The 249679-nt window shown below is 41.1% G+C and overlaps 1 protein-coding gene across 3 annotated transcripts; it reads right to left on the bottom strand.

The window, feature by feature from the left end:
• Window positions 1–29276: 29276 nt before the first annotated feature.
• APP (amyloid beta precursor protein) lies at window positions 29277–239665 on the bottom strand. Of its 3 annotated transcripts, none has more exons than XM_034074572.1 (17): window positions 239412–239665; window positions 203651–203818; window positions 177810–177939; window positions 147929–148041; window positions 146296–146489; window positions 129158–129363; window positions 119123–119290; window positions 104313–104446; window positions 95529–95603; window positions 94383–94541; window positions 83819–83947; window positions 81638–81737; window positions 57094–57315; window positions 50391–50444; window positions 40830–40930; window positions 37610–37756; window positions 29277–30533 (listed from the first exon to the last, which is right to left on the bottom strand). In XM_034074572.1, exons 1-17 carry the CDS (start codon window positions 239466–239468, stop codon window positions 30432–30434), a joined length of 2259 nt encoding a protein of 752 aa, XP_033930463.1. In that variant the 5' UTR covers window positions 239469–239665; the 3' UTR covers window positions 29277–30431. The 3 variants fall into 3 exon arrangements, with proteins under 3 accessions (XP_033930463.1, XP_033930464.1, XP_033930465.1); XM_034074573.1 differs by having other exon boundaries at window positions 94383–94532; XM_034074574.1 differs by lacking the exon at window positions 119123–119290.
• Between the last annotated feature and the right edge of the window lie 10014 nt (window positions 239666–249679).

Genomic DNA, 249679 nt, shown 5'->3' with positions numbered 1-249679 from the left:
CATTCAGAAGCAGTTGGAACCCTCATGTAAATAGTTGTCTCATGTTACCAGAAACAGCCTGCAGTGCACTAGTTTTCAATTGTCTGACAGGTCATGACTTACAGAACGGCTGGACACCCAGTAGGAATAAAAATCCACAGTCATTTTCAGGTTGAAGTGATTGTTCCAAAACAAGCAGAAAAAAATGCTTGTTTAGTTTATCACAGCTTTGGTGAGTGTGGAAACATTTTGTTTATTGAATTGCTTCAAGTATTTGCTACAAATTATCTAAATGAGCTGGGAGTCTTTAGTATTAAGAAGCACCATTATCCATAATAGATCTGATATCTTAAGGCACCTTTTTTTTGTTCCTTACCTTTGCAACCTGCCTTGTGACCTACCTAAATGAAAGAAATTAGCATTTAGGAGTCCTATGTGGGCTGTGTATCAGAATTCCCTAATCAAAGTCAAATACCCCCATCTCAGACAAATAACAAATCACGTAAGCTATATATATTGTAATGCAAGACTATGTAATACACATCAATTATAGATTATAATTGAAGCAAGCATGGATAGCACTACATTCCTCCCAGTTAGGTATTTTGGGATGAAAAATGTTAGTTAGCTGCTTCCCGTTCATCCCAGTAAGCTTAGGGGTTTCAAGAGTCTCAGTTTCAAGGGCTCTGCAGGAGCAGCTTCATAGTAACTGAGTTTGCAGAAAGCTTCAGCTTCAGATGACGATGAGAAACCAGAAGGTTTAAAAATAAACTTGTAAGAGTGAAAGCTGGAAAGAGCATGCATGGAAACAACGAACCTGCAAAGGTGAGAATGCAAGATTTAATGAGATTAACTAGGAGGAAATACACCTGCAGGGTGCAGTGCTTTAAACCTCATGCTTAGGACAGAATAGGTATTGAGTATTTTTCTCCCCCATGAAGGGAATGCATTATTGCAGGAACTCAAAGCAGTGTTACTACCAAAATGGAGCACACACCCTGCCTCCTAAGGCACTCTGATGTGCTTGGCTTCACAGAAACCGCCTTATGCCCCATGGAAGGAATCCATAATACCAACTTCACAACTTCCATTTTCCCATTGAGAAAGAGAAGAGGGTTTGAGTTGATGAGCACACAAAAGTCGCTCTGCAACTGCAGCCTCTTCTGGCTCTTGTGTGCTAAAAGCAGCTGAGGGAGGCAGAGCTGATGGGGAAGCTGTCTGGCTAACAACCATGAATTAATAAGATGACCTGAACTGTACCCTGCAAGGAACTAGAGCTGTAATGGGAGCTTGAACTTGTCCTCAGGAATAATTCACCAGGCCTGAAGTGAGCTCTAAGAACGTGGGGGGAAAGTCACCTCTGGAATGCTTTTAGTGTAGCAAGGTTTTTAGGGATAAGAGTTTGTCTTTCCTGCTCTGCCAACTTTTCAACCCATGGGCCAGTTGCATCTAAACAACTGCAAACAATAAAGGAAGATCTAAAAAAGTGTGAACATGCTCAAGTTACTGTGGCCAGGTAGGAAAATAAAGCGTGATTTAGCCTTTCTGCAATCCACTATGCTCTGTCCACTGGCCACTTGCTGAATTTTGCTCAGCTGGAAAAGCAAGAGAAAATCTGAGAGCTGCTATTTGTGGGCATGTGTGTGTGGGGGCAGAAAGACCTCAGTGATTTCCCAGAAACAGGGTTCAATAATTATTTCCATTGTTGTTCCTGAAATATTTTGTCAAAAGGAGGCTATTTCTTCAAGGAGAGGCAGTAATGACCTAGAGCACAGCACCATGCCAATGGCTGCTTTAGGACCCTAAACTGAAAAACAGCAATATCGATTAATTTCTGAAAGCAGTTGCAAGAAGCCTATGAAACCAGACAAGTGGCGATAGAGATGTTTTTCTCCAGAGCAGAAGGGCAGCTAGACCAAGCTGGCAGGTACAGAGATGGTCTTTGTGTGGATGTTCTACCGAGGTAATCAAAGGGGCTTTGCACAGGACTGGAGTAAAACTGGTTGAGAGACTGAACATGTCCTGACACAAAAGTGCTATGCAAGCTCATAAATGTGTATACATTTATTGTATATATATATATATATATATATATATGGGGGGTGGATAGCCCTCTAGTTTTGCTTGGTCAGATAGTATTGTGCCCTTTGACTGTGCTGTGCAGTAGACAAAGCCGAAACAGATGAGTGCTTTTAAGACAGACTGAAGAGACAAATGGAGGGAAGGAACAAGAACTCCTTCCTTAGAGGTGCAAAGCTGCTCAGAAATGTCAGCTGGGAGGCTGTATGTGTTACTTAATAGACTGAATATAAATGTAGGTAAAGCAGTGGTGTTGGCTGAAGGGGCAGGCAAGCCAGAAGGAGAGGAGACAGAGCCATCATTGAAGATCAAAAGTGCAGGGAAGCAAAGAAACTTCTGACTCAGCTGAAACAGCTGAGAGAAAGGCTGTGACAGCCATAGCTGCTGCTCGCTGGCAGGGAGCAGCCTGGTACTGAATGCCAAGGGACTGTCTCCTGCTGGCTCCATATCTCAGAGAGCCTCTGTAACTAAACCAGATGGCGTTAAGGTAGTTCTTGATTACATCCTTGCTAGCTGCTGACCAAAGCAAGTGGCATTGATTATCCCCTGGGGCCAGGAGCTGTAAACAGATAAAGGCAGGTTTTCATCTTTCATTTTCAGCAGTGTGCACCTGGGAACATTTCTCCTCTCATTATCTGGGTTCCAGTGAAGGGTTTGGAAAAACCTGCTCTAATGACACTCCAGGCGTCCTGTGCAGAATTACTTTCACTATCAGCTAACAGATATGTCCAGTGAGCAGTGACCCCGGGGAGCAGGCATCTTCCAACAGGTTGCTGTATTACAGTGTTATTCAGTGAGGCATTTTAAATGACCCATTTAAAGACTTCAATCCTGAAGCCTCTACATACTGGGCAATGTTGTGTTTCATCTTTTTAAATGGTATTTAGCCCTGTGGTGGTAGAGAGAAGCTGCTGTAATGCTCTGGACTTCTTGCAGTGTTCCATTGCTTGAGCTACTGATTACAATTCTCTTTTCACCAGCAACAAATTACAGTTTGGCCGGGTGCTGTTCACTGCAGAGAAAGTCACAGACTTCATACCAAATCAACCTGACTTTCATAACTGATTTGGGAATTAGTGGAGCTATTTACTCTGGTAAGCTTTGTGCGCCTTCCCTTTCCTTGTATCACCTTGGAAACTCTTCCATGAAAAGGCATAAATAAAGGCAAAAGTATTCCTTTTTCCTGGCAGCAGTCGCAGGGAGTGTGCTAGCTCAGCACCTGTCTTTGTATCAAAGGGCATTGGTACCAGAACAAGCCCAAGAGTAATGTGCTCCCAGGACACTCAGCTTTTTCCCCTCTCCCAAAGGGCATGCTGTGTGTGGACTGGTTTTCACAGGGTATTTCAGGTGTCTCTTAAATTAACTGTGTCTAGAAAGTTGGGGTTTCTTTCCAGTGACCTTCAGGGCAACCAGTTTTCCATATGAAAAAGGACAACTTCCCTTTTCAAGGCTTACCTTGGTGAAAAATGACTGGAACAACAAAGCTACAGTCACTAAGCAAAATCATAATCAAGACCTGCTGTCAAGGTTGTGGTGGTTCAGCAAATCAATAACAGATTTGAGAGCAGCAAACAACACAGGTATTACTGAGTAGGAGCTCATACAGCTTCTTTTCTCAAAAGATGAGCTCAGCTTATCAGATTTTAGGCTGAGAAAATCCAGTAAATATTAGGCTCCTGCCCCAAGAAAAAGCCATCTTTTTTCAATGCTGTCCTGAATTTCCAAGGATTTCTTTACACATCTTCCTCTTTGAGAAGGATTTCTCCCATCTCACCTATCACATATTCAGAAATAAAGTATGCATGCTTTCTTGCCAAAGAAAAGAAATCTTGATGTATTTCCTGATCATCTGTGTATGCCAGAGTTGTCCAAAGTACTTTACAGCAATCGTTGATACCTTTCAGAAGGAAACATAGTCCTGATTTATGCTGGGATCATATGAAACACATTAGGTTCTTGAGTAGTAATATGTGTTGCCAGTCAGAAGCAGAAATGATTATGAATGTGTGTTGAATCACAGTATTGTGTTGCAACTGCCTTGCCTTTTAATGAGAAGCCTGTATTCTTAATATAACAGACTGAATTGGGATCAGCCCTGAGGAGGACATGGGGGTGTTGATTGATGAGAAGCTCAACATGAGCAGGCCGTGTGCGCTCCCAGCCCAGAAAGCCAAGTGTGTGCTGGGCTGCATCAAAAGGAGCATGGTCAAAGGAGGTGATCCTGCCCCTCTGCTCTGCTCTCGTGAGACCACACCTGCAGTGCTGCATTCAGCTCTGGACCTCCAGCACAAGAGGGGTGTGGATCTGTTGGAGCGAGTCCAGAGGAGGCCACAAAAGATGCTCCAAGGGCTGGAGCACCTCTGCTATGAAGACAGGCTGAGAGAGCTGGGCTTGTGCAGCCTGGAGAACAGAAGGCTGGGGGAGACCTTAGAGCAGTTTCCGGTGCCTAAAGGGGGCCTACAGGAAATCTGGAGAGGGACTTTTTACAAGGGCATGAAGTGACACAGCAAGGGGGAATGTCTTTATAGAAGGGAGATTTAGATGAGATGTCAGGAAGTTTTTCACTATGAGGATGCTGAGATGCTGGCACAGGTTGCCTAGCTAAACTGTGGCTGCTCCATCCCTGTCAGTGGTCAAGGCCAGGTTGGATGGGGTTCCACTGGTCTAGTGGAAGGTGCCCCTGCCCATGGCAGGGGATTGGAAATTGGTCTTTAAGGTCCCTTCCAACCCAAACCATTCTGTGGTTCTAAAGTACAATTACTGCTATCAGAAAGACAAAAAATCCCCAAACACATCAAGCAGCCAGCCCTTCAGTATGGCGATTGCCACCTCTGGCCCCCACAACAGCTGATGCTAAAGCTTCAGTCCTGTATAACTGAAAAAGAATGCCCTGCTGCATGCAACTCTGTCCTTCAGCGAGGCTGCCTGCATCATCACACTCCAGTTTCCTCTTCCTCATTTAATGTATGCAGAATTTCCAGTTACTAATTAAAGTACAACTTTGTTTTACATTAATTGGGTAATGCTCTTGAAGAGGGAGGTCATTAGTGGCTTTCAGGTTATGGGAAGTTACAATTTGGCTGGGATTCCTGGATTTCAGAAGAACTGAGGTGTTCTCCTGTGCAGAACGGGTCAAAATTGCTTCCAGATGGCCAGAAACTTCTTTAAAATGAAGCTTTGCTCCAGTACCAGCTTTTCCCAGCTGATGTCACTCTGACAATGAATTCAAGAACACCAGACAAAAAAAACCAGCACTCTTCATGCAGTCAAATGATGCTCCTGAACAGAGAGGGCACTCATCCTGGGGGTGTAGGAAGGAGATGTATTAACACTCTTGCTGGAGCTGAAGACTCAGCGTGGGCACCAGCACAGCGTGGGCACCAGTGGCCAGCTGAGCCCCACTGTGTTACTCTGCAGCTGCAGCCTGGCCAAGGGAAATGGCCTGGGGCATTCCCAGGGTGATGCAGCCACCACCTGGGGCTCTGCCCTCACTGGGTCCCTGGCTCACAGTGCCATGTGGCAGCCTGGCCCTCACCCCTGCAGGGCTGGGGCTGGGCAGAGACTACATCCCCCAGCAGCCTGGCAGCTATGTCCTTCCTGCAAGGAACAGGAGGGGCAGCCTGTGGTTGCGGCTGGTGCTTGGCAGCTTGGCAGGGGAAGTTCCTTCTTGTTCAGATCTCAGTAGAGTCATCAGGCACTTGTATCCCAAGTACACTATCTGCAGCCAAGAAATACATGAATAATGCTGTCAAGGGTGTGGGGAAATTTAATCCAGAAAGCAACTAATGATGAATACGCTCCAAGGATTTGCATGTATCTTGCTTGTATTTCACATCAGAACAAAGCCCGGAAAAATCTAGGAAGATTATGTACAAATGCACAAAGGAACATAAAAAAATGGAAAGCAAGTGGAAAAGATGTATAAAGTCAAAAGCAAGGAAGCGATTAAAAATGGGTAGGCTTAGCACGTGAGGTAAGCGTAACAGAAGATTGCCAAGTAATGGCAAGCAGCAGGATGTTTAAAAAGGGGAAAAAAACACTTCATCTTCCATAACTGTTGTCAGAAGTCTCTCTTATGTTACCAAAATAAGACCATGTCACATGGCAAAGTTCTCTGTGAAGATAGCCTCCTTTTTCTCCCCACGAGGAAGAAGTTTGCGCTGGTTAATCCCTTAACTGGGTGCCTAAACAGCATCAAGGAGATGGGGGCTGCAGTGACAAAGCACTCTCAGGGCTCCTGGCCTGAATTTGCAGGTTCTGGTATGAACCACTTGTTTTCACCGGGTTTGTTTGATGTGCTTCACACCACTTTGTCACATTTGCTGCTGCTGCACCTTTGCCCTTCTGAGGCTGCCTGGTTGGGGTGCACCTACCCAGGGTGGATGCACATCCCTCCTCCTCCCCACCACCACCTTCTGCTGGCTGTCAGCACAGAGCTTTTGCCTTCCCCACTGCAGGCGAGACGTGTCCTCTGAGGCAGCAGGTAGCAAATGCAATGAATCAGCTGCAAAATGGTTATTTTCAACCCAGGCTTTTTCCACACATACAAAAATTACTCCCATCTTTCTGAAGCAGCACTTTGGCTGTCTGCTATGACACACCCTGCAGATGGTTTGTCATGGTGTCTGAGCTTGGAGCTCAATTAGAGTGAGGGTGGTTCCTGAAATACGACTAAAATCTCAACACCTCTCCCTTCCCTAGGGACAGTATGTCAGGCAGTAGCATTCATACCAGCAAAACCACTGCAGACAGACACGAGTGCTGTCCCTCTCTTCACGTGATATGGTGATTGCATCAACAACACTCTCCTCTCAATGATATTGATTTGTTCTCTGACATTTTCTGTAGCGTGCTTGAAGAAGTTCAACTGAAGCTGTGCAGAAGGGGGGGAAAGAAAAGGTGTGAAGCTATAGGGCCTGTCTGCCTCCTGTGTAACAGAACTCTATGTTGATGTAGTTGCTGGAGAGGCACTCTGATTTCCCTGTGACAGTGGGTGTTGCTGCAGCTTTCTCTCTAACAGCCTGGGCTTGATCTCTCAGTCTCCTGCTGGTAAAATCCTGGGTGTTTGTGCCTGACAAGATGGATAGAGAGTATATGTTCTCTGAAGTGCATACACAAATTATAGGGAAATTAATAGACGACTGCAGTATCAATAATTTGAATGAAAAAATTAGAACATCATCTTTAACATTCCTACTCACTTCTGCATAATTCCAGTTTTTTAATGAGCTGTTTCTAAGGATTTATGATCTTTTTACCTCCGGCTTCAAAGCAGAGCCTTTTTTATTAAAAAATCATTTCCATTATGCTATTGTACAACTCCTTAATGGTTTAGAACCAAGAAATGGGAAGTGGTGGTAGAAGCAAGGGACTACTCTGGGGCTGCAGCGCACACAGCAGAAGAGACCCCCTGGCCTGGTGGAGCACCCCTTCCTGAGCAAGACAAGGCCCTTGCAAAGTGCATGGGCACAGCCCTTCAACCTCCAGCAGCCTGTTCTGTTAGGGTTATTATTCAGCTTGATCAGTTCAGTGATGCTGTCACTGAGGAGTCCCTGTGAGCTGTTGTATGGACTCAATAGAGAAGACTGCACAGGCATAGAGACATGTACCTGCATGTGCTCAGGCACTGGCAGCAATGTCCCTGGGATGAGAGGTGGCACAGGGCTGATGCTGCGAGGTGCTCCCAACCCTGATCCCTAAAATCTTGCTTCATCAGTTTACTGCACGTGCTATTTTTATAGAGAAATGAAGGATCAGCCACACCGTTGTAAGCTGTCAGCATGCACAACATACAACTGCCCGCATCTCCCGAGTGCCAGCAGCTGCTAAAATTACACTTGGACTCCAGTAACTGGCCTAGTGATGTTGCTAGACAATCAGAGGGGATCCTTCTCGCCTGTAGTTTCATGAGAAGTGGTAGGCGGCTCGTTCTTAGTGTGTTGGCACCAAGCCTTGCTCATGTTGTCTTAGAGGATGCCATCCTGTGGCATGTACAGCATTTGGAAGGAAAAAACCATCTTTCTCCCCTCAGATGCTTTCTCCTGCTATTGTTTTTTCCCCTCCATTTTAAACCCCTGCTATTTTTTGTTGTTATAAAATGTCACTGTGATGGTGCCAGAGCCTATAATTCAGTAGCCAGTGGCAGACACTTGAATTCAGAGTCAGAGCAGGAGGCTGGGTTAGTGGATACCTAGAGAGGAGTTAAAATGGGATAGCTATTTGCAGAGATTGATGCACTGAAGTGCCTCAGTAAGCAGTAATTTAGAGACACAGGAGTCTCACATTTGTAACCATTGTAGTTTAGCAAGATAGAAGATCCCCCCCTTCCTTCAACCACCATATTAGTCCTCTCTCCTGCTAAAGCAATGATATTCTTAATTTTCAGAGACCTCCTACTGGTGTCTGCAATCATGCTGAACCCCAAGAACAAACAATGGATATTCAAGAATCCTTTCTTTTGAGACAAGCAAGGCCAGCAAACCCGAACAGATGAGTGTGTGTGCTCCTGACACTGCTGCTTTCTGGTGGCTCATGTCAGCAGTCTGCTTGAGGCTTCGGTGTCAAGCAACACCAACAGACTGAGCCATGCATGAAGGCAGCATGGGGCAGAGAAACTGATACTAGGCGAGTTCTCACAGCATCTGTACATTTGAGCTGCTTGTGTCAAGGTGAAGCTCATTCCCCTTCAACTCTGACTGGCTACAGGCAGCCACTAAGGCAGTAAACTGGTGTAAAATGCTGGCCTCCTCTCACAGGGAGCTAATAGATCCTTGTGGTATCTTTTGTGTTTGGGTGGGTTTTTTGCATGTGGTGACATGCAGGTATAAATCACTGCCCTACTCAAACCTGAAAGGGGAGGCAATATCCAGTCAAGGTTATCCTGATTTCCTACAAGTCTATTATTTCTGACAAGTTTGATACATAAATGAGTCAGCAAGCCCCCTAAAGCCTTTCTGAGCCTAAAATGCTCTCTGGCAGCAGCCTGGAAACGTGACTGGGGAAAGGTACTGAAGGCTGCAAACAGGTTTTCAGGCAGCACCAAAACACATGGCTGCAGCAACCCTCAGCCTAAGGAGACACCTGGGCAACACAGACACCATTGGCTGCTTTTGTGACTGGGAGCTCTGTGAAACCTCTGTCCTGCCATTCCATTATCGGCATTGAGGAAAGCAAATCAGTAGTTTTGTAAATAAAATGATGCTATCAGGAAAACCAAAGCAATTCATGGATGTCCTACCTTGTGCTGGCTGCTGCTTTTCTCTCTGTTCCTCATTCTGATGTGAAACTTGGCAGCTATACAGGTAACCCTTATAGTGTGTTGAACTTTCAATTACCATTTAAATGTCTGCTGGTGCTATGCATGGGATTTGACCAAAGATGTTGGAGTGTTGTTTATGACAACAGCAGCCTCCAATGGGTGTTTGTTCCATTAATTTTATTAATGCAGTGTTTTACAATTGCTGGTTTCTGGTCACAAAAGGCCCATTCAGGTCTGCAACATCAGCACTGAACTGTGACAGGTCAAGGACTGCCATGTGCTGCTAGACCTTGTGAAAGGGAATTGATGCCTGATAATACATCCACTTGTCTCCCCATGTTCATGACCTCCAAAGTCCCCTCCAGTTATTAAGGTACAGTGCAATTTTTTCTTTAGTGTGAGGGCATTATGGGCTTGCTGTGAAACGCATGATTCCACATGCACACTTGTCTGTGGAAAGACATGAAGTGTAAAGGGGTCTGTTAAATAAACCTCATTATACATCTGTCTGGTTGAATTTATTCAGGCTTTTAGAGTGCAAGAGACATCCTATACCTCATTTTTCTGAGTTAAAGGATAAAAGGACAGGACCAAAAAGGAAAGAAGAAACGTTTCCATGTTAGCATCAGTGCTGGTGGAGGTTTCAGCCAGATTAAGGTTTTTGATAACTGAACTTTTGTTCTCTGAAGATAACACATGGGTTTGGACTTGTCTGATTTTCCACTGATACCTCTGTGGGACACTTTGTATTTTCCAAAAATGGAAATATTTTGCCTGAAAAACCTTCATCCAGACTTCTCAGTGGAGGAAAAGACGTCTCCCACCTATGTGAGTCATTGCTGGAGAGGGAAAGTTATCTTGGGCTCACCTCTCCTGCTCCTAAACCCACTCTGCAGCAGCCAGGCTGGAAAGGATGCTGCTGATACAAAAGGCAGCTCAGAGCCCTCACAACATGGGCACCACTGAGTTCCTTTGTCCAGAGGATGAGAGGAAGATCTTGGTTCTTGCAACAGCACCATGCAGTAGGACCTGGCCTACAGCTGCTTGGATGCTTGCAGCTTTGTCTGTGCCAAGAGCTGTGCCTGCTGAGCTTGTCCATGGGATTTTTTAATTGTGTCTTGTCTAAGCAGAAAGAGCAGGCAATATGTGGAGATGGGAAATACGATCAAGGGCTGAGAGGCCAGCAGGACATGGGAGGGGTTTGTCACATATATAACTGAAACACATGTGTAACATAGCCAGAAGTAAGCCCTGGGTTCCAAGGTCTGGGGTGTGGGACCATCTCCAGTGAAACTCGGACAAGTTCTTTTGCTTGCCTCCAGTGTTATGCTATGTTGGAGGAATATTTTTCCCAGAGGAAGACAACACCTGATACTGCATCCCCAGTTTATTAGAAGTGTTGTGTGGATTACCAGGGAGGTATTTTCTGAAGCTTATTCTTTGGAGGGATTTATTTTCTTTCCAGTCTGCATAAATGCATCCCCTTGCTGCAAAGCCAAAACCAGTGGGCCTGAATTATATGTCACCATATTCTGCCATAGCAAAAGAAGAATCTTTTTTTTCTTTGTTGCTTTAGTGTCATACGATCATGGAAAGAAGATCAGAAACAGTACTCACATAGGCAGTTCCCCTGCCTCCCTCAGGCCTTTGCTTGCTCTGCTGAGGCTTATCTCTAACTCTGCTATAGCTTTTCCACCTTTCTGGGGTGCTGTAAGATATAAGGAGATAATATGCATCACTCAGTATCAGAGGTAGCAGTTAGTTAGATGATACCTCAGGCTCGATCCCATGTCCCCATAAGCAGCTTCTGCAGTCACACACTCTGCTCTGCCCACCCCTTCAGTTGTCACAGGGATCAGCATTCCTCAAATGATAAAATTCCACTAAAACCCAATTATTCTGAGTGCCTCGCTAATGCTGCTCCCATGCAGGAGAAACCGTGAGGCTATTTCACACCAAAGTGAACCCTCTGTTAAGTACCAGGGGATAGACTACAGCTGTTCAGCCTGAGCATTGCTGTGTGTGCTTTCACTGTACCTGGAAGCTCCCACCATGCACAATTTCACACACCAAGTGATGCTGCCAGCACTTGTTCATACTCAGTGTCTGTCCAGCAAGGTGTGTTCCACAGGGTACAAACACATGCGCTTGTTTACCTCCTGGAACACAGAGAGAGAGGTGGGAATTCAGTGCAAAGCTTCCTTCTTCAGTAAGACTTGTGATATTTGACTCTAGAGATCACCATGTAAAGCTGGAGAGAAACAGGGTGTAGGAGGGCTGACTCCTGTCAGTGGCAGTTACTCCTCTGTGTCTCTATTTCCTTTGTGTGTGATTGATTGCTGGAAGCTGTCTCTCCAAAGCAGGTTAGTAAAAACTCTATTTTCAGGTGCTCCCTGCTTACCTAATAGGTACATCAGCCCTCTGCAGGTCTGTCCTCACGCGGTCTCATAGTGAGTCATCCTGACCCTGGGATCAGTGAAAGCTATCATGCATTGCAGCCCACATGTTCTCCTTGACCTGCTGCCTTTCTTTAGTCAGAGCATCACCCACTGCTCCTGAGCTCCCTCCAGCCTGAGCTGACTGATACTCCTGTTTTTCTAAACTAAAACCTAAACCATGTTAAGGTTCTGTTTGCTTGAGGATACTGTGCTATCCTCCCTACAGGGGAGGGTAACAGACAACAGGCTTCACTGGGTTTGCATGGCAAGGTTTTGGTAGGAGGGGTGCAACAGGAATGGCACCTTCTGTGAGAAGCTGCCAGAAGCTTCCCCTGTGTCAGAGCCAATGCCAGATAGCTCCAAGATGGGCCTGCTGCTGGCCAAGGCCAAGCCCATCAGCAATTGTGGTAGTGCCTCTGGGATAAAGTATTTAAGTAAGGGGAAGTTACTGCACAGGAGCAATTGCAGCCAGAGAGAGGAGTGAGAATATGTGAGAGAAACAGCTCTGCACACAGCAGGGTCAGTACAGAGGGAGGGGAGGACATGATCCAGGTGCTGGAGCACAGATTCCCCTGCAGTTGGTGGAGGTCCACACTGGAGCATAGGGGTGCCCAAAGGAGGCTGTGACCCCATGGGAAGCCTGTGCTGGAGCCTGTGGCACCATGGAGAGAAGAGCAGGTTTGCTGCAGGACTGGTAACCCTGCTGTGGGCCCACTCTGGAGCAGTCTGTGAAGAACTGTAGCCCATGGGAAGCACTCACACTGGAGAAGTTCATGGAGGGCTGTGTGCCGTATGAGAGACCCCAGGCTGGAGCAGGGGAAGAATGTGAGGAGTGTCCCCTCAATGAGAAAGGAGCAGCAAAGACAACATGTGATGAACTGACTGCACCCCACGTTTCTCATCCCCTGCACTAGCGGGGAGGTGCTAGATAATTCAGGAGCGAAATTGAGCCTGGGAAGAAGAGAGGGTTGGAGGTAAGAAATTTTAAGTTTTAGTTTTTATTTCTTATTATCCTATGCTGATTTGATTGATAATAAATTAATTTTCCCCAAGTCAGGTCTGTTTTGCTCATGATGGTAACTGCTGAGTGATCTTCCTACCCTTATCTCGACCCACAAGCCTTTCATTATGTTTTCTGTCCAGCTGAGGAGGGGAGTGATGGAGCAGTTTTAGTGAGCACCTGGCATCCAGGCAAGGGCAACCCACGGCACAGGTACACTGCCAGCCACCCTGCCTGCCATGGGCAGTCCTGCTGAGAAGACTTAACAGAGGGAAAACACCCTTGCACTGTGGAAAGGAAATCCCCCTTGATGTTGTATTTCCAGGTGGAGGTTCCTGCAGGCTCCCTGTAAGGATGGCTCAGATGGTGTGGTGGGCACTGCTAGTGCACTTGCGTACCCAGCCTGCCAGCTGTAACAGAGACAGTAATGTTCACCTGACCCCAGAACTCCCCACACTGCATGATGCGTGAAAAGCAGTCTACTGTGCCAGTACTTTCTGTTAAGGGCAGCTCAGTGATGGTTCTCCAGACCAAGCAGCCTGCCTTTTCTGCTCCAAGCCTGCTGTCATGGTCTCAAGTGCAGTGCAGTTGTGACCACCAGAGCCAGCAGACCCCAGCTGTCCAGGGGTGTGAGTTTGGTGAGCAGTGCCCACAGGGGCTGCCTTTAAAGCAGTCATGGGGCAGCCCAAGGCAGAGCCTTCAAGGCTATGGGCTGCTCTGGAGGATTTTCTTTCAGAAAAGCATAGAAGGTACCATAATGTTTTTAACCACTCATAGCAAACCACAGTCCTTGCATAAGTAGTAATGGCAGAGCTGCGTCTTTCCACACACAACACAACAATCTGCCATCTGCCTCCTCCCTCCCTGCCCCACACGTGGAGGGGTTTTGTAACACTGATAACCGCTGATAAAGCAATTCATAGGGAGTGTTATAAAAGGTGCTGACAGAAAAGGCATGCACAAATGTCACCTTCCTCTCCTAGACGGTGGCAGCAGGGTCTCTGGCTCTCTGTGAGATGGAGCTGTAACTGCACACACAGATGCCTGCCTGTGGGAGAAGCTCACACCTCCAAGGGCTGGGAAAAAGGGGTGGCTGGATCCTAGTTGGAAGTAGAGAGGCTGTACATCACCAGTACCTTTGTAAGTTCCCTGATGTTTATCCTCACACACAGGCTGTTCCTTCCCCAGCAGGCAGAGGCAATGATGTTCTCTGGAGACAGGATGCAAGGCTAAGCTTTTCTGTTCCTTTTCTCCCTTGTTTTTGTGCACAACCTCTCCATCACAGCATTACAAAAATGATAATTTTCACATTTTTTACAGTTTCATTTCAGCACCATAGAAGCCAAAAGGGATGAATAAATTAAACCCAGGGGAGGCTGGGCTCTCCCTGTAAGCGAGGTAGGAGTGAGTGCTGGCTGCATGGCCATAGTGCCCAGCACAGAGGGAGGCGAGCAGAAAGCACAGGACAAAAGAGAGGGGTAAACAGCCCAGTTTAGCATCTATCATCTTTCTCAGAGGAAAGGTTAAAGGATATTTACTGTGCTGAGTCATACGGTTTGGTTACAGAATTTTAAGTGAGTTTCTCAGTAATGATCAAGCCTTTTTTGGTCGGTTTTGTTTTGTTTGTTTTTCAGAAAGAAAGAGGTATTTCAGGTAGTCTGGCAAGCTTGTTTTGGTGCCTGCCTCTCACTGGCACAGTCTGAGCCTACAGCTCTAGCATTCTCAACAATGTGACCTTGTGGAGACATGGAAAGGAGAGAAATCCAAAAGACTAGTGTGGAATTTATCATCTGTAGGCTTCTTGAGCCTTCCTGTGCTTCCCTGAGGCTTCCAGCCTGCCTATCTCCTCTCAAGACTGGAAAGCTTCCCCTGACAAATCCACTGGGTAAAGCCCTAACAGAAGATAAGTCCCGACTCTTGCCAGATAACTGCAGGTAGCATTCCACTGCCTTTAGGTAGAACCAGCAAAAATAACTGTGGCTATCAAAAGGAGTAAGTTATTTTTTTATGCTCTTTTTATAAATCTGCCTTAGTCCTGAGGACTATAAATCTTATTAGAGCATGGAGGTCCTAACTGGGATTTGAATGCTTACCTTAATGATGGTGTAAAAAAGGTAACCCTGCATTTAAAGGCCCTTCACTGCAAGAAGGCACCTGCTGATAGGGAGAAAGCATGTACACATACAAACACAGGTATGAAGCAAAAGTGACAGTATAGGTAGCCTTATCACACAGGTGAGTGCTCAACAGGAATGGTGCAAGCAAAGAAATGAGGTCTGCTCTGCCACATCCCTGATGGTTACTTGAAGACAGGTCTGTTAATCTCTGGTCTAGACTATAGCATCACAAACCCATGTGTGAAAGCTGAATTCAGCAGCTGGTCCTCAAACTTCAGTGCTACAGCATGGTGCAAGCTTTCTTATTGTACCTTCACAGACACCTCCACTTTACACCCATCCACTTCAGCACCAACAGAGATCAGTCTTCCCTGCACTGTGTGGTGGCCATGTGATCCAGGCCACAGCAGCTTACCCATCTGCCTCCCTGGGTCTGTGTCTCTGTTCCCAGTGATACACGTCTGGGCTACTGCAGTGATGAGCTGAGACTGCATGGCATGGACTAGCTGTGCATAGAGACGAAAAGCAAACCATTAGCTCAGCAATGTCTGAAGCATTGGACCCTCATGTCAGCATTAGATATTCTCCTGAACTTTCCTCACTCCCTGCACTGTTTGATTTAAATTTGATCAGTGAAGGGAACACCAACCATGCATACCCCTAACTTCTCCCAGGTCAGAGTTTATCCTGTGTCAGCACTGTGGTGTTATTCTTCTGTATCACTACCCATTCCTGCTCCAGAATTGCCACCTTTTGAATTTTCATGTTAATTTTCTAATGCACATAGAGAAGGAAAAGAGAGCAGCAAAATGACCCTGCCAGTGATCTCTGCTGTCAGTCCATCTGAAATATTACCCCCACTGCTTCTCCAGTGCTAGCTGGCTGCAGAGCCCCTGAGGGAAATGGGTTTAACAGTGTAATTAAGCAGCTCCCGAGGTAGCCAGCACTGCTGAAGCTCCCGGGAGTGCAAATGCTCTCTTTGCCTCTTCACTCTCTGCAGTCACGTGGAAAGGCTTTTTATTTTTTCTCCCCCTGAAGGTTATTTGTAACATGACAAATGTGCTCCTGAATCAGACTAATGGGGCATCGCAGCCGCCCGGCATCTTAACTCTGACAGGACCAGCGGGAGATGCCATTTAAAGTGAACATGTGAGCCTGGCTACCAGTGGCAGTCCTTCCTTCTCACTCTCCGTACATTCCCGGGCACTGTATTTGAGCTGTTAGAGGGAACATCCTTGCCTGGCCCCTTTGGGGTTTGTTTATGGACCTGTTCTTGAAGGATTTTTCTAGCCCTCTCTTGCACCTGATGATCCTGTCTGCCCCTCGAGCTCCTGAGGCAGTGGATGAAAACTGACTGCCTCTGCTGGAAAGATGCACTTACTTTCCCCTGCCTGGGACTGTGAGGTTCTGCAGGTGCCTCCAAAACCATGGCCATGCATGAGGTGGTGGATAACAGTTCTGCATCGGGCATCCCAGCTTCAGAGATCTTGAGCCACACCCTGCCCCAAGGCCTCTCCAAATGGTGCCTGCTTTGCTTTATTTCCAGGCAGTTGATGAGCTTTTTATATTTCATTTGATAGAGAAGGTTGTTGGCTTGTTAGTGTTAGGAAGAGATTATGTAGCTAATGTGTGGGATGTGTAAATGCATTTTTTAAGAGGTTAAAAACAGGTTCCTGAAATGGTGGTATCTTAAGTAAGTTGTACATGTTATCACCTTTTCTTTTGTCTGTCTCCTTAATGAGGTTTCTGTAAGTTGCCACGTGGCTATTTATGGCTTAGTTCCATAATTAATAGCCCAGGGTGTCGGGCTATCTTGTCTATACTGTGTTTTTGAAAAGAAAGGTTGGAGGAGGTGATCTTTGAAGTCCTTTCCGACCTGGTATTCTATGACGATGCTATGATTAATGTTGAGTAACAGTGCCTTAGTCTGAAACTCTTCCTCTAATGAACTGGAAGGTCAAATGTGGGTGTTTTAGACAGACTTTATTTGCCAGTTGTGTCTTGATCTGCTCAAATGAAAAAGAACTTCTCTCCATCCCTGTCTCCCCATCTGTGCATCACACTGCTGGGTGTAGGGTTTGCCTGTGGCTCATTCAGGGACAGGTACCAGCAGGCAAAAACTTTTTGTAGTACAAGGTAAAATTGTTGTGGATCATCAGCTAGCTGGGATGTCTTGGGAATGGCAAGTCAGTCTCAGTAGTTTCTTCTCTGCTTGTGTTTCTCTCCACAAAGCTACAATTAGAGTTCCCTGTGAAGGAGGAAAACCCTTTCTGGCACTTTCAGCAGTACACTGTTAGCAATCTCCAACTCTCAGTTTTTATTCTGATTGCCCCTTCTTTCTGCCTTACCATTTTCAATCCTTATATAAAGAAAGATGACCACTTTGCACTTATTCTGCAAAAGCCAGTACTTCTCTTCCCTCATTTCTAAAATGCAGGTACAACTGGGTTATTTCTGAGTGAGCCACAGAGCAGAAGCTGTGCCTGCTTGGGACAGTTTTGGCTCTAATCTCCTCTGTGGCACCCAGCCCTGAATGCTGGGGGGCATTTGAGACTGCCTTCCCAGAAGCTCTGTCTCCTTGCCCATGGAGGGAGTGTGGGACAGCTGGCTTTGTAACTCACACCCCAAACTGTGTGCGCTGCCATTGCTCCTCCGGTGTGACTAGCAGCATCCACACACCAGCTGTCGAACTAATCGTTTGTAGGCATAGAGGTGAAGGTGGTGTCTTACAGTCAGAATGGAAAAGAGGAAAGTGTTGCAGCTTTGCACCAATAGCTATTATTGTCAAGTGAAGATTTCTGAGGCAGCCATCAAAAAAGCTTTAAAAAGTCCTCACTGTCCAGGTATTTTGAGCAAAAGCCTTTAAGTGGTACCTGTAGGAATTCCTGCTTTCTTCTTCCCTTGAAATGACTTTTCTGTCAATAAATTTACCTACTGGCATTCCTTTTTGGCCAACTGGTGAATAAATAATACATTAACCATTGTTTCACCAAGCCTATGGTTTTGCTAGCTGCTGTGATCTAATTTGGTACTCTTGCCCCCAGTTTTGAACCAGAGTCCTTGTTGTAAAGCTAGTAACCCCTTCAGTTATCACTCTTAATTACTCCACTTCATCTTGCCTCATTTTAAAACTCTATCATGTAGCTATAACAGTTACAGGGTGAGTCCCAAAGAGCCGTGATAGTCAATGAAAAGGCCACACAGAAGCAGATGCCTACACTTCAGATGGATAAAAGCAAGCAGGAGGAGCCCAGAGAACAGAGAGAGATGATTTTCTCCCATTCAGGCCAAGGTTATAGTTCCCTGACTGGGATCTTTACCATTTGTACTGCCACGAGACATGTCTGTAACAGCTACAGCCCCCCACATCCTACCGTGCTGGCTGTCTCCTCTCTTATTTCAGTCAGTGGTGATCTAGTTTAGCATGCAATTCCTGTGAATACATGTATAAATTTTGGGTTGAGATGAATAATTTGCTTGACACCACTGACCTTAATGTATAGTGTAAAAGCATAAAAGGATTGAGACTCTGTAGCCTGGATTCACATGACTGGATAGCAGTATGAAGACCTAATGCAGCTTTTGCTTTTTGGTGGTATGTCTGGTGAATTCAGAGGTTGGCCCTGTATGCTTGTTAGATGGGGAAAGTAGTTATCATCACATTAACTACAATGAGCAAACTCGAGGCAAGTCCAAAAGGAAAAAAACTATCTATAATTGTTAGGCGAAAGCAAGTCTATGTTCCTGCTGAGCTGACTTGGGTTCAACTACTTTTAGGTTGTTCCAGATTCAAGACAGGAATAGCTGAAAAATCACTTGGCATTTTGAGGGTATAGTTAACATTTCTTTCCAAGTGGGGAGGAGGGGTGGAAAGAGAGAGGAAGACAGGAAAGACTGACTGTCTCACCTGAAAAAGAGGCATTGTGTTGACTCCAGTGGTATGGTTAGGAACTGTTGTGTGCAGGTTTGCAACAACCCCCCTGAGAGCATCCATTTCCCCATGGACATGTCTGTTTCTCAGAGGGGTTTTGGTTCATATAATATATAACCCTTACAGAGGACATGAGACTGCAAAATCTATTTCAAAAGTGCACCAATGCCTGACAGAGATGTAAGGGCCCAAATAACAGAAGATCAGAGAAGGTGTAACGCAAGGGACCCTGTTTGCTTTGTGCTTGTAGACTGAATGTTACTCAAGAGTAAGAGAGTGGAGCAGCCTAATCTTAGAGAAGGATGTCAGAAGGCAAGAATAAACCTCCTGTAAGGATGGGCAGTGGGGAAAGATCACAGAGACAAACATGCGGAGTCTCTTTGTATTGACATTACATTAACTATAATGACAAAAGCATGAGTGATTAAACATATTCCTATGCTCTGTCATGCAATCTACTCCTGGTGATCAGTGTGTTTGTGGATTTCAACAATAACGGCTATCAGCTCCATGTGCTGGATACTATGGGAGGACTGGTTCCCCATCAGTCACACAGGGATCTCCTTCTGGCAAGGAACAGCCTCTCACAGAACAGTGAGAGCCTCCCTTGAGCTAGGCTTGAGATGGAAAGGTGAAAACAACCAGCAGGTCCAACTGTGATGGCTCTCATGGGGAGCAAAGGCCAGGAGGGTTACATTATTTTGGCAGCCTCTCCCTCTGGAGGGTTGTCTCACAAACCCTGGCGGTCTTGTCCACCCCAAACTGGGTAATGGTTGACTGGCAGGACTTGCATGGTGAAATGCCACAGGGCAGTAGCTCCACTTCTGATCCCAGGGATAAGCTCCCAAAAGGTGAGATGGAGCACTGGATTCCACTCACAGCTGATGGCCTTGACTGTGGCCACTTATACCAAGATGCTGGATGTTTGCCAGGCTGCCCAAGGGTGATGCGGCCCCATGTGTCCTTAAGGCCCTGGTCATACTCAAGGACAGTGGCCACTCAGGAGGAAATCCTGCCATCCTCATCCTTTGGGAAAAAACATCTCAGGACAACAGATATCAGGTGTCCTCCCAGTACTGCCTCAGGTCTAGACTCCCTTGGCCCACAGCCCCTCGCAGATCACACTGTCCAAATATGATCTGGGAGGCAGATGGAGAAGCTGGCTTGGAGCTTGTCAGGAGCTGCACCAGGAAAGAGAGATTTGCTGGCACCAAGCCTTACAAGGGAAGTGATGTGAGTACAAACTGATGTGGGCAGTGACACATTGACAGAAGACAGATGAAGGGAGTGTGGTTCTTTCTAGAAGGAATGGCAAGTGAGGGAGATAGGGTTTGGTGGGATCACTTGGCTCCTGCAAGTGCCAGACTGTACGTGTAGTTGAATTGTTTAGCCCTGAAGGCAGGATTATAGATACTCTGAAATAAACACCTTGAATTTAGGTTGTAATGGGGACGTGAGATGCCTCAGGACCAAATGCTTTGATCAGCAGATCCACACTTATTACACTGCATTAACTGCTAAGGTAGGCTGAGCCAGATGTCACACCAGCTTTCTCTTCATCAAAAGCAGCAGCTGTATGAAGTTTCCTATGCGTCTCAGCACTCATTTCCTGCAGCACAGCTTTTATATTTCATGGTTCCCTTGCTCTCCTTTCCAGTTGCTTCAACAGCTCTGTCTAATTCAGCCCTGGAAGAACTTGCATTTATTTTGCAATACTGAGACCCAAACACTTCCCATTTTCATGAAGCCAGAGCTGAATGCTCCCAGGCTGTAAGAGATACAAAATGAAGTATGTTACTTGTTTACAGAGACAATACCTTGCCTGTTTTAAGACTTATAATTATGACTTTTGCTTACAGAAAAGAAAATGCTAACAGTGCTTATTGAGGTCTAGTTATTAATTATTGAAGAAACACCAGTTTTGGACCAGAGTTTCCTTCAGCCAAGTGCCATCAAAGGAGATTAAAAAAGGACACTTTTGAAGAGTTTACAATTCAGGCAGTCTGCAGCCAGGATGGAGGAAAATCATCTGAGCAGATTTATACACAAACCCCTGGTTTTGTGTTAATGGAGCCAGAGTCTGTTCTTGAGTTGCGTAATAGTTTGCAGCACTGTAAAACTAAGAGAAACATTATGCAGTAGCAAAATGTTGAGGAATTTATTGTGTACACTTACAAAGTAGTTCAGTCAAAAGCATATGGAGGCATTTAAAATGCCATTTGGCTAGTACCGACTTGACAACACTCTGTGTATATTTAATGTTCATTATAATTAGAGGTTCACAGAGATGCATCTACATATGTGTATGCTTAGTGTAGTTGACTATGTGATAGAGGCCTTTGACTTTAGAACACTTCCTGAGTTGCATATTTTAATTTGAACTTTTAAATATAAAAGTCCATGTTTAATAGAATCTTGTGCATTTTATAAAGCTACAGAACTGTGGACCTCAAAGGGCTCCCAGTTACTTCAAAATAGCACTTTCTGGTTTTCTTCTCAGCAAGCAAGAGAAATGGATTGATTCATTATTAGCTGTGTTTGTATTGCCATGTACTATTGGGCTAAGAAGGAGAGTTTACTGGGGAAAAAGTGAATCTTCAAGCTTACTTCTGAGTCTAAAACCCTGACTCTTGGTGCCTTGCCTTGCATACAGGCACTGCATTTTGAGCAGGTATGTATTTTAGGTATGCTAACTTGGTAAGATTTCCTGACACAAAACTGCTTGCTTTCGCAAGCATGTCCCCCCCTTTTTTTAAGGGCAATTTTATAGTCACAAAAGGGCAATATAATCTTCTGCTCTGTGTCAGTCTCAGCAGCATTAGGGATTTAATTTGGGCTGATGATGGACTGAACTGATCTCAGAAGCATCTCATCTTGTGCTTTAACCACAGCATCCCAAACAGTCTGTGGTCCGTGTGAATGCAGCCAAGCGCTTAGAAGTGAGATGCGAGTATGCCTTCAAGGCCCTGAAATCAGGAGGCAGATAAGAATGCATAATATATTCAAGACTCAGGATCTTGCATTGCTCAAGCACGTGTTTTGAATGCATAGTACTGCTAATGCTGCAGAACACTCCTTTCAACTAAACTTGTTACAGCTCTCACATGTGGCTATGAAAGCCATATGCCAGGGCTCATGAACCTAGGCAGAAAAATAGAAGGCTGATGTAGATAAAAGCTGTGTTGTTGGGATATTTTTTTTATTGTTTGGTTCTCAACCTTAGATGAGATTTCACAGTCAGGATAATCACTGGAAAGCCCTCTACAGCAAACCAGCAAGAAAGACTGAGGATGTGGGTTTTTATTCTGTATCCTTCAGGCTTCAGAGCTCTGTCTCTGCTTCCTGCTGAAGTAGGGCAATAAATCCTTCCCAGAAAGTAGGTTTGTTTGTCTCTTCCTTTCAGAAACTGTTCAAGGTTTTATTCTTCTGCTCATAAAATACAGCTGAGGTTTTTGCCCCATGTTTGTTTTATATTAAAAAATATAAGGAAAATATGAGTGAGTGAGGCATGGAAGCTCTCTGAATGCAAGTGTCTTGAGCCTCGACCAGTGACTGGGGCTTAAGTATACATAAGCTGTTCTATTGTCAGCCATCCCGTAGATTTCTAATAGTGCATAGTGTTTTAACATCACATTTCAGAAAGAAGCCTAAAATGCCACTTACCCACCTGCCACAGTACTGAGACTACTTTTCTGTCTGGAGTTCAAATTTGAAAGCTTGAAACCACCTTCAATCTGCATTTATATTGTTTAGCTTAGCCATGAGCTGAGTTGCAACTTCAGCTAGAATCATACCAAATCCCAATTCCCTAATATTGCCAGAAGGCTAGAGAAGGTGGGAGTTCTGAGGAAACCGCAAAATTATAATTCTGATTTGCATTGTGTTATTTAACCATTATGTTTAAGCATTACATTTTTTGATCAATGTCATGCTCAGAATGATGATTCAGTCCTTTGGTGGGACTGGTGTATGTTCTGCCAAATTAAAGCGAGTTTTTTCTCAGACATGTTGTTTGACTAAAAGTGCTGGGTTTTATTCTAACGATTCTATATCACAAATGTGATTCTGCTTTAAAATGCCAATATAAGCCAAGGCAGTAACAGTTGTCTTGGCTAGACACACTCTGTTGTGATATTTGTATTATAAAATGAGCCAATATGCTCACATCCCATCAAAGCTCCACCTCACACTGCTGTGTTCCAGATGTGCCCATCTGGACCAGGCACTGTGGATGTTACATGTTCTCCAAGGTTTACACTGGTTACCGTACACTCAGTCACTAGCATCTTTCAAGGAGTCCTGACACAGTGAGATGTATGGTAGATATCTAGGAATCTCTTACACCCCTTCCCCAGCCTTCTGGTTTTGGTCACCAGCAGGATGCTGGGTTTAGGTGGACCTTTGCTCTGAAACTGAATATCCATTTGTGTGCTTCTGCTACTCCTTATTCTTTCTGTTATCCTCTGGGTGGGCTTAGGACAGCCTTGGTCATGCCAATACAGTGCAAATTAGACTTTTCTCTCTCTGTTTTGAGCCTCCACTGGTAGGTCCTACACACTTGAGAAGGTGTCCTCTGGTCCCTGCTTAGTGCACTGATTATGCAATGGGCAGAGTCAGGGTGCGGATGTGGTTGTTTTCTGGATAAACCACAGATCATAAAGTGGGATTGGGATCATGGAGAAAATCTTTCTGTGGCTCCAGGTGTTTCCTTCTCTCACAAGAGGCTGAGTTGTTCCATTCTCTGTAGGCACATGAACCTCTAGTGTGCACCAGCATCAACAGATTTGAGAGAGGACAGCCTGACACCCTCTCTGGACCAGGTCAGCCAGAGCTGCAGCTTCAGGGTTGTCCTTGGCAAGCAGGAAAGGGAAGCTTGGCCAGCTCTCCTTCAGGGGAACAGCTCCTATTTGCTGCCTGTTGTCAGCTTGCTCATCCTGAATTCCCCTTCATTTATGGGGTCTTTTAAGGATAACACCTATCCTGGGGCATCGAATAGAGAGCTTCATTCTCTGTATCTAGTTTTTATATACCCTTTTAATGTCAACCATGTAAAATTTAGGCTTTATAAAACACAGGCTATTGACTGCTAAACTATTTTGGTTAATGAATTTACGCTGCCCACATACTTTCATAGCAGATTTTCTAGCAACTCAGTTGCCACAACCAGCCAAGTGCCTTGGCACTGCAGGTTTTCTGTGCCATAAGAAAACAAAAGACAAACTGTATTATAATTACTCCCTAAGTCAGTAATGGGCACAAATGATATTTTAAAAAAGACTGGGATAATTGCAGCTCAGTCTTCTGTTGCTCATTGCTTATATCAGTTCTGGGGAGACTTTGTTACACATAAGGGGTTTCTGATGGTCCTATCTGCAAAGCAGGTGATGGTCATCTTCTGTAGTGCTGTGTCAGAGAGTACTGGCAGCAGACCAGGGGCTCTGTGATAACTCCCCACAAGCTAAAGTCAGTTTGGCTGTGGTTCATCTCCCCAGATCCAGCCCTCACAGTGCCGATAAGCAGAGTCCCTGCAGGTGGCCATGAGGCACCACACATGTATGGCATGGAGTAGGATTTTAGCCACCACTAGTGATATGATTTTCATAGAATCACAGAACACTTTGTGTTGGAAGGAACCTCAAAGTTCATCCAGTTCCAACCCCCTGCCATGGGCAGGGGCACCTTCCACTAGACTACGTTGCTCCAAGCCCCATCCAATCTGGCCTTGAACACTGCCAGGGATGGGGCAACCACAACTTCTCTGGGCAACCTCTGCCAGTGCCTCACCACCCTCACAGGGAAGAATTTCTTCCTAATATCTAATCTAAATCTGCCCTCTGTCAGTTTAAAACCTTACCCTTTTTCCTGTCCCTACCTGCCCTTGTAAAAAGTCCCTCTCCAGATTTCCTGTAGACCCCCCTTAGGCACCGAAAGCTGCTCTAAGGTCTCCCCGAGCCTTCTCCAGGCTGCACAAGGCCAGCTCTGTCAGCCTGTCTTCAGAGGAGAGGTGCTCCAGCCCTCGGAGCATCTTCATGGCCTCCTCTGGACTCACTCCAACAGATCCATGTCCCTCTTGTGTTGGGTGCCCCAGAATTGAATGCAGCACTGCTGAACGCAGCACTGCAGGTGGGGTCTCATGAGAGCAGAGTAGAGGGGGAGAATCACCTCTCTTGACCTGCTGGCAATACATTGATGCCCAGAAAGCCAACCATATTCCTGGCTGCATGAAAAGAAGCATGACCAGCAAGCTCGACTGGGGTGGATCCTGTGTAGCCTAAAATGCCTGCACATTGCAGATAGCCCAGCTGGGCCCCTGGGGCATTAGCAGCCTGTGAAGGAGCAGCATGTTGAACATGGCGCAGGCACAGCAGCATGGCAGGCCAAGGCACAATGCTCCGCACACAGCCTCCAGGCAGACCTCGAGGGGCACCCTGGGCTACCAGTTCATGCTATCTGGTTGCTCCGGTGACACCGTGATAAGCCATTATGCCAGCCATGTGCCAGAGCCACCAGCCCAAGGGCCTCCGTGGCTGCTGCCCTGGGGTGACCAGCACAACCTGCAGCAGGTCCGGCCTCCTCCTCCCCGGGGGCCAGCCAGCTCCTTCACATAACAAGGTAACCATAAAAATAAACCTAATGTTTTATAAAGCAGGTTGGAGGACCAGGCTGTTCAGAGGAGAACAGACTCACCTGATTCAGTGTTTGTTTGCTCTAGGTTGTGGGGTTTTTTTCCTCATTTGTTTCCAAGGGGTTCTAAACATCAAATTACGTTGCTGGAGCTCATCCCTCTCCTGACAGCCTGGCAGGGGCCACTGCTGGCCATAGGTCTCGGTTGCTCCCATCTCTGGCAGGGCTGGAGGGGTGCAGAGCTCACTCCACAACCCCTTTTCAGAGGAGCAGCACATGGAGTAGACAGGGTTTTGCCTCAACCTAATTCAGTGGAAAAATATGCCACACTTGAAATGCTCCCCAGAGCTGTATCTTAGGCACAGTTAGATGGACTCAGCGTGGTGATCAGGGACTCAAAATAGCCATAATTACCACGTCCTGTTTTGGATCAGCAGCAGAGCTGCAGCTATTTCAAGGATCTGCTTCCTGCAGGTGCTGGTCGGGCCCTGCTGGGCAGTGTCTGCGCTGGGCCAGGTAGTTTTCTCTCGTTTATTTTTGTTATTTACTTATTAGCAGCATTTACATAGAGTGAAGTTTTCCTTCTGAGCCAGGTGATATCCTCCCTGAAACCGGGGTGGATGCTTTATCCATTGAGCTACCTTAGACAAACAGGGTTACAAACACTGGAAGCTCTGGCTGAGGAGACTAGTTCTGTAATTCAGTGTCCAAATTCAGCTTTAACTAAGAATCCCATTAAAGCCAGAATATTTTATTACTTCTATATAAATTACAATGCTTACATTTGGAACATTTAAAGATTTTTCTGTGTAGTCAGCCAGATAAATTTCACAGGAATGTAGGAAGTTGCAGGGAAGATTTACAGCTTGCTGCTTCTAGGAAGGAGGTGGAAGAGAGAATTACTGGGTAGCAGTGAGAGAGAGGACCCATCCTGGCCTGACCAAATCGAGACCTTCATTTTCAAGAGGTGGAAAAATTGCAAAGGAATGCAGCCTGGATGCTGCACACAGCATCATTTGTAACCTCTTCTCATATGTCATTAGGGTGTTTTCAATCTTGCTGCCTGGAGACATTTTAACAGCAGCTTCCCCACCACCCACAAAATCCATTAGTTCAAACAATAAAAATGAGTCCTTCGGTCAGACAGCGATGGCCCTAAAATTGGCCTGGAAAGTGCAGATATAATGAGGATGGAGATTTTGGAGCTATGCGAGGATCGTGACAGACGTAATGGAAAACAGAGTGATCGTGAGCTGTTCTCTGCAAGGGTAACACCAGGCCTCACTTTGCTTCTATTATACTACCCCATAGCTGGAGAACCAAGTTTAGCAACAGTCAGCTACTGAATGCAGAGCACTGCAAGTAGTTTAGGGCTAGGGTGTTTTTTGGTGTGACTCCTTTAGTAGGTGACGGATAACATCTGAAGCTTCACCTTGGATCTGGTACTCATTGATCTGAGTGGGTCTAGGCAAACCAACCATGAGTGGGACAGCCAGCATCTTCAAAAGCCAGCAGGGGTGTGAGTGGCTAAGGAGAGTGAAGGTGGTCCTCATCCCCACCCAGCACCACTCTCCCTTTCCAGGGTCACCCTCACCAGCTCTGCTGACAGACCTGCAGTGTTAGCACTCCCTAACCCTATTCTGCTGAAACAACTTTTCCCATTAAATGTATCAACTCAACAGCCAGAGATGCTTTCATTTTATTTATTCCCCATCCAGAGTAATTTCCTTGGGGCTGGAGAGGGGAGTTTTGTTTCCAGCCCATAGCTGCACACAACCACCCTGCTTGGTTTATTGCTGAAGTGGGTGATATCCAATCAATCCCACACTTGGAAGTGAGGTGCTTAGTGACTGTCCTCTGTCTGCTTTTCTACCTTATGAACCTGTCAAACTGTTTTTTATTCACTTCTAATACAATCTTCTCACAATAAGGAGCTTGCATGGCTAGAGGAGGCTGCTGCTATTACCTGGGAGCTGTGATAACTGCTAGTCAGCTTTCGGGGTTGCAGCAGCCATGGGAGTGTTTCTCTTGAAATTTCAGGATCCTTGCTCCCCACTGTGCTTTATGTGCATGTCACAGTGTGCATTCATTGCCTTTCTGTCAGGAAAGTGCCTTTGCAGAGGGAATCATAACAACGGATTATTAATCAGTGCATAAAACTGAGTGATTAATTAACAGGTCATCCACGAGTAGCAAGAGCAGCACCACTGTCTCACTGGACAAATAACCCCACACCAGGAAGCTTGGTGTCTGGGAATTTTTGTTCAAAGCAATAGCATTTTCTATATCTGGGATTGCATGAGATTATGGTATTATCAATAGGATTTGCTCTAAAGGCCAGTGGCCCTCTGTATTTTATGGATTACAGCTCTCCTAGAAGGAATTTTCATAAAGCTCCTTTAATGAGACCATGCTAAATTGAATTATGTCCTGTCTTCCGCTCAAAGTGGGATTTTAACATGATACTGGATGTGCACACAGAGAAGAGTCTTATGTATTCCTTTCTAGGGGTATGCATGACCTGTACAACAAGACCTACACAGACAGACACGGGCCTAGCTCTAACTATTTGTAAATTAAAACCCAATAATTTGGTTGTTCTGGATCAATTTGGGACCTCTGCTCACCATCACCCATTATTCTGGCCTAAAAAGCCCAGCTTTAAAACCAGAGATGGTAAATTCTCTGGGGACACTGGTATTCCAGAGCTCTGATCCCTTGCACTGACTTCCCCTTGATACAGTGGGGATGGGAGAGCAGAGGGAATAAACACTCGACTGGTGACAGGCACTGAAGTTGTTCCTGCTACTGGTTCAGAGTAGGAAGTGCCTCTTGATCATCCTGCGTCCTCGCAGATGGCTAGTGAAGCTACCTGCCCTGGCTGTCTCCTTGCTCAATGGCCATTCCTCCTGCTCAGCCGGCCAGCACAGCTATGTCGCAGGTCAGCAGAGTTTTGTGGGAGGACATGGATGGGGAATGTAGTCAGTGCAACAGGGCTGGAAACTGCAGATTTCTCTTAGCCGAGACTCAGCTGCTCACCTGAGCTGTGCAGCCCCCCAGCTGCCACACTTCATCCTCTTGTGAAGACAAAAGCTGCAGGCAATGCTGGAGAAGAGGCTGCCACAGCTTGCAGACAAACTGAGTTAACAAGAGTCTTTCCCTGGATAGATACTGCTATCTTTACTCCTAACTCTTTTCTCAGTCCTGCTTTATCTAACTCATTTGCTGCACAGAAAGAATAATTGACTTGCTTTCTCATGCAACACGCATCTCCAGTTTTGTTTCATGACCCAGCCTGTAGCTCTGTTAGCTGATCTCCAAGCTCGACCTGAGGGGTAGAGGCCACCTTGGAAATCAACAACCTGTTGATTTTCTCACACACCACAGTCTCACCTCTCAGCAGACAAGCCCTGTGGCACAGGTTGCTGTGCTCTCCCTCTCCTAGAGGGCCAAGCACTGAAGGAAGCTCTCAGCTATGCTTCCAACCAGCAATGAGCAGAAGGTGCCAGGCTGGAATTTATGCACCACAGCTCACCATTGGCTTTGCCCTCTTCCTGCAGCTTTTGAGACAAACTAATGGTGGTGCTGTTTTACCCTCCCTGGGCATCTGCAGTTGTGGCACAGTACCTGGGGCTGGATGGTCGTGCTGCCTAGGAGGCTCTCCTCCATGTGTTCACCTATCAGGCACATTGCAGGGCAAGCTGGCAGCAGCAGAGCAGCAGCAGTGGGGTGGAACTTGCTGGCAAGTCGCTGCTGGGAATGGATGGGGAGGCACGTTAGTCATTCACACCACGCTCCTGCACGAGCAAGGGTGGCTGGTCAGCACAGAAACACACCACCACAACAGGGCTCCTCCAGGAGTGTATTTATTTACATTAAAAGACTATTATACAAACTGAAAGAGAGGAAAAGAAAAAAAAGAGAGACAACACCTTTAGTGGGGCAGGAGTGCTGAAGTCAGCGCCCCTCAGTCCCCACCCCATCTTGCTGCCACCTTCCTTCTGCTCTGGTCTGACTGTGAGTGCCGCAATCCTTGTAGGAAAACCCCTTCCCAACCCCCTCAATGTGAACATCCTCGCTTCCTGTTTAAGTGGCTTTCAGAATAATTTTCTGCCTCCAAAGAAAACTCTTGCCCAAACTTTTTTTCTTAATTTATTTATGTAACACAGTGTAGAAAGCTATCAATTCATACGCAATGGTTCTGTACAATCATCCTGCAGAGGATCCCTGTTAATTTTCGACCAGCAGGCACTTTCCCCACCCCCCCAGAAGTGCTCACAATTAACAGGGATTCTTTTTAGTATTTTTTTGAAGATCAAAAAGATACATGGAAAAGAAAATAAAGTTTACCTTTCAATGCCTAAAGTGTGCACATAAAACAGGCACAAAGAAATGAATGTGTATTCCCATGATTCCTACATCACTAATACAGCAGAGGCAACAATCTGTACAATAAAATGCAGCTGCAGAGAAAAGGAATTTCAGTAACTCATCTGGAATACTTTTTAAAAAATGTTGGTTTACTTTAAAATGCATAGTGATCAGAAAAAAATGCTCAGCGAAGAGAAGCAGCTAAACCCCCCCAGACACAGAAAGCATCCCCCATCAATTCTTAAAGCATATTTCAATTAGGACTTAATTTTATCACAAATCACAAGAATAATATACAACTGGCTAAGGAGCTACATGATAAATAATTGGGAAAGAGAATCTATCCATGCACTAGTTAAATACAGCTAACCTCTTTACAGTACACAAAAAACATTCATTAATAATGTAGTGTAAAGACTGAAATGTAAAGAGAAAGAGAGAGAAAATACATTACTGATTTTATTAATTCAAGTTCAGGCATCTACTTGTGTTACAGCACAGCTGTCAAAAGGCGAGAATGAGTAAATAATAAAACAGAGTGTTTTTCTTTCTTTCCACATTATTCTATAACTGAACACCGATGGGCAGTGAAGCAATCATTCTGCTGTCCAACTCGTGAGGCTGCTGTGGTGTCCTAGTTCTGCATCTGTTCAAAGAACTTGTAGGTGGGATTTTCATAGCCATTTTGCTGCATCTTGGAAAGGTGGCGCTCCTCTGGTGTCACTGCAGCATCCACCTGTCGTGAAAGGAAACCACCACCATCAGATTCTTGCTTCATTCACAGCATACCCCACATTTCCCCACTTCACAGACACCCAATGTACTTCATACCCTCCCCTGTACATTTGGGCAGAAGTCACTGTATGAAACACAAGACAGAGTTTGACAGGTTCTTTCTTGCCCGAAAGTAAGTTAGGTCCTGAGCCAGTTCAGCCCAAATCTCACAAGAAAGTTTAAATAAAAGTGTAAAATAAAGGTGGCTGGCAAGTGATAGTGATACTTCTCCACTAAACTGAGTACTAAACCTAAAATCTGGAGGCCCTTGATTTGTCTGAAGAGACAACTGTCTCTGAAGGCTCTTCTCTCCAAGTTACACAGGACTGTGAGCAGCATCATGACAAAATCAACAGAAGGCTCTGCACCCAGCAACAAATGAGAAACCAGCAAACAGCTCTGAAGAGCAAGAGGTGTCCTTTCCAGCTTGGACAGTCAGGTTCACTTTTCGGACAGAGTAACACGCAGGAGAAGATAAGGCAAAAGGAACAATTCTGCATGACTTCAAAACCAGCTGACCAACTCATCAATGCCAGCTTTGGTTTCTGTTGTCTGGCTCAGGAAGCATACAACTACACCAACAAAAAAGGACTACATTTTGCATCTCTCCACTAGTCCCTCATTATTAGGTTTCTCTCCCCCCTTGGATATATATCGGTATCTATACTTAGAACCAACTGCACCTCAAATGAAAAGAAAAAGCTTGCTAAGTAGCTGAAGGAAGTGGCTTGAAGCTGCCTTCTGTCTCTGTTGTGCTCTCAGATATGTGGCAGGTGCTGTGGTCTCAAGACCAAAAAAGAAAAATTAATTAGGAAAAATGAGGGTCACAAGGAAATGCCAAAAGTAGCCAGGCACAAGGTGAGCAAAAGATCCCATTGCACTCATGGAAATAGAAATCCTCTGGCTCCAAGGCTGAGCTTGGTTTGGTTTAGTGACAAAAAGCTTGATGAGTCTGTACTGGTTTAAGTATTTCTACGTAACAAAAATTGACCTTTCTTGATTACTTGGAATGCAGGCATAAAGACAGCTCAGTCAAGACTACTCCACTGAACAGCTGCGGTGGCTCCACAAATTATTTTCTTCCTTCACTGAACATTACAGTAATACAAAACTCCATCAAATTAGAGAGGGCAAGAACAGGCTCTAAATGTTAATGAGGTATTTTACCTCTGCCTTACAAGCTCAATAGCTGTTGTGTATTCAAAATCTACCATACCCTGGCTATCTTGCTAACCACCTATGAAAGCAAGCCTCCTTGTCAGCTATTTCACTTGCTATCTGGTACCCCCAGTGTTTGACAGCTCTTAAGAGAGAAGATAAAAAGCCAATTTTACCTTGTTAAAATTTAACATCAGGGAAGTGCCTAAAACTCTAGGTATGCACATTTTCCTTTGGATTCCGATTAAGTAGTGACCTTTAGGAAAAACATCCATTTACGTTTAGCATGAAAATAGCCTTTTAGATAATGGAAAGTGTATTACCTCAAGAAGCCTTACACAGCAGTCTAACTTACTCCAATCTTTAAATAAAAAAGCAAAAGAGAAGTACCTATGTCTGACACTCATTTAAAATCTACTCTACAATATTGGAAAGAGCTTAGTGAGGACAGACCTATGACCTTTGGTAAATTGTTTCCTGATTCCCTGGAGAGAGATTAAGGTTATGTCCTTCTGTGACTGGGACAAATGCAGGCTGTTCAGCTTACTGAGGCTGGTTATACCACACTAACACCATTCTCACAAGTACCACCAGAAAGCGGCTCCTCTCAGAGCCATCTTCTGTCCTGATGGTCTTTTGTCTGTTTCTGAAGAAATGGCTCTGTGTGGCACATGTACTGGACTGCTCAGAGGAACTGCTAACCCCAAATCTGATCCATTTTCGTATTGGTGTCCCTTCCATGTTTCATGTTTCCCTGCCCATGTTTCAACTCTCAAACTGCATTTTCAACCAACACTATCTTCCATCAAATCTCTCACACAATAATTACACATTTTTGTGAAATGCCCAGCTTTAAGGGCCACATACTGCTTTTGCTTGCAAGCTGCTGTGAAACTCTAGCTGCGAGTCCTGAGCTTTCCAGCAAGCCCCTGACTCTTGCCGGCAGAGGGTGGGACGTCAGACACAACAGATCACTGGCCTAGGCTGACAGGTACTGCCTGTGTTTCTGATCCTGCAATGTAACTTGACCTTTTCTGTTGTTAAAATATTGCCATTAAAGGCTGTCTTCCCCCCTCCCTCCCCCTTTTCTTTTCAAGTTGCATTTGTGTGGAGTAATTGTCTTATGCAACAAGTCCCAAATCCATCTATTTCTTCACCTTCTGTAACATGCTCTTAGGCAGTGAGATCCTGTTTATAGAGGGAAGTCACTCTTTAAGCTGCTCTTCACAGATTTCCCTTTTTTTGACATTTGGGGGGGGGGTGCGCAGGAGGGAGCCTGTTTTTCTTTTCCTGCTCCCTCCCTCTCCAAAAGTAACAAAAGAAACTTATTTTCCTGAAGGATGCAAGCTCTTCCAGCCAGCCCACATGAATGGTGAAGTGCTCAGCCTGGCTGTCAACAATCATTTTGATCCATCAAGGACAAGAGAACCCCAGGGAATTTCACAGCCCTTCTCCTCTTCAACCTCTACAACACCCAAATCCCCAAGACATTCCTGTACAACAAGGTGCTCAGCAGTGCACTCGCATTTTAAAGACTTGTCCATGTCTGCCTCTGAAGCCTTGTCTATGCCCAGAAGAGAAGGCAGTTGTGGGGCAGGGTGAGAGGTAGTGAGAAATGCTATTGCTGTTAGGCAGAGCACTTGTTTTCAATGTATGTCATCAGTCTAACAGCAGTAGGTCCTAACAAAACGACTAATCCCTGCCCTGAGGATCATGCAAATTTAACAGCGTTAACTACTTCCGTTGTGACAATGTTGCCATATGCCATCTGCTGCTGCTGGAGTTGTCACTAAGGTGGCTGAAAAGAGAAGAACAAAGCAGGGAAAACAGCAAACGTCCGTGTAGCCTTTTTCAGCGCTTACAGAAAATAAGAATACAAAGCAAGTGCACAGGAAAAGCCACACTTCCTTTCATTCTTGAAGGGGCTGCTGCAGCATCAATTCAGCACAATACCATGCTACAGAAGCATCTACTGCTTCTCCAAATCAAGAAGCAAGACTGCCACTATTCACAAATAAACCCACTGACGGATTCTCTTCTAGCATTAAATTAAAGCGCAGTATGAAGCTCTGGGGTTGAAGAATCAAGAAACTCTGTATTGATACATGCCTGGGAGCATCTTTCTTTCTGTGAGGTTCTCCCACTAGGATGGGATGCAGAGAAGGAGTATGCCAGAACCTGTGCTGTACTTCACATTTAAGCTCCAAACAACACTGTATTGAACTCTGTACCCAGTTTAGCTTAAGCCTCCCACTCAGCACTTCTTATTCAAGGACTAGAAGATGTGATAAGCACACAGCATAACCTGCTTGTGGGAAAGAAATGGGCTAAGACAACAACATAAATAAAAGAGAATCAAAGAAAGTGCAAAGCAGAAGAGGCTAAAGAATCTACGAGAAACTAGAGAAACTTGGAAGAAAATCAGGGAGGAGAAAGAGATTAGGAAAAAATATGATGAAGGCCAGTAAAATCAGACTGAATTTTTAATGCCCTTGCACAATATTCCGTATGTTAAGAGTCTCACTTTGATAAAACCAGTTTGTAGTGAAAGTCCAATAACCTCTAAAATGCAGCATTTATAGATGAAAGGGATTTACTGAGGCTTCTACCTGAAGTCAATTTTTTTCTTAAAATTTCCCCTTTAGCCTTCAAAATGACTAGTGCTGGTACTGCCTCTCCTTCCTGTAGCTGTCTGCTGCAGGATAATCCATCCAGCTGCCAACCTACGTGCACTATTGCTCATCCTCAATGTCGCCTTTTCTACTCCCTTTTACCCATTTTGACTCTGCCAAACTCTTCCTCATGTTCCTTACAATCTCTGTCCTAGGTATTGCTCTGCCAAACAACATGCCCCGAACCAGATTACTTCCTTGTCAGCAAATCCCTAAAGCCCTTTATCATAAGAAGCTTTTTGCACCCATTATGGAGGTGACAGAACTTTAACGCAGCACCTAAGAGGTGTGAGTAATCTGGTGCTGCTGCGAAGCAGTCTTGAGACTTCTCTTTTCTACAACATGATGCCTCTTGCGAAAACAGCTCAGATGGGTAGATAACCTCTGTTGAGACTGTTTGTCCATCTATTCCCCTCTGCTCCATCAACCTATGGATATGGATCTTTCACAAAGAAAATCTTAATGTTGAGTCAGGGAGATGGCAATGCTGCAGAAAAATTCACATGTTGCCTCTACACACATGGGGCAGATCAGTAACCCAGGCAGGAGATGCTGGTGGCTCTCAGAGATTCACTGAACACAATGGTAAATGGATGGTGCCTAATATACACCTGCAGATCAGACTCTTGAGAGATGGGCTTTGGAGAGTACTACAGCAATTTTAATGTCAACTCTGCTACTGCTGTGAGCCCTCCCATTGTCACCTCTCCCCACATACTCCTGCTGGAGGTGCTGCCTCCATAACAAATGAGCTTCAAAGAGAAGATTCTCACAGAAGACAAGCTGAGACAGTCAGCCACTGTCCAGAGCACAGGAGAGGTGAGAATCTCTCTTTTGCCACCTGTTTCATGGAGGAAGTAACCTCCTGCAGACAGCTCCTATGTGCACACATAACAGGTAATGTTCAATTCCTCAGCTGGTTATTTACTTAGCTGTGGAAGTCTTTTTCCTGAGGAAGCTGAAACATTTTGATTCTCAGATGTGGGAGAAAATCATTAGGACACTTTTTCAAAACAGGACAAGTATATTCTTCCTTAGAGCTTCAAAAAAGACTAACAGGATTTTTAATAACATCTATTGTTACAGAAATCATAGTGAAATGAGAAGTTGTACTACAGAAATGACTTTCTGGAAGATAAGCATACAGGTGGAATAGGACCTCTTTCCTGATCTTTCATCCATTATCACAGAGTTAAATTCTCACAGTAACTTCTGACATGCAACAAATAGGTTGCACAATTTGTTACCATACACTCAGCCAACCCAGCTCTCATGTACAGTTATTTTTACATCAAGTGATTTTGCCCTTTCATGCTTTTTGTGCATAGCACATTAAAGGTGTGCTGCTGCTAAATAGATTCATCCTGTCTAGAATGGAACAGCTTAATTTTGAAAACATTTTATGATTAAACATCAACTGTATATGGAACTTTGGATGGATTCCCTTCCTCCCAAATAAGTGCTACAAAATTTTCACCAACCTAGGAAAATATAGATGTTATGCCTTTCTTGCAGGCGAGAAGCTCAGACAGTGAGGTTATGCAGTCTGCCAAGACCACAGAGCAAGTCTGGCAGAATGAGGAATCCTGCCTGCCAATGCCAGATACAATGCAGCAAATCTACAAGGCAAAACCATCTACAGTGTGGTACTATAAATCGAATATCTTTGTACATCCACATGCTATGGCTTTATGGTTTTATCTGTAAATTGTTTTTTATCCCCTAAGTGATAATGTCATTTTGATATGAATTACTTATTCAGCTTGCGCGTGTTATTTCTAGTCCAACATTTCCAAATTCACTGTCACTGAAGAAAGTCTGTAGGAATCCATGATTGTCTTTGCCATGCTGTTCTACCAGGTGAAGCTCACCTGAAGTTTTAAGGTGTTACTGCAGTAATGGTCTGTCTACATCCAATGTCTGATTCAGGCCTTTGGCCTAGCAAGCCTCCTGGCCTAATTCAGCCAAAGAAGGGTCTGATGTGCAACTGTGGGCAGCAGCTATCAACTTTGTGGTTTAAAATTAAAACCTGTTACAATTTGCTACAAAATGAGCTGGAAGCTTTCATATGGAAAGTTAAAGCTTAAATTCTTGTTTGCTATTTCCTGTCTCTTGGTCCAATATTCTGCTGTCTGCTGAAATCTCACCCCAAAGAGTTGGCGCTCTTCTGACCATGTCTCTTTGGAAGCTTTCAAACCACATGGGCAACCACAGCATGGATGCAGGGATGCACAAGCACTGTGCAAAGGCTTACTGAAGTATTTTTAAGAAATACTTTTAAGACCCTTCATTGCCCCAGACAATGGAATACATGCATCAGGAAGCATGTATGTCTGTAGCAAGACCTAGGTTCATTTACCTCCAGGTGAAACCAATATAACAAAACCTGGAAGGGAAAACACGTGTTTCTAGTCCTTGCTAGCACAAATACTATCCACAAAAGAGACACACAGTAAACTATGCATCAATATGCAAGAGGGAAAAAAAAGTTATATGAACCCCCTTCCAGTTCTCATAATTAAATTTTTCTGCTTACAGAGATCTTGTCTTAAATCCAAGAAACAAATGAAGCATTTTAAGTTGCTGCAAACTGACCAAAACTTTACTTGGTACATTGGGAAGACACAAGGGTTTTCACTTTGAAAACCTCATATAAGAGTCGATGTATTATTTGTTTCTCAAATCTATGAGTTTCAGATTAGCCATAAATCAAAAGCTGTTAGTGGCAAAAGGAAATTTTGTTTATAGAACAAAAAGTAATAAAGTATCTGGATAGGGAAAATCCTTGTCATGTACAGCACAATCCACAGAAGAGCTGCCTCAAATGTTTATTTGCAAGCTAAATAAAGAATTCTCTGTGTGTGAGCTCCCAACAACAGTAAACCCAGATTTTTCCTCTTGTGCAGTATCTGTTCATTGCCTACTTAAATTTCTTATAAAATGAACCTTCACATTATGTGGTAATTGGTCTGGGATAATTCCAGAAGAGATATTTGTGGTTTTACACCCAACTTAATATGATTTATATTGTGCCTGCATTTACTAAGTAAGGCAATTTGAATCCACTCTGCTAGACGCAACTACTCCAACTCTGAACACAAGGCTTGCCAAAACCATGGTTTCTTCATTTGTAAATGCATTTATAGAGAGAGCAGTGTGTTGACTGTTGTACACGTTACACCAGTTGTTCTTGGTAGTCTTTTCTTACCTCCACAACTCCATGGTGAATAGATGTGTACTGCTTCTTCTTCAGCATCACCAAAGTAATGACAATGACTGTTGCTATGACAACACCTCCCACCATAAGTCCGATGATGGCACCTTTATTCGAACCCACATCTTCAGCAAAGAACACCTAAAAAGAAAAATAAAGGAAAGTGGCTAATAAAAATCTCACTGAATATTTGGTTAACCTGTCCAGCAATAGAAAGCTTGTTGAAGTATCGGTAACTAAACACTATACATTTTTATATATATTATATATTATTATTCCAATGATATATATTATATATTATTATTCCAATAATTCAAAACTGTATAGCTATACCACAGTGCTCTCACAGCTGGAGAAGAGCAATCTGTGAAATCCGGATTGCCTTTGGTGTAGCAGTGCGGTGGCTAAATGGAAGACTCATCTCTGTGTTTCTGCTTCACATGGGTCTTATGGTAGCAGCTGCTTTTTTCCTTGGGTAAGCAAGTCAATATAATTGCAAAATGGCTGATGAGCATGTAGAGGAGTAACCACAAAGCATACAGATTTTTAACTTTTAGAATGCTAATCATTAAAGGGCTCGCAAATCTACATCTATGTGGCTTGTTTGGACCATGATGCATTTCTTTTATCAAAGAGTAGTGAAGAACTGTAGGACAACAGTGGAACTTGCATGTGGTTGAGGTTGGAAGAAGATTCTTACACCAAAGAGACAGAAGCCAACCATGCTGATTCAAGTGATCATCAAAGGATGCTTCTACATTTTGCAGGATAAAGGGAGATGGGTGATGACAATGCTCATGTGAGACCTAGATGAGGTAACACTTGTGTGAAAACACAGATCACCTGATTATACATACTGATGACAACAAGGACAGCAAGATTCTTTACCATGCATTCAGTAAGAATGGCTTTCAGCAACAGGAGCAGGTATTAAAAGTGGTGCTTGTTTTCACTGTCCTGTTTCGCATTCAAGCAATATGCTAGATTACTTCATATCTATGCATATTTTACAAACCTTTTATCTGCTTGTCAACAGCAGCCTTTTGCTATTATTATTTTAACTAAAATGGGCAAAAAGGATTACATTCACAGAATTGTAAGACTACCTCACTCTGAAAGACTAAATACTTTGACAAGTATTTAACAAAAATGCAGAAGGAAGCAGGAAACCAGCTGAGAATTATAATCAGCTGTGTAACATTTGTATTTTAAGAAACACAACCTTCCTCAAAGAGGTATTAAAGCATGCAGTATAAATATTTATATTGTTCCTAGTCATCAGCAAAAAATGTGTTTGAACAAGATTAAGGATTCACTAGTACATACACACAATGGAAAGTGTTGGCATAAGCTGAAATGAAGTAGCAATTTCTTCTGACAATTTTACCTGCCCAGGACTGAAATTCTGTTACCATACTATGTAGGAGCACTGTTGAAATGTCCCAGCTAATATACACGTGCAACAGAGGAAAGCCTTAAGCACTTTGAGCCATGAATACCAACTTAATGTACAGTTAAAACATGAACAACCATAAAGGAGAAAATCACCGCAATTTCTGCTCAATTCAGAAGTTTGTGTGCAAAATACAATGTGCAGCTGAATTCAAAGCTATATCCTAAGGAGACCATTTCAATAAATCCTACCAGGGCACAGAGGAAGAAAACATAGATGAAAAAGTATTTTCTGTTTAATGCTTTTGAATTAAAGCTAATGGAGAAGGGCATTGGTTAGTATATGGCATGCGGTAGGCAAGCAATACTGTGTAAGGCATCACTCACTACTTTCTCAGCAATACCAGTCTCTCTGCTCAGTTTCAACCGAAAAGACAACCTAGAGGACAGCTTGCCAATATTTAAATAACAGCTGTACCTATGAGTAAGAATTATGGCATAAAATGCTTTAAAAAGCTGGGAAGATCCCATTTTAAGCATAACACAAATTACCCAAGTGCAGGGATTACAACTCATTCCCTATCAGCCTCTATGGTTAAGGGTTGTTTCCAGCATCAAACTGCTCATCAAACCACTTAAACATTAAAGGTTACTGCTGGGAAGTGCATATGACACAGGATCTATAACTACTGTGTCTGAAATACATTCCTGCATGTGCCTTCCCTTCAGTAAACTGCACAGGTTTACTCCATCAGGATGTTTAACCCATCTGAGCAAGCATGTCAGAATTTCCCAAATTAGTGCTAATGCATTTTGGATTAGCTCATCAAACTGGGAATTCTCAGTTCTCAGCATCAAAGAGATTGCAGAATATCTGTTCACACAGTGATTGCCTAGTTCAAATGCAAATTTGAGTCCCACGTTAATTTTAATTTTCAGCAGCACTTAAGCTTTAAGAAAAAAAGCTTTCAAGTTTAATATCTGGATAACAAAAGTCATACAACTGAAATCTCATCATGTAATGTGCCTTTAAAAAAGAGGAAGCAGGAAAGGTTGGTAGTCAACATTGCTGTATGTGTTCTTCATTACTTACTAAGGGACTGAAAAAAGCTTTTAGGAAATGCTTGCTCTAACTTACATTATTTTTGGTTGCTACTTTTGTGCTCCTAAAAAGCACAGTTCGAATGGACAACATTTTGCTCCTACCTGCCATTCACCTGTTAGTAATTTAATATACCTTAAGGAACAAAACACACAGATAAATCCAAGTATAATTAAGGCCAGTAGAGAATCAACTCTTATCCTAAGCAGGCAATATTGCGAAAAGTTATGTTCCAGGGAGTTCAGCCTCCTTCATGCACCACCACCATCTGTTTTGACAGTAAGGGAATCTATTCCTGAAACAGTGTCACTCTATTTCTTGCTGCATCATACTGTGGGTCTCCACAGCACTTTTCTTCTGTTCTCTTTTAAACTTACTTACCATTCTCTTGCCTCTGTATACCTTCTCTTTAGTTACGAGACCATGATGGATGGAGGGTTTGACAAGCATTGTCCACATGACTACATACAGTCACATGGCAGTGCAATGAAGGCACTATCAGAATTTCCTCTCTCTTGAGACTTAATGGCTTTCCGTCCTCTCTGCTGACAATATTCCAAATTTACACTCATTTAAATGAGAACCAGAAAAATCATCATCTGTTCACATGAAATCTTTCAGCATCCACATTACTCAGGTGAAACATGGCCATAACTGAACCTTAGTTCAAGACTGAATTGGCAACTCAAAATGGACAAGTGGAAAGCACCGTTCACTCACCAACTTTTGATGATGAACTTCATATCCTGAGTCATGTCGGAACTCTGCATCCATCTTCACTTCAGAGATCTCTTCTGTTTTAACATTGGTCAACCCAGAACCTGCATTGCACCACAATGATAATTCATTAAAGTCATCGACTCAATTACATTTTGCTCACCTCCACCATTACAAGAGCAGACGGCAATCATTCACGCGGAGGAGGTGTGATGCAGTGTGAGAGGGAACAGGGAGGAAAGTGAGGTACATTGGATGTTTCAGACCCACTGAGGTGACACAGAATGAGCTGGTAAAATTTCTCCTCTGTTGAATGTTCCTTAATCCACCACAGCTATATTGGTACAAACATCAAAGTCTTTCAGCATGAAACAATGCAAGAACTAAGCTGCAAGGGACCAATAAAAGTCTCCTGAATTGGCCCACAGGATGCAGACAGATCTGCTCTGACAGCCTCTTTAACAATGTCAAGAAAATTTGGTATTTAGGCTGAAATCTTCCTCCTCCCTGAACTCAGGCTGATGTAAGGAAAAAAAAGCACACAGCCATGGTGTAAGGTGGGAACCCCAGATATGGTATTTTCATGCTTCCTGTGGGTCTGTACCTTTTATGTAATCATGCACAAATAAGGGTTATTAAAATGTTCAAGCTACACAGTTCTTACTTGTTTTTGTATTTTAGTTCAGAATTAATATGATTCTAGTCTTGACTTCTGTCTGAGGCATGGTCACTGTCCCTGATTAGAAGCACACCATAAGGCAAGCAAAGCTTGCAGCCATTTTAATTGTAGATATTTTGCAGTCCATTCTCCCCTTATTGGTGTAAAGGGGAGATGCTACAGCTGTCTAACTGGAAAGAAGACCAAGATTTTCTCCTAGAAAACAGCCTGAGGAGAATGAGCCAGCCTTAAAACAGCTAAGCAGTACATCCTGTATGTGTGTCCTGAATGAATGTTTTGTCCTGAAAAGCTGGCTCTGGCTTATAAAGAACATATGGGTATTCATGTAGCTGGTTATTCTCCTGCTCAGTACCAACTGATTGACATTTGTATTTCTTGGAGGTACAAACACTGCAGAAGCATGGTGTTTATGAGATGTTATTTCCTCACCCTATCTAATGTAATAAGAACAAACTGCCTTTAATTCCTCGTCTATATTTATTTTAGCATTTTAGCACCCCGCCTCCTCTCCCCAAGCCTTCCTTCTTAGTATTTTGGGCTGACCTTAGGCTCTGATGCAGAGGAAGAGCCTCTTTTTAAAACTCTCAACATTACTGACGGCTCTTGTGCTCCACTGTGTTTCTGGACTCTCAATAAATTCTTGAATACTTCCATGTGCCAATGAGCTCCACAGTCTGAAGTAGCACTCCAAGCAAGAATTACTGCCCTTTTATTGCCTCTGAATGTGCAATTTCTTTTTCATTAAATGCTGATTTATTTGTGTATTATGAGTCAGCAAGAGCAGACCTTTCCAAGAACTTCTCTGGCCTGTACAGACAATTTAATTCAAAAGTTCTGATCTTTGTTTTCAGAATAAACCATGCAAAGGAGAGAACAAGACTCATCTTCACGCAGTGAAGTATTTATGGTTATTTTCCTGAGCAGTCTGACAGCCCAGAAATTCTATCTTATAAATGTCTTTTTTTCCCCTTTTTTAAGGAAAAAAGCACATAAAGATCTCCAATTTCTTTATTAAGCATCTGATTTTTGATGCCACATTACTGTACTGACACAAGTATATTTTAACATTTATAAATGAGAACATTTCTAAATGTAAGAACCGTAAAGTACTTGAGGAGTTGCAGTTTGAAAACAAACTATCACGTTCTGTCAATGAAATGCAGGGGGATAGAGAGGTGAAGAAAATAAAGCCCAGGTGGTACCTGAAAAGAGTTTTTAACATTCTATCCTTGAAGCAGCTATGGTTTTCCAGATTAAAATAGGAATAAAATTTACTCTCCTTTGCACATCGTTTCAAAATAGCCTCTACACCTGCATCAGTGGGAAATGAAGAAAATGAAAATGTGTATCTGGCTGTACGCCTCTTCAACCCTTTTCATTTTTAGGATCAAAGGGGATGGGGAAAAACCCAACAGCACAATAGCAGTGTCTTGCACCAGTTAAACAGCTGGGTGAAAGGGCTTTCCCAGGATTTGGTTCACTGCCCAGAGCTGTAGTGGCTGATGAGGCGGCCAACTCCCAGCTGCTTGCCATCGTGCATAGCCACACTTGCTGCACCTTTGACACGCTGGCAAAAGCACCACATGGAAACTTCTCCAAGGCAAGGGCCTGGGGAATTGCACAACACTCCTGCTACAACTGGCAAAGTCATTGAAGCTATAAACATTGACTAGAACATATCCATACATATACAACAAAAATCAGTGAAGAATCAAGTTGTCTTTTGTTGAGGGAAGTCCTGCCTCCCAAACCTTCTAGAGGTCACTGGAAGAGTTAGGAAGCACATGGGAAACAGTGATTCGGCTTGGATGACAAAGATTAAAAGGGAAAGTCCTACATGACTTTCTATAATTGATTAAAAGACAGGAAATGAAGTGTAAATACACAGTCATTTTAAACAATGGAGGAAGGTTACCAGCAGGGTCCCATAAGGATCTGTGCTGTGCTGTTTGTAAAGTGATCTGGATAAGGGAGTGAATAGTGATGTGACAAAGTTTATTGACAAAAAAGAAAAACAGAGGATAGTCAAAGTAAAACCAGCTGCAAAGAACCACAGAAGGATATTACAAATTCTGAGTGCACAATAAAAGGGATATAATGTAAAGTGGTGCTCGCAGGGACACACAGCCCTAATACATACACAGCAATAGGCTCTAAATTATCCCTGTTCCACTCAGGACAGAGACCTTGCAGTCACTGTGGGTAACTCTCTGTGGGCAGTTGGCTCAGTAGCAGTCAGAAAGGCAAAGAGAAAGACGGGTGTAATTGTGAGGGAACAGAGAAAACAGAAAACATTGTTACAGTGCTGTATAAATGATGTAGCCTCATTTTACATCTGGCCATCCATTCTGGCCAACCCACCTCAAACGAAGGCAGAACTAGGAAAGAGAACAATGCAGGGAGACACAGACAATCACTGGTATGGAATGGTTTTGGTACATGAAGGACTAGACAAATTGTGAGTCTTCAGACTGGAACAGACAACCCAGAGGTAGCACTAGAGAGGCCTACATGACTGTGAACAAGGAGAAAGTCTACACAAATGGTCATTCATTATTCCTTCTAAGAAATGACAGGTCATTAACATGGCTGTGACAGAGCAGATTAAAAATTAATGAAAGTATATATTGGCATAATGCAAAATTGGACTGTGGAACTCATTGGCACAAATCACAAGGATGTTCAAAATACAAAGGAACACAAGCAAAAAAGAATGCTCCATCCACGGTTACTAAGAACAACAATGACAATACCATTTCCAGTCCTAGAACCTATCAAATGCTGGCTGCCAAAGGCTCAGTGGATGTACCAGGAGCATAAAGCAGACATGAAGTCTGTAAGTATCCTGTATGCACCACTGCTAGAGGCAGGATAATGAACTTGGGTACTTCTGCTCTTGGGATCTGACCACTTTTACTAAAAACAAGCTACAATAGCTCAGACCATGTGTCTTTGTTAGCTTCCATTAAGTAGAGCCATAGGCAGGAGTTACAGCACCATTTCAGGGGGCAGAACAGGTCAGGAGCCTTCACATCAATGAGTGTGTGACAGAGGATAAATTCATCAGTAGTTTCAGCTACTGGAAAAGTGCAGGCTCAGGCTTCCCTAAAGCCACAACTCTTTGAGGGCTGGCTTGCCCCTCTTCCTGTCTCCCATCTAACAGCAGCGTTTGAGCTGTACTTCAGCATGCAGTGGGTTAAATGATCTTTTGTCTTGCTATCAGGCAGAAATATTTTGCTTTGGGCCAGGTGACCAAGGTCTGGTGGCCTACCTGGCCTTATCAATCCATAAAACCGCCAGGAGATCTAAACACAAAGTAGGAGCTGCTATTAGGAAGTTAATGACTAATTAAAACTTAGTTTTGGTAGCTAGCACAGGCAGAAGGTCAGAGGCAGAAAAATCTTCTACTGCACTAACAAACCTGATGGCAATTTTTTCCTTCCTCCTATCTCCCTTTGAGCTGAGGAAAACAACTTTTAGAAGTATGACTAGGGTAAACCAGCAGTCTCCTGAAAATAACTGATTACACAGTAAGAGAAGCAGGACTGTACTGGAATCTATTAAGTACCTGGTATGAAACAAAAAATATGTATCTGGGGCTATAAATGCTTTTCTACCACGTTACTTTACAGAATTTAGACTTTTTATTTAACAGCCTTCTCTATATTTCCAATTAATTAACTTTCTTGTCCTGGTGACTACATATTTAGACCTACATGGTAAAATCAAAGAGTTTTCAAAGGTAGTTACTGAAGAAGGAACCCTCATCAGAGGTGTGTGAATCAGATTAAGATGCAAACAGCTAAGGGCTTCTACTTATACCACCCTACTCTTGTGCTGAAGACAAGCATACAAAAGAAAAGTTAACTATAAGAACTTTAATTCTGACACAAAATAATTTTTTTTCACTAGCAAGTCTAAAGTACCCAAACACAAAAGCCAATGTAAAGCAGGAAAACCGAGAGCAACAGCCTAATGAATAATGATAATTATTAGTGCTTTTCCTCATGAATTACATACTACCTTTAGGGAATTGTGCTCCTAATGACTTCAATTTTAAAATGCTACAATTCAGCTGGCAACCATATTAACTTGCAGCTCCTCAGAAAAACTGACAAAACTATTTAGTCATCAAAAACACAGCCTTAAAAGCATCTAGTAAAATCCAGCAAAATAAGCTATGATGGCACTTAATTCTATTGCTGTCAATTAGTAATGTTATCTTTTTTAAAAAAAAAGAATCTCATTGGAACTTAATATGAGACATCCTTTCTAAAAATACCAGAGATTATTTTAAATGTGTGTAAAAATGAATAATCCAAATAAGTAAAATTTGGTAATCTTTCTGGCATGTCAATGTAGATGCTATGCATATGCACAGATAACTGCATTCACAGTTAATAACTCTGATTTATAAAACAAAACAATCTAATGGAAAAAATCCATTAATGATTTTTACTTGGTAGCTGCAGACAATTGGTTTAAGTTAACTGTATCGAACCCATATCACTAAGAGAGGAAAAACACCCTGGCCATTTCTGTCAAGAAAATCATAAATAATTCACTAAGCTGCTCTATGCCCTCTCCTCATACAGATTGCAGCAGATGTGCTAATGATTCTGCAGAACAGCTATTGGGCTCAGAGCCTCTGCAACCACATATGAAAAAAACACCCTCAGCTTTCTATATAATGCAGTAAAGATGGACATGTAATGATTTATCAGCAGAAGGGCAAGAGACACAGAAGCAGCTTTATGTGCAATGTCTCCTCGAAACTGTTGACTGACCGCAGAAACAATCAACTGACAGAGCTGGGAGAATGTAAACCAACCCCCAAACTATACTACATGGAAGAAAGTAACACAGTTAATATAAGAAAATCCTTGCATTGTCAATAATGGTCATCCTGAGAGTGATACCATTACAGCTGCTAGTGGTATAATTACAATTGCAGCGGTGCAGCAGATGATAATATGATCAACCCTGAACAAAGCACTGGTTGGTTGCTTCATCATCTTGAATTTCAGAAAATATGCTGATGCATCCAGTTTGATGCAGGTTCTTCACTCAGTTTCCAGAGATCAGACCTGAGGAATTAACATGAGTAAAAAGGATCTTGCTTATGAGTATTTAAAGATGTTTCTGTATGTATCTTTACGTGTGTATATACATAAATATATGTATAAAATAATCTCTCTATGTACACATAAAGAGAGAAAAGTTACTATTAAACCCGGAATTCAGCTGCAAGAAATTAAATGTTTGTTCTGAAAAAGCAACCTCTGGGGCACAGGCAAGAAGGAAACACTATTGAAAAAGCTGTCAGAGTTAGGCTATCAAGGAAAGAGGTATTTCTATTTGAAGCTCTTCCTGTGGAAGTCCTCAGGCTGGACTGAGGCCTTCTAATGTCTCCCTGCACACAGCAGTTTATAAAGAGCAAGAAACATCATAAAGCTTTTATTTTGTGCTATATTAAAAACCAGCTCAGTGATGACAGCTTAGTACATCTATTTTCCTTGCCTTTGACCTTTTTCAGGAAAAGGACAAGAAAGGGATTTAAGCATAATTCTTATTTTTGTTTCCCTATTTGTGTATTAAAAAGTAGAAGGCCAGTATGTTGAAGCACTAGCCTCTTTTTCAAACAGTGGTGTGAATCATATAGATGTTGTATCTATGCTAGGAAATGCAGGTCCCCCTGACAGTACTTTCTTCCTGGGACTGATGTAGACCAGATTCAAATTCAGTCTCTGACTGCTGCCAGCCAAGGTGGAGTGCAACAGAGGTAGAGGTTGGGACAACTGGCCTTAGATTTTAGTAAATCCTATACACTTGGCCCTTACTCATAAGCTTTTCTGCTTTATGGACTGCACAGCTCTGCCTTTCCTGACTTTACTCACAGATTTGATTTTCTGAAGGAGAATCATGTGGTGAAATAACAAGATCCTAGTTATCACAAACACTACTGAGAACTAAGTATGCTCTTCTTTTCTGTACTGTGACCCAATTATCTCTCCTGTGGGAAATGCACAAAGGTCATCTGAAAGATTTTGATCTATTAGTAAGAAAAATGTACTAATCATTGTAAGAATGCTGTATGGGTGAAAAGTGGGAAAATGAAAATGGTAAAGATTAAAAAGGGTGCTTTTTTCTATGTTTGCTACAGTCCTCTCAGAGCTGACTTTCTTCAAGGGTTCTGAAAACCTACAGAATATTCACTTGTTCTTATTTCCAGTCTTGGGCTGTTGCAGGTTGACATGATACCTGTTTCTTCATCCTAAAGAATCAGATCACCAGCCTGTTCACTTGAGCAAATCAATTAGAAGCACAAACTGGAAAGTCCGGACTACGAAAAGGGCAAACCTTTCAGAAAAACAACAAGAATCTAGGCAATTAAAAAGTCACAAGCAGCTGCATGCATTAATCTGCCTCCAGGTCCCTCGTTAATGCTTTTTCATTGTAAAGTAATATGCTCATTTTTCTTTCTTCTTTTTTTTTTAAATTAGCCTCAAACCATAAGAACAGATACAGCGACTGCAAAACCCCCAGTATCTCTTCTCCCTTTTAACCTGTAACATATAAGTTTTATCTATAATTAGCAAGTAAAACGAATTTAAAGCACAGTTTTAAACTGTCAGAATCCCTTTTCACAGTTTGAGACCTCACTTGCAGTACTGCATCCAGCCCTGGGGACCCCAACACAAGTATATGGACCTGCTGGAGTGAGTCCATAAGAGGCCACAAGGACACTCCAAGGAGCACCTCTCCTATGAAGACAGACTGAGAGAGTTGGGCTGGTTCAGCCTGGGGAAGAGAAGGCTCCAGGGAGACAGAATCAGGTGGACATTTATTGCCAGAATTTGTATCAGTAAGGACAAATTTGTAGAAATCTGGACATGGTGACTAAAGGCATAGGAACTTAAGGTCTACCAACAGTGAAAAACATTTGCTTATTGTTACATGTAGCACTACTGTAAAGAGGCAAAATCCCCATTTCACAAGCCCATGTAATACACTTTATGCTGTTAAATTTGGAATGCAGGCACAGCAGTGAGAGATTCCAGTCTCTCAGGGAAGCAAGCATCATCTCTCTGCAGAGGAATGTAGCACACATCCTTGCCAGACTGGAGGGGTTCATTCTGTGCCAAAAGCAGAGAATGGGCCTTCACAGCACCTAAAATCTGTGTTAAAAGTGATAAAGGCAGCACAGGCCCCTGGACAGTACTGCTTTTGCACTTGAGCAGAGAATTGAAGAAACAACCCATGTGGTTTTCATAGTGCAGAAGTTACTGTATCTGCTGGAAACTTAAAGCCATAATGGTCACATGCTGAAATACTTTTTACATCTCATGCCCTATGCTAGCCATACTTTCAGTATTATTTATATTACCCCAAACAACAAAGTGCTCTGACAGAGCAGACTAGAACACACAATTTCACTCTGAAACTAGAGAGCGGCAGTGTGAGAAAACCCATTCTCTAGAGAAGGGACACCAAAGGCTTCTGTCACAGGTGTGTATGTGTGAGGGAATAGAAGGGCAGAAGGAATAATCTTTAGCAATAAATAAGAGCCTCCTAACAGGAGATTCTTCAAGACTGGAAATTAAAATAATTAACAGTCTCAAACTTCACTATTACAAGAAAATTCCTAGACTGAACTAATACTACAAAATTCAGATTAAACACACTCGGTTTCATTTGTGATGATATTTATCTCTTGGGGAAGAAATCTAATTCAGAAGGGAGAGATGTTCCCTGATCCCATGATTGTTGACACCGTTGGACAGCTAACTCCATACCTGTTTCCAGGCTCTCTTCATGGAATGAGCTAAGACTCTGAACACAAGATGTCAGACTCCTAAATAGTGCTAGGAGCACATCACCTGGCAAACCTTGATACAGGTGAGTGTTCAGAAAGGCACTGGGAGGGTGCTGTCCATACGCTATCTAATGGACATTTGTGAGGAAAATATGAAAAAAAAAAGAAGACTGATCAGTTTGATCTGATCTGAAGAAAACAACATAACGATGCTGTGACACTAAAATAATTCTGACCCTAAAATATACTGATCTCATCTCACTATGCGTTGGAGAGCTCTTCCGAAATGAACGTCTGCTTGCTTTCAATGGAATCTGCCATTTCAAAATAATCCTAAACAAATACAAGAGGAAAATCAACCTAAAAAGCAAAAGAAGTTAGTATGAAAAGCACTCTTTTACTTTGAAAATTGGATTTGTCCCATTTACTTTCTCCAAATGTTTGCAGCCTGACACACCAAACTAGTCTTCTGCTATTACTCTGAAATCAAGAGGAAGATACAGGTATGAGAGAGGGCAAATAACCACCCTTCTCCATCCTAGAATGGTGTCCTGAGAGGATCCAGAGGGAGCATATATGTATCAATGTTTAGATACCTGGTTAGCCAAGAAAAATATCACAGCAAAAACCATTGATGCCCCTGCATGAAGATACGCACAAGTTCTTTATTAGCCCCAACTTCAAGAAACTGTATGCTCTAAACAAAGGATTCAACATTTCTATCACACATTCCCAAATTAAAAGTACTCTCTGCATTAGGGGGTGCCATTTCTACCACCTTCTGCACTTGCCAATGCATTATTGCTAGAAGGGATGACAACTTTATGCCAGTATCAGTTCTGGGTCTCTGGGTCCCACTCTCTCTGCAAGTACACATCTGGAACACACCTAATACAGACAGCACTCACACAGGTTCACGGGTTTTGTGTGGGAATGCTTCCCTGGTTCTTGCACAGCATTACATTTTAAGAGAGGGTTATACAAAAGCAAAGGTAATCATTTCAGCACAAGCAGACCACATGCATGCGGGGAAAACAAAGGTTAGGTAAAAGCCATGCAAGTTGTATACCTGGTCGTGTGGTGAGTCCTCTGTCTGCAGCTGGGCGGGCATCAACTGGCTCAACTGGGCATGTGCAGAAAAGAAACAGAAAAGCAAACAAAAAATAAACAAAATCCCCCAAAATGATAAAGTCAACTGCTCTTCTGTTGGGACAGTGCAGGAGACACTGCATAAACAAAGTTACCAAAGCAACAGCTTCAGTTAAACCTGGAAATAAAAGGAAGGGATGGACACGACTTCAAAAGGAAAGATTCACAGCTGATGTGTCAATTTTACATCATATTCTGGTTACTGCTTAAAGTGAAAAAACTTCCAAGATCAAAAATTTCTGTCTGCAGACGGAACCTATATTCATGATGTGCAAACTTTTTCCAACTGATGATCAGATCAGGCAGCAAGAATGCACACGATGAGTTCTTGAAGCTACTGTTGATTGATGCTGACTTATAAACCCACTGAACCTCAATTCCTTTTTCCTTTCAATGGGGATTCTTATAGCACTAGCTATAGGGTCTGAAAAAAGTAAAGCGCATTTTGAAAATACGATCAATACTCCATTGCAATGTGCTCAGATTTGCAGACAGCATATTTGTCTTCCAGTTTTTTAAAGGGAAGCAAAAGGAAACCACTATTTTCTTCCCAACTGTGTGCCATACATAGTTTTACAAAACTCTTGTATTACAGTACTAAGGCTTTATCAGCTGAAACTTAAGGTTGATGGAACCTACTGGCACTAACAGAAAAACAGGATTTGCAAAACTTAGGAGCTGTTTAAGTCATTACCTAGTACCTCAGTAAAGTTCAAGCATACTGAAGAAACTAATTAAAACATTCAGATTTCCCCCCTCTTTTTTTGTTGTTTCTCTCTTTTGCTCCAATACTGCTGCCTTCTTCATCTACCCAAATGCTGGTGTCAGAACGAAACTTAAACTCAAGAAATAAAATATTATGCTGTACCTTAGAATTCATAATTTTCAGAATAAGGTATTCTCACTCATTTGAATTCTTGGATTCAAATATGAACCTTCTAATCAGCAGTAATGAGCCACAATAACACAAGAAAACTGACAGACCCACAGTTTTCAATCACTAAGAACTGCTCACCTGCATTTGGCATCAGGAAATCACACAAACCTGATGATACTGCTCATTTAAGTAACAGGACTGCCCATCTTCTCAGGAAGTCTGTGTCACTTGTTTAGTGTTCCTATGAGTTTGACAAATAACCTACTATGCCTATGTGGCACACATGTCCTTTGTACACAGGACACGACTGCAATAGCTCCTGCCTCTGGGAAAAAAACAGTAAGCTTTATAGTAGCTGCAGACTAGAAGTGCATCCTTGTATCTGACTTGCTTCTGTTTCCAGAAGGGCAAAATTTTCTTAAGGCTTGCTGGTCTGGTGCTGCAGAGACAAGCCATCAAACCACTGTTCTTCACAGCAGTTCAGAGTGGCACTAGCAGACCATGTAATTGCTTTCCTTACACACTGCTGTACAAAAACCAATTTCCATCCTTAAATAAAAACTACATTTTTTAGTTACTTTCCTATTTCAGTCTTCTGCTAGGTTTTCCAATATTGTCAGCACCAACCCTCAGGTAGGTCAGCTGTAAATCTTCAGTGGAAAGGTCTGAATGGAAGAAATAACCAAGGTCCAACATTACTCAAACTGCTCCTGAAGAACCCTCTGTTGCTCTGGTGTCTGCCTCCTCCCTAGAAAGCTAAGGGGTCTTATTTCCCTCTCACGCTGTAACCCTACATGCCCATAGCTATGGAAAACTGAGACAGCAGCTTGTAGGTAGCAATTAAAATGGGAGAAGGTGAAAGCAGAAGAGGATGGAGGAAATTTCTGTTGTACAGTAGCACGGACCTGACCTCAGTGTAATGCAGTATTTGTGGAGTCTAGTGAAAGTATTAATAATAATTCTTCTTGCCACCTATAGTTTTGGAAGCAGTCTGCCAAGGAAAAGGCAAACATCACTGGCACACTTCTTAACTGACACAAAACCTAAATCAACCTTCTCGAGGTCACAAACCAGCTGCAGGGAAAAAACTGAAGGCAAAAGATCAGAGCAAAAGGTCTTCCAGAGCAGATCGTGATTCCAGGCACTGAAGTACAGCGTGCCTCAAGCAGCACGATACAAAGAAAGGCTGGTTTCTGGAGAGCTGCCACCTTTTGGATTACAGCTGCATTTCAAAACCTGCTAGCTCTTGCCCCAGTACTAATGGGCAGTTAACTCTGAAAGTCTTGTCTGTGGGTTTCCTCACTGCCTCCCCTGCTGGATCACAGTACCTCTCAACAGCTGATATAGAGGGGAGAAGTTTAAACCTACTACAGCTTTCATTAACAATTGCAGCTGTAAGATGTGATCTCTTATTATGCATTCATTTTGATGCTCCAGAATCGTATTTATCTTCAACACACTTCCATGTGCACAGAAATACACAGAATTAAGACTGAAAATTTTCCAAATAGCCTCACAATTGGTAGATATCTGCTTACACTGACTATGCAGGTTTCATACAGGCTCTACAACCCACCATGTATCTAATGCTAATGCATCTCAAGAGAAAGAGAGACCATCGTTGCTTCTCTTTCCGAAAGTAAAATCAAGGTGAATCAAAAAGCTCAAATTTAGTACAAACCGGCAGGTGAGAAGAGGTATATGATATTCACCCACCAAGAAAAGTGTTGAGGGGAGTAACTGGCCCGGTCTTAAAGACAAAGACAGTACATTCACAAAAAAATCTCACTTCAGATGAGTAATTTATCACTAAAGCTAACTATAACTTGTAAAATACAAAGGGTAAAACACAATACCCAGGTACCCACTGGCAAAATGATCACAAGCCTTGTTAGAGCTTCACAGCTATTGGGGTTTTGCCCCCACTGCTGAAAGTGCATTTTTCATTGTTAAGACAGTTTCCTGACAGTTTGGTGGTGCCTTCTGCAGTGCCCTCAGACAGCGTTTTTTGTTAGCCTGATTTGTACTGCAACACGCTAGACATATGCTCAGCCACGCAAGCTGTGTTGTGTATGGTGTAGTGCTTTGGATTCATCCCTGTGGACATTTACAGGGAAAATACAAGGAAGGAAATTCTTTCAGAAAATACTGAGCTACCTATACTTTCAAGGTCTTTTGAATTTTACACTATTTTGCACTCATTCATCAGAAAAAGCAATTTCAGTAAACTGCATAAACCCCATCCTTTTACCTAAACATGCAGTTTAGACTGGAAAATTTCAAATTGAGTTATGAAGCCATGAGATTATATGGCAATGTACCAATCCAATACACTATCAATATCTCTGGCTGGAAGCTGGGATTAGATCACGGCCATGGCAGAAAACAGGCATGAGAACTAATGACAAACCTAAGGTATTTTTTGTAGTATTTTAACTTCATCACTTGTATGCAGAACACTGGATACTCTGAAACTAAGACTTAATGGCTGCATTTCCTTCCACGTTTTGGTATAAGCATTTCTTGAACGGCTCCTTAAAAACAAGGCCTGGCGCTGTGACTGTGCCGAACGGGGTGGGATCCCAGGTCCTAATCCAGCCAGCTCCAGGATTTGTTTAGTTGCCTCTCACATGTCAGTGGTCCCATCAGAAATTTGTTTTGACAGTAATGCAAATTTGCAGTGAGGTGAACGATTTACTTGGTGTGCCTGCTCAGGACTGAAGAAATACTGCTTATCCAGTGCAGCAGCTCTTTGCAGTGAGGAAGCTGAGGCTCTCATTCTACCTAGAAACCTATCTGCATGATTAGATGTTAGCACTCTGGATTTCTGTTCAGCAGAGTTTAAAACAAAGTTGACTTCAGCTTTCAAACTAGACCAAAACAGTATTAACAAATGAACTGGTAACTTGTTTGACATCTGAAATTCCTCTGGTGGTCTCTGACATCTGCTGGACCAACTGCTCAGCAGATTTCCCAGGTACCATGTTGTCTGTGTGGAACATGCTGTGATTTTCTTGACAGTGCTGAGCACCCTCAGCCCTCATCCAAGTAAATGGGAGCCGAGATGTTCAGTTCTCTTCTTACCTGTGATGGCATGCTCAGCATCTCCCAGCAGCAAGAGATTATCACTAATACTGCAACAGTTAGTCACATTCCTGTATTTGAGGTTTCCCTAGTACATTGTTTTTGAACTTATGCCTTTTTTGATGAACTGTTACTTGTTAAGAAATAGGAATGACTTGCTCTGAATGACTTCATAAAATACAAAAACCTCACTGCGTAAGGGGAACTTACTGTGTGAAAAACAAACTATGCAAAAAGACCTTCAGTGGAGAGGGAAAGGAGAAAAAAAAAGGAGAAAATTGTGACAATTGTTATTTCCTTCTTGCTACTTCCAAATATTATAACAGGACAGACATGTTTTTGGAAGCAATTTAGACAAAGCCTGCGATTAGACCATGGCCACAGAAGAAAACAGGTATGGGAAGCAAGGACAAATGGCACATTTAGTCCTGGGTTTCTGGAACAAAGAGATGACAGACAAAGACAAAGGAAAAAGACAAGGCTGTGAAATTTCCCTTTAATACTATGGGCAAGGGTGTAGAGAGGGTATCTAAAGAGAGGAAAAAAAGATATTGTAGGCATGAGCACATTAACGACATTGTGGTCTGGGTAGTTGAAAGAGAAGAGCAACGGGAAACAAGAAGGACTTGAAGAGGTTTAAGTCTTTAAATAATTTCTAGCTATGCAGACTTAAACGCTGATAATGGCTGGCCCAACAGAATTGTTTGCTGCCCTAATTTTATGACAAATACAACCCTGACATCAAAAATAAACCCCAACCTGAAACCCCAACAACTTAAAAGGTATGAAAGTTAAAAGATGTTCCCACAGTAAACATTAAGAAGTGCTGCAAGAAACCACGCAGTGCATTAAAATACACAGGATTAATAATTAAACAGTATCTTATTCAAGGCAGGAGAGGTTTTGTTTCTTATTTGATGTCATACATTTTGAAAGAACCGTACTCAATGTATTTACCTCTGGGAATTCAGTGCCACACTAAAGTATGTACTTTTCATTATTAAACTCTGGGCTTCCCAGGTTTCTGAAGGATTATACTGTGGGTATGTCTGGGTTCACCTGTCTACCCAATAACTTATGAACTTGGTGACTGAAATCAGTTAAATTTTGAAAGCTGGGAGGACAGACTTCAAAAGTAATTAACTCTCACAAAGTTTCATGAAAGCAGTCAGTGGGTATAGAAACTGATGCCCTGCATGCTTCAGCTATCGGAGAAGCAGCAGCCAGAGCTGTACTGGAATACTCCTGCAGGACAGACACCAGCGGCCAGCCTGGTCAGCCATCTGTACTACTCACCAGCATCTGATGCAATCCAGCCAGCTGCTCTCAGAGACTCAGCACATCACTTGACTGCAAGTGCCCTGCAGACATATCTGGAGTCCTTGTCATCATCTCCTGCCTTCTGGTTCTTGCTGCTGGCCAGTCCTTTTAGTTTGCACTACCTCTCCTTCTGCACTTTCACTTGCTTCCTATCTGTAGTGTTGACCCCCTGGCAGTCTGATTTTAGCCCCACTCCTGACCAGCCTCTCCTCTTCCCCTCAAATTTTGCTTCACTGACTTGTTGACCTTTGCTCAGATACTCATTCATTTCATCTTGGCCTTCTCTGACTCCTAGGGACGATCCACTTTGACAACAGAACTGGTTCTGACTCCACTGATTTCATCTGGCATCAACCTGAGACCTGGCAAATCAACATCCCATGTTTCATCTCTCAAGAACCCAGTTGCCAACAGTCATATGTTGTGCTAAGTGAGACTAACTGCCAACTAAGGCTGGTACCAGAACTCATTCTGAGAGCAGGTACAGGCTAAGCCAGTGGTTTCAGAGATTTCTGAGGGAGGTTAATGTCTGTGCAGTTCAGTTAGGAATTATAAATTTGCCTGAAAAAGGACTTCTGCAGTTCCAGCCTCTGTGAATCTGCTGCTTTGCAGTAACAAACTTTCACTTATGTGATTAATTTAGCACTAACGACAGCAGAGTTGAACTGATAAATGAAAACAAACACAATGGGAGAAACCTTAACGACAGGATTCAAGTCCCTCAGGTTTCTGATTAATTGGCTCTGGCACCTAAGTTAACTACCAATTCCAGATTATGCATAAATTATTAAAGAAGTATGCAGCCACTTCAATAAATTAGTCCATGAGCAACATGAAATACTCAGAAAAAAAAGTTTTCACTAACTAGCTGCATTTGCGACTATGCAGGAATACTGCTGCAGTACAGTCCAGACAACCAGTGTGTGTGTGGAAATAAAATAAACTCTCATGCTAGGATTGTGAAGGATGTGTAATAATTATTATACCAGCAAACACAAAGCTTTTCCTTAACTAAAACACTGATCTCATCATGGCACAAATCTAACAACTTCCTGAGCTACCTTAGCTAATTGCCATGTATTTTCTAAGAGAGTCACTCATAATCTGTGGTAATTTATTTTGATTTGCTTTTCAAGGAAAGTAAGCTCAACACTGAAAGCTATTGCGTGTCTAAATTCTACTGTGTCCATCAAAGGGACACAGTAGACAAGTTCTGAACTTATATCTGAGGAACTCTATCCTGCTTACATCAGAAAGACGTCAATTTTCAGGGAACAATGTGAAGAGAAACCACAAAGCTCAACTCAGAATGCTCTGTGGTTCCTCCCCTTACTGTACATACCTTCATTTTCAGTATTGGCTGGAACAGAATCAACACCAAATGGATGCCATGGCTGAAGGTCATCTAGGCTGAATTCTCCATCCACTGGCAGAAGTTCAACTGTAGTCTTAGTTTCTGTCAGCGAAGGCATGAGAGCATCGTTTCCATAGCTGATTCTGGGTTCACTGATCATATTGGCCAAAACATCATCAGAATAGTTTTGCTCTTTCTGAAGTAATTCATCTGCAAAGGAAAGGAATTTCAACACAGAAATTATCTGAAAGAGCCTGCATTTCTGAGGACGCATTTCCAATGCTATTGAAGCAATAATTTACTGTTACAAGATTCTGTTTTCTTATGATAAAAAAAAACCATAAAGGCTTACAATAGTCAAAACTATGTGATAAGCACTGCAGCTAAGCAAGGCATTTTTTTTTGCAACATGAACCAGAATTGTTCAATACTGTTTCCCACCCCCATTTCCACCAGAGATCACACGTCTGTGCTTTGTGAGTCCCTGAACTCTTCCCCACCACTTTTAAAGGAAGCACAAATCAATTCCCTTTAACTCAACACGTTGCTTTAAGTCAGAAAAGCCCACAGGAAACAATGTCTTTGTTATTTCCCCTTCCTCTTACATGCTCTCTATCAAAGCTCTTAAATCCTAAATCACTGTGGAAGTTACTATATTAAATTTGGCTTACAACAACACACTGAATCTAAAGAAGCAGGTACTCTTTTAACATATATAACTTTGCGAAAATACTGAAGTAGTTCTTTGATAAAAATCTTTAGTAGTAATAGACATCAGTAGGCAAATTATTTTACAAGAAACCAGGACCTAAAGCAGAGCAGTACTATTTAGGTTGTGTGTTTTATAATTTGAAACAAGATGAGATCAAAGCACTTTTGGCTCCATCAGGTGTACAGGATAGGCTGTCCAACTCATAAGCTTGGAGGCAGTGTGTGCTTCATTATTCCAACTCCCTTCTCATACCAAAGTTCATCTACTCTCCATCTCCCTCTTCACTGACAGTTTTTTGTAGGAACAACACACTATTTGGAAGTACTCTGAGGGAACTCGGTGCACAACAGCATGTTCAAGTAAGCAAGCAACCACAATGGAGATACATAACTGCTAATAATGCACCAAGGTAATTAGTAAGAAGATGTTACAGAGCTAAATAGTTCAGAATCAAAGACTCTAAAGGTTACATTAATAGGGTTTAAGTGCTTGCACACATAAGCACATCCATGACAGCTGATGGTACAAGAGCTTTTACTAAGAATGGCTTCTCTTCACTTGCCTAAGGGTCCCCTGACTGTCACCGCTTCACACCCCATCTGAACTCTGTAGCAATGCAGGGACAGGAATTGCCAGGCTAGTGCTAAACCCCTTCTGTCACTCTGTATAGGACCACTTATTTCCCAGTATCAAAAGTGACAAAGAGCATCTAAATTTCTGTACATGCCAGATCTTTTAGACCCCTCAGTAAAATCTTTTGAATGCTATGGTACAGACGTGCCTGACAGAGGGAGGTACTCAACCCCCATCATGACACCGTGATTATATCCAAGTCCCAGAAGGCTTGGAGGGATGCATACACAGTCTCTCTCTCAATGCTACCCAACTGGGAGGATGTCACTGCCAGCACTTGCAGGCTCCATTGTCTCCCATTCAGCTGTGGCACAGAGCACAGACATTAACGGACCCACACAATAGCTCAAGTGAGGTGGACAGATAGTACAACCAGCAGATTATGATTGCATCCATTTTACAAGCAGGGAAACAATGGCCAAAATGAACGAGCCCATCTGATGTGATGAATCAGACACTGAATGACAGTGTGAAACTGGAAATGCCTGGCTTAGAAACCACGCTGGAGTCCATCAGACTGAGGCAGCTGTGTCTGCACTAAGTAAATCATTTGCAAACAATTGTTTCAATCTCCGAACTGCTGCTAAAAAAGTTTGCCCTAGGGTGTCTGGTTATCCACACCAGCTGGCAAAGTCCAAGACCAGTTTTTCAGTGTTGATTTTGTTCCAAGTATTGACAGCTACTTCAATCATCGGTTACACTAATGGAAAGCCATACAGCCTGCCTGTTACACAGCTATACAGTATTCGCTCTCCTTTTCACACTTGCCAACTTGAATTCCCCCAACCCTGCAAAAGACAATTCTCTAAACAAGCAGAGGTACAGACACAGCTGCAGGCTAGGACGTGCATTCAAGACTGTTTCAGGAGTTTTCTTTGTGTGGTGAGTATCTTCATGGTTAGGTGCTGAAAACAGAGATTCTGGGCCTGCTCTTCAAAATTTCATCTCCCATCAAATCAATAGGACAAAAACTTCATGACAATTGTGCTACAATAAACTTTTTGTTGCCTGGCTTATTATCTCCTTGTATTGTCCTACTATGTCCTACATGTCCTGCCATGGAGAAGAAAAAGGAGGATGCTGAAACTTTTTGTCCCTCTGAGAGCAGGTGCTCAAAAGCTGCCATGACCTGGGGAAAAACCTTTGGGACCTCAAACCTCGTTCTTGGTTCTCACTGCAGGCATTTCCCCATGAGTCATCACAACTCAACAAGCATCTAGAAAAACTGAAGTAAAATACATGTGGTGAACTAGACAGACGGGCAATACCACTGCAAGCTCCTTTCAAGACTACTCTCTTATTCCACAGAGACACACACAGAGCCATATTTTTGTCGCTGACATGGTCAATGGAATTGAGTGTGCCCTCAGCAAGTTTGCCGATGACACCAAGCTGTGTGATTCTGTTGATACACTAGAGGGAAGGAATGCCATTCAGAGGGACCTTGACACACTTGTAAGGTGGGCTGATGCCAACCTCATGAAGTTTAACCATGACAAGTGCAAGGTCCTACACCTGGGTCGGAGCAATCCCAGGCACAGCTACAGGTTGGGCAAAAAGGAAATTCATTGTAGTACTGCGGAGAAGGACTTGGGGGTGTTGGTCAATGAGAAAATGAACATGAGCCAGCTTCAGTGTGCACTCACAGCCCAGAAAGCCAACTGTATCCTGGGCTGCATCAAGAGAAGTGCGACCAGCAGGTCCAAGGAGGTGATCCTGCCCCTCTACTCTGCTCTCATCAGACCTCACTTGGAGTATTGTGTGCAGTTCTGGTGTCCTCAGCATCAAAAGGACATGGAATTGTTAGAACAAGTCCAGAGGAGGGCCACGAGGATGATCAGGGGACTGGAGCACCTCCCATATGAAGACAGGCTGAGAAAGTTGGGGCTGTTCAGCCTGGAGAAGAGAAGGCTGCGTGGAGACCTCATAGCGGCCTTCCGGTATCTGAAGGGGGCTTACAGGGATGCTGGGGAGGGACTACTCATTAGGGACTGTAGTGATAGGACAAGGGGTAATGGGTTGAAACTTAAACAGCAGAGGTTTAGACTGGATATAAGGAAGAAATTCTTTACTGTGAGGGTGGTGAGGCACTGGACTGGGTTGCCCAGGGAGGTAGTGAATGCTCCATCCCTGGCAGTGTTCAAGACCAGGTTGGATGAAGCCTTGGGTGATCTGGTTTAGTGTGAGGTGTCCCTGCCCATGGCAGGGGGGTTGGAACTAGATGATCTTGAGGTCCTTTCCAACCCTAACTGTTTTATGATTCTAAAAGCAAAGGAGTAGAGGAAAAGAAAGAAAACTTATTATAGAATCTTCTGGTGGACACTGGGCTGTTACAAGCCAGTATTCCACAATGGCCCTAGACCACACTCTTACTCATAGAGCTCTGCAAAGACCACTATACTAGCAAACGTACCATGATGAATCCTAACAGAGGTGACAGGAGTCTTGGAATGGCAAAACCCATGCTATTTTATAAGTTTACATACTTTTTACTGGCATACAACACTGTTTCCAGTGCTGGACTCTAGGGCATACTTACCCCAGCCCTTAAGTGGCATAGCTATAATGACAGAAATTTCACCTAGAACAGCTCCATTTATCTGTGTTTTCTTTACAAGGGACCTGTTTACTAGATGGAAAGCTCTGCAATAACTGCTGTGTGTACGAATCTTGAATTTACTTGAAAATCAGCTTTAAAATTGGCAACTGTAATTCTGGAAGCTCTATAAAGCAATTTAACATCTTAACCAGACTAAACGAAGTGCCCCCCAAACACATCTAATTAAGACACTGTCAAATTACATGACATAGCTTTGACCCAACAGCCAAATTCCTTTGTAAAACAATATCTACATGACAGAATACATATTGATTCAACAAAGACAGGTTTGAGAACCATTTCAAACTGGTACAAATGCAGAGTCTTACTGCCTCATATGCACCATCTTATCAGTAATCGTTCAGTCTGAACTGAACACGTGTTCTTCCCAAAGTTATGGTTGCTTTTGAACATGTGCTTTCAAAAAGACAAAATTTAAGTATCAGCAACCTCACTATTCTTAACATCAGAAATTAACAAGTGCCTGGGTCATAGTGCTGGCTTAATTTGCAGGTGTGCACATATTATCTTATACCAGTTTGAAGACAGTTTAAATCATGCAAGTAATGTATATTACAACTAGGATTCACCAAGAACATTTACACAATCATTTATTGTGGTGCATGTGATGAGAGGTAACATATTTAGATGCAGCTTTCATGATGCCTACTTTATGAGGTAATTCAACATGTCACAGCTCAATCTTCAACACAATCATGTGCCTAAAGGAGTTGCACTGATGTAATGCAGTCAGGTTTTAACTAAATTTGAACATCTGCATCTTATCAGCTGTAGGAATCAAAACTCCCCACAAACTGGTAAATTTGAAAACAAAGCCTCCTTGAAAGTGAATACTTAAAAGCCTTAGTGAATACTTAAAAACAAACCCCAAACATTATTTACATCTGCATTTACATTAGAGCTCTTACATAATCTGACAGCATACCTGTAACACACCTATGTGGCTGCACTTCCAAATGAACAGATGTATTTCACATTCAGAAAGCACTTTTATTTTCCCACAAGTCATTTCTATGGAGGCGTGTTGTAAATACACAGTTTATGTAGGGAACTCCAAAATACAAAGTATTAGTAGTGCAAGTAAGGCATTTTAGAGAAGTAACACTTAAGGTTCAAAGGACTTTCTGTACCTGTGATGAATGCAAATTCTACAGTCAGAAAGGTAGTTAGGTCACTTGTAAATCCTGTGGGTTTCATATATATCTTTCTGCATCAAGCTAGAGTTCCTTCTCTGAGGTCAAAGGAGAGAATATACCTGAAAATACCATGGGTATTTCCTCCAGCTTCTGCCCAAGTTAGAGGGAATTTCAAGCATGTGCTTAAATTTAATCGCACTGAAGTCTGTGCCTTACTGCAGAGAGTTAAGCTCCACTGAGTTTCAAGCATATTGTAATTTTAACATGTTTTGCTCAATCAAGCATGTAAATTCATAATGTTACATACTACTGGGTGTCATAATTATAACATTATCTAGCTGCAAAACACAATTATGTGGCATTCACTGTTGAACTCATTCATTTATACAGTACAAGTCAAATATAATTTAGAGAGCAACTCTCATGACACCTTTATTGAAAGTGACCAGCCTACTGGAAGGTGCAAGTGGTTTTGCTGCCTGCACTCTTTGATGACGATGACAGAAGAGCGGTATGCTAGATAATTACTGTGAAATACTGGAAATGAGCCTAACCTGCAATGCTCAGATCCATACTGACAGAGAAACGTGACCACCCCTTCAGATTTAGCCCTTCTCTTCTCCTGCCTAGCCTCTGCAATTACGCCACAGGTTGTCTTATCTGGAAACTTTTACAGTGCAGTATGTCTCTCTGGGTTAAACTGAGACTGAAAGAGCAAGAATGATGGAAAACAGTATTTCACAGTTCTTACTTTCTGTCCTTTAGAAACTTCACCATCAGGGCAAGAGCAAGTAGCAGCAGCAGTTTTGCAGATTTCGGAAATTTCTTATATGCCTCAAAATCTTGTTCAATAAGGTGAAAAGACTTTTCCTTTTTCAGCTCCTCAGGAAATAAACATTTAAGGTATTATGAAGCAGCTCACCTAAGAAATTTTCCCTAAAGTTAGTAAGAGAATATTCATCCCATAGCCTTACACAATACTCTGCTACCCAAGAACCGAACTTCAGAAGAACGACACCTCTGAACTTAAGAATAGGTGCCGTATTTAGAACCATACTGAAAAGAACATGCTTCTGATATTTTTAAAAAGATCACAAATTGATCCCTTTCATTTCTTTCCCACTTCTTGCTGCTTTTCTGATTCTGGGATATGTGCATTTCAATGTCTCCCAAATCGCATTGTAAAAGCAACCCAAGTTGAATCGCCTCTGTAAGCAGGTACATGTAATAATGTTTCAGTTGGATTTGCCTTGCAGACTATGTCTCAAATTACAAAAAACCCCAAAGATGTTTAACTTCTATACATAGCAACTGTCCTGCAGATAGACTGTGATATAAGCAATTTTCTGATATTAAACAGTGTTCAAAGCTTCGATGATCCAATTCAGGAGTACATTTTTTACCATGTAACAATTAATTTCAATATGACCTAGGTGTCTTTCTCATTAGGGATGGACTTTAATGCAAATTTAGTTTTGTAGAGGGATATTCAATTGCAGAGAGCTTTGAGCAGAGGTTCACGAAAATTTCCACACCACTTCATCAAGGAAGAACCACAGTCACCCTCTCTCATGTTTACAGCATGCTGCATGAAACTCAAGGTCTCGATATTTTGTTTAATTTTGTAAGAAGGCAGCTATGACACTCTTTGCCTTCAGTGAAAGAGTATCAGAATGACTACAGACCTTCAGCTACCTGACAGCTACCTAAATCAGTTATTAACTACAATTTAAAATCAATACATGGCTACAGATGTGTGCACATTTACGATTTTTAAAAACATTTAATGGCCAATCTTCTGATTAATGACTGCATTTCCCCCTCAGTTCAAAGCAGGGAGTGTTAAAGCAAGTTTGTGGGATAAAGTTAAGTCCAAAACCACAAGCTTGTGCCAATTAAAGACCCTGTTGAAACTCTATACCATACACAAGGATATATATTGTATGTCATCATTCTGATCCACATTAGGCACTGTAACAAATTCACAAGGTTTAAATTTAACTCATTTAATTCTGAATTAACATATAATTAAGTGCTTTAAAATAGGCTGAGGAGTCTAGATTAAAAGAAATAAACAGCTCCCCCCCAATCATCACTAACATTTCTGCCAGATGAATCAGCATTCATTATTCCCCCTCAGTCTCTTGTATGAATTAGAAAAAGCCAAGTATATTTCCATCCTAAATAAGGAGGTTACAGGGCTTGTAAATGAAAATGTCCTTCAAAAAAGCATTTATATGAAAAACTGCTATGGAATTTTATTACCTTATTTTCTGAAAAATATACTTAATTTACTCATAAATTACTTATCAGCTTTATTTACCGATTCAAATGATCAGATTTGCCAACCTTGTACTACACAGTAAAACTCAAACCTGCAGAAGAACCTAAAATTCTACCACTTTCTAACCCCTGAAAAAATGTCCATTACCCATAATTTCTTATAAAAATTTCTAAAGGTATGAATCCCACAGCAATTTTTGATGTTTACTGAACTTGGAGGCACCTGGTGAATCATTAAACAGTCCATACAAATATAAAAATCTAAACATTAATTTGTTGCACCTGAGCAACCCAGAGAGCATTTTCAACTTGAGTCACTTATAATAGTTTAAATCAGAATTTACCAACACTGAATTGTGCAGCATCTGATCCAGATAAAATATATTTTGCCTATTTATTAAGTGCAGTTTTAGCACTTGATAGGCCAAATGTATCCTGATTGTCAGAGAATTCTGAAGAGATGAATTTATTTAATTTAACAAACATATCCATTAAGCGGGATATAGACTGTTTTGATGGCTTTTATGCTGCTTTCATATGCATGATCTAATAGAAGGAAACAGAACAGTGAAAGGACTGGAATCCCAGCTAGGTAGCACTATTCAGGAAAACAAATTTTCCAATTAAATTGGGCATATGAGATTCACACAGCAGGAAAAAGCTGTGCTGATGCAAGATTGCTTCATTTATAATCCCACATGCATGGGAACTAGTTGTCAGGAGGTTACTGCAACATGTCCATCAATCCAGCTGTTCTGGAAAATCACATATCCTCAGTAATTCTTTTCCCTTTTTATCCTGATAGTAACAGTTTGCCTAGCAAGACTATGTCAGATACTCTTGGCCATTATAAGCACCTGTGAATTTTCACTCTGCTCTTCTGAAGAGGAAGTCGTGCTTGAGTAAAACAAACCTTAGTACATCATTGGCATACTCAGCGCTCCCACCTCAGATACTTGCCCATAGTGATGCATTTCAGACTTCAGTGTCTGAATTCCCCCAAACAACAATTCCAGAAGCTGCTGTGGGAATGACAACTGACACGCTAGCTCTGAAATATATAATATATAAAGCTATAATATATAGCTTGTGCAGTCTAACTGGTTCTCACTGGACACTTAGAATCTGCTGGCATGTAAGAATTAAGATGATTACTTTGCTTCTTTCACAATCCAGCACTCACTATTAGAAATCTGATCTCTTAGTGACTCACAGAGAATGACACAACTGTGTTTCCAAACCAAGTAATTGGGAAAAGAAAATCTATTATTCAACAGTAAAGTGAAAGCTGCTGTAGGTGTGTCTGCGCTCCAATGATTCTGGGCTGTTTCAGTAAGAGTGGACACTGACACCATTAACTTGGTTTAAGATGATGAGAAGATGACATATTTATGAGTTACATTACACATATATTCAGTGCACCAAGAAGATTTTCAGTAACTAAAGCGCAATGATGTTTCTGTAAGTGGGCTATGTCTCACCAAGCCAGTGCCTCCCCGTCTGAATGGAAGCTATGCATTCAGAAAGTCAAGCTCATCTGAGCTAACCTGCTCTCAGATCATACATGCAAGCTGGACAACTGCAAGATGTTTTCAGACTTCTGTCATCCATCCAATAAAAGAATGACATCTTAAATTTGGAACATAATGAACTAATTTACTAGTTTCTTAAAACATAATGGTAGAAGCAGTTATCAGGAAATACAAATGAGAAAGGCTGAGAGAAGCCATCCCCCCATATAAAACAGTAAAATCAGACTTTATGAGTGCTCCAGCTTTTCTTTACACTTACACCGAAGATGCAGTAGAGCAGGAAATCAGCTAAAATTCTGTTTACGAACAAATCTGACTATGAGGTAATCCTGACCTACGATGCTTTTAAAAATGAAACAAATCCAGTATACTGATTTAAAATAATACACACACTCCTATATTCAACTTTTCATACAACTGTAACCTCTCTACCAGTGGAAATAATACTCTTCAACCAGCTGCCACTGTGAGCTCAGAGTCGTCTTTTGGTCTTTGACTTCCTGTGGGACCTTAAACAGCAAGATAACTTTCTATTTAAAGAGAAGTGTCTATGAAAAGGTACTTCAGGCTAGAGTAACAGAAAGGATGCAGAACAGACTTCAAGAAGGATCTACCAATACAGGACAGTGTTTTAGCTATCAGCTCCTGAAGAAAACCAAGGCAACACCTTGAAACCTCCCCTGCTAAAGGATGGATTATTTAGAATAAAAGATTTAAATAGCCATTGAAATAGCAGATGTCTAGAAATTAAAAACAATTTTGTTTATAATCTATGAGTCCACCAATATTATCAGAAGTTCCTGGGTTTTGTCTGACACTTGGATCATGAAATTTTCTTACAGGTGCAAATAAACAGAACAGTGTTTTTCAAACAGAGGAAAAAATAATAAACTTCATAACACCTTTTTATTCTGACGAAATTTCTGAAGAGTGGATGGAAAACAAGATGTCCCATCTCCTTCCCTGATGAAAAGCCACTCCAATCCAAAGTCATGTGAAGCCATTTATCCTTTTCACAATATCTGTAAGATTGGAGGAAGCTAGCTCTTTTACTGACTGAAGTCATGCTCACAATATTTGTGAGATTAAAAGAGGGCTTGTGTGCACAAACCTCAGGATTCATATCTTTTCCAAAGAACATTAGTGCCCATGACAAGACACAATAGACCATTTAGCTACAAAAGATGAGGCGGATACAGAATGCTGCTAATGAAAGCATTTGAGAACATCAACGTCAATGAAGTACATTTATATCTATTTTAATCATGTACTATTTTCTGCCTATTTTTCTATGACAGTTAAATAATCTGGACAGAAAATAAGAGATGCTTAGAAGAGGAAAACATTGTATCTATTTCCATTTTTTTTTCTTATCTCCTATGCTGCAGCAAAGGACGTAGAGTTTTCAATCTGGAAAAGTAACTGAGGTTCTTCAGCTCTTCCAAGATCCCGAATGCTGTTCGGAATTTACAAAGCAACGTGGAACTGTCCTTCCATCTGGCAACTATGTTTGTCTATTAAAATACAGCACACTAAAGGAGTACAGTAAGTTAGTTGCATAAAAAGTGCTAGGTCCTGCTCCAGTACCTGGAGAATAACCATCCCATGCACCAATAAGTGCTGGAAATCAGCTCAGCACAAAAGAACCTGGGGGTCCTTGTGGACACCAAGTTGAACACAACCCATTAACACGCCCTTGCTGCAAAGATGATTAATGGTATCCAAAGCACTGCCAGCAGAAGAGAAGGGATTCTTCCCCCTCTGCTCAGTACTGGTGAGGCCATGCCTTGAGTGCGGTGCCCAGTTCTGGGTTCCCCACTACAACAGAGACTTGGACATGCTAGAGACAGTCCACAGAGGGACTGGGTCATCTCTCCTAAGAGGAAGACTGGGAGAACTGGGGCTGTTCTGCCTGGAGAAGGCTCAGGGGGATGTTACCAATGTATATGAATACCTGAAAAGAAGGCGCAAAGAGGACACAGCCAGGCTCTCTTCAGTGGTGCCCAGTGGCAGCAACTGGCAGGAACTGAAACACAGGTTTCCTCTGAACATCCGGAAACACCCTCTCCCTGTGAGGGTGACTGAAGACTGGCAACTGACTCTGGGTGGCCTTGCTTGAGCAGGTGGCTTGCACCACATGGCTTCCAGAAGTCACAGAATCATAGAATAGTTTGTGTTGGAAGGGCTCTTCAAAGCTCATCTAGTTCAGCCCCCCTGCAATGAACAGGGACATCTTCAACTAGATCATGTTGCCCAGAACCACATCCAGCCTGGCCTTAAATGGTAAACTGGTAAATTTGAAAACAAAGCCTCCTTGAAAGTGAATACTTAAAAGCCTTAGTGAATACTTAAAAACAAACCCCAAACATTATTTACATCTGCATTTACATTAGAGCTCTTACATAATCTGACAGCATACCTGTAACACACCTATGTGGCTGCACTTCCAAATGAACAGATGTATTTCACATTCAGAAAGCACTTTTATTTTCCCACAAGTCATTTCTATGGAGGCGTGTTGTAAATACACAGTTTATGTAGGGAACTCCAAAATACAAAGTATTAGTAGTGCAAGTAAGGCATTTTAGAGAAGTAACACTTAAGGTTCAAAGGACTTTCTGTACCTGTGATGAATGCAAATTCTACAGTCAGAAAGGTAGTTAGGTCACTTGTAAATCCTGTGGGTTTCATATATATCTTTCTGCATCAAGCTAGAGTTCCTTCTCTGAGGTCAAAGGAGAGAATATACCTGAAAATACCATGGGTATTTCCTCCAGCTTCTGCCCAAGTTAGAGGGAATTTCAAGCATGTGCTTAAATTTAATCGCACTGAAGTCTGTGCCTTACTGCAGAGAGTTAAGCTCCACTGAGTTTCAAGCATATTGTAATTTTAACATGTTTTGCTCAATCAAGCATGTAAATTCATAATGTTACATACTACTGGGTGTCATAATTATAACATTATCTAGCTGCAAAACACAATTATGTGGCATTCACTGTTGAACTCATTCATTTATACAGTACAAGTCAAATATAATTTAGAGAGCAACTCTCATGACACCTTTATTGAAAGTGACCAGCCTACTGGAAGGTGCAAGTGGTTTTGCTGCCTGCACTCTTTGATGACGATGACAGAAGAGCGGTATGCTAGATAATTACTGTGAAATACTGGAAATGAGCCTAACCTGCAATGCTCAGATCCATACTGACAGAGAAACGTGACCACCCCTTCAGATTTAGCCCTTCTCTTCTCCTGCCTAGCCTCTGCAATTACGCCACAGGTTGTCTTATCTGGAAACTTTTACAGTGCAGTATGTCTCTCTGGGTTAAACTGAGACTGAAAGAGCAAGAATGATGGAAAACAGTATTTCACAGTTCTTACTTTCTGTCCTTTAGAAACTTCACCATCAGGGCAAGAGCAAGTAGCAGCAGCAGTTTTGCAGATTTCGGAAATTTCTTATATGCCTCAAAATCTTGTTCAATAAGGTGAAAAGACTTTTCCTTTTTCAGCTCCTCAGGAAATAAACATTTAAGGTATTATGAAGCAGCTCACCTAAGAAATTTTCCCTAAAGTTAGTAAGAGAATATTCATCCCATAGCCTTACACAATACTCTGCTACCCAAGAACCGAACTTCAGAAGAACGACACCTCTGAACTTAAGAATAGGTGCCGTATTTAGAACCATACTGAAAAGAACATGCTTCTGATATTTTTAAAAAGATCACAAATTGATCCCTTTCATTTCTTTCCCACTTCTTGCTGCTTTTCTGATTCTGGGATATGTGCATTTCAATGTCTCCCAAATCGCATTGTAAAAGCAACCCAAGTTGAATCGCCTCTGTAAGCAGGTACATGTAATAATGTTTCAGTTGGATTTGCCTTGCAGACTATGTCTCAAATTACAAAAAACCCCAAAGATGTTTAACTTCTATACATAGCAACTGTCCTGCAGATAGACTGTGATATAAGCAATTTTCTGATATTAAACAGTGTTCAAAGCTTCGATGATCCAATTCAGGAGTACATTTTTTACCATGTAACAATTAATTTCAATATGACCTAGGTGTCTTTCTCATTAGGGATGGACTTTAATGCAAATTTAGTTTTGTAGAGGGATATTCAATTGCAGAGAGCTTTGAGCAGAGGTTCACGAAAATTTCCACACCACTTCATCAAGGAAGAACCACAGTCACCCTCTCTCATGTTTACAGCATGCTGCATGAAACTCAAGGTCTCGATATTTTGTTTAATTTTGTAAGAAGGCAGCTATGACACTCTTTGCCTTCAGTGAAAGAGTATCAGAATGACTACAGACCTTCAGCTACCTGACAGCTACCTAAATCAGTTATTAACTACAATTTAAAATCAATACATGGCTACAGATGTGTGCACATTTACGATTTTTAAAAACATTTAATGGCCAATCTTCTGATTAATGACTGCATTTCCCCCTCAGTTCAAAGCAGGGAGTGTTAAAGCAAGTTTGTGGGATAAAGTTAAGTCCAAAACCACAAGCTTGTGCCAATTAAAGACCCTGTTGAAACTCTATACCATACACAAGGATATATATTGTATGTCATCATTCTGATCCACATTAGGCACTGTAACAAATTCACAAGGTTTAAATTTAACTCATTTAATTCTGAATTAACATATAATTAAGTGCTTTAAAATAGGCTGAGGAGTCTAGATTAAAAGAAATAAACAGCTCCCCCCCAATCATCACTAACATTTCTGCCAGATGAATCAGCATTCATTATTCCCCCTCAGTCTCTTGTATGAATTAGAAAAAGCCAAGTATATTTCCATCCTAAATAAGGAGGTTACAGGGCTTGTAAATGAAAATGTCCTTCAAAAAAGCATTTATATGAAAAACTGCTATGGAATTTTATTACCTTATTTTCTGAAAAATATACTTAATTTACTCATAAATTACTTATCAGCTTTATTTACCGATTCAAATGATCAGATTTGCCAACCTTGTACTACACAGTAAAACTCAAACCTGCAGAAGAACCTAAAATTCTACCACTTTCTAACCCCTGAAAAAATGTCCATTACCCATAATTTCTTATAAAAATTTCTAAAGGTATGAATCCCACAGCAATTTTTGATGTTTACTGAACTTGGAGGCACCTGGTGAATCATTAAACAGTCCATACAAATATAAAAATCTAAACATTAATTTGTTGCACCTGAGCAACCCAGAGAGCATTTTCAACTTGAGTCACTTATAATAGTTTAAATCAGAATTTACCAACACTGAATTGTGCAGCATCTGATCCAGATAAAATATATTTTGCCTATTTATTAAGTGCAGTTTTAGCACTTGATAGGCCAAATGTATCCTGATTGTCAGAGAATTCTGAAGAGATGAATTTATTTAATTTAACAAACATATCCATTAAGCGGGATATAGACTGTTTTGATGGCTTTTATGCTGCTTTCATATGCATGATCTAATAGAAGGAAACAGAACAGTGAAAGGACTGGAATCCCAGCTAGGTAGCACTATTCAGGAAAACAAATTTTCCAATTAAATTGGGCATATGAGATTCACACAGCAGGAAAAAGCTGTGCTGATGCAAGATTGCTTCATTTATAATCCCACATGCATGGGAACTAGTTGTCAGGAGGTTACTGCAACATGTCCATCAATCCAGCTGTTCTGGAAAATCACATATCCTCAGTAATTCTTTTCCCTTTTTATCCTGATAGTAACAGTTTGCCTAGCAAGACTATGTCAGATACTCTTGGCCATTATAAGCACCTGTGAATTTTCACTCTGCTCTTCTGAAGAGGAAGTCGTGCTTGAGTAAAACAAACCTTAGTACATCATTGGCATACTCAGCGCTCCCACCTCAGATACTTGCCCATAGTGATGCATTTCAGACTTCAGTGTCTGAATTCCCCCAAACAACAATTCCAGAAGCTGCTGTGGGAATGACAACTGACACGCTAGCTCTGAAATATATAATATATAAAGCTATAATATATAGCTTGTGCAGTCTAACTGGTTCTCACTGGACACTTAGAATCTGCTGGCATGTAAGAATTAAGATGATTACTTTGCTTCTTTCACAATCCAGCACTCACTATTAGAAATCTGATCTCTTAGTGACTCACAGAGAATGACACAACTGTGTTTCCAAACCAAGTAATTGGGAAAAGAAAATCTATTATTCAACAGTAAAGTGAAAGCTGCTGTAGGTGTGTCTGCGCTCCAATGATTCTGGGCTGTTTCAGTAAGAGTGGACACTGACACCATTAACTTGGTTTAAGATGATGAGAAGATGACATATTTATGAGTTACATTACACATATATTCAGTGCACCAAGAAGATTTTCAGTAACTAAAGCGCAATGATGTTTCTGTAAGTGGGCTATGTCTCACCAAGCCAGTGCCTCCCCGTCTGAATGGAAGCTATGCATTCAGAAAGTCAAGCTCATCTGAGCTAACCTGCTCTCAGATCATACATGCAAGCTGGACAACTGCAAGATGTTTTCAGACTTCTGTCATCCATCCAATAAAAGAATGACATCTTAAATTTGGAACATAATGAACTAATTTACTAGTTTCTTAAAACATAATGGTAGAAGCAGTTATCAGGAAATACAAATGAGAAAGGCTGAGAGAAGCCATCCCCCCATATAAAACAGTAAAATCAGACTTTATGAGTGCTCCAGCTTTTCTTTACACTTACACCGAAGATGCAGTAGAGCAGGAAATCAGCTAAAATTCTGTTTACGAACAAATCTGACTATGAGGTAATCCTGACCTACGATGCTTTTAAAAATGAAACAAATCCAGTATACTGATTTAAAATAATACACACACTCCTATATTCAACTTTTCATACAACTGTAACCTCTCTACCAGTGGAAATAATACTCTTCAACCAGCTGCCACTGTGAGCTCAGAGTCGTCTTTTGGTCTTTGACTTCCTGTGGGACCTTAAACAGCAAGATAACTTTCTATTTAAAGAGAAGTGTCTATGAAAAGGTACTTCAGGCTAGAGTAACAGAAAGGATGCAGAACAGACTTCAAGAAGGATCTACCAATACAGGACAGTGTTTTAGCTATCAGCTCCTGAAGAAAACCAAGGCAACACCTTGAAACCTCCCCTGCTAAAGGATGGATTATTTAGAATAAAAGATTTAAATAGCCATTGAAATAGCAGATGTCTAGAAATTAAAAACAATTTTGTTTATAATCTATGAGTCCACCAATATTATCAGAAGTTCCTGGGTTTTGTCTGACACTTGGATCATGAAATTTTCTTACAGGTGCAAATAAACAGAACAGTGTTTTTCAAACAGAGGAAAAAATAATAAACTTCATAACACCTTTTTATTCTGACGAAATTTCTGAAGAGTGGATGGAAAACAAGATGTCCCATCTCCTTCCCTGATGAAAAGCCACTCCAATCCAAAGTCATGTGAAGCCATTTATCCTTTTCACAATATCTGTAAGATTGGAGGAAGCTAGCTCTTTTACTGACTGAAGTCATGCTCACAATATTTGTGAGATTAAAAGAGGGCTTGTGTGCACAAACCTCAGGATTCATATCTTTTCCAAAGAACATTAGTGCCCATGACAAGACACAATAGACCATTTAGCTACAAAAGATGAGGCGGATACAGAATGCTGCTAATGAAAGCATTTGAGAACATCAACGTCAATGAAGTACATTTATATCTATTTTAATCATGTACTATTTTCTGCCTATTTTTCTATGACAGTTAAATAATCTGGACAGAAAATAAGAGATGCTTAGAAGAGGAAAACATTGTATCTATTTCCATTTTTTTTTCTTATCTCCTATGCTGCAGCAAAGGACGTAGAGTTTTCAATCTGGAAAAGTAACTGAGGTTCTTCAGCTCTTCCAAGATCCCGAATGCTGTTCGGAATTTACAAAGCAACGTGGAACTGTCCTTCCATCTGGCAACTATGTTTGTCTATTAAAATACAGCACACTAAAGGAGTACAGTAAGTTAGTTGCATAAAAAGTGCTAGGTCCTGCTCCAGTACCTGGAGAATAACCATCCCATGCACCAATAAGTGCTGGAAATCAGCTCAGCACAAAAGAACCTGGGGGTCCTTGTGGACACCAAGTTGAACACAACCCATTAACACGCCCTTGCTGCAAAGATGATTAATGGTATCCAAAGCACTGCCAGCAGAAGAGAAGGGATTCTTCCCCCTCTGCTCAGTACTGGTGAGGCCATGCCTTGAGTGCGGTGCCCAGTTCTGGGTTCCCCACTACAACAGAGACTTGGACATGCTAGAGACAGTCCACAGAGGGACTGGGTCATCTCTCCTAAGAGGAAGACTGGGAGAACTGGGGCTGTTCTGCCTGGAGAAGGCTCAGGGGGATGTTACCAATGTATATGAATACCTGAAAAGAAGGCGCAAAGAGGACACAGCCAGGCTCTCTTCAGTGGTGCCCAGTGGCAGCAACTGGCAGGAACTGAAACACAGGTTTCCTCTGAACATCCGGAAACACCCTCTCCCTGTGAGGGTGACTGAAGACTGGCAACTGACTCTGGGTGGCCTTGCTTGAGCAGGTGGCTTGCACCACATGGCTTCCAGAAGTCACAGAATCATAGAATAGTTTGTGTTGGAAGGGCTCTTCAAAGCTCATCTAGTTCAGCCCCCCTGCAATGAACAGGGACATCTTCAACTAGATCATGTTGCCCAGAACCACATCCAGCCTGGCCTTAAATGTCTCCAGGCACAGTGAATCTACCACCTTTCTGGGCATCCTGTGTCAGTATTGTACCACCTGCAAGTCCCTTTCAGCCTCAGCCATTCTCTGATTCTGTGACATCAGCTGGTTCCCCATGTGAACAGAATACATCACCTTGCTCCAACAAATAGCTCAATGGTATTTTACTGAGTTATTTATGGCATTTGAATAATCATAAAAATATTTTATAGAGGTAACAAAGTGGTTAAACTGATGGCTTAGTAAAGACCATAAGCTTGTGATGATTAAAAAAAAAAACTCAACTGAAAAAAAGGCTGAGGTGTGTGTATATATATTAACAAGCCAAATACTTAAAAATGTCCTTGGTGGAAGAGGTCTTCATTGCTTACCAGGTAGTCCACCTGGCCCACGCTATGTCAGCACACAAAATTCTATGTAAATTCTGCTGTGTGATGCTCAACACAGAATTCATTTGCTTTTGTGGGAGAACCTCCTACTATTTTTAATCAGTGACACTGCAATACATTTTTCTGTAGAGTTCTAACAAATCACCTATTTAACTGTGGGGAAAAAGCACAGGCGTAGTTAGTGCTGGAAGTCACTCCTGGGTACCTGTGCAAATATACTTTGGCTGAAGGCTGCTTTTGACTGCTTGTTCCAGTTGCATTGTTATCCTTATGGGCAAAAAGGGCAGAGCAGAATGGGAGGAATGGGAAGTCTGTATGATACAACACAGACACACCAAAGAGTCTCTTGAAAACAAGAATGTAGGTTTTACAGTACCTTAGGGTAAGACCTGCAAATAACTGTGCTACTTCCAGAAAATGTAAACTATTTAAAGTTTACTGAGGTTTTTCTGTATGGTACAGATATACCCATCAAATCTGGATGGAAGAACTTCTGCCTGGAAAAATGTGTTGTTTTTAAAGCAACAAAGGCGGAAAGTCAGCACTTCTGGTTTGGCAAAGATGACATTCCCTTGTGTCCAAAATTGAAGATGCTCCCTCTCAAATACCAGCCTAGTGCCTGTGGCAATTTAGAAACAATTCTGTTGATTTCCAGAAAACTTAATAGGAGTTGTCTAAACTTTCTCAGGTAGAGCTCTTTTGTAACTACTGCACACTGGAACTGTGTCTGTTTACCTTACCCTGGGCAAAAAGCTCAATTCCATCTGACTCCTTTATAAAAGGAAGTATCAACTGGAAAGTATGGATAACCAAAACCAGAGAGGAATTGCTTTTCTTCAGAAGGAAAAGTATCTAGTTTTCCAGTCCTTAGTGTGCTTGTCTGCACCTCCATCTAATGCTAGGAAGTGCCTTTATTTAGCAATCAAGTGGACCCCCCCCAGTGTCTGTTCTCAAGAACAGTCAAAGCCTATGCTTATACTAGCAAGCTGTGAAGTAGAACACAGTAAATAGGGACAACAGAGACATCTGTTACCAAACTCTACTCCCATGTGAGCCAAAATGCCACTGCAGACAGAACCAGGAGGATTTACATTGACTAGATTAACCAGGTTTGTCAACTGGTGCAAAAACAACCCAACTGTCCTGAGGATGAACACTGCTGATGACAATTCCTCATCTTTCTCTATGCCAGTTCACTAAACTTGGTCTTTCCCAGTACAGAGAGGTCCTAGAGTCCTTATTCATTTACCCACACTTCAACATCTCTGTTTTCCTTCACCAGAAAAAAAGTAAAAATTAAGGCATTATAGCCACTTTGATACATGACATTAATTGCATTAAATGACTGCTACCAGGACTTTTGCCTCTAGTCTAGGAAGAAGACTAGAACTGCTTCGCAGGAAGCAGACTAGAACTGCCACTTCCATGACCAACAAGCAATTTGAGGAATTTTACAGTGTAATGTACTGAAATTGAGTCATAACTACTGTTCCTACTTGATATAAACTATACCGTACTGTTGATGCCATTCCAATACCCTTGGTAACCTTACAATATCCTTGTAACATGCTACTGACATGTTTAACGTACATCAATTTTGTTATCCTGACACCTCAATATGGCAATCCAACTTCAATAAAGGTGCAGAAATCCTAAGCATCACTTCCTGATTTTAAATATTTTTTAAAGGTAGATCTTTTCCCTTCAACTAAAACTTAAGACAGAAAGTATAAGGAAGAGTTAGAGAAAAATGAGACACTGAGAAGTCCCATTACAGTCTGAAAGACATTATTAATTACATACTCATAGCATTTCAAGGGAGAGGATGAAGAAAAAATCACAAAAGAAATGGCACCAAACAGGACAGACAGAGAATTTGTTTTGCAAAGCCCCCAAGGGTGTATTTCAGTTTTGGAACATAAATCCTCAAACCACAATAGCTGTTGCTCTGGACTGTCAGCCCGTGGCAAGCAGTTAATGCCCTCAAAACTTCTTAAGAAGGATACCACAGAATGAATGGAGAACAGCACCCTAATTCAACTCTTGGCAACAAATGCAGCAAGGCTGTGGATTGGCTAGACGTCAAAATTATCAGCTAGAAACAAGAAATCAACAATCATTCTTATAAATGCTGAAAGGCTGGAACCAGCTAAGGTAGCACTAACTTTGCCCTCCACAGATGTGGACTGGTAGGTATAGGGACCTAATGGTTCAAAAGGAAAGGTTAAAAGGAAGCAAGTCTTTGGACATCTTTAGTCTGCAGCTTATCCTATATTTACACTTCTTTTCCAAATACTTAAAAAAAATCTTTGCAGAAGTTGTGAACCAAATGTCAAGAGGCAAATCTCTTTTGCTCAAACCTCGTCATGATAAGCTGGAGCACAAAAACACTTGAAATAACACATGATCCACGGCACACCGTATGCATCTGAATGCAAGCAGTGATCTGGGGTCTGCTTATGTTTGGCCTTTTTCCCAGTGTGGTATGCAGATCATGCTGGAGAAGAACTGGATAGACACAGTGGAACAGAACAGTAAGTTAACAACAGCTTGATTTTATTTGTCAAGGGATGGATGAAATCATATTCTCTTACTTACTGCTCATCACTGAATGTTTCAGAGCTTAGTTAGGATACTGCTGCATGTACACAATGCTGAATATTTCATTGGTGGGGCTAGAAAACATGGAGCTGAGGACTTCAATATGGAAACAGAGCAGCAAAGACAGAATTAGAAATTCAGATCACTGCCTGCCCATGTGACTGATACACAAAGCTCTGACGTTGCTTGTGATTTAGAAACTGTGCCACTCCCAACAATAAATTACTTTTTACATACACGGGTAAGTGGTCTGATCAAATAAGGATTTAAAGCAGGATGTGCTCAAAGGAACTGATTTCCCTTAAAGCCTGCATTGCTCACTCTGAGCTACTGTACATACTAAATAGTGTATGAGAATCATCAGAGAGAAAAGGTGACTACAAATACCTAGGTAACCAAATAATCTGCCTACCTGCAGTGTGCAAATTAGTATCTCTTAGATTTTTTTGTGCAATTCTCCTATCAAAGAGGCATATCGCTGCCCATGAGAAACACTATTTTAACCCAAGAACTACATCGGTTGCCCAAGAGTGACCTTGTGTGTAGCACATTTGCACCACTGCCCCTTGAAAACGTATTTGAAGCCACAATGGCAAATGATCTCCTACACAAATGACCTGCTTATGCCTTCCAAGGCTTGTCATAACAGTCATAGTAAGAAAAACCTCTTTCTGTGCCTCAATACACTGATTCCACTTCTGTTCTAGCATGAACAATAGACAGCCAGCAGTCTTCTTCCTTACACATCTGGAATATGCTGCTACAACACGTGCCTGTTACCCTAATGGGGCATTTGTATATCACACACTGGGTGAATGCTTTACAAAACATCCTCACTTCATGGAAGTGCTGCTTTCTACCCTTGGGAGTGCTGTGAGTCTTCTTCTGTATCTGTACACTAATCCCAAGACATCTTCTGTTTAAGCAAATGGACATCAGCTGGTGATGAGGACTACAGATGAGCTGCAGGGAAAGACTACCACCCTTTTAAATTCTACCCTAACTTCCTGCCATCATCTCTATGGAAGTTCTGAAAATAGCCAGTCTCCAAAAATAGCAGACAGAAATTACAATTACCCTATCCCCAGGCCCATGTATCTTCCAATGACAGAACACCACCTATTTCTCACAGATGAACCTTCGGAAGGGGACTGTCAGGAAGACATAAGGGACATATTTCTAGTACAGTTTCTAAAAAGAATAACTAAATCCCAAGACCTGAGATTCAAAATTTTCAACAGCTAATAATGGAGAAACTGCAAAATAGGATGTAGTATTTCTAGCACTAAGAAAATCTAGTAAAAACCCAGGATTTTATTAGATATAACAGGATTAAACCCACGTACAAATTCACAGGGAACTAGATGTCATTTAGTTTTCTGTTCGCAGAACTACTTGTTCAATTAAGGGAATAATTATGTCAGAGCTGTGTCTTCTAAACCAAAGACTGTTAATTCCTCGAGGTGAAAACTGTTCATGAAGAACTCTGCAGTAAAGCATGGAACTACAAACTGAAAGAATAATGAACAAAAACCTTGAACTAAACCATTAGCCATCTAACTTGCATCCCAGCCTAAGAGAATAGCTATTTCCAACAATGCTTCCTTATACATAATTTTTAATTCAGACATTATGTGTGTGAGATGTTCTTATCTAGGTCATTTTTCAGCTTCTCCACTTATTCAGACTTTCCAAGTCAAAGGATCTAACAAAACGCGTTTTAATGGAAGTTATAGTTTTTCTTGGGAATGCTACGAAGTGCAATTTTAACAGTTTTTTACTCCTCCACAGATTCTGCAGCTGTAAGAGGTTTGCTTTGCCATGGGTTTAGGAAGAGTACAGAAGCAAAAAAAAAAAATCAATCATTTCAGAACAGAATTTGAAAGAGATCAGTGCTCAAAGCTAGGAAGACACTGTCTCCTTTAACAGATGGCAATGACTTCAACAAACTTTCACCAAAACCAGCGTGTAAACCCAAGTACACAGGCAATGCCATCATCAAGAACGTTGATACCGAAAGAAAACAGGCTTTCCTCTCATTACTGAAAACTGTTTTATCTAGTACAGCTCAGATCTGATAGTGCTTTCTTTAATTTTTGCTGCTCCCAGTATGAGAACTTAATTTTCATTGCTTCAAACCCTGCAATGCTTTGAAGAATTTAGTATACAAAAAAACGTAAAAACTCCTCCACAAATAAGCAACCTTAAAGTAGAGAAAAAGTACTCAAGAGACTGTGACAGATTTTTTCTTTGAGATATCTTACTTTCTGTCATCCAATTAGGAAATAATATCCCACTAACTTTAGGCTCTTCTCTCTCTTCCCCCCTCCCCGAAAATCAGTATTACATTTGAGATTTGGAGTAAGATTTTTCTAAACTGCTTAGCAGACTTTTTCTCCCATGTCACTTCAAAGCCTCTGGAATTCCCATTTCATTTCAGTATTTAGGAGGGAGAAGAAAATTTAGAGTATCCTCACCAACAAACATTACCATTACTAAGAACAGATGAAAACCAAACTTCAAATAAAAAACCCAAGGGAACAATAGCAAACTGACATCTCCAGGACCTAACAGTACCAGCATCTCCTTCGCTACAGAAATGATATCTTTTCAAATGATCAATAAAGTGTTTTTTCTGCACAACTACAGACTGACACTGTTGATTGCACCTTCTAATTGTGGAGCATAGAAACACATGGTGAAGATTAATTAGTAATTCATCTTTTTGTTTCCTCCCAGCCCCTTCCCCAACTTCCTGATCTCATTACCAGCCCTCTCAAGTAGAAGCCTATTTCTTCCTAAACTGTGCTTAGTGCAAATGACTACTACCACTATTCCCTTTCCATTCCCTCCCTGCATCCTCAATGCATCCTAATCCTTATTGCAATGGCATGCCTGCCTACTTCCCTTGTGTTTTAAAGAAATCAATTATTTATTTAGTCAGCCCAAGCTGGTTATATGTGAAACTAATCCATTAACTGCCATTTGGCAGAGTATTACGTCTTGCAAAACAAACCTGTTTCAAAGACAATGACCATCCTATTTCCTGCCTTTGCATTCAGCTATGTATTATTTTTTTTACAGAAGCCCATTAGCAACATGATGTCCAGAGCTGTGGCTGTACCTGAAATTAATACAAGCTAAGTGAAGTCGCCTTGGTGCAACAGCAGCACACAGCAAAGGCCAAATGCTGTGACAGAGGTACCTCCATTTCAGGTACTCAAAGCCAGGAGCTGTGAGTGGTAGGAAAGACCATTCTCCCTCACAGTTAATCTGCTGTGACAGCACTGGAGGAAGATGCAGCCATGGGACTGTTGCTAACCTGGCTAGTCCACAGCCTAGCCCGTGTGCTGCTAAAACAAGGGAAAAGAGAACCATTTGACCAACAAAGCAAGAACTAAATGGATGACCAGTAAGATACTGCCAAGTTGCACTTAGCAACTTCCAGTTGATACTTGCACTTTTCTCAGATGCCTGGGTCTGCAACTGATTTTTTTTTGTTGAGGGATTTCCAAAACATCTACATCAGATAATGTAAATACTTGCCATGTAAATTAAATATCCAAACCCAGGATTTGCTAAATCTCACTGTCAACAGCTGTGTCCCTTTAGCATGGAGGTTCCAAATGTAAATTACCATATTTCAGGGAAGACATTTACAACAATATGATGACGCCGCTGCACAGGTTATAAAGGATATGTCTTCCAAGTATTCATTATCATTTACATTATAATTTAAGAACATTGCCAAGTTTACTGTCCTCTTTGTCAGCTGAGACAATGTATTACTATGAAAAGCAAGAAGTATTCTATGATTCTATGCTGTATTTTAGCTTTTGGTGATAAGTTCCCATCACAGAAAAATTTTTCCTTTTTCTACATTAATAATCTGCATACCGACTTCATCCTGGATCTCTTCTGCCACAGCAGGCACGTTGTAGAGGAAGGAGAGAGACTGGTTCATGCGTTCATATATCACACGTAGGTGTGTCATGACCTATGGAAATAAAAGTATTTTAAGAAAGGGAATACTACTGTTAATTTGACATTATTGCAGATTGCAAAGGTTATAGAGAACAAGACAATTTTCACTTGTGTAAGGTATAAGATTGTAGTATGCTCTATGTACCGAAACTGTCAAATCCATTGCAAAATTCACCTCTCCTGCAGCTGCTACAAAAATAGTGCTCTAGATCCTCTTCCATAGCAACTATCTGAAACCCCATGGGAATGCAGTTATTTAAACTAGGGGTCTATAGCTGCTGTGAGGAAGAGCATGTACACAAGCAGCTATTGTGGCAGAAATCCACAACCTCATTTACCTTTCAACAACATTTATATTTGCCCATACCTGTAAGTTTTCACATAACATGCAAACCAAGTGAGGTACAATGATTGCTGCATCAAAATGTTTCAGCTATTTGGGTTTTTCCTCCCTTTATCCTAATATTGCAGAAAGAAACAACTCTCAAAAAACCTTCAATTTTCTTGGTAAAAACATTTGCAAGCTTTTTCAGCTGAAAACAAAAATATTTTCACCCAGCATTACTGCATTATCCTGTGATTACAACTCTATTGCCTCAGGTTTCCCGCACACTGCTATGAGTTGAGTCGTAACATCCCATGATACATGGACCCCCAGAGTACTCTCCACAAGTATCACCTCTCTTCAGTAGAAAGGGAAACTGAGGTGCATCTTAGAAGACTGACAAGGCAAGTAAGCCTAAAAAGGAAAATGGGTTGCAGACAGCAATTTTAATGAAACAATGGCAGGATTTCTTCAAATCCAAATACAGTATTTATGCTTTTGAACAAAATATTTTTTTTCCATGTTCCACTGAAAACAATTTTCACAAAGAGATCCTTCAGTCTAAATTCCCCCAGTCTTCTGACCAATTCTGGAGGCAAAGACACTATACTCATTCCTATGACAACATACTAAGCTATACACTGCACTTAAATATCAGCTTCTCATCTTCACCTGCGCTGCCACACAATCTGTAGTCTGCAAAATTTCACTGTGTTTTGTTACAAAGTAGTCTAGAGTTACAGAAACTAAAAAGTCATGTTAGATGTGAAAGGACATGCATTAATGTTTAAGACAAGGGAAAGATAACCATCACTGCAGAAGAATCATAGAATAGTTAGGGTTGGGAAGGACCTTGAGGTGTGCATTTCTAACTCTAGAAATTTCAGGACAGCACAATCTCAGTGTACAGGTCTGGCTAGATTAGATGTTTGAAAAGTCTAACATGCAAATTGTGCCATTCAGGGAGGCATATGGTTTACATTTGGTTTTTGGCAATACCAGTCAGTTCAAGAACTGTGGCTGGATCAGTGCTTCCCACTGCATCCTGCAGAAGGAACAGCAGCAGATTCAGCAGACTGCACTTTTTGATCAGATTATCCATTGTGCCTACAATTTTAATAGCTGTTTTGAAATTCACCTACATCAATTTCTTTCTTTTTTCTTCTACCTTCTCATCCTCCATGATTTATAAAGGCAACATAAAAACTGTTCCAAAACATACACACTGAGGACAGCAGTAACATTCAGCAGTAAAAATGCCATGAACTAGAGTGTCTATTTTAAAAGAACACATTAAACTCCAGTGCATTGTAGTAATCACATTTATAGACACTACAAGTACCTCTGCAATGACTATAGAAAAGTTGGTTGCAGTAAGATGGCTACACCACTTCTAGTTCTGCCACTTCAGCTGAAGGAAGCATAACCATGTGTGGTCACTAAATCTATTACTGACATTTCCCAGAGCACTAATAAAGGCTCTGGGCACTAATGCTCTCGAGGGCTCCTCAGGAAATGTTCACAATTGACTAATTGTCTGGGTAGACAAAAAAACTGTTTTTCAGTTCTTCTCAGAAGACATATTATACCCCCCCTACTCTTACATCACTTTGCCCTAATCTTCTGCCAGAAAGCAGATTATTACTGCATGTAAAGCTGTGCACAGAACGGACTCAGGTTTGTCTGGTTTTGTTTTTTTACATAGGTTGTCAGAAACTTCACAATGGTTATGAAGAAATATAACCCCATTAACCCTCAGTGGGGATTACCTGAGATCTGATTTGGGCAGCTTTCTTTGGATCTACCATGCGGACATGTTCAAAGTGTTTGAGAGTATGCTGTCTGTCCTTCTGCTCAGCACGCACATACTTCTTCAGCATGTTGAATACATGACGAGGCTACAGGGAAAAAATAGGTGGGGAAAAATCAGTTTAAAGCAACACGTTTTAGTCCCTTGCATTAGAAATGTATCCCACAGCAAAACCACTTTGCAGCCAGTGATGCCTGCAGTTAATCTTCTGAATGTATAAGGAACATTCTTACCATATGGAACATTCACTCAGCACATTCAGCAGAAGGCACCATTAAATAGTAGTTGTAGGTAAGTAGATAAGGTCCCTGGGGAGAGCGTTCAGATTTCCTCCCCAGCCGTAAGAAGTTTGGCTGTGCTATCATCTTGTGTAACTGCTACACTATCAGCCTAACAAGACAACAAGTGCCATCCTAGCATGATATGCAATGGACACCCAAGATCAATTTCTTTTGGGCTTTGCTCCCATTCTCTCCATCAGACTTTATTTCTCCTCTCCCCCAACCCTGGAAGCCCCCACGATTCAAGCACACAGTTTCACAACCTTCAACACCACCAGGAAAATCCCTCCCTGAAGATACCCCAAAATCTGGACACTCCATTTGAAGCATTTCAAAGATTCACCATATATGCTCTACTATGTTAAACACTCAACCAGTATCAACATCTGTCAACTAGAGTTGACTTTGGCAACTAAAAAAGATCACAACTGGTAAATTTTACCAACAGTAAACTGAATGCACCCATAGAGATTCAAGTACAGAAAGCAACCTGCCCAACAGCTGTACAGAAGACCATGTGAAAAGCACTGCTCTACCTAAGCCAAAGGATAATTATCAGACTTGACTGCAAAACATAAAAACAAACCATAAAATCGATCAAAGCCAAACCCCAACCCCCCCCCTCCCAAAACCAACTGAAGACACTCCTGTCCTGTCACTATTCACATGACACCAGGGGTTAAAAAAAGAGGAAAGGGACCATTTAGCTGAGGTACAGAAAGTACACATCCAGAATACACAACCAGTTGAAAAGCTGCAACAAAAAGGGGGCACCTACTTGGTTCTTCTGCACATACTCAGTTTGGGTGACAGATTTTGTAAAAATCTTAGTATTATGTATACATTGCAGGTGATTTTTCTAGCAAAAGCTATTAAAAATATGCCTTAAGGCATACAATTGAACACAAACATAGGAAAGGTCTGTAGCTGAAGGGAACTTGAAAATATACACAGAATGATAATGGAATGGTGAAGACTAAGAAATGTGTATTTTTCCTTACTTTCCTACTCCATACAACAATACAGTGCCAAAACAGGTAAGTATTCTCTAGCATCCAGCTAAGACATTAATTTTTTAACTGAGTGTTTATGATGGATTCTGGATATTCTTCCCCCCTGGCTTGTGCTGTTGTGCTTGCATATCCTACCTGGAGCTGCTGAGCAGTGAAAAGCACGAATCTCAGGCAGGTGAGAAGGAAGGGAAATGTGACCTTACTGTGCAGCAGACTCAAGAATGAGCAGAAGTGGTGAACAGCTGGTTTGGGCACTGGCAGGGACACAGGGAAAAGGGTGGGGAAGTGACAAGCATCACAGGCTCTGTGCACAGCATTCTGAAGCAGGAAGGATCGTGGGCGAAGTTGAGGTTTTAAGAAAACTTATTGACAAATATAGAGCCTAAATAAATTTAGCATTTACACAAGAGATGAATACTAAGCTACAGAGCTCAAAGATTTAAGAATCATTTCAGCTAAGATAAGCAAGAGATTTTAAAATGTAAAGAAAAGTAAAGCAGAGGTTATTTGAAGAATATCTGTCAGACAGAAATAGAGAGATGTGAAGTTATTCCTTGCCAGAGGATTAAACTTAGTGGCTCCATGACTGAAAACTCATTCACAAGGAATGTAACGCCAAGTCCCCAGAGACAAGCAACCTGCAAGGAACGGTGGAGAAATGTTGGAAGGCAAGTAACCCTCACAACACTGGGTAATGGCCAAACTAAAGTGCCAACCACAGATCTTTACAGGAATCAAGGACAGAAGACCAGAAAGTTTTAACAATAAAATTCTGAAGGCAGGAAATGTTGTTACCTTTCCTGACAATTCCTTGCCCCCAAACACACCAGGTTAAGGCAGATTAGAGAGAATGGATTAATTTCTGTTTCTTCATGAGGTATTTCAAGTGTAACGTCTAACACCAAAAGGGCACTATTTTTGTTTTCCTTTGGTGTGTTTGCATTCACTGTAATGTCAATGAACCTTTGACATTCAGAGTCACAAGTAGACATGTTAATAGGATAATAACCTTGAAAATACCTCTCAAATACCACTAAAAGTAGCAAAAAAAAAGTAATTACTTGGGTAAATTTGCAACCTACCTTCAGTGCCTTTTCTAACATTGAGAAATGTCCCAGACTTACTGCTATAAAGAAGAAATGGATGTGCATGCCTCTAGCATGTCTGCTCAAAAAAATCTCCCTGTGACGGCAGCAAAAACTGTAATTCAAATTTAGGACAATGCAGAAAGAATATTAAATGCAAGATGTTTCCTTACAGGGATAGACTTTGTTTTTTCTCAAGCAAAAAACCCACAATCAAACATTAGAAACTCCCTGCATGCAGGTATACAAGCCTAGGGAGTTTCAGCATTTTGTTTTTAAAACTAGCCATATGCACATTTTAACCCTGATGGTAACTATTGGTCTAGCGATCTCACATTGCCTAAAAGCTTGTGACATTAACAGCAAGTGATTCAAAGCTAGGAAGTCCTCGTGAAGCATTCAGTCACCCTACACAGATGCACAAGGCTTTCCCCATCAGCAAGACACTGCACTACATGCCAGATTCCTAGGGTGGATGAATAGGCATCTATGGAAACAACAGTATTCCATGAACACAGTATTGAGACATGAGGTACAGATCAGGCTCCTCTGAAGTGGAAGCTGAAATGGATTTTAAGTATTAGCATACAGACTTGTTACCACCAGAAGTGTCTTTAAAGTGACCTTTAAGAAACATGCCCTGCCTCCATTGTTAACGTAATATTATACTTTATATATAGTATATTAGATACTATATTATACTACATAATATAATTCTTATTATAAGGTCATTCCTATACTGATCAAAAAACCTCAAAAGGTGGTGGTAATCCCTGAACTCCTGACATACACTACACCAGCTCTGCTTCCTTGCTGGAAGTCCTGTTCACACTGGATCAGGTCATACCTCCAACCTTTTCAACAACTTTGCACTGTTGCTGCTACATGGCTTCAGGGCTCTGGCTGAAGGTGAAATTGCCAGAGCTGGTGATGGCCAGCAAGAGCTCTCCACTGGGCTTTGCATACCTGAGTGTGGATGATCAAACAAGGACCAAACTCTACACTGAATGCAACTTAAGTAGTAAAAAACCTCAATAGTAAATTAATTGATCATTTTCTCCTCAATGCCTAGAACTGCAGACCTACTGCTTGCAGAGTTTTAACAGATTTTTGGATCAGCGAAAGAACCCAAGTCCCACCTCTGTATTTTATTTCATACACATTTTCTTTTAAATGTCATTACTGAATGAACTGGTTCTGAAAAGCCACCCATGCTGGCAGTTTTTGCAGAGACACTTAAAAGCACAATTCACCCCCAGATCTGGTTACACTGAACAGTGATATGAACTCTTGTGATGGTAGAGCAGAGAAGCCACAGTGAGACACAAAGGTCAGGAAAAGCTCCACAGGCTGAGATGAAGACAGACCCTTGATCTGAAGCTATTCTATTCACAGCCATCTATTACTTCAACCCTAGGCAGGAACCTTCATATTAAACTATAACTGAAAATGATGCTATTATCAGCTAAATTACGTTCCCAAGGTCTCAGCTCTGACACTGTCTGTGGCAGAAGAACAAATGACTGACACATCCCAGGGCCAGCTTGGCACCTCTTGCTCTTCATAAATCATGTACCAATCTCCAAACTCCATTATAAAATTCTGGGTTTAGTACTTGAAATTCTGCTGCATGTTTTGCCAGGGAAAACTTGCTGTGTTCATTTCAGTAGTCCCCTTACTAAGAACCACGTCACAGAATAACTAACTTGTATCAGCCACCAGGGGCTACCTAAGCCTCATGAAATAATTCCACTACTTTCAGTTTTCTGTACTTGTTTTGCTGGCTTTTTTTCAGTCTTCCTCTGAAAACAGACACTATACTCCCAACACAACTCCTGCTATGTCCATGTTTTTAGTTACCTTGGCTGATCCATCTAGTAAGGTGTGCAGTGGGCAACGCAAGGTGAAGCAGTGGAAATGCTACCATTACATGCTGCTTCTGACTATTTCAAGCATACGCTCTAAAGCCATTTGCTTCCATGAAACTCATTCCAAAACTCCTGTTTCTCAGCCGATTCAAACACCTGTTGGGTTTTTTTAATCTCAAACTAAATACAGATCAATCATAGCCCTTTTATAAGCTATTGTGACAGGCCAACAGATGTACTGGTGTCTGTGGGTATTTTAGTTGTTAATTTAAAATCCTGTTTATACTAGAGAATGTTTTCAAAGTATTATTTGTTACAGTTTTTGAGAGCATGTTGGGACTAGAATGTATTCAATACATTTGGTACAAAGTAGACAGGTCCACAGTCTTCACCTGTGGTCTCCATAGACTACCTAGGCTGACAATGCAGCATTAAAAAGCTAACTTTCTACCTAATTCTGTAGACAGTATACCTTGTCTCTTGTTTGGAAGACAGTATTTTCTGTAACTAATTAACTAAATTATCTATCTATCCATCCACATACACACACATACATATGCGTATTATATGCATCAGGGCAGAGTTAAGGACCTGTACTGCAGCCCGCTGGTTTGAAAGCTTAACCAGACAGTCAAGAGAGCTGGCTAACACATTTCCAGCTGTACAAGGCATGAGCCCAAACAAAGCAGAAAGCAATGACAGCTCTTGGCTACCTGGGGGTGTGTTCAGCCCCACTGACTCTTGTCACCCAGTGCTTTTATTTTGGGTGGTATCAGCATCAAGATAAAGTCACCCCCATAAAGGAATCATATATGAGACCTAAACTGCCCCAAACCCAGATTAAATCAAATATTATAAACATACAAATATGAATATATATGCATGCATATAGTGTGTCTGTCATCCCCCCTCCCCAAACTCTACTGTGATCCTAGTCTACTGTTTCAGATTAAGGGAGTGATGAAAGTGCAATTTCACTGGGCTCAGAAAACAGAAACATCAGATGTAGTTCGGATTACTACAAATCTAACTTACACTCTCCTCATGGAAATCCAAAAGACTTACTTTGGAGAAACAGCACAAAAATCATATTAAAACACTTCGGTGTATTTAAAATACAACTTCCCGGCTCTGTGCCAGGGAACTTCCATGGGAAATTCTGAGCTGGCTTGTCATTTTGCTCAAAAATCTCTCTAAATGGGAAAGTTCCACAATGCTGTATTGTGCTATTTAATCTTGCCTTTAGAGAAAAATCAATCACCAACCCTTTATGACTGCTGCTCCTGAAATGTGCAACAACTGCTTCTTTTCATTCATTTATTAGGAATACCTTGTATACCGTATTAGGTATAGATCTTATCTGCTGTGATATTAACTTGCAGGTCATGGTTGACACAGGAGTAGTAGTTCATTTTAGGAACATTCAAGAAAGACTAACTAGGATGAATGCAGGACTTTTACACATGGGTGAAACAAAACCAAGCCCCCATCCAGCTCTTTTTCATGTGGAGTTAAAGATGTCTTCTACAATTTTTGCTAATTTGTAACAAAACGCGTTACCCCACACAAGACAAACACATGGCTACAGTGGTACTCAAAACTTCCCTTTGCCTACCTTCCCAAGGACTTTTCTTGGGGCAGAATAGAATTAAAACAGTACTTGATTCAATCTCATTATTTGCTTTTCAGGATTTAAACTTACTCAACTTGGACAAATTACGGACAGATTTTGTTCCTGCTCATCCTTTTAAACCTTTGCGTTTTAAACACAACGAACCTGCCAGAATTTTGCAGAATTTAATACAGATATGAAATAATCTCTTTTGTCTTCAACTCTCTTGTACATAAAAATTACTGGCAAGCTTAGGTGTATGACCATACCATTTGCTCCAGCCCACAGACTGGGGAGAAAACATGGCACTGATTTTATTCACATCAAAGCCTCAGAAGCTGCTGGAAAACAGAGTTAGATGACTATGTTTCTTGAATTCTGCCATGGTTTAAGAGCAGAACTGAAATCCATGCTATTTCACAAAAACCTACAAAAATAAGTGTATGTGAGAAATTCCACAGCTGTAAGTTTATGGGTTTGGAGAAGCAGAGTTAGAGGGTGGAGTATTAGAGCTGGAAAGCTCTTTCCTACTGCACAGGATATTTATCGCTAGATCAGCAGTAACACTTTGGCCTGCCTCCAACTGCATATTTCCACAGCAACCTCGTTGGACTCAGGAAAGGCTTCAAACTTCCCAAACACAGAGGCACTATGGGCCCCTCCGGAGATTCCTCTTTCATGGCCAAATAGCCAACCTGGACTAGCTTCAGCCTGCACTGTGCTCTCTTCAAATGAACAAACACTGCTTCCATAGCACAAAAGGTACCAGAATGAATTCTGAAGACATCAACAACAGGGGAAAAAAAACTGCAACAAAAAATTAAAAAGGGGTTGATGCACATGCTAAGGTTGACCTTAATGATCCTGCTCTGCTCAGCAACAAATTACATTTTGGTAATGTAAATTACTGAAATGTAGTTTAGTTATTCCAGTAAAATAGTGCCAAATTAGAAGAAAAGCTTTTAAAAGTGATTTTAATGATATATGCTCTCTTTGATCTATGTGCAAAGTAAGTAGGTTAATTAATTACTTGTCAGAGTTTTCCTGTATATTTCCTTGCTCTGAAACCCTTTACTTCACCACTAGGAGCGGGATTTCTTTTCTGCTTCTCTTTGCCCCCTGCCACGGGTTCCCACAGAGAATGTGCCTCTCTTACCAATGAAGATTAAGCAGGGAAACGTAAATCCAGCAAAATTTGACACACACGTGAAAGTGGGAATAGCAGCAAATTACAGAATCAATCCACTCACAGAGAATGATGCATCTGAATTCCTCTATTTAACTTGCAAAATGAAGGGGAGAATTTCCAACTGTTTTAAAAACTACAGGCATATTGGTTCCAGCTGCCACTAATCCTCCTTTTCTGTAGTAAGACCACGGAGTAGGATGAAATAATGCAGTATTTTGACACTGGATAGTTAACAGCTGCACCCCATTTTCAAAGGCAACACAACACAGCAGCACAGCTAAGCTGCATCAGGAGTCACAGATGAGGATCAAATGTGAGTTTTCTGGGCAGCCCCCATGAGAGTGCTCTGAGAATAGAGTAACAGTGCAAATACTTGGTTGTGCTCAAATTTATGTCCTAGTAGACTTTGGAGCTATGGAATTTCATCTCTGCATGCTCCTTGTTTCCCTTGATGCCCAGAGCGGTACTCTGAAACATGCCTCCAACACCAGCATTTGGCAATCATCTGCTTAACATGAGACAAAAACCTGCAGTGGAAGTTTTTGGTCTGATACATAAGCTATGGATTCCCACACTTCTGTAGTTTCAGGTAGGATGGCACTGAAAACAGCTGGTTTTCTAGGTGTGTACAAGAACATGACTACCATACTGACTCAGAGCAAAGGTTCGCCTAGTTCCATACCTTGCTATTCTACAAGGAAAGCCTCATCCAAAGGAGCAAGTAAATGATGATACTGCTTCTCACACAGACAGCCTCCCTGTCCATAGCTCAGGACCTTCCAAGGAAGAGGAAGTTTCCCTTCAGCTCCCCTGGGAGCCCACCCTTTGAACAGAAGTACCACATAATCTGTATACATGCAGAACACAGCATTCCCAGCAGATCAGGATGTCACCACTCACAGAGAACTGTGCATCACATTCCATGATCAGTCTGATGACACCAGGAGTGCCAGACTCACTGTACTCCTAACGTAACTGATCTGCAAGCAGAGACTGGTCACAGATTACTACACATCCAAGAGTAAAATGAAATCATGCTGCTTTAAGTGGCCTGCCAGAAGTCCAAAAAAACCTTGGGAAATATTTAAATTCAAGTACAAGGCAATATGTCCAAGTGATTAAACAGCACATGGAAAATACTTTTTGCACACACACATCTATATGTGTATTTATATACATCAGACTTCAGGTGTATACAGATACACTCACTAGCTGTGTGCAGAAGACATGCACTTCAATAAAGAAGTCTAACTTATTTTTCAATTTAAACCCAAATCCTGTCCTTACAACATCTGAGGAAGAGACTCCATGGCTTTAAATATGCAGAATCTAGTTTTGTAGTAAACATACTAATAGCAAAACATGTAATTTGAAGCAGGCTTTTAAATATATTTGGGGAAACTCCAGAAAAACCTCCCTTTTGTAAGATTACTTAAAAAGTCACCAGTAAGTTATGATTTACTCTTCCAAAGACAACACCGTTGTATCAGATGTACTTTTAGTTTACTAGGGAGCTGCCAGAGAGAAATTCAGCTATAATATCAGAGTTGAATTTTCCATTACTCTCCATTTTCTCTTTGTCTAGGCAGCCAAAGTTTGGATTCACAGTGTATTCACATTTCTGGCTCCGTATCCTGCAAAGCAGTCAGTAGAGTGGATTCATTCATTAGGCTGTTCAGCTATCATCGATCACTGTTCAGGTTTCAACCTCTGCCCCACAATAAGTCCAGACAAATCCTCCTGCTGAATTCAAGGTCAGGTTTTTTCCTGTGCTTTGGCACACATCTGACCAGCAGTTCAGAGGCACGTGCCTGCACTGTCAGTAACTACAGAGCACACAACCAAAAAATGCTGAGGCAAGGACAGTACCATCAACACGACTGGCAAAAGAACCGTTTAAAGACATTATCATTTAAACTTTTCACCCCCATTAGTCCTGAGATAAGTCCCCATTTGGTAGCAACACCAGCTGATGTTACTACCATGCTTCTGCTGTTATAGGCGGTCCCCATCTTCCCCTTCCACAACCTCAGATACCTGCAGAACCAAGCTGTCAGCCTGATCCACACCCAACTTTGCCCAGGATACATTTCAGGCAGGATTACATTTGCATAAGGTTCAATGTCACAGCAACAGCTGATGGCTAAAGCCAAATGTGAAATCCTACCTCAGCTGAACTACCCAAAACCACACTGCAAGAGACCAAACACGACTGGCAGTCAGCCTATGCACTCACCTCATCTCACTCCAGCTCTGAGCCACAGGCTCCAGTTTCCTGAAGGAAGCTGCACCCCAGCCTGTAACTCTAAGCTGTCTGCTAGTGAGCCCAAACCCTTCACTACTTTTCCCACAGGCAGAGTTTACAATATGCATCTTGTACTCAGAGCAAACATCCTCTTCTAACAACTTAATAGACTAGCTTAGTTTTCCACAGATTATAGTATTGCAAAATACAGATTAGCTCATAACACAACTGCTCTGAAGTCTCCCCATGACACTTACACCTAAGTAAAAGATTTTTCTTTTATTTGGCACACATAGTAAAACCAAGAGTTTTGCACTATGGGGTGGAGAAAAGAGTTTGATGACGACAAAGAATCAAGGTGATGATCACTTTTCCATGCTCACTAAATATGCAGGTTTCTCTGCAGAAGGAAATTAATTTAAAACATGTAATTTTACCAGGTTAACCATGTTTAAGTAACGCCCTGTGAGGCCAAATTCAGGATCTAATGACTACATCTTACACTGCTGACCCCAAAGCCTTTTAGTAACATGGTTGTTTTTCCACCTAGGAAGTACTCAAGAGGCAAGAGGTATATAAAACATTCGACTTGTCTTCCCACGTATTTGTGCAGATTCTCTTCTGGAGGTCACAGATCAGTTATTCTGGTACTGAATACAAACATTACAGATATGGAGACACTACTCAATGGAGATTCTACTCAGTTCACATTCTCAGCTTGGTGTTTACATGTATCCAACACAGACAATCCTGAATTGAAACTGTGCTATCTTCGTGCCATCCAACAATCTTCAAACGATCTCTCATCACACACATTTCAACAGTTCAACAAACAAAACAGAGAATGACAACCACCCTCACCCTTAAGCTCCATCTTGACATGATGAAGTATCCTACTTGGGCATCACCTGGAGGGATGCTTCATCATCCTTCTGCAGGATCTCTGAACAGCTACAATTTCTGACAACCAAATCACTTCAACATTATCTGCTTTAGTGTATTTATGGATGTATCTATCTACCTATAGGCATATAGGGGTGTGTGTGCTTGTGCCTACATTTATGAACACAGTCTGAACTTTCAAACTAGCTGACTGCTGTAGTAGCTCTTGCACGGGGAACACACACTCACTGCTCCACAGCTGGACTGTACTTGGGCACATCTCATTTTTCCCCAGGATGACTACAGGGATTTTGACACAGCTGACACAGCGTGTGGCATTGCACTTACCCTGGGTGGGACAGTCTGCAGGGCTGTGATATAGTTCTCCAGAGCAATGCGGCGACGGTCATTCAGCATGGCTTCCACCCGTGCCATATGAGTCTCCACCAGCTGCTGTCTTTCGTTTGCTGCTTCTTGTTCCAGTGATTCCACTTTCTCCTGGAAATGCTAAAAAAAACATCCATCACAACAGGAACAGCGAAGACATCAGGAGAGAATAGCGGGCATGAACACCTCCATCTGCAAATGACCAAAATCTTTCCCCATGTCAGTTTAGCTTGGCTCCCAAGAACTCTCCACTGAAGGCACTTTTTACTGATTTCAGGGGAACTGCTAATGTGCTCTGTTTCCTAACACCTGGCCATATTTTATTACTCTAATAAAATAATCCTGACATGTTCAGCACAACCACCAGTGAATCCTTCATTTGCCCCATACCTCCAAGACAATGATTCAGCACTAGAGAATTGTGCCTAGAGGGTGGAGTTTGGCTACAAGGAAATAAAATTGAGTTGAAACTTATTCCAATAAAGAAAAAGACTGACTGGGTAAAATGCACAGAGAGCCAAACTGTGGGATCTAATGTGTGAAGCAATCTGGTTCTGAACACCACTTTTTATAGTTTTGCATTGAAATCATTCTAGCAGTACTGAGTAACATAGGCACTGTGAGATTCAAGGAGTATCTGGCTTGCCAGAATTTTTGATTTATAGCATCATTTTGGGTAAAGTACTTCTTGGCTGAGGGTTTCTTTCAGATAAAACTGATGGTGATTCCTTCCTTAAGTTACATTTTCCATCTCTGCTTTAAGCTTAGGTCCTGCAGCTTATAAGAGTTTGTCATGGACTAAATTCTGAAAGGGGCCCATAGGAACTGACTTTTCAGTTCTCACTGAAAGCAAATCTGAATTCAAGAGAAATTTACCCCTTCTTGCAGTTAAGCTATGCCCTGCACTGCTGTTCCAGGAACTGGCTGTAAAGTGAAAGGCACCCAGCAGCCACTAACAGCTTGAAACAAAAATAGCAGCAGCAAGAGCAGAGAAAAACATCAAATCCTCATAGGTTTAAAATAGGTTTTAGAGTCGTATCACACCCAGCACCACCTGTATTTTAACTGTGGCCCCAACTGATAAGGTTGTGGTGCATTTTCCTTTACCTGAATAACAGCTTTCTTGTCAGCCTTTGGCAAGTTCTTAGCTTGGCGTTCTGCCTCTTCCCACTCTCTCATGACCTAACGAACAAAACAAGAAGTGTGACTTTCCCATTTTCCTCTCTTGTCTCAGGGCTTAGCAACAGCCAAGTACAGCAGCTCAACAGTCATCTTTTTATATTCCTCTCCTCCTTTTATCTCTACAAAAAGTGGTTACCACATTTAACAAAGCTATGATCCTTTTATTAAACTAAACAAAGATGGCACTTCTGCGTCTGAACATCGTGCTGAGCTCTCACAACTCCAATGTGAAACAGCCACTCCTCAAGCAAGGGAAATAGAGATGACTATTGATGAATATACAAACCCCTTTTCATCTCAGACTGAAAGGAAACCACATCCATCTACTGTACATCCTTGGTCAAAATGAGTGCATATCAACTTGTCCTAAAAGATGTGTTTTTGGTACCACAAAAATGCTTAAGATTTATTCAGACCACATTGGTCTTTGAGTAGGACAGATCAAGAATTACATGCAATTTGTGCTAGTCTGTCCAGAAACAGGTGTCCTACATTTCAGGAACTGAATATATTTATATCTCGGGTACAACACTGACAGAAAAATGATGTAGGAGAACTTTCAGTACCATTCTTTTCAGCAATGCGGGAGGCCACATCCTCCAGTAACATAGGGCAGTATTTCAATAGTCAGGGAATGAGATATTAACTTGCTGTCCATGACATCTGAAACTTTCTCTGGTCTTTCTTAGGGACTTTACTCATTTCACACCTAAACAGCAATCTCCTCAGACAACACATTTTATGCAGGAACAATTGCTCTCACCAAATGCAATGCACACAAGTGACTTGTTTATTTGCAGGATCAGCACAATGTCAAGAGATGACAGAAGAAATATAGAAGCAATAACTCAGAATGTGCATTTTCCTTCTTTGTCACAAATCCCACACTTTCATACTGTTCACTAGAAATAGTCAAATGCACACTTTCTAAAGTGGATTTTGGAAAAACTAAGTCTGCATGCATGACTGAAATTTTACCAAGATTAATATCAGAGGCAGGGCAAGTCAGACCTGCTGTCTCTCATACGTGCAAGTTGAGCCTCTATCACTTGACTCTCCTGTCTCAGGCTCTCCAGTTCTCCCACATACTACACACTGCTGATCAGGTTCCTTGAGGGACAGACTGGAGAGCACTGATGGTGCCTCAGGGTATCTGGTTGAGCCTGTGCCTTAGAAAACAAACAACCAAGCCTGGGCTCAAAGAAGACTTTTACAAGTCCCAGTCCTTGAAATACAATCTCCTCTCAGTCTTATGTAGATTAACCAGCATACAGACACCTACACTCAAGACTGACTCAATGTATGGGATTTTGTTGTCAAGTTTTCATCTTTCTGTTGACCCTGCCATGTATTTCAAGACAGCAATAAATCAGTTATAATAAAAACAGATCAACTCAATGTCAGTGAAATTATTTATCCATAAGAGATTCTGGCCTCAGTAACTGCCCAAGAGAGGGGAGACACATATTTTGGGATTTTAATGGGATGCTGAAAAGTTTAAAGTGAGAAATTGTTTTCCTGCTTCTGGTCTCCAGGAGGGAATAGTTACACAGCAGTTGTGAGCACAAAGACCTGAAGTAATGTTTTGACACCAGCCTTTTACTGGGAACTGTAAACTGAAACTTAAGTCCCAAGAATCACACTGCAACCTATATAAACTGGCAGCCTACAAGTACCTCTTCAAATTATATTATCTTTTCATCAGACAAACACACATTGATGTGCAAATTGCAGCCAAGCTTTAAGGAGCTAGGAAACCAAAGTTTACAAGGGGACATGAAAATTCATTTGCAAGGGCTTGTAGCAAGCAGCTGAGTTGAGGACAGAGAACACAATGTACAGCGCACTGAAGTTACAGATCGCCCTACCAGCAGTTACTTTCCCAGTACTTGGGCACAGGAGATTTCACTGCTTCCTCAACAAAGCAGTACTTAAGGACAAGAACTGGCATAATTCAGAGACTTGGCTGTGTTCTGGAAAAAGGTTATTAAATACACAGCAGCACTCTAAGCATAAGTGATAATATTAAGTTAGGTATTCACCTCTTTATATATATGCTTAGGCCATATGACTGTGGTTGCTGAGAGCTGACATGTCACTGGTGCCAAGATGTGAGCATTAGAGAAGATCCAGAAATTATGGCATTAATTCAACAAACTACAGCGACAGAAGTATTGGCCTAAGTTAGCAACTTTCTGACTTTCTTCTCCCTCTTCTCCTTTCATGTCTTCAAATCACATCTATGACATCTGCCTAATGATCTTTTTCACTCTGAAAGAGCAATTGATGGGTTTTCAGAACAAAAGTTCCCTTGCCATCTTTATCCCCCAGACTAACCCTCTGCTAATCCATACTGTGAAAACAAGTACTGTGGGTAATGCGATAAGGAGACCTAGATCAGGTGTCTCTGCCCATTTTACTTCTCTAAACTTTTTAAGGCGTGGAAGGCAGGATGATAAACTGACAGCATACACAGCTAGTTGGGAGGGATGTAGATTATGAGTTCAGAGTTCAGCTCTGGTACAACGAGAGTGAATGGCTTGTGAAAAATACAGGACAACATGGCTCTTGAAACAATATTCAGTGTAAAGACTGCTGTTCTTTGAGTGCCGATTTTTGCAACTGAGAAGACTTCAGCAGTTGAAAGCATCTCTGCTATGCTAGAGTAACTGAAGGTACAGCTTCCCTACAGTTATCTATGGGTAGCCAAGCTACCACCCAGAAAAAAAGTCTGCCCTCACTGAAGGTCATAGCTTTAAAGAATTCTGAGTGACTAAGAAATATGCCATAGCACTCCAGGAATACAAAGAACAAGAAAGGTAAAAAAAATCCCCAGATATGCATGTGCAGAAAGAGGCTGAGCTTGGCCTCTATGCACTTATAAACCTATTCTCCTTCATTGACAGCACAGACCCATCAAGCCATACAGATTTATGGCTCTTCAAGGCCTGGCGGATTTGCGTGGGGAAAATGACAACTTCTGGTTGAGATTTAAGAAGCAAGCCATTTCAAAGTCAAACTTATTCAGAACTCAGGACTTACTGCCTGGCAGACATCCTTTTGAAATTGGGCTGTAGAGGACAGCAAGAGGCAAAAAGGGAGCATGAAAAATGTCATTCATTATTAAAAGAGATGCTAAGTACACAAATCTCATTATATTGAAAACAGCAGAACTTACTCCCACAGAAGCATATCTGCAAGAGAAGAATTTATGACAGACACTTGGGTTACAGCAATCAGACCAGCAGAGGAGCTTGCCTGAAGGTTTGCTTAGTTAGAAGGTCAAAGTCATGCCAGTAAGATGCTTACATTTGTCAAGGGCTTCTGTTCCACACTTAAGTCTTGCCCCTTTTTTTTCTGGTAATAGCATCATTAAACCTCTCCAAAGAGCCCTCCTACTAACCTGAAGATTTTAAGGAAGGAAAGAGCCCTTCCGCAAACAGTAATAGACATGGTGGGATCTGGGGAATGCAAGGACCAGTATTATTTAACATATTTGTCAGGGACATAAACAGTGGGATTGCATATACCCTGTGGATGACACCAATCGGAGTGATGTGGTTGATACTTTAGACAGAAGGAAGATCATTCAGAGAAACCTGAACAGACTTGAGATGTGAGCCTGTACAAACCTCAAGTTCAACAAGGCCAAATGCAAGGCCCTGCCCCTGGGTCAGGGCAATCCCAGGCACAAATACAGGCTGGGTAATGAGTGGATTGAGAGCAGCCCTGAGGAGAAGGTCCTAAGGGGGCTGGTGGATGAAAATCAGAATATGAGACAGCAGTGTGTGCTTGCAGCCCAGAAAGCCAGCTATATGCTGGGCTGCATCAAAAGAAGCATGACCAGCAAGTCCGGTGAGGTGATTCTTCCCCTCTACCCTGCTCTCATGAGACCCCACCTGCAGAGCTGTGTTCAGCTCTGGGGCATCCAACACAAGAAGAATGTGGACCTGCTTGAACAAGTCAAGAGAAGGCCACAAAGATGCTCAGAGCACCTCTCCTACAGAAACAGGCTGAGAGAGTTGGGTTTGTTGAGCCTGTAGAGGAAAAGTCTCCAGGGAGATCTTACAGCAGCTTCCAGGGCCTAAAAAGGGCCTACAGGAAATCTGAAGAGGGACTTTCTACAAGGGCATGAAGTGACAGGACAAGGGGGAATGGCTTTAAACTGACAGAGGGGAGATTCAGATTATCTATTAGAAGCTGTGGTTGTCCCATCCCTGGCAGTGTTCCAGACCAGGCTGGACGCAGCTTTGCACAACCTGGAAAGTGTCCCTGCTCATGGCAGGGAGGTTGGAACTAGATGATCTTAAAAGGTCCCTTCCAACTCAAACTATTCTGTGATTCTATGGTGCCACTGACACTAAAAAACAGCTGAAGACCTCTCTGGGATGTTGAACTAGTGGCATGCAATGATCCAAAAAAAGTCTTGGATTTAACATCGGCCCACCTGAGGCTGGCTGGCAATTGTAGTATTTGCAGACTCATGCTTTGGAAATGATCTTCCAAGAAGCAAGACTATTCTAGGAGACAAGGCATCATTAAATTCCTATAATAAGTACTGTACTTGCTATGATTCCTAAAATATTGTAAACAGACAGAGGCTGAGTAAATTTAAGACATGAGATAAATTTAAGACATCTCCTTTAGTCACAAAATGTTTAAGGAGAGAAATGGATAAATGATACTGCTCCTGTAACCAAAGTTCAGTACCTGGTTCCACCAGGCTATTTAAGTGAGGGAGCTGTACGGGACTTAACAGACTAGAAAGAGGAAAAGGGGAATCACACCAAAAATAGAAACAAGAACAACAGCATCCTTCAATCAGTTAGCATAATTTCTTCCTTGTTTGCTATTCTCTGACATGTACATTTAAAGGTTACACATGCATGGCTGAATGGCTATGTTGTTTGCATGGGAATGTAGCTTTGCTGTTATCTGGAGCTGCATTAATAATTCCTTGGGAAAGCTTAAAGTTTATGCTAGTACAACTCTCTGCCTAGAAAAGTTTATGAGCCTTGTTGCTCAGGTGCAGTGTAGTTATAAAGGCAGAAAAACTTTCATGGTCTGTAGTCCAAAGGGACAGAAATGTAAGAGCAGAAGGGATTAAACCAGACTGAACCAGAAGAGCATCAGGTCATTGTATAAAAACAGCAGAGACTCCCCTGCCTGTGTGAATATCTTAATGCAGGAGAAAAAGAAATACAAGTTGTCTGAATTTCATGGTAAACAAAGGGAAATCTCAGACAGAGAATATACAGAGTATCTGCGTTTGTCCTGGTGACATGTTTAGGTTAAAATATTTAGTTTTGATTTATTTTTTCAGTGATAAAATTCCCTGCTTCTTAGGTGATTACATTTTATATGTGAACTAGAATGCATCTGATTTCTTTTTTATTAATTGGCTGTTGCAAAGTAAAGTGTGCATTAAATCAAATACTGTTTTAAAACTAGCTGATTTATTAAAGAAATACCTGTATTTCATGAACAAACCAATTTATTTCAGATTATTACATTTATCAATATGAAAGATTGACTTGATCATTTTCCTAAAACCACAAATTATTTCCTCTCTTTTTAACAGGAGAAAAATGGACATTGTTGCTACTTCATACACCCCCATTTCCCAGTGCTGAAAGAACTGGACTTTGAGCTAAAAATAAAATAAAACAAATACTCAGCGCAGCTGGAGCACTTGATACTGACTCTCACTTGTTATGTTTAGGGTTTGGTTTTTTTTTTTTTTAAGGCAAAACACTGACAGCAAAACTGACTGATCTTAATTTACTTAGCACTGTTTCTCTGTTTTTAACATAGCAAGGCACAGCATCAGATTAATTTTTCATTAAATATATATTAAAAACATACCTGATTTTAAAGAAAATATAAAAAGCTATTTTTAAAGTAAATTGCTAGAAAAGGACACCAGTGATATGGGACACAGCGATACCAGTTCATGTGCAGAAACACTGAAATGTAAACTAGTTGACTTTTCTACTTCCCCATAAGGTCTTACATTTTTTAAACATTTGAAACGTTAACCAGGAGAGCTAGTTTGGCACTACACAAAACATTATTCATGGAAGGGAAAACTAACTTTTAAAAACTTCAGCTAAATCTCCCCTACAAAGCTCTGCAGGGGTTCTGTGTATTTCAAGACATACGTACTTTAAGATGTGATTTCATAAGCAGCATAAGCAAATTAAAGATCAAAGGTCTTTCCTTCTTGATGTCCCTGTGGTGCTGCTGCTTCCTAGCATCGTGCTGAAGTGGCCACAGTTGGTTATTTTACTTGGTTTTCGGAAGAGCAGCACTGCAGTGAGATGAGAGAGCTGACCTACCTCACCCTGCAGCTGCACGCTCATTAGCACTGACAGAAAGGATGGCTGGGAACGTGATAACAAGGGCAGAGCACAGGCAGCACCAACGTGATCTTCAGTCAAACCCCTGAACCACAGCCTTCATTTCTGTGGTAAAATGTGCAGTGCATTTACCCATGAGTTTTCTGAGGCTATGGCTCAGTGCTTTTCCTGGTTTATTCTTATGGTCTCAAGCACTGATGCTGTGTGGTCTCTCTGCATGATAATTTCTGGGTGCCCGGGCACTTGGTTAGCTATTTTTCACAGGCCACCATCTCTGCAGAAAACAGAAAATACGTGGTTCACCCAAACACTGCCCTTAATTACTCACCTGGGCCTTTACATATTGGGATTTTGGAGACAAACCTGAAACTGTGGTGAGAAACTGAGGACTGTTACAGGGAAACCTGCCTTTTGCATTGACTTGTCCTTTGCTTTCAAGCCACCCACCCCTACAGTGTCTTTGAAAAGGGCTATTTCAAGGAGATGCAATAACAGGGTGATGACTGCATTACCTGCCAACCCTCTGCATGCCTAGCCTCTCTGCCAGGCAGGATGCCTGCTTTTTTTATCCTCCTGATTCCCAGCTTAATCTCAAACTACAGGCACACAGAAGCTTGTTACAAAGAGGACTGGAATGACGTGCTCCCTGAGAGAGCAGCTACCTTGCAAACCATGGCTCACCATGCTCAACTCCCTCCACATTCACCTCGTGGCTTCAGGCCGGCTCCGAGCTGGGTGCTGCATGCACCCACACTTGGCAACACTTGCACCTTGGCCATTGGTTGTTTTAATGAAGTTCTTCAATCATCCAGGGGAAAAGAAATGATAGCACATTAATGCTGACTTAGGCTGTTCAGGCTGGAGAACAGAAGGCTCAGGGGAGACCTTCCAGCAGCTTTCCAGTACCTAAAGGGGGCCTAACAAGAAAGCTGGTGATGGAGATTTTACAAAGGTGACAGAACAAGGGGGAATGGCTGTAAACTGACAGAGGGTAGATTTAGATTAGTTATTAGGAAGGAATTCTTTACCATGCAGGTGGTGAGACACTGGCACAGGTTGCCCAGAGAAGCTGTGGCTGCCCCATCCCTGGCAGTGTTCAAGGCCAGGTTGGACGGGGCTTTGAGCAACCTGGTCTAGTGGAAGATGTCCCTGCCCATGGCAGGAGGGTTAGAACTTTAAGGGCCTTTCCAACCAAAACCATTCTATGATTCTATTTTCTTTAAGGAGACAGCTTTTTTTTTTTGCTACAACATTTCCCAAGTGGAGGCAGACGAGAAGCACATATCTTCCTTTCTCTTAAGTGTCATATTCTCAGTATGTGATTTTGCTGACCATATGACTGCTTCAGGTAAGATGCCCTGCCCTATTTATTAGAAAAATGCCAAGCATAGCTGTAATGCCAATAGAGTGGGACTTATACTAAGAGCTTAATTTCAGGCTTACTCTAACATTTTAGCACAGAGCTAAAGGTTAATGTGTCACAAACACTGAAAATGCAACAGGGAAACAAAGTTACAATGAAAAACTATAGTAAAATACCTACACAGATATATGCAGCACATCTGAATTTTACTGCATTTATTTTGGTGCTTGTTCCATCCTCAAAATATATGCACCACAGGCTTTCCTTTAAGCCTCTTATATTTTTTCTTTGTTGTTATTAGAGCAGAACTGTGAAATTTTTTTATTGCCATTGCTATTATTTCTCAGAGTGGATAGCTCATCTCTTAAGTGTTCAATAGGATTAAAAACTGTACAGTTTCAGGCTACACAAATCTTTTTGGTTCAATAAAAGAAAAGGGTTGATTCAGCTGGATTTTAATTCAGTTCAAAAGAACTACTTTGTCCTCTTTTCTTTGGCTTTAGATGCATTTCATGTTACCCTGAGGCTCAACACCATTAGATGAACATATGCGATCTTAAGTTACCCCAGGGCCTCACCATGTATGCATACACACAGAGAATGAACCTAATAATAAGCAATCTACTTGAGCTGCAGCAAAGATGACTAATAAAATGGTCAAGTTCTTCACTTAGACACAAGAATCATCTCACAAACCAGTCTTCCACAAAGATGATAACAATTTTTATCAGACTTTTCTTCCCTTTTTACCAGCACAAATAACTGCGGTGATTTATGATCACAGCCGCCATTCAACCACAAATGTGTGTGTCCCAGGCAGCTGAATTCTTAGGTAAGGGTCAGAAAAGCAGTAAATGGTGTATTTACAGCATTGCAAATAAGCAGGGCAGCTGGCTGACGCCTTGGGAAGTAAGAAGATGAAGGATTGCAAGCATTTTACGACTTGACAGACAAAACTCTCACATTTAGGAAGAAATCTCCCCTTACCTGAGACATCCTTTCACGATGCTTAGCTTCGAGTCTCTCCTTGGCTTTCTGAAAATGGGCATGTTCATTCTCATCCCCAGGTGCCTCCAAGTATTTGTCGACAGCATCAGGAGTGCTAGCAGCTGTGGTAGGGACTGAGGTGGAATTTTGAGGCAGGGAGAGGGAAGGGAGGGGGAAAGAAAAGCAGAATTTCTACTTTAGTACAGGTAAAACTTTACTTGGACCAATCATGAAACATCTGTTCTAATTTCCTCAGAATAAATCCATTCCTTTAACCGCAGAGGAAGATATGAAAATGTGGTTTAAGTGGATACGTTACACATAGCAAATATATATAAATATACAAGGAAATCACCCGCCCTGTTGTATATACCAGGAGAAACTCCACGGAGAACAGGTCAGAAACTGCAGCCAATGCCAAAATACCAAGGAAAAAAAGACTGTCAATGACAAGTACATAAGTCATCAAAAAGCCCTTTGCAAAGCTACATGCTTTGTATATTAGTTTATTTTTAAAGGATAAACTGCAATAACACACACGGAATGCAATGCAAATATGTTTAAAGCACCTATGGACCCCATGGTACTGTAATGAAATGCCTCAAATCCTTCCCTTAGTGACAGTTTAGTCTCACAGATATTTATTTGTAACAAATTTGATTAAGAAAGCCCCTCATGGATACTGGCAATTATCAGCAATCTTGCATTAACTGCCAGCCTTTCCTGTCGGATAATTAGGCAATACCAATCACACTGTTAGTGGAAAGATTTGTGTTTGGGGGTAATTCAAGCAAAGTGAGCAACAGTTCCCTCACTACACAGTGACATCCAATGACCCCTGCATTAACTAGAGTAAGAGTTCTGTGCTAGGGCCATAACAGCCATTTTAAAAAACTCTCTGGCTGTTTCATGTGAACTAGACTGCTCCTAAATATTTTATTATATAATTAATTTGAAATCCCTGGTCACATTTACTTCAATAACCATAACGTTAGTCTAAAAAGTCTGACAAACAAAGGCTGTACAGATAGCCGTGTAGGACTTTTATTTTTAAATACATTTTACTTTATGTACTATGGTTAACTTTACATTTTAGTAAATAGACCAATACAGGTAGAGAAAACCCAGAACTCTCCCACACCTCGAATATTTCTCAATGTCTTCAGCAAAAGCAAACTTTGATTTGAAGGTCGGACTGAGTAATAACAACCAGTATTTACTTGTGACTACTTTCCTTTAAACAAGCCAAAATATAAACACACAAATGCTAAATTACTTAATGAGAAATTAAAAAATCAGGTTAGAAGTACATGTTAGTCCCAATGAAATACATCCTCAAATTTTAAGAAAAACTTAACCCAAAATCCATACTTTTCCTCCAATTTTACTTGAGAAGTACGACCCCAAAAGCAAAACAAAATAGCCTCAAAATGAACAGTAAGCCTTTGGCTGCATTTGAGGTATTTCTGCGTGTTCTCTGCAATAGGCATGAATGGTTTTGTCTGCTGTTGGTACAGACTGCACAATGGATTTTGGAAGTTACTCACTGGATCAAGAGGAAAGGGCCTATTTATCTCAAAATAAACAAGAATCTACCAGCAATCAACATAAATCCAATTCACAAGTCTCAGACAGCGCAAAATTTCACTTCTCCCCCCCCCCCCCATTTTCAGATTTGTTTCATAAATATTTAATATCAAACTTACATATTGTAAACTTTGTCACTGAAGTAATGTAACAATCAAGCAGGAACAACTGAGCTTCCCGACAAGTCACAAAAATGACAACAATGGAATGCAGCTCTGCATGTTTTCAGTGGTTTCTCTTACAACTTCAGACAATTTGAAGTCTCTGATACAGTTAAAAGCATAAAAATTTTCTTTCTTTGTACACATTTAATGATAACAACCCATCTACAATGATAATGTGGTTTGTGCTGGGGTGTAGTGCTGCCTGCAGAAAGGCTACATCCAGTGACAGCAGATCCCAAAACCAAACCACCCAAACTTTGGACTAAAAGTGAAAATACTTCTGTAATGCTCAGAAGTATTCCCGTATATGCTTGCCTTTTAATCTCTGAAGCACCAAATGAATCTTTATTATTAATGAATATTTACAGTTAAGTGTAGTCCATTTTAATTCTGTTTAGAAAATGAAAATTTATTTCAAAGGAGAAAGAAATTTAAGTGTTAGACTGAGCAAACGCCATCCCCTACAAGCTCCTGTTTCCTGCTAGGGGTTCACCAAACACCCCCAGGCAAGAGCAGTGAATACTCTTCTGCAATGTTTAACTGACCTTGCTGGCATTTTCCTTCCATGACTCTTAATTTTATCCCCCAATCCCTCCACACCTCCCTGAAACTTGCATGAGATTTAACATTCACAATACAGTGTGTCAATGAGTTCCACAGTTTAATCAGCTCAATGTGAGGAGCGCTCCTCTCTGCCTGCACCTTCCCGGCGCTACCTCTGCAGGACACAGCAGGGTTTATCATGGTAAGATGGAATGGGGGAGAGCTCTAGTGCATCTGCTGTTCTCCACCACCTTTTACAGTTTATTTTTTTTTAAACTTAAGCCTGTACAAATGTGAGTGGAAAGAAGTGGTGATCTAAATAAGTGTCCAATAAATTATGCAAATTTAACCTTTAATTTATTGTACTGGAAAAAAGGTCACCAGCATTTGCACTGAGATCAGTTAAGCCACCTGTACATTTAAGGTCTGATTTTCCAAAGCTCCCTTCTCACACACACGGCCTTTACAGCTAGGTTTTCAGACAGTTCCATTTCTTCCCACAGGGATACTTGCTGCTGCATTTCTGAATGGGTGAGAGTAGTGGGTGCTGAGAACCGGAAAACCTTATTTCAGTGCCTGGTGCCGATGATGGCAGAGCACTGAGGCCCCTTCAAAAGCTGTGCAAACCCGTATCAACCAGTGACTAGGCATTAAAGGCCACAGACCTGGGTGCCGAAAGCAGCCAGGCTGTGCCCAGGATCATGGGAAAGGATGCAGCCAGTACACTGATATCTGACTTCAAACTACTCTCTCAAGCCAAGCTGAAGAGAGGAATGCTAACGAAGAGCAATACTGCACAGGCAGAGAAAGCTGCTACCCCTGACCTGGTGCAAATGGCTAGTGTAATGCCACATGTGGCTCTCCACTATATGCTCTCAAAGAGAAAGAAGGCTTGGAAACAGGCATGTGGGTTCATGGGAGCTTGGGGAACCTGCCTCACGGTAAGAAGCTCAATCAGTTACACTCACCCACCAGGGAGCATGCTACTAGTTTGATTTAGAAAATCTCTGCTGAGAAAAGATTTCTGACAATAGCTTTATCAGAAAGAAGCAACCAAGGTCTGATGGTCGGAAACCAAAGCTAAGTAGGAAATAAGCTGGCAAACCAGACCAGAAATAACCCACCCACTTTAGTAGTACATGCAATTAAGTATTTGAACAACTTATGCAAATATATGCCCATTTGCCCAAAAGCATCCTTGAAAACATCCTGTTTCAGCATCTCCTTCCAAAACCTAGCCAATGAACAGGTAGGAAAGCAAAGAGTAAAAGGTGCTTTCTCCCAGCCTGCTTGCTGCTCACAAGAATCTGCAGCCTGATCTCGTTTTATGACCCCATCAGCTCTTAGAAGGAGGTTTAATTTTCTATGCATTGCTTGTTTTATTAGGTAAGTCATTCTAGCACCGCATGATAACTGATAAAAAAGTGTGTTTTAACAGGTGTGGAAGAAATGCAGTATCAGATGACATTTTCTTTACACTTGCATTCATTTTGTCAATTCCCAAACAGTTGTGGGTGGGTTGGCTTGTGGGGTTTTTTAGTTTTTATTAAGCTTTAAAATCCTAACCTTCCTGGAGACACAGATTCAATAATACGGCCAAATCATACTTTACACATTTTTCACTATTTAACAACAATTTTTAATTATCAGAAGACCAGGGAAAAAGTAAAAAGGAAGAAAAATCCAACAATATGTCCCCAGATCCTCTTTTATGATTTTGCATAAAAATAAATAATCCGTATCAGCATCTCCAGTGGGAAAAAACCCCCACAATATCAATGGTCTTCCACCAATCTCATACAAAGTAAAAGGATCAGTAGATGTCCTTTTTCTGAATGAGACTGGCTGTAGCATAGAAGATCGGAAACCATTTGAAATGAGAGCATTACCCAACTACAGTTTAGTATTCAGTGGATGCATTCACTGCCTCTGAATTCCACATATACAACTGCCTCATTAATGAAGGAATAAGATCAAAGCTTTCAGTTGTTGACTAAGATTGCAGCTAATTATAACACTTCTGGCAATCACAAGTGCATATGGAGTATCTTTAGCAAGAAGGACTTCTATTATTGCTACTGCTACCTTATGAAATAAGCTGTTTTTACAAGATGGTATCCCCATTCTTTTATGAATAAGCTACTCTGCTTACAGCAGGGTGAAAAATGAGTGAACAGAATCTAAACAATGGGAAATGAAAATAACTATTACCTTTTTATTACAAAACAGACAAGCTACCAGCTGAATGATGCAAGACAAACGAAGGCTGGAAAAGGTCTATGTAAGATTGTAGCAAATTGTCGGAGCAATCCCAGGCACAGCTACAGGTGGGGGAGAGAAGAGATCCAGAGCAGTCCTGTGGAGAAGGACTTGGGGGTGTTGGTCAATGAGAAAATGGACATGAGCCGGCTTCAGTGTGCTCTTGCAGCCCAGAAAGCCAACCGTATCCTGGGCTGCATCAAAAGAAGTGTGACCAGCAGGTCAAAGGAGGTGATCCTGCCCCTCTACTCTGCTCTCATCAGACCTCACTTGGAGCATTGTGTGCAGTTCTGGTGTCCTCAGCATAAAAAGGACATGGAACTGCTGGAACAAGTCCAGAGGAGGGCCACGAGGATGATCAGGGGACTGGAGCACCTCCTGTATGAAGACAGGCTGAGAAAGTTGGGGCTGTTCAGCCTGGAGAAGGATGCATGGAGACCTCATAGCAGCCTTCCAGTACTTGAAGGGGGGCTACAGGGATGTTGGGGAGGGGCTGTTCATTTGTGACTGTAGTGACAGGACTAGGGGTAATGGGTTCAAAATTAAATGGGAAGTTTAGATTGGATATAAGGAGGAAGTTCTTTACTGTAAGGGTGATGAGGCACTGGAATGGGTTGCCCAGGAAGTTGTGAATGCTCCATCCCTGGCAGTGTTCAAGGCCAGGCTGCACAAAGCCTTGGGTGATATGGTTTAGTGTGAGGTGTCCCTGCCCATGGCAGGGGAGGTTGGAACTAGATGATCTTAAGGTCCTTTCCAACCCTAACTATTCTATGATTCTAAATTACCACAATTTTAAACGTAGGGAAATTTTTTTACAGCACAGTTTTTACATAGGAAGCTTTAAAGTTTAAGATAATTTAATTACTTGGAGAAAGATGTGTGCCCAACCGGTATGCCTTCTAGTAGAAATCAATACTGTAGCACAGAACAGTAAGTGTATTCATGTACTACATATAATCCACTGCATTAGGGAGACAACTACTCTCATTCCTAGCACTGTCAGCTGCAGGACCAGCAGGCTAACTGCCACTCCTTTTCACTTTTAATTACTTTCTTTTCCTACGTGCTTCCACCAAGACTACTTTCTGAACCCTGTCTAAAACTGAAGAATAAATGGGAGGACAGAGTTCCTCCCAGGGTCAACAGTACCAAGGAGACCGTGTGAGAATGAAAATCAGACACGTTGCAAGTTTTACCATTTTACCTATAAGTAGCAGGTTACTGCTGCTTGTTTCTTTTTGGGTTTTGGTGACCAAATAGACAGCACTGCTGTGCTCCAAGGTTTGGCATCACCCACCTGGGTTGGCAGGAATTCTGGGAGCCAGATCTTTCACCTCATGACTCACCAGCACACCTCTCTGCCTGGAAGCTAACTGCATAGCAGTGAACTGTGCTTATAAAGATCAGAGATGGTACTCCTGTCCTTCAGCCACTCAACTCCAGATGCCCATATTCTAATTTTCAGCAAAGATGCTCAATAATGTGAATTCCCTTTAAGTTACTTAAGATATTAAGGCTCATCCATTTCAATTACATATTTATCACTCAACCTGACCACACAGCCGCTCAGCTGGGTTTTATTTATCCTCCACATTTACTTTATCCTCATATTTTGATAATTGTTTTAAGACACTCAAAAAAGTCTTTGAAAATAAAGTCTTCAACATAAAAACTGAAGAATTCTGACTACAATGGTAGGGACCCTGAAAGCACAAAACATGGACTAAAAGGCCAGATAAAACCAAATACATTCTTCTGTCAGAAAAAAGATACATGCACATTGGTACTGACTTGAGAAAAAACATCCCCTGTAACAGCATTGGCTGAGGATCACGTCTGAAGCAGCAAAAAGAATCACCAGTTCTAAGACTTGACTTTTCCACCTTCAATTTCAAGCTGCCTCTTAGCTTCCAAAATTCTGATAAATTAGATGAATGTTCCTACAGCAGATTAGAAAGCACATTGTTTAAAAATGTCCACTAGTTTAATTGAAAGAGATTGCAGACACAGGTGACATGAAGAGAGTTAACACATGAAAGAGAACCCAGTGTTCCAGAGGGATGCTCTTTCCTTTCTTCATAGCTGGGTTATCTCATTGTTTTTATTACCCATCAGTGCTAAACTACTTTGTCATAAAAGACTGTGTATAGTTTCTGTAATGTTTTATAATTTGCATTAGCATTCAAAGAATAATTTCAGGTCAATGCAGCAACCTCAGCCTGAAAATATAATTAAGGGCACTGAGATAGAGAAATCATATTTTAAGAGTTATATTCCTTCTTGAACTTCACTTTGCAAAGACTGATCCTATTTTTCTTTGATATGTTATAGTGAAATCCCTCAGATTCTTCTTGGAAAGCAAAAAAACCAACCAACAAAACATACTCTGCTGATATTATTCATCACCCACTGCCTTGACTAATGTTGATACTTGCCACCTAAACTAGGTTTATGTTAAATTTTCTCATATAAGAACCCTTCCATGTATGACCTGCAAGACATATTTCCTATCCATGCACAGCTAAGTCTTGGCACTCCTGCTTTCATTGCATCTCCATGAATACAACTTCCTTTTTCCTAGCCCTGACAAATGCAATTCTGCCTTGCTCATGCTCATTTGACACTCATCTTGACCATTAATTGCTCAGCTCACCCCCATCTGAGTTCTTCGATCCATTTTGTGCTTGGGAGGAAGTCCCCAAAGCATACACTAAAGCATCTTCGCAATACACTGCTTCAAGGTCATTCTTGATTTGTAAATGTAAACTTAAATATTTATGAGGGAAAAACCCCATTAAATTCTTCACCTATTACATCAAATGAGAACATAGAGCCGATAGAAGTATCTTCCTGAACATGCTTTCTGCCAATGTTGCAAACATGTCATCAGGTTCCACAGAGTAAAAAAAACCCAACTGTGGTTAGGCTCGACAAAACAAGTACAGTGAAAAAAGTGTCTACAATAATAAGTTAATAAAATTCCTAGTGCTTGAAATTATCAGTAGTCTAAATCTTGTATATGAAAACATTTGCATCATTTCCCTGTTGAGCCTTAAAATTTACCCAATTGCTTTTTAAATAGGCCCAGTCCAACACTGTCTCCATATGTGGTTCAAGGGTGAAATGTAAGCGCAAATCTATACAGATGAAGAAACTGCTGAAACAGAAATTAGTCATTTGCTTTCACAAAAGATGGTAGTAAAAATTGACAATTTCAGTAGATATTAGAACTCATCCCATTTCATGTCCTAGGCACTGAATGATTTGTCCAGCACTCACAATGAGTGAAGAACTGGAAAAATGCTTTTCTTAAGATTTCATCTGCACTATTTGAAACTGGCCTCAACTTTATCAAAATGTATCATTCAGCTGAGCTTTTATGCTAGAGAAAATTAAACCCAGCAAATACTGGCAATTCATGCTAGAGATAATGCAAGAGGGATACATTCAAGTCAAGTCTTGAGAGGTAATGCCCCTTACTGCAAATTTGGGAAACAGTAGGACAACTGAATATAAAGAGCCTTTGTGATGAAACAACAGGTTGTTCTAATGTGACTGGCTTTGGTGAATGTGTAATAACTTGGGGGTTTTAATTCATTCAAATTCATAGTTCTTATGCAAAGTGTTTCCTTGCAATATCACTACTTACGAAGGCAGACGTTCAGGCTCTGAAACGCTATCACTAGAATTCTGTATTTTAAATTATGTCTCCTGTAGTATCTCCCAGACAAGTTAGTATTGTAGCTATTTACTGCAATGAATATTTTCCAGCACTAAGTGTGCTGTCGAAAAACTCTGTCTGGATGAACATACTCTAGACGTGGCCTGGTTTCTGTCTCTGAGACTCCTACCTGACCTCCAGCTCAAGCTGGCTCTATGGTTGTACAGATAAAATGAATAATCACCCAGTAAGTAAGACTAAGGATTAAAATGTGCTACCTAACTATAAATTTGGTATACTTTACCATTCTGCCTACAGGAATGCACTGCTGTTCTTTAATGTGTTAGACACACTCTGGAAGTTGACATGCAAGTTTAGCTGCCAAAACACTTCTTGCTAACTGGGGAGATGTCAAGATCCCTAACAAGTAACAAATGGATAAAGCAAATTATTGACAATGGGAGTATCATCTCATAAGCTGCTGCATTTAAAAGGTACAGATCATTTGCCTTCCCTCTGAAGAGAAATTAAACTGGATGTTGCAAAATGCTAGGTCATGAATTTTCCCCCCCACTTAAGAGCATGATCTGGAAACAAATTAAGACTAATCTCAGCAATTATCATGGATGGACGGATACTAACCTGTAGGGAAGCTGAAGTTAAGACTGTATGAAAAGCATTAAGAGTGTATTTTCCCTATTAGTCTAAGTCTTGTGCACAATTTTAATCCATATTTAAGTTGCTGTGAAATTTTACCTATATTATGAAATTGTAGCTTTTGTGTTTCTTCCATCTGAAATTGAAATAAAGTATCTGACACTTAAAAGTCACCAAGAGATATAGCAAGTTTGTACGTTTACAACATTTAGCCTAGAGAAGAAAGACTGTTCTACCTAAATTCACTCAAAGATCTGTGACAGTGCTCCAAAATGATCAAAGATAAAATAAAGCCTGTTAACATTTAAGCTTACTATTAGGTTTACAGGGTTTACTCAAGGAAGGAGGGAACAGACAACACTGAATCCTGTCAGTTCCCTCTTTGGATGGCCATAGGAATTCCGTACAATGATAAACCCCCCTATTTTATAAAAAGTCATTTTAATGATACATCAAAGTTTACAAAAATTGACTGTGCCACCAGAGTACAGTTCACTCCCACTTCAGATGCAAAACAAATGAAAACTCAGTGTCACGAATTCATTCCACTCTGCTCTGAATGCACCCTGGGACCTGTAGGACCTGCTGGGAGAGCTTTCTCCTATGCAACAGCTGACTAATGAAGCACATTTAAGAGAATGAATGATCTCAGCTTGGAAGTTTCTTGTGCCCCAAGTTAAGACTTGAACATCAATGTAATTTCAAAATAGTGCTTACTAAAAAAATCTGGTCTTTTTTAGCTCTTTCTATAGTTTTAAGGATGTTTCACAAGCAACAATTAAGAGACAAGAGAAACAAGTCTTACAACAGAGTACTTCTTAGTGTGACAATAAGACAGAAATCATTCCTTCAACAACAACATGTTGTGGTTTACTTCCAGTTGGCAACTGAGTACCACACAGCTGCTTGCTTGCTCCCCCTTCCCCTTCCCCATGAGATGGGGAGCAGAATCAGAGTAAGGTAAAACCTGCAGGTTGAGATAAGAACAATTTAATAATTGTAAAGTAAAATATAATAATTATAGAAAGAATGGTAACAGGAGAAAGAAGAATAAAACCCAAGAAAGACAAATGATGCACTACTGCTCCCCACCTGCCAGCTGATACCCAGCCCAAACCAGGCAGTGACTGGTTGCTTCCAGGTGACCCCCCCAGTTTATACGCTGGGCATGACATGTTGTGGTATGGAATACGCCTTTGGATAGCTTGGGTCAGGTGTCCTGTCTCTGCTCCCTCCTGGCTTCTTGTGCCCCACCTCACTGGCAGGGCGTGAGACTGGAAAGTCCTTGATCAGGGTGATACTTAGCAACAACTAAAAACATTGGTGTGTTATCAGCAGTGTTCTCAGACGAGAACCAAAACACAGCTCTGCACCAGCTACTAAGAAAAAAAACAAACTAACCCATCCGAAACCAGGACACATCAATTTATCATCTTCTGCTTATTCTTGTCAGTATTTATCCATTCTGAGATCATTAAATTCAAATTAACTGCCTGACAGATCCTAATGATTTCAAAGAAGTCATTATGGCCAGTCACACAGTAGGTTTGAGTCCTTATATTGAATAGAAACTGCAGATAGTATTGAATATCCTTATTAAAAATCAATACAGAGCGAGCATGTGGTCTGGCAGGCTGAAGGAATCAGTAACAAGCTCCTTAGAGCCTTCTACTTCTAGGGCAATTATATTTCAATTCCCATGTAGCTGGGTGATGAATGGAAAAATTTGACAGTAGTAGCTCCTACCCAACAGACATGATTTTTGTCAGACCTCAGAGAACTGGAAAATTCATTTACAGTGTAGACACTTTAAGGCTTAGAGTGACAGGACAGACCCACCCCTTCAGATCAAGGCAAAGAGACTTCAGTAAGAAAGCAGAATAAAACATATTTTTTCTTTTCTGTTGACAGTGTGCTCAGGATATTAGTATTCAGTGTTCAGAGTATATGAGTATTTCTAACAACAGAACATCCTCAGGGCTTGGTTCGGACCAATTTCAATGCATTACATGAAAAACAAAATCACATCCCACCCTTTCATCCTCTGCCCACTATTCAAAAGAATCCCAACTGCTATCCACTACTTTGTATTACTCTATGTAAAATCTACCGAGCTTTTCCTGCAAACTACAGCTAGACAAAGGAAAGACATGCTTTTAGCATCCATCTTGTCTCCTGCTTAAGAGAGACTCCTTTTTTTTTATAGCACACAAGGGAGCAACAATAATGTGAATACTGGAGAAAAAAGGAATAAAGAACAGAGTAAATAAGTAAGCATGAATGGGAGGAAGGCACAAAGATCAAATAGAAAGATTAAGGGTGAAGGGTGACAGAACAGTGGTGGCCTAGATGGAAACTCTTCTCCACCATTTTTCTCTTCTTCTGCATGATTGGGGTGAGGGTGGTGTCTGTGCTACAGCCACATGAGTAAATCTCTTTCAGCAATATTTGACCAGTACCAAACACAGGATGTCAATGAAGTGCTAAAATATATAGTATTCAGCACTTTAATTACTTTCATTACCATTTGTATCCAGCAAAACGATGAAGAATAAGGAGGAACATCATGGTGATACTAAGAAGTAAATGAAACCAGAAGAAAACAAAGTTACTCTTATTTTCTTCTTTTCCAATGATAAAAATAACAGGTGTGTACAAGGTACAGAAGAGACTGAAATATCATGAAAATACAGGAACAAAAATGTAACTAAAGTAGCTAGGAAAATGTACCCTATAGAAGCAAAAGTTTGAGAAACTGGTAAAGGAACAAAAAAATAACAAACCGGAACCAGGAAAAAGCCCTCTGGGAGATCTATTTTAAAAGGCAAGACCAACTCTACCTTTCCTCAAAGGCAGTTGCACAAATGAAGCCAAGCAGCTCAAGTACTCAACCTAACTCCATTCTCCCTAAAGAGAAAATAACTCAGACCAAAAATTGGGAACCCCAAAGTAAACCAAGATAACTATGCAAAGAATACAAATGGGAATGTTCTTGGCATTATTTCATTGAACTGAACGTAAGGAAAATCAAAATGAAACAAAACAAACTTCCATGAGATAGAGAGGAATCTTCACGGCTTATCTCCGTATCCTAATGAATATGATACATAGCAAATTCAGAATTTCTGGTTCCACACACTGCACAAGAATTGCCAGTTTTAGAAGAGAAGAACATTTCTCTTCCCAAACAGCACAAACCGAACAACTGCTGCTGCCAAGAGACAGGTCTGAAGAAGGAAGACAATCTAATTTCCAACTTTCATTTAATCCATAATACTCTTCTTTAAGATCATGGCTGAGGTCACCCTTTTTAGCAGAGTATTTCCTGCAAAAGCTGCACTAGGTTGATTGGAAGTGTAACACAATAAACTCTGCTGGCTTGCTATTAACAAGCAGTCAGTGCTATGACTTCACCTCCAACCTGTGTATGAAAGGCAACACCATTGCATTATCAAAGTGACAAACTGGAATCTCACCCCTCCAAGTTTTACTGTGTAAGTATAATTCTCATGAAGTCTGTTTTGTAATGTGACTGCTCTTTTAGTCAGCAACACCCTTCTCTATGTGCAACACCTCTGCAGCACTACACAAGCCAGAAATGAAACTCTCAGATTTGAAGTTCTGAGTGAGTAACTACAGCTCTGTATGCAAGATGCACGATATTTGGAGATCTTTGAGTCTGCATACAGTCCCACTGCAGAATGTGGAGAAGGAGATGCATTCACATGGCTCAGCTTTAAGGGCAGAAGACAAAACATGCTGTAAAAACTGGATGTTCAACAAAATTGCAATCTTGCAAGAGTCCAGATCTACAAGTCCTTATTTATGCCGTTGTCCAGCATTCAGAAAAATATGTGTTTTAGTAACGCTAACAAAGGCAGTAGTAATTCCTAATTCCTACCAGGTATGTGAAAAGGCTGACTTTTTTAGTCTTACCTTGTTGGACATGAAATACAAGGCGGAAGGCCTCCCCCCTCCCCCGCCTTTTTTTCCCATATTTCTGGGGAAAGGAACAGGCACTGTCACAAGAGGAGTACTATCAGAGATAGGTGACGTTCATGTGCCTCATACAGACCGAGGCAAGCACCTCTGTGCAAGTAAATCATGTTCAGTCCTGTCATTCCTCCCCTGCTAAATGAGACTACTTCCAGATGCAAAGCAGCAAAAGGTTCTGTTTCTCAGTTGTTGTCCATTATTAGTTTTGACAGTCATCATCATGTCTGGATCTAGTCACCACTTACACATGATACTCACCCATGTGTGACTGAAAAAAGTAACTGTCCTTTACAAATTCTCTGTTGGCCGTAACAGTAAGGAATAAACACAGCCTCAGCTTGGCTACCTGAAACTAAATGTACAAGAGCTGAAGTGGATAGTCTAGGCTTATTGTTCAACATCTCTCTCGCCACAGAGCTCTTCCTATGCTTCCAATCTGCATCAGCCAGCTATTTTCAGTTTATTTTTCTTTCCTCCTTCCACATCTACAATATCAACTGCTCATCAATATCACATACCTTACATCTTTCATGGCAAAAATATTGTTTCTTTAAAATTCTCTTTTTTTTTTCTACTACTGCCCTTATTTGTTACGAAGCCCCAGTTTTTCTTGCCTGTCATAGGGCATGCAATCAGATACAAACCACATTTTGCAGCTGGCAATGTCTCACCTACCACAGAAACCTAATGGTTCAAAATTTCATTCTTTCAGCAAATATATTACAGAGTTCACTCCAATCTACTGCAAAGTTCCTTCTCCACCACATCTTCTGTCTCGTTGCAAAATCTGATCACTGTCTAGGAGGCATCCCCTTTACTCACACTGTGGTAGTTTTTCTTTATGTCCCTCCATGGAGCTGTGCAAAGAACAGCTTTAAAAAGATGCCAAGATGAAATGCAGCTGGATCACCAGAGCAGCTATTCTGCCTCCATGATGTCTACTCCTGCTCTAATAAAATACAGGTTGGCTCCTTTGCTGAGCACACACACAGTACACCTCGCTAGGGCACTGCATGTGTTTGTCTGCATTTTTATGTCTTCTACTTACTGCAAACATTCCTAGGCATAGATCAGAAAATATTTTGCTAAAAGGAGCCCCAACATGGAACTTCTGCTCTGCTCCTCTATGCCCTGTGAGCCAGCAGGGCAGTGAGATACAAACTCACTATTGCATGTGTCGGATGTAAATTGCAGCCAATACTCTCCTCCCAGGAGTACATGCTGCTAAGGCACACAGCAGGGGAGTGGTACCAGTGGTTCCCAAACAAAAACCCAGCTGATACATTCAGCATCTGATTCATCAGCTTCAATACTCTGTGATGGAGAAAACCATCCTTCTCAAACCAAAATTCACAGTGCAAACACTCTTTCTTCAGGGAAAATGATCATTAAAATATATGGTGTATTAAAGTAAGTGGGAGGTGATTCAGATCCATGTGCATCCTCAGGGAAACCTAAAAAAATCAATGTTATTTTTCCCGTTCTTGCTGCAAACACACACAAAGTATTCAATCAAACTGGAATGAAAAAACGATTTTAACGATTTAGCTTTGATTAAAAAAGGTCAGTGTTAATACATGGAAATACACTGTAAAAACTATGGGCTATTTTTAAACTTACCTGAAGCTTATCTAACATTTCTGTTGCTTCCTGCACATGCACTGCACATGCCCACACAGACATACACAAAATGTCAGTACGCTTTGACAGAAAATTAAGAGAAGGTGAGTGCGAAGGTCTTGACTAAGGAAGTGTTAAGCTTTTAGCTAACTACTTGCAAACCCCCATCTACAGCACCAAGAAGACACCCACTACCATGCCGGGTTAGCAAGAGGCTAGTGAGGATCTACAGAGGCTTTGGACAGACCGCAGCCAGGGGTTAGTGTGAGTCCAGGCCCACTCCTGCACAGCAGGAGCAGGGGAGGCACGGAGAGAGCACTTACTGACGCTGCCACAGACCGCCATGCAGTACTCCTCCGAGTCAAAGTTGTTCCGGTTCCCACCGCAGCCACCGTAAAGGAAGGGTGCACACTTTCCTTCGGCCACGTCAAAGTACCAGCGGGAGATCATCGCGCGGCAGGGACCAGTCTTGGCTTGCTCAGAGCACACCTCTAGTCACAGGAGACCCGGAGGAACCACATTTAGCATGTGAATGGTATTGGTTTGGTTTCTTAATTAGGTACCTTTCAATGTCCACGCACGCAAGCGAGGAAGGAGATGCACCAAGGAGGTGTTCTGGGGAACAGCAAATCCTTCCCAAGAAAACCACCTTAGAGACAATTGTGAACTGACTCAGACTGGTGTTACTAGGTCACCTTAGATTGCCTATACTTTTATGTTTTTAGCTACTTCATCTGCATGCAGTGAGGGGTGTTGCCCTGAAACAAGCTCCAGAATGGTAGCAATGGTACAACTGTGAAGTTTCATCTGCTTCCAGGCCAGAGGGGTACAAACACTGCCTGTTCCTGGGGTCTGCCTATGGCCTCAGGCAGATTCATACCCAAGCAGCACACTCGGTGCTAGAAGGGTGTCACCTGTCTGGAAGGGGAACACCTGAAAGCACAAGAAGCCATATTTTCATTTGTTGTTTTCTAGCTACATAGTCCCTCCCTGCCCAGCCTGAGAAGTTTCCTACCTTATACAAAAGGAAAAACAAACCCCAAATATTTATGAGTTATAGAGGAAAATAAATTCTCTTCAGACACCTATTTATATCCAGTCATTGCTGAAAAAACTCCCTCTTGCAAGCTGCCTTCACAGGGTTTTTAATTCACAGTTCAAGTGCTCACATATATAAAATTGCTGCCATAGCTTTAACTCATCCACCATAGGAAATCTCATCCCCAGTAAATATATACTGGGTAAAAAATTAAAATGGCCTGTGTTGACTGTGAGCTGCCACAGCCTCTGCCTATATCCTACAACACAAGAAAACCTGAGGGAAGAACCAAACCACATAAATTAAAGGAAGATAAAGCAAATCCTGCCTGTAATTTGGAATTCAGCCAATTACACAAATAAACGTATAGCCCTTTACCAATAATGTTCCAAACAGACAAAACCATTTTAATCTTTCAACCTGCTGCATAAGTTGTTTCCAGTCTACATAACGTTCGACACCCGCACATCCCTCATTTGCTTTCATCCCATGCACTGCATCGGCAGACAAACCGGTACGTTCAGCTACAGGCTTCTAAATTCCCTGCATCTATTTGAGTTTTGTGGAAGGCAGACCCCTAAGGGTTGAAAGGTATGAAGAAATATCAGTGCATTAGCACTGAAAATCCCCTGCATGCTCACCACCTCTTAGATGTTGGCTACAAAGAATCATGCTTTTCAGAGTCTGTCCTGATACATCTTCACTGTCCCCAGGAGTACTGCTATTTATAAATGCATTTTATGTTCAATTGTCATGGGCAGTTAGTGTATACTTATAGTTCCTTGAACAAATAATAAAGGTGTAATTTGACACGTGTTTAACATATTCACATATCATATCCATAAATAATGTCAAGAATCAATTTCAGAGAGCATGCATTTGGTCTAAGAGAAACATAACCAAGTGTATGCAACCATCAAAAATGTGCTACAAACATAGCAATTCTGGACCAAGTAATTAGGGGGGAAGAACAGCAGAGGGTGAAGGTACTATTCTTTTTTCTTTAAGAAAAAACATAAGAAGAATATTTACTTGTAGATGACACTAATTACAATTAGTTGAATACTACCACATGATTAACTATACAGCAAACTTAGTATACAAGTGTTTCTTCCTATTTATTTTAAATCAAATCCATCCTTGCTGTCCTATTATACTGTCAAATCTTGACACAAAGCTAACTTTGCACAGCCTTGGAAGAGCTGCCACATGTCAATTAAAAATGAATAGTGACTCTTGACATTGAAGAGATGGGTATAAACAGGAGAATTTTTGCTGACAGGAAATGTCATCTTAAAAACCATAAAGGTCTCAACAACCTAGTCTTTCTCAGCTAATACTGAGCATCGGCTGAGTTCTACTCACACTGTAAGTGCCTTCTAGGTTTCCCCAGAATACCAGTTCTGCTATAAAGACTTGTTTATTTCATTCTAGACTGTTCAGTGTTATCAATATGTTAACAGTTCACAGATTTAATCTGAAATTTCCTATAGGTATCTCTCTCACAGAGCAGCACAGGTATTTTTTGTATGAGCAAAAGCAAAGTTAATTGTGTGTCAAGTAACAGATGCTAGTGATAACAAAGAGTTGTCTCTTTGGAAACTGCAGTAATTTATACACATGAAGATGCACTTGAACAAGTGTTTCTGGCAACAGGGTAAAAAGAGCAAGCCTGAAGCACTGCAGCCCAGTGCTGTGGCCAGGGACCTACCTCTACCTCCCACCAGGCTGGTGGTGACAGTGCAGGGCAGTGGAGGGACTTTCTTCCCCTCCAGCTGACACAGACAACCAATCATATGATACTGGTGAGACCTAAATGGTTATTATTTAATCACAGAGAGAAATGGTCTACTGCCATAAACAGTTTATGATCTAAATGAAGATTAAACAAAAGATGGGAAAAATGCTCTGGGTTACTGTTTCCTGATTGCTCTGTTTGATGGAATATTGCTGGCCCAGTCTAGGAAACTTCTTGCTGCTGTTATCCATTTCCCAGTGTCACCACCACCATCTGCCTGCTCTCTGTGGACAGCGCAGAGAGGCATTCCTTCACCCATGCTTTGGGGTGAAGGTACATTTTTAAACCAGATTCCATGCCTGGGACCAGGCCCCATTGTTCCTGTTGGTGGGCCAGGTGCTCCTCCCATGCCACTACATCGCCTCCACATCACCTGTCCTTACAGAAGAAAACTACAACATTAATCGTCACCTGTACCATGTCATCTGAGAAGATGGGCAAACAATGTGTAGAGATGGAAAATTCAACTTTTTTTTTTGGCTATTCAACCAAGTATCATTTCCTCTTCCACTGCCACCAAGTGTAGCAACTAATGCTTATGAAGGATGAGCTACAGTATTTTCACAGGTATTAGCAGCAGGCAGGCAGCATATATTGCTAAATGATTAATCAAAAAGTTAAAAGCTGTCATTGCTTCATACATTACTCTTGTTGCTGAAAACTGATTAAAATGTGAGTTACTTTTTGCCCCTGTGTAATTCAGTTTTACTTAGGGTATTTTGATACCACAAAAAATTTGCATGCAGTACAGCATTAAAGGTGAGAGTTCTGCTTTGTTTAAGGAACTTGTTCACTCTTCCCCCTTCAAAGGTGCATTTTTGCTTTTGGATCCCTGAAACTGGATGAAATTAAAGACAACAAGACTTTGCCATAACCCAAGTTCATAAGTAGTCTAAATTCTGTTTTCAGACCCAGTTTTAAAACCATCCTTCTTTAACAGTAAAATTTCCCTCATCTTCTCTGTGCCACAAACTGAAGATTACAGTTGTTGATACCTTCCTTCTCGGAAACCCCAGATATGGCATATTATTTCTGAGGTATCAGGAAAGTATAATTCAACTTTCCTCATTCCAAGCTTCTTGTACTTACACCAGCCTCTTGACACAAAAAGGAGTTGTCTCTAACCAAGCAGGTAGATCATTCCCTGAATGACAGTGCTGTTGCAAAGCTTTTTGATTTACTTTCAAATTAACAGCTAAAATGATAAACTGAAAATGAATGAGTTACACTAAACATTGGTACTGACTGTGTTATTTTTTCTTTGTAAAGCCCAGTCTTAAGCACTCCAGGAAACACAGTCTTAAAGTATGTGGCCATTGATTTACAGTGCCTATATACAAAGTACTTCCATAAAAACTCATTTACCAAAATGCTGTAAGTAGACTTAATTGGAATTTATGTGCAAACACTTTAGATACTTTTGATGATCAATTTTTACAAAGGCAGACATAAAATATGGTTCTGAGTGGCATTTTAGAGGTTTTCATTACCATACAAATTGTTTGGGTTGATTTTTTTTTTACTGTTCCTTGAAGAAAACCAATTTTAAATCAAAGTGAAATTATAATTGCTTTATTCCAAAATCTCAGCTCCATGCTCTTTTCCCCTCATGAGATTAACACTCTGTGAACATTAACATTTTCAATGGAGGAATCTTAAATAAAAGTTAAACTTCTAATGGGGGGAAAGAGGTGAGGGGGAGAATTAAAGCTACATTTACATACTTCTATCACTGTAAACATCAGGGTTGTTCAGTATATTCTTTAGGATTTGAATTTATTTACATGATGATGAGAACTAAGCTCATTTAAATGCTGGGACAAGTAGTCCCAAAACTTAAACCTTAAATTAAATTTGAAGAGATTTAAGGAAAAAAGGACAAACAGGAAGAGACAGACTACCAGGTCTCACCTGTCCTGGAAGTTGGGTCCTATGTTTAGTTTATACCTCTGAAAATCCTCTTTACCTTAACACTACAGTAGAAAGATACCATCATGCGGGCTTATAAATATTACAAGTTCTTTAATTTAGCCACAGTAATTATATATAATATTACCACCAGAGTAATTCTGGCTTCCGTGTCTTCAGGAACAGAGAGCTATAGTTTGGGGATATTAATACACATGTATCTGTATTAGTCTCCATTTTCTAACAAACTGAGGAAAATGAGACATCAGTAAATGCACTCCTTTAATTTTAGTTATACTGTTCATGTTCCAAAAAGGCACAATAATGTTTTCCTCAATGAATTAATCAAAAGGAAATATTTAAAGATAATTGCACTGAAACAAAGCTTCCTCATTTTGAATATATGGTTAGAAGAGGCAGCCAAATTTTAGTTTCAGTATTCAAAGACAAAAGCTAATTTCAGATGGGGTTTCTGGAATTAGGAGAAGACAGCTGTGAAGCTGGCATATACTGTAGGAATAAAGTTGGTGCACAAGCTACACAACTGCTAAAATACTTTCTACACAGAAAGTTAAAAAAGCAAAATGATGACTTTTAAATGCAACACTGAAGAACAGCTCTTCCAAAACTGTTAAATACCCTAAAATTGTAATTTCCATCCTGTGCAATTAAGATTCAGTTTCTTTGTCTGATGTTTATTCTTCAGCTACTGGAGGGGAATATTTGAAATACAAAAAAAAATAATTGTATACTTGGCTAGAATACAAAGCCTTGTAATTTTGAAGTGGAACAAATACATGAAAATACATTTTCTTATTTACTTGTGCACAACACAACTATATTTTAAACAAAATGTAGTTATCATTGATGGTCGGAACACCAACAAAAGCCCAGCTTGATTTTAAATATAGGCCAATAAAATGTCATGAATTTGTGTGTATTTTAGAAAAGGTATCATTCCTACATATCATGATTATGTTAACGTGGCAAGACAGTGAATATGACGATTGGCCCAAAAGTGCATTCCAGTCTTTTTTCCACAGCAAACCAATACGTTCAGTACACTAAAATGGAGTTTTCTCTAGGGATACAGATTCTTGGGGGATCTCTTCTGGCAGGATATATTTCAAATGAAAGCATTCTCCAAGCTTATGTAAAACAACACTATTACTGTGTTTAGTACTTCAGTACTCTGCCCTTGACCCAAAGTAGTAGTACTACATTGCTGTCCATCAACAAGATTAGTAGCTCATAAAAGGAAATTCTTCAAATTGCAATATATCTTGAAGTACTATATTATGGTGGAACAGGGGAGCTTTAATTTATAATGCCTAATTAAAAGCTATCAGTTATTTTAATGCAAATCCATTAGGTTAACTTTATCAGCTCTTGTCCATATGTTACAGTAGATTATCATTCTCAACGAAGATCTAATAAAACACAGTAGAGTTGTCATAGTGTGTACTGGCCATATAACAACCTACTGATGTCTTCATAATATGGAATACAATCACACATTATCACTTTCAACTACAGAGTACTGCATAGCCTTGAAGCAAATGAAGAACAAGAAGGAACTACTACTTTAAAAGAAAGATTATAACCTTTCAAAAAAGAAAGTGGGGCAAAGTTACAGAGGTGAAAAAAAGCCCAATTAATCTAGCATATGTTACTAATATTATCCCCAAATTTACAGTTAATAGGTCTAGTAATCAGGGTTAACCTGATTCTTTAGAATAGATGGTCGCTGCCACTAACGGATTTAAAGTCTTTTAGACCTAAAAGTCTTCAGCTAAAAAACTCCATGCAAGATCAATAAAGCTAAGAGCTACCATACAAACCTCAGGCTGCTTTTCTCTTGCTAGGAAACTAGCATATCGTCTGTTGCTTGCAACTCCAGATTGTAAACCGTTAAAATGTCACATCAAGCAGCACTGCTTAAATTTTTGCTTAACTGTTTAAAGAAACCCAGCCGAATTAGAGAAAGCAAAACCAACTGCTAAAAAACAACACTATATGCTATGTGAGGCAGGTTTGGCTCATGCTGCTGAATACCCCTACACCTGCTGACAGGTATGCAAAGAAGCTGCCAATTGTTTTCTGCCAGGCTGCTGCCCTGGCCCTGCTGCTCTCCTTTAAACGAGACCTGATTGACTGCTATGTTGACAGGAAGAACTAAGCTGAAATCACTTTTTCTTTGTTGTATGCCAGGAGAGACTGATTTTTCTTGTCACCTACTGTGCTGAAGGAGAGCAGAAACAACATCACAAACAATTGCAGATGACGGAAGAGCAGTGCTCCTGCTTGCTTTGGTCACATGCTAGAACCACCACCTGGAGCCTGGATGCTTCAGGAGCAGCTCTGCAACACCCGTGACACTGCAGCAGTGACAGCAGGCATCAAACCGCTCTCTTGCTTAAATCCTAGCCAGCAGAGAGTCACTTCCCTTGCTCCACATGGAGACAAAAGTCAAAAGCCACGGCTTTCCTGCAGGGCTTCATAAATGAGTCACAATTAGTGGCACAATTTCACAAATTCAGTGGTAACATCTCCCAGTGACTAAGGTGAAAACGTACATTTGACATTCATTCCATTGTCTGGATCCCTGGATCCACAATTGGCTGCATTTAACATCTGAAGCCCAGCAGGAGCATATCTGAAAGTTTAAACTCCATATGAACCAGAAAGTAAAGATGGTCTCCCACAAAAGGTAGAAAAGTGCATACTGGCAAATACTGTCCTATGGAAAGTATATTCACATTTTTGATAAACACTACAGTTCACAGAAATATGGTTGCTGAAGAAACTATCTTCCTGAAAATGACCTCTCTCATTCTCCAGGCAAGACTAACTTCCTTTTCACTGAAAATAAGTTTGCAAGTCGTTCTACTATTGCTATTTTAATCACAATTCATTAAAATATGCAAGGAAATAAAACTGCCTGACAAATTGATTCTTCAATAGCTCAAGTGTCTTTAAAGCATAACATTACATTTATGTTTTCCAATTATTTATGGTTGAGGGCAATCATTCCACCAATCTGGGGGAGAAAGCGCTCAGTACAGTTCACAATTAGATCCTAATTTATGTTTTGGTTTAGAACAGTTGTTCCTTGTTGATTTCACATATGAAAACCAACTCCTCTCAAAGTAGGCAAACCCACTGTCTGAGCTCTTTAATGCTAATGACAATGTTAGTTACAGCTTCATAAAGCATTATATAAAACTGGCTGTAAAGCATCTGTGAAGAGCATCCTAGGCTATATTTTATGAACTGCACTGACTAATGATGGGGAAAAGTAGCCTGAATGAAGCTCATGTCCACAAGAATGAAAGTCCAACACGTAAACCCATCTGAAGAGGCTTTCAAGGTGTCTCCATAGTATGGACCACTTCATAGTATGTGTATCACCTACAAGGTATCTCTGCCTCTTTCATCTGTGCTGATTGTGACAAACTTTTCTGTGTGCAACAGCAGGACAACAGCAGATGTTCACCACAGAAGTTCCTATGCTGGATCTGCTGGCTACATGAGGAGGACAGGACCCTGTAGGAAGCTGTCTCTGAAGTGCAGCAAGGGAAGCAAAAGCAAGGGCCAAGGCCCTATGTTATTTGGACACTTTTACATTTACAAATAAACAAACATTTTGTAATAGTGCAACTCTGTCAGACACTAATTACACACCCAGGGACAGTCTCTGCAATGCCACTCTCCAGGAAGGCTGGAGGTTAGAAAGCCCAAAGGTCTGTGACACAATTGCACCAAAAACTTGTGCTGGTAACAGGCTGCCCTCACCTCACTTGCAGCAACATGTATTCCACTCAGTCATGCAAGGTGGGAAATAACATGGGAAATTTTAGACTTGGGAAAAACAGGGCAATAGCATTTCACTATCAGCTTGCGGGTGTATATGTTTCTAAAGGATTTTTAAAGGGTGGCTTCAATACTAGCCTCATCTCTTTTGTATTTTACATTCCTATTATTACACACTACTTTCCTGAAGGCTAAACATCTTAACCTGTTTGAAATGTCAACCTCAGTAAAGAACATGTACTACCTAATTCGTCCTCATTTCCACTCATCCAAAATCCCATTAACGTCAAGTGTACTTCTTTTTTTTTCCTCCCCTCTCAATATGCAGTGAGAACAGGGCATTTTATCCCCAGGTGGTGAAAGCTCACATATGGAAATATATTTAATTGGTTTAAAGATTTAAACATAATCTCCTCCCGCCCCCTCCTCACTGAAATGGCTCTCCAACAACTGAGCAAAGCACTCAATACTGTTATATAAGGCAGAAACACAGAAGACTAGGTTATTGCACTTAGAAAGAAACAGTTGCAACTGATTTTAGCAAAGCATTAAGGCTTTTGATTAGCAAGCTTATCTGCACAGAGACTTGAACAGAAGAAACTAAAGGACATAATGCTGCTTTTTCCAAAGCACTCCTATGGCACCCTGCTGTCCCCAGCATGTGTGATGAATTGTAGCCATCAGTCCTCTGCTCCATACCTGTTCTGCCATATACTGGCACCAGGATTCAAGAGAAAAGGACACTGCCACACATAAAATGGGGGACCCTTCTGGCACTTCAGTCCCAAGCATCCCTAGAGGCAAGGGATGCAAAAGCAAAGGGAGAGGAAAGGAGCCAAGCCAGACGTTTTCTGCCTCCTTTCATGACTGCCCCAATCACTGTCATTTTTCCTCTCCCTTCTGCATATCCCAACTCCTTTCTTTTCAGCTGTAGCCTTTCATCTCATTTTCTGCCATTATCTCCAGCACTGATTGGTAGAAAAACTGGCATATATCTCACCAAGATTTATATCCTATCAAATTGTAGTTACTAAAATTGAAACATCGGGATAATTCATTCAAATATGTAACATAGAAGAAATGTGGCATTTAAAAATATTATGTTGCTGTATTGTCTATGGACTACAGTAAAATTCAAAATTTAAAACGCAGTTAACTACAAAATATAATAAAAACAATTTTAGAAATAAAGAGCTCTCCCTCACTTCACGTTTTCCTGTTTTTGGTAACACATTCCTATTTCCTCCTCCCCCACCCACTACAGCTCATTAGTCAGGTTCACATTTCTGCATAATTATTTCTAAATTCCTGTAAATTTACTGCATTACTAGTTCATAGAGAAATACTGGAAATAGGTATCGAATAAAAGAAATCACACGAAATGACTAACCACTGCTGTTCATGTAAGAGACCAAACCAGATAGTGCTACCTCCTGCTTTGAGCTGACACTCCCCATCCTTCTGCAACCCATGCACATGATAACCCACACACATACTTTCCCTGTGTTTGCTACATACGGCAGTCAAGTTTTATTTAACGTTATTCTTAAACAAAACCAACTCTTCTGCTTCCATGCACATCATACACAACAGCCACACTTCATAGACAGACACCTCTAAAGAATATCTGTAATGGGAAAGGGGAGGGGATTCAATGTGCAAATTACAGAAGACAAAGCATAATAACAATGCTACAACTTAGGATATTTTGCTGTTTGGAACATTTTTTGTCATAAAGGGCAAACATGCAAAGCAGCAGGATCAGTTTTCCAGTCCCAAGCAAAATGCCCACGAATTTACCTCTGACAACTTCTTCCACAGACTCTGTAGTTGTGGTGGTAGTAGTCGCAATACTGGTAGTTCTTTCAGTTGCCTCCTCGTACTCTTCCTCCGTCTCTTCTTCGATTTCATCACCATCATCATCGTCATCATCAGCATCCTCATCTTCCACAACAGTTAGCTCCTCATCTTCCTCTGCTCCTTGTTCTTCTGCTACCTTATCATCACTAAATGAAGAAAAAGATAACAATGTGTCAGTGACAAAATTATTTCAACATTTTATTCAGAAACTCTGCCAAGGACAAGAAGTTAGGTGTTTGTCCATCCTTCTCTTTAAATGAAAAAGAAAGAATCAGGGACTCTGGAATATCCCAACAAGTAAGAAATCACAGATGCTAAAAATCCCCCAAAAGTCATCATAAGCAATGCAGTGAGAAAATTAGGAAGACAGCAAACTTGAGCTCCTCCTTTTGCACAGGGATAGGAAAATAATCCCCATCAGCAACACTGTATTTTGACAGCTAAGTAACACTCCAGCTTCTTTCACATATTTTGAAAGATGCTCACATTAGCTCAAAATGCACTCAAGTTCAAATGCACAGAGAAACAAGAGCTCCTCAGGACTCTCAAACAGGAGCCATCTTACCCAGAAGCTCACTGTGGACTACTTTGTATCTCTTTCACGGAGGACTACCAAGTGTTGAAACAACCTGAAATTGTCCACACTGACTGTTGAGTTTCTGTTCTATCCTAAAAGTGTTACGTGTGAATGGAAAAGCACACAGGACACACTATGTAATTCCTACACACAAAGAACTGGTATTGTGTACAGAGCTGTGTGTCTTCACAAAGGACAGGACAGAGACAGGGGACATGTGATGCAACTGATACTTAGCCGACTGTTGATAGTTCTCATCTCTGAGGTTTTGTCTTCAGCATGAGCAGCTCAGATCTCTGCACTCACAACACCGTGTTGATGCGTAAGGCCTCCATAAAAGACCCATGGTACTAACCTGTATTATGATGGCAACACATGCACCACTACAAGGAAACCCCAAATTTTACTGAGCTAAATGATATTATCCATCACAGTGCTTCAAACTCATATATTCACCTAAAATTCCCAGGACTTTAACTGGTCTTGGATGAAAGGAGGAATACTGAAGTTGACGAAGTTTTTATGTTTCTTATAAAGTATTTCACCTTTTTATGAGTATGACATAAACACTATATGTACACCATCACCTCTCAACTGCAAGAATGAGGTGGATTTGCAATGTCCAGTAGCTGTTTCTGATCTCCAGGCTTCTAGTCTTGGCTAATTACAGACAACTAAACTAGGCATACGGAGCGTATGATATCCAGATTTTGATCAAGAGCATCAGAGACTATATGCCTTTCAACATTAAAGAAAGCTGCTCTCTGTACTTCTCTCACAAACACAGTATGCTTTAAGAAAAAGCACAATTATTTTTCCTCTTCCTTTCACGTGAATATTGGCCAAGCTCATAAAAGTTAAAAAGGAACAACAAAAACAACATAATGAAACAAACAAAGGAAAGTCAATTAGTCACATGGAAAGCCACTCCAAAAGTAATTAGTATGCATGCATCAAATATCCATCTGCTTTTAGATACGCAAAAGCAATCAACTCGGCTATGTCAGTCCAAAGCGTTTTGCTGGGAAATTCTCAGCATCAAGGCTAAGATTTTATTTTGTCCTTTCCCTTTTTTCACTATTTGTTTGGGAGTGTCATGGTGAAAGGGGCAGCATGAAAGATGACAAATCTCTGTATGCACTGGCTGGCTGTGCCTGCCATTATAGCAGTCCCTGGTTTCCTCTCCAGTAACTTACAAGAAGTAAACGCTTAAGGGGCAGCCCCCACCTGCATCCTCTCTATGACTTGCTGCTTGCTGAAGAGCTAGACATCTGAGAACATAGAAAGCCCCAAAAGTGATTCAAGACTACAGCAGTTTACGGGATCAGGCTCCTCAAAATATTCTAAAAAGCCAGCACAAAAATGCACTAGAATATTCTTTCTACTATTTTGATCACTCCTAGAAAAACTATTTCTGCTAGCAACATATTCTGCAAGACTCCATCAAAAGAGTAGTAGCTTAAAAAAAGCTTAAAAAAAAAGAAACAATAAAAACAAGTGGTTTTGCCTCAGATTTAGGTACCTAAATGGAAGTGAAAGACTTGCTATATACTTAGAGAATTAAGATGCCTGAAATTAGGCTTTAGAAGGTCATTTTCCTATTTAACAGTTTTTTTTCAGAATCTCATTGTACCGAAGTGTGAAGCCATATTCAGCTTCTAAAGAAGCACTCCACGCTTTCTCTAAAAATAATTATTTTTCCAGCTGACTACTTTATTTTTATTTATACAAAGATGAGTTACTCTCTTCCCCTACTAGCAGTGTCTTCCAAAGAGAAGGGGACAGGGAGATGATGTGCTTTATGCTCTCTTAGCACGTTTCTTCTTGAATACCAGGAACTAACCAGACTAGCATTATTCTGATGGTTTAATCATGCTCAGCTATACTGCACAGTGCAACAGACCAAAGAGCATGAATATACAAGTCAGGGATGTACCCTAGCAAGGCCTGACAGTAACAACAAAAACAACTTCATACTAGATATCAAGGCTACCCACGAAGTCACACGCTCCTAAGTCAATCAGCAACCATGCTCTGCAGTGCAAACAGAAGATGACCACATCTTCTCAAGAGGCCATGGTTATGGCAGGTATGAGAAAACCAACAATGCCAAGTAGTCCCTTTGCAGTGTTCCTCAGGCCATGGGAAAGGAGCAGGTCCCCCAGCATTTGTCTGTAATCAGGGGACTCTGAGACTCAAGCTTGGTGCAGGTTTAATATAAGCAATACTACATATTGATGTGTCTCTGTTGCAAACAAAGACAGTGGGTAAATATCACATATTTTTAGTGTTCTCAAAGGTACTAACGTCTTGTAAGAAACATGGAAAAATATGCTTGGTTTTGCTTCCTTGGATTTAACCACTGTTATCATCTCAGCTCATCTTCACAGAGCACACGTGAGAGGGATGACAGAGAACAAAGAGGGAATGAACTTTTACTACAAGATCCAGAATAAAGCATCAGCTTTTCAAATGGGGACAAAATTCTTCCCTGCTGCACAGTCTGCAGGGCTGTTTCTCCCTGTTGTGCTAAATGCTCAGGTACCATTCACATTACTCAATTTGCACCATCACCATGCTGTTTCCCAGACAACACATCTAACTTCTGCACACCTTTCACCTCGCTAACCAGTTTAAATCCATCATTTCAAACAAACACTTACTACCAAATGAATATGGATACGGTATTTCCCTTAGAAGTCTCAGAGTTTTATTTAATACACGCAGCCGATGTGCTTACTTCCTGTTATTATAATTACATTTTCCCTTCTTCAGTAAACAAGTATGACTCGGTCTGGTTCCTCCTGGAACCATGACACCTTGACAGCTTTTTCTATATATTCCCTTGACACTGTCCCAGCCAGGGTTTTATTAGCACCACAGACTGCAGTGTCTCGTTCACAAGAAACTGTTGACATCTTGCCTTCACATAGTGGTGCCAGTGACAGGATTGTTCAAAGGCTGCTCAAAAAAATACTTGATACGCTGACAAGTAAAAGCTGTATTATCACCATCTGAAAGTGCCAATTAGTCATTTCCCGAGGTGAGCAGCTCCAGGGGGGAGCCTTCAGCCCCAGAGCAAGGGGAAACCCCGCATCCAGGAGCCTCAGTTCCGAGGGGTGAGAGCCACTAAGGGAGCCTCGAGCCCTCGCCAGGCCTTGCCCAGTAGCCAGCAGCTCCGCTGAGGCGAGCAGGGACTCACAGGGCCCTGGCACAGGGTGCCCAGAGAAGCTGTGGCTGCCCCATCCCTGGCAGTGTTCAAGGCCGGGTTTGACAAGGCTTGGAGCAAACTGCTCTAGTGGAAGGTGCCCCTGCCCATGGCAGTGGGTTGGAACTGGATAAGCTTTAAGGTCCCTTTCAGTCCAAACCATTTTATGATTCTACATCTGATGCCACAGACATCCTGGGGTTTCAGGCAGCCTTAAGAAGTCACTGATTCCACTGACTTCAACAGGAAAAACTGACCACTCCAACGGGTGTATTTCTGGTTTTAAAACACGTAAGGCTGTACAGCTACTTTGTATAGGTAAAGGTGAAGGAGAGATAAAGTGAAGAAAAGCAAACTGTACTACCACTTGCTGTTCAAGAAGTAAGAAAACGTTAGTAAATTAAAGTTTCCCTTTGGTATTCCAGTAACTTGGAATAGAGATGGGCAGCACACAAATGACAAGAAGGATGAGTCTTCTTTCTAATGGTGTTTCAGAACTCATAGAGCCACAGCATGAGCTACATTTTAAGAAGAGGTTTATGTCTTCAGCTATTAACTTCAGACAAAAACATGGAAAAGCTTCCAATTTAGGGTAAAACATAACTATGGACGAATTACTTTTATTGGGAAGCAGATCACATTTTTCTACAATAAACACTCATCCATTTGGATGTATTTAAACTGTGATTTTGCCAAGTGACGAGAAAAACATATACTTCACCACTGGGTGAAAAAGGTGCTCCAGACAGATGTTTTAATATCTGGAAAAATTAGCATTCCCTATACTTTGAAACTGTATTTTATCACAAATAAGATTCCATCTGGACTGTGGTTTTTACCAACCACCAAGCCTGAGCAAATAGTTGGGGGAAAGCTAATTCCAAGAGAGGAACCAAATCAACAGTAGCAACAAGCTGGTGTCTGCCTACAGAGAGCAAAGCCACATACAGTGGCTCTAGACAGCTAGGGGAATTAACAGTGTAGAAGCAATTGCTGCACATAACTTGTAGCTCTAACAGGCCGAACTGATGGTAATTTATACATCCATAACCTTTACTACTGCAGGTTTCCAGTCTCTCTTGCTTCAGATTCCCAAAGGCACAAAACCCCCCACCCCTCAATAGCCTCTATAGCATCTCATAACGAACTCCAGGAAACCTGTGATGGGCCTGGCTTGCCAAGTATGCAGCCCAGGTCTAGCTTTGCTTCCAGAAGATGATTAATGATGAGCACAGGTATATATATTATTCCCCATTTACAGTAAAACTCCAGGGCACAAAGTTCTTTAACTGTGGGACTGGAAATAGGCAGACCCAACTGTGAACCTCTATATGCCTTAAGAACAAATACCTTAAAGAAAAAAACAAAAACGCAAAGCAAAATACAAGAGCAGGACACATGCTTGGAATCCAAACAAGAAGATTAATGCATTTGAGATAGCCTCATTACCAGGCTTCTGATGAAGGGCAAATCAGAAAGCTAACAGGCAAGTAACCAAATTCTCCCTCAACAACTCTGCACATTGGAGGCCTGGTTATTTTCCACCTAACATTTTTCCAAACCTTGCATGCTAGAAAAAGTTCTGACCAAAGGATGAGATTTCTCCAGAACCTGGTCTGATCCCAGCACCGCACTCCTCTGAATGGTGTCCCTAACTAAACATATGAGTCAACACAGGAACTACTTAAAGCTAAAACCTAAGCCAACAGTACACTTTATGGCACATGAGCACTCACCTCACTGTACTTTCTGCTATTTAACTTTGGCACAGCAGCCCACTTCAAGACAAAGCTGAGTATACTAGCTACGTGAAATTGCATAATGTAAACAAGAGCTAACAAAGTAATTTTGCATGGCATAGAAAGAGGAAAGGAAGTCAAACTAAAGTTGACTTGGTTTTGTGAGATTAGGCACAGAGCCAGGAAAGAAAAGTGTTGTGCCAGACTTCCAGTCTATGTAACTGATCTTTCAAACGGCCCATTGGCATCAAAGTCCGGAAGATTACAGTGATCTACAGAACTGAAAAAGCCTGACCCACAAGATACCTCATCTGCTTCTGGTCTGTGTGTTAAGCAACTACAAAAGCACAAATTGCTTAAGAACTGCCTTGGTTATTTTCATTAGGGCTGGATTATACTAGGTTAGTAAATCAGGTATCTCACAACAAGAAATTATGTGATATTCAGACACACATAAACACCTCCTAAGAGACAGTCAAACTTTTAAGAACTCACACAGCACCCTCCATTGCACAGCCAGTCAGGACAAGCAATTCATGTTGCCTAGTATTTTTCATACATTCATTTTGTCACTTCTAATTATTTTCCTATTTCTCTTCCTTCCCTGGGGAGGTTGAAAATATGTTTATTTCCACATTTCCTAATAGAAAAAGCAAATAACCTATTTCAAAAAGCACTACATAGGCTGCTTTTCAGTTCTTAGACCTTATCAAACAACTGAATGATGTGCTTCGGACTACCTCTCTGCTTTTACAGTATTTAACCTTTCATACAGAAAAAATACAAAAAAAAAGTGCCTGGTTTCATTAACATTGACAGAAAACAAGAAAAGTTGCACTAACAATCTTTCAATTCAATTTTTAAATAGAACATTTATAAAAAACAAACATGCGTTCCTCATCCTACAGCCTCTAACAGGTACAGTTATTTTTAGTTCCCACACTTAAACAAGCAGGTGTACTTTACACCATCAGAAACTTCCACAGCTAACCTGCTTAAAAAGATGAGTGTACAGGGTGGTGTGTAACACTTGATCTCATGTTTCACACAAGGTACCTGCTGCCTGATACGCAGGAATACTTTTTCAAAACTGACATAGTTTTCTCTTGGAAGCAAAGTCCTTGCTGGCGCCACTGCCCTGACAACTGTCTTTGGAAGATGAAGGATTCAGCAAGAGGTGTGTCAGTTTTGGAGAAGGACAGGGTAATAATATACTTAACTCATGCTCTTTTTCACTTCAATTATTTTTGCTGACAATAAACTTAAAAACTATGAAAGTAAACACACCTGCAAATAAAATACCCGCACACAAACACACCCACACATAAAATCACTCTCTGTGAACCTGGTGACACTGAATAAATATTACAGTCAAAATCCCAACATCAGACACGCATTAAGACTGAATGTGATGGAAGAGGGTGGAGTAAAGGTCACTTGTGCAGCTCTATTTCAACCAGCTTAAGAATCAGCAGAAAAAGCTCTGCTACAATATGCTTATTTCACAAAACGTCAACTGTGTTTGGAACGGAGTATTCAGTGCCTCTTTGTCTAACCTGCTATCCTACAGCTCATCTGAGGCAGTCAGTGTGAACTCTATAAAAACCAAGTACTTTCCCTGTTTGCGGAATTCATCATCTTGGTATGCTCACACAATGATGACTGGCTAAAACTGGAATAACAACTTTGTTTTGCAGTTGGGAAAGCAAACAAAAGACATACCAGAAGCAAGCAGTAACTCTGGGTATTCAAGACACTGAATAACATTTTTCAGAGAATGTGCTATCTTCAACTTTTTAAATACAGCTGCCAGCAGCTGTTGGAGGCCAGGACTTCTACAGAGCAGATCATGTCCACTCAAGCAGCCATGAGAGGCATCTTTTGTCCCAAGTGCTTTATGGCAGCCACAGCATGCTAAGCCTAGTAGAAGACTTTCATGACAGAAGCAAGCATAGATCCAGTTCTCCAGGTCAACATTTTACTGTTTTAACCTTTTAATATTCACTTAGGTCACAAATGAATGTTATTCTCTTTCATCAGCAGTGATCAAAATAGAGATCCCATTTGAAGAAATGGCTTTTTATTATGTAACCAAAGCCAAAATACTTGCGTTCAAGAGCTGAAACCTTTTCTATCAGGAAAAGAAAAAAACTCAACAAATCTGTATGGTTTTGCTCTTCCACGCATTCAAAGTGTGCAGCCTTAATTAGAAGGCAGAGGAAAAAACCTACTTACTACAGAACACGGGTTTTTTTACTACACTATGCTGTTAATAGCACAGCATCACAAGAGGTGGAATAATTTGGATTTCCACAAACCACCCCAATGCTGAGCTCTTATTTCTAGTACAGAACACGAATATCACTGGAATATAAAACAACAGCAGGAACTGCTGGTTAACTTCATGGAGGGGTTACCCAGAATACATCCACCAGTGAACAGTCACGCTGACGTGACAGTATGTGTTGAAAAACCCAACTGTAAATTTCTCACTTCCTTTTTTTTTTCTATGCCTTGTAAGTAGTATAGTGCTTGTAATGGGCTGATATATATCCTGATGTCACAAGAACTTCTTAGAACATCTCGCAGACAGATCTGAAGAGTTTCTTGAGCTGATTACTACACAACCCTTTCCTATATTTCAGTTGGCACAAATCACTGCAAGCAACAACTCAGAACTTCTGCTTATAAAATTTTTGCCTGTCACTTAAGGAAAACACGGCAGCTGATGCCTCTTTTGTGAGGTCAAAAAAAAGGAACCCTTCCCTGTGAGTTACCCTTCTACTAAATGTGCAAGTTTGATGCCATTAACCTCCTGAAACCAGCTTAACATTCACTGGAGTCATGTGAGTAGCCTGCACAGCTAGCAAACTGCTTTCACCAGGGGTCACGAAAGCCTGGCTATCTTCTGCTCATCACCTCCTCAATTACATTAATTCTCTCCACCCATAACCTCATCCATCACTTCAGTTAATGCTTTATACTCAAATGGTGATTGGATTTGCCGGCTCAGCACTGCTGTAATTACCTCTCAGAGCAATGCGATTTCATCAATTCCATTCTAACTTTACTTGTCCCAAGAAGAAATCCAACACTTTGGTCTTTCTAAAATCATTAATGCTCTGGTGTTTCTATCATAACCTCCACATTAAAAAAGGTTAAAAAATGTTATTAAAAATACATGATGAACTGAGTATTAAGTAACAGCCAACATGAGACACAAACCCAATTAATGTAAGAATATGAGACACAATATTCTAATAACATGTAAAAGATGTGAATAAGACAGAATACTTGGAGTTATTCAACAGAAGTAACATTATTCCTACATTTGCTGATGACTTCGTTTAATTTATAAAGAAAAGCAATTAGGCTTTAGCATTAAATACTTAAGAATTCAGTTTCTCTAACAAACCAATTTAGTGCAAATCTTGTACTGAAAAATTCACCTATTCCAGTAACTGGTGCTAACCTATACTGATGGCAAACTGCAGAGGAGGGAAAAAAAGCAAGAAAAACTTATCAAGTTTGTAATTCCTGGTGTTCATTTGAGGGCACTGGCTCCCAATTAGGAACAATTTGTATTAGGACAGCTGATGAGAACACTGCCCCTGGCTGCACCCCTTCCTGCTCCTGTGTCACGGATGACCTAGCTCTCCACCAAGCAGTCCATGAACCACTGCAATAGCTTACCATTACTGGCACAAGGTTCAGTTTTCCTTACATTTCCAGGGGTTATGAACAGACTGCAGCTCAGTCAGCATAGCATGGGAAAAGTACAATCATTTTAGCCATCCAAATGCAAGCCATTTCCTGCTTCTAAGTCAGAACCTGCAGTACAAACTCTTTGTCCAGCTTCCTGTCTGGTTCAGCTTTAACGGCTCAAGTGCTGGGAAGCAGGGGGTGGATTTATTTATGTTTTTAAAAAATCATTTAGGAGATTCCCACTGGAGCATTTCTCATTGAAATATTAGAAAGTGACTTTCCAAATTAATGAAAAAGCTTACATCAACAAGAACTCGTTGTTAAAGATGAGTAACAAGATGGCTTGAAAACAGATGAATGCTCCTACAGAGACAAAATTTTAATATCCTTTTTGCTCCACTGAGCATGTTCCCAATGAAGAACTGAGCCTCAGCACCTTCCTTTTTTCTTCATCAGTAACTCTTTTTTTAGCTTTAGAATAGCCAAAACATCAAAAGGACTCCAGACATCCCATTTCTACTTTTTTTGGACAAATCTTCTGGGCTCAGAGCTGGGCTTCTAATTAAGGCCTGGATTTTTGACTCAGTGCTGGCAAGACAATATTAACAGTAAGAACAATAGAAGAGGAGGAGGGAATGGTCAAGAAACACAATGCCACTACATACTAGATGCAAGTATGAGGAAATAAACAAAAATTGAAGGACTGAAGTTGTGAGAACCTCAGAAAGATGTGCCCCCTGCCTCATTTTTTCAACACCACCACTCCATATCGTGACAACACTCAGGGCCTGACTCTTCCTCAGCAGTGTAGAGCTTCCCCACAGCATGGGGACTGACACCCCAAGATCCACATGGCCAAAGCAGGGGTTTACTCCAGGTGTCAGAAATGCAACCTCCCTGCAGGTGTAATTAAGAAAATGACCCCCAACTCCTGACAGCCATCACAAATCATATGGTCAAAAGTCTGTCCATTCAGATGGGATGTCCATCCCATCTGGGGATGCAACACAGAAACCTATCTTTAAAATGGGAAGAGATAATACATACCAACATTATACAATACATACCCTCATCCTCCTACTCTTCCTCACTTTTTCCCTCCATGTTCAAGCTGCCTTTCTTTCTTCTTTGTAGCTCAAACACCAAAGAGACCAGATTTCCCATCAGAGCAATAGATAAGGAAGATTACAGCATTTTGTTTCGTTCTCTTAATCTCTCTGTTTAGTTAATATGCAATGGCCAAAAATACACCTGAGTCAAACAATTCCTGAAAGACTTTTCTTTCATGCTGTATTTCCAAATACATTCCAAGAGGTAAGTATGGTAAAAAGAAGGGTGAGAGGAACACAGGGAGATGTAATCAGGAGAAATGGAGCAAGAGGGTTTCATGTTTGGGATAGCCCTTTTTTGATGAACACTGAAGAATGACCATGCTGGGTTTACCATTTGCCTGCTTTACCCACATTCACAATTAAAACATCAGCAGGTCTCTGACTCTTGCCTACATTAAATCCTCACTGCTCTGGCATGCAGGAACCCAAAGAGAATTAAGCAGTAGGTAGTCACAGCTACACTTACAAAAGGAAAGAGAATTTCCCATGTATAGAAATTACTAAACCCCATTAAAGTTGGCTTTCAAAATTCTTATACTGACTCTTGTGTACTACCAAATATATTTGCTTATGCGTCACAATTTAGACTTCAGCATTTTTCATAAATACACTCCACAGGCAGACATCCCAACTGCCTGTCTGCCTACTTTGTGTCACGGCAGTAGTGTGACACGCCACACGGACTCGGTGTGCTGCTTTATCAGATCAGGGCACTGACCATGGCCAATTTAAACACACCTCATGACAGCCTGATTTAATGACACACTCTGGGGAATTCCAGTTGTAACTAATTTGATGTTGAGGTTCACTTACAGACATTCTTGAAGTGAAAACACTAGGCAAAATGTGTGTTGACATGTTTACACCACTGAAGGCACAGATAAGAACAGAAAAAGAGCTAGAGAGTGAAAGAAATGAGTTGCATGTTTCCTGCATGTCAAGTGAGGATCTTCAACAAATTACTCAACAAAGCAATTCTGTTGGGCCCCTGTGACTCCTCTTCCCCAAACACTAGAACAAGGCTGATAATCAAGAGCATAGGGATACACCTGGAAATAATTCAGTATAACAGGCACACATACAACACTGCTTTCACCATTAGAAAGAGCTGACAAGTTTTAAAAGCCTTTCAGGATTTCTCTGATTAGAGTTGGAGGAGGAAATTAAGAAAAAAGTAAGTCTTCCCAGGCACCATTGACAAAAAACCCAAACTCTTTATGCAGTCAGAAACCATGCAGCACTTTAACTACCTTTTTTTTTTTTTATAACATCTGGGAGATGAACACTCATCCTTAAACTGAGTCTGGTACAGGGCTGCAAAACCAGAGGACAACATGATTACCATGCTATGCAGCACAGATTTATTTTAGTTTTACTTCACAAGATGCCTAATTATAAGCACAAAGTGACTGCACCCTTTTGTATTATTTATTGTAGTAAAAAAACTACCATATTAACTATCCTATAAAAAAATCACTTGGCAGAAGTTTATGAGGAACTGTAAACCAAACCCTTATAAAATACACTGCTCCCTGTAACGCGACATTTACAACACTGCCCAATTGTAACATCAGCCTCAACATACATTTTATATCACAAACAGACAAAATTAATTTGGCCTAACCTGCTGAGGGAGCAACAATGAGAACTGAAATCTCCTATTTCAGACCTTGAAAATACGTTCAGATTGTCTAGGAAAATGAGATTCGGCTGAAGTTAACACATTATTTTCTTTCTGCTCCTGAGCCATGGGACTTGATATAACCCTCAACAGTAAGACTTATCATGCCTCAGTTTTCCTGCTGTGAAAGAAGGAAAATGACCACAGCCTGTTTCCCCAGTGGTAAGGAAAGCCTGGGAGGTCTCTGACAGAGTGAGAGGACACACACGTTTGAGACAGATGTAGACAAACCCTGGAAATTTCCAGCTTGGCCATCACTCCTAAAGATGTTCAACCTTGGACACCAAGGACACCAAAGCTTCCAGCAAGTGCCCATGTCCAGGCAGGAGGGCCACCAGGCTCTGCCGAGTCTCAAGGACAGCCAGAGCTTACAGGTCACTTGACTGAGCTGTAGCTATGCAGGGAGAGATCTGCAGCTATATTGAAACCAGCACCTGTGTCTGGCTGCCCCTCAGGCAGTCTTCAAGGTAAATTTTAATTAAAGGTGTGGGTAACAATAAAGAACACCACTGCTGAAAAGTACTCGTGACCTCTTAGTCAGTTAATGCTATTTCAGGACAAGCATGACATGATGCAATTTCAAAAGCATGGACAGATTTTGCCTGTTGGTCTCAGGAACAAAAAAGGGGTATATTACACCGTCACCAAAATACAGCCTCCCTCCTTCCCCCAGGTGCTAGGAACAAGCCACACCACGAGGCAAGCCATATCCTTTTACACCCAGACCAAGGTGGTGGTCAGACACCAGGTAAGAAGAATGTCTGCCTATGACAGCACCGCAGCCCAAGCTCCCTTCACCTGCTCCTGATAGAATCATAGAATAGTTAGGGTTGGAAAGGACCTTCAGATCATCTAGTTCCAACCCCCCTGCCATGGGCAGGGACACGTCACACTAAACCATGTCACCCAAGACTTCATCCAACCTGGCCTTGAACACTGCCAGGGATCGAGCAGTCACAACTTCCCTGGACAACCCATTCCAGTCTCACCACCCTAACAGTAAAGAATTTCTTCCTTATATCCAATCTAAACCTCCCCCATTTAAGTTTCAACCCGTTACCCCTTGTCCTGTCACTACAGTCCCTAATGAATAGTCCCTCACCAGCATCCCTATAGGCCCCTGATGGCACAGATATAAGGTGCTGCTGAGCTTTGCTTCTGCCTGTGCAGAAGGAAATACCCATGACAAAACAAAAAAGAAAACACAGTGCTCCAGAGACAAGTGTTGGAGGTAAAAAACAAAACAGTCTGGAAAAAGGCATTTGCAAAATAAAGGCTGCAGTGTGGTTTTCTCTAGATAGTCAGAATCTTAAATGTAAACATTTAAAATTCAGATATGAATAGTTTGAGATACAAAGTCACTTCAAATACATCACCTACATTTGTCAACTTCTGCTTTGCCACAACAGGACTTTTGAGAAACAAGGACATAATAAATTGCTTTTCACGTTGGCATCTCTACTTCAAACACCTTCACTTTGACTTGGGCATCTCAAAGCAGCCACAGCCCTTTGAAGGCCCACACAACAAGGCACATAGCAGTCACCCTGCTGCTACCCACTGATGGGGAGGTGGTTTGTGCACAGTGTTTTCCAGTGTTGTTTGACAGAGAGGGGAGCATGAAGCAGCCAGCCTGGAGGTTTCACTCCCTGGGAGTACTATTGGGCAAGGGCAAGGTGAAAGACAAATCACATCTGGCTGTGAAGCCTTCTCCACAGCCAGATGTGAGAAACAAGGAATATGGAATCTTGCAGCTGAGGTAATTTATAGAAGACTTGTTTCTACTTATGTGCAAGAAGTGGGTTATGTTCCAGCTGGCCCACCTGGCAATTCTATATACCGAAGACATGGAGATATGCATGACAAAAGCATCTATAAGGCCCTATTTGTACAATAGAACCAAACCTGGATTTTAATGAAACAGAAAAAAAAATAGAAAGGTAATTACTGAAGTACTCACATGGTATTGACAAATAATTTTAGCCAGAAAAAGTGCCTTCTGGTTAGAAATGGCCAAAAATGGTCAATCCTGTAACTGCTGCAACAGAAATGCTGTGGAATTCCCACCACAAACCTGTGGCAGATTAACAGCATGAAATCCTTCTCCTAAAGACGAGCTGGTATCTTCTAATTTTCACATATTTGCACAAATAGAAGTGTTTTCCAGCACTTTCAGCAGTGGTCACAAAAATGGCAAAGCGAACACAAGTACTCCCCAGGACTGGTGAGCGCCCCCCTCCCTAAAACACACAGCATGATTTGGAATGCTCCCAGTGTATTTTAAAAGCCGTCAACTGGAAGACACTGACAACTTCCACCTTGCTGATCTAACCCAAGTAGAAGCTACTGCTGAATGAGGAAAATACTTTGATGGTGTTTTACCCGACTGATGTACTAACAACATACCCTTCCCTGCTCAGAGGCTTCATAAAGAACCTAAACTCATCTGACAGGGTTTTGTTCAGAGCTGCTAAGCAGTGGCACTGGCTTTAGCCAGTGCAGAAGCTACCAGCACCTTCTCTTCCCTTCATACAGTGTCACACTGAGGATGTATTTACACAGAAAGGGATGTTGAACTCTTTGAAGGCTTCAAAACAAAGCAAACATCATCAGTGTGAGATAACCCATGCAAGGTGAAAAATATGGACTTTAGTAAGCACTTGAAACAGAGGTGCACAGCATATTGTGAATTTAACATTTAGGCAAGTATGCCCCTACTTCTCACTTCCTTTCTCCCTCACAATCAGCTTAGGACTAAGGCATATATATATTTACATTCACACAAACATATGGTCATGCATATATGAATATACACACACAAAATCTTAACTACCACCCACTGCAGCATAAAAAATGAGTAATTTCTTTTTTTTTCCATATGACTACATTTCAAGAGTATTTCTGGCACCAGTACACATGGTTAAAATGCACTTGGGAGGCTGAAAAGGCAGCAAGAAATATGAGTTAGTCGGTGTAAAAGAACTGCAAATTGCTTGGCTCTTCATCTGCAGCTGAAGTGCCCTATAAAAGGATCTTTTAATTTTCCTTTTGCACTCACTTCTATGGGAGGAGAAAAAATAAAAATAATAAAAAAAATCAGTATTTGCTTGGAGCTTCAGAAATAGATTCAAATGCAATTACAGCTTCTATTCCTAGAGGATACAAAATTTATGAAGTTATTCTTGAACTCATCACTTCAGATACTAAACTGCTTTATGAGGAATAAAATGGGCTAGAGTAGTAAATTAAACGTTCAGTGACAAATATGAAAAAACCAGAAATGGGCTGCCATACAAACAGAGATATTCTATATATACCCTTGTGAACTCTTAGTTAAAATAGTTCAGGAATTTTTGATCAAATATATGAAAGAAAAGCTTTTTATCTATGTATTTTACATACTGCTATAAATATATGTAGATAAGGTATATAAGATACTATCTTGTATATGTGTATATATACACACATATGCATATATACAATACATACATATACATACATGCATAAATATATACATACACATACATATATATGAGATGAAAAAAAGGCAAATTTGCCTCAATTAGAACAAGGTCTGCACTCAGTTCTTACTTTAAGAGAACCTGTTCCAATCAATATCTAAATGAAATATACAGAAGTGACACAGCAACAGTCCACAGGCTGTGAAAGGGTTATGCATTGCGACACTTTGACAGGTGCTGGAAGCACAAGTCAGAAAAAAGTCTCAAGGTGTCAAGGTGGAAGATGCAATGTTGCTGGATGCCGGTTTCTTGCATCAAGCATTCCTGACCATCCACTCCAATTTATGAGAGAAAACTGGAAATTACAATGTGAAAATACGTATTTTAATTAAATTTATTCCGTTATCCACAAAGAACTCTTCCCTGCAACAACTGGTAATGCTTTGTCAGGAGAGACTTAGATGCCCACCAGGACACGGTTTCTAATTTTTCACTGTTTTAATGCCATCTATTTGCACCAAGTTACAGCAATTCAATCTCTGTCCTTCATCTCTACACTGTTCCCAAACTTGTTTCCATCTGGATTATCTATTAACTTTCCACATTATTCACTTGATTCAGTCTCCAATGTATTTTCAGGGCTCTCCTTGAAACCACTAGTAATCAGCCTGAAGTTCTGGATTTTGCATATTGTTTGCACAAGATGCAGTATCATAAACAAGGAAGTAGAAATACTGCATTAGCACAGTATGAAGTGATACAAGTCTAGGGAGCATAAACAGAATTTGAATGTAGATCTTAGTTTTATGAAGAAAGCATCTTAAGAGCTGTTTGAATTCAGCTGCAAGAACATAACACTATATTCTGTTCTTGTAAGTGCGTTAGCTCCAAAGAGTTTTATGAAAAGACTTTGACAGCACCAGACCACTCAGTTAAACACAGTCATAACCTGTGTATGGCTCAAAATTAGCCTATGTGCATGGGGGATGTTAAAAGGTAAAGACAAGCATGGTATTCTCCCATCCACTTCCCATCCAACTTGAAAAGGAAAACTCCATACTCCATCTTCACAGCAGCTATTAGTGAATCTGTCAGAAGCTAGATATTAAAACAGATTTTCTTTTAAATCACATTTAGAAAGTAATTGTCAGCAGAAAAACATTCTTACAGTAATAATGGCACATGGTTAATACCTATTATGAATGAAGATGTTTCAAAACCTCCAACAGTTATGTTGGCTGAGTATCTGCTGCAGTACCCTGGACTGCAAATGAAGCATCTTAAGAGTACAGCATTTATCATTTAGTTGTCAGAAAGTATGTACTTAAGCATTTTTGTTATTAATATGGCAATATTTCTCACTGCAGAAATGATGAGGGCATCAAAAGCACAAGAATGATATTAACAAAACGCTTATTAACAAAAAGCTGGTCTGTATCAAGTAAAAAATAGATGAGAACATTGATGTTTTCTACCACTGTACTTGCCAGTTCACTTACAAGTAGCAGTGACTCTTACACACTGAGGTCTTTTAGACAGATTTTTGGCATTTTAATATGATGATAACAAGTTGAAGGACAGAAAGTCACTCTAACCTTCCATCTGCATAGTCTGCATCGGCACCTCCCCACCAGACATCTGAATCATCATCTTCGGCATCAGCTGAATCAAGATTGTCGCTTTCCTCTGCCAATGGGCAGCAAACAAACTCCACACCACGAAACTTGTCAATTCCACAGGGCAGCAGCATGCCATAGTCATGCAGATTCATACTCTTCTCACTACAGGACTATAGAAAATAGAAAGAAAACAGCAACAATTTTGTCATGGAGGAGGCTAGAAAAAATATCACAGATCTTAAGAAAATATAAGGGTCTGTGTTCTGCCTTAGGAGTTGGAAGCTGGTGAACTGCATGGTCTCTGGATTTTGAGAGACAATTCAGGATAGCCATGTATGCATTCATTACCTGCATGGTAAGTAGCTTCCTACCTTTGTCCACATGACCACTGTAAGCAACAAGCTCTCCCTTTCCCTGCCCTTTAATCATTCCCATTACAGAAAGACTCGTCTCCTCCCATACACAAGACAATTCAGCATCCTCTTGTGTAAAATCCTCACAGGCTCTGCCCCATAAACAGCAAACTTGAAGGCAGAATATTGTTTAATTTGATGTATTAATCCTGATCCTGATGTATTAATGCTATTGAAGAGTTCACTGCAAGACAGATTAACATTTAAAATACCTATCATACTGGAAACACACTTTATCTGCTCTGACAGCTTCTAGCCTTGTTTGGAAAACAGTAATGCATAATTACACCTTAAAGAAATAGCAATGTAGGACATAAAGATGTAGTGACACAGGACAGATGAAAAAAGGAAAATAGTTCAATGGTGCACAGTGATAGTGTTCTTCAGGGCTACGCCATTCTAAGTTTACATATACTTAAAATAGACTAGGATTTGCCTGCATGAAGTTTGGTGTCTTCAAAGCTTCATTTGAAGAACAACAGTATGATTCAAGCAAAAACAGAAAATCTGAAAAGCTGCTGAGCACATTTCAATTTTGACCTCCAGAAGGTGGGATAACATACAAACTAAGAGGCTCCAATTGAGAGCAGCCAGAAATCTTGCAGCTCATCTCCATTCTTACTCCTAAAACCTCTCTACATAAGGACAGAAAGAATGTCCAAGCGCATTAGCAATAATATTAGGTTTATTTCTATTTTCAGTAAATCACTGGTGATTTGTAAAAACTCTGTGCTTGGCTGCAAAATGCATTCAGCTAGTCCTATGTGTTATCAGCTCTCTTACTCTTTTACACTGAATTTCATATACCACATTCTTTAAAGCCTGTTTGATCTCCGTGAAGCACCTGGCATACCAATATCCATACTGAGGACAACGATAAAGGCAAAGCCTACGCATTAGTAATCAGTTTTCAGCTCCAGAGCAGCACTAACACAAGAAGCCAAAGGAGGCAGAAAACATGGTGGGTGTGTGAGTGGATGTGAAGAAAAAAAATCCAGTGCTATGAAACAGGGTCAGTGTTCCAAGAGTCAGAGTTAAATATCCAACAGTGGACTGGTGTGTTCTGGAGACTCCCTTACAAAGCAGAACAAAATACCATTTGCTCAAACATTCATTGCAGTTTTTAAACTCATCCTCAGAAGAGTGATACAGCTTTAAAGAAGGAAGGTGGGAAATATTAAAACAGATGAATATACCTCTTTTGCAACAGTATGCCAGTGCAGGTGAGTTTCACACACATCCATCCTTTCCTGGTGAAGGAACTTGCACTTGTCTGGTACCAGAAGAGCGTCACTCACAAACTCGCCCACTGAAAGAAAAACAAACCCCAAAATGTTAATTTTGTTTCCAGTACCTCATCCTGTTAAACCTTTAGCCAGACATAGGGCAGCTTCCATGAACAAGGGGCAGTGTCTGTTAGCAGAGAATGGAACAATTTCTAAATGGTGCTTCTGCTACTCTCTTCTTTAAACCTTCCATTTCAAAGTAGCTCCTGCCTTTGATCTCAGTGATGTATTATATGATGAAAACTTTACCATATCCAGTTGGAAACTTGCAGGACCCATCGAAGGCATGTATGTGCTGCAACATGAAGTTAGGTCCTGATGGATCCAGTTACTGGAAGGGGAGCGCGGGGACAGGGAGAGACAAATACATTTTGCAGCTGAGTAGCAGCAGGGAGAGGGCTTTAAGTGTTTTGAAATATTTAGTTTTTCTACACAAAATGAATATGATACCAACACATATTTTAAACAAGTTGAGAGTATTTCTACTAAATTACAGCATGAACAGCAGTACAGTCCACTTAACTATTTGAGTTGATGCAGCCTCTTTATTGCAATCTCATTTCATCAGCCAGACAAAGGTTAGCCTAGAAGGCTGATGAGCAAGTCGAGCTCATTAGCCAGAAAACAAGGTGATACATGGATCACCTGAATAACTGGACAGGTTGAAATGGGGGGAAAAGGCTCTTACCAAGGACATGACTGACTAAAGAGATTGTGCAGTCTTCAGCAGTAGAACAAAAATCTGTACACTAATGAAAAATACAATGCTCACAGCTTTAGTACTAACAAGTAAGAAGAAACTCAGCTGATAAGTAACACAATTTACTGGACTAAAGTCACCATAATTCTGCATAATTCTGGCATTGCAATGGAATAACCTGCAACACCTTTGAAGATTTTTCTTTTTCTTTTAAATGAAAAATTACCGAATACTTTGAAGACATCGATACACTGAATGGACACTGGATTGTGAAAGCAGATGACTCAGCTGGCAGAAGTCATCAGCTCCCTGAAGCACATTTTGTCCATAACCTCCAAAAAACTGTAGCCTCTGTGTGTTAAATGGATGAACCAAGGTGGCCAGTGGCTGCATGGATGCAGTAAAGGTTAATCAATCAAAGTAAGATGACTACGAGTTCATTGTTTCTGCAGTGGGTCATCTCAGGAAGCTGATGAAGTCGCCTTTGAGGTGTACAAAGTTTAAAAAACAACCAATACCCAATGCACTGGAACAAAGCAGAGTTCAGCAAGCATTTGTATACACCTTTGCGAATCACCGAGATGTGTATTTCACATGGAATTCCTTTCTATAGTTCAGTGCTTTTGATCTGAAGCATTTAAAAGCCAGTCAGTTAGTTTATCAGGATACAAAGGATTTTGCAAACTTTATCCTCCAGTGACAAGTAATGGCTGCAAATTATTAACAGAAATGGCTTCTAAAGGTTCCAAAATAAACTTGCAAAAGTAGGGGGTTAAAACACTTTTCTGTAACCCAAAATACAAAATCTGCAGCTTCTGTTAACAAAGTGTCTGCTGCCAGTGATATCACACCCAAATCTTGCCCTGAAATTTGAATAAATCTGCAAGGCTTTTTTAGCTGTACTTGTCTTTGCAGGGGACCATCCTGCCACATACCCAAAGTCACTCAGCACGTAAGTAACTGGCAATTGCTACTGCTTCAATTTAGTCAAGTACCTGAGCACTAAGCAAGCACATGGATGCTTTGCTGAAGACTCACAGAGCACGTTGACTTTGCTCTCCTGGGACAGAAGACTGCATACAGAACTGCAGCTACACTTTTCTGGCTGTTCAAGCATGCAAAACATTCAGTCTTTAAGGCAAACATCTCTATAAAACAAACAAAACAAACTCCTAGAGTGTGTTTTACTCCAGCAAACTACATCCAATTTCAGAGGCTGCGCACATAAGCATGTGTGTGAGCTGGCATCACCTGTCTGACTTTGACACGCACAGCACATAAGTCCAAATGTGTACACATTCACCAGATAACCTCTGAATGAAGCTATTCCATTGACCTTAACTCCCTGCAGTATCATCAGAATATTGTGTGCCTGAAGTTAGAATGCAATTAATGGTATCCCTCACCACTGACAAAAATAACCCCATGTCATTTTGGCCAAAGTAATGAATACGGATGTACCACCGAGTTACAGCCGCCAAGTGCAAGATGGAAAGCTGCACGTCCAAAGTTCTGGGCAAGGCAGCCTGGGCTGCGGTGTCATTAACAGTATGCATGAGTGTGTATGTAAATTTAGAAACAAAACAAACAAAAACCCTCACAAAAATAAAAAAAAGAAATAAAAAAATCCCCAAACCACCTAAACAATGAAAACTTCCCACTTTCTTGAATGGCTGCACACTAAAGACACACAAGACATTTGGATATAATTGAATGTAGAGTATTAGATTTGACTTTTATACACAAAATGTGCATCTGCTTTATAAAATCAGATTCCTTGAAAATAAGGTAACAGAATCCCCACAGCAACCCAAATTCTCATTTCAAATGAGACTCCATTTTGCAGCCACTTTCTGAATTTCAGAGAAATAAACAATCCATTGGAACAAGCTCCCCTACGGTTTTCAGAAGGAAAGAATGAGCTGGAGAGAAGGGTGGTTGTTTAATCTACCCACTTCATTATACAGAAATCTAATAAATTATTCAGGGTTGTGAACATCTGGGCAGCAGCAATCACTTGCAACTTTGCATGCGATACCTTCTGCCTTCAATTCAATTTTTTATTACAAATAAAATCTAATTCTGCCCATTATTTACAAATGCAAAGAGTTCATGCACTGGAAACTTTATGCATTAATTTCATTATAATTGTTACTAAAGGTTAATGCAAAGCTTTGAACTTTTGTTCTATTTTGGTCATTGCTTTAAATAAATTAATGTTCAAGTGGCAGTTTGATGAACTAAACTGAATCCACTTGACAACAGCAACATTTATTTTGCCTGGGCTAGTCTAATAGAAACACAAATGCATCAGAAAGAAGCACGTCAAACACTTCTGATTTGTATAGAAGCTTCTACCTGTGTCATTCCAGTGCATATTTAACTTTGAATGCTGCTGAATTCTAAGACTTTGGAGATTCTTTACTTTCTTCAACAAGTAACCCACACCATACGCAGGGGGAACAACCAATCCTTTGCCTCCTGAAAGAGGGGGCCAATGTGCATGGCTCTAAAAATAAGTAAGATTTACAGTAATACTTCTGTTTGCCAGTATAAGCCATGACTGAGGTAACTGCATTTTTCTTGGTTGAGGGATCATCCCAGCCCAGCACTGGTTGTAACTTGCACTGTCAGGTGCTGAGATCAGTACATAATACAACTCCAGTATTATTTTTTCTTCCAGTACAGCAACATACCAACTTGTACCCCACCACACAGTCCTTCACACCCTGCCTGTGAGGCTCAAGTTGGATGAGCATTTCCCTAGGTACTGGCATTGCCTTAAAAGCCTCCCTGGCCCCACACTGTCTCCTGGTCCTTACCAGCACCTTACCACCACTGCCCTATCAAGCCACCAGTACATCATGGCTAAACCACAACCATGCCAGGGATGGAAGGGTCTACAGAATTTGTAACAAATCCACACCACGAATTACCCACCACCACTGGCACTACTTCTGTTGGTCTTGTATTTACCACTTCTTCCTGTACTCTTCTGCCTTCTTCAGCATCTCTTGTATTTGATTACAGCTGTACATCTGTGCTCTGCTGAGGTACTCCAATAATAAACCACCACGGCACAATTTGACTTGTGGTGAACTCATAAATCAATAAACTCCCTCAAGCGATCCAATACACTAGTGTAAGAACTTCTTGTTTTCCAGTACCTGTTTACCCACTCTTGCAGGGAAGGGCTGGACAAAACCAGACTTCTCTGGTTTGTGGGTTTCTAACCAGTCTGGCACAAACAGTCCCAAAGGGGAATTCTGGGCAGAGATAACTTCACCACATTAAAAAACACCATCCTGTGCCTACCATTCATTTAGCTGAAGGCTGACAATCCACTGCCTGCCCTTTTGATAAGTTGCTAGTTGCTAACTCAAACCCGCACTTTCTTTTACTGCACAGCAGTAGAACATGAATTGTGCTAACACAGTACGTCACAGTTTAATTTCATTTTATAATTCTCATTATTTGCTTCCTAATGTTAGCAATCCCCTTCCTGATCCCCAATTCTCCATTACATTTGTAGCATACTTCTTCCTATCACCCCATCCTGGTGTATTACAACAGAGCAGCAGTTCACATTTTTCAGACAGTTTTGCCAAAGGTTATGATGCCACATTTTACTATTAAATAATTTTATTTTGGTCAAGTACATCCTATTCTCTGAAAAATACTCTCGAAACAACAACAGGTTTCAGGCCGTAAGACCAGAAGTTCTGGTTCAGAAATTTCATTTTTCAACACAGTAGAGACGAAGAAAAGCGTTACATCAAGACTCAACCTCTAGTAAGAAGTAAGATTATAGTGAAGGCAACTGATCATACACTCTTTTAAATCTTCTCTAGGAAGAAAAAGGCTCACTCATAAGATGACTAACTTAACCTGTTTAATGGCAGGTACATTATCAGTGAAAAGTAATCAATTATTAAAAGTAATTAAATATAAAAATACTATATCCTGAGAGACAGTCCTGATCATCAGACTTTCCATGCACTACATAAACCAGATGGGATGCGAGAATCCATCCACCACTGCACAGAAAAAGGTTAGATAATAAAGGTAAATAAACCAAAATCCATGACATTGGATGGATGCAGATGGTTAGGATCCCAGACTACAAACAACCATGTGCAAATTATGTTCCGAGGAATACTTTCAAACAAAGCCTGTGCTAAATTTTGCATGAGGAGGCAGCACACATGCTGAGGCTCTAGGACTCAAGGCTTCAATTTCTGTGTCAACAATAAGAACAAGGCCCTTGCTAAAATGCACATAAAAGCTTAAGTGCTTGCACCACGCATATTTGAGAATATTCAGAGATGTGTCTTTTCACTGTGACTCTGCACAGATTACCCCGAGTCATCATGCACTCAGCACAGTGCAGCACGGAGCAGGTCAGCCCTGCACTTTTTCCTGTCCCTGGCTTTGCTCTGCTCTGCTCCCCAGGTGCCAAAGTTCAGCTCCCCACAACACCTCTGCTAGTCCTTGTGCCTACCCAACATTTAGTTATACAAATGTAGTAACATTTAGTTATTACATACTATGTTACACAAATATTATTACATTTATGTAAGCAGCCATACAGCTTTAGTACTTTTATTAAGGGTGATATTTATATAAGTCTTTCTGTATGATGCTTTCTTCTATTTATTACATTGGTAATTAAAAGTTCACTGCAATCTGCATCAGAGTGCAAGCCAAATACATTGGCTTCCAGGGCAAAGAAGAGACATTAAAAAATTCTTTTTCTTTTCTTTAGAAGTACAGAAAAGCTGAGAAGATGCAAAGCACCCATAGATGCTTTATGTTTTTCATTTTTCAGTAAAATGATTCAGTAAGCACAATTATCTAGTGACATACAGAACCAGTCTTGGTGTACTTCACTATTTTAGACTTGTTATCTACAGATTAAGACGGAAAGGCTGTGCCTGTCAAAACCTGGTCTGAATGAGGGTTTGCTGCCATTCCAAACCCCCAGGCATAGATACCTGCCCTGGCTCACGGCATTGCTTTCCTCTGAACTTGGGCATGAGATACGTTAAGCTGGATCTTATGTTAAAGATCTTCAATCTAGTTTACAGGATTTTAGCAGCCTCAACAATGGCTTTGTAGATTTCTGCAATTTCAAATTTAATTTGAAATGAAAGTTCAAAAGAAGCAGTGTTCAGGAAGTATGTAAAAGCACCCACAAAAGATATTTTCTACCTATATGGTGACCTATGAAGAGCTGCCAGTATTAATACCAGTACCGACTCCGGTATCAAATACCACCCTAGTTTAAGTCATTCCCCAGTAATTTACAAGCATGGAGAGCAGCGTCGAACAGTGCTGAACCCCACCCCAGGTACTCACTAGAGAAAGTCACACTTCAAGGGAGCTTGCACATGGGCACACCAGCACGGAAGTGGAGAGCCTGGTTTTGCACCAAAACCCTGCTAGCCTTAAAAGCTCAAAACCACCTTCCTCGACCCCATCCCAAACACCAAAGTTAGAGGCCTCTACCTAGATGCCATCCATCAGCCAAGAGAAAGGCAAGGTGGTGTTGATAAAACATGGATCTGTGCTGGCAGCTTGGATCATCTATATTTTCTGGTGAGTAAATTACTTCACTCTTGCCCATAAGACTGTGCCCAAAAGAGAGCCCTGTAAGAAAACTGTCCCTACTTCACTGTTCTACCTGAAACCTATAGCATGAATTTCAGTAAGAGACCCATGGCATGGCAGATGGACAGCAACGCAGACTCCCATTTGAAGGGCAGGAGGCTCAAGTGATAGCACAATCTGTACAGCCACCTCTGGCTGGAACAGCAGCTCTTCTATCTTCCAGAGACTCAGCTGAAACCAATACCAGGCCCATTAATATGTCTCTGTATCAAACCTTTCATCTTCCTAAAGTTCCAAGAACTTATTTTCCATAACTATAGCTGGGGTTTTTATTATTTTTGGAGCAAAACCATCCACTATGTTTTAAACATCTAAAAATAAGGCCGATGGTTGTCCAACAGACATTTTTGCAGCATCAAAGCAAGCGCCTATTGCTTTTATATTTTTCTGCTTCAAAGTAGCCCTTGAATACCCTTGTATTCCTGCTTGCAAAGAAACTTGAAAAGGTAAAGAGAGTACACCCTCTAAAAAGTGGTTTATTGTTCTGTTATTTGGCAAACATAGAGACAAATACACTCTGATGCAAGCACTCTCAAGTAAACCACCTTTACTATTGACAACGTTTAGCCATTTTTTAGGCTACAAAAGCCAACTATTTGGACTGACCAAAGCTCTTCTATTAGATTAAAAACTGAATGGCAGTTCTAGCTGTACTACATCTTAGCACCTTGATGCTCCTAGAGTCATTTTGAGAAAACAATTACAGTACTTTTCACAAACATATGACCTTACTTGGGATGTAAGATCAAGGTAAAAGAAAAGCCACTATAATGAGCTCATTGACATGGAGTGCTACTGTTGATATATCATATGCTCTACTATGATTATTGGAAAGCCCAAATCACACAAAATTCTGGAGTTGAAGGGCTAAAATACCTTACGTATACTTGTCTGGATGAAAATAATGAACTATATACCAAGAAATAAACATGTATTTCATGGTGTTTATTATGTCTTCATTTTCATAAGGCACTATACATAGAAAAGGGCTATTTCAAACCTTTCTCTTCCTTCCTTTGTAGCTCTTCAATCATAGACATAAATGGACTTTCTGCTCACTTCGTTACTTCTTTGCCTGACAGAATTTTCTGTCTTACTTTCCAGGCAAGAATACAAGCATCATTCAGATTTGATGCATTATGTCAACAACAGATACATCTGTTTACACGCAATAAGATTCAAATACACATCATCACACATTTTGGCATCTTTATAGACAAAGCATATAAACATTCCTCAATGGTCTGCCGCACCTAAGTGGGTCACTGAAGCATGAATTTCATTTACTTCTCTCCTTTTTCCACTTGTCATTCCTATCTTCAAGGAACAATCTTGCTGAGAGTACAGTAAGATGCCTTTTCTGTCCCTCTCTTACTCATTAATGCAATATAACAGAACTGTGCTTAAAGCCCATTACCCAAGCATCATGGGTTATGCCAGGGTTCTTCCTCCTGCCCCATCTTCCTAAAAAGCCCAGAAAGTAAAAAAACACCCACCCAGAATTTACTAGTGTGATCAGCAGGAAAGGTCCCCCAAAACAGACTATCTGAAGGGTTTTTCCCTTCAGTTTGCTTTCGCTAGGCACCAACCACTCACACTAGCAAACTTTTTTCTCCACACCACAAATCAGAATGCTGCCTCTTGATGATGTTTTACTGAGAAATGGGCCCAAAAGCAGGCTACAAAGTTGAGCTCGGGAAGTTGAGAAAATTCAGGATTGAGCTGCTCTCCCTCCCAGTTCCTCAGTGCACTGGTTATATCTGCAAAGCTTCTGCCACAAGTTAGAGTACTTGCTATATACATAGCTCCCTCCCTTCCAATTAGACAATCCTCCCTAATTTCTTGGAAATAGTTAGGAAACAGCATGAATAAAGCCTAGAAATGTCATTCTGGATAGCTTGACTCCATCCTGCCTTAGTCACAGAGCTCCTAAGTGATACTGCCCAAATACACTTCTCCTCCTGCACCGTGCTTAACTGCTTATTGCTTCCTTACCCTCTCTTCTCTACAGCCCCAACAGACTTTTCAGATTGACTTTTTACTTTTGACTCCATCATTGCAGTAGGCCTGCTCGATACATCTGTATCAGGACATGGTCAGCTGCTCTGGAAAGCTAGTGAATGCACTGGGGACAGGAATCTTGCTGCTTACAGTGGGAAAAACAAGATTATAAAGTGAAGGTTGTCACCTGCAGGTGCTTGCCACAGGGTAATTTGCTGGGGTATTTCAGTGTTTTTTGGAGCAGAGGGGTTATGTGGGGGGAATTCAAGGTCCCAGTCTAAACTAACAGCAGTATACCTAGCTAAAACAGATTTTCCGCAGTGCTATAAAAAGAACAGGCAATGAAAATCTGGAAGGTGCTGGAAGCCAAGGTAAGTCAGACAAGACTGATTCTATGTACAGCATAACAGAGGGAACACTACTGGGCTCCTCAAACAGGAGGGAAAGAATAACCCAAGAATTGATTGGAAATTGCTTGATGTACAGACAACAGTATGTAAAATTCAAAGAAATGAATAATCCTGAGAAAAGAGTCCTGAAAAACTCCAAGGAACAAATTTGAAATGTGAAAGGCTTAATTAGAGAGTTTGTGAACAATTAGTGAGATTCTGACAAGAATCCTGGGACAGTGAACATTATTTCAAGTATCCTGGGCCACAACCAAGTAAGGAGAAAAAAAAAATCAGGAGGGAAATAGGACAGTGATGCCTTCAATGACAACAGCACTTTTACTCCACAGGAAGTATGTGCAGGCTGTTTATGCAGAACTGTCGGAAAGATGCAGTTATATGCCTGCCATTACATGCCAGCTGCCATTCTGTTTGGCAAACATCCTGTCTCTGTGTAGCTTTTTACAGCAAGCTGCAACGAAACAAACACAGAAATGTTGTTCCTCAAAGACGGACCAACTCAGTCTGGAAAGGAACTGCGGGGGCAAAAGATAACAGTATCCTGACTACCCATGCCCTCTAAAATTTGCATGGAAAACGACACCTAAAATGTTTTCTTCATAAACATTTCTCCTCCAAAACAGTTGATTTTTTTCTCTTCCACACTGAAGCACACACATCCTTGTCAAGTACCAAAACCAATGTGTGGGGTGCAAGGAATAGGAAATGAAAGAAAGGAAAATCAAAGATTTCTGCCCCCCACCTCATGCTGAGGACCTATTACCAGAATGATGCAGCAGAAGAGCCTCCCCAGATTTGCAAATGCTTCTTTTAGTAAGGTAAGATTTCCTTGGTAAAAAGCAGCATTGGTTTTAACTATTTTCAATCTGTATGCTAAATGATTTCTCTCAAGTAGGAAAGTTGTCAACCATTCCCAGGTCTATTCAAGGCAACATTCCGTCTCCTCTGTACTCAGGAAGATTTTAATGAAGCTGGTTTTCCAAAAATATCAAAGGAGAAGAAAAAGCTAGTGGCTCTTAAAAACTAAAAACATTATTAAGAACCTTTTCAGAAATTATTAGCAAAACTGCATACCATGATTTGATAAATAAAGATGACAGATACTGCGGGTCCCATTTTAATACTCTCCCTTACATTTAGCTATAAATACCAAGTATAACTTAATATTTCTCAAAATTAGATTTAACATTCCAAATCTTAAGCAATCATAATCTTCATGAATCTTATTTTTCCCCCATCTGTCTTGAGTTTTTTCCAAGCTATAAGATGGGTGAATTGCAAACAGATTATGCTTTATAAATGCTACCAAAGTAATGAATTTTAACACTCCAGCTATTAACATCACGTTTTGCTGCCGCTGAGATGCATGACAAGCTGCACGTCAGTTGTCACTGTTTCTGCTCTCTCACAGCAGGCAGCAGATATGTTTTGCACCAAGATCTGAAAGTGCAAATCTCTAAGCAGTTTAAACTTGTGCCTCCCTTCTGGCTGAAGTGACACTTCATTATGCAAGACATGCTTGGAAAACAGGCTCTGATACGGAAACAGCATACAGGAAGAAGTAATTGGATTAATTCATTAATAACTTATGTATGCATATTAGTGGCTTGCTAAAGACACCTATCAAACAGTAAAATGGAATAAAGGTTATGATGCTTGGAAACAATTCAGCACAACTGAGACCAGTAATCCCACTGTGCTTTGCATTATTATTCAATGTGATCTTGGGCAATTCTCAGTAATCGTGGTAAAGCATAAGGAATCAGGAGTAAGGCTAGCAAGGTCCCACTAGTCACTGATGTCTAAGAGGGAGTAATGACCATAGCCTTATAGATAGGTAGAAAGAATGAAAATCCTACAGATGCCTTGAAGGTCTGGCCATTTCAAATGCTACGATTCCAATGAGGAATATAAAACGTTTTAAACAAGGGAATGTTGTTAAAATAAAACACTTCAAACAAGAAAATCTTACTTCAGTAAGATTTCAGGTCTGGTTTATTTTTTTGGTAGGTCAGTTGTCCATCCATCCTTCCTCCCAGACACCTTCACACTGCACATTTCTTTACTAAAAAACCACTATTTTTACTTCAGCAGTAATGTAATTCAGTTGTTGCTTGCTCGCTCACTCTCTTCTGGCAAAGAACAGAAATCACTGTGAAATCGAGTTCAGGCAGTAATTGTTTCTACAATACCATCTTGTGCAAAGGCTCTGTTGAGTGAATAAATACCTCCATAAATAGCAGCTGAAGATCACCTTAGCAAAAATACCTTGCTGATTATTAACCACCTAAGCAATCACTTTCCATAATACTGCTGAGCCCTAAATATTCTATTTGCCAAGGCCAAGCTTCCACTCAAATTGTCACCACTTGTGGGCGAAGGACTTTGCTGTATTACCAGTCAACACACTTACCAGCAGAACTGCCATTCAGAAAGGCTGGAGGAGTGAGCTGACAGGAAACTCAACAAGTCCTGCCCCTGAGAAGGAATAAGCCCTGGGAATGATACAGGCTGGGGAGGAGTTCCGTAGAAAAGTCTCAGCTGGGTGCAAGAGCAAGTGGAGCACAAGGATGTTCTGACAGCCCTGGGCTGTACAAACAGAAGCATATAATTGAGGGATTGAGGGAAGTGGTTAACCCCTTGCACTTTGCACTCCTTAGACTGCATCTAGGATACTGTATCCACTTCAGGATATCCCAGTACAAGAAAGATACTGGAGTGAGTTCAACAGGGGATTACTGAGGAGACCAGAAAACTTGATCTATGAGAAGAGACTGACGGAATAGGGCTTGTCCACCCTGCAGAAGAAATAGCTTCAAGGGAGCTAGTATCTGCCTGATCATACCCATGAAGACATCATGGGCTGCTTCACAGCACTGCACTTCAGGAAGAGAGAGTGGCCATAGTTTGAAATGGGAGAATTCCCCAACAGATAAACTCGTGGAGGAATAACCACAAGTATAACTAAACATAGGGAAAAAGCTGCCAAGAGAGGTTGCAGAATCTCTTCTTGCAGGTTTTCAAGATCACACCAGACAAAGCCTTGAGTAACTGGTTAAAATTCAGTATCAGCCCTGCCTTCAGCAGTAAATTGGACTCAGAAAGTCCAGAGGCCACTTCCATCATAAATGACCCCATGATTCTATTCCTACCTTAAATCTCCCCTTATGCTAGCAACAAATCAAAGTAGCAAAAATCCTTGACTTCATTTCAGTCACACTGGCCTTCAAAACATCATTATTTCTGCACCCATCGTGTGACCTACTGCTTGGGTTTTTGAAGTTGTTGCAAACTACAGTATCATCAAGAAAGTGGTGCCTTGCCTAGTTCACAGGCACCTTCACACACTCTGTATGGTCATGTAAGTTTAACTGAATGGTTTGTTCTCCTGTTATCTATCCCAAACAAGGGTGATAGAGCCAGCTTCATGGGCAGACAAAATGAGAGGCCCACACTCAGGAGTTGGGAGGAGGATGGGGAGGAAGGTGTTTCTAGGCACCAGTGTTCCAAACAGATATTATCAACTCATAACCAGCACCAAAGAGGAGTGTTTGGTCACGACTGGTGTGGCACACAGGCCAAAACACAGCGAAGACATCATTCATACTTTTTCCTGCAGACTTGCAAGTGACAACTAGAGGACTTCTGGGCAGTGAGCAACATCAGAGACACTTTGCATATCACTGGAAGAGGGGAGGGGGACCTCAGCGCACTCAGGAGGCTCAGAAAGGCATCCTCCTACTTCTTGGATGCCCATAACTAAACTTAGCCAGACTCAGCAGAGTGCATGCTATTTTGGAGCACACTTTTCTTAAGAATAATAATGTACAAAAACCTGCTGTAAATTGATTCTGTTGTAACAGACCAAATAACAGTAATTGTAAGCAGCCAACTGCTCATACATAATAAAAATGGCATTAGAGTTAAAATTACAGCTTCAATTTTTATTAGAATTTAAGTTACTCATGAAACACCTTGACACAGGAGACATTTTATAAATTTTGAGAGCAGTTACATTAACTGAAAATTGAAATAAAAATTTGCAGCTGCCTACCATTTTAAAGCTTAACAAAAGGAAAGGTATATGAGACTTCAGTATTACTCCTTTATGATATGCCAGATCGACTTGGGAGATCACTGTTGGCTAATGAAGGAGAACAAATGAAGTACTGAAAAGGTTCTTGGTAAGCTACATGAAAAAAATGTTAGCTTAAGATTCAATCAGGTTTTAATCTAAAAGCCTTGCTTCTCAGACTGACTGACAAAGCGACACATTAAAATGGTTATGATTTACAGAATGGAGCAAAAGGGCATGTGGAGAGGAAGTTCACACTGTAACCAGACTGAAGGCTACCTTCCCCATGCCCAAAATTTGAAACGTGAAAAGAAACATTAAAGTTTGATCACATCAGTGCTCTCAACAATACACCAATGACTGATTCAAACATGCTGTGTTTTCTATTTTTAGTGTCAACTCTGTATATAAGAGTATTAAACACAACACAACTACAGAAAACCACCGTTTGTAGCTAAACAGCCATTCATAAGTACAGGAGTTTGCATTTTCCAAAGACTGTGTATAGTATAAATGCTACTTTATACTGGCTTAGGCCAACCCAGGTCACTGTTTCTCTCAAAAAAAGGGTGGCTCTATGCTCTCACAGACAGCCATTGGCCTCCCTAAGGTGGTGCAGGTACCATGAGATGGAAACCCTGACCAAAAGACTTCATTTCTTCCCAGACTAAAGAAAATGTATGTAATTCAATTCAAGCTCAGTGAGGTTATAAAACAGATGTAAAAAAATTGCCTGGTAGGCAGGGAGCTGAATATGAGGTTGATTACAGAGCTTACGAAGGATTTCACTGTAAAAAGGACACATTCCTGAAGGTTGTTCTCCAAAAAGAAAACTGCACACACAAAAAAGTCCACATTATGCAAAGGGAACGATCTTGCCTATCCCATATTTAGAACAGACTGAATAAACAAATCAAAGAGAACAGGTAAAGGAAACAGTTCTGGCTGTAAGCTCACATGCATGCTGTTGATCATTTTTCATTTGTACTGAAAGGTAAAATTACAGGCTTTCCACCAACAGTGTAGGATGTTCCTCTGTGTTAAGTATCATAAACATGGTAAGATAGCCTTTTTCCCAAAGGGTTTGTAATCTCTGTTGGGTGGACTGGTTCCAAACAGCTGTAGTCACAGGGAGCAGATTGTAAATAATCAATCATTTCCTAACAGATTAGGAACAGTCATGAGGGGAAGGGAATGACTTGACAAAATACAGTCTATTCAGAAATCGTGTCCTAGGCTAAGCTGCAATATAAAGGTATAAAACCACACCATATATAAGACAAACTCAACAACCCAGGGAAAATAAAAGCCAGTCTCCTCCAAAGTACAGAGGATCAGAGTTCCTAAGGAGCAGAAACTGCTAATATATTCACCCGAGTACCTTCTGGAAAAAGTAATAGAAGCCAGTATTATTACAGAGCCAAAATTAATTTGTGTTACCAAAATTAACTTTGATATCAAATTGTTATAATTCAATTTTCAGTTGACCTAGTTGCAAAGATCTAATAGGGAAAAATGGGGTAATTTAAAATATTCTGCACATCAAGAACTTGCTGACAAAGCCATTGGGACTTAAAGATCAAACATATTAATGCAGAAAGTAAATAACTTCCAATAATCATAACTGTCATTCATTATCCCTAGTACAAGTTTTTGCTATCTTCTGATATTTCAAACTAAACAATTAGGAAGCATATTTAATAGCCAGGGTTGAGTACAGAACTAAGATACAACTCCTTCCTATCAAGCCTGCAGCTTTTAGGCACACACAAAAAATTCCTGGGTGGAAAACAACAACAAAAATTCAGTGGATTAAGAAGAAAAGTTACGATGGTAAATACATATATTTTTTAAGCATATTCATTATGTTCTAGTAAAACTGAAGTACTCTGCATTAGCTCCAGGTTCACATACTTAACTGGAGCAAATTGCCCTTTAAGTTCCCTTGGTGATCATTAATAATTTCCAAGTGATTCTGAACATTCTTTAAAAACATACTGTATATCAAGCTGAAGGTCAGCAAGAAAGCTCAAAATGTCTGAATACAGTTTAAATCCACAGTGAGAGCAAAATGCAGAACTGCTCATACATTCACTAATACAGATGAAACCACTCACGAGGAAAGACTATACTGCAATCAGTAACCCAGCACCAATTCTTTAAGCTAATGGAGTATTAAAGCTATTAGCTTTACTTCTGCTAACAAGGAGGTTGTGGCTATTACTAAGTATTATGCTGGTATGTTCTACACATAAGCAGATCAAGAAGTTTAAAAACCAAACTGGCCATGCACAACCACTTTGCAGAGCCAGTTTTCACTTCCATCACTTTGTAACTCCCCTACGCTGGCTTGTTTCTTCAGTTTTAGATCAACAAAGGTGCAAGTGGAGAAGAGCAAAGTACAGTCCCACTGAAATAAAATCAGTGCAAGCAGTCTCATGGAGAGGAAATGAATAAATGTAAGCATAGGATGAAAAGGTCCCAAATATCCAGACAATACCATCAGATGCTTGCTTTGGTGAGTGCCAGTGCATTCCTACTCCTGAGTACTGTAGCTGTTCTTCCCTTAACTTCCTGTAACAACAGACTTGAGTAAACCATAGAAACTCGTGATACACCCTATACCAACAGGCCAGAGAAGACTGGAAGGCAGGGAGATGATGGTAGGAAGTAACACGTCGCTTTGGAGGGGACAGAGTACCTTCCCATCAGCAGCAGCCCCTGCCTTCCAGAGGCTGAGCTGGTGGGTTCCTTGAATCACCCAACTCATCTTGACCACTTACCCCTGCTGCCTCAGCTTTTGTGCTTTCAGAGCACAAAAAAATCTTACACAGTCAAAATGGTTTCTAAAAAAACATGCACTGCTATTCCACTTCTTTTGGAAGAGGGGTGGGATGGAGGGCTGCTAGTTGTAGTCTAATCAGCTCCTGGGTTTTGGGGCTGTTGACAAACCATGTGTCCAAATTTGAAGAGCTTCAAGAAAAGCAAACTTTAAAAAAACACCAAAAAAATCCCACCAACAAAACCAACACACACAAAGCAAACTAAACAATATCCCCTATCCCTATCTCTTCATTAAACTCATCAAAAGCAAGAATTGAAAGAATTCAGGACAGTTCTGTTAAAAACAACAAAACACCAAATGCAAGTACATGAGAAAGTTCTTGAGTTTCTGTTGCTACTTACCCCACAACAAGGCATACTAAAAATAGCTTGCTTTTCCAGTTTCAAAGAGAATCTGCTGTCTACATGGATCCATCAAAACCTGAATTCCTAGACGGCAAATGGATGCTTCATTCTCACAAATTGTAAGAAAACAAACCCCCACATTCACCACAAAATGTCTCCTGTTACACTGTAGTTTTTAACACTTATCACAAGTACAAGGTTTCATGTGAGGGAGAATGGAGCCCAAAGGGAATTTCTGCTTGCATGATAAAGATGCCTGTGCTTGTGCATAAGGGACTGGAAGTGCTGAAGCATGTTTGACCTTCAAATGTCAGCATGTTCATCTTGTGAAGACTTTGGATGTTTACACAAGCATGAAGTGCTCTAACTCTTCCCTAGAGACACACTCTGAGCTCAGCAATCCATCAAGTGGGAATACGGCTGGTGTCATCCCAGCATAGCTCTGTGGACACAACCCTGTAGCCCTTGAATACCAGCTTGCCATTTCCTGGGAAAACTGCTGGGTCCAACACAAGGCTGTATTTCTCCTTCACCCCAAGGCTGTCAGAGATGACGTCTGGTGAATGAACTGAACAACTTCCAGCAGTTGAAGCACAGCCCTATAATGCTGCCATGCCTCCTCTCCCTTGCCAGTTATGGACAGTTTATCCTTTGAGGGCAGATAAATGCTGTGGCACTGCGCTGTCACATCGTAAGTACTAGGTTTATTGGTCCTCTTTACCTGAAGGGCAAAGTGCCCTAAATGAGAAATACTTTGCTGAAGTATTCCCCCACACTTACTGAAAGTCATTTTGCGTACACTTTTCCAAGGCTACAGATGAACTTTCTGACACAAGCTTCCTCGCAATGGCAGGCTATCCACTCAGGATGAGAATGTCAGGGCATATTTATAAACAGATGTTTAAGGTCTTCCAAAGAGCAACAAAATACTTGTCACAGAAAGCCACTTCAATCATTAAATACAGGGGTTTTCCTGTCTAAATTGAAGAGACAAATATGGACATTAATTTATACCAGCACTCTGACAACGAAAACCTAATATATATACATACTGTTGGTTATAGCACATGTTTTTGTTGTTGTTGCTGTGATTAAAAAAACAAGAACCATTTTACTGTGCTACTTAAAACCCCCACATTTTTCTTGAACAGTAATTCTGATGTCTTGATGGAAGTATTGTGACCAAAAAAATACCAAATCTAGAAATCACTTTAGAACTTAAATTAAAATGGTAGAGCTTAAATGCAAGGTCACCTCTAAATTACATGGGCACAATAATACTGTTGAAAGTAATGAAAGAAACAACATGGACACAACATACAACTCAAGGTGCATTGTAGAGAGGCTGCTGGTACCCTGGAAGCATAGCCTATTTATGTTCCATGCAATGAGAGGTGGTTCAGCTGTTCCCAGACCTGAGGGCATGCTAGAAGCAGTGACATATTCAATGACAAAAACCCCAAGGCATTGTGCCCAGCATTCCCAAAGAATTAAATAATTTGCTTCTGCACAAAGGAATGGTCAAGTGGCTACCTTGCTTGCTATTTTGTGCCTACATGGGAGAGAGAACAGTGCAGCCTCAGTCAAGAAATGTGTATTTTAAAAGCATGTCACAAGCCTAATCCACTTCTCCAACAAGATTTTGGAACTGTGGTTTCAACAGCATCGCTCAGAACAAAAAGGCTCTTTCCCTAAAATTCTGCCCACTCCTACACAGCTTTTTCTCCTTTGGATTTCAAAACCCATTTTATTCAGTTATAATGTTGGGTTTGATGCACTGGAAGAACAACAATGCTAGATAACAATGTTCTCCCATCCTGCCTACAAGATAACGAACTTCAAATAAAGACAGAAGAAATCTTCAACTGATCCTGTGTTGACAGCCACACATGGGATAGAAATAGTGGAGAGGGAAAAAAATATTTTAAGGATTTAAGGGGGGTGTGGGGTGTGTGTGGGGGTGGTGGTGGTGGTGCGGTTTTTGTTTAAAAAAATAAGAATTCAATGTAGCTGTAAGAAAATATGGAATCACAGACCTGTATTTTTCACTGTAAAGGGTAAATAAAAGACCATTTACAATATTAATCAGATACCACAAAATGGGAAACCAGTGACTATTTTTGTTATACAAAGTCATCTTAGTTTAGCTAGCTTTAAGTAGAATATCTCACAGCAGGTAGGTCATCTAATAAAGCAATAGGATCTTCCTACAACACAAATGAAGCAATATCCGAAACAACTGCCAGCCTGTCTGTAATAGTTGTAATTGAGAAGACTTCAGTAAGGTAAATCTTATTGCAATCCACTGAAAACAAAATATAAAACAGAAGGGAAGTTGAGGCAATTACCCCTTTATTTACATCTGATGAAGCCCTGGCAGGTGTGCACAAACACCTTACTGCTCAGAACCCAGAGCATGTTTTTGCTGTGACAAGAGCGGATTTTTCTCCTCTTAAGTGCTTGTCATGGTTCAACTCACAGTCAGCTGAACATCACACACAGCTGCTCCCTCACCCCCCCTGCAGTGGGATAGGGAGAGAACTGTGGGGGAGGGGAGTGGGATAGCAAAATTTGAGCATTGAGATAAAGATGGTTTAATAGGACAGGAACAGAAGGGAAAATACTACCACTAGTAATAATAAAAGAACTAGAGTATTCAAGTGATGCAAAATGCAGTTGCTCATCACCTGCCAAGTGATGCCCTGCCAGTTCCCAAGTAGCGCTCCCCAGCCAGCTTTGCCCCTTGTTTATACGCCAAGCATGACACCATTTGGGGTCAGCTGTCCCAGCTATTTCCCCTCCCAACTCCTTGTGGACCCCTGCCTGCATGCTGGTGGGGTGGGGTGAGAAACAGAAAAGTCCTTGATTTAGGACTAAACAACTAAAACATCAGTGTATTATCAACATGATTCTCATAATAAATCCAGACCACAACACTGTACCAGCTACTAGGAAGAAAATTAACTCTATCCCAGCCAAAACCGGGAGAGTCCTACCTTGCCTTTGTGCTACACCAGACTGATCTCACTGATCCCAGGAAGGATCCCAGGGTCCCACTATCTGCCTGGCTTGGGTAGCATCAAAGTGACATTTGAAATGAGACAATAGGAGATGCATGGCAGAGCTGATGAAGAACAGGGAAGGGGATGCAAGTAAGACTAACTTGTATATGGATGCTGAGAGGAAGTGGAAGAGGAGACACTGAGGAGACAGATGCCTAGCTAGGAAAAGGATTACTTGGAAGGAGAGGTACAGAAACATCAGTGCCCGAGGTGAGGAGACCTGAGTGGAATGGTAACGACAAGACAGTAGTGCCTGGTCAGCCAAAGAAGAAGCAAGGCTGGAAAACCTGGAGTGAGAGAGAGACTTGGCAACAAGAGCGACACAAGGACAAAAGCAGCCCTCTGAGATGCAGAAAAACAGAAGAGCAGGTTAGAAAGGATGGAGGTAAGCAGCACTCACACAGGAAACGAACCCACATAATTACAAGAATAAGTATCTCACTTCAAAAAACCACAAATTTTTAGCTCAAATGGCCCACAGCAGGTACCCTCAACACAACATCAATAAAGGGTGTAAAATAGTGAGGAGCAGGCAAGAGTATTTCCTCAAGACAATGTCTCTCCACCAACTCAAGACTAAGGCTCCTAACACCTCATGAGTGAGCCTGCAGTGAACTGTCCTGTTGGGCTTTGAACCTTCATAGGCTCACAGTATGCACCAGACACTGTGGCAGGAAGATGAGCAGTTTCTATACACACTGTGCAACAAAATCTACAACTATGCAATGACTTCTGTTTGCCAGGGGCCTGAAGCCTGCTGGTCTCATCTGATAACCTGAGGTCTCATATGGTGAATGACCATTACTCATCCATCCTCTCCAAGCTACTCACGACTTCACAAAGCCATTTCAGAGCCTCCAGACATCTTCATTTCTATGCTAGAAAGACTATTTCTTCTACAGGACCATGTCATTCTTCAAGCACTCACCATCACTCTTGAATTCTTCAGCTTCTACTATACACTTATGAGAAAGCCAGAACTGCACACAGTGTTCACAAACACAGGAAAGTCTGTAACTGACCCAGCGGTACAGTTATGTTCTACATCTTGTTTCCCATCCCTTTCCTAATAATCCTTATCACTGTTTTTTGGCATCAACGAACTCATGTTTTCACAGAGATATTAATACCCAAGGTATCAGTCTTGAGAAGTTAGAGGCTAATCACAGTATCACTGTACACACTAAGATGAGATAAACTTATTTTGTGCTTCATCCATGTACACTGCCTTTACCACATCAGTTTTCACCTGCCATTTTACCTTCAGTCAAAGATTCATCTGAAATTCTTCATACTTTGCCTTTATTAATTCTAACTTGAGTAACTTAGTGTCATCATTAAACTGGCTACTTGTTTACCCTCTTTTCTAAATCACAAAGACTTTAAATGTCATAGGCACAAGAACTGATCTCTTGAGATTCTACTGGTGACCTTTCTCGACCTTGAAGACAGACCATTAATTCCTGCCTTTTTTTAATCTTTCTTCTTATTTAGCCACATAAGAGTTTTCTATTCCATGGTAGATTAATTTCTTTAATAGCTTCTGGTAATGGACCTTGCTAAATTTCTTTCGGAAAATCAAAGTAGACACACTATCCATTTGCTTACTCCTTTAAAAAAAACCCCGAAACTGAAAGAGCCTCTTGCACAGCATCATACCCCCTGACAAGTCCAGTATCCCTATGCCTATTCCTGCACTTCAAAACCACCCACACACCCTCCAAAGAAGGTTATTGAAAGGCATTTCCCGGCTCTTCTCCAGCACCTTTTAGAAATACCCAGTGATTCCCACTGCTGACTCTTCCTTTGAAGTTAAAAACTATAAATCTGTTTGAAACATTCAATCCTCCTTGGAGACCAGAACATATTTAGCATGAGATCTTACCACTGCTCTCAGTTAGGTGATAGAAATCTGTGGGAAGATGCTTCAAATGCAAACCAATTTAATGACATCTGGTAATACATACACTTCCTTTCTCTCCCTCTCCCCATATTTCCTTCCTAGAAGGGTAAGCAAATAACATGCTTTAATTAGCAGAATCCTCCCATTGCAAAATTAAGTACTGTCAGTTGAAGGAAACACCAACAAAAAAAGATTAATCAGCTCTGTGACACCTCCAAGCCACTCAGATTGAAAGTTCCTGGTTTGTCTGTTCCAAAAGATGGATGCATACAATGAACAAGCTATGAGATTCATGCAGTGCTTTCACGTGTTACTTACAGGCTGTATGCCTGTGAATGCACATATCTATCAGAAACAAACACACCTGGTGTGCTTCATAAAGAATCCTGTGCATATGTGCACATACACATGAATGCTGTTTCAAACGCTTCACAATTTGGAGCCTATCAATACTTTTGATTTTGAAGCTTCTCCCCAGCCTTTCAACTACAAACTAGGGATGATGCTCCTCATCCTCATAAGGATTATAAAACTAAGCCTGTGTTTCCAAAGTCCTTGGGTAAGGTTAGAGAAATTTCTAAAAGGAAAATTACTTTTGCCTTCAGGCAGGATTCAGGTGGTGAGCAATAACTAAGGCTGCAGGAGAGGCCAAGCAGAAGGTCAGAAGGGAATACCTCATGGCCCATTCATGTGCACACAGTCAAACAGGACAGGCAGATGTGGCTACCCCAAAACTGCAGCCTCCCTGGTACCTCTTGCACAGGAAGGGTCAAAATACAGTTAGGAGGCAACCTTAGCTTCCCTCCTTTCCTAAGTTTTGAGCTTTTTTTAACCTTACTAACACTCTTAGGTCCTACTTTTTGTGCTTAACTGATTTTATATAAAGCACTGAAGTGTATACACCTGGCTTCATTTGTCCACTGTAAGGGACAAGCATACTCCTCATTTTCAGTGTGTACCTATAAGGAATTTTTTTATCACTTTATGAGTAGCTTGGCAGACCTGTCACATTCAAGATCTCAAAAAGTGTTTGTGTTGTGACCAGTTCCACAAATGCTTTTCTTATTAAAACCTTACTGCAGTCACCAAACAAGTAAAACATAAACCCTATAAATGCACAGAAACACATAAGTTTAGATTTATTTCTTTTTATGGGCTTACACAAAAATGTTTTATATTTACCCTTAATCATATATAAAGGCATATTCTGGCCACCACCAGAATGTTAATTTTGCTGTATTTCTTCACTTCAGGGTTTCTATGCCTTCAGCTAGGATTTGGCTAAACCAATAGCTGAGCTGATGTTTGGCTCCAATGAGGAGGTGAAAAACTCCAGAAACAGATCCATGTCTACCTGAGGAAGTTTTTGTGCTCCTGATAGGTGATCTCATTCAAGATTTCACTGCCCACTCCCCACCTCTTCCTCCAAGCGGATGATATTTTGCCCCCTTAAACATGCAAAAGGCCACTTTAACAGTTCATACAGTCCTGCTCTGCAGAGAAGGTAGTTGAAAAGACTCAGTTATAAACCATGAGGCAACACAGCTGCTTAGAGCTACAATAAAAAGATACAAACAATAGTGAGTTTATGCATCATCAGTAACCCAACTGATGCTTAACAGCCACTTTCTTCTCTATTACAGAAGCTGACCATAAAACTTGAGCCAGCGTTCAGGTATAATAGAAAACTTTCTATTTAATGAAGCATATTGGGGCATGCTCTTAATTACAGTGCTGCACATAAGCACACTTAAGAACACACTTAAAGAACTGAGGCCCTAAGAGCTTTCCCCAGTTATCTCAGCCATGAGAATGCAGAAACAGGAAAAATCCCTATTGTTGACACAACAGCAAAGAGCTACCAGCCTGCAGCCAAGCATGGGTTTGGAGCTGGGCAGGGACCTGGCTAGGGAGCATCTGCCAAGGCTTTGCAGCAGTGGAAGGAAGACAGTGTGTCAGCAGACCTCATTATCCCTGCAGCGCTTCAGTTTCACAAAGATGTGTGCCTAGCCTGTGCAGGCAAGGCTTTCTTATCTGCCCGCCAGCACTGTACCAAAAATACCAGTAGTAGGCAGGAACATTGTCTGTGAGGGAGCAAAGAGAGATGGAACACTTTTCCCAATGAACAGCTGCACTGTGCCTAGGATTTCTCTACCTGTGCCATACCCACAAAGTAATTCAGGTTGTCAGTATTTTTGGAGATCTTTCCTTCCCGTCAGATACCATTGTCAGAAGAACCAGACACAATGCAGTTGTGTAGGCTGAAACTAACTGCGCTTCTGTATTTTAGGAAGAGTGTGGTGTGAGGCCTGTCTGCACCACTGACATGGCTGAGCAGAGACTGAGGCAAGCTGAAGGCAGGCAGCTAAACTAGCAGGGACAGGAGAACTCCAAAACAATTATTAAATGTCATTCTGTTGATTAGGGACTGCACAGAAAAGCCGAAGTACCCAGAAGAGAAGCTCTGCCACTGCAGGCAGAAACAGGTGCACTGCACTGAGAGGGCAACTGAATGAAAAACAGGCAAGTAATGTCATGTAGTAGAAGAAAACAGCATTTCACATGCTTATGTGAAAAAATCCCCGTTCAAATGCCAAGTGACCTACAAGACAAACCAAAAGAACTGAAAATTACATATATCTCTATTTCTCTATTTAAATAATTCCAGGCATAACCTCAGTGTTTTCTTTAGTAGTATTGGCTAGGAATGCGTATCAAAACTTTAGGATGCTCTTCGTTCTGACATCAACAAGTGGTTAACTTTACAAGCTGTTAAGAGTAATAAAGCCTGACAAGTTAATAAATATTTTCAATGTCTTTGTTAAAACTAGGAAACAGAAGCCAGCTTTTCACTGCATAAATGAACAGCAAAATATACTTGTCATATAACCTAATCCACTTGTTCATGAACAAATGACTGCAAGTAATCACGTTTTGATTGACAGAGGCTACATACATAATGATATTCCAATACATCTGGATCCTTCAAACACTGCCTGAATACAGTGCTTAGCAGCATACATTAACAGGATAATGAGAGTCACATGTGAGCATACAAGCAAGCACTTTACACAGTCCAGTTAATCAGTGCCCCTGTAACTTCCCTTTACCCCCAACTCGCAGTTGTTTGTTCCGCATGCTCACAGACCGATCTGCAGACATCTGCATAACTTAGCTTTTCCTCTCTCCAGGGTTCCAGTGCACAGTGAGCAGCTAGGCTTGGGTGTATTTCACCAGCAGTAAATGAAACCCACCTATTCAGAAATGTAGCCATACATTTATCCAAGGCATTCAAAGAATCAAAACACTGGGAGAAAGATGCCTGCTCCCTCTGCCAGCCAGGAACAGAGTGAATTACCTCATTTCACAGCCCACACTGCACAAATTCGCCAGCTGCTTTTCCTCAGGCAAGAAGGAAAGGAAGGAAAGATCAAACTAGAACTGCTTTTTGCCCACACTGCCCCAACACAGGCAGAAATCCTGCCCCCCTGCTGCAACTGGTGATAGATCTCCCTCCAACATTAACAAGACCAGGTTTGCAGCCAGGACATTTTTCAAGGCCAGTTTCCATACAACAAAGTGGAAATCCTGGACTTCTTGGCACTACCTGATGAAACCCTGCAGCTGTGCCCCACAGCAAGCTTACTGTCACTATTTTGGAGGGGTTATCTTAAAAGCACCTGCTTTTTGCATACTGAGGATGTGAGGATGCCAGCGCACGTGCTTAACACCATGCCAAGGAAGTGCTGCAGATCTTCACTCTTCCACCAGTACATCTCATGGCTCGTCATCGTTGCCTGAGCACCAAAACACATTTGTGACTGTAGGTCAAACAGCACACTCCTCACTCAAATAGAATAATTTAACCCTTTACTCTTCATATTAGTAAACACATCCTACACCTCCAAAAAAAACCAAACCAACCTCAAAACCCAGATTTTTTGTTCCCCTGAAGACAGCAGTCTGACACCATCATTCAAGAGACCAAATTTCCACCTAGATTCCCATTTCTATCATAAGATGGCTAACAGAGCTTTGAGTCATAACAAGCACACACTGGAAGATGTCATTTTCTGAAATCAGGAAGATAAAAATACAGTTTTAAGCCAAATGCCTTCAGTGTGTTCAGAAAGGTAAGTAAAATTTACCCAACAGTTTTCTTTTCACAAGAAGCTTTCCCTCTTCAATGAGCTGAAACTGTGCAGTAATCCCCCGTGTCCTTGGAAGCATGCAGTGAATATATCAGTAAATCATATTTATTGAACAGAACATTTTCTAGAAGCTTACAGTTTTAAGAACATTTCAAAGCCATGCACAAAGGCACCAAATCTTATCTTCAAAATAAATTAAACCAGATGCTTTTCTTCTTTGGGTTCAATTAGAATATTTTTAGGGGTGTTTTTATATGGTCACTGCAAAGACCCATGGCTGACTCAAATATGAGGCTTTCATTCTGCCTTATTCCTGTGAGGGTGGTGAGGCCCTGGGATGGGTTGCCCAAGGAAGTTGTGAATGCTCCATCCCTGGTGGTGCTCAAGGCCAGGCTGCACAGAGCCTTGGGTGAGATGGTTTAGTGTGAGGTGTCCCTGCCCATGGCACACGGGTTGGAACCAGATGATCTTAAGGTCCTTTCCAACCCAAATCATTCTGTGATTCTATGATCTGTTTAAATTACTGGTTTTATGCTTTAGTTGCACACACTTACGAAACTAAAATATGAAGCTGTGTAATCTAATAAATCTGATCAATATTACTAAAGTATACTCCTACAAACAGCTGCAGTAACTACCATCATGCACAAGTCTCAGACAAAAATATTCATGAAGCAGCTGAGTGCTGTAGCAATATGCTCTCTACATGTCTCAGAAAGCCTCAGCTGAAGACTGGGATGCAAATGGACTGTGAAGTGCTCTGGCCTGAAAGCAGACACATTTCTGTCGCTCGCTGTTCCTCACCTCTGTGGAAAGCAAATGTCAAGACAGATAAAACTATAAGCTGACTCCAGATCCTGGAAGCGATTGTCACAGCCAAGTGAAATTTATAAGCCTCAACCCTGCAATGAGCTGCCCACTGCCAAACTCCCTACCAGCATCTTAATTCTGACCAGAGTCCATGGATTTAATGGTAGTCTGGCATGAGGGGGCTGCTTGCACTAAAATTACTGAGGGATGGGCACTGCTAGTGCCTGACTTCTGAAATTGCCCACTAGCAGCTGCTACACACAGCACTGACATCAACATTAAACTTCTTGAAAATGTATCTTTTAACACTGAAGAGAAGTACTAACAGGAGACAGATATTTAAAAAAAAACAAAAAACAAAAAAAAAAAAGCTCTCAGAACTCCTTAACTCTGTAACACATAAAATTTAGGAAAAATATTCCAAGGCAGACATAGTACTGCTTATGGTGATAATTAATATAAGCAGTATCCTCCTACTGAGCTGTTAGCGCAGGCTATAAGATTAGTTACCCCCCTCCCCCAAAAAACCTCAACATAATATTGTGTAAAATTACTAAAAAGATAATCTGTCAAATACCCTGAATAGTCCAGGTCCCCTGATGTACAAGGGACTCAGAGCATTTAAGGTATCTGACCACAACTTTCAGACTACAGAAAAATCGAAGTAATAAATCAAAAGAGTAACTGTCCAACAGGAAAATTAAATGAGCAGTCTTCATTAAAAACCCCAAACAACACTTTTTTTCCCCATCCTCCAAGATTTCTGCTCTTTCCAGAGGATCTATTCACTTCATGACCACCTTCACCACTATGAAAGCATTAAGCCAACAGGAGAACACTGGCTGCTAGCAAAGGCTGAGCACCCACTGCTGCATAATGAGCAAGCCTGACTTCCCATGATGGGCTGTACTTCCAACCTCACATGTGGGAAAATGACCCACTCCTCCAGCCTCCTCCTCTAATGCACTTTCACCACATGCAAGGAAGTCCAACTTTAACCATACACAACAAGCAGAGGGCTGGTTGGTTGATGGAAACTTGACAGATAACAGCCTGTTCACCATTGTTCCTCCAGTGGAAGTAATTATGTGGCCACTTTTCCACCCCAGAAAACTCTTGGGAAACATCGGTATCTAACGCTTTTGTTTCTGTTTTACTGCAGTCATGGTCAAGAGATGAATGGCAGCATAGAAGGATGACAAGCACAAACAGGCAGGCACAACTGCACAAGCTCAATTATGAGGAAATTAGACAAAAAAATAGGGGGGGAGGGTGGTTAAAATAGCAAACAGGAGATAAAGGCAAAGCATTAATGCACATGAGCTGCTTAAATGTCTTTAAAAATTCTGCCTCCAGCAAAGCCTACCTTGCTACCTAAGACAGCAGACATGACATTGAACTCCGAATAGCTTTTCATTCAAAACCACAACTCAGGAAAGACAAGTCCAGCTCCTCATTCCTGCAGGGAACTGCACATAGAGGACTATCATAAATTTATGAACTTCCTTCTACATTACTAGACTTCTTATTCCTTTTACAAGACAATTGCTGGAGCACCTTACTCTTGCCTAAACTTCCTTTTAATTTCCAGATTAAATTTATTCATGGGCAATTTATATTCATTTGCTCTTAATTACATTGTCTTTCATCTTAAATTAGATGCTAAGTTCTCCAGGGCACTGACCAAGTCTACGTAAGTACAGAGTCCGGAGCATAATAGTTCCCTGATCATAATTCAGAGCTTTACTTATGATGACAATGCAATAAATAATAAAATTTAGTTTTTATAGTTCCACTAGACTGATGATCTTTTGCCACACCTCTGATTAGTGCAATTGCACTCACATGGAACCTGATCAAACATACTGTGATGAAGCTAGGTAAGACTGCAGTTCTGTCCTATGAAAAACTAAAGAAAACACTGCAACAAAAGGGTAGAAGCATTGAATCCCTTTTAGCATTGAAACTTTTGGTGGAAGTGACCCACTTGCCTCTCACAGAAGTCTGGAAAATACTCAGAAAGCAGCAGGTTCCTTCCCATTCTTACCTCCAGTAACGTCAAAAATGATACACTCAAGGTTTAGAAAGACCTATTTTGTATCCATACAAACAGGAGATCTAGACACTTTACTGAACAATACAGTTTCCCTGATAATTAGTACAGATTTTGCACACCTGCTCTTTTGGCACCTCTGACCATAGCAGCAGCATGTTTGTAAGCTACTCTGCAGTCCTACCTTTGTTAGGTTGGCACCCTCACTACCTGGGCATCAGGCAGAACATGCCATGTGTTTTGCCCATTCCACAAAAATGAACAAAAAATTGAGAAAGATTTTGCATTTTCTCAGTTTCTTTCATTACCTAATGCATGCAATAACTGGCCTGAACTGCTTTCCATACATTTTAGCTGTCCTGGTTTAGGAGAAGGGCAAATTCCAACTCTGAACTCCAGCATTTAAACATGAAACTAAGCAGCCAATTCATCACAATTTAAATGGCAGTGATAAATCTGCATATTTAAATAGCTCATGGAATAATCTCAAGAAAATGTTGTGCCTAGCATGTTAGTGAAAACAGCAAATATCACTGTTTTCTGAATGCTGACAGAAGTTTAACAAAACAAAAATGAAGGAATGAACCTCCCTTTTAAACTGGTGAATCACTTCAAAGCATCAGGACACAGGAGACAATAGCAAGTAACTGTTACAAAATAAAGTTGCAGAAAAAAACACAGGAATTTATAATCTAATTTTTGCTTACTTTCAATAAAAACAGATTGCCATTGACATTCACAGTCAACCCAGCTGATTTTAGCTGGGATAATGGTATTACTCTCCACAGTACCTGGTATGGGGCTGTGTTTTGTATTTGTGCTAGAAACAGCATCAGTAACATAGGAATGTTTTAGCTATTGCTGACCAGTGCTTACACAGAGTCAAGGCCTTTTCTGCTTCTCACCCCACCTCACTAGTGGGTAGGCTGGGGGTGCACAAGTTGTTGGGAGGGGACACAGCCAGGACAGCTGACCCCAACTGACAAAGGAATAATCCATATCATATGATATCATGCTCAGCCTGTAAAGCTGGGCAAAGAAAGAGGAAGGTGAAAATGCATGGAGTGATGGCATTTATCTTCCCAAGTAACTGTTAACATGTGATAGAGCCCTGCTGTCCTGGAAATGGCTGAGCACCTTCCTACCAGTGGGAAGTAGTGAATGAATTCTCTGTTTTGCTTTGCTCACATGCACAGCTTTTAGTTTTCCTATTAAATTGCCTTTATTTCAACCCACTTTTCTTACTTTATTTCAACCTAAGTCTTCCCACTTTTATCGTTCTGATTCTCTCCCATATCCCACTGTGAGGGGAGTAAGCAAGTGGCTGTGCGGGGCTTAGTTGCTGGTTGGGGGTAAACCACAACAGAGACCAATTACTAGATGTTCAAAAGATAATGTGGGTGGGGAGGGGAGGAAGGTATTTAGTTAGGGAAATGGTAATGGTTTATAAGCAAAAAGAAAGTAAACTAGGTGCACACATGCATGTCTTTACTGAAAAAAAAAGAGGGGAAAAGACAAACATTGGGTAGTAAGCAGAAACATGTTTTGCAGTCATTCATGAATATAGTATCAGGAAGAGCAGGCTCATTTTATCTCCAGTTAGTTCAGTTCCAAAGGACTGAACAACTGGGCGAAACCCACCTCAGAGAAGATGACAGCACAGAGGTATAAAAGCTAGTTATGTAGATTCTCTATCTTTTTCATGAGCAGATCAAAAAGGAAAAAAAAACACACAGAGCAAGATAGGCTGAAACTCAAGTCACTCACCCAAACACCTGTAGGGAACCACAATATGTGGGTGACCATTGCACTGCTTCCATCCCCTCTTGCACCAGTTCTGGATTGTAACAGGCTGGTTGGCTTCAACAACGTTGGTAATTTGTAATTCAGGGTAAACCTAGCATTAGAAGTGTAAAAAAGACAAATGTTATCACAGGTATGCACTCTGGGTCATGCAATACTGTTACACGTTTGTAACATGGATATTACAATACATTACTCTCTTTTCCTATCGTCTCCCTCTTCTGCTAAGTAATCTTTTTACTTCATGGTATGAGTATGTGCACTTACCTGGAAAACTGGTGTGTCTGTTCATCATCTGAGCTGCCAGCTCAGAATACCATGGTGGTCAACAGCTGGCTGTCAAAACAGAGCTTGCTTAAGCTAGAGATCACACTTGCTTAAGCTAGAGATCAGCTAAACAGGTTTTACAGTTGACTAGGATACCCTCTCCTCCATGTCTAGGCTGTTGCTCTCCTTGGAAAACTCCATATACTATGCCTGATCTCCATGCATCTAAAATTAATAGCACATTTTTATGTTACTACAATAATTTTAGCAAGTATCATAATACTATCCTACTGCAGTCTGCGTACAATTAACAGTCTGTTGAATAAGCTTTTCGTATTTACGTTTACATCACCTATATAAACCTATCCCAAACTTCCTTAAAATGCTCAGATCAAAATCCTGTCTGCTTTTAACACTGCAATGCTCTTCTATGCCCACAACCATGCCTCCAGCAAACTGGATGGCATATTTATTGGCAAGCCACAGCTTCGATCAAGCCACGTATTTGGTTTTTTTATGTCCCTCAGTCCCTTTATCCCTTTTCTAGTTTTACTGTCAGTAAGGGCTTATCTGGCCTCTTTTGTCAAGAAGAGGTCTGAGATACTAACCTTTTGCACAGACCCACCTCCCTGTCACCTTCTACATATGCATTTTGGTCCATTGAGAGATTGGCTGAACACTAAACTGTGGTTCATGCTGTGAAGAATTTCAGAGCATGCAAAATGCATTCTTTATGGATAAAACTTAATGGGAATATGTGCTCCTGGAGTACACCTAGCAGACAGTTAGTCCATGCCACAGCAGGCTAGAGCTAACCAAAACGAAGCCTGCACAGTGCACCCAGCATGGATGCTCACCCCCTGCTGCTTCACTCCCGACTCTCACTGCACCACAGCAGTTGCAAGCACAGCCTATGGCTCTCACTTTTGAGTTTTCAAATTGGCAGTCTATCTGCCCTAACATCATACTCAGAAGGTACTATCTTTCCTTTGCCTTTCCTCAAGCAATCCTTACCAATTTCCAAGTATGTCAGATCTGAGGATTTAGGTGGACTAAAAACTACAGTCTACTTATACCTATCAGTGGAAAAGACAGACAGAAACAGAAACAAGCCTGAGGAAAATAAGTAATTGGAGATGGTCCAAAAACACCCTGCAGAAAAGGAACATGACTCCAGCTAAAGAGAGCTGGGCTGAGGTTTGGTGAATTTTGGGAGTCTAAACTCAGTGCTTGGAAAATCACCCTGAGAAACAGGAGCAGTGCCCGGGGGAAAAAGGATTTATCTCAATCATCTATCCCCCCAAGATCACAGCATCCCAGTGGGCACTCCCCTGACCAAAGATTTGAGATCAGCAGTCTTTGAATGAACATGGACTGGGTCACAGGCATGGTAACAACAGAAAGTAATCATAGCATAATTTGAAATACTTGGGTCAAACTTCTTACTTCCATTAAGAGACAGGAAGGCACTAAAATAAATATAAAATTGAACTATATTAACAGCTTAATAGACAAAACAAGGCCAGGCACAGTAACAGTGCCAAGAAAATTACTATAGAAAGAAACACTATGAAACAATGCACTTTATGCTAAAGAGACTGAATGCCAACCTTGACTTGTGTTACAAAACAGCATTTTTTAATCAGATACCTCTTGCTTTGCATAAGCACTTCACAGAAACCACCTGATATGTTTTTTTGCCAGCTTTAACAGCATGCTCAGTTCACTACAATTAAAATGTGTGCAAAGGCTTCAGACAGCAACCTTCTACATTAACCCAGCACACAAGACACAGTTCACTTTAAGAAAGCCCACAGAGTAGAACTCAGAACTTAAGAGTGAAAGTTTCATGCACTCAGAAGACTGCAGCTTTGCTTTGTTCTTTTTGTCAGCAGGTGACCAGGGCTGATGGTCATTGTCCACATTACAAATATATCACCGTTTTTACAGTACTTGTATAAAGCACAGGAACTTGCTGCTTCCTCTGCTCCATCAGTGCTTCAAATACTGAACTCTGAACTGGAACAGCAAGGCTCCAAATTCAAGGAAAGTTCCCCTTTCCTCTTCAACCTCTTTTCTCTTGGGTCCCCTCAGCTCCATCAAACATGCTCATGCTCCTGACACAGCACTACCAAAATGGATCAGGAGGTCACCATGATGGGGAAATTTCACACCTCAGCTACTGCATAAATATTACAGCACAGGGAATCATGGCTGCCTGAAGAGCTAAAAAGCCAAGATGCAAGAAAATCAGATCTTTTTCTGATGCCTTTAGCATCATCATGCTGCACTCTTCCAAGTTCTTATGCCTGCAGACATCACATCTGGGTAATTACAGCCCACAGCTACGTAATGCTGCATGCTGTCACAAACCATGCACTTGATGTATCCCTGTGTCACCGAGATGTTCCCATCAGAGACATTTGAACATTGCTTGGGGTTAAGCAGCACTTGTCACGTACAGAGGAAGTAAATGCCTTATGTGAAGATGACCAAAAAGAAAAAAAGAATCTCACAAAGCTTTGACTTGAATGTTAAAAAAAAAGAAATTAAGGGAAAAAAAAACCTCAAAGCTATTTATGCATCCACAGGAACATGTAGGTAGCTTAAAAATGACAGAAAATAGAATTCTGATCTGTGAAAATAAAAACACACTTGTTGCTTTCTAAGGAGAACTACCACTTACTGAAACAATAGGATGGGGAGAGGGGAAAATTAATATTTCATTTTTTATGTTTGCCAAACCCACCTTTTTAGGCTCTGGTTAGTACAGTGGACCAAATCCTAAGTACATAACAGAATGTGTCAAGAGCATACAAGGGCGAAGAAATACAAAGAACCCTCCTCTTCTGTTTCTACATCAGTTACTAAACTCCTAATTTCTTTTGACAGGTCACACAACGCTCCATCCACTCTTCACAAGAGAAAACAGGCTCTGGATTTCGTTATCAATAGGTTAATGCCAGCAGTGTGCACGCACTGAGGAAAGTTCCATTCACTAGACTTATATAAGGTATTCGCTCTGAATTGAAGTGGAACCTACTTAGTGGCACAGAAAAATGAGCCTCACATTTATTTTTAGTGTCTCTAATGAGCCACTGCTCCTTCTAGAGAGTCAGGGTAAGCAGGAATAGGAAGTTACAGGAGATCCAAACTTCCAATGTTATTGTAACTTGCTTGCAGAGCAATTCCTTTAGTATATTTCAAGAGAGACTGGAAGAAAGAGGTCAACATAATCTAAAAATTTTAACTGTCAATCAAATTATACCTAGATCTTAATTTACTTCCATTTTCATTACTAAGCTTCCCCTATTACACCAACTTCAGAAACAAACATCTAAAAAGCCTCTGCACTCAGGCTACTTAGAATTTAGTGTAATCTTGTTTACATCCTCATTTACCACTACCAAGCCTGGTGACAAATGGATTTAGGACTCAAGTGTAGACGTGCTTAAGGAAAGAAAGGGCATTTTAATCTGCATACAAAGGTGTTGATAGAGTGGTGACAGTGCTACAATAAACTAGTCGAGCATGTGTTACCTAAGAGGAGAATAGGGATTATTTTGAAACAAATCTAGGAAAACCAAAAAGATACAATGGAGGAAAACATTCAAACAAAGCAGGGTATATGCAGCCACCACCACAGCCACCCCCATCACCTGCAGAAGGAAGACCAGTCAGGAGGCCTGCTGGCACAGCCAGGTGCACACATGGGGAATGCCAGGCACACACATGGGGTGGGGAGACCATTTCAGGAATGGCCAGCTTGGCCAGGGTATGACAGTCACTATGGGCAAGAGGCAGACATTGCTCCCCAGTGCATGGGGAAGTGAGGCCCTCCTGGAATACCAGGCCCAGTGGTGGGGGAAACAGCTCAGGGGGACTTGGATGAAGAGTTGAAGAGCAGCGAGGAGATGACATATCCTGCGCAGAAGTACCCAACTCCACAAACAGTCCATTTAGTATGGCCAAGCTTGGCTGAAGCTTACAACCACCTTCATGTATTTAAAACTTGTGAATGTCTTGATTTACTACACTTGCTTGAGGGTGGGAGCTCTGGAGGTCTTCTGGCCCTACTCCTCTGCTTGAGCTGGTTGCCCAGGACTGTGTCCAGACAGCTCTTATGTATCTCCAGGATGGAGACTCCACAGCCTCTCAGGGTAATCCTTTGCCAGGGCTCAAACATCAGCATTAAACACAACTAAAATCTCTGAGCAACACTTCTTTTTTTTTTTAATCAATCAATCCCCCATATATAATTATATAAGTAGGCTTTTCTCTACACACTCATAAACACACAGCAAATGAACTCTGTACAACTTGATGTGATCCTTGAGCATAATCATGAGGCACAGTCATCTCGGATACTAAATGACATTTACATTCAAAATCATAGTATTTCACCTCTTGGTTATTATTCATTACGCCTCTCATCATCTAGAGTAACTACGACCATTCAGAATATTGCTTCTTTTATCATATTTTCAAATAAATTTTTGAAAGGTTTACAAGGTTAGCTGATGACTAGGCATTTAGTGGAGCTATTTCAATTTACTGATACATTTTTTTATTACACAATTGGAATAACAATAGAAATAAGTAAATACAAAACATGCACTACTACTCTAATGTATATGGTTGGAATCAGTGATACAGATTTATTCTTATTTCTGCTTGAACTTAAGGATCTTTTCCTCTGTATTCCAAAAGCAGAACCATCCTAGGGAATAGATCCAGATTCAGCTTCAGAACAACAAATGATCTGGGTTACTAATGGAGTATGAAAGACACACATCCACGCGCTTGCAAATACACAGTACACGCGCTCCTTGTAAAATACAGGGTAGTGTTACAGTTAACACGAATTAAAAAAAAAAAAAGAAAGAAACATTATTTTACAGTAAAGATGTAAGGCATAATCAGGAACTGGTGTCCATCTTTGCCATCAATTTGGAATGGCAGAGAACCCGGGCAAAAGGCAAAAAAAAATGTTTAAAATTAAGGTGCAAAATTAACATGTAATGAATTGCCATTTTTCATTTAAACACCTTCATTTTTTCTCCAAAGTGCATCCCACATCAGTTTAAATGCTGCTCCAGAGCAGAGATGTGTTTTAGTTTAACTGCACCAAATCCTGTATCACTCTGAAGTGGACATATTTTCCTACTATAATTTCCTTCTACCCTCTTTTCCATATCCTTCAGTTGTTTGCTGTACCTACCCATGGTATCCTGGCTTAAATTAGATCACACATTTGGTTTCTAGATCTCCTTTGACCCTCAGCTTCAGCACCTGGCACAGCAAGACTTTGAAGATAGCCTGAATTCAATTGTAATGCTCAACTCCTACTCTCCCAATGACAAGAGTCTGCCAGTCTCTCAGCAAGCATGATGTCCAGTCACTCTGCCATGTGCCATTGAAGAACTGGTGCTAATGCACCCCAGAGCTGACAGGTATTTATGAGCTGCCATTCTGCTTGAAACCTGTCTCAGACAGTCAGTGACAGTATCTGTATTAAAAATGAAACGCAAGACTGACTAGATAGGAATATTCATACAGATAAAATAAATGAAGAAGAAATTATTGTTGCAAATAGAAGCTAATTAGGGTGGCTTTAGCAGTTGCATGTTTAACAACTTGATTCATCTGAATGACTTGATTTACTTAAAGAAAGAGGAAGATAATCAAACTAGGATACACTTTGGATTACATCCAGACTCTCCCTGCCTACTCCTGTCCCCTACATTCCTCCAAGAAAGGAAAAAACCCCAACCAAACAAGTTGGTCTGTGAGCAAGTTTATTTCCAACTGGACTATGCAACTTTCTACTACAAATATTCTATACTTACACTATCCATGTTATTTTAACATTGAGAATTGTTCACAGAAATTCTCAGAAGAGTCACTTTTTAAAACAATAAACCAAAGTCACAGATGTGACACAGGTAACCATTTATCTCTGTGCTTTGATTTTTCTTTATCACTTCAGTGAAGGAATCTGCGAACAGCTACTGTGAGCACAAAGTAACCACGAGTGCTTAGGAAGACTGTGGTCATAAAATGGTTTGTGGAAAATGTCCTTTGACAGTGAGCACATCTGAAGGACAGCTAAATAATGTTTCAACTATGCAAAAAAGCCTTCAGTTTCAGATTAATAAACTGTAGCTGAATCAAAACTATTTCTTTCTAGAGTGCATCTTCAAGTAAATAAATAAAATCCTTCTGGAGGATTTTCCTGTCAAAGGGCAGAAAGCAACCTACATGTTCAAAACACGGAAAGAAACAGAAGAACAGCTCCTTCCCAGTGTTTTGCATTGGTATGCTACAGAAGAGCAGCAGCAAGCAGACACGCTGCACTCATTTTCAAGTATTTGGCATGTCCACACAAAGAACACAGTAATTGTTCCTGTGGGTCCATGCACAGTGTCTCTTCAAGCTTTCCAATCCATGACTTTGGGAGCAGTGACGCTGTGGAGCTGTTCCGGATCAGCTGCAGCAGTTGGGGTACCACAGGAGCAGCAACGACAAGCATTGCCAACCCTGAATGAAATGCCCCGTTCTCAGTGCTTATTCAATATGATTTAAATTCCAATTGGGACTTGGGAAGCAAGAATTTTTAAAGAGTGGTGGTTTGGGATTTTGTTTGGGATTTGTTTTGCTGTTGTTGGTGTTTGCTTGGTTGGGTTTTGTGTTGTTTCCGTTGTTATTGTTGTTACCTAGTGCTGCAAAGTCATGTAATTTAAAGACTAAAAGTTATGTCAAACTAAAAACCTCCATGAGAAAAAGAACATGAGCCTCACAAAGTCGTGTGGAAATGCTCTCCCTTAAGCTCTCTTACTTGTAAATAAAGAAAAATCAATCACTGTATTGCACACACATAACACATGCAGCACACAATACAGGCAATGGATGCTTATTACCTTTATGATCCCTCCCATTTCAACCAGCTATCTGAATTTTTTGCCTGTTTCTTCAGCAACTGCTGGCCCCAGGTATGATTTTTACCCTTGCTTCCTGTGTATCTGCTCTAGCCATAACTCTTGGTTAAGCCTGCAGGCTAACCAGGTGAAACAGCAGCCACTGTAGTACTAAAGCACTGTAAACTCTGGTACATCAGCTCTGCAGTCCTCTTGCACAAACACAGAGATGTTAGAAACACAGGCATAACTCCTGCACTGAATTACAGAATCACAGAATCATAGAATAGTTAGGGTTGGAAAGGACCTTAAGATCATCTAGTTCCAACCACCCTGCCATGGGCAGGGACACCTCACACTAAACCATGTCACCCAAGGCTCTGCCCAACCTGGCCTTGAGCACCACCAGGGATGGAGCATTCACAACTTCCCCAGGCAACCCTTTCCAGTGCCACACTGCCAAGCAAGGTGGAGAGTGGAAGTCATGCAACGTTTAGCAAGATTTTGACACACCAACACAAAAAACCCCCATGCTACGTGTGGTCCTTGATCAAAGTTTACAACTAGCACATGGGTGCATTATCAGCACTGTCCTCAGACTAAAGCCAAAACACAGCACTGCACCAGCTGCTAGGAAGGAGAAAAAACCTAAAAATAACTGCTGCAGCTGAGCCCCAGGACACTGTGGCACTGACAGCGGTAGAAACGTGAGCTGGTTTTAGTACAGTGGCCAGTTGGGTTGGTTCACCCACACAAAGCTTCACGTGTACACAATCTCTTAAAAATCCCTCATGTGCCTTAACCTGGAATTTCATGGAAGACTGCCACTTACCTTGTAATTAAAGCGTTCAGAAAATCTGCCAGACGTGTGATAGCCTACTCAACCTAATTCATGCACAGAGCCCCGTGACTTAACTCAGACTTAACTGAACATTTGCACACTGGCTTTCTCTGAGTGCTTTCCTCTGCACGCAGGAAGACAGAGGTCTATGAAAGCACAAGTAAAGCTGCATGGTCAACCACATTTCAAGTCTTTCATTTTATATAACACAAGTATGTTTGCATGCAATAAGGACACCAAACCAAAAATCTTAGCTCTGCCAGGCGAATTCCGCTTACCACATCAGGTGTCTAAAGTCTCTCTTGTGTAATTATGAAGCATATCCAGCTCCTCATACTGTAAAACCTCAGAGTAAACACATGGACTTATGGCCTCTTCTAAACTGCTTGCTTCCCTGTCCACCTTAAGCACTCACTGGTTTAAATGCAATGAGCACTTCTAGATCTTTGTAGCACAAATTTTTACTCACAGGGAGACAGCAAGGCCTGCTTTGTCTTGCCACCATAAGCCTGTTCACAATTTTACTCCACTTGAGCACAAAGAAAGAAGATGAGATTACATCTGCCTGTTACTCTGTGGCATCACCAGAAGCAATTAAGAGTTTGGGGTTTGGAGGGCTCTATTTTGTTCTTTTTTGTTTGCTTGTACGTTCATATTTCTTAATTAAAGTTCTGCAGGAATAAGATTAAGTATTAGAGCAGTGAGATGGGATAATATCTAATGAAGTTAACAGGACATTTTTATCATGTACAAAGGATATGGACTCCTGTTTTCCCAAGAGGGAAATAATAGGCAATCAGGATTAAAGACTGATATACTGATAGACAGATAGACAAATAGACAGACAGATAGACAGATAATTAAATAAATAAAAACCTCCTCTTTCAGTCATGATGTAAGATTTCATCCACTCCCTTCCCCCTTTATGGACTTAAGGGTTGTCTGAAGCACTGGGTCCCCCTTACCAAGGAAGATGGGACAGTGTAAGCAGCTAGAGAGCTTGGGTCAGTATTTCCAGATTCTCCTGCAGGCTGCCATCTCTCCAATAGCACACGTCAGTGGGAGGAAGGTAAGGCACAAGGAAGGAGCTGGCATCAATACACATTGACATTAATATACAAACTGACAGTGATCTGTTCAAGACAACTGATACACAGTTTTATTCAGGTGTTTAAACAAAACTGTGCTAGCAGTACCAGCATCCAAGGGACTGCAATAAAGGCCCAGCTACCTGATGTTGGAGAAGCAGTCCTTTGTAGGACTATTCTTCTAAAAAAGCAAGCATTAAAAAAAAACAAAGAACAAAAACCACCACCACCACCACCAACAAAAATACAACAAACCAAACAATAAATACCACCACAAGAAATAACAAAAACCCCAAACAAATAACAGTCTGACCTGTCATTGTATTTTCACTATGAAGATGAAACACCATGTCACATCAGGCATGACAGTGTTTCAAGGGCCAGCAGGGAAATAAACAGATCTAATACCAGCAATTTCTGCCTAAACCTGGGGTACAATTCTAAAGGTATGAAATAATAAATTTAGTAGCTTTTTGAATATTGCTACATGTTGAAAGCTACAATTTCCATTTCCCTGGGTTTTGAAAGAAATAATAAAAAATATGGGCTACAATACACATTTTAAATCATCAAATTATCTACCTGAACTAGTTCCAAGAGTTTCACCTAAAGAAACCTCCCATCTGTCTGTCAATCAGGAACGTATGTGACTCTAAATAAGTTGTTAGTTATGATCTTCGAGTACATCACAGTACAAAATATACCTAAGCAGTAGTATAAAATCTATAAAACTACATGTGGAAAAAATAATTGTCCTCTATTCAATAATTTCCAACTTCCACTGCTTCCAAAATTACCTACTTTACGTCAAAGTTGTCTTCGGAGCCATGCAAGGACTGTCACAAAGTAACAGGCCTGGGAACTCACTTTTAATAATCTAATTAATTTATGCATTGTTGAGTTTACTGGGGAAATAGCCAAAGGGTAATTTATTAGTCTAAGAGCCTATTCAGTTGTATGCATGCCCCACGAGACAAACGCGGCTGTGAGTTCCCTTTTCATGAAATCAGCTTCAGGCTCTAGTACAAAGAATGTGAAGTGGTAATGTAAGGTCGTATTCCAAAACTGCTGTTGTACTCCATTATCCAGAATACATGGAAACCATGCACGGTTTAGTACTGTAGTGAAAGGAATACAGAAAAAGTCTGGGAAATCTGCAAGTTAGAAACAGACTACCTGATGCTCTGAAATATAACTTCACCTTAAAAATAATAATAAAGAGAATAGAAGTTGAACATGAAGAATGAAGCTAAAGGGAGCACACCTGTAGAAAACATTCAGATCAGTCACATTTCTTGTTTGTGAATGGCAGAGGAATGCACATTCAGTTTTATACTTCCCTGCCTTGGTTCTTCAAAACAGGATACCTACAGTGATTATGTGAGTAGCTCTAGGATGACACTGCACCTTTTTTTTCCTCTTAAATCAAGCAGCAATGTCTTTCAATAATTCTTGTGCTTGTGCATGAAATACACATTATATAGACTACAGCTTTAAAATACAAACACAGTATATTTAGCATCTGAGTTCTTTCTCTGAACAGTTGGCCCACAGTAGTCAACTGCCTCACCACTGTCTTGCACAGATACAGTTAATTCTGCCTGCAAACTGCTCTCTTAGGACAGCAATCTGGAGTATACATGTCTGAAGATAAATCAGGTATTTCTTACTTCCATTAGCAATATTAACTATATATCAGGTTAAATGAAGTTCACAGTCAAAACTCATCTATAGAAACGGTCTCTTAGGCATTTTCTGAAGCCTTATCTACTCAAGGGACCCACAATTTGGAGCCACTACCAAGACAGAAATTAATTTAGTCTTTAACATTTCACATGTGTCTGTTTCAAATAAGAGACTGTAAAATAACAATGTTCCAAAACTCAGACAATATATTTCAGTACTGCAATCTGAATGTTGAATAGGCTGCATGCATGTACTTCAGCCTGATTAGATCCACATGGACTTATTCAGTATTTTAGTTTACACTTGCATTATTAATCTGGAACAATTTTCCAGTGTGAAAGCAATGGAAACCTCAGCAGGTGACACAAAGAAGAAAATCTGCTGAGAAAGCAGCTCATACATACATGGTGCAAATTCTGCTCTATATGGAACAGGATCTACTGCTCATGTCTTTGGTAACACACACGGAGCATTACTTAATGTCCAATAGGATATTAGGAAATTTTCATTAGCCATTAGAAGTACTATGGCTCTTCAGATCTGCTAGAATTCACTTTTAGTCATAAGCTGCACATGACAGAAGAGAAGAAGGGAGAGGCATGTAAAAACTGCCACCTGCAAATGTCTTTGTAACAAAACTTGGACTGGTTGGTGCTTCATTTCCAGCTGCTAACTTGGACTGAAAAACAAACTAATCCAAATTTTCTGCTAAAAACTGTAGCTGCTGAAGAAATAAGCTGCCATCCTGAGTCCATGGAGGATGTCCATGTGTGTATTTAACAGGAGAACCTCTCAACCATCTCCCCTTTTGAGAACAAGAGTTTTCAGCCAATTATCCTTCAGATGAAGTTGTGCCCTGGAGTCTACAGGTAATTGCCTGTTTGAAAGCAAAGCAAGAAATGAAGCATGCTTCATCATCTGTGCTTTAACATACAGTGAAGCCCTACCATCCTTCTTCTCCAACAGACTTCCAATCTGTCGGACAGCATGCACACACTGGAGCAACACTGGTAGTGACAGACTGAGTTAGTCTTGGATCTGAAATAGAAGGAAACATGCATCGTCTTCCAGGGCAATTCAGAATCGCAATGAAGAACATTCAGTTTGCACTCTTTGTTAGGAAAATCACAGCATTGTATGACTGTTTCTTCAGACTGAAAACCAATGTAGCAGAAACCCCCACTCTGTTGATGCATTACCACAACAGACCCACCTGACCTGGTTTATTTTCCAGCAGCAAGAACACAGGAGGTGGAACTTAGCGCCCCTCAGACCCACACTCCACCACTGTGTATTTACGGCAAGCCCCACTACTCACAGGCTCCAACTTCTTCCAACAGCAGAGGAGAGAATAGGGACCAAAGCTTTTGAGTAATCTTTTCAATTAACAGGTAACAAACATTGCTGCAGAGCTGGCTATTGAACCTCACAGATATGGGAATGGTTCTGACAAAAGCTGACAAATCTTAAGTATGTATATAAGCACCAAGTCTAGATGTACACAACACTCCCAGTCATTGGGCTGTCTACAGGCATCTGTGCCTTTAACAGAAGCAGCTCAGAAGTGTGCAAACCAAAGAACAAACTGTCTTAGTGCTCCATCCCCCACCGAAAAAGAAGCTAAACATTTTCTTGCCAGCCTTCTTCTTTCTGCAGTCTGTTCCCATACAGATGGCAAATCGTTCTTTGAGGCCTTGCACTGCATGCTCCACTGAAGTCAATGGGAACCCTGACACCGACTTCTCTAACAGAAAGATTGAATCCACCAACTCAAAGAAAGCCATAAAAGTGAAAAGCGAAACGCTTTTTTTATTCTTTTGCTTTCCTTCTCCTACAAAAGAACAGTCTCAACAGGATTAGGAAGGTTGCCAAATGGAGAAACCAGAAGCACTTCAAATTGCTCCCAATGACTCAATTGACCACAGTGATGTTAATCCCTAGAGAACAACACTGCTGTGGCATAACACATTAAGTCCAATCAGATCCAACAAAACTTCCACACCAATACATGTAAGACCTTATTCTCCAGCAGAAATGGGATGTGCATTTGAAGGTGCTCAAAAGCAAGATGGGTAAAGGGAGCATTATGTTCATACTTAAGAAATCCAAGTTGATTATGAATCCCCGAGACGCACTGATCCTGATTTTTTTCAGGACAGAGTAGGAAGGGGTGTAACCCTGCATCTGTTTTCCAATCCAAAATACTGCACAGCTGGAACATGCCCATGCATGTCCTTCTGTGCCATGCCTCTCGCCAGCAGATCTCCCAACCCTCTCACACCACGGGTGAGCATCCAAGAGCAGAGAGCAACCATCTCAGCCAGATACTGTCATGAAGTCAAAAGGGCAAATCTCAGTCCACGCACGATGTGAATCAAGCTATACTAGCTCAAGCATGTACTATATGAAACATGGAATTTAAAAAGTGATGTCTACTTCACGTGAGTAACAGTGTCAACAGGTTACTGAGAGCGTGACGCAGCTATTTGCCAGGCTGTAACTCCTACCCTGGGTGAACTGCTCTGTTACTAGGAATCTGAACCACACTACCTCAAGTAAGGTGATCCTAAAGCATGATACAAAAGCAGCTTCTATCATCTCAAAGTACATGAGGGTGGAATAAGTAAATACTACTACCATTTATAAGAGCTTAGCACCAACTTTCTGAACTTCATATACCTCAAACTTATAGGAGACTTTGCTTTTGAAGGGGACAGCAATGAGGTGTGCAATAGGATTTAATTTCAGTTGAAGCCTGTATCCCATTCTCACAGAGGCACAATCTCCAAAGAAATACAAAGACATGACCATAGAAAAGTACTATCAAACTCAACCTTTGACATCAAACCAACTTGATCTTCATCATCAAAAATGTTTCTTATGATTGGCACCATGAACAGCAGCTCAGTAGAAAAATGTATTTATTCTTAATATTAATTGCTACATGTACAATTCTATCTGGAGTCATCAGGGTAATCCCAACTCAGGCAGCAGCAACACAATCAGGCAATTTTTGTTCCTACATGATCCTCCAACTTGCCAATTCCTTAAAATCAAAAAAACACTTTAATAGTGAAAGCAAGTATGGTAATTTATCATATGCCTCTTCTTTCACTTTTGTTTCAGAGCAAGACTGGCAAACAATACATTAAGCTAAATTAAATTAATTAAATCTTTGGTACCCTTTCTCCAACAGGCTAAGTTCAGTGAATTGGACCAAGTAAAAATAAGTAAACCAAGTTTGACCTTTCCATCAAATACTTGATGAAAAGGATTTTCAAGTTGATGAAGAAACAAAAAAAACCTTAACACTCTGTACTGCATTGGCTCATTCTGTGAGAGAGATTACTTCTCACCTTGCAGAACTGCACCTACGCTTCTGCTGAAACTTTAGGAAATGAAAAAAAAGCAGATCAAAGCTTTAAATGCTCTTATCTTCAGGATTATGTTATGATGCAATCTACTTTATTACTGCGCTCTGTGGCTTAGCAGTTTCTGTTGTTCAGCAGTGTAACTGCTTCAGAGATAAGCATTAATTTCTTTGGTACTCATGGAAGTGAGACATTAAACTAAACTGAAGTTCTTTCTCCAATGACTAATTTAAGTAGCAAAGTCAATGTAAGGATTTACATAGATTTCAAATAGCTCTGTATTGAACTCCTAGTGCAGTGCAAGCAGTTTTGCATCAACCTATTGCCACAGCCCTGTGGCAGCCACCACACTGACCCTCTAACACCCTGTAAGTCAGCCCACAGCTTCTCCCTCTTCTATGACATGGCAACAGTGTGATAAATACATCCCATTAATTTGCAAATATCTAATCCACTTCTACATTACATTTAAGACAAGATTTATGTTTGCTAAAAAGCAACAAAGAACCCTAGTCTTAAAAAGCAGCACAAGACTGATTCTCCTGAGAACAGCCCACTCCACCTCCAGCTGCAAAACCACGTCAGAAGCAAAAACAAAACAAGCAGCAGTTAGGACTCTGCATTTGATATGGAGGGTCCATATCCTTTTTGTCAAAATACTTGTGGAAGTACAGTTTATCATGGGATCCAAGAAAACTCCATTTCACATCAGATAATCACCACAAGGACATTGCATATGTCAAATCACTCAGTCTTTCATTCATCCATCAATTTTCTATGCTTCCTGCTGTCATCACCCTGACTAAAAATACCAGCCTTGTTCACATTTCTTCATTTTCACTTGCCTTCTTTTCTCTCCTTTTCTGCACACATTCTGGTATTTTGAACCTGTTTGTTCTCCACTAATGGCCCTACTGCTGCCCAAAATTAAGTCATGGAGCCACATTTGCATCTCTAACATGTGGCCTATTCTTCATTACAGGCTTGATTTGACATCTGTCTTATAGATCTAATAACACCCTTTCCCCCCTCCCCCATTTAAATTGCTCCTGTTGTCTTTGTCTTATTGCCAGAGAAAACTTGCTGGGGAAATCTGGGGATTAACTGGATGTGTTCTTCTGAAAACACATAAAGCCAACAGGCAGAAAGATGCAGTGCCTTCAAAAATATCTAAAAAGCTTCTCCTTCTCCGGCTGTTCAAACACTACAGCAAAGCCATCCTCTGGTCAGCTGTTATAAGAAGTCCTGCTTTCCCCTTCCACCTCCTTCGGTAAGCCAGGTTGAGAGAGAAACTCATGTTTTTTTCTGTTTGTTTGCGGGGTTTAGCATAGTGCAGTTCAGCTCCCTAAATTTCCTCACTGCAAGATCAGACATATGCTAAAATCTGGCAGAGCAGAAATGAGGAGGAAGAAGGAAAAAAACTGACTCTTTCTGCAACAGCATGTACTGCTTAAACTCAACACTTCTGCTAAACAGCTCTGTAGCAGCACTCCTCTTAGCTTGGTAAGAAACTCTAAAATTAGCTCACATAATACGATTGTCTCAAGAGAGACTGCTCTTGCTAGATCTTAAGCTACAACAGCTCAGGATGCTGAAGCTGAAAGTATGCAAAAGTGAGGACACTGAGGAAATTCAAAACCGGCTGAATATGGAAGACTTCTTAGTCTTCCACGTTGCTCTGAACCCCAAACCAGAGCAGTGCTCTTTGTGTGAAATGCCTGGGGTAAAGAAATAAAACCATGATAGGAGCACATCACACCGCTGCTCAACAGGAAGGCTCTGATCCATACCGGCACCAGAATCTTAAAAGCCATCTCCCAGACTTCAGCAAGTAATCACTTATTAGCATATCCACTAATGTGTTCTCAGCAGTAGCTCAAAATGCAAATTTCTATGACAATCCCCTCTAAAACACTAAAAAAAGTATACACATATTAACTTACAAAATATTACAACTTCATCCTTAATAAGATCAGTCTTATTCTATCCTCTTAGGTTCCTTGTTTAGAAGCATAAATGTTACTTCTTGGATGATCCTTTCTGAGTTTTTATTCCTCTTTGATGGTGTATACTGACTTGCCAAGCTGTGTGGGAACTTGGAAAACCAATGACAGCTGCAACACTTCACAGATGTTTAAAGACATGCTCATCAAAATAATTTCCTTTAATTATTTTTTTTTAAAAAAGTCTGTAATTGGCTCAAAGAAGGAAAAGCAAAATAGTACTAAAGGATCTTGATACTGCCTCAAAAAATTATAGTTTTCCATATGCAACCCAAAGTTAAATTTACGAATAAGTCATTTATTGACCACAACCCTCTGGCAGAGCTCTTTTTCCAGGCCAAATGGAAGAAGGAAGTAATAATGAATGGAGAACGTGAGATGTTTTATAAATGCTTATGAAGACATATGACTTAGGACAAGAACCAAATTAAATTGCCTTGGTTTGTATTCTAATGGAAACCTTGTGCAGTTTCTTCAAACTGCTGGAATTGCGACATCTTGCACATCATTACATTTCCATGGGGTCAGTGCTCTTCTGACCTACACTGATATTTATAGAAAAAGAAACTAAGCTAGCAAGAAAAAAATGTGTATCAGATCGTATTTTCTCGTATCTAGATTAACAGAAGAAAAAAATTAAACATGGTATTGTCATTAACATACAAGTAATTTTCTTTTTTTCTCCCCTCTTAATATATGCAACAGTTATCAGTACCCACACAGCTGACGTTTTAACAGATATGGTGATGCATCCTCTAAACACTACACAGCATCTTTCTAGCAGAAACTCCTGTCTTAGCTAAAGAGAAGGAGTCTTGTCCCACATGCCATCCTTGTCTCTAAATTGGAGAGACATCAGTTTGATAGGTGGACCATCGGTGGATAAAGAACTGGCTGGATGGTCGCACTCAAAGAGTTGTGGTCAATGGTTCAATGTCTGTCTGGAGATCAGTAACGAGTGGTGTCCTGCAGGGATCGGTGTTGGGACCGGTCTTGTTTAATAACTTTGTCACTGACATGGACAGTGGGATTGAGTGTGCCCTCAGCAAGTTTGCTGATGACACCAAGCTGTGTGGTTCGGTTGATACACTGGGGGGAATGAATGCCAATTCAGGGGGACCTTGACACGCTTGTGAGATGGGCTGATGCCAACCTCATGAAGTTTAACCATGACAAGTGCAAGGTCCTACACCTGGGTTGGAGCAATCCCAGGCACAGCTACAGGTTGGGCAATAAGGAAATTCAGTGCAGCCCTGAAGAGAAGGACTTAGGGGTATTGATTGATGAGAAAAAGAACATGAGCCAGCTTCAGTGTGCGCTTACAGCCCAGAAAGCCAACTGTATCCTGGGCTGCATCAAAAGGAGCATGACCAGCAGGTCAAAGGAGGTGATCCTGCCCCTCTACTCTGCTCTCCTGAGACCTCACTTGGAGTATTGTGTGCAGTTCTGGTGTCCTCAACATAAAAAGGACATGGAACTGTTGGAACAAGTCCAGAGGAGGGCCATGAGGATGATCAGGGGACTGGAGCACCTCCCATATGAAGACAGGCTGAGAAAGTTGGGGCTGTTCAGCCTGGAGAAGAGAAGGCTGCGTGGAGACCTCATAGCAGCCTTCCAGTATCTGAAGGGGGCCTACAGGGATGCTGGGGAGGGACTATTCATTAGGGACTGTAGTGATAGGACAAGGGGTAATGGGTTGAAACTTAAACAGCAGAGGTTTAGACTGGATATAAGGAAGAAATTCTTTACTGTTAGGGTGGTGAGGTACTGGAATGGGTTGCCCAGGGAGGTTGTGAATGCTCCATCCCTTGCAGTGTTCAAGGCCAGGTTGGATGAAGCCTTGGGTGATATGGCTTAGTGTGGGGTGTCCCTGCCCATGGCAGGGAGGTTGGAACTAGATGATCTTAAGGTTCTTTCCAACCCTAACTATTCTATGATTCTATGATTCCCCTAGCAAGGGTTTACCCTAAGGTCTCACCCTCCTCAAATAAAAAAATACAGGCTAAAATCCTGTTTAAACTAGTAAAAAAACTCCACGTTATATTTATATAAAATGGAAAAAGGTGGATGAAGCCATCAATAGTTGGCCAGATATTCAGAAACGTCTTCATAATTATAATTAAAATTAATCCATAACCACCTAGAACAGTTTTCTATAAATCTGTAAGAACAGAATATCAGTGGAATTTTTTAGCCAGAGGTATTCAGTCTTTGGAAGATTAAAGCAGGCACTCCATACAGCACTACATAATAATTTTAATTGGATAAAAGCTGACCAGATGATTATGCTGCCGTACAAATTACAAAGTGGTGGTAACAAGCTACTTGGGAAAAAAAATGAATGTTCTAGAAATCAAGAAGTATTTCTCCCATCCAACCTAGCAGCACTGCCCTGCTATGAATTCAAGCAAGCACCACCTTCTGGATAGCTTCAAAGCTACACAGCACAAGAAGGTGTCTTTTTTATTTTTGCCTACAGAACTGGCAACTGAATCTATGTGTGTAATGTCCTTTTACCTGCAAGAACAGACTTCTGAACATGAACCTATTCTGTGTGACCAACCTGGACACATCAGCCCACTGACTGCCACTAATAAGCTTCACATGCACTGTTACAATTAAATCAACTCATCTGTAGTCAGTATTTCTGATTTCCATATATTTCAAAGTACATGGACACAGGTGAAACGGGAGAGCTAAAAAAAGCAAGGGGTTGGGGGAAAAAGGGAGAAAAAAGTAACCTGCCTGCTTCTTCCCCCACAAAAAAGAGAAAGAAAACCCCCAGAATCAAGTAGCACTAACACCACAACACCAGAAGAAAAAGCAGTAAGCCACAAAGTATGCTCCTTATTGACACACACACACACACAATCCTGCACAGAGACTTTTTGCATCTCTCTGTTTCAGCTCTTTCTGGTCTTCTGTATGAAGACCAGAAAGAGCTGAAATCCCTTTAACCACTCAAAACCATGCAGACCTCCAAACCCTGCACGCAGCCTCTCAGCTCTCAGGACCACCATCCACTAGGAGGAGTCACACTTGCTCCCATGCATCTGGAGAGGTACACTTGCATATGTTAGGGCTACTGTTTCAGTGCCCTTAAATGGACACAAGCCTGATATCACCAGAGCACAATTCCTTCCTCTTTTATCCACTTACTGCTAACACCTCTCCATGAGCCAGTGCCAATACAGAAGCTGGATCAAGAAACTGACCTACCTCTGAAACCAATCCCCTAAGAATAAAAACTACATCATAGTGGAAGCTGCCAAGAGTTATTAAAGAGGTCCCAGAATGGCCTTTAGCAAAAGTGGGATAGATTTGTGCCAAACCATGCAAGCATGGTCTAAAAAGGTAGAGGAAAAGAAAGTAGATCAGCAAGGACATTTCCTCCATGTATCTGTAAAGGAAACAGCAGACAACTTACTACTGTAACTGTGTGTGTCAGAGGGAAAAAAGAATGGTGAAACACAGCAGTAAAGATCTGCTGTGTTGTCCCCACCAGGGGCAGGAAAGGTAACAACTCTACAGACCTCATCCAAAGCTACACAGCCCTCTCAGAAGTTTCTTGTGCTCCAGTAAGGCCAAGCATTGGACCAGTTGAGCTTCACTCCCTTCCCTTTGCATGCAGAGAGACTTGTGCAAGAACGGTTAGCTGCTCCTTCTGTAACCTTGAGGAGCAAAGCCACAAGCACAGAGCACAGCATGCTGATGAAAACATGAAACATTTTCTTCTTGTCTTTTTTATCTCCAGTTTAGCAGATTTCTTTTGACATCTTCATCACATGCTATATGATTGTCTGCTAGTTCAACTATGAACCTAAAAAGGCAATAGTACTACCCTGCGTACAGCCTTTACATTCATGTATTTTAGAGGACAGGAGTAATTGCATTCCTGGCACAAACGCTGTGCTGGTGGAACCGGCAGATTAAGTTGAACCATTCATCTAGTCCATCATATCTGCAAAATTCAAATTTAATCTAGGGGAAAATGCAGCATCACAGCTTCATTAAACACTGCAGCACACGCTTGCTTAAATATATATTTATGTAATCCTTGTCTATTTTCACCCTTCTTCCTCCCTCAGCCTCAAAGCAGAAGCAGCCTCCTTCCACAAGAAAAAAGTGCTGCTTCAAAATGAGCTGGAAAACTAATCATAAAAGCAGGAACATACTAAGATCTTTATAATTTTTATTTCTTTGAGACATGCAAAAAAAGGTCTGCATAGGGAGAAAATGAGAGGGGACCCTTTTTATTTCATTCATGAAAGGCAGGCATTATCTTGTAACATACGCTCTAAGTTTCATTAGCCACTTGATTTGAAATATATTTAAATGCTACACTACAGTCTGGGCTAAAAAGCCCAGCCTTCTTTTTCAAGAGGGTTCTATGGTGAGCATACTAAGGGTAAATATGCCACCAAGAAGCCGACCCTGCATTTCCGAAATCTAAGCCTCCATTGAAGTAAATGAGAGTTAAGCAGTGGCAGACAGAATGTACTAATTCAACTTGTGCTGTGGACCAAAAGCTAAGTAAAAAAAAAGACCTCAATAATCAATGCCGAGAGTGCTAATATACTGTTCACCTGAACTTTTAAGCATGACTGTACACGTCTCAGAATATGCCAACACACATTTCTCTTGAAAATGTCATTTGTTTTTAAGGACAATCTGTGCTGCCAAAAATCTGTATGTTTTTCATGAGGTTTCATTAAATGGATCATTTTCCTCAGAGCAAAATGTATGGCTTTTCAGGCTGCTGAATTTAGAGTGGTACAGGTTTACAATTGATTTTGTTCTTCAATACAATGGCTATTTGGTTTGAGAAACTAGAAAGAGCACATTATGCAGCCTAGATAAAAACAACATATTAGGATGAAAATGACAAGGTAACATGGAGAGAAACTATTATCAAAGCAGTAAGACCATTTTCATCACATCTCAAATTCTCTTCTTGGAAGAAAAGACCAAACTATTTTTTGTCCTTTTTAAAACATCAGCATCCCTGGCAGTTCAACAAGCCTTTAACAAACCTGCAGAAGATCTCAAAAAGGACAAAGACTGGAGAAGGAGAGAACTGCTGCCATCAGTCCTGCCTGATTCTGTCTGACACCAACCCAGGGCAACAAAAGTAAAAGGATTATTGAAAATGGTGGCGGCAGGGAGCCAAGCAAGTAAGTAAAAATGAAGATAGGGAAGTCATTTGATGGCCTTTTCAACCCACCTACAAAACAGGGGACTTGAGGACTGCTTTGAAGCTGGGGGTTGTGGGGTGAGTTTCAAGGCCTTATTATGGTCCCATTCCAGCTTGTACTGGATCTGGCTAAGAAGTGGCTTCATGTTAAGGCAAAGTTGCTGGTGAAACCCATGGCATAAACACAGAATATTTGATAAAAATGACAAGAAGGTAATTCTAAAAAGTATTATGCTTAGAGATTAAAAATGTCAACACTGTTTTGTCAACAGCTATAATGAATTACCTGTTATCTGAATTTACCCTACTATTTTCTGCTCTACATAACACAAAGAGGCAATTAGCAGCATAGCAGTGTGCATTATTAATTCTTTTCTTTTTCCTTTCTGGGAGGACTTTAATAAATACACATTCAGTGAAAAAATGCTTGTGGATCTCAATGGCATTTAGAAAGAAAGTGGACAAAAGAAATCAAGCAGTCATGATACGGTTTTAGAGATGCCAGGTGTAACACCTGCCAGAGCAAACATACACCCTACATCTGTAAGTTATTCTAAGCATTAAATAAACCTAAGACCAACCCAAAATGGAACAGCTCCATGCATGCTTAAAATGGAAATGAGCACCTCCAAATTAAACTGAGTAGGGAAAAAACATGTATTAGACAAAATGATTTTTTTGCCAGCTGTATTGTTTTTACAATTCATTTTGGACACCAAGCTCAGCACAGATGGTGAAATAATTTCAGTCCTTCAAGGAACTCATATAATGTATCCTAATTGCTAGACATAAAATTTAGAGCATAGGAGTTCAAAACTGCTAATATAATAAAACATACACCAGTTTGTTCCTTCTGAGCACTCACTCTGTTTAACAGGGAAATGGGCACACCTAAATTAACCTCCTACTCTGCATATTCACATGACTCTGAAAACACAAACTTTGCCAAAGGGCAAGCTCCAGATCAGTTTTATGAAAACTGTTTAGCAAGACAAGAAGCTGATGGGCCTTGAAATGCACCTTCCTTCAATCCTAACATTCCACTCCAGTGCTTGAATATGTATGGGTGGAGGCAACTGGCTTCTTCCACAAAACAAGAAAGGGCACACTCCAAGTGCTGTGGTCCTACCTATTTTACCACATCAGCTGATCACCCATCAGGGGCTGTGAGGAAAAAACCCTTCCCCAAGGGGCTGGTTATCCAGCAATGCATATGGCAAGGTTTTTCCAACAAACCTCCAGAACAGCTGGTACTGTAATGTCAGCAGCAGGACTAGACTGACTGAGGGCTTGATGTGAAGTGTCAGCTACACTCACACCACATTAATGATTTTGGCACACATGCAGGTGTAACCACTCCCTTTACGCTAAAGCAATGTTGCATGGGCATGATCTGCAAGCAGCTATCAAATTCAAGTCCTGCAGCAACCCATGCCATTTTACTTTTCAGCACAGGTACAATTAATATAAAGGAATGCTAGCTAGTTTGACATTAGAAAAAACACTAGTAAACAGTACTTCTGTAACCAGCACCTCATTCCATCCAAGAAAGCTTGATTAGCTTGTATTTAAAGAAAAAAGAAGAAAAGTCATCAGCTTTGGCTGAGCTCTGGAGAATGTGCAGGTCTGAAGACAGAGGAGATGGATGTACTGTGCTTCCACAACCACTTATTCAGTAGCAGAGTTTAACTGGGGTCAAAGAAGTTAGAAGGCAGCATTCAAGTATCTCCATTTCCTTTCAAATTAGTAACATACAGTCTGAGCCTTATCATCTTTAAACTGTGTGATGTTTTGTCCAAATATAAATTCAGACAGTTCCTGTGCTGCACTGAGCTCCCACTCAAAATGAAGAGAAGCAACAACAAGCCATATAAACCCTTAAAACATGTAGGTGGTTCTGCTTATTCCCCATTCCTTCCTTTCTGCCCTTGCAATGCTCCTCAACTGCTACTTTCTACATCAAGACTTCAAAATCCACCTACACTGGCAATGGAAGAGGAGAGGCAATGAAGGCAACCTCAAGAAAAAATACAAGGCTCCTGGTACATCTCCGCAAGGGAAATTTAAGTCCTTCTGTACTCTATGCACCTTCCAGCCCAGTGCTCTGCCCACCACCCAGGCATCTGGCCTTGCGTCCTACAGCCAGCTGCTGGCATGCATGGGGGAAGGACAGGGCAGAAGAGCCTGGACACCAGCAGTTTCCCACCAAGAAGCAGGAAGCATACTGGTAAGCAGAGCAAGGAAAGGGTTTTTTAGCCAGATTCCTGTGGTTTAGCACACCACAGCAGAGTTGATCACTTCAGGTTAATGAAAGTACACTGCTTTATCACACACTGATTTTAGCTAATCTATATGATTATGTGTAAGATGCCCAACCCACTTTTAGGAAGTAAACCTGCCAGCACCTTGCCCAGCAACAGAACAGAACCCCCTAAGCTGTGCTTTTAACTGTAGCTAAAGAGAATCTCTTCAGTTGTAACATGATCACCTAACAATATGCTCAAGAAGAACTCTTGAGTACCCAAATCGAGGCTACCAGCCCAACAGTTTCAATATTTACCCTTAAAAACACACATAACAAACGTCTCTGTTAAGTCAGGAGAAAAATTCAGATTGGCAAAAAAAAAAAAATAAAAATCAGGCTAAAGGACCTAGAGAGGTCATCCAGACCTTCCTCTGCTCCAGGCAGGGCTTACATCTAAGCCAGCCCAGTTTGCTCAGGCCCTTGCCCAGTTCAGCTCTTCTCGTCTCCAAGGATGGGGACTCTAAGCCTGCTTGGGTGCCTGTGCCACCACATGGCCACTCTCATGGCAAAGACATTTTTCCTCACATGCAGTTAAAAAAATATTTTCCTTCTTACTCCCTTTGCAATCTAACAGTGTGAGGCTGCTACCTTCTGACTGCTTCTGCTCTCCTCTTCCCTTTGTTTTGAGAGGGATTTCTGAGTCTGTTTGGGTGTGGGAGGGTTTTTTTGTTTGGGTTTTTTTTTAAATGCCACCTACAATTCCAAAATGATCTGATACCCAGCTGAGATTTACAGTTCCAAGGCCTCATTCTGGAGCCCTTCCCTACCAGCAGTATTTGTAACTGATTTGCCAACTTACTGAGCTATTCATGCCTTAAAACCTCCCAAACTTCCTACTCTTAATTCCTGTAAATTTATGTATTTCTTTCTGCAACCTTAAATAGAGACTTATTACCTATGGACATTTATTAACTGTTTCTCTACTTCCATCTTCTTACTCTTTTCCTCACCTTCAGTAATTTCACCATGCATTAATCAACCTTATATAAATCAGACAACAGAAGGCCTGCAGAAACCTCCAAAACCTTACTAGTAGGTTACCTTTGGTATTTTTGTCAGTGGTAAACAAAAATATTAATTTCACAAAATAATACTCAGTAAAAAGACAAAGCTACTGGTGAAAAACAGTTTTAGTAACCATTACAATACAACATTAAAATGAATGTTCTAGACCATAAAGCCCAAACCCAGGAAAAAACCTGAATAAAACATTGCAAGAAACAGAAGGAACAATCAATGGGGAAAAAGACAGGAATAAAGATGCTAAGAGATCAGAGATCTGAAGTATGAATTATCTTGCCTTCTAAAGAGGTATTTTCACAGGAATTGATTTGACATTTAGGAAGCAACGCAGTTACTGCCATGGCAATAAGCAATAGCCCCTGCTTTAAAAGAAAATATAATAAAAGCAGAGGTGGTACAGAAAGGCATAAGGACTAAAGCAACTCAAGTCATGCCCTTTTGTTTCATGGCATGAAACCCGCAATTTCTTTTCACATTGTCACACACTGGTACGAGGTTATCACAGTATCACAGCATGGAGACAAAACAAAATTAGATCCACAATCTGTTCTTAGGACATAAGGGAGTGGTAATATTCTGCTCTGAAATATGAAATCAGTCATTGCGACTTCATCTGTAGGGCAAGCTTTATCTATTAAGAAAAGCTGAATAGTTCAGTGTGCAGCAGAGACCAGTAACTCTGGACTGCCCCAGTGTATTTCAGTGACACAGCAGGATGACAGAAGACATGTTACAGCTGATGCTTTCAAGATCAGCCCAGAAAGAACAAAGGCATTTTAAAGAATAAACTGTCACCTCAGCTTTATTCAAAATACTTTTTAAGAAGCTCACTCTGCATATACTATACAAAAATTATGCCCCATGGGTAGAAGACACAGGGACATAATTGTCCCATAACAGTCCCTGTAATTCCCCCAGGAACTAACTTCTGAAGCTGTTTAACAGGCTCTAGAAAAAGCCTCTTTAAAAAGGACAAAAAGACAACAGAGCAGGAGAGAAAGAGAAAAATAGACAGGGAATGTCCCTGCAGACTCGGCTCTCCAGCACATCGCTGCAGCTTAGTGCTTCAGGAGAAGAACCACCGTAGATGTTCCCGAGGATGGGACTTACTTCCTGGCAGTACTGGAGAATCCCTTCCTTTGTCCCAATGCAGGTCTTGGTGCCAGCGGGGTCCGACTCCCACTTTCCGTTCTGCACGTTCATGTGCATGTTGAGTTTCCCACAGAACATGGCGATCTGGGGCTCTGCCAGCAGCCCAGCGTTTCCATCAGCTGGCACCTGCAAGAAGAAGAAGAAACAACAAAAAAAAGGTTTAGTTCCACGCCTGACATTTCAGTCCATCCAAAAGCAGGAAGAGCTCAAGCAAGACTGAACCAGACCCTAGGCTTATCCACCCCATGGCAGCAAAGGCTGAAACTGTTTGATTTAAACAGATTTGAAAAGTGTCAATGCAGTCTTCATAGGAATCCAGAAGATAATAGCATAACACAGATTTTAAGGCTGTAACCAAACTGTTGCCCGAATAGAGCCACCTTATCAACTCGGTTTAACACACAACGATGATCATTTTTGAAGCAGGATTACAGAATTTTATTTTCCACAGATACTCAGTGTACTGAGGGGAAGAGTTCACTAACAACTGACAAAAATAGAACAAGTTTTCCCCAAGAGCTTCCTAAAAAACCCCACAATGTATCTTTTTTCCAATGCTTAGCACACAGGCCCTATCTTATTGTGCCTTATAAAGACTGTGGGTTAAAAGCAGCAGTTTCCAAGTAAGACTTGCCTCAACTGAAACTTAACATGCAGTGCCTGGGATGGTATCAAAATGGGACTGCTAAAAGTCTAGTGAACTATTACAGACTAGCATCTACCCAAACAAACATTAGAACACCCAGTTTGATGACAGGCCACCCTAAGTGCTCTTCCTCACCTCCTGTGGGCACGTTCCCCACAACATCCTGACTCAGCACCACCCTGCTGCCTCCCCCCTTTAAGTGCCCCATCTTCTGGGGTATAGAGCCAAACATCAGAGGTGCCCTCAACTTCTCCCCAATTACATGCACTTCTGGAGTATCTGTGAGCTTCCCACTTCATTATATGTATTTATAAACCACCTTAACACTCCTCCCCCACAAACCTCAACACTGGTTTAAATCCCTCCCATGGCACTGCAGCACTAAAGCAAACAAGTCAAGAGTTCTTTCTTTCAGCCTTCTGCTCTCCCATGTAGCCAGCCTCAGAAGGTATAAGCTGAAAGTACTCGCTTCAGTTTTACCATCTGAGAAAACACAACACAAACATAAATCTCCTCTTCAAGCTAAACTCCTCAAGAGAGGAGTGCATGGCTCTCCATTGCCCCATATGCCCCAAAGGCAAGCATGTAGCACTTGAGGTACAGCAGAGTATGCAATTAGGCTTAAATATCTATTTTTAACTTTTAATCTTTAGCTAGAAGGCTTCTCAAGGGGAAAATTAGAAACAGTTTAAAAATTAATGAAAAACTGAAGAAACAGAATTACTGCCTCACACAAAGTATGCAAACCCTGTATCTTCAGTTTCCCTACTCTTTATTTAAACAAACACAAAACAGCTTCATGAATAATAAAATCACACCAAGAAACATCACAGAGTCAACATCTAACTACCCTAAGATATTAGCTTAGCATTGTTAGTTAAAATGCCACAATTGAGTTGGGGTTTTGTTTTTGGGGTGGGGTATTTTTAGATTATTTTATTTTTTTTTTTAGAAAACAACATTAATTTTCCTGCCCTCAGGAACACTTTTATTGGCACAGATTTCCCTTTACTATCTCAATTTTCTCTTCTCCAGTGGAAGGAGTAAGCACTGTATGATTTAACAGTCAACCATCACTGTCCTTCCACTGGGTAATTAGAGAATTTTCCAGTAACCAGGATGCCACCTGGTCTGGCTTGCTTTGATTAGTGAAACTATCACAGGCTTACTCCCTCTAGCATCTTCAGAAACTGGAGAACATCTCAAACTTGACACAACTGTATCAAATACTTGCAAAAAAAAATCCTCCAAATTAATGACTTTCTTTATAGATGCACCACAACCCTATCAAAACTTCAGTAAAAATAGAAGCGAGTCATTCCACAGGTGACATGTGTGAATGTGAAATCTACTCACAGTCAGCTCCTCCACCTGAGAGCTCTATTAAATTAATAATGCAGTAGGAGATCTACTTATCTTTTTTCACTCAAAATCTTAAGTTGTAATTTCATGGAGACCTCGTCTAGTGGCTTTGTAATAGGGCGCTTTTGTTTTTTTCTGCCTTACCTAAGGAAGCTAAGAAGGCAGCTAAAAGTGGTAGAAAACAAAGGGACCATTTACTTAAGAGTGCTATCAATTTAGCTCTAACAATATGACCTGTGACTGTCTACTTACAATCTCATTCCCTTCGAAAATTACATAACATCTCCCAGCTTAATGACATTACCAGAGCAAGTCATGATCACATGTAGCTTTCTGTATTTTGAGCTGGCAGGGCCACACTGATGAACTGTTCTGCATAGCACTTCTTTATATTGATTAGGACAGCTAAATGTTTCTAATCATAAAGAAATATTGGAGCAATTAATACACACTGTCAACAGAACTAAACATTTAGATCACCGGATGATTTAGGTTGCAAAGGACCTCTGAGATCATCGACTCCAACAGTAAACCTAACACAGCCAAGTTAAACCAAACCAAAAGCCAAAAATAAAAGATTAAACTTAGCTGATTTCAAGAGAGGTATCTAGTCTGCATAAGTTATTGAGATGGTAAAACCTAATAAATTATTACTGACTTTAACAGAGAGATCCAATAGCAGTTTTATCACATAAAGACGACTGAACAACAGTATTTTGGGAGATGGGGGGAGGAAATAGCACTTTTTTTAAGAACACATGCACTTCAAAAGATAAATTAACAACTCAACAAATGGCAGGAGAGTAAGATAAAACTAAATGTGGTAATTTGTCCCATACATGCTGCCATAACATTCTTAAACACACAAATTCATGAATCACTGGTCACATCAAAAGGCATATCCAGTTTAAATAAGTGACTTGGTGAAGTATTTTATGTATCATTCACATTTTCTTCACAGCCAGTGGTTTAATTCATTTACATTCATTTCCTGACAAGAAAAATCATCTGCATTACAATGCAATTAAATAATCTAGAGCACTGATCTACAAAGATAAGCAGCTTTTATCCAGCAATGCTGAACAGCATAAAGCTACAGTCCAGTTTGTTACAATAACGCCTGTAGTGGCAAATCTCTCCTTGACTAATCCTAAAGCTCTTGGGCAGATTAGTCTCCCAAAGAATAACTCATGCCACACAAATAACATTAACAGCAACTATTTGCTTTATTAGTATTCTGCAAAAGTAAAAATCTCCAAGCTTATTAACGGAACTGTAATCACATATTATTTTTGTCTATTTTGCATATGACCTTGAAGAAGTAGCATGTGCTTTTTCCATGCCTCTTAGCAAATCATTAAATAACAGTAGGACCAATTAGCATGTCAGCTCACAGTAACCCCAAAGTTACGCTTTGGTTTTCACAGTATATCCAGTTTGCAAATAAAACACTACTCATTGCTTCTACACAACATCTGGATCACAGATCTATTTCTAAAATGGGAACTACCTGAATTTTAAAACTGGCAACTAATGCATTCTGAAAGATTACCTCAATCAATTGTACACTATTTAGAGCTCTGTATAAATACACTAGTCTAGTAGGTCACAAGAAGTTCAGGTACCAGCTTGACATTTTTTACAGAGGAAACAAAATTATTAAGTTGTTATACATCTTTTAATTATTAACTTTCAAAGGTGTAGCAAGGGTACATGTTGGGAAAGAAAGGATCCACAGCCGTGCTAATGCTCAGTGCTGACAGCAGGCTCTCCCTTAAAGAGTTTCAGCATCACAGGGGCCTGTCGTTCAGCTGATGGACTCATTTCACCTCCAGTTGTGCACAGCCTGTGTGCTCTTCTGCCACATTTCCTTCTTATGAGCAGCTACATGCTGAAGCATTTAAAATATTATTTGACAGTAATGAAAACTAAAATACCTTTCATGTATAGGTTCTTAGCATTTTGCCTACTCTCAAAGAGGAAGCATAGTAAGAACTCATCTTATTGGTGCGGTAATTAAAAAAAGGAAATCTAATCGACATTGAAGACTGGGATTGGAAGACAACACCACAAGAGAAAGCCCATCAGATATATAACTGCTTATTGGTTATAACTGCTTTGAGTAAGGAAAGAAGATGGACATAATCCAGCTGTTTTCCCAACAGACTGTGTCACATAAATAGTTTAGAACAAAAGAAGGTTAAGTCCTGGAAAATACACCTGAATGACCTTGTTTAATTACTGGAGAACATCTTTGAAAACAAAACTTTCACGGTATTTTTCTGATTCTTTTGAGAGCGAAAACAATCATTCCAAGTACTTGTTTGATATCAAACTATCAAACCACATATAAAAAAACCCATCATGCAAGCATTAAGAGATTAGTATGTAGGGAATCTGTTTCCTTCCCATGCTAAATCATAGTACAGAGGTATCACTGCTTTCCCATCTTCAGCCCTGGTAATTTAAGACATTTGAGGAGAGGTGTGAAGGGTCCTTAGTACATCCATGCACTCCACATCCATAAGGCATGCTGGATACCACTTACACAGTTTCTGAGACACTCAAAAAGGATTTTGGTAGCAGAATACAGAGGACTGAAAGAAGTTTATCTAATTACAAAATTTAAAAAGGAATTGTCTACCTTATCAAAGTGTGAGAATTTTTTTAACTCATTACCAATTAATTTTAACATCAAAGGGCTTTTTCCTATCAAACACCATTATTTCAGACAGAAAGCATAGCCCTCCCTCTATCCACTCTCTGTGTCACAGCTTCCTGCAGTTACAAAAGTAATTAGTGTATTCACTAATAGCTTTTCATAATCCCTATTTCAACAACAAGCATTGGCTTCTTTCACAACTAGGACTATACTCAGAAAACACAGGCTGCAAGGTTTTACCCTCAAGAGCTTTTCCTTTGAGACTAAAGTAACACAACTTCACTCCAGATAGCTCCACTATTAACTTATAATTAAGGACTACAACATAATATGAAAATCAGCACCAGACCTTGTATGGGCTATTATTAAACACTGAAACATAAAAAACATTCTGCAGAGGTCCCTAAGACAGCTATCATGATTTAGGTTGTTTTATTCTGCAAACGCTAACCTGAAGCTACTTTCATAAGCCTTCAAAGCGTATTTAATCTGTATTAATTGTTTCATTTGCAATTACTTTCAAGGAGAGGACAATCTATAACAACCTCCATACTCAAATGTCCTCCTTATTTTAGAAAGTGACTTATTTTAGAAAGTGAAAGAAACTTTTAGTGCTAACACCAGCTCCAAACATTCAACCAAGAAGTCAGTGACTACAATTTTAAGGTTTAATAACTTCTGCTAACAATAAAAATCAAACACAGGCTCAAAATTTGTGTAGCATTAAGCATACTCAAGTAACATGCCACCTTTCCAAACCATGCCTGTACTTCGTCCAAACTCTTATACCACATTCATGTTGAAATCTGAGGTTTCTCACTAACTGCAGCAGCAATTTGCGTGCAGTTTGCCTCCTCTATGGCTGTTAACAGAATTCTATCTTTGAAGTGGAGCTGCTCATAGCTATTTTCTCACATAAAGAACAGTGCTAAAACTAAAGGTACTGAGCGTTAAAAGGACTCTGCTTGGCCTCACACACTCCGTGAGGAAAACGGGAGATAATCCTGCTATCCCCAGTGTGAAGACCAAGTTTCTTCCACTGGACTATATCTGGTCTGCTGTACCCTACAAGTGAAGATCACTTCTCAATTCCAGAAGTCTACAGCTCAAAGCAGGCAAATATCATACTAATATAGGCTCCTGTCACCAGACACAAATCCAGGGCTTCCTGCCCACTGGTTAACCATTCACTTTAGAGTAGAAGGTAAGAGAATACAGACCGCCAGCCTTCCAATTTAAGCTATAAAATACTAGTTCTCCACCTAGTTTTATTAGGTACATAGAACACAAATGCTTTAAAGTCTATTTATATTTAAAAACCTGCTCACATACATAAATAAAGAAAAAAAAACCTCTTCTTTACTTATAAATGCAACCAGAACAAAAAAAAAAGGAAAAAAATCAAAATAAAGCACTCAGAAAAGGAGGAAATATTGAATTATTGTCTCCCCACAATTTTAAGATGGCTGTCTCAAACCCAAGAAAAAATTTCCATCACTCTACTTCTCCTTGGAGACGAACTGCGTCGCAAGAGGTTGTCAAAATCAACATGAATAATTCAGAAATAGGGTTTTATTGTATAATGCTAATATACAAACAGCAGCAGCAATTATTGTTGTCAACAACCTACTTAAATAGGCCAAAAAAAAACATTTTACTGGTTGCTCAGTACAGTTGCTCCCTTCTGAAGACAAATGTTTCTGGCAAACAGTAATGTCCCTAAACTATAGAAATCCCTCGGAAGACCCAGATCTCCTTTACAAAAGGATTCAATCTGCCACCAGATTTGAAGAAGCTTAAGCACTCTGTAAACTAAGAAGCACCTGGAATTTGGTTGAGAAACAAAAAACCTCCATTGAAAAGCTCCTGGAAAATTAAGAGATGTTTGTTTGCCCTGACTATAACCTATTTAACCCAAGTGTAAATACCTGTGTGTAGTCCTCCTGGCATGCTATGAATCCAATGATGATGCTAAAAGAGCATCAGAACAGCGCACTGCCCACTTCTCCACAGCAGCTCAAGGATTGCCTGCTCTACAAATATATTAAAAGCAAATCTATCTCCAAGGCTGCAGAGAAAGCAATAGTTTTATCAAAACTATCTTCTGGCAGATGATCACTGCCCCAACCCATACCATTTACATATGCTGTATATATTCCATGCGTCCCAGTTTTAATACTTCCCTCAGGTCACATTCCAAGTACTGGTACCATGCTACCTGAACCAAGGGCTCAGGCATCGGTCTACCCTGGAATCAAAACAAGTACCAAAGCCAAACCAAAAATAAGCCAGGACTAAGGGCTGAGCATTCAAAGATACCTCATGGAGCAACTGGGAGGTAGAGTGCTCCCCTCCCCAAAGGGCTGAGCAATCCAGAAACCAAGTGTTTACAAGAGATACTTGTAAGACTTAAGCAGCAATTTTGCTATCATATCAGTAACGAAGAACAGACCTGCATATAAGTGCAAGCACACACCCAAGAGAGGCAGGATTTCCCCAGCTTAGGCCCCTGCAGAGCCTGTCCAGCTTCACCATGCAAACGTTTCCATGCTCCTGAGAGGACTTTGAAAAACTAAAATTCAGCTACAAAACCCAGCATCTCTGAACACGGTCATATATGTGAGGAAAGTATCAACGGGGGGGGGGGGGGAAATCAAGATTTTACAAGGAAAATTAAGAGTGTATTAAGAAGGTTTTTTGGTTGGGTTTTTGGTTTTGGGTTTGTTTTGTTTTTTTTTTAAACACAAAGCCCCTCAGTTAAGAGGCTGAAGCAATCTTTAGTTATTTACATGGCTATATAATGTGTTGACTAATAGCAGCAGGGTAAACAACAAACAAAATACCACTAACAAAACCAAACAAAACTCACACAAAATTAGAAAACACACCAATTCCTGTCAGAATTAAATATCCTCCATCATCTAACTTGGAAAAAAAATGAAGGAAAAAAATGGAATCCATCAAGTGTACAACTTTGACAGAAGTGTTTTAATAACACCAATAAATATATGATGAGTGTTATGATTTCTTTTGGTATGTCCAGCAATGCAGAAATGTTACGATACTGCCTTTAAATGTCATCACCTGAAAGCCTGCCATTACCCCAAAACAAATGCAAGAATTTGTTTTACAGAACCGAACTGAGGTTTTCAACTGAAATAATTCAGTACAAACCATGTAATTCCAGCATTTTATTCTCCACTCCAAAACTCAGAGCCACTATCACTTTATCTTAAATAAACGTGTCAAGTATAAGAAAAAGTAAGTATATTTCACAGCAATGCAACAGGCTACAGAACTATTCCAACCTCAGTAATAGCTTTTGGGATCCTATTATACCCATGAAACTCACTCACATAAAATTGAAACTACATGGCAACAGCAAGTACACGAGAGATCTAAACAAGGTCTAATTTTCGTTTATATTAAAGCACCTTTTTTCTTACAAAAGAGTGAATTATGTGAAATGGAAAATTAACCATAAACAGAGTCAGACTCCAACCCATGAAACAAATTTAAGTTATATCTGCCAGGTCGAAAATTGAGGAACAATTCTAGTTCAAGAAATTTGATAAGTCAACATTTGAACAAGTCAGCTTCTCAAATTAACCACATCACTCAAATGTCAGTGCTATCTAAATTACTGACTTATTTTTAAACAGAATAGCACTCTTCACTTTTCAGGAATTCATGCAAAGTAGCTGTTGACTTTCAGATGGCTTCACATCTCATTCATCACATTTCCAGTTCCTCATTCACTTAAACATCTCAAGGAGAGATAATTCTTCCATATAACATCTTTGCTGCTTTTTTACACTATTTATTTTGTCAACTTTTCCTGCTAAAACTAGTCTGCAAAAGAATATTTTGTAAAGAGGATGCTATTCCATTTGAGGGATACTTACATCTTATCACCATTTCATAAAATTTGTTAGTACTCAACCTGCCACAGAATCGTATCTTTCATTTAGAAGGATTTTGAAGAAGGAAGAAAGGAAATAAGTTATTTAAGTTACTCCTTCAGCACTGTTTTTATTCTTTTCAGGTTCTATATGGGAAGCCATCAGGACAAATCAGCAGACTTTGTTTCCAGCCCAGCCCCATTTCAAAGGGCTCTGTTTAAACGCTTGGCCTTGTAACTTTCTAAATAAATAATAATAAACTTTAAAAAAAATGCCCAGTATGAAAACCACAGTACTCAAATTACACTTCCAAACATGACTCTTCTGTGACTAATTTATTACACAGTAATAAAAAACATCCTGTATTTTTGACACTATAGTAATTAGACAAAGTGAGTTAAAGTACACAAGGCACCCAAGTTTTCCTGAAAAACCTCCTTACGAGATACCAGATTTTTCCAGATTTGGAAAATCCTGCAGACTTACATCATTTTCCTGCTGCAGAAAGACAACAATGAAATACTGAACTAATTACTCTAAACCCGCAGAATTATTACTGCAGTGGAGGAAATATACAGCGCACTTTGTAAGCTCCTCCAAGGAACAGAAGCTGAAACCCATCTGCTCAGCAGATTTTTCTGGTGTTACAGACTGACTGAACAAACCCTTATCTACCCGAGCAGAAATCCACCGCGACCAGCAGAGCTGACGTTTTGTTTGTGAAATAGGACCTCCACCCTTCATCAACTGAATTTCAAAGGAAGCTCTGAGGTTGACACTCCACTGTCATTATTTATTTTCCATACAGATCATTATCTGCCCTCAGCACAGAGGCACAACCTACGTTGCTAAATTAACTGCTTAGTTTAGCAGGCCACATTGCTTATATTATTCTTCGAACTATGCAGAATGGCATCCTCCTCTGCTGCCATTTGGCTGAACTGCAAACATCTGAACGGACCCATGTGAGAAGTCTGATGCAAGTCACTGGTTTTAACATGAAGCGTTTCAGTTATTTTGCACTGTTAACAGCACTCCATACATATACCAAAGGTCCCTCTCATCTTCATCTGATGCAGAGCTATTCTTTGCCCAGGCATCAAGCCTGTGAGTCACAGTCTTCTCTGAAAGTTGTCCCACTGGATGGCTTACTACTATTACTATTACCAATTTCATTCCACAAGCAATGTGGAGATGAATTAACAAGGTATTTCTGGCATTTGCTGACTTTAACCACTAGTGTTTAGCAAGCTGAGGACTCTCTGCTACAAGGAAGAGCACGTCCATAAGAACCTTCCTAAGGTATTATTTACCCTGCCCAAGAGGCCAGCACATCTCTAATTAGACAAACCTTTTTTAGCTCACAAAAATACCAGTGTGAGCAAGCCAAAAGGAACTAATACGTCAACACTAGGATTAAACAACATAGTGAATTACCTGGATTACTTTCCAAACACGTACAGAAGCCTGTATTTGCTACATGGCAGAGTCAAACAGACGGTTGACAGATTTTGATTCATTCTGAATTGAAGGTGAGTCCTTCAACCCTTCCTCCACAAAAATGTATGAAATTCTACCTCCTCACAACTGCAATAGTGATAAGGTAATGAATACAGCATTACTAGACATGCTATGCTGAAACAAATCCTGCCCTGGATCTGTTTTCAGGGTACCTGAGTCACCCATTACTAAATAAAAAATAAAAGAATTAAACAAACACCAGCACCCATGAGCCAGGAGTCTTAATCTTATTGGAAATGATAAGCCAAAGGAGTTATTGGCTTGATCATGCAAGCCAGTTGTTCTATAAAACACAACTCCTCAGCTTGAAGAACTAAGTGAAACAACCCAAAATCAGACTTACGGGAATTCAGTCAGACTTAAATCACTTTCCAATGACACGAGAACTGGAAAGAGAACCAGATAATTCTGGTAAGTCTACAACTTTCTAAAATCCATTATGCAACTCAAGTTGACAAAAAAATAAAAATCAAAACAGCCCTCAATACACTAACCTGCAGGAAGCACTACACAACAGGAACCAACTGCCCCACACATGAAGGCAAATGCCTCCAGAAGCACGTGAGTTTTTCCGATTCATGCATTTAAATTTTCAAACCCTACTTGTGGGGTATCTTCAGAGCACCTGTTCTTTGGGCCTAAAAAAATGTACATTTAAAGACACAGCCTTCATCTGAATTCTTCCGTGGATGGTCTTTACAAAAAACCTTTCTGATTTCACAGAAAAGAAAGCATTCTGATGTTCTCTCTCTTTCCTATTCACAATATGTATCACCATCATGGGCTCCAGATCTCTGATCTTACTGAGCACTACAGTGCCATGACCACATGGCAGTACCCAGACTGCTGCTTAGGTTTTGGGGAAAGGACTAGATCCTCTAAATTCAAGGACTTTCTTCCAGTTATTATAACAACTTTCTGATAATGCAACAGTAGGTATTCTCATACAAGCTTAGCTATGCAAAACTTTGAAACATGAGAAAAATTGTGCCAGACAGCTCTCACTCTTACATGAGAGGACACGCTGTTATGCTTAACAGAAGCTCACACAAATATTTCACATGCAGGCAAGGACAGAGAAAGTAACTGATGGAAGAGGTGAACTAGATGCCAAAATTCAAAAATGGGAGTTTCTGGGGGTTTTTAACTATACTAAAGACTCCAAGAGTCTGCTGCTAGGTCTGCTCACTCATAGCAACTGCTCTCAATCTTGACAACAGTGAGAACAGGAGAGAGATTCTCACAGCCATTTGATTTGAAGGCTTATGAACATCCTTAAAGATGTTCATAGTAACTGAATTTAAGCAGTTGTATAGAAGAGGTCAAGATCAACTCTGAGGCCCTTTCAGATCATCAAATAATGCAAATGAGATTATTCATTGTTAATTATTGTTATCAGATGAGAGAACTGATCCAAAGAAAACGTAAAGATGAAGTGCTGTTTCCTCACAAATAAGCTGACTAAAATTACTATATATCATTAAGTATAAAACCCCCAAAGCATTAGCCCTTTCCTAAGGGAATAAAAAAAATAATCTCCAGTTTCTTTAACCATGTTGAAACCACATACTTCAAGACAAAAATGCTCATTTTTCAATACTGCCATTATATTCCTGCTATTTTGAACACAAATCCTTCGAAGAGTCTGGATTTTTTGTCAGTCTTTTAAACAAATAATCTGGAAGATTAATACAGCATCTTGCTTCGTAAAACTCATCAGATGTAGCATTGTTTCTTTGTGACGATTATTATCAGGATGATACATTTTCCCAACTCCCACTGTTTTACTGAGATATACCAAGTTTTTATTGAGATACAATAGAGTGTGGGAAAGATGTCACACACTCTCCATTGAAGAGGGGAAGAAAAATTTTTCTGCAGTAGAGCTCCAGGCTCTGTAACCAAATAGAAGTCCTCCTGAACACTTATGATGCCTTGTAAGGGAAGTATAGGCAACCTTATTTCTACTCACTAACAGAGAAACAAGCAAGGTGGCTGTCAACTTTTATTTAAGTCTAGCTAGGTCACAATGTGCAGTGAAAGCAGAAATAGTGTTTATTTTACTTCATTTGCTGCAATGCTTACGGACTCTTAAGTAGGGATGCTGATGCCTCATCAGGAATTTGACCAGAGCACTAGATCCACACAAGCTATCCATGATCTGCAGTGTGGCAACACATAACAGATTATTTCCTCCCCAGTCCTCCCCACAGATTTATTTGCAGATATTAAAAATTCTTTATGACCTACACTGACAAAACAGTTGCCCCAAGCTGCAACACAGTCTAGATGTTTTTTCCTCTTCTGAACAATATGCGCTCTGAAAGCTGCACACACTTGAGTGTGTGAAAACAATCTCAGAGCAAGAAACCTTTAAATCTGGTATGTCTTTTACAGCTGGGTTTCGCTTGTCATGCTGAGAGGTTGAAAGAAACTGTACCACTAACAATACAGCACAAAATACAGCTGACATCAGGTATCATCTCAAAACTCTGTTCTCATTCCATGTAAAGGTTAAGATACTCTAGAGCAGCCAACAGCTGCCTTCCTATTTCCCATCTTCAGAAGACTCCCTTCACGATCTCCTTCCCACCTCCAGCCCCATTCAGCTGCTGAAACAAGCAGCAGCTCAGAATACGAGCTGCTGGTAGAATTGCTTGAAAACACCAATCAGAAAGTAAGAAAAGAGTAAAACGACCAAAGAATGGTTTGGGTTGGACGGAATTTTAAAGATCATCTAGTTCCAGCTGCACTGTCATGGGCAGGGAGTGCATCACAGAGCTGAAATGTCCAAGTAGGTAGTTTTCCAGCTTCATGTTAGGCTTGACACTATCTCAAGCACTACCTTCATACAGTAGGCCACCAAGAATTGCTCAGTGCTTGCAATTCAAACTAGCTGAAAAGGTCAGACTTGCACTGGAGCTTAGGATCCTTCTCCTTCTCAGCAGTAACCACCACCTTTTCCAGCAAGAGAAGCTCAACAGTGAGCTACAGGCAAGCAGCCTTCCCACACCTCTCCCCTTCCCACCCATGAGCTCAGGAAGACAGGCATGACTTCCCAGTGTTTGCTGAGATGTCAGGAGAGTTCAGCTTAACACAGCACAGCAGCATAGTGTTCAGACACAGAAATCCTGGCAACACTCAGGAGAGGATACAGTGGCCCTCCTACTTGTGCCCAGCCCAGGCTTAGCCAAGCATTCATCATCACCTTCAGTCCACAATGATTAGGTACCCCACACAATGCATGACCTGAAACAGAAGATTTACTGAAAATAACAGCGATTCCAAGTATTACGTTCCCAGGACATACATGCATACCAATACCAACAGGCATTCATGGTATAGCTCTGTATTGGCAAAATCAGCAACAACCACATTACTTTGGAAACTGAGTAATTTTTAAGAGCCCCTCAAGTCATTCCAACCAAAAGCATAGTTTTCCCTTTTGCTGACATGGTCACCAATGTCTTTCACCCTTGCTTTCTGGGGTCAGCCAATGTACATTACATGGTTCTTCCCTCTGCTAATGTAACAGAGACTATCATCCATTAACACTAGCATTGGTTTTTTACTTGTATTGTTATAAACACGAGGAAAGCTGAAGTTGTTTCAAGGTAACCAATAATATCATCAGAAGTTTATTTTTAGATATACTTACTTATATTTTGTTACATAAAGGCAGAAAATAAGCATCAAATCCAAACTAACAAAATGAGGTTAAGAGGCAGTACAGTAATACTCAAAGAGTACTAGTGTTTCAGACAAGCCATAAGAATAACCAGTCTGTACTTCCTTTAGGTGCACTCACTGCAGATCTTCAGCACAGACCTCAAGCAGTCTCTCGGTCTCATGCACTGATCTCTGAACAGATCAGATTTCTGAGGGCAGGCTCAGTGCCTACTGAGGGCACCTGTAAAGCTTATTTCCCTTTTAAAAATGCACTTATTTTTATATAAAGCATCCCATTATTTTCAAACATGAAAAGCATGCAAAGTAATTCATCACATGATATAGACATAACTCCAGTGTTTTAATTCAAACCAATATAACACAAATGCTTTGAAAAGTGAACTCAGTTGTGTCAAATCACAATAAAAATAACGTTTGCTACATTTCAGAAATAAATTACATCAATGAACTCATCCCTGGCTCCAAAGATCACTAGGTATCGGTAAATTATCACACAGGGATTTTTCCTTCCCTCGCCATTTCCTGAACTTGGCAAACACCCGTTCACTTTATCAAGTTCCAAATGCAACCTACTGTGAAAATTTTAGTTCTTCTACAACAATTTCTCAGCTTTCAACAGGAAGAGTTATTGTTTTCACCAGGTGTGTCCTTACATATTTGTAGTGAGCTGAATTCCATACCCATACTTTTCAACATCTCAGCAAATCTTCAAATTGTTTGCCTGTTAAGTTCAGAGTCTACAACACACACTTCTTCCCACACTGTATAGCAGAATAAATTAAATGAAGGTTTGTTTCAAATGTCATGCCATCGGTTCCTAAACGCTTCCAAACAAGTAGGGATTTTATACCATTTTTTTCTGATGTTTGCAAGGTTTCAGGGCGGTCGTGTCATCAGGCCTTTTTGGCCTGTTTTTACAGGACTTGGAAAGCTCTCTTCTTCATACAAATACTATGTTCTATGTCTAGCTCAGGCAACCTTCTCACTTCTTAGACACAAGCTGTCCAAACATGCATCTACCCACTCTTGATCGGCAACTTTTCACTAAAATCTGTCAAAAGCGACTAGCCTGAAAAAGCAGACACTATAAATCCATTTCAACAACCACACAACAGATGCATATGATTACACATACAGCAGCATCTGAAGCATGAAAAAGCTGACTGATCACCTACACCAGGGCTTGCATGTAAAAACAAGGTACAGAAACAGCAATATGAAGATGTTTTCAGAGGCAGCTGTAAAGGAGGAAGAAAACCACCACTGAGTTTCTCTTCTACATTCAGGACCGTTCAGATCACCAGCAAAGTACTTTTGCATCAAGGTAAATGGAAGATGCTTTAGTAAGAGATATTCAAACAACCATCTGAACCATTGAAAAGCCACCACTGCCATTGAAGAGGAGACTGAATTAAAGATCTACAAGGGTTTAGACCACACTTTTTGTGGTTGTGTTGTACCACCCCAACTATGCTGAAAATCTGGGTCAGAGCTGCAAGGTGGACATACCTTAGAAACATTCCTACAGTAAGATCCCCTCAAAGGATGTCTTTCCCACTCCCCCAAAACAACACTGTATTTTATTAAATACATTGGTAAATTAGTACCCATTTTTAGAAGTCCAGATAACACCAAGTGTCAGGATCACTGGAGAAGACAGCGCAGCAGCAGACAGTACATAGTGCCTGCAAGGCACACAGCCATGCAGGGCTCACCCTACCCTCCAAGGAGGAACATCCCTCGGGGATGCAGCTACACCAGCAGAATGCATTAACTCTCAGATGGTATTTCACAGTACAGTAAGCACATTACTCTGCTTTCTCCATTAAGGTGGCAAGCTTGTTAAAAATTACCAGTGCCCTCGCCCCACTGTGACTTGCCCAAAGGTGGCACTGATTGACTCAAACACAGCACAAAACTTTATCCGGATGGGTTGAAAAATCCTAAAAACTTGTTTCTGTAAATCTACATTTGGGAATATGGAACTACTTCTACTGAACTATCTGTATATCAAACTGTTTGCAAAGTCTTTTCAGAAAGACAAAGATGCAAATTACTATTACAAAAATTTTATGTGATGCAGACCGGAGAGTTAACAGCAAACTACTATAAAAGCAAACAACCCAAATCAATTTTATTTACCAAATAGCTTCTCCAGACCACCATTCAAGTACTCTTTCCCTCATTATTTATTCTGCTGAAAACAGCACATGGCTACAAAACCTGCATTGTTCCAGCTGCCATTCAGACTTTCACAAATCCCAGGTCTCCAGCGCAACACAAATCAACACAAGCATTCATTTTTGGAATGGATCAGTGTTACATGGCTGATGTTTTCATTCTGAACCTGCACATGTAATTTCTTTACTACTTCATCATATAATACAAAAGCCCATGTGCAAAGCAAACGTAAGTTCTTCCTCTCTCTTTGCACAGCACAGTTTACAAGGGACAGAAAGTAGAGTCTGCTACCACAAGATTTGTCTTCTCTTGCCATTAGTAAAATGGGATCAGCTGTAATAAAAATACTCCCTACAGTTCCCCTCAGAAGAAACCACTACAGGCTTTCCTTGGAGAGGAAATGCAATAAGGAGAAGGGGGATATGACTGAGGGGATGTCAGAGGAGAGGAAGAGAAAAGATGCCCACTTATTTTCTCCTTTTAGTCCACTCTACTTTCAAGGCTTTCCCAGGCAGTTCTGTTGAATCTTTAACAGTGGAAATGTAAGATTACAGCATCACAGAAAGTATTTACTACTAGTCAGTCTGCAATACTCCATTCAGCTTTGGAAAACATCTGTTATGGACAAACAGACTGAGGCAGAGCAAACACAATGATGGTATCAATTTAAATGTCCACCAAGCTTCAAGGAATACCAAAATAAGTGCAGAACCTGGAATGAAGTTGGCTGTCAAGACCCAGTTTCAGGAACTGTAATTGGACTCCATGACAAAAATAACTCATTTACATTCTATTCAATTTTCTTTTTTCCACAACAACCTTCACAATCAAGAGATCAGAGAGAAATATCACATTTTCATCAATACAGACATACTTCTGTATTAATTCAACTATCAAAGCTGACCTTAATACAATTAACCAAAATAATTTCCTTCCTAAACATATCATCGTGTTTTCACAAATTCATTGAGGCCATGAAACTAAACCCAGTTTGAAATTGCCAGCAATTAAATCCTTGCTTTAAGCTTTAAAGAAAAGGCATATCTCACCCAAAACATCCATAAAAAAATTATTTAAAATATTAATTTATTTCTTGGATCTGCAGTCTCCTTCCACATCACCCTTACCTGATAAAAGAAAGTTAGTTACTTTAACAACAATAGAATCACAGAATGGTTTGGGTTGGAAGGGACATTAAAAATCACCTGGTTCCACCCCCAACAACACAGGTAGGGACACCTTCCACTAGACCAGGTTGCTCAAAGCCCCATCCAACCTGGCCTTGAACACTGCCAGGGATGGGGCAGCCACAGCTTCTCTGGGCAACCTCTGCCAGTGTCTCACCACTCTCACAAGGAACAATTTCTTCTTAATATGTGACCTAAATCTCTCCTCCATCAGTTTAAAGCCATTTCCCTTGTTCTGTCACTACAGGCCCTTGTAAGAGTCTCCACCTTTTTTGTAGGCCTCCCTTTAGGTACTGGAAAACTGCTAGAAAGTCTTTGTGGAGTCTTCTCCAGGCTGAACAAGCCCAACTCTCTCATTTGGTCTTCACAGGACAGGTGTTTCAGCCCTCTGAGCATCTTTGTAGCCCTCCTCTGGACTTGCTTCAGCAAATACCTGTCCTTCTTATGTTGAGGGCTCCAGAGCTGAACACAGTACTCCAAACAAATAATAAAACCCTTGTTATTATTAAACAACCTGTTATTTCATTATTATTAAATAATAACAACCCTGAAGAATTAAAGGCAATATTACTCCTTAGAAAAACTGGTACACATGCTGCCTAGAATACCCATCTCTGACCTTTGAGGGAAGGAAATGAGGGAAGGAAATGAGGGAAGGAAACCAGGCAGACAAAAAGGAAAATTAAAATAGACAGGCTTTTATTTTTCTTCACAACCAAGACTACTGGAATATACACAACAGCACAGCAACACCAACCCCACCTCATACACTAGCTAAATCCACTGGACAATACAGACCTCTAGCCAGTTTGCCAAGGACACAAGTTAAAAAGGTGGAATTATTTTCTCACAAACAAAACAAACAGTAACCTCAGGACAGTGTCCCAAACAAACCCACAGGCAAAGTGCAAAATACTCCTTGCCCAACCAGATCAACACACTGGTGTGGAGTATCCCTCACTTCCCTGGAGCAGAACAATGCTTACTAGCAAAACTAGCTGCCACTGAAGCTACAGAAACCACCTATAAACCAAAACACTCGTCTTAAGACAGACCAATTCCAATCAGATTTCCTGTTGACGTCTTGTTTTGAAGAACAATGTTACCTGTTAGACAATCCCAGGGAACATTAGCTTCTTAAGTCAGGATGGTGATGAACTGGACCACAAACCCAGTCAGGGAGCTTCTTCTTCTGCTACCAGCACATGAAGGGCTGAGTCAACCCTTTCTGAGCTACCACAGCAAGGCTGTATGCATGGATCACCTGGATCTTTTTATTACAGAAACGTTATCCCACTTTCTAATTCTCCATTCAATTTATCAAAAACAAATTACAAAAGGCAGAAAATAAACTTGTCTGCGGTCAGGCAGGCATCAAAACACTCAGTGCAAGCCACAGGATGCGAATGTAACAAGATCACGCAGAGCACCATTGGATCTGGTCGCACCAAGACCAAATCGATTAAGAGGCATCTGCAAGCGCCCAAGCTGGCAGTACATGAGACTGAGCAGCCACAGCAGACCAACACACTGCACAAGTCTGTGCAAAGCCCATCTGTCAGCAAAAACTACATATAGCAGTGTCCTAATTAACACCAACTTGCAGTGAGGACAACACTTACAAGAACAAACAAGTATGCTTCACACACTGAAAACACAACCCTGAAATAGTTCAGAATCTGAAAACTGAGGCAAAAGCCAAGGCAACAAAGCAAGCTAACCTCTGTGTCCCTTTACAACATGATACCACCCTGCCTGACCCCTCAGGGATCCAGCCAGGGGCTTGGCTGCTTTCAGCATTAAAGAGTTAAGACATCTCCCTCTAAGACAGGCAGAACATTTGACTTTTTGTCTCATCCTCATTCAAGAATGGTAACTTGACATTTGCTTTTGTCAGCCACCTCCATGCATTTCCCCTCTGCTGCCAAGTTAACACACTGCAACAGCAACTTCAGCAAACATCTGAAAACCACAAGTAAAAGTAACGCTTAGGTGAGAACATTACTGCATCCCTTAAGGCTTATTAGACTTCTGAAAAATACTGCTTTCTTTCTGCAAAAGAAAAGCCTAACACTCAGATGCAAGCTGCCATATGCAGCTGTTCATCTTCATATTCTTACAGCTCCAATCTTATCTCCTTTCTAAAGCCCTGACACACAGCAGAGCCCAGCCTTGCAGCATCTATGTCAGCCCAATTCATTTACAATTATAGGTAAGACAGAACATCTCTTCCAGCAATAACAATGATGGCGGAAGACACTGCAAATCAGTGCAAATCAGCCTAGAGATGCTTACATGCCATACACATTCAGTTGCTGCAAGTACATCCCAGTATTATCTGAGCTGCTACACTTCACCTTTGACTTTATTACTGCAAAGGTCAACTTTAGGATACTATTAGCAGGCTGAACCTAATGTACTTTTTATTAAGGGGAGGTGTGTTAGACAACCTCAAGCATACATTTTCCGCTCAAGTGAGCGGATACAAATTCAGAGATACCAATGAGCCCTGTGCATCTGACCCTCTCCTCAGATAGGTGCTCTACAGCTGGCCATAATTAGCATTAGTTATCTTTTGTATGCATACACATCAACACACAAGCACAAACACTGTTCGCAACCCCAACAGCCTGCAGTGCCACCTCAGACTGTTTCAATGTCACCTACCATAGGCTTTTTATTTCCACCCCATGGTCATCACCCCATTTAGCAAGGGTCGTCTTATTTTCACATCTCTGAAGCTGTTAACATCTTTACACCAAATAGGTAACAACACAGGAGACAACTTGCCATGGGACAAAAAAAACAAGAAAACCTAAGCTAGCCTTTGCATTTTAAGTGAGCAATAATTTCTTTTAATTTTATTAGAGATTCCAGATAGTCAGTACTTAGAAAAAAAGCCAACCAAAACCACACACCCCCCTACAGGTTGGGCATCCAGCTCTGCCAGCTTTAGCCTAGATACAAACATAACATACAAACCACATCAAAACATTCTTAAAACATCCACTTCACAGCCAGAAAGAAAGCATTCAGCTACTGCAAAGGAGGCAGGAAACTGTTTCTTGCTCTTGCACTGCTCCTTTAAATGATGAACACAACAAACCCCTTGAGGCTAGGAAGGGATGCCTGAGGAGCCTGGGTCCCAGCCACATGCCGGCTCAGCACATTTCCTCAGTGCCAATGCATTTGCAACAGCGGATGTGACAGCGCCCTTGCTGCCCTCACAGGAATGTGCTTGTAGATTACACGAAGGAGTCACTGAAGTGCTTTGGAAGAGATACGGATTGTTTTAACCGGTCTTTCCCAAATGGGCACATTTTTTCCCCCTTATAAAAAGGGGAGAGATGGAAAAAAAAATCATCATCTGCAAGCTGAACTTTTGTTTACAAACACTATTTAAGACCCCTTCATCCCCTTCATTAGGAGCCTTAGCAGAAGGACAGTGATGTGGACAGTGATGTGTACTCACAACTTCTGGCCAACAGACATGGCGACCCCACTGCCTTTATATTAGATGAGTGACACAAGAGTCATCAATTCCTTGCATTACAATCACCAGTCACAAGGAAATTTCCAAAGAAGTTTGACACTTTTTACCATGTGCTGTTGCATTTGACTATGGTTCAGTGACTACACTACCCTAAGACAAACTAAGCGTCCCTACAAGCTGCCATGGCTAGAAGACATTGTCCCTCTCACCACTGCTGCAGCTGAGACTACATTAGACACAGAAAGTACCTGCAAAGCAAAACAGCTGTGCTTCTACCAGTCCTCAGTGCATTTCCCTTCTAATCACACCCAGTCCAGCCATGTGGCACAGGCACCCATGAGGGGCCACCACATTTCAGGCCTGTTCCTGGAGAATATCTTCTGGTTGGGTTCCACCATGAAGAAGCCAGCATGCTCCAAGGTCACGCTGCAGCACAGCACCAAGCCCAGCAAGGCAACCCATCAGCCCCATCTTTCTCATGGTTGTGATTTGAACATAAATGCTAATATAGGCACAGAATAAAGCCACCAACTTTAATCAAAAGGGAACACCAAAATCAGACTCACCAAATTTCTTGAAGCCAAAGTGCTGCACCGACTCACCCTATATCTTAACACAAACCTATTCCATTCTCTATGCTTGCTGTGGTACCTTCTCCTTCAAGGCTTACCATGCCTTTTCAATGGAGTTTCTCAACTGATAGCAGCACATGTTAAATAGCCAAACAAGGCTCACCATGATTGCTTCCACCCCCCAAGAGGCTCTAACACAGGGGCACAAAATGCACATCCTAGTCCGAAATAGCTAGGCTTCTGGATGCTGGTCTTTTTTCTTCACTTACTTTGACAAAGTTATTAGAAATAGCTGAGACACCAATCAGACCTGCTGGCAAACTGACAACCAGTGCCATGTCGTATAAACTCATTCAGAACTGGTAGGGGCAGGGAGGCAGTCTCCTCAAAGCTGTAACAGCTGTCAACTATCAGGAGTGCCTCAGCTCCTAAAGGTATGGGCAAAGCTGACAAAAAGATGCAGCCAGTAGGGGAGCTGTAGTACCCTGCTAAAGCCTACAGTTTGGTCCTGCATCAATTCCCCAGGAGAAGGGAATCAGTAGATACTCACCCACCCCCACTTCTAAAGAACATCATTTTAAGAGCTAATTTTCATTGAGAGAAAATTGTTTCCTTCTGACACCTCAGAAAAATTATCTGTGTGGGAACTGTATGTGCTCGCACACAGAGAAGGGAAAACAACAATCCGAGACAAGCACACCCACTCGCTACCGTAAACCAAAATCTGCAGCAGAAGGCAGAAACTCCATCCCTGCACAGGACTCAATAGAGGTGCTTCTGTCATAGCATAAAGCTAAGCCTGTGGCTCACACCATGGCTCTGAGGATGAGGACTGAAGAAGGGAGGCAGAGACCATGGAGCAGAGGTGGAAAGCACAGCAGAGACAGCACGGTCATGCCAAGCAGACAAAAACACAAGTTAGTAAAACTTTCCAGCACCAAAGCCAACAGAGGCATGCACTGAGCATTACCTTTCCTGGTGATAAAATCACAAGCTTTGCTTGTAATAATCCATGCATCTTTCCCATCTCCTCCCATCATTAAGAACCAGGAAGAGAGAGAGAAATCCACCCTGAGATACAGGTGTGTCCACTAAACCAGCATTAACACAGTATTTGCTCTGTGTGTACCTTCAAGTACAACTGGGCTATATATTACAGTTTCAGGCAACCAACCCATGTCTACAAAATTAAACCAGCATATTTCTTTATACAAGTCATAATATCGCTTGCATTAGCATGGAAACCAACTACAAAATTAAAACTTTACTGATTATTGAGGGGACAGTACAGGCTTGCTGAGATGAGGCATTTTCATTCCACATAAGAACCTCTCCTTCATCAATACTGCATTTTTAGCTATGTTTAAATAAAACTTCATTTTTCCACAAGTGAGCAATTTCTCAAAAATTCCCTGCTGCCTGTTGCAAGTGCCAACAATCCAGCAATTATGATAAGCATTTCTGAACACCTAATCAAAACAATGCAAGCTGTAGAGCTGCATTATTTATTCTGCAAGCATAAATTCATAACCAGTATGCTGCCTCTGAAAACAAAGCCATTATACCATTTTGGGGGTGGGGGGATTGTTCTTTTTTTTAAGGTGTACTGAAACTCATGTAATTAACTTGTCAAGTGTTGGTTTACAAGCCACCTGCCCATTACTGTTACTTGTAAGGGAATACAGCTTGCTTGCACACTTAAACCAAATCTAGGCATTGCACATAACTAACACCACATACTGTACATAAACCTGGCTTAAGACCAAAACCGAAAAGACCAGTATTTACTATTCTGGGCAGAATCAGTCTGGGAAATTTCAAAAATAAAGTGTGTCAGAGGGAGAGCTACCCCTCTGGCAAAAAACACACACCAAAAACGCACTCTAAAAGAACACCAAAAAGCAAACAAACAAAAAAAAACAAAATCATTTGCTTTGGTTGGTTTTTTGTTGTTTTTTTTTTTTTTTTTTACTAAGAAATTTTTGAAGCATCATCTCAGGTCCAAGAGGAAAAGACAGAGGGGAGGGTAAGTTTCTAAGCAGACTAAAACCAGTAGCACAGATTTGTACAAATATGTTTAAAAAGACATAGAAAGTCTCAGTTTAACTCTATATGTGTTCAATCCCTATTGCATTTCTACACTCTCTGCATCTTCTGCTCTTGATACTCAACATTTCTACCGTAGAGATAAACCCTCTCTGAAAGACATGAGTGTATAACCAGAATACCAGACTTGCAATCAGTGAAACCCACCCATTACCCAACCTCCAATTTAAACAAAGTTTCCAAAGTAACATTTCCAATAACAAAACCCATAATTTTACAGGAAGTTCTTCAGAAAGCTGTGTCCTCTCCAGTGTCCTAAAGGAAACGTAAAAATTGCACACAGCAAAGCATCTTTTATGGATCTGAAGAGCCACATCCCAACAAGGTAGGCAGGCTACCCAAAACATGTGTACCTTTCCTGCCTCAGATGCATTTTCTCCTTTCAAAGCACAGCAGAACAAAGGGGATGCAGTACACACAATTCAAAACCTTCAATGTTCTCAACACTGTACCAATTTAGATGCCATAAGTGATTCAACTACATAGGGCTGAAAACGCAGAGGCACTTCCCAGAGGAATTTTTATGTGCTTTTTCATAACATGTAATTGGAGCCATGGGAATGGCTGGCTGAAAAAAACAGCCCCTTCCTTTTCTGAACATTTTGATTAAAAAAAAAGTCCCCATCCATTCTGGATTTTTGTACCACTTGGTTTAGCAAAGGAACCTGGTATCCTACAACATACATTGTTAATTCAAACAAAGCAGTAGAAGATTGAATGTGCACATTATACATTAACAAAATCTATAGGCATTTTAATTAAGTGCTAAACCACCTGAAGATTTATTAGTAATTGTAAAGCTTTCTCCCTACTCTTGCACTTGATTCTTGTAAGAGATTCACTAGCTCTCAAAAAACACTCTTTAAGTTGTTTATTGCCTCTTCCCATTAACTCAGGAAAACTATTAAGTCACAAACCACAGGGCAGCATACTAGGCCTTCCCAGTTTTCCTCCTTTGCAGATCACCTTCAGGCAGACCAACAATTTGGCTGCTGACGTAATTAAAAGCAGCCTTTGAATTAGGAAACCAGTGACACCATTACGGTTCTTGAAATAAGACAGCCAGAGTGACAGCTGGGGGTGGCGTTTCTTTGGGGTGTTTTTTACTGGGTTTTGTTGATTTTTTTTTTCTTCCTAGATAAACCTTATACTGCACTGTTTCTCCTGAAACAAGAATTAAAACTGTTAGAGCAAGACAAAAGCAGCTGCATACCAAAAAAGACCTGACTAACACAACACTGACCCAACGACATATTTAACATGAAGTACAAAAGCACTTCTTGATGGCACAATAAATAAGAACAGGAATTTTCACGTGTGTGGAAGACACCCAAAAGCCCTGGAGGGAACACTCCTGACAACACCCATCCATCAGCCAAGATGGGCAGAACTGCAGAGGAGCAGCCCCAGAACTGCAGCGCTGGGCAAGGGGAGGGAGAACCTAAGAGGCGTCTCTACATACTCTTCTGGAATGGGCAAAGTAAAGGCAAGAATTCAAAGCAAATCTTAAGACTTCAGACAAGCACAGGCTGAACAAAACAAACGGTACTCTGACGCAGTGGCGAGATAAGCAGAGACACCTACAGTCATTTCAATTTCCTTCATCTCCCTGGACGAGCTCATACCTTGCCAGAAGCCTAACTCCAGGGAAAGCTGCTGGCACTTTCGGCAGGGGTGTCATACTGAAAATTAACTTGTAGATTTCTGATGTGCTTAATTCCTTACCCAAATTATTCTCTGTAACTAAAAAGCACTAAGTAATGGACAAAATCAAAGTCTGAACTCTGGCTTAAATGTAGCATTCCCAAGGGCTCACATGGCATTTTACATCAGCCTCAGCTGTCACAGAAACACTGGGGAGCTATCACACCTAAGATACATTATTTAGTGATCATCCTCCCAAGGTTTTTGCCTTTTGCAGGCTCAGCCATTTAAAAAATGAGAAGGCTTGAAAATGCATTAAAGTTTTCCTTGTCTGTTAAGGTAACTTACAACTCAAGCCAACTCCTTAAAAATTGTTTCTTTTAAAATTTTTGGTTTGGAAAGCCACAGAGCTAGGCTAATGCACGAAGCAAAGACGTAAGCAGATACAATACAAACTTGCTTGGCACTACCCAGCAGCATGAGAAATAGCCCCAACCAGCCCAGCCTGCTGATGTTCAGCTTCAATATCTTTTGTTTCAGAAGGACTGATAAAATCCCTATAGCTTTCAAAGGGCTCAGAAAGCTTATCACTTACCTTTTATCACAACTTAACACTAAGAACAGACACTTTCCAATTGTTTCTTTGAATAGTTCTGCAAACAGTAAGGCACTTACCTGTGAAACAGAAACCATACTAAGCAGCTCACAACAGGTTTAAATAAAATAAGTAAATCAAGTTTAATGCTTATAATTAGATTTTGATAACACCAAAACTCTTATCATAAAATCAACAAGCAAGTAACTTATGCTGTATTTGCAAACAGTGTTACTGTCTACAAAATCTTGTTAGACTGGACACTGCTGTATGCCCCTTGGAGCATGTACTTACTGGAAGCTCCCCGTAGGTATGGAATTTAAATCCCATAATTGGAACAGAGAACATCTGATCTGACCTCCTGCACATCCCAAGCTATTACATTTCTTGTGTTCACCATGATTAAGCCCAACATCTTGTATTTACTTCTTTGGTAATAATTAGTTGCACAGTATTCACATCTGGAGCCAAAAACATGTGTTTCCCTTCTCAGCTTGCCCCAAGCCCAGACTGTCAAAAACAGGTCCCCAGTTTCCTATCTAAGTGTCTTCAAGACAGCAGTACATGGCATGCCTTTCCTTGCCCGATACCTCCTTTTTGTGGAAGCAACTAAAGCACTGTTCAGTCTTCCTTCTGACAAATTACAGATCCTTTTTCTCATCTGGTTTTACCTCCAAAGATGAAATTTAAAAACTCCTCCCTCCCCCTGGTTATTACCTTTACCTGTCATCAGAGCAACAGAGTAATTCCTGTCCCAGCCTTTTCTTTCTTCAGCCCTTCTTAGAGAGGATGGGCTCTGCTCCCCAAACCCACATCTAGCACACAGCAGGGTAACATCAAATCTATACTGATTTTATCTAAACTTGGCCCACAGGAAAGCCTGCTGCTCAGTTGCAGGGTGGCAAGGGGGCAGGAGATGCAGGCAGAGGAGCCCAAGGCAGGGGGAACAGCAGGAAGCACTGCCGGCTTCACCCAACACTAATTCTTCCCATGGCCGATTTTTCTTACAGGCTCCAGGCCTCAACATTTCTCATTAAAATGAGACTGCTGCTGAATTACTAGCCTTGATGTCAAACACTGGTTTTACAAGAACAGAAGACTCCTACCAGCTACTGTCAAGTCCCATAAGTCAACTGCTCCATTTAAGTCACATTTTGCCTTTCTACTTTAAAAGGAGTACATAACAGCCTTTCGTTACTCAGAAGTTTTCTTTTAAATGACAGATTTAATTAAAGCTTTCTTACTCCTATCAGTTAAGAGATACAATTTCATTAAAACACATTACAAACATGCATGCGTGTATTTATATTCAAGCATGTGCAGCCCCACGCAAACAGAAGAGGATGGTCCAGTGAGCCAAGTAGCATATGTAAGCTTCAGTCTGCAAAGCCTGGGTCTTGACCTTCAGTATTTCTGCCCATCACCCACAGAAGTTCTGTTAATTTAAATAGGAACTTAATAATTTAGAATTTGTATTGTAACTATATATTAATCTAAAGCTGTTTGACAAATCTCATTTAAATACATTTTCAGAAATAGTTTAAATTGTGATTTCTGTTCATCAGAGATTACATTTTCTCTCTGACCTCAGCTGTTTATTGGATTTTCCTGTAAACACCTTCAGAAAGGCATTAGCTCCTCTGTCCAAAGGAAAGCTCCCCTTTAATTTGTTAAGGACTTAACAAAGCCTGTCAGCTACGGGGAGCCAGGAGCTGATCACGAGGCCAACACACACATGGGTACCATAACCCTCGCTCCCTGAACACACAGCAGGAACTGCCCATAATGGGCACCTACCCTTCTCATGATGACCCATCTCATCTTGGCTATTCACCAAAATAAAACAGCTTGCAACTGAACCAGGCAAGTTACAGTTTTTATCAGAGATGTCACCTCAGCCTAGATTCAAATACAGGCATGACAAGCTAGAGCAGTAGGTGAAACACTTCAATAGCTCAGAGATGTGGTCACAGCTATGAAGAACACTTTGCATATGACAACTGATTTTTCAGGCATTAACACTAGCAGGAAAAGGAAAACAAGATCCCCACAACTTATATCACCACTATGAGAAACAAAAGAACACAATGCCAAAGTAGAAACTAATCTAAATAAAAGCGCACGAGACTGCCACTGTCCAGGTCCCCTTGGGGACCTTCAGAAGTCTTTAAAACTCCCTCAAACACTCCATGTACTCTGGGTCCCTTATTTGGTCTTTGACTTTTCAGGCTTTATAATTCCAGAGCTGCAGAAGAATACCAAAAAAGCTTCGAAACAACCCAACAGCATAACACATGCTACATGTCTAGATGCTTGCCAATGCTATGCATGGACAAAACCCCTTATTTCTGTACTCAACAATTAAATTATCACCAATCAACATTTAGTACATTTAGGTTGACAACATTTATTAACAAACAAACCCAAACTAACAAATGCAATTTTAAAGCCACTACCTTTTAGCTGAATTAACAGTTTTCTTCTTTTCCCCAGATTATCTTCCCCTAGATAATGCTGTATTTTTCAATGTTTATGAGAACAAATTTACAGGCAAATTTTATGGGATGCATATTAAAAAGAGGGGGTCTTTTTTCCAAGGAAAAACAAACGGGAAGTCATGACTTCGTTTACAAGGACCTTTGAAAATTAACTACAACAGAATCAAACCTTTAACAATTATACATCCAAAAAATTCCTCCCTCTGTGTTTTCAGGTAAGACATAGGGAACAAATGTCCCTGTATCCATGCTACCTTTCAAATGATGAAAAAGAATGCTGTAAAACTACTGTATCAGCTCAGTAATTTCTATTTGAGATCCAAAGCTAAAACTACAAATAAGTTTACTCAACTAAGCATAGAAAGAAGAACGAGTTAGCCGTTTGTCTCAAAACTGAATTATGTTATCTGACAAAGCAAGGGGGGGAGGGAGGATATCAGCCCTTTGCAGAAATCATAATTTAGAGAAAAAAAAAACACCACAATGTTGTAAGGGCCAGAGCTCAGAATAAGCAATCTCTACTTCAAAAATGTGCTGATAAGGTAGAAGGTTTACTGCAGGAACAAAGACAATGTGACAGCATAACCAGGAGACTGGGAATAACTCCAAAATCCTGACCCATCTCTACTTTTTTGTTTTGTTTTTCTATGTGTGTCCACTGGATACCACTACTAAATTCTGAAGACAAAAGAGGAGACAACTTCCACCTTCACTATCAAAAAAAAAAAAATTAATTGTGTATTTCAAATCTCTTAGCACCAAATAACTGCATTACCTAAATTGGAGCTGTGTATCTGTAAACTCCTCCTTCATAGCTTGAAAAATCTTGAAGTCCAGTATTAATACTGTTCCCAAACAACGCAGGGTTTTGCTCTCACTCTGCCCCCTGAACCCATCTGGAACTCCTATTAAACATGCACTTTGTTCTACTGATTGCAATTCCAAACAGAAATTACGTAAAGCACACAAACTGTCACACTGGATCACACTGGTAGCTGCTCTGAAAAGGAGCAATTTCTAAATGCCTTTACTAACAGGTACAACCAGGTTTGCCCCATTCCTGTCACGCTATCTACTGTGGTTGAATAGATAAGCTGCTCTGCTCTGGGGAAGACAGACTAGAAAAGGACAATTTGAGAATTCCTATCTGGATTAGCTGAAAATGGGTCAGTGGAAACTGAATAGTTACCCATCCCTGAATGAATCCCCTTAGGGATTTCCACCTTTTCCAGTGTCTTGATGCTAACTTTCAGCAATCTGGCACTAAAGATGGGTTAGCAGCTCATACCCTGCTGCAGGTTACATTAGGGAAGCTAGTGGACTAACACCTTAATTAAATGCTATTACACAGACTTCAGCAAACATGGTTTTAGAGGTTCACACTCTTCCCCAGAGCAGCTCCTTGCTCTTACAGCTTGTGCCCATTTTCCAGCTTGGGTCTCTGAAGTATTTGTCAGAAGATGGCATCTACCAAAGAAAGTACAGCTTTTATTTATTTCAATGTGGCATAACATGACATAAAATAAAACCAGCCTAGAGATGGGTCAAAGAGCACTGAAAAGGCTGAGCTTACACAGTGGTGGCCATTGGTGAAAGCAGGAAGAGAAGCTTTCAGCAGCCACCTCCAGAGCTAGGAAGGCTGGCAGCTGAACAGAAGTGTTTAACTACCACTTGAAAGGAGCGACCAGGTAATAAAAAAACCATCCTGGTTCATATCCTCCTATGTTTAAAGTTCAGCTGTCCCACAGTCCATGGAATGCCGTAGTTTACTAGAACGTTTGCTTCTTTTAGACAGCCTTGTAAATCATTGCAATCTACACCTACCTTTTAAGTCCTCAAGATCAAGTTCTCCTGAACTTATTGTGGGAGGACCATCAAGAAATCAAAAGCCAGAGTCCTGCTTCTCAGAAGAAATCAAAGCACTTATAAAGCTGTATATATACAACTGGGAGCTACAGTAAAGAAACAAGCAATACCTGTATCTATCGCTCTCCTGTTTCTATTAATCAAAGCAGGGCGAAAAGCCTAAAACACACAACTGTAGAACAGCAGTATCCTTATCATCAGTAGCTGATTTAAGGTTTTCCCCCTTTCTAAAAAGCATCACTTATTCTAATACCTTTGCATTCATGCTTATCATCTGGAAAGCATGTTTTCTGAGCCACTGCAAGATAATGGCATTAATTGCATTAATTAATTACATTTAACTAATTACATTAAAATGCAGAATGTATTGCCCCTTACCCACAAGTGAAATTTGGATTTATACTTATTTGAATCATTGTCAGGCATGTGTTCACAACATGCAGTGTGTCAAAACAAGCCTATATCCTCCACATAGCAAGGAGCTTGAGGTATGGCATTATTTTTTTACTAAACACTCATATATATACACATACTAATTGACTGTCTTTACAATCGATACCCCTGAAAAGAGATTATTATCCCCCTTTATTTCATTTCTCTTTTGTTATATGACTAAATTCTCACAAGGAAAGGAAGCTGTTTTTCGTATACTGGAGGCATCTCCAGAGCTTCTGGAATCCACAGCAGAGCAGACCAAAATTTAATAATCAGGTTGGTCCCTAAACGTTATTTTTAAATGAAATTTAATGAAAAAAGATTACAAATATTCAGGTTTCAGAACCAATGTCACACTATAATTAAGAGCAGAAACGTGACTTATTTAGAGCTGAAGACTCAAAACCACATACCAGCCATTACTGGCTGATATTCTCAGCTGGCCTGGTATCACCAAAAGGGATGGAAAATTTGTTTTCAAACATTAACTGTAGGTGTTTCTAAAGGACAATCAGGGAAAGAGGGCAGATTCTAGATCAAGTTGTGGGAACAAGGCCTCATCAAAAGACTTCATTCAGTTATAAACAAAACCAAAAAGCAGGTCAGGGTGAAAGTTTAACTTCTATTAAGAGGAGTCCCTTGTCTCCAAATTATTCCAGGCTCAAGCTTGTTACCAACACTGCTCTTGGCAATCCTCAGCCTGGCAGCAACTGTTGTGAACTCTCATCGCAAGAGTATAACAGTTAACCAAGCTTACAGGAAGTCATTCAGTATTTTTTTCAATTTGCTTTACTTCTAATCTTCTTACACCACAGGATTTTTTTCTCAAAATCCCCAGACTTTAAATCCAATAACACACAGCTCTAGACTTACGCGCTAAAACCACACCAGATAGCTCACCTAACTTCAGGGAACCTATTACCGTATACAGATCCAATTATATTTTTATCAGCAGCAGTCTAGAACTTCATATCTGCATTATCTGGATATAAGGAGATCTGTAAGTAACTACTGGTTGAATACATCCTATACACTAATATAATGTATATACACAAATGTACATATACAGTGATTTTAATGTCATACATTAATTGTGCAAATATATCGGGGATTTCAATTTACATTTTCATACACTAGATAGACGTGATTTTAATGCAGTATGTGTATGCATACATAGGTATACATATACACAGATATTTGAGAGATACAAATACTTGTTTATTAAACCCAAATACAATTTTTTTGACTCCTGGATATTACATACATTTTTTGGAAGATGCGACATGTCAAAACAACACTTGCTCAAAGAATTAAGGATGTAAATTAAGCCTAGAGACACTGCGTTAAAAATAAACAAGTAACAGCTTGGAGACATGTCTAAATGCAGAGGTGAACCACCCAAATCAAATGCGGATGAGGCAGGGTGCCCAGCAAGCTTGCACAGACTGTTCTTGGAGGTCCATTTTCAAGACTCAACTGCAGAAAGCCCTGAGCAGCCTGGTCTGATTCCAGAGCTGGTCCTGCTTTGGGCAGGGGTTCAGACCAGAGACCTTCTGAAGGATCCTGTGATCCTATCTAGTAATTTCTTAATCAAGTCTCCACACCCAACATCTTGTGTTAATTACTTTACTAACTAAAAAAAAAAAAAAAACAACAAAAAACCCCCAAAACAAACAAAAGCAATTATTGTGCTCAGAAAAACAGCTGCCAATTCACCAAGCAGTTACATGAAGTTACAATGTTCTTTTCCAATACAAAGCTTAGCAAAACAGCTGAAGAACTGCCAATTAAAAGAAATTGTCATCCCTTTTCTTCATACAACTTACAAACCAAACTGTTTATTATCCTTTACAGTTTATTAAATATATGCAAAGAAAAGTAATGAAAAGCCATCAAAGATGATCTATACTTCTTGTAGGTTTGCCACACAATGCAACTCCAATCAATTATAACTGATTAAGAAAGATCGCTTGCATCTGTCATATAAATGGCTCATGGGAAAAAATGGAAATAAGAATCTGTCAGCTCCCTTATGTTTTCATACCCATTTTGTGAAGCAGCACAACAGCTGATCACCCACCCCGAAAACGCATTTGAAGAGAAAGCAAGTCTCAAAATCATCTGTTGCTTGTTAATCAAACAAAAGGCAAATGAGGGAGCAAAGGAGATGCTGCATTCTTCATTCACCTCATTTAGTTACCTGACCACTGAGGGTCCTGATGGTGCATCAGAATCCACAGCGCCTGCCCTGCCCCATTGATGCATGCAGCCACGCACCCCAGCACAGCAGCATTTTAAACAGGCAGTGCAAAAAGGGTCCTTCCAACAAAGGCAAAGACTTTGCCAGGGGAATTCGGGAACAGAACCAATGGGAAGAGAAACCAAAAGACTGTGATAGAAGCCAAGGAAAGACTTCATTCCCCTTCCCATGTTACAAAATAATTTCTGAAGGTCTGCTTAAAAACTAAACAATGAAGAAAGAAGTATTTGGGGTCTTCCACTTAAAGAAAAAAATTGAAGAAAAAAAATAGAACCTATAAAGCACCACATTATCCATTAAAAAAAAAAACTGTCAGGCCATGTAATTTTTGTCAACTAACCTTCTGAGAGCCAGCCTGCATGATATCAATGTGTTAACTTGATTTCAGTCAGCTGGTAGAAGAATCTCACAAACATGAAGCTAGAGCAGGGAGCAGAACAGGCATGGCATAACTCCTGATAACCTCAGTGTGCTGATTAGAAGAACCTGGATCATTCATGTAAATTCACATGGATAATTACTGTCAATTTATCTACTGAAATCAGGCAATAAATGGAAAAATACTAAACGGAAAACCAGCTACTGAAAAATCCAAGTTTTGAAAATTATGAGAGCTCTTGGCTAATGGATTTCCTAACCCCAGTAAGTATGATTCACCTGAGTGGCAGAAGCAGCATGCTAAGCAATCACGACATCACCACAGCATCACTAAGGAGTATTTCATTTAAAGCTGCATAAATACTAATCTACCTGCAATTTTAGAAAGGAATTCTTCATGTGTAATATAGAAAGAATTTGTTTTGTTCCTGCTTTCCCTCCTCCTTATACCATTCCACATAACTGTAAAAGCAAAGTGCAGGTTCTTTCCTGCTTTCCGCAAAGCATTTGTTAAAATGGCAGGGGAAAAATGTTTCATTTCAGAAGATCTAAAGAGAATCTAACTCAAACACCAGTCTCACACTTTAGTATAAGAAGACAGTTGCAGTGCAGTAAATGTACATACACAATTCCTATTATGAAATACTTTTTTATTACAAAAACACTTTTCAAGACGTCAACCTCCGAGTATGAAAACTGACAAATGCTGGTCACAAGATAAATAGATGTTAAAACCTACCCAGCTATCAAACATTAAAAAAAACCCAAACAAACAAAGATAAATGCAAAGCTTCAGATGTTTCATGTGGAATGACAAAACCAGACTGAAAGCTGTTGCAAAAACATCAGTGCACACTGAAGCAAATGCACTTCAATGCAAAAGATGTCTGAATATTCTGGATTATCACTGAGGCTGACACCATTGCGGAGGTCTCCAAGTACAGACTCTCCTTTGAACGGTTTTGGTGCAAAATCCAAGCCCCCTTTCTGTGAGCACCTTTACAGTGACAATGCCTATATATCTATCTCTAAGGCCAGGGTGACAGGGACCCAAAAGAAACACCCATCCCTCCGTGGTCTATCCTGACACACAGTCTCAACAGTAAACCCACATTTTTTACTTCAGCTGTGCACCCAAGGCAGAGATTTGATTCTGTTGCACTCAGACAACAAATGGTTGCATCAAGCTGATAAAACCCAAATGAGTTTTGGAACTGGCAGCTTTAAACCTCTGAGCATCTTTACAACTGCTCAGCTTGATAAACGCTGCTCAGCATTGGCAAGAACACTCACTGAAGCGAGAGCCTGTGGCTGGCAGCCTTGGCACCGCGGATAGAGAGCCAGGATGGAGTCCTCTTGTGTGTCAGGTACCAGGGTCCCTCCTGGGAAGGGCACCTGAGCCGCAGGGCTGCATCTCCCCCCCACGGGACAGCATAAGCGTCAGGCTTCTTTTCCTGTCTCAGGGTTGGCATTCACCACACTTCCCCTATCCCCTTGAGCCCCTAGATGCAGAAGCAGGGATTAATACTAGAAAAGGGCAAAACCTGAGGTCTTAAGGCTGACAATCAGGGACCAAGAGAGACGAGAAAATAACTCTCCTCTCCCACACCTTTCTGTGTGGGGGAGCACCGACACCACCCATAACGACTCCTGTTCTGAGGTCGCGACTTGCGCACCTCACCAGGATGCTCCCGGCTCCCCTTTCCCCCGCAGGAACCGCGATGCGCTGGCACCCCCGGCCGGTACTGCAGGCCCCTCCCACCGCCAGCCCCACACAGAGGGGCCCCGGTCGGCGGGCAGAGGCAGCGCAGGGCGGGCAGGGGCGGCCGCGGAGGGGCGCGGGCTGCTGGCGGCCGCAGCGCGCACGGCGGCGCCTCTCTGCTGCACTGCAGAGGCGCCATCTTCTCGCGGCTCCGCGCCGCCCGGTACCGGCCCACGGGGGGAGGAGGAGGAGCAGAGGGGAAGAAGAGGAACACGGCCCCGGCCGCCGCCCCCTTCCCACGCAGCCCCGCGGCCGCACCGGCAGGGCCCTGCGCCAGCCCCCGGGGACCTCCCCGCTGCCGCCGCGCACACCTGCCTGTGGGTGCGCCATGGGGGAGGTGCTGCCCTGCCCTCCCCGGCAGCACCCCCACATCCTGGCTCCGCGTCCCCCGCCTCCTGCCCCGCAAGGGGATGCTCCATGTGCCCCGCCCGCAGCGCTCCCACACGCAGGGAAAGTTTCCCTTCCCAGCCCCCGGCGGAGGAAGCCTCTCGGCGGAGCCGGTGTCCCCGCGGGGGGAGCTCGCCCCTTCCCCCACCCTGCCCGTCGGCTGGCGCCGACGCCCTAACCCCCGCGCCCAGCGGCTCCACGGGGAAGCGCCCGGCAGCCGGACAACGAAGGGAGCCGGCCCCGGCAGCACAGACGGAGCCGGCCGCTCGCAGCCCGCCGCGGACACGCGTAGTGGGGGCGGCTGGTGCCAGTCCCGGGCACTCCCAGCCCACTTCCTCCTCGCCGCCCCGCTCGGCGGGAGCAACCCTATTGTTCGGTAGCAGGAGGGCGACGGCAGCCAGAAAAGAAGCCCCCCGCAGCCCGGCTGCCTGAAGGTGCCGGCGAACATAGCCCGCTCCGCCCCGCGGCGGCCGAGCCCCCGGCGCAGAGGCGGCTGCGGGCAGACAAAGCGTCGGAGAAGCGGAGGAGGACGGCGGGGAAGCCCCCGCCCGTCCGCCCCCTGCCCCGCTTACCTCGAGAGCCCGAGCGGCGCCGGAGGCCAGCAGCAGGAGGGCTAAGTGGGGCAGCATCGCGGCGGCCGGGAGGGGGGGAAGGAAGGGAAAGAGGGAGGCCGGCCGGCGAGAGACGGCAGGGTCCGGCTGTAAATCCGCGGGGCCGCGCCGCTGCCGGGGAGAGCGACTGAGCTGCGGCGGCACCAGCCGGGCGGCGCGGCGGGGCCGGTCAGCTGATGGCCCGGACCGCCCCCGAGCGGGCGGTGCGGCCCGGCCCGGCCCGGCCCCGCTCTCCCCGCCCCGCGGAGACCCCTAGCGGCGGCGCCCTGGAGGAGCAGCGCCGGCGGGAGGCCCTCAGAGCCGGCTGGCGGTCCTCGGAGCCGGCTGGCCGGGCGCGGCCCCACCTGTGCTCCCCGGGCCCACGGCACAGCGGCCCCTGTGCCTGGCTGCCGTGGGGTGAGGCCTGAGCAGCGAGGCGGCTCCTCAGGGCTGGCCCGGGCGGCTCAGTGTGACCTGCGGCTATCTCCCAGGCTAGCCTTAAAGCATCGGAGGGGTTGACCTCGTAGCGGTAGTTTGTAACTGCAGAATCCTTGTCCTTGGCTGTTTGGGTACCATCGATAACTGTTTTAAAGCTGCCACACAACCCTGCCCGCTGGTGCTGCAGGAGGGCCCCTGCACGAGTCCTATGGCTTCGGTGCACCATCACCCCTCTGCAGTGTTGTCTACAGGAATGCAACTGCTGTGGTTGCAGGGTGTCCACAAAAAAAAACACCAAATCCAAACACCTAGAAGATTTAGAGGCTATTGAACAAGTTCTGCCTTTCCTGGCAAGGCCACACACCAGCCTGGGATCTTCAGCTGCTGTCCAGGAAGAGGTGATGAGCAAGTACAGGCAGGCTGTACCCGAAGTGCCGGAAGCCTGTGTTAGCCTCGTGTTCATCAGTGTAGGGAGGCAGCTGTGGTCCCCATGGTATTCCTTTGCCCACTGCTACTTGCAAAATCAATGTGAAATTTGTGAGACTGCTATCGGTAACAAAGGCGCATGGGAGCATCAGCAGAGCAGAGATTTATTGCACTTGAAGGAGAAAGAAATAAAACTAAAATGTAGGGCTTTTGTCAGACAGCTTGTAATCAAGAGGCGAAGCAAACTACTTTCTTAGCTTCTCAAGTAGTGGTATAGTAAACCTGTAAGGAGAGCTGAAAATTAGTATTAGGAGAGTTTCATGTTGAAACAGCTGCTACTGTATCCGAAGTTCAGTGTGACACCACCTAACCCATTCTGCCTCTGACTGGTGGACTCCATGGCAGCATCTCTGCTCCCACCAGGGCTCCAAAGGCGGCAGGTAGTGGACCCACCCTGTAATAGGGGCCTGCACCCAGGCAACGTAAGCAGCAGGAGGTGGGCATCTTCCCAGCATATGGCTCAGATCAGAAGCCTGGGCTCTGTTGTTGTCACTGCCATTCTCACGTTCATCTTCTGTTGCAATCAGAACTGAAATCCACTGAGGCTCTTGGCCAAAGCTGCACTGGATGCTCACATACCAGGGGAGAGCAACCTGAGTTGCTGTGTGCAGGCAGGCTGCAACATGCTGAGAGAGACCCTAGCACACTATGTTTTGTCCCCATAACCAGGCCCTATACAGTTAGAAGACTGTTCTTAGACCAGTGTGAATCTTCTCATCCACGTGAACAAACCAGCAATGTATGAAGGCTTTGAGGAACTGCTTGTCATGCTTACTGAATTTGAGAGATCTCTGACAGGCAGATAACAGATGAGGCTCCTCCCTCCCCTCCAGATATACAGATCTGAAATATATCCAGTAAGTGCAATTGGTAGGTGCTTTTAAGAAACACACATCAATGACACAACATATAAATTAAAATGAGTTAAATGGCAACAGTGGCAGGTTTATCTGTAATAACATAATACTGTTCTGCTTCTTGGGATAATGATCACATGGCTTTGAGGGGTTAGGGAAGGATTTGCTGTGCACATGTTTCTAACTGGTTGGCTTCTACACTCAGCCATTGGAAAGGCAGTGCCATGGTTGCAAATAACCAACATCCTGCTGAAGTTGATGGAGGTGATTCAAAACCAATTCTTTCCAGAAACAATGGAGGCAATCAGAAGGACGCCTTCTGCAAATTCTGGAGGGGGGGAAATATAAAAATAAAAAATTAGGCTATCAAATGGGATAGATGGAAGACCAAAATAGATTCATATAGCCCTTTTGTTGTAAGTTGGCTTGGTAGGTCTTTGTAGTCACTTCCTCCTAGTGCTAAAATCAAACATTATTTCCACTGCTGCTTCTCTGGATGAGCCAAGCCTGATTCTTTCCTCACAATGGGCAGACTGGAAGTCCTTTCTCCTCGGTGGCTAGGAGTGGGGCAGACAAGTGGGATTGCACACCTTGGGGGAGAGCAGGGAAATTCAAATGAAAAGGTAGGGAAAGGCAAATGTACTGAAAGACATCTGTAAGATAGGTGTTTCCATTTACAGCCAGTAAAAACCAGTGACAATAACCAAAATCCAGTGACAATATTTGCTAAGATTTCATGATGCTTAAAGGTCATAAGTAAAGACTCTTCTGAAAGCTGTTTGTAAGGTGTACAAAATTTGGAGATGACCTGCTGATAGGACACAAAGCAGAGATTGTGTCCTATTTTCCATGCTCTCTTTTCAGGATCTCTACAGAAGGTCCAATATGCTTTTTTTTTCTTGCTTTCCCTACTTGTCATCTCTGTATTAGAAATTCAGTCTTACCAGGCCTTGGAAGCTGTCCCAGCTGGCATCCAACAAAGCCAGCTACCACCTCACAACAGGATGAACAATGGAAATGGTCTTTCCGAGGATGAGAGCAACACAGGTTGGATCACAGCGTGATGGGACTTTTGCATCTAATAAAATGCTTTCAGCGTGTAATCCCAAACTTTGGTCAGATGCAATTGCTGAGCTTTGTTATTTGGTTTTAATCTGATAACTTTCAAAGGGATGAGCAAGCATGCGTGTCAAGTTTCATTGTTTGACCACCTCTGTGCTCTGCCTGTGTATGTGCAAATGACATGTAATATTATTTTACAGCCTTTCCATTTTAATATATTACCTGTATGGAAATATTGTTCAGCCATACAGTTTTCTCATTGAACACTCATGAAGCAAGTGGACCTTATCCACAAATGCTGATATTACTCTACAACAGGCAATAAAACACCAGCCTGCTTCATAACCTAATAAATTCCAGCGGTAAATAAGGGAAGAGGCATTTCACCTATGTTTTGTTGCTACACTCACCAAAGCAGCACGTTGTCAGGTCAGATGTATATTTTGTCCTGAAAAGAGTTCTTTCTTTTGGTGGAGAGAGAGAAATTTTTAAATTCTCCAGCCCCCCTCCCAAAATAGTATCTCATTGAAGGTGTTTCTGGGGGAAACAAAAGCAGTATCACAACCCATGGAATATGCTTCAGTTACTTTTAAGCAATAAACCTGCCCTTGATGCTTCCATGGATCTCCCAGCAGAGAGTTGTAATGGAAGGACTCATGCATGTTCTCTGAAGGGGGACAGGCAGCCTGTGGCATGGACACAATGACAGCATTGTCAGATATGCAAGTAAGTGCAAGTGGTTTTGTAGAGTACATATAATTTACCAATGTTCACTGAATTTCTGATGGTGGATGCTTATTTAATGCACATCAACAAAATGAGTGTTATTAGTCCAATTCTCAGCTGTATTTTTTCTTAGTAAGGATGACTTCTCAGACAGATTCTTTCAGTACAATGCTACAGCCAGTGCTTTAATGGAGATTTCTCCATTTGCTCTCAACTCTAAGGAGAGGGCTCCAAGTTGGCAAACTTGAGTTTTGATTCAGACTTTGATGCTGACTCACTGTCTCCTTCTGGAGTTGCTTCACTTCAGTGCTCACCATTTTCTTTGCTGGGGATAACACAGTTTCCCTGCCTTTGTGATTCATAGAAGAAGCAGAACAAAGCACTAGGGTTAGTGTTTCTGAGAGAACCTCTGCAGGTTAAATGCTTGGTTCCTACTGAGGTGGTGCCTTATGTATTAGTCCCAGTTAAGGAGGTTTTCTGTACTCTGAAAACTACTACAGCATAAATTGCTAGATTTATTTCAGACAACTCCAGAAGGAATTTGTATTTTCAAATAGTATGGAATTAATTTTAGTGAGAAACCTTTAGGTATTGTGCTACACCTTGAACCACTGCAGGTATAATTAACCTGCTCACTGTCATGCAAGTGTCCTCTAGAGACATTTTATTCCTTTGGAGACAGTCTGCAGCCCTGAGAAAGAGACTCTCTAAATATTAATCTCAAATAGGAAGAGAAAGATTCTGCCTAATCAACCCTACACAAGTACACACTGTTAGCAATGGCAATGACAATAGATGTGGATATGATTTCAAATAGTGAACAGTTGATCTTTGTCTGAATTCTGCAAAGCACTGTCAGTTTTTGGCTTTTACCGGTGCAGTACACAGTTAGGTAGGCAGTAGCCATAGCGACCTACTCAAATGCAAATGATTTGTTCTGCGTAGCACTGAAGTATTAAGAGTAGATGGTATCTACTGGAGCAGGTACACAATATAAATTACAGAGCCAAGTGACTAATGAAATCACAGTCCAGAATCCCAGGAGTGCTCAGCTGAGGAAATGAAATGGAGATACAAACAACAGTAATTGCTCCACTGATTAGGATGTGAGCATACATGGCCATCACCCCTTACCAAACACATACAGTATTATTACAGCTTCTCCCTTCATTGACAGAAGCTGCTCTTGCTTGCTGATGGTGTCGGTAAAGAAGAGATCTTCAGAATGGCTGCTTTTTCATTTGATTCTGTACCCCTGATGTTGTGCACCCAATTACTATGTAATGCAGATATTCCTAGCAGAATCAGGGTTATACATTTAACATTCCTTTTTTGTGTTCACCACTTCATGCACTGAAACTTCCTAGATATTTTTGGCCTCATGCCTCGTGGTCAATTTACCAGTAAAGTATTGCAGGTGCAGGCTTTCTGGTGGTGTTTTTCCTCACCGTCCTATATGCAAACAACTCAATACTAACATGCTTTTCCCAACAAATAAAAAAGTCACCCTACAGTACAACAGGCCAATTTTTTTTCAGGCAAGTCTTGTTTAGCACTGCTCAGAGGACAATCAGCATTTCTGAAAGGCTAAAGCAGGCCCTTGAGAGCATCTAACTCCACAGGAGCTCCAGAGCAACTATGCAAATGATAGTTAGCTATTTGCAACCCTGTAACTGAAAGTTACAATGTGCTTTTTGCATGTTATGAAGGCCATGAGATGAAATGGGTATGGTGCTCTCAGCCTCTTTTCAGCAGCTTGTTCTACTGTGATTTGTATTCCCAGATAAAACAACATTGCAGTTTGTGGTGTGAATATCCCAAATCATTAATATTTCACAAAAGTAGAGGCAACTAACAGGATGTATTTGATTTCTCTCAATATCTGAGTGCACTACTAAGCTTTTTAAGCACTATTCAGAAGTCATTAAATATTTTTTTTCTCTGTTAAAGATTTGCTTAGTATTTTTATTCCCTCCTAGGTTTACCTAGTGCTTTGCCCATCTCTCCACAGACACAGCTCTAGAGCTTTGTCCACTGGTTCTTCTCCATGGGATCTAGATCTTCTGCAACTTTGCTCAGAGCTGTCCTGCTCTCTTACATGTGTCCAGCCCTTCCCAAAGACCAGGAATTCCTGAACACTCCTCCCAGCTTTTGGGTTCTTGTTACCTCCTCTTCCACAGTATGAGATTGACCATATTAACACACACCTTATTTCCCTTACAGACTTTGTACATGAAATACAGGTGTGGCTGATAAATCAACCAACTGCACAGTAGTGAAGTTACTAAACAAAAGTCTTGGTATTTTTGAATTCCAGGCCACACAAGCCTCAAATAACAAGGTTATTTGAATGGATCCCAAGGTAAAGAAAGAGGTTGCTAGCTGGAGAAAAGGAGCTGTCTGTACAGTTAGACACGGTGCTTTGTTTCAACACTGTCTTGGAACTGAAATAAAAAACAAACAGGAAATTCAGCAGATGGTGTATGTGTATATATATATATACATACACATAAAATACATCTTCTAAGTTCAGTTAACTGAAGACATTTGTACAGAATGAGAAAATACATTGTTATTTTGGTTCTTTCAGCATACTGCCCCAGATCTTAAAATACCAGCTAATTGCTAACACAGCAGGTTGAGATGCTCAAAGACCCAAAGACAATGCTCAATTCAATTTTGGAGGTGTCAGCTGGTTTGCAGTGGTGAAATTAAAACCAATAAATTTCAGAACAGTAGTTGACCCAACTTAATTCAGAGCATCTGTTTGTCAAGAAATTTCAACAGAAGCATCCTTATTCCTCAACTTGCTTATAGGAGGCTTAAGTCACCACATGAACTAGCCTTTCCTCGACTCTTCCTGAAGAAAAAAGATATACTAGGTTTTCTTAAGGCTGTGAAAAGCTGAAGCAGTCAAGAGAGGCTGTTCAGGGGAAGTGAAGTCTGAGGCCTTTACGTTATAAAATGACAAATATAGCTGGAACACAACTCCACCGATATTCAGCAGGTGGTAAGTCCGTGCAGCCATAAGCCTGCACTTCAAATGTGGACAGAAAACACCCAATCCAAGAAACTCTTACATGGGTACAATGATTTCAGCAGTAGCTGGGTGTGTATGTGCCACAGGTTTCTGTCAGTTCATTCCCTATACAGCCATTTGAGAAACAAAAAGCATCACCTGAAAGACTGTGGCTCCAGCTGGAGGGATGGAAATGGGAGCTATAAACAACAGTGATGCTGCTGTAGCCCCAGATGCTCTCTCTGTAAACAACTGGGACTTTCACTCTGACAAATGGCATCACCCTCCACAGCACCAATATGTTTGCATTCTCAGTGCTATGCTGTAGCAGCATTTGCGGTAGGAGGAGTGGGAGGCAGAGGCTAAAGTGTGCATCTGTAACTCACCGTTTGGAAATTCATATTAGGAGACTGTGAAAGAGTGTTGTGGAATAGCTCGTGCAGAAAAAAAGACAACTCCATTCCTATTAAAAAAATCTGGTAGATTTTTCAAGATCTGCAGTTCAAGCCAAATTGTAGGACTGAAAATGAAGGGAAAAAGTGCTTTAAATTAAAAGTAATGCTTCTTGTTGGCTGCCTGTATTATTACATGCTGCAGAGATTGTTCATGCCTCCTATCGTTATCATCCAGAGGTGAATTTATTTTGCAGAATAAAATGCCAAGAAGGGGGAAGAGAAGGAAGCTTCAAAATATTACATCCTTTGCTGAGTCCTGTTATGGACCCTCCCTGCAGCTGTAATTCACATTTGCCAGGCAAGCTGACTCAGTGTCCTCAGAAATTTGCACTGAGGCATTTTCTCATATATTAGCTGGTGCTCAAAATAATGTGGCTAGGCTAATATGCACACATGATCAGATTACTTGGTGAGACAGTTGATATCGTTGGGACAAGGACCAGTATCATCTCACATGGCCTTGAAAATTGGCTGTAGGGTGGCTATCAGCACATTGGTATCACAAACTGTTATTACAAAGCATATTGCGCAGTGCAGCTATGCAGATTAGGTGATCATCAAAATATAAATGAATTCTTCCGAGAGATTAGTTTCTGTAGAGTCTCATAGTAAGACCAAAATCACTGATGAGAGGCCAGGAGCATAATAATGCAGCTGCACAACAGTACAGGAATAGACATGCTCAGTCCATCTAGGAATTGCAACCATCTTTTATAAAATACTCACAGTATTAGAAGCATGAAAGTTTGATCACCAGCCCATAAATCAGTGACTGCAGGAGCTTTGTAATGGATGGTTTTGTGCTGAAGAAGGAGGCGGGGGGCAATTGCAGTGAAGAACTGCAGACTGTTCTGTATACAAGAATAATGCCATTCTTAGATATTCTGCATTTTGTAATCACCCTGCAATTTCTCTCAGTAAAAGGATTTAAAAATATTTCTACAAGTTGATTTGGCATACATCTGCCTTATTCCTTTATGCACACACACAAAATAATAACGAAAAGAGGATATATCTTTTCCTGACTTACAGCCAAGACACAAAAACATACTGGGAGTAGGACAGTAGATGAAATTTCTTTCTCCAAAGCAGAATTTGTGACAGGCATTCACTGGTTCCATTGAAAAAGGCTATAAAACTAGACTTTGTGTACTGGCAAGATAAAGCAAGGTTCTTCTCATCAGCTGTTAACACAGTATCCCAACCTGCTCATGCTGGATGCAGAGGGCTTGTACACACTGTGCCTTCTGCCTCAGTGGCCAGCAGGGTTGGAGGGCTGCAGAGCTGCCCTTTCCCTCCCTTCGGGCTGAGGCCCAGGACCCGGCACCTAAGCAGCTCACACAATGTGATTGTTCATGCACCCATCGGCAGAGGTGTGAACGTCAAAATATTCATTGTAACAGAGATGCTGACATTATTCTTTGCGGTTTTTTTAATGAGCTACTAGTGAAGCATTGAAAGTGATGTGGCGGCTTTTATATTAGCATGGAAACACAGAGTTAAAGAAGATCAGTGTAATGTTAGGCATTTCAAGAACCATCTATTTTTTTCATGATAGCAACACAGAACAGAAGAGAGAACAGATTCTGACACCTATGTCTGAAAGCCTGTCTTTGTACATAAAAGAAAGACCTCCCCACAAACTAACTCTGGGTTCAGTTTACTGTGAGTTACTGCACTATGCAATCATAGAGGGAATCAGGTTAAGCTGTAAAAGCTAAAATCCAGTTAAAGCTCACTACGTTCTATTTTCAGAAGCACTTAGTTCGAAGTTGACTTCATTTAATTTAAAGCCACTTTTGAAAACGTGAGAAATTACTCTAAAATCACTGAGGTTATTTCAAATAAATCTCCTGACATATTTTACTTACACATTCATTGCCCCAGGTGGAGCCTCAATTGTTTTTCCAATTAAAAAACAAAACCTCATGTTTTAAAAGGTGTCGGGCAGTTGCACAGCACAGCTGAGGTGGCAAATATAGCTGTCATTTGCTCTGAGTTTTGAACATAATACATTCAGGAAACCTCATACAAATTCAATTTCCAGAGACAGAAGAGAAATTCTTATGGCAGAGTAAATAAATGAAAAAATTCTACTAGAATTAACAGATTAGCAAAACATAATGTGCAAGTATTTCTACCGTAATAGCTGTACAATATATCTACTAAACCATGGCTATAAACCTAAATATATTGAAAATAATAAACAGATATAAGTACTGATGTGCAGCCTCTAGAGTCTCAAATTAAAAAAATATATATTTGCAGGTAATTAAGCAGATAAATCAAACATTAATGGGTCCAATAGTTAATTTGTTCCATTTGACGTATGCTTTTTACACCAAATGCAGTAGAGCTGTTACTGTCACACTATGTCCTTCACCCTCCTCCTGGCTTAAACATTATATCTCTGCCCAGAAATTATTTCTATACATAAGCATATTAAATATATATATCATAATATTTATAATATAATACACTCACTATGGTGTATTTTTTAGCTACAGATCTGTTAAGGTAGTTATTGATCTAGATCTGTACATCTAGATGAGAAAAGCAACCCTGACACCCATTAATCATGTGGGCTGCTGGCAGCAACACATTAGCCTTGCTGCAGTGTTGGCGACATTCAGAACTGAGTCGTCACTGATCACTTAATCTCATGAAAAATGTTTAAGAAAGCAGGACATTTCTTGTACTTACTACATGCTGGGAGGCTGACCCAGGTCTCATAATGATCAACAAAAACCTTTTTATTAACTAGCAGATACCAGATAGAATTTGGAGAAAACAATCCTACAGTCTCCAGATCATGTAAAAAAAATACTGAAGATACTCTGATGCAATTCCACAGCTCTTTAAACCAGCCTGTGTGAGGATGATTTATCCCTGCTTTCAATCTGGCTTTTCCACCTTCTGTCTTACTCCAGCACCAGTATGTAGGTAATGAGTCCGTTCAGAACTGATTTGGCTGAAACACACAGTTTGGGTTTTTTTTGTGAGATTTGTTTGTGCAGTCATCTCAGCCTACATAGGCTTAAACTATCATTGGAACTACAGGTTCATTCTTCAGGAAATATCCTGAATCTAGTGTGAAAGAGACACTAAAGATCAGTGTGCTTACATTACGAAAAATGTACGTCCGTGTACATGTACATACCTATGAATATAGATATATAGGCATAAATAAGAATTACTATGAGTAAC

The sequence above is a fragment of the Melopsittacus undulatus genome, chromosome 2, assembly GCF_012275295.1.
Source record: "Melopsittacus undulatus isolate bMelUnd1 chromosome 2, bMelUnd1.mat.Z, whole genome shotgun sequence".
In the NCBI taxonomy this organism is placed as follows: Eukaryota; Metazoa; Chordata; class Aves; order Psittaciformes; family Psittaculidae; genus Melopsittacus; species Melopsittacus undulatus.
This window is presented reverse-complemented; position numbering and strand designations above follow the sequence as displayed.

What these genes read in the sequence shown, in the direction of transcription:
- APP (XM_034074572.1), bottom strand. Translation starts at nt 239,468, where the DNA reads ATGCTGCCCCACTTAGCCCTCCTGCTGCTGGCCTCCGGCGCCGCTCGG. An exon ending in GGTTCCCTACAGGTGTTTGG is followed by an intron (nt 148,042 to 177,809) that starts GTGAGTGACTTG and finishes TTTTTCTTTCAG; the next exon opens with TGGGCGAGTTTGTGAGTGAC. An exon ending in TGTGGAAGAAGTTGTCAGAG is followed by an intron (nt 119,291 to 129,157) that starts GTAAATTCGTGG and finishes TCCTGTGACTAG; the next exon opens with AGGTGTGCTCTGAGCAAGCC.